This window comes from Eubalaena glacialis, chromosome 14, assembly GCF_028564815.1.
Source record: "Eubalaena glacialis isolate mEubGla1 chromosome 14, mEubGla1.1.hap2.+ XY, whole genome shotgun sequence".
Taxonomy (NCBI): Eukaryota; Metazoa; Chordata; class Mammalia; order Artiodactyla; family Balaenidae; genus Eubalaena; species Eubalaena glacialis.
In genome coordinates, this window is record NC_083729.1 from 20,319,416 (window position 1) to 20,607,773 (window position 288,358).

The following is a 288,358-nucleotide window of genomic DNA, read 5'->3' on the forward strand; positions in this document are numbered from 1 at the left end:
AAAGGTAACACAAGATAAAAAACATAACCTATCCAAACTATTAAATTACTATGACCTCTTTCATGCTACAACAGCAGAGTTGAGTAGCTATGACAGAGAACTCATCATATGGCCTGAAAATCCTAAAATATTTACTTTCTGGCTCTTTAAGAAAAAGACTGCTGGCCCCAGAACTATGTATGTTAAGAGAGTAAAGGAGAAATATATTATATGTCACTGTATCATCTCAAGAGAAGCAGAAAACAACTGATAAAAATCTATACTCATTCATGATTTAAAGAAAATAACAGTAATAACTCTTGGTAAATTAGGACAGAAAAGTAGATCCTTCACCTGATGAAGGGTACAAAACCTACAACAAATATCATTTTAATAGTGAAATATTACATCCATTCCCATTCAAGTCAAAAACAAGACAAGAATGCCTGCTATCCTCCCAACTCTTAAATATAATATCTGAGGTCCTAACCAGTACAGCAGGTCATGAAAAAGAGGTATAAGGATTGCAAAAATAAGAGTCAAAATGGTCTTTCTTTAAAAATAATGCAGTTCCATAGAATGTACACCACGAAGAATGAACCCTAATGTAAACCATAGACTTTGAGTGATTATGATGTGTCAATGTAGGTCCATCAGTTGTAATGGACGTGCCACTCTGGTGTGGGTGTTAATAGTGGGGGAGACCATGCATGTGTCAGGGCAGGGGGGTATATTTGAGATAGCTCTGTTCTTTCCTCTTTAATTTGGCTATGAACTTAAAACTGCTCTAAAAAAATAAAGTCTTTTTAAAAACTGAGGTACATGTAGTTACCTACCTAAGCAGAAGTCTAAACTAACCATTAAGACTAATGAAAGAGTGGAGAAAGATCACTGGATTCAAAACTGACATACTAAAATCAACCCAACACCTAGATGATAGGGCCAAGTCATAAGGCTGGCAAATGGTGATTTCTGCATCCTCAGAAAGTAATTATAACGGAGATTTGGGGTGATGTTGAAATGAGAGTGGGGCTTCCCATAGCAGATACCATTGCCACCAATGCAATTCCTCCTGTGAAGAAATAGAGGAGGCTCAAGAAGCCATACCCACCAAACATCTCCCAGACTGTTCATATCCTTGAGTTTGTTACAGAGAATGGTAATTTATATGAAGTTTGTGTGTCAGTGATAACATTCACTAAGCAGTAAACCCAATTCTTTGCAGAATACCCAATTTCTACTTCAAATACCTACCCCAGTCATGCTCTCTCACATGCCCATGTGAGTGCACCCCAGGTAATTCTTAGTATGAGGAATTATTATTTATTTGGTTTCCATTTTTGTCGGTTTCCCTTTTAAAATGTAAGTGGTATGAGTGAAGTCAGGGACTGTGTTTTGTTCTCCCCTATAACCCTAGTACCTAGAATGGTGCCTGGAATGTAACAGATTCTCAGTAAATGTGTTAAAAATTAAATGAAAAGATGGCCCTTTTGCTGAGTCTGGAAGGGTAGGCAGGAACAACAAGCCAGATGAAGGTGAAGGCAACCCCATAAGCAACAGCACAGGGACATGGAAAACACAATCTATCTTGGGGAAAGCTAGTTCAGAATTGCTGGGAAATGACACACAAGGCATGTGATGGAAACTGGGAACCAAGAAAGAGTCCAGAAGGGCCTCGTCTGGCACGCTGAGGAGCTTGGGCTTTCTCAGGACCGTGATGACGAGCCCTGAAGGGATTTAAGAAGGAAGTAACCTAGAATAAATCTGGGTTCAATCTGGCAGCATCAAAGATCACCGATTTGAGTGTCAAGACTGAAGGAAAGAATCAGAAACCAATTGTTTTAGTTTAGAAAAGTAACAAGGATAAAAATATTAATAATAAACACAGCTAACCACATTAAATACCTACTTTTCTGGGAAAGGAATGTGCTAAGTGCTTTAGTCACATTATCTCATTTAATCTTCATGATAGTTCTATGAAGTAGGTACAATTCCCATTTTATGGATAAAGAAACTGTAGCACAGAGAGAGAAGGTAACTTGCCCAAGGTTATACAGCCAGGAAGTGAGGGAGCCTAGATCCAAACCCAGGCAGTCTGACCGCAGAGCCTGGATTCAACACCATCATGGTATGAGGAACAGACAGATTCAAGACTCACTTTTGAGGGAACACTCAGCTGCACTTTGCCACTTCCTAGGAGGTGAAAGGTGAGGTGGAGAGAAGTGACTCCAAGGTGTCTGGCTTAGGTGACTAGCAGTTAGAGACTCAGAGCTACAAAAGTCCTTAAAGGTCACCCAGACCGACTGCCTAAACAATGCCAAAAATTTCTTTGCCTCCTTTATCAAACAGTTATCTAGGCTATGCCTGACAGGACAACGTAGGTCTGAGTTGAGTCAAACTCTGCCTCCCATTACTAAGACTCTAAAGACTTAAAATAGCTTGATAGTTGGAAGGGTCTTCTGAGACTCGATCTGCTGATTTTCACTCTGTGGTAGGTAGAATTCTAGATTCTGCAACTACCTCAGGGGCCATCTCAAGCCGACTCCTACTTCCCCCGCCTGGCTTCAGCCAAGCAGAACGAATTTTATGACACTCATGTTGAAGGTCCTTGTAAGGAGCACAGTGCTTTTAAAAGGTTTCACAATCATTGGTACAGACTAATAACCTTATTTCCTGGCTAAGGAATTTGAGGTCCACCAAGTGTGAACGCACTGGTCAAGGTCACTTGGTCAAGGTCACACAGACAAGTAATCGCAAAACAAAACAATCCTTCAAATACTGGGAACTGCCCTACTCTTCCTGGCTATCTTTTTCTTTATTTGAGTTTCATATAAGAAACATATAAGAATATAGGAATATATGAGAATAAATAAGAATACATCAATATAAGAATTTTTTAACAGAAGATTTCAAAGGGTATATAGTAAAGTAATATACCAAAGTACACATTCCTGCTTTTACTTTCTCCTACAGCTCTAAGTGTTTCCTAACACTTAGTCCTCACTACCTTAGAATCTTTATCTAGTGTAAGGTAATTTACACAATATAATGTATTAATTATTTATCACCACCTGCAATCTCATGGTAACAATGGAGTTACAGCAAGAAGTCTAAATTGACTGGCATGCCTTAAACTCACAGATATTTTAGGTAACATTTCTGCCTTTTTACTTATGACCTTGAAGAAAGCAATTCAAGTCAATTCAATTAAAATATATGCTCTGGCTTGGTGTCCTCCAACTGCACGATTCTTTAACTCTCATTCTTCCCTTTCTAAAGCTTATAACATAAAACTTCTGATTAATGCTATGACTTGATCAGGGAAAAAAAAAAAAACCATTCCCACACATACAAACAGAATTCCAGAAGCACTCAAGACTCACGCATTTCTATGAACAGCTGCCTCTTCTCTGCCATGGTCTTCCGCTTGTTCCCACTTTCCTCAATCATCCTAGAGACAAAGAAGGATACAATAAACCAATGTGTAATTTGACAATTCCACCAAGTGCTTATCAGTCTGTTGTGAAGAGGTACAGGAAACCAAGCTGTGTATGCACACATTCAAAGGATATCAGTAAAAATAAAGTAGAAGCCCGATACAGAAAAAAACAAACTGTTGTTCCTTTATTTGATAGCTTCTAAAATATTATAAAGTCAATACTTAAATGAGCTCATACACTTGCTTCCTGTGCTGAAAATATGGGGCCATGTCTTATTTCTAACTTTATTTTCTCTGCAGAGTCCTGGATTAGTTGAGACATTTTCCCCATATTCCTACTGCTTTACATAGATAAACATGTTACTAAAGATAATTTAGATAATAATTATAATGAAAGGCTATAATAAAGAATATCAGGATAATTAGCTTATACATAAAAGGTATAAAGAGAATCTTTTATTTTTATATTAAAAAGTATTAAACAAAAAAGGTATTCATCCACAAACTCAAAGAACTCCTAAATGTAAGTTTTTAATCACATGACTTTGGCTATGCCAGTCACTTTGTTTAAGAAAAAACTCTTTCCATGCATTATCTCATTTAATCCTCCCAACAACTCTGGGTGCTGGCATTATTATTATTATCATCCCCATTTTACAGATTAGGAAACAGATGCCTAGAAAAGAACACTAACTTGCTCAAGGACACACAACTCAGAAGCAGTAGAGTAGAATCCCAACCCTTTCATTAAACTTCTTTCATAATTTTTGCCTCTAGATGCATATTTTCAAATCTCTATGCTTAAAAAGCTAGAACACAATAGCCCATTGCATGGACCCTACTGATGCAAAATCTGTGACATCTCAGCCAAACTTCACCTTACTCTATGAAGAAAAAACTATCTAGACAAATAGCATCAGCAAAATATCCCTAAGAAGATTAAACTGCTATAAATCATGGAGTGATTTACATAACATTCTCAAATACGTTAGAATCACGAATTAAATGGTGACTACACAAATTACATATCTATTAAAGCAAAGTGCCTGCTGAAAGTTTAGTTATACATATATCCTAAAGAAAATTTAAAATGTAAATATATTCCTTAACATTCTGCAATTAATATTTTGATCATTAAAACTATCCCTTTCCTAGATCACTGAAATGTTACCAAATAGGCTTCAATGTACATGATGGTTACCTAACCATTTGCCCCCAAGAGGAAACAGTTTTAAACAGAAAGAAAGTAAGCCAAAGAAAAAGCAACCAGAAACAGCAAACATCTAATGAAATCTAGGTCCTAGAGAAAAAAACAAGAGTTGGTACCAGGAGCCTATAATTACAAAGAAACGAAGATATTCAAAAGCCTCCTCCCTGTCCCCAAACTTGGTCTCCCACTGGGTAATACAAATTTTAAATGCTAAACACAGATTAAAACAGAGAATCATAATGTCCTTTATAATATATATCATTTATTATATACTTCTTCTACTTTTGCTATTTCTTTAAATCACTTTTTCTCAAAGTAGAATTATGAATTCCTGGAGACCCCTAAGTTCTTCATTACAGTTTTCTAAACTTTGTCTTTATTTCCAGATAAATCTTGAAAAAAATTAATATAAACATATTTTAGATCAACTGGATGACCACGAAACTACAAGTACTGCCGATGCCACTTCAGAGCCCACATCTGCATGTGTGATTACAGTGGCACTGGGAGCAAGAGAACACGTAAAGCAGGCGTCAGCAAGCTAGAGAAACTATAGTACCTGGACCAGATCTGACCTGCCACCTGTTTTTGCAAATAAAGTTTTACTGGAACACAGCCACACCTATTCATTTATGTATTGTCTAAGGATGCTCTCATGCTACAATGGCAGAGTCGAGTGTTTTCAACAGAGAGCATCTGGCATGCAACGTCTAAAATAATTACCATCTGGTCCTTTAAGTAAAAGCATGCCAACCCAACCTAAAGCAATAGTAATTAATATTGCATTACTACACGTCTGGCTTTCCCATGGTGCCTGATAAGAAATCCTTTATTAGCTACTTTCTCTTCTCTGTCTTACTTCTCCACTCTTCTACCAGTATCTCCTAGGATCTAAAAAAAAATTTGTTTTTTTAATTTGCACTTGAGTCCTTATAGAGCGTTTGCTTCTAGGGTAACCCAAAATAAGACAGATTTGATCCTGTAAAACAGACCTTCAAGATGAATTCTGTAAGTGGATCACTCGCCAACAGATGACAAGGATCCCAGTGCTGGTAGTAAGTAGCTTGGTGAGAACCTCTGGTGTGCTGCTGCATGGATAGTACTAAGACTCATGATGTGGTGGAGCTAGTAAGGGACACAGGTAGAAGAAGATGATTGGCTTATGCAACAGCTTTAACATTTGAGAGAGATAGGAGAACTGGGAATTTTAAAGACAATTAAATGGTTGCGCTTTTGTTAAGTAGGACGGATGCACAGAAGAAAGAAAATGTCAAGGCTTAAATCAGCCAAGTACCAACTCAGAGCATGTTATGAGAGCCAGGGACCTCCATGGCAGCACTTTTTAAGGAGCCCTCAGCTCCCACAACTTGAGAGCAGATTGTGCTAAAAATCAGGCTCAAATTCTGTTTATGAAAGTAGGCAGCTTAACAAAGAAGACTGAATTCATAGTCCAGCCAAGACTCCCCTGAACCCTATAGGCCTGAAGAAGTGGCTCTTGCTACAAGGGCAGTCTCCTCTGCCTAAAGACTACGCAAAGTTCTCATCTGAGATGCATGCCTCAAAAGATGCTGACCCTCCTCAGGATCTGTTCCTACCTCCCTCACTCCTTCTACGCTAATAACTAGGGTCAAGTCTTGCATCATCAGAAAGGGAAGGTACTGTCCCTGCTTTGGATGGAAAAGGGCTGATTCATCAAAACAGCTGCTGGACCTGACGATATGCACTAACAGGAACTGGAAGAACATACCTGGGAATGGACCTTGAGAGTGCTGAACTTGAGCCAAATGTAAAGTAAGACAAAGTTTGTTGACATGGCGGTACTCATCCCATGACCCAGGATTTAATGTTCTGAAAAGGACACCTGGCGCCAGTCCTAATATGCCACTAGACTGGCTCATTTAAGCTGGGCATGCGGGTTTTGGTGGCCTAGAGAAAATGAACTGGAGATGCTGGAACTGCAGAGCAGGTATTAAGGAAACAGTTAATAGGGTGCTCCCCTTCCCCATATCTCCTGGCCTTTACTGAATCCTTCCATACTGACTGACAGCATCTGCATTTTCTGTTTGTTTGTTTAAACAGAGAAACCAGGCTTTCTCTGACCTCTGAAGTCCATTTTGTTCCTTGCATGACAGGCCTGAAATGCTATAAATTTACCACTCCCTAGAAACAGTCTTAACCAATGATTGATTTAGTTGGTATATACTCTACCTACCTTGCCCCCTTAAAGGGTATAAATCTGAGGACATGTTTTACACAGGCTCTTAGAGTTCCCCAGTGGGAATAAGCTTCTGTCACCCACAGTGGTAACTTGCTTGATAACAAAACCTTTATCTGCTAACTTCCCTTCCCTATCTCACCTCCCGGTCCCCTGCTGATATTTGCAGGGATAACCTCCAAAACAAAATACTTGCACGCAAATCCTTGTCTAAGAGTCAGCTTCTGGTAGAACTCAAACTAAAATATTAAGTCTTTTCATTTCAACCAAGCTTATAGTTCAGATTTCATAAAATCCAAATGTATGGAGTACACATAAATTAAGATTACTATAAATGATTTCCCCAGGCCTTAGCATGACTCCATCCCAGTGCTCCATGGATACTAATACCTCCATCTTTGTAATTATGATTTTAACAGTCCACACTCAACAAAGATCTAACCCTACTACCACACCTGATTACATGTCCTTGTCTTCCTGATAATAACTTTAAAGATCAACAGTTACATGAATGTAAACACATCTCTCTTCTTCCTTCCACTTGGACTCCTGGCACTTTGACTTTTCTGAGCCTCATAATCTAGAAGTAACCAACACCTCCTTATCATTCACTTCACATACTAACTCTGATTTCAAATACTGCCATTTCCTTCCTCATAATCACTCTCACATCCACCCTTTTTTCCCATTTCAACTGCCAAAAATCTTTGTCCACATGAATGCACAAATAAAATTCTCTGACACCGTGATCTCAGGACTCTGCAACCCCTTCTTCCTGTGGTTCATCCTGTGAAATCCACTAGATACATTTATTTAAACGTATTTGATCTTCACAGGATCCTAGTCACCCTACTTAGGGGTTTCATTCCACCCAATTAAAAAAAATCAGAACACAAAGTGAAATAAGCCAGACAGAGAAAAGACAAATACTATGTAATCTCACTCATATGTGGAATCTAATAATACCAAAAAAAGTCAAATTCATCGTAGAAGCAGAGTAGATTGGTAGCTGCCAGGGGCTGGGGGTGGGAGAAACGGGAAAATACAAAGCATACAAACTTTCAGTTACAAGATGAATAAATCCTGGGGATCAAATCCACAGCATGGTGACTATAGTTGATAATACTCTACTGTATATTTGAAATTTGCTAAGAGAGTAGATCTTAAACCACCACCACACACAAAAAAGAATGAGCTAATTAACTTAATTGCACTAATCACTGCACAATGTATACATTTATCAAATTATGTTGTACACTTTAAACATATACAATTTTGTTTGTCATTATAGCTCAAAAAAGCTGGGGGAAAACTTTAACAATATATTTGAACACCTTTCCATGTCACTGAATACTCTTCAAAACCACAATTTTGAATGACAGAATGGAATTTTATCACGATCATTCATCCAAGCCTTGACTGTTGACAATTATTTCCAACTATCTACTACTACGAACAATGCAACAATAAACATCTTTAAAGTAAAATTAAAAAAACGAAGAAGAACCAGAGTACAGCTTTAGTCTACAAAATGAAAGAAGACCAGAGTCCTAGCTATGAGAATGTAAGCAAAGTTTCTTCCATCTGAAAGGAGCTGAAACTGTTAGGTTCCTAGAAAAGATTATTTAACGACCTAAGCCCAAGGCCAAACTGAAAAAATGCACGATCCATGAAAGGAAAAATTGATAAGCTGCATCTTATCAAAATTAACTGCTCTGCAAAAGATACTATTAACAGAATGAAAAGACAAGCCCCAGAGTGAAAGAAATATTTTCAAAACACATATCTGATGAAGAACTTGTATTCAAATTATAAAAAGAACTCTTAAAACTCAACAAGAAGAAAACAGCCCAATTTTAAAATGATCAGGGCTTCCCTGGTGGCGCAGTAGTTAAGAATCCGCCTGCAGGGATTCTTATGCAGGGGACACGGGTTCGAGCCCTGGTGTGGGAAGATCCCACATGCCGCGGAGCAACTAAGCCAGTGTGCCACAACTATTGAGACTGTGCTCTAGAGCCCACGAGCCACAACTACTCACCCCGAGTGCCACAACTACTGAAGCCTGCGCACCTAGAGCCCATGCTCCGCAACAAGAGAAGCCACCGCAATGAGAAGCCTGTGCACCTCAATGAAGAGTAGCCCCCGCTAGCCGCAACTAGAGAAAGCCCGTGCACAGCAACGAAGACCCAATGCAGCCAAAAAAAATAATAAAATAAATAAATTTAATGATCAAAAGATCTGAACAGATACCTTACCAAAGAAGTTATAAGGATGGTAAGCATATGAAAAGATGTTCAACTGCATTTGTCATTAGGAAATTACAAAGTAAAACAACGAGATACCACTATACACCTATTAGAACGGCTAAAATCCAAAAAACTGTCAATAGCAAATGATGACAAGAATGTAGAGCAACAGGAACTCTCATCCATTGCTAGTGGGAATGCACAGACAGCCTGGTTGGAAAACGGTTTTGCTGTCTCTTACAAAACTAATCAGAGTCCTACCATACAATTCAGTAATTGCACTAGGTATTTAACCAACTGAGTGGAAAATGTTCACACAAAACTTGCACCCAAATGTTTATACCAGCTTTATTCACAACTGCCAAATACTGAAAGCAACCAAGATGCCCTTCAATAGGTGAATAAACAAACTACTACTTTCATAAATGGAATATTGTTCAGCAATAATAAATAAGCTATCAAGCCATGAAAAAACTGGAAGCTTAAATGCGTAATGCTAAGTGAAAAAAGCCAGTCTGAAAAGGCTACATACTATATGATTCCAATTTTATGACCTTCTAGAAAAAACAAAACAATACAAATGGTAAAATGATCAGTGGTTGCCAGAGATTTGGGAAGAAGGGAAGAGGAATGAATAGGTGATGCATAGGGGAATTTTTAGGGTGGTAAAACTTCCGTATGATACTGTAATGGTGGACACTGACACTACACATTTGTGAAAACCAAAAGAAAATTACAACACAGAGTGAACCTTAATGTATGTAAAAAAAATTTTTTTAATCCTTTAGGAGCTCAGAGAACCCCAGAATGAAATGGAGAATATAACAAAACAATCTAACTGTATTACAAATATATGAAACAACCTCACTGAACAGGGTGGGGGGCAAGTATAGTAACCTAAGTAACTCTGGAAGTGAACAGAGTCTGTTAAAACTAAAGGCAAAATAAAATATATATAAGTACTGTACTCTGGTTTCCCACAGGTTATGGGTTAAGAATTCTAATACTGCTATGCATGTATGCATAACTGAACAATTAAGTAAACAGATGGCAGATGGTGAAGTGTGAGGTTACAGATAAGCAAGGTGAGAAGCTAGAATGATCCAGGTGGTAATGGAATGGATTACAATTGGAGACATCAGTATACATTCATGGTTAACTCAATATAGATATATGGATAGTTACATATAAAAGCATTTGTAGGTATGTGTATATGCATTAGTATACACATATACATGTCCTTGCTCTGTCAACTCAGAGGGCCTAGAAACAAAAGTATCCCAAAGCAATCAGCACATTTAGTGGCCAAATTTTTGTTTATAATACCATTCTTCAATAACAGGAACTAGGGCTCCTCGGAGAAATGCCTGAGGCAAGAAATATACACAATGAGCCTGGAGCATCTTGTAGTATAGAAAGTAAAGAAGTCCTGGGAGGAAAAAAACCATATGATAGGGGTATATCAAAGGGACACAGAAGCTAACTGAAAGAGCTCCCAATGGCCAAAGTTGGAAAAATTTCAGCAACAAAATAACATAGTATTAAATATCCTTAAGTTGATATTGATACAAATGAGAATGAAGAATCGACAAATATCCTGTACAGAAAAATTCCAAATAATTTACATGGAGACTCTGCCCTGAAGAAGGTGGAACATAACTCCTCCCTCCTTAAGTGTGAGCTGCACACAGTGACTTCCTTCCAAAGAGGTGAAGGGGGAGGGGGAAATAACTTGACAGTGGAGAAACCTGATAAACACTACCTCAGCTAGGTGATCAAGTACAACATCAATAGTGATAAATTATGTTGACAGTATGGACTCTTGACACGATATGATGAAAACGGCATTTTACCTCTGTGGTCTTCCTCCCCAAAACCCATAAACCCAGTCTAATCATGAGGAAAACATCAGGCAAATCTCAATTGAGGGAAAATTTACAAAATACCTGACCAATACTCCTCAAAAGTGTCAAGTTTCCTCAAAAACTTGACCAGAAAAAGCCAAGAAACTGACAAACCCAAGAGAAGTCTAAGGAGACGACAACTAAATGTAATGTGGTATCCTAGATGGGATTCTGGAACAGAAAAAGGCCATCAGGTAAACACTAAGGAAATCTGAAAAAGTATGGATTTTAGTTAATAATAATGTATCATCACTGGTTCATTAACTGCAAGAAATGAACCATACTAATGTAAGATGCTAATAACAGCGGGAACAGGGTTTAGGATACATATAGAAACTATTATTGTTCAATTTTTCAGTAAATCTAAAAAAGTAAAGTTTATTTTTTTAAAGACAGTACAATTACATATTTCTTCTCCTTTATTCTCTTAACTGACTTAAAAAACAATTGCTTTTTAATACAATATAGATAAAACAATATCTATAAAATTGTATTGTTGGGCCTGTAACATACAGAATTCCTTAATAAGACATAATCTTAAATGTCTCTGTACCTAACCACAGTGCTTTAAAATAAGCAAAAATTGATAGAACTGAAAGGAGAAAGAGACAAATCCACTTATACTTGGAGACTTCAACACTCTTCTATGATCAATACACGTAGAAAGTCAAAATGAATATGGAAGGACTCAACTTCACCATCAGCCAACTAGATCTAATTGACATTTGTGGAACAACCCACCCAATAATGACAAAATACAAATTCTTTACAAGTGCACATAAAACATGCATCACCAAATTCAGAAAAGCAAATTCCTCTGGAGATGGAAGTAGAATAATGTGACTGCAGAGGAATACCAACTCTATTAGCTATGATTTATTTATTAGGCTGGGTTCTGGGTACACTGTATTATTCTTTATGCTTTATATGCCCTATTTCATAATAAAATTTTAAGTCATTAGAGTATATTCTCTGGTAAACCTTTCCTTTAGTGGTCTGGAAGGTTAAAGAGGCAGGTCTCCATACATTTTATTATTAAAATTGACTACACCAAAAACCATAACCTCTGAACTTTTATCCAAATATACAGAAACACTCACAAACTCCATAATTTGGTATAATATTTATTATTTCAAAGCCTCAGCAACGTCTTCTACGAGTATCCCAACAGTACTTGCTAACAAAGGATGGATTTTTAGTTTGTCACCAAACTAAAATTGTTATTTTTGTCTATGCATTATTTCATATACAGGAAGAAGAAAAGTTTATGGCTTTTTGTCTTTTACTCCTGAAGTAAGAAATCTCCAAAGAAACTTCCAAAAATATATCATTAAGTTAATAAAATTTTAAGACATTAATCAGGGACCTCTCTGGTAGTCCAGTGGTAAAGAATCAGCCTTCCAATGCAGGGGGCGTGGGTTTGATCCCTGGTCGGGGAACTAAGATCCCACATGCCGTGAGGAAACTAAGCCCGCGCGCCTCAACTAGAGCCCAAGTGCCGCAAACTACAGAGCCCACACGCTCTGGAGCCCGCGTGCCACAACTAGAGAGAAACCCTTGAGCCACAACTAGAGAGAAATCCTCACGCCACAACGAAGAGCCTGCATGCCGCAACCAAGACCCGACGCAGGCAAAAAAAAAAAAAAAAAGATATTAATTAGCACACAACTATAATCATCACTGAAAAAAGCTCAGTAAGTTTGTCTTCATATTCGGAATGCTTCGTTTTAAAATATCTCAACTGACCATATTAGCCTCATACTATCATTAAGCAAATACCTTAAGGCACAATATACTCAATGGTATATATAAACCCATACATCAAATAGTATTTTTAACAATGTTAAGGGTTTTTTTGTTTTTTTTTTTAGTGATTCCTTTTCAATCTGCTTAGACCATTATTGTTTTGTACTTTGCATTTGACTGAAAACAAGCTCATAACATAAATAGAAGTACCAGCTCCGCTTGTTTCCTGCTGTTCATGTGTCCTTGCATTAGCACTTCAGTCTTCAGTTGAATCTGAAACTTCAATCCGCAGATTCTTTGCAGGAATCTTTTTAAGCCCTTTGTCTATTCATTCATCAAGGTTCATTTCATGCAAATCAGATAATATAATCTGAAAGACCCCTAAACCAGGTAGAGGTTAACTGTAATATGTCCAAATAGAATGTAAGCAAACAGATAAGGAGGCTCACACTGTCGGCCCCTCCAGGTTGTGGTGTGCCCATGATCCTCCCTTCAGGTTACCTCACTTTCCGTACCTGATATATAGCATCAGACATACAGACGGAGTAAAGTGTCAAACTATGATTTAAATATTAGTAAAGTTAATTGCCCATTTTTTTGCTTGTTATACCCTGCCTAGAAGATCATTTTGCACGCCTCCCACTGTGGAAACCATTACTCTTAAAAAAAACTAGAATGAAAAGATGAGACTGTGCTAGGCTTGAGGAGCAAATAAGGAATGTGAATGGCAGAATCAGATGAGGAAATTTAGAGCCTAAGTGGTTAGTTAACTTGGCCTAACATTCCAAAGCTAGTAATTCGTGGAGTAGGCAACCAATCTGACAATAAAGCCTATTTTCTTTCCACTGTGCCACATCACCCCCTCCAGGGCAAACACGACAACTCCAGGACTGAGGAAAGAATACAGGTCCCCAAGCCCTGGTGCTGCGCAGACCTTAGGTCACAGTTAAACAGGGTCAGGAGGCTAGTGCAACAAAACGTCTGGACCCTCATTAGCCCTGTCAGGGAAGCAATGTGTTCCTGAGCTAGACTAAGTCTGCAGGCAGAAGTTAAGTAAATCCCACAGTAAAGACTAAAGGAAAGAAAGCAGGCTCTAGAAATGTTTCCAGAAAGTCTCTATACTACACCTAAGTGTTAAGTATCCCTCACTTCCCTTGAATCTTTTTGTTAATGTCTTAACTTCCAGCTCTCAGCTACTTCAAAGCATCTAGGTATCAAAACTCCTTGGGTAAGTTCATTTTCTCCCAGCAAAACTCCTGTCAGTTTTTCTCTGGATGCTCCTTAAATTAAGAAGTCAGAGATCACTGTGCTTGTCACTAACAAGTTCTTAACTGGAACTAATCAAACTTCCCTATAAGAGAACTAACTTCCTTGCTTATTTCAGGAAAATTCTCAACTATCCTTCCCCTAATACTTCTTTTCTTTTCTCTTCTCTTTCAGATTAAAAAAAAAAAAAAGCCAGGGAAAGTAAACGTTGGTAAAGCCCTAGACATTGGGTTTTTTGGTTTGTTTGTTTGATTTTACATATCTGAAAAAGTTCTCTAGGTTCCAATAAAAAATATTCAGTGACTGCACTCCATTACTACACAGAGCTCTGAATAGCAAATATAACCTCCCAGGGCTGTGGTAACTGGTGTTTTTGATTTTTTGGCCACGACTGGCAGCTTGCGGGATCTTAGTTCCCCAACCAGGGATCAAACCCAGGCCCCCTGCAGTGGAAGCACATAGTCCTAACCAGGAATCCCCTGTGGTAACTGTTAAATAAATTATGTAAAGCATTTAGCACAATGCCTGGCACAAAATAAGAGCCTAATAAATGTTAGCTGTTATTATTATTATTATTATTATTAATGTTATTATGTAACTACCCTCTTGAATGATGGATGCCTAGACTAGAATTCTATTGGCAAGACTCTTTTTTCTTAATTTACAGTTTTTCTGATTTAAGAGTATAAAAATACAGAGCTGGAAGAAGAGAAAATACTTTTTTATCAATCATTTACAACATTTTAAATCTGGAATAGAGGGACTTCCCTGGTGGTGCAGTGGTTAAGAATCTGCCTGCCGGGACTCCCCTGGTGGCACAGTGGTTAAGAATCCGCCTGCCAATGCAGGGGACACGGGTTCGATCCTGGTCTGGGAAGATCCCACATGTGGCGGAGCAACTAAGCCCGTGCACCACAACTACTGAAGCCCGCGTGCCTAGAGCCCGCGCTCCGCAACAAGAGAAGCCACCGCAGTGAGAAGCCCGTGCACCGCAACTAAGAGCAGCCCCCACTCACCGCAACTAGAGAAAGGCCCGCACCTAGAGAAAGCCCGCACACAGCAACGAAGACCCAACGCAGCCATAAATAAATAAATAAATAAATAAATAAATAAAAAGAGTAAGAAGAACAAAAGAGTAATATTTAAAGAAAAAAAAAAAAAGAATCTGCCTGCCAATGCAGGGGACACGGGTTTGAGCCCTGGTCCGGGAGGATCTCACATGCCGCGGAGCAACTAAGCCCGTGCGCCACAACTGCTGAGCCTGCGCTCTAGAGCCCGTGAGCCACAAATACTGAGACCGTGTGCCACAACTACTGAAGCCCACGCGTCTAGAGCCCGTGCTCCGCAACAAGAGAAGCCACCGCAATGAGAAGCCCGCACACCGCAACGAAGAGTAGCCCCCGCTCGCCGCAACTAGAGAAAGCCCGCGCGCAGCAACAAAGACCCAACGCAGCCAAAAAAAAAAAAAAAAATCTGGAATAGAGAAAGGGTTTTAACAAAATTGAAAGGCGGTAAAAGAGCTAGAAATGCAGTGTGCCCAAGGAATCAGAAAACAGATATAAGAAAATTGGGGAGAGGGAGTTCCCTGGTGGTCTAGTGGTTAGGACTCAGCACTTTCACTGCCATGGCCCGGGTTCAATCGCTGATCAGGGAACTGAGATCCTGCAAGTCACATGCCGCAGCCAAAAGAAAAAAGAAAGGAAGGAAGGAAGGAAGGAAGGGAGGAAGAAAACTGGGGGAAAGTAAGGCACAAAAAGGAGAAACAGACACCTCTAGTCTGCTAAAGACAAACCTCATAGTTTTTCCTAAAACCTGCCATGGGCTGCTTAGTTCATAAAGAGGAAATTTTAGTTCTAAGCAAAGATACTAAACTACTTACCTAATAGGCAAATATTAAAACCATATGAACTGGGCTTCCCTGGTGGCTCAGTGGTTAAGAATCCGCCTGCCAATGCAGGGGACATGGGTTCGAACCCTGGTCCAGGAAGATCCCACATGCTGCAGAGCAACTAAGCCCATGCGCCACAACTACTGAGCCTGCGCTCTAGAGCCCGTGAGCCACAACTGCTGAAGCCCATGTGTCACAACTACTGAAGCACACGCACCTAGAGCCCATGCTCCGCAACAAGAGAAGCCACCGCAATGAGAAGCCCGCGCACGTCGACGAAGAGTAGCCGCCACTCGCCACAACTAGAGAAAGCCCGTGCGCAGCAACGAAGACCCAACGCAGCCAAAAATAATTAATAAATAAAATAAATAAATTTATAAAAACATGAACAATAAAGAAAAGGGTACATTCTTGAAATGACACAAAGCTTTAGTTTTCATAGTCATATTTCAGGAAAAAAGTATCCTTGTTAGTTATTTCTATAGTTATAGTTAAAAAAAACCCTGAAGTGTTTTTTTAAAAGATACATAAGAATTACTTTTTCAAATGACTTTGGAATTAGTGAAAAAAATAAGACCAATTAAATGTATTCCAACCTAAATCAAATTACTTGTATTTCTTTTTGAGCACATATGCAGCACGCAGCCTTCATACCAAAATCCTGGATGTTAACCAAATTTCATTTCTAAGTTCTCATATCTTTAATTTCAGTTAACATGTTGGTAGTAATGATTAATTATGAGCTACAAAAACCACAGGCAAAGCAATGGAGAATCAGAATGTAAGGGCTTAGAAATACCCAGGTCTCAGGCTTCCCTGGTGGCGCAGTGGTTGAGAATCTGCCTGCTAATGCAGGGGACACAGGTTTGAGCCCTGGTCTGGGAAGATCCCACATGCCGCGGAGCAACTAGGCCCGTGAGCCACAACTACTGAGCCTGCGCGTCTGGAGCCTGTGCTCCGCAACAAGAGAGGCCACGATAGTGAGAGGCCCGCGCACCGCGATGAAGAGTGGCCCCCGCTTGCCGCAACTAGAAGGCCCTCGCACAGAGGCGAAGACTCAACACAGCCAAAAATAAATTAACTAATTAATTAAAAAAAAAAAAAAGAAATACCCAGGTCTCATATTTTGCACAACCAAATAAATAAAATGTCTAGTCTCAGGCTATAGTTGTACTTCACAATAAAGGCATGGAAATAGAAACCCAGAACCCCTAACTCCTGGTCCATTATACCACCTTTCTATATGTGAAGACACTAGGATAATTTTTCTGCCTGTGGTCTGCAGGTAAGATTTCATAAACAATAAATTAAAACCACAAATCCAAAACTTAAGTGCACCAAAAGATCCTATTTTTTTTTTTGAGTTTTAAAAGAGAAGCCACAAACTGGAAGAAGAACTTTGAAGCCATCTATGTGAAATATTAGCGTCCAAAATGTATTTTAAAATTATAAATCAATCTGAAAAAGACAACACAACAGAACAGGTAAATGATGAAAACCAGCAAATCACAGAAGAGGAAAACTTAAGAGCCAATAAAAACATGGAGCAATGTTCAAACTCATTAGTAATCAGAAAAACATGTAAGATTAATATAAAAATAAGATTGCACGGTACATCCAGCAGATTTGCAAAAATTATAAAGCCTAAAACACCAAGGGTTGACAAGGCAGGGAAGGAACAGAAGCCACACATCGCTGGTGTGAATGTTAATTGGAAAACTACTTCAGAGTGGAATTTAGCAATACACACGGAAGTTGAAGATGTGCATGGCACACATACCAATAGTTTACTCCTAGTACACACTCTAAAAGACATGCATGTGTAGACAAAGAGACGTGACAAGAATACTCATAGCAGCATTATTTGTAGTAACAAAAAAAATCAGAACACACTAATTGTCAACTCACAGGAAAACATAAAAGTAAACTGGGATATAGCCCAATAACAGAATCCTATTCAGTCAAGAAAATAAATGCACTAGAGCTACATATATCCATATGGATGAGTCTCACAATACTGAGAGAAAAAAAAATAAAGTTATAAAAAGATATAATTAATACTGCTAATATAAAGGGTTTTTTTAATGCAAAACAATAACATACATTTTAGGGCTACTTACATATGTAATAAAAGTATGAAAATATGTACAAGAATGAAAAGCATCAAATGGAGAATAATGGTTCCCTCAGAAGGGGAGGAGAATACAACTGGGAAGGAGTAGGGGTTCAACTTTAAAAGGAGCCTAGTGTCTTAAGTTAAGTGGTGTGTACACAGGTATTCACAATTTTTATTCTCTATACCTTTTTGAGGGCCAATATTTCACAATATTTAAAAAGTTAAAGGAAAATAAACTCAAGGTCCAAGCAACATAGTTTACTCCGGAGCCCACATGCTTAACCATGACACTATTTATTCTATTTTTGTTTGTGCACTTAAAAAAGGTTTAGTCATTTTAAGAAACTGCTCAAGAACATGTAAAACGTCACACCGGTAAAAAGCAATGAAGTACCTGACTAAAGGAAAATTTTCACGCAAATCATATTGGAGACACAAAGTGGTCATATCACCACGCTCAGGAATCATGTGGGTAAGCCAAAAAAACAAAACCCAAGTTGAACTTGGAACATAAAAGTCTTGTTTAGAGAGAGCATGTAGAAAGAATATGGGCTTTGAAGTCGGACCTCGTTCAAATATCACTCCTGTCACTGATTAGCTGTGTGGCCCTAAACAAGTTTTAACTTCTCCGAGCTCAATTTCCTCACCCAAACACTGGAGATACCATACCTAGTTTCCACAGTGGTAAAGATTACAGTGTAGCCATTATCTATGAAAATCTCTTGAATACAGTAGCCTCACACTAAATAACAGTTGTTATTACTTGCAGAAGAAAGTCTCTCTCTGGCAAGAGGAGACAGAGCAAGCAGAGATAAAAATTAAAAGGAGGGAGTAAAGAGTCTAGAAAAAGAAGCCAGGAAGAAGCTTGAATGGTTAGGGACTGAAAAAGTCCTTATAGAGTTCCTAAAGTTACTCCCCCACAAAAAAATTTTTTTTTACTGTACACTATTTGATTATAGTGAGGCTTAATTACAGGAATATTTGGTCCAAACCTGATTATTGCTAAAATGCCGTAATATATAGCATATATATATATAATATTATATAGCTTATACATAATATTGTTAATATACAAAAATTCAAGATCAAAATGTGTTTTCTTTAAAAGTTCATTTTTTGGTTGTTAAAAATGTATTAACAAGTAAATCAAATACAATATATCTGTTTCTCTCAGTTATCTACAACTCAGAAAGGTCTGTCCTACTCTTAACATATTAAAGAGAAATCAATGATAATTTCAACAAATGCCAAAAAGCAATAAAATTCAACACCCAGTAAAAATATAAACCAAGAATAGAAGGAAACTTCCTTAAATTGACAAAAGACACCTACCAGAAACCTTTAGTAAATATCATATCTAACAGTGAAACACTGGAAGCATTCCCATTCAGGAAAAAGACTAAAATGCCCATTATCATCACTGCTATTCAACTTTTGCACTGGAGGGTCTAGGCATTGCAATAACACAGAAGACAAGATAAGTGGTATCAAGTTTAGAAAGAAGCCTGGTCACTTAAGTCTTCTAGTCAAAGCAGCCCAGTAAGTAAACACTTCGATGCATCCCCTCTGCTCCAAATACACAGTAATAGATATTTTTAAATATATTTTTTAAGTTACTAAAAAGGCTCAAAAACAAGACAACCCTCCACTTGGATCAGAAACAGAACAGATACACAAAACTGTGAGCAGGACTGAAGCTACAGGCTTGCTGGACTCTGAGTCGAGAAGCAGGTGTATACTTCCTTCAGGGCAACAGTGACACAGAGTGAAGGAGGTGGAGAAACAGGAGACATCTGAGCCAGATTCACTGCTTAAAGCCAAGGATGAGGCTAGAGCTGAAAGGAAGTGAAAAAGTACCGCTGTCAGTCTCTGCCTAGAACTATGGCTTATGTGGTGTTCTGGGCTCTGAAAAGTGAGAAGATAAAAACATAGCCTCATGACCAGGAAATGAACCAAGACATTCACACACTCTCTGAGTGGATCTAAAATAGCCCCAATTACCTCAAAGAGCAGGACCCTGACCATTATCATATCTGATTTCTTGACTAGAGTCCAGTCAATCAGTGGAAGCACCTGAAACATCACCACACAGAGAAGGGTGAGCACAGAAATAAGAGAAACAAAAGCAAAAGTACTCACCCTCAAATAAGTCTGTAAATCAAAACTTCAAAACATATAAAGAAGTATAATGCTAAGAAAGACAGCCAACAAAAGCAAATTAGAATATAACTTCATACCAGATGCAGTTTAATTTTACAGAACAGCCTGACAAAGATTTATTTTTTAAGTACATTTAGGGTGCTAGGATATATAATTTTAAAATTATTGGGAATGCAAAACTGGACAGGCAGTTTCTTACAAAGCTAAAGATACCCTTATCATACGATCCAGCAATCATGCTCCTAGGTATTTACCCAAGAAAGCTGAAAACATATGTCCACACAAAAACCTGCACATGAATATTTATAGAAGCTTACTCATAACTGCCAAAAACTAGAAGTAACCAAGATGTCCTTCAATAGATGAATGGATAAACAAACTGTGGTACTTTCATACGATGAAATATTATTCAGCAATAAAAAGAAATGAGCTATCAAGCTAAGAAAAGACACAGAGAAAACGTAAAGGCATAATGCTAAGTGAAAGAGACCAGTCTGAAAGCCTAGAATACCGCATGATCCAAACCATATGACATTCTGGAAAAGGCAAAACTACAGACACAAGGCTTCCCTGGTGGCGCGGTGGTTAAGAACCCGCCTGCCAATGCAGGGGACACGGGTTTGAGCCCTAGTCCGGGAAGATCCCACATGCCGCGGAGCAACTAAGCCCATGCGCCACAACTACTGAGCCTGCGCTCTAGAGCCCGCGAGCCACAACTACTGAGCCCAGGTGCCACAACTACTGAAGCCCACACGCCTAGAGCCCGTGCTCCGCAACGAGAGAAGCCACCGCAATGAGAAGCCCACGCACCGCAACGAAGTATAGCCCCCGCTCACTGCAACTAGAGAAAAGCCCGCGCGCAGCAACAAAGGCCCAACGCAGCCAAAAATAAAATAAATAAATTTATTTTAAAAAGCCAAAAACTATAGACACAGTAAAATGATCAGTTGTTATCAGGAGCTCAGCAGGAGGGGGGGGAATGAATGGGTGGAATACAGGGGATTTTAGGGCAATGAAATTATTCTGTATGATACTGCAACGACGCTACATGAAATGTCATGTGATAACATTTTGCATTTGTCAAAACCCATAGAACTGTACAACACAAAGAGCGGAAGCCTAACATTAAACCATGAACTTAATACTAATGTATCAATATATATTCATCAGTTGTAACAAATGTACCACACTAATGCGAGATGTTAATAATGGGAAAGTGCCCCTGAAGAAGAGGGGGTTTATAGGGACTCTCTGTACTATCCACCCATTTTGGTCATATTCAGTTATGCACATAATTTTTTTAATATCATGGACAGTTCCACTTCTGGGTATATACACAAAAGAATTGAAAGCAGGGACTTGAACAGATATTTGCACACCCATGTTCATAGCAGCATTATTCACAATAGCCAAAAGACAGAAGCAACCCAAGTGTCCATTGATGGATGAATGAATAAGCAAACATAATGTATGCATACAACAGAATAGTATTCAGCATTAAAAAATAAGGAAATTCTGGGAATTCCCTGGAGGTCCAGTGGTTAGGACTTGGTGTTTTCACTGCCGAGGGCCTGGGTTCAATCCCTAGTCAGGGAACTAAGATTCCACAAGCCTCGAGGAGGGGTCAAAAAAAAAAAAAAGGAAATCCTGACACATGTTACAATATAGATGAACTCTGAAGACATTATGCTAAATGAAATAAGCCAGACACAAAAGGACAAATACTGTATGATTCCACTTATAGGAGGTGCCAAGAGTAGTCAACTTCACAGAGACAGAAAGCAGAATGGTGGTTGCCAGGGGCTGGAGGGAGAAAAGAATGGGGAATCAGTGTTTAATGGACACAGAGTTTCAGTTGAGAAAGATAAAAATGTTCTGGAAATGGACAGTGATGTTTATACAACAATGTAAATGTACTTAATGCCACAGAACTGTACAATTAAAAATGGTTAAAATAGTAAATTTTATGCTGTGTATATTTTACCACAATAAAAAAAAATGAGGAAAAGTGCTGAAAAACTGGTTTTCCAAATTGAAAAATATGTATATCACTTCATTACACCATATAGAAATTCCACACAGAAAGCAAAACTTCTTTTTTAATTTTAGAATACAGATATATAGAATTCATACCCTGGGGTAGAGAAAATTTACTTAAACCAGACACAGAAACAAATTTTGTTAATTTAGTGTAAAATTTTCCATAAATATAACATTAAAATGTGAAACTTGTATACAACTAAAGACATTGTTAACAAAAGGAAAAGGCAAGCCTCAGACTGGCAGCATGCTTTGGCAACACATAAATCCAGCAATGAATTAGTATCCAAAGTAACCTAACTGTCCCACAGTTAGTGAAGGATACATAAACAGTGATTTAAGTCTACAACTGAACACTATTCAGCTTTTAAAAATAAATGAACCAGATCCACAAGTGGCAACATGGTTAAACCTCCATCAATTAATTTAAAGCATGCACCCCTTTGACCCAGCAATTCTACTTTTCATTCACTGCGGCAATGGTGAAATGGCAAACAGCTTTAATGGCCATTAATGAGGAGAGGATTAATAAACTACAGTACAATATATACTATATATGGCATTGCGTAGTAGTCAAGAAGAACCAGGTAGATCTTTATGTTCCATCATGCAAAGATCTCAGACATTCTGTTAGGAAAAAGTTGCAGACCAATGTCTACAGTATCATGTCATTAATGTGGGCATGGGAGGAAACCCTACTTTTTCCTGTATTATCTATATATAGATGAAAATGCATAGAGAAAGGTCTGGAAGGATCACAACAAACTGCTAACTGCCGTTTCGGTGGAGAAGGGAGTGGGTCAAGGGGCCTTGTATTCTGTCTGTACTGTTTGAGCATTTAATAAGAGAGTGTACATTCATGAGCCATTTGCAGAGCTGCAGTACACAGCCCCAGACTGCACAATGCAACTCCAGGAGCTGCCATTCACAGGCACTCCGATGTGAATGGCATCCCCTAAAATTGGGCAGTATACTTCCTGCACTAGATGCCACAGCCCTGACACTTGTATAACTAGAAATAAATAAAATGAGAGGTGATGAGAGTATTTACTGCAAACCAGCATGAGGGAGTTTCTACGGTGATGTAAATTTCTATATCTTGATTGGGATAGTGGTTACAAAGTACAGACAGTCCCCAACTTACAATGGTTTGACTTTAGATGGTGCGAAAGCAATACACATTCAGTAGAAACTGTACTTCAAATCTGAATTTTGATCCTTTCCCTGGCTAGCAATATGCAGTATGATACTCTCCCGTGATGCTGGGCAGCGGCAATGAGTCACAGCTCCTGGTCAGCCACAGGGTAAACAACTGAGATACTTACAACCATTCTGTTTTTCACTTTCAGTACAGTATTCAATAAATTACATGAGACATGCAACACTTTATTATAAAATAGGCATTGTGTTAGATGGTTTTGCCCAACTGTAGGCTAACGTAAGTGTTCTGAGCATGTTTAAGGTAGGCTAGCCTAAGCTATGATGTTCGGTACATTGGGTGTATTAAATGCATTTTCAACTTACCATACTTTCAACTTACAGTGGGTTTATCAGACATAACCCCACTAGACCAGCTCTGCACAGGACATCTGTGCAGACATCAGTAAAGTTGATTTCGAAATAAATGTAAATTAAATATATAAGTAAATAAAATACAATATCACTGAGAAAACCTAGAACAAGGCATCCAAAATTACAGGACCTAGGCACCCCAAAATAAGAACTAGTAGACACCTGCTGGTTGCACTCTTAAGTACACAGTCATAAAACTAAAGAGAAATTAACTTAGTTCTTCAAGGCTTACTACACAATGCCAAATTTGAATTAATATTTTATTTTTATACAAGGAAACGTAGGTCCTGAGAGATTTATACTAAAGACATAAAACAAGTGGTAACTTGGCATTCTACTGGTTTTAAATCTGATTTCCTAACTAAGTAGAAATTTTGTCTCTCACACATAGTGGACACTCAAAAGCCTTGCCAACGCTACCTTGACTACACAACCCCCTTCAAAAGTAATTCCATTTATGTACGATAAAAATTCTCACAGAACTCATAAAAGGTCAAGTTTTAATTTGGCAGACAAAGTAACCCAACAGGCACTGCAACCCAGGCAACCTGAACAGCAGCCTGGAGCTCGAGAGTCCAGAAATCCAACCAAGGCAGAAAAAAGGCAGAATCCCAGCCCTTACAGAAGAGCAGAGATACATCCTCTTATGACAGATCTAAGATCCAAGAACCAAGATAAAAATGAAAAAATGTTCTCTAGACAAAAGTACTCTCCTTCCTCAAGTGATAGAAAAGGGCCAGAACGGGATGATTTGAAGCAATGGCCCAAGGAGTAAGCTCCTGGCAGCCAACATGCAATAAAGATGTGAAAGTGGCAGCATGACCACAAGATATGACAACTCCATCACCTTAGCCATCACTTTAAATGCCCAGACCTAAGAACCTGGGTTACTTCACACGGCAAAAAAAAAAAAAAAAAAAGAGAACCTGAGGAACAAGGGAAGTCCATTCAGCCATGCCTAACACCAGATTAATCAATAGTGCTCTGTGTAAAATAGAGCAAAACCTTGCTTGGTTCATTCATTCAGGCAATACGTAGGTATTTAGTGCCTGCTGTGGGTCAGGCACTGTTCTTGTCCCTGAGGATTTAGCAGTTAATAGTCATGGAGCTTCATTCTACTTGGAAAGAAAGGTAACTTTTCTCTTTCCAATTTCCGTTTCCCTTCTCTCTCTTTAAATGTTATGCAGAAGTTCCTTCAAAACTCTCCCAAGTACCTCCCACAAGCTCCTTTGACCCTCCTGCTTTAATCCTCAAAGCAAGCAATTTTATGGCTCCAATTTCCCAATACTGGGGAAAAGAGACCTAAAGTGAATGAAACAAAATTCAGTGTTGCTTTGTACTTCATACGCATACCTTTACAACCAAATTGCCAGCACTTAAATAGCAAATGATGGTTGTGTTTTACACAATTTTGTGGCCCCAGTGCTGACCACGGTTCTCTACCCAAGGTACCTAACCAATAAACGTTTGCTGAGACTGCTGGAAGGTCTCCCTAATCCCAAGGCCTGGCACAGGAATTTAACAGCAAGCATTCGTTAGCTGCATCCTTCCTCCTCTCAGGACACTTTCCTTTAACGGGTGACCTCGGTGCACAGGTTCACTGATAGGCGCCTCGGGAAACAGTGTTTTGAGGTGATGTGAAATAAATTCCCTTCCCTCTGCCAGGGCCTGCCTGCCTCACCTGCCCTCTGCCAGGACCTGCCTCCTTCGCCCCCTTAAACACCTAAGGCAGAGCCTCCTCCCTGCGAGTCGGGCACGGGCAGCATCAGCCCTGCGCCCGCACCCCGGCTCCGCGCCCTGCGGCCACAGCGCGCTCGGGACCCCGGAGCCCCCTCCGCGGCCCGGGGCTCAGAGCCCGGCGGCGGCGGCCCGGAGCTCCGCTCCATCCCCCGCGCTCGCCCCTCCAGGTCCGGGCGCGCGGCGCCGTCTCCCCTCACAGCGCGCGCTGGGCAGCGGCCCCGGCTCCCCGCGCGCCGTCTCCGCCGCTCCCGGCCCTGCACCCCCGCAGGCTCCCGAGGTGAGGGCGCTGCGCGGGCTCCTTCCCGCTTCTCGCGGGCGCGAGGCTCTGGCACCGCGCTCCTCTCCCGCAGCCTGCCGCGGCCGCCACAAACCCCCGCCGTACTCACTTCCCGGCCGGAGCTGGGGGCGTCGAAAAGGTCTCCGGCGGCCGCAGCCTCCTCCGCCTCCTCCGGCCCGGCCTCCGAGGCTGAGGCGGTGGCAGCACCCGCTCAGGCCCCGGAGCCGCCCCCGCAGCGAACGTTCTCAGGCACCCGGCTCGCGCCGCTTCCCCGCCCGGCACGCGCAGCGAGCCCGCCCCCGGTGCGAGGGCGCGAGGGCGCGAGGGCGCAGGGCGGGGGCCGGGCACGCGCCGCCTGCGCGAGCGCGCGGCTGGGGGCGGGGCTTCCGCCGCGCCGAGGAGGGGGCGGGCCAGCGGGCCGAGTTCCCCTCGAGTCCCGCCCCCTGCGGCCGGGTTCCGGGCGGACGAAGTAAACTTGCCCCCTGCGGGCTTTTCCCGTGAGCCAGCTGCGGGCGGCGGAGGTGCGTTCCAACTCCACAGGTATGCGCCCCGCCGGCTGGATGCTCGGCCCGACGTGACTACAAGGTAAAGAATGCAAAGAACCACCCCCATGAATCATTCATCCGCACCTCGAGCACGGGACCCTGCCTTGAGTGATTTTTCCGTATTAATTCAGCTCAGCAACCGTTAACTGAGCACCGACTCCGTGCCTAGCGCTGTAGCACTGCACCAGGTGCTGTGTGGGTACACCGTCAAGGTCCCTGGTCTCCAGGAGCGCGTAACTTAGTGGAAAACCGGCCGTGTAAACAAGCAGGTCTGGTGATCCGTGCAAAGCCAAGCCACGGTGAGATGCTGTGGGAGGGCAGAGGAGGAAGAGATTACTTCCGCTTGGACGATGCAGAGGGATTCCTGGAAGAGGTGGCGTTTGTGTTCAGCCTGCAAGGAAGAAAAAGAGAGAAATCCTAGGAGAAAAAAAGGGAGGGCATCAAAAACTAGGTAAACAGCTTGGGCAAAGGAACAGAGAGTGACCAAGGTTTACCATCTCAGCATCAGCTTTTTTGTTTTAATATCCGTTTTGATAGAATCCTTTCCAAACTATGTGAAACAGGAGATGATGCCAAATGAGGAACAGCAAAGCTTTTTTTTAACGGCTCAAAGGATCATTTTCTCAACTTTATTTAAGGCTCAAGACAGCAGTGTCCTTTAAGGACTTTTGGTATGTTAGTGAAGGATGTAAATCCCTAAGCTAAGAGAGCCCAGGCCCCTGTGCTTTGAGTCTGGTTTTTCACTGCTTTTTGGCACCTTATGGTAAGGCAGATCGTACCACCTTCTGCTGCTGTCTGTCTGCCTGCCTGTCTTTAGGACATCCTCTTCCTCCCCCTCTTATCTTCCTATTTTTAAACCCCTGTGGTGAAGGAAATGCTGGTAACCAACTTTGTTAAGTGAGAGTAAACAGATTACTCCAAAAAAACTGGCATCACCTATCACTCATGAATTTTGTGACTATTTTGCATGCTTAGAAGACTTTTTCACTTGTATGCAGGGTCTTAACTATGTTTTGAATATGTTAAGATACTCAGAATACAGGTAAAAGACACGTTGTTTATTCATTTACTACTCATTGAACACCAACTTTGAGGGAGGCATTGAAAGGGTAGAACACTGATCCTGTCCTTTGGAGAAAAGAGGTGTAAATGATGTAAAACAATATGTAAATATGGTTTGTTCTGTTTGCTCTACTGACTGAAACCAAAGTAATTTCAATATGTGGACTAGCCATTCTGGGAATTAACCACTTTAAATATATTCATGTTAGCATCTCTCCATCTCGGTTCTGGTTTTCATCACCTCACACATCCTCAGAAAACTTCTTTCAAACATACTGCAGTCATCACTCTCACTCCCAAAATTACCGACTTCTTTTACCTACTTGTCCTTTTCCTTCACCATCTATTCATGTGCAAGCTTTTCCTGTCCTAAAGAAAAAGGAGGAAATCTCTGTCATTATAGATCATGCTCCAGTTACTATTCCCTCCCTGTCTTTTAAGACAAAAGTCTTAAAAGTAGTTTACACTCATCTCTGCCAACTCAACCCCCTCTCACTCCCCGACCCATAGCTGTGTAGCTTCTGTCCCCACCACATCGCTGCACTGCTCTCAGTCAGTAAGCGCTGGCTTCATCCTAAATGCCCCAGGCCATTTTTGAGTCCTCTACTACTAGAGCTCTTGGTGGCATTTGACGACACAGAGCTCTCCACTCTTTTGACACCCCCTTGGCCTTCACAATGGGACATCTCCTAACCCCTCTGACCACTCCTCCGTCTACAAGCTTCTGTTCTCAGCTTTCATCGCACCCCGTACATTCTCCCTGAGCCACTGCATCCGCCCTGTCTTCATCTGCCACGTATATCGGCAACTCCCAAGTGCATTATCTAGCTCAGACCACTCATCTGAGTTCCATGTACACACAAGCCTACTAGACTTCTCCACCTGGATGTCCTAGAGACCCCTCAAGCTCTACTTGTCTAAAACTGTTGGACACTTGGTTGCCCAGGACCTGGGAGTCATCCTTCATTCTTTACCCACGCCCACCCCCGCCACACCCAACAATCCCATTGATTCTCCTCAAACATAAATCTACACTCTGTCCCTCTTAGCTCCTCTTACCTAGGCTAATGCAATACCCTTTTATCTTGTCTCCCTCCTGCAGTCTTGTTCCTTCTGATCCATATTCCATACCGCATGTCAGAATTGCTTTTTTTAAATTTGCCACTTGTGGTATCACTGCTGGCACACAAGACCTTCCATCTCTCTAGCCCTTGTCCACTCCATCTCTTGTCTCTTCCTACACATCCCCCATCCAAACTCCTGAAATGTTCCTACTTTCCCTTGCCTCCATACCTTTGTGCTTGTTTCTCTCCCTCTCTTTGGAATGTCATTTGAATACAAGCAAAGAAGGTCCAACATATATGTAGCCAAAGTTCCACATATGATGAAACTATAATCTAAGAAACTTTCTGGAAATAAGAAAATATAAACCTACAAAATGAAAGGACTCACATGTACTTGGGGAAATGACCACAGAATGATCAAATTTGAGAGCTAGCCTCTTAAAACTATTAGACAGGGACTTCCCTGGCAGTCCAGTGGTTAAGACTCCGTGCTTCCAATGCAGGGGGCACAGGTTCAATCCCTGGTCAGGGAACTAAGATCCCACATGCCATGTGGTACAGCCAAAATTTTTTAAAATAAAAAATAAAATAAAAACTATTAGACAAAAAATAACAATGATAATCTTCAAGGCCTCCATATAAAAAGTTCAAATTATTTAAAGATGTAAGAAAATTAGGCTGCAGTACATTAAAGATGACTGTATATTCCGTATCACTTCTTTTGATCCAGGTTGGCCTAAGCAAATTGCTTGACCAATAGAATATGTGATGTTATGAGACTTCCAGGCCTAGGTCATAAGAAGTCTTGAAGAGTCCACCTGGGTCTTTGGGAACACTTGCCCTTGAAGCCCCGAGCCACTATGTAAAATATCTAACTCCCTGTGGAGAGGTTCTGAGACTACATGGAGAGGGAGAGGGGTCTACCTGATCCTAGCTGATATGAGAGAAGTCATCATGAATTCTGTATCAGTCCAGCCATCAGCTGAATACCACTGAGTGGTTCCAGTTGAAGCCACGTAGAACAGAAGAATCACCCAGCCAAATCCTACCCGAATTTCTGACCCCAAATGTTGTGAAATTATTATCAAAATGGTTCTTTCTTTATGCCGTTCCTTTTAGGGTAGTTTGTTATGGAGTCTGGTAACCAAAATATTTGGCATCAGACTTCTTAAGAGCAAAGCAAGCCTATAGTGATGCAGCATTTTCAGCATTTTCTAAAAACTCAAGGAAAGAAAATACATGCTAAGGATTTTATATCCATCCATCCATGCTGTTTTTCAAGCATCAAAGGCTATAGGAAAAAAAAAAAAAAAAACTTTTTAAAATGCAAGAACTCAGTACTGTGCACGTTAAGCCCCTCCTAAGTAGCTACTAGAGCAGGTGTCAGCAAATCTTTTTCTAAAGCCCCAGATAGTAAATATTTTGAGTTTGCAGGCTTATTCAACCCTGCCATTGTAGCACCAAAGCAGCCATAAATAACATGCAAATAAGTGATTTAAGAAAATAATATATCGATACAATGACCAAGTGGGGGTTTTATATTAATTTGCTAGAATTACCATAACAAAGTACCGCAGACTGACCTAAAGAACAGAAACCTATTCCCTCAGAGTTCTGGAGGGTAGAAGTCCAAGATCAAGGTGTCAGCAGGGTTGATTTCTTCTGAGGCCTCTCTTCTTGGCTTGTAGATGGCCATCTTCTCCCTGTTTCCTCACATGGTTTTCCCTCTGTACTGTGACTGTCTGTATCCTAATCTCCTCTTCTTATAAGGACACCAGTCATATTAGAGTAGGGCCCACCCTAATGACCTCATTTTAACTTAATTATCTTTCTAAAAACTTTATCTCCAAATATAGTCACATTCTGCAGTACTGCTTAGGACTTCAACAACCTAAATGTAAAAACTAAAATGACAAAACGCTTAGAAGAAAACATAAATGTAAATCTTCATTACCTTGAGTTTGGCAAACCCTTCTTAGATACAATACCACAAGCACAAATGACAAAAGGTAAAAAAATTGGATTTTTCTCAAAATTAAAAACTTTTGTGTGTCAAAGGACACCATAAAAAAGTGCAAAGACAGCCTACAGAATGGGATTAAATATTTCTAAATAATATATATGATAAGGAACTTATAACCAGAATATATAAACAGTATAACAATCATAAAACAAATAACCCAGCTGAAAATCGGGGAAAGGATTTGAGCAGACATTTCTTCAAAGAAAATATATAAATGGTGAAGAAGCACTTGTAAACATGTGCAACATGATTAGCTATTAGTGGAATGTAAATCAAAGACACAATGAGGGACTTCCCTGGTGGCAGAGTGGTTAAGAATCCGCCTGCCGGGCTTCCCTGGTGGTGCAGTGGTTAAGAATCCGCCTGCCAATGCAGGGGACACGGGTTCGAGCCCTGGTCCGGGAAGATCCCACATGCCGCAGAGCAACGAAGCCCACGCGCCACAACTACCGAGCCTGCGCTCTAGAGCCTGCGAGCCACAACTACTGAGCCCGCGTGCCGCAACTACTGAAGCCTGTGCGCCTAGAACCCGTGCTCCGCAACAAGAGAAGCCACCGCAATAAGCCCACGCACTGCAACGAAGAGTAGCCCCCGCTCGCCTCAACGCGCAGCAACGAAGACCCAACGCAGCCATAAATAAATAAATAAATAAATAAATATTTTTAAAAAATAGATAAGCAACAAAGCAGATCTATTAAAAAAAAAGAAAAAGAAAAAAAGACACAATGAGATACTACTTCACCTCCACTAAGATGGCTATAATCAAATAACAAGTTTTGGTGAGGATGTGGAGAAACTGGAACCTTGATGCACTGCTGGTAGGAATGTTAACGGTGCACATGCCCTGGAAAACAGCTTGGCATTTCCTCAAAATGTTAAACATAAAGTTATCATATGACCCAGCACTTCTACTTCTAGGTATATACCCAAGAGACTTGGATATATATGCCCATACAAAAACCTATACACACACGTACATCGGGTCTTACTCCTCCTAACAGCCAAAAAGCAAAAGCAACCCCCAAGTCCATCGACTGATATATGGATGAACAAAATATGGTAAATCCATTCATACAGTGACATATTATTCAGCAAAAAAAAAGAATGGAGTACGTGCTATAACATGGATGAACCTTGAAAACATTATGCCCAGTGAAAGAAGCCAGTCACAGAAGACCACATATTACATGATTCTATATATGTGAAATGTCCAGAATAGGCAAGACCATAGAGACAGACAGTAGATTAGTGGTTGCCAGTGGCTGGAGGGGTTGAGGGATTGGGAAAGGACTGATACTGTGTATAGGGTTACTTTTTTTTTTTAAGTGTATTGATTGATTGATTGTGGCCGCGATGCACGGCATGTGGTTCCCTGACCAGGGATCGAACCTGCATCCCCTGCATTGGAAGCACGGAGTCTTAACCACTGGATTGCCAAGGCAGTCCCTGGGGTGACTTTCTGAAGTGATGAAAATGTTCTAAAGTTGATTGGGGTGACAGTTACACAACTCCGTGAATATACTAAAACCCACTGAACTGTACACTTTAAATAGATGGATTGAAAGTTAATTCTGTCTCAATAAATCTGGTTCTTTGAAAAAAGAGAGCTATAAAAGAATCTTGAAAGACACAAAAGTATACTTGAACAAGACATCCCTTGGTTTTGGTTAAAATATCTCGACATAGTCAAGATGACAGTTTCCCTTATGTTAACTTATAAATTTAATATGCTCCTGCAAAAAATATAAACAAGTTTTTATGTAGCTAGACAAATTGATACCAGAGTTCATATGGAAAGCTAACACTCAAGAATAGCTAGTAAAACACTGAAAATGAAGAGTTATGAGAGGTGACTAGTCCCAGCAAATACTAAAACATACTGCAGAGTGAAAACAGTGTGGTTCTGACACATGACAAGGCGGACCGAATGAAAGGTACAGAAATCAACTACATATAAAAATCCAGTATATGATAAGCGGTCAAATGGCTGCGGCAAAGAAGGACTTTCTAAAAAATGGTGTTGGGGCAACTGGACAGACCTACACAGCCTCACTCTGCTGGTGAGGTTACAGGGAGACAAATATTACTAGAGGGAAGGAAAAATAGTACAACCCCTATCAAGAGGTATTGGGCAATATCTACTGAAACATTTGTACATTTACCTTTCAACCTAGCATTCCCACTTCTAGGAATTTACTCTAAAGATGATATCTCCAAAAATAATAGGTACCCTTATATATGTAAGCTTCTTCATTGTACCATTAATTGTATTTGCAGAATATTGGAAACTACCTAAATGCCCAAACACAGAAGACTGGTCGAGTAAACTATGACACTTACACACAATCAACTGGAAAGCAATAAAGGATATCTTTATGAACTGATATGAAGTAATTGCCAGGGTAAATCATTAAGTTATAAAAGCAAAGTACAAAAGCAAATGTAGTGTATGTTACCTTTTGTGTAATAAAGACAAGAAATAAAATGTAATGGATTTGCTTATTTTAGTAAAAACAATCACAAGAACAATAAACCAGAAAACAGTGATATTGCTTGCCTGAAGGAACTGGGTGAGAGAAGAGGGTGGAAAGAATAGGGGAGGGAGGAACAATTCTGAGTATATCTTTTTGCATAGTTTTGGCATTTGGAAGCATGCTAATGTTACATACATTCAAATAATAAAATTAAATCGACAAGCATAGGGAGGGACTTACCTGGCGGTCCAGTGGTTAAGACTCCGTGCTTCCAATGCAAGGGGCATGGGTTCCATCCCTGATTAGGGACCTAAGATCCCACATACTGTGCAGCAGCACAGGGAAAAATTAAAATCTGTAACTAAATGCAAATAGAAACAAATGAACCCAATTGTATGTCAAGTGGATGACATACCACAAAAGAAGTGGGAGAAAGAAGTAAACCAAAGAATTTCAAACATAGTACTTAGATATAACTTTAGTCTAATGCAAACAATAAACTGGGGAAAAAAGAATCAATACCAGGAAAAGAAAAACACACAAGGGACAGTAAATATATTTTAATATCAATTACTAATATTAATGATTAATAATGTTGATATTAATTGATAATGATTATCTTTATTGCTAATATTTACAAGTTAAATTAGCAAAATATTTGAAATTTAATATCCAGTGTTAAAGACTTTTTTGAAGAAATGTAAATTATACAACCTTTCTGGAAGGTGATTTGGAAATACATATCAAAATCTTTTAAAATATTGACATCCTTTGACCCAGAAATCCAAATTCTTGCAACTTATTTTATGAAAACATTCAGTGATGTGTAATTACATTTATGCATTAGGATATCTTACAAGAGTTAATTCTAAAAACAAAAATTGGGGGAAAAAAAGATACAGGGCTTTGATTAATTAAATTATGAGATGTCCATGAGAAAGAAGATGCCACAGCCATTAAAATCACAGTGTAAAAGAATGTTTCATGTCTTGGAAAAGTGTAAAATAGTATGTGTAGTATGATTCCAATTTTGCTTAAAAATATGTGTGAGAGACAAACAACCCAGTAGAAAAAAGGACAAAAGTATAAGCAGACATTTTACAGAAAAGCAAACACATATGGCAAGTTAACATATGAAAAGATCTTCAATTTCATTAGTATTCAGGAAAATGCAAATTAATACTCAATGTTATACACCTACAAGAAAGACAAAAGTTTTAATGTCTGACAATTTCAAATGTCGGTCAGGAGGTTGATCAGTTGGGAACTCTTATGCACCAGTGCTGGGAATGTAAATTGGTGTAACCATTTTGGCAAAGCCCTATAAAGGTGAAATTTTGCATACTTTATATCAAACAATTTCACCCCAAAGGCACTCTCAACATGTGCATCAAAAGACATGTACAAGCACTGCTTATAATGGCAAAGTACTAATAACAAACCAAATGTCCAGTAAGAGAAGAATGACTGAATCGTGTATATCTTCACAATGGAAATAGTAAACAGTGCAAATGAAAGAACTATACATAAATAACATGGTAAAGTGAACCAATGTATTTTTTGAGTGAAAAAAAGCAAGAGACATATTATAATATGATACCATTTTTTAACAGAACATTGGAAATCAACTATACTTCAATAACATAGATTTTTTAAAAATATGATACCATTTTTATAAATCTTAAAATCAAGTAAGGCCAAACAATTTGTAAAATTACTTTTATAAAGCAAGGGAATAATAAACCCAAACTTTGAGAAAATAGTTATCCTGGGGGAGGAAATGGTAGGCTGAGAGAGCACTTAGGTAATTGACATTATTGCCAATTATTTGTGATTTTTTTTTCTTGGTTTGTGTGTGTGTGTATAATGTTACATATATTTTTGCGTGTCTCAAATACCGTATTTTAAAAAGATAAAGGGAAAGAGTTTGTGTCTCTGTGTGTGTTGTACTCCCTGAATAAAAGAATGGAAGACTATAAACCAAAATATTAGCAGAGATGATCTCTGGGTGGTAGGATTAGGAGTGATTTTCATTTTCTTTGTTTATATTTTCAAAATGTCTTAAATGAATGTGTACTTTTTTGGAAACAGGAAAAAATATTTTTAAAAATCAATGCTAGAATCTGTCCCATTTTCATTCTGTAGTCTGAATATCCAAGTCTTAATTTCCATGATGATAAATGATTCGGGGAAGAGGCACACAGTGGAATCTCCAAGGTCATTTGTAACACCAAGTTTAGCCAGGTAGTGAGCTGACAGTTGCAGGAATAAATCTGCAGAAGGATGTACAGAACTGTGTAGGAGGGCGACACCTGCCAGCTGAGTGTCAGTGTAGGCAACAGGAAGGTAATATCAATTCAAACAAAATAATTTCATGAACCTGAAACCATTCCTTGACGTCATGAGTTTACTGTCTTGCCCCCATCCCCCACCAAAACCCCCAATATTATGCAGATAAGAATACTAGAAACTGGGGATATATGTATACGTATAGCTGATTCACTTTGTGATACAGAAGAAACTAACACACCATTGTAAAGCAATTATACTCCAATAAAGATGTTAAAAAAAGAAAAGAATACTAGAAACAAAATATCACAATCCCATCCTTATGTCAAATTACAGTAAATTGACACCATAATGTGTGTCATTCTGTTCTGGCACTTACAGATTACATAACAGGACTGGAAAGGGTCCAGTAGAGAGTAATTAAAATGACAAGCTGAAAGCGTGTCCTTTACATAATGGCAAGCAAAAACCAAACTCTGGCCTTCAGAGGAAGATAAGAGTTTAGGGCTTCCCTGGTGGCACAGTGGTTAAGAATCCGCCTGCCAATGCAGGGGACACGGGTTCGATCTCTGGTCCAGGAAGATCCCACATGCCGCGGAGCAACTAAGCCCGTGTGCCACAATGCAGGCTCTAGAGCCCGCAAGCCACAACTACTGAGCCCGTGTGTCACAACTACTGAAGCCCGTGCACCTAGAGCCCGTGCTCCACAACAAGAGCAAGCCACTGCAATGAGAAGCCTGCGCACCACAACGAAGTGTAGCCCCTGCTTTCCACAACTTGAGAAAACCCGCGTGCAGCAACAAAGACCCAACACAGCCAAAAATAAATAAATAAAATAAATTAATTAATTTTTTTTAAAAAAGAGTTTAGACGTGATATGCCTAAGGTGTGCATAGCTGGAATACATATGCAGTCACCAAATCTTAGAATACCAGCAGTAAAGGGTAGCTGGTAGTGACTGAAAGAGGCAGATTTGAAAGAAATACATAGGAACTGCTATTTTGCACGGTGAGTAGCAATGAAGAAATCCTTTCCCCCAGAGGCTGAATCACTGGTTCTCAGTCTTGTCCACCGTGGTATGAAGGTGACAAAGAAGACAAATTGGGAGGCTCTGGTTGGGGATGGGATGACCAGGAGGAGAGGCAGTGCTGGAACAGGGCTGTCCATACTCTCCATAGTATCCTGGGGATTCTGAGAATCTGTGACAAATTGCATGGAAAACCTTTATGAAGGAAACTTTCTAAGATTTACATCATGGATGCAGTACCGTTTTTCAACAAAACTGTCCTTCTGGGTCATGATGAAGCTTGCACGGGACTGGATAGTCCACTGTGGTATTTTCTGTGCGCTTATGATCACAGGCCTCATCCATTCTGCCATATTGTGGAAGCTCAGGAGGCCAGAGGCTAAATGACACCCCCCAAAAGATCCTCAAGATTTACCCCAAGAAGGCAACCCAGAGGACACAGTATCCAAAATCTCCTAGGTTTTGCTAGTTCACCAAAGGCTAATTATTTATGTGGTGTTTTCAGATACCCCAAAGATCAACAAATTCTGAGTTGACTAAACTTTCTAAATTGGCTCAAGTTTAGTCATTTCAGCTGTTCTCAATCTGGCTACATCCCAATCACCTGGTATGCTTTTGAGACAATACCTACATCTGGGACCCACCCTAGGTGAACTGAATTTTTTTAAAGTGTCCCCAAGTGATATAACAAGTAGCCAAAGTGGAGAACAACTGAGCTTCTCTACATGTTCAAGTTAATTATTTGAGAGGTTCTGGCTGCAGGAAGAGTGCAAAGGGCATTGGCCAACAAGCCAGGGTGGAAGAGAAAAGGCGATTCTGCCAGCTCGCTTGTGCCCTCACGTGCTCGAATACTGTCCAAGCTCTTGCTGCATGGGTGATGGGGTTGGGGGAGGCTGAGCTGCTTTATGTTCCAGAATGTTGCCAGACAGCCTCAGACATTGGAAATACAAGTTTCTCGGGTCCCTGCATTCATGTGAAGAAGGAAAGAGAAGAGAGCTATGTGTTCCCCTTTCTCTTCTAGGCCCCAATTCTGTGCCCTCCCTAGAACCGGAGAGAAGGATGTGGGAACAGGAAGCTGCTTTCTTGTCACTAATGCTGAGCTGTTCCATCTCCTTGTGCTTCTCAACATTTACTAATGTCCTTGTCCCAGGGTTAACTCTTCTGCTCGGTTACATTCCTCATCTCAGCATTTCAGAGCTCACGAGCAGCCCAGTGCCTTTTCTTGTTCCATATAACAAATTCTTTTAGGGCCTAGATCACCACTGTTAGGGCTTCTCAGGCCTACTCAGGGGCCTCTGTAGCTTCATTTCATGTCATATTAAATAAAGGTGCTTCCAGTTCATAGCAGCACTATTCACAATAGCCAAGACATGGAAGCAACCTAAATGTCCATTGACAGATGAATGGATAAAGAAGATGTGATACATATATACAATGGAATACTACTCAGCCATGAAAAAGAATGAAATAATGCCATTTGCAGCCACATGGATGCAACTAGAGATTATCATACCAAGTGAAGTAAGTCAGACAGAGAAAGACAAATACCATATGATACCACTTATATGTGGAATCTTAAAAAAAGTGATACCAATAAACTTATTTACAAAACAGAAATAGACCCCAGACATAGAAAACAAACTTGTGGTTACCAAAGGGGAAGAGGGGAGAGATAAATTGGAATTTGGGAAGAACGGATACACACTACTATATGTAAGACGGATAAAAAAGAAAAACGCAAAGACCTACTGTATAGTGCAGGGAATTATATTCAATATCTTGTAATAACCTATAGCGGAAAAGAATCTGAAAAAGAATATATATATGTGTGTGTGTGTATACATATATATATATCTGTGTGTGTATATATATATATATATACACACGCATAAAATATCTAAAACACTGTAAATCAACTATACTTCAATTTTTTTAAAAAAAAGGTGCTTCCAATATAGGTTAGAACCACTGTGTGCCAAGAAAATTCCTCTTTTTCCTCACGTTGACATGTTTCTATCTTTTGCAAAAATGCAGGAGCAGTGAGCCCAAATTGCAAACAGGAAAAATGTCACCCAGTTGGAACTGGAGGGGCCACCGCAGCTTTAGCAAACCATGCGGAACACGGGGTAACCCAATGGCCCTCTCCCGGCTGGCAGCTTCCCACCACTGCTACGCTGAGCCCGGGGCTCCCCCTGGGGGCAGCCACCTCACCTTCTCTGTTCCTCCCTTATATTGGCAGCACCAGCTCTTCAACTGCTTCCAATGCAAAACCACTTCACTGTCGGGTGAGGAAATCTCCAGAAACAAACCTCATCCACAGAAGCAATCTCAGGTACCCAGATGACCTACTGGGTACAGCTGGATTTGATTTGCTGAGGCTTTTAAAGGCACATCTATCACCTCACTTATTCCCCAACCTTTTTTGTTTCCTACTCCCACGGTCTGCTTACTCTCTTCCACACCTCAAATGCTAATGTCCTACCTCACTCATTTGGCTTCATACCTTCACCATCTCCATCAATATCTGTCCACACCCAGTTTCAAGATCCAACTCAAGCTTCACCTTCTCTGAGAAGACTGCTTCCTTCGAGTTACCCTCACTCTATTCTGGTTGCTTCTATGTTGTATCCCCTTCACATTCAGGCCCTGTTGTAGTTTGGGTTGCTTCCTATGGGGCCCATTCTGTTCCCTCAACTAGATTTCAAGTTCCTCAAACCCAGTGCTCATGGTCAGAACACAGGATAATTAATTTAAGAGGCCTCAGGTTTGGGTTGGATCTCAGAGGGTCTGCACCTGGCTGGGGTGCAGGTATTGCATGTGATTGTGACAGAAAAGACTTTTCCAAATGGAGACTAACATGGATTAAAGCACACTCCCCCCAGTCAGCATCCTTTCATGACTTTACAGAAAACTGGAAAAGTCACAGATGTGAGGGGATTCAGAACCTGTGCAGTTCTTTGGGTACTTGGTAAGAATCATCAAGGAGGGAGCTCTTGCCAACCCTACAAACTATAGTGCCCTGGGTTGTGTCTGGGACTCTTCCCTAGCAGCTAGTATTGAATAAACACCTACTGCACTAGGCCAGGAAATGGAAGGTGGGATAGAAAACAGACCGGGCAATTTCTGCTTAAAGAAGCTTACAGATGGCAAGTGAATTATACAGAACTGACTGTTTTCAAGAGAGACTACGTTAAGGGCATTTTGATAAAGGTTTGAAGTGCTGAAGGAGCCCAAAGAAGACTCATTCAGTCTAGAGGCATGGTTTGGTAGGCTGTAAGGGATGGTCCCCACCGTATGGTAGACTGTAATGGTGACAGTCCCTAAAGAGTCATGCCCCACGAAACTCGTGTTCTTCCCTCCCACGTTGACTCTAACTTGGCCATGTGACTTGCACTGGCCAATGGGACAGTGGCATAGACGACACAAGCAAAGGCTTGATAATACTTGCACCTCAGGGCTGTTCTCTTGGAACACTGCCCTGCAACACCATATAAAGAAGCAAATCTAGCCTAAAGGAGGATGAGAGGCCATGTGGAGGAAAACCAAGGCACCCTAGCCATTGATCGGCACCTACTGCCAGGCACGTGAGTGAGGCCAACTTGGACACTCCAGTCCAGTTGACTTTATAGTTTAAGTGCAGCCACATGAGTGGGCCCTGGTGACCCCAGCAGAGGAGCCTCTCAGCTGAGCTGCAGAACTGAGAGAAATAATAAATTAATATTGTTTTGAGACTCAAAGATTTGGGATGATTTGTTATGCAGGAAAGATAGTATACAGAAAATGGAAGGAGGTGGTACTGTAACAAAAATACAAAACATGTAGCATTGTCTTTGGACGGCGTGGCAAATGGAGGCTGGCAGGGTGGCAAGGAGGCTGTTAGTGCAGGAGGCTTCGGGGGAAACCCTACTGGAGGCTGGAAAGATAGCCACCTGGGTCCTATGGCTGTGAAACGATTATAGTAATGAAATCAGTCCTGCGCAACTTTCACCCGCGGTAACTTGAAAGGTAGAAAACATACCTAATGAACTTGCGAATCTGGCTCAGGAAATTTCCAGGTAGAATGTTAAAGGTGTAAATTGTCTTTTTTAGCAGCTTTAACCATAAGATAAGTGAAGGAGGAACTGTTTAGTTTGTAGCAGAATTTAGAAGAAACACGGAAAGGCGAGGATGTGCTGGGTTCCAAAACTAAATGTTTCATATTTCCAGTCTCTTTACCCCACAAAAGAGTCTCAGGGTGAGACATGGTTTCAGGGTAAAGATAAATTACGTTTGAGGCCGTGACTCTTTCTTAAGACCTGAGAAAAATTTAAGGTGGTGTCTAGTAGACCCTCTCACTTAGAAAAAGGGGCTTTTTAAGAATCTCAAGGTCACTGCCACACACAGCTCTCCAAGACACTGCCCAAAGCGGAGGGAAGACCACCTCTAAAACAATTGTGGGAATGGCTTTTGTCTAATCAAGTAGACTATTTTCTGATACCTAAAAAGCTGACAAAGTTTTAAGGAAGTTGCAGGACAGAGAGTTCAGAATGAAAAAAGCCTTGGGTTCCAAACTTTCTGAAGGGCAGAAAGCAGGTTGAGAAAGCTCCGCAGCCACGAAGAGGCCAGTTCTCACCATCACAGAAATGTGTCTCAGAAGGTGGAGCCAAAAGCCCAGAGAGCAAAGCTAAGAGCCAAAGAGAACAGTCAGTTGAGGAATCACTGCCATTGAGGTAATAGGACCCTAAGGCAGGAGCATCCCTTACCTCCAAAGCAGAGGGTCATGCACCCTGCTCCCCGTGGAACTGCAGAATCACTCTGGATCTCCCAGTCCTCCCCTTGTTGGATGTGAGTGTTTACTGAGGTTGTCCTGGCCCTGTCTCACCATCATGTGAGACATTGGGTATACAGAGAGGAGGGGATGGTTTATTTTTTCATTTCACCAGTCCTTGGATCAAGAGGAGCCATCTGAGGAACCCCACCTGAGGAGCCTCCTGCGTACCTGGACCGGATTCAGATCACGTGACCCTACACTTCGGGCCCGGGGTCATGATGAATGAGACTCCAGAGCCCTGGGAGGGATGAGGGTATTTTGCATGTGGGAGGGATGTGACCCATTTGTGACAGAGGGAGAACTGTAGTAGGTTGTTAGAGTAATGAGCCAGTGCGTCACGCCACCCCTTACACATATCAAGTGCGTCTCCCTCTCCCAGGGACTCTGAGCTTGGCCTTGTGATTTGCTTTGGCCAATGGAACAATGGCACACAGGACACAACTAGAGGCTGGAGAAGCGCTTGCACACTGGAACATTGCCGTCAAGGAAACTGGTCCAGCCCACTGGAGGAGGAGAGGCACGTGAAGGAGAACCAAGGTGCCCAGATGGTAGCCACCAGCTGCTGGATGTCTTGGCCCATCAGGCCTGCATATCCCCACACTGAGTGAAGGTTTTCAGGCCAAATCAGCAGAGGAACCACTCAGCCAGGCCACAGAATCATAGGGAAATTATAAGTCATTGTGAAAGTAAAAAGTTTCGGGATGGTTTTGTTAGGCAGCAATAGATAACTGATACACAGGAAGATGAAAAAGCCTTCTAGGAGGAGCTGGTATTGAAGGTCAGAGAGGATAAGCACATAGAGAGCCAGGGCAAGGTTCTTCCCGGCACTGCAAGAGAAGGTAGGAGAGTCAGCAAAGGCATGGAGGGAGGGCGAGGGTCAGGGCATCACAGGCTGCTTCACGCTTAATATGCCACAGTCTGCACGAACTACTCCAAGAGGGGTAAAGGGGCCCCTTTTTTAGAAAACAGCACCTTTAAGTGTTTCATTACTCAGCAGAGGTCTTGGCTTAGCCGTGGGCACTTAAAGGTCCAGAGCTTTCCCACCCCTACTGCCCAAAGACATGCCGTGGGAGAGACTGTCAGGATGGTGGTGGCCAGAGGACAAACACACGCTGTCACTTCTCAGCCACTCATTAACAGGAAATAAACAAACACCCAAACTGCACCATCTGGGTTGGGTAGAAAGTGCAGCGGACTCGAGGTCTCCAGATTCAGGTTTACTACATGCAATGTGCTACTGTTTTCAAACTATGCAACCATGAACACCGCACATAATGTTTCTCTGGGTCTCATGTCTTCCTCTGTAAAAGGAGCAGATGTCCTCCAACTCTGAAAGTGTAAGGTTCTAGGATGAGATTTCAATTTATAAATAAATATGTAAGTGCCTCCCACATAATAAGCAGTCAAGCCTGTGTTGATCTGAGTGGGCATTAGCAATCAAATGGGCCACGGTAACACTGAAATACTGTTATCTATAAATCGCTGCAACCCTTTTGGAAAGCAATATGCGAGTAAGAGTCAAGAGTCATAAAAATGTTTATCTTTTGACTTTGTAATCCCATTCTTAGGTATTCATCCTGTGGAAATAACTAAACATAAGATAAAACCTGTATGTATCACCTCAAATGTAAAAAAAAATCAGAAATAACCTAAATGTCTAGTAAAGAGGATAGACAAATTATTGCCTGGGCAATATTGTGGAGCCATTACAAGAATTATTAGAAAAGCTATAGAATCATAGGAAAGTGTTTATGATTTCATAATTAGTAAAAAAGGCTATATATATATATATATACACATATAATATTACTACATGTAAAAATAGGCTCTGCATATGGACAAGGCTGGAAGGAACATGCAAACACAAAAATAGCTGTATGAAGGAGCTGAGATGATGGAGCTTTTTCTTCTCTCTTACAAGTTAGCCTTGTAATAAGCTTTCAACCCCATTATCTCCCTCTACTCTTCACTCTCATTCCTGAAGGAGGCACAACAGGAAAGCCCACCACACTTGGCCTGGGGGGGGGGGCACCCGGAGCCCTCCAAGCCTGACATGGGCATGAACATCTCCTGGCAGTGTCCAGCAAACCCACCAGGGACCCAGGGCTGACCAGGAGTTCCTAAACTAGGAGAGGGTAATTTAGGCTGCCTATAACTCCACCAAAGACGGTGACTCAGGAAGAGAATGCCAAGGTAATTCTGAGAAACCCTGACGTAACCCGCCTTTTGCCCAAGATGGTTCTGGCAGGAGACCGAAAAACAGGGAATGTGCATTGCCTGTGACCTCGCCAAGGTGTTTTTGTTGCTGGAAACCAGAGAGAGGTACTGAGAGAAGACACATCACCTCATCCCCCCCATCCAAAGTTAAGGGCATCTTCTCCATTCAAATCAAGCAGCATTTTTGAGCATCTACTTTAGAGAAGACACTGAAGAGGATACAAAGATGACTAAGACAAGGCTGTCGCTGCAAAGAGCTTGCATCCCAGCGTGGGAGCAGGAGGAAGAGAGAGACAGAAGGGGTTGTGCTCTAAGGCAGAACATTTAAAAGTCAGGAAACCAGTGCTACCAAAGTCAGGAAGAGGAAGAGATCATGTCCAGCTGGAAGGATCACTTGTGCTGGGACTTGAAGGGTGGGTTTTGTCAGAGATGATGACTTGAGAAGGCGTTTCAGGCCGAGAAGACAGTGGAAGCCAAAAGGCAAAGATGGGGGAGCCCTGGGGCACTTGGGTAGCAGTGAGGAGTCCAGGTAAGCTGCACCGAGGACACACAGCGGGGACAGTAAGAGATCTGGTAGGAAGGGAGATCGGAGCCCGGAGGGGCTGCACCTTAAATGGTCTCCCTGGCTGTGCTTTAGGATAATGCATGGTGACAGGAGCGTGGAGACAGAATCGGCGTCGGGAAGGCAGGAAGCAAGCAGCCTGGCTGGGGTTTCAGCGGCTCAACAGAAAGGAAAGGACAGGGGTGAGGGACCCTGCAGGGACAGGGCTGATGGAACTTGGTGACTGACTTGGGTGGGAGGAAGGAGTCGTGGGTAACTACAGGGCTTAAAGCCTGGGAGACAGACTACTTGATGATGCTGACCACGGGAACAGGAAACCAGGAGGAATGGGCTGGAGCAGGGAAGGAAAGCGAAGGATCTAGCCTGGGATAGGGTGAGGTAAATGCAAGTGGCCGTGTCCAATACGCAGGTGGATGTTAGGGGTGAGCTTGATAGAGCAGTCAGGGTTAGATTTGAGAGCCATCCATGGAAAAGGCTGCAGCTGGAGAGGCAGAAGTGTCTGGGAAGAGGCCTTGCAGCAGAAACTTAGAGAACAATGTGTAGGCGTCAGAGGAGAAGAAGCAAACAACAGAGAAACTGGATGACCAGAGGGAACAGAGGAGACACGTGGTCCTCAGGGCTTGGACGACAAGTGTTGACTGTGATGGTGCAGGGCTTAAGGCAGGTGGGGTGGGGGGATGGGATCTCGAAGTGAGAATTTAGGGCGGAGCGGAAGCCAGATTATAAGGAGCAGAGAGCACAGTCACAGGGTGGGGACAGACTCTGATAACTTTTTCATTAAGTTTGGTGGTAGGGAGATGAGAGTTGGATGGCAACCCCAATGGTTAGCAGGGTCAAGGGAAAATGTGTTTTAGGGTGTTCACCACTGAGTATGTTTGTAGGTGAGAAGACAGTGGATAAAAGGAGAACTGAGCATCAATGCCCGGGAGAGGAGGGCACGGGAGCACTGCTGAAGTCAGCTCCATCGCAAGAGATCGCACTTGGTCCTCCAAGGCAATGCTGTTCAAAACTTTTTTTTCTTAACAGAAACTTTCCTTCAGGCAAACTTTATTCAGATCCTGAAATATAAAGTCATTGATGTTGGGTCACAGTAGGGAATGGAGAGGGTCAAGAGAAGGCGCTCATTGCCCTGGGGCATTAGCTCCAAACAAAACAAAAAGGGTGGGTGGAGACCAGATGGAGAAGAACAGAATAAGTTAGTAAGGAGAAAGGGAGATGTTTTGCTGTGAGCATGATGGGGATGGTGAAAGTGGTGAGCTTAAAGAAAGCAGAAAGAATTTGGAAGAGTCACAGTGAAAAATGAGCTACTCATTGCATTTGATCTGGGAAACATGGGATTTCCAAGCAGTACAGAAGTCCCTGTTGAGTTGGAGAGCATGAATCAGAAGTGCAGCCAGCTGGCACTCAGCTTTTCCCTGGCAAGGTTGGCAGCCTCACACAGAAGCAGCATATGACGGTGATTATCCAGGCTGGGGGCTGACACCAGTCTGATGGAAGGGTGGGACGGGAGGGGCTCTCAGGAGCTTTCAGGGATGTGCTCGAGAGAGGCAGCCTTTTCTGGGGTCTCCTATTTGCCAAGCCAGACAACAGGACTTTTTCTTGTGTCCATGGATGTTTTCCCTTGGCTGTTATCAGTGGGAGACAAGGCTACTTTAAAGGATAGGACACAAACTTTGAACTGAGATTTTCAGTGAGATATTATTTTAATTTTTTAAAAATCATAATAAACTGAACTTAACATAAAATTTACCATTTAAGCCATTTTTAAGTGTATAGTTATATGGTGTTAGGTACATTCACTTTGTTGTGCAACCATCACCACTGTCCATCTCTGAAACTTTTCTATCATCCCCAACTGAAACTCTGTCCCCATTAAATACTAATGCTCCATTTCTCCCTCCCTCCAGCCCCAATAACCACTGTACTACTTTCTGTCTCCACGAATTTGACTACTCTAGGTATCTCAGATAAGTGAAACCATACAATATTTGTCCATTTGTGTCTGGCTTATTTCACTTAGCATGATGTCCTCAAGATTCATCCATTCTATAGCACGTGTCAGGATTTCCTTCCTCTTTAAGCTGAATGATATTCCATTGAATGTATACACATTTTTTTATCCCTTCATCAGTGAATGGACACTTGCATTGTTTCCACGTTTTGACTATTGTGAATAATGCTGCTATAAATATTGGTGTACAAATATCTGCTCAGTTCCTGTTTGCAATGCTTTTGGGTATATACCACCAAGTGGAGTTGTTCATAATATGTTTTAAAAATGATATACATAACTGAATAAAAATAGATCAATGCAGGACTTCCCTGGCAGTCCAGAGGTTAAGACTCCACTCTCCCAATGCAGGGGACGTGGGTTCAGTCCCTGGTCGGGGAACTAAGATCCCACAGCCAAAAAATTTTAAAAATAATAATAATGAAATACATAATTCTCAAAAAAAAATAGATCAATGCAACTTTGACCAAAATGGGTGGTGCCAGACCTGTGAGAGCGTGGGACAAGGAGACCTGGGCACCAATGCCCCTGCCTGGGCAGGGCTGATGGCATGGCAGCCACTCATACCCGTTTCTGGAGCCCTAGGCTGGGATGTCAGGTCAGCCTAAAAGGATTCAAGAACAGTTGGCTATTTTACTTTTGGGGAAAAAAGGAACCATGCCAAGCTTCCAAAGCACCGTTCCTGGTAAGCAAATGCACACAAACAGCTGTGGTTTGGGCACAGCTGATAAGAGCAGAGCTGGTTATTGGTTTTTTTAAAAAAAAAAAAAAAAAAGCCAAATTTTAGTGAGGCACCCTAGACTTTCCTTTCTGGCACTATTTGTATGTCAAAGCACAGACTTTGGTGTCAAGACAGCCTTCTATTCAAATCTGTGCTCTGTTAGCTCCGTTGGGCAGGTCATATTACCTCCCTGATTCTCAGTTTTCTCATCTATGTATTGCGTAGCTAAAAGGATTAATGAGACGTGTATGTGTAAGTGCTTCACACGGAATCTAGCGCACAGCAGCCCATCAGTAAATACCGGTTTCCTTCTTTTCCCTTCTCAGTGGCTTCTTTCACTGGCCCCCCACCCTCTTTTGAACTTGGGGAGCCTAGAACCCCTCTGCTCTCTGGCACCTTCCCAGGTAGTTTTAAGCAGCCCAGAAAAAGAGAAAGACAGAAACACCGCACCTTTGCCTCCTAGTGGTGAAACAAGCCCATTGCATGGGCAAACAATAAACTACACTTTCAAACTTTATTCGTTTATGAATCAGAGGTCGGGTCTCATTTATAAACACGTACCTGAGTCATCAGCAATATATCCCTGTAACTAGAGTTTACTGCTTACTATTCATGGCTAAATACTATCTAGCAGAATAATTAGAAGGCATCGTTAAATACATCACATTCATTTGGTCTGCAGACTGACGAGAACACTAACTCTGTATATTTCGTCTCATGTTCATCTGCTTATAAATGTTAAAGAGCTGATGACCGAGGAGAGCAAGAGGCCCCTGGGTAGTGCAGTGTGGACTTCTTTTTTTTTTTTGGCTGTGTTGGGTCTTCGTTGCTGCGCGCGGGCTTTCTCTAGTTGTGGCGAGCAGGGGCTACTCTTCGTTGCGGTGCGTGGGCTTCTCATTGCGGTGGCTTCTCTTTTTGCCGAGCTCGGGCTCTATGCGCACAGGCCTCAGTAGTTGCAGCACGCGGGCTCAGTAGTTGTGGCACAGGGGCTTAGTTGCTCCGCGGCATGTGGGATCTTCTCAGACCAGGGAATTGACCTCGTGTCCCCTGCATTGGCAGGCGGGTTCTTAACCACTGCGCTACCAGGGAAGTCCCCCAGTGTGGACTTCTTAAGCCCAGAGATATCATAACATCCTAGTCAGGAGCACAGACAAGGGCACTGTGGAGACCTGGAAAAGTGTAACTTTGGAGGTGATCCATGAAGGATTCGATTGACTGAGAGTGGGATGCCCATGCTGTCTCTCAGAAAGGCTGAAAAAATGGGAGCTGGAAGTAGACTCAGCTGCTGCCCCACGCAGCATTCAGAACAGCTCCTGGCACGTCTGTTCTGAGTTCTGACTGGAGAGCAGTTCCTTCAGAGGCAGGATGGGCCTGGCCGAGAGGAAGTGAGACCCAGAGATCAGACATGCTTGGGGGCTGGTGTTGAGGTGGCACGTGGAGTGGACCCAGCAGCAGGAGAGAGGAGAAGGCCCCTACAGTATCCGGTGTGTGTGCTGGGGAGGGGAGGGAATTGGAAGCGAGGAGAGATTGCAGATTGGTGGGTGTCACTTCGAGTAGTCAGCTGGTGAGTTTGCAGACAGCCCAGCAGTATAACCGTGGTTGCAATGCAGAGGTCGTGACCCATATTCCAGCAGGCAGTGTCGTGGAGTCTGTGAGCCAGTCATTGGGCCCAGCCAGGATTGGGGAGGGGCAGAGGAGCCAAGCAGAGCCCCATCTCCTGAGAATGAGGCAGAGGACACTGGTGGGACCCAGCTATAGCATCAGGAGTAGGTTCCAGGCGGAAAACAGTCTTGACTACAAGTCCTGAGCTATGTCCTAGGGCAGGGTGTCTCATATCCTGTTGACCATGGTATCAGGATTATTGGCGGACCCGTCAGAAATGCTGGTTCCTAGGCCCCGCCGCAGACCTACCATTCTGGGGGTGGGCACTAAGAATCTATACTTCCAGCGCTCCTCCTCAAGGTGATTCTTATCACACTGAAGTTTGAGAATCACAGACCTAAGGCTAATTAACTCTCCCTTGACCAGCAGAATGAGGCCAGGTGCTTGGGCAGGACCAAGCAGCTGTAACTATGAAATAAGCCTGTACACTACCCACTTCACAACCCATTTCACAACCCCCAAGCAGAAATGCCAGTGGCAGCCACACTCGTCCTGGGGCCAAATAAAAGTTTTACCGCATGGTGACCAGTAGGCTCTGGCTTTTAGACTCCAGGGCACCATTTGATTGATCCAGTACTAAAGATGAGACATGTCTCAACATGTTTTTCTTTCCATTTTTTTTTTTTAAAAGGATGAAACATGAGTCGATATACACAGAACCAGGGTTAGTCTCTGATAAAATAGGTGAGTGGTTTGTTTTGGGCATTGTGTTAGAAGCCCATCCCCAAGATGCCTGTTGCCCTCACATGACGTGAACACCAGAACCCCTCTCTGTGGCACCCCTCACTACCCCCCTGTGGAGTTCTGCATTCTCTGGCATCTTCTTCAACTAACTTCTGCAAAAATCTAAAAATGCAACAAGTAAGGAAGCGTTATGTCATCTGTGATACACATCAACTCAATGAATTAGGTAGTCATTAAAATTATTATTATAAAGATTTTGTAGAAATTTAGGGAAATATTTATTAAATGTTATTAAGTAATTGTATGATTAAGTGTAGAAAATATCTACATCGTTATAGCTAAAAATATGAAAAACAAAACAATATGCAAAAAATAAAACTTGTGAGAGTTATGACAATCTGTTAGCAGTGCAGGAATAGAGACGCAGACATAGAGAACGGACGTGTGGACACATAAGGGTGGGAAGGGGGGGTGGGATGAACTGGGAGATTGGGATTGACATATATACACTACCATGTGTAAAACAGATAGCCAGTGGGAACCTGCTGTATAGTGCAGGGAGCTCAGCTCGGTGCTCTGTGGTGACCTAGATGGGTGGGATGGGGGGCGGGGAGGGAGGTCCAAGAGGGAGGGGGTATATGTATACATATAGCTGATTCACTTAGCAGAAACTAATGCAACATTGTAAAGCAACTATACCCCAATAAAATAAAATAAAACTTTAAAAAAATGTGCTATAGTGTAACAGTTAATTAAAAGCTAACTTTCTGCTGTTCCTTTTCTTCTCTGAATTACAAGATGATAAACCGTACTCAGGACTGAAACCTACAATAAGAGAACTGTATATAACTGCTGAGTATTCACTAACCTTGAAAGGTCAAAAATATCCCCAGTGAAGTCCACAAGAGATGGGCTGGCTGGCAGCACTGAGCCCAGCCTGTTCTCAGCAACCAGAGCCTGCGCTGCCTGTTCAAGGAGCTTGTCAATGGCCTGATGCAGGTGCAAGTGAAGATGAGCAGCCCCTAAGCAGCTGCTTAAGCAGCAGGCTGGGAGATGCGCTACTGACAGCATGAGAGGGACGATGTCTGGGCTAAGTGGTGTGAAGAGCTCAAACTCTGACCTTTTAATTGGACAACTTCTGTTTGAGCTAGATTGGGAGTTGATTCGCGCCTCATCCTGAGCTGTGCTCCAGAGCAGCAGATTTCAGCCTCTGCCTGTATGTGGACATAGGGAGAAGTAAGCTTGAAAGTGCCAACTTCCTTTCACAGCCTCTGAGGTGAGGGGAGCCTTGATAATAGCCTATAAATACCACAGGATGGAAATGCCAGCAGCTGGCCACTCCAGGGTGCAACTGCATAAACAAGGGGTGTTTATGCAAAGAAACGCAGTCAGAGAAATATCAGCCTGAATGTCAAGTTTTCCTACAGTGAACTCAGCAAGACAGCAAAACCATCTTCCCCCTGGGGAAAGAGGGCAGTAGGAGGAAACGCCAGCTCCTGAGGCATAAGGAGAGATTTGGAGGCCTTTGTTGGAGAGAGGAAGCCAACGCCTGTGGGTATGCAGGGCAATGCTTGTGAACCGGAAGAGTGTTAGTACCACTGTGATGCTGGGCGTTGCGGGGAAGAGAGCTGGGAGAAGGTGATGAGAATTATCTTTTTCAGAGGGAAACAATAGGAGGTTCAGTCTCATTGCGATGCTTCCCTTTTCTGCCTTTGGCTCTTCTGATCGCTAGGACTCCTAAGGCTATAAATGCTCTATCATTGAGTTAATCCCACTCATGGGTCTTAAACAATGGTTCTGTAAAATGGAGATGATTAAAGAAAAAGTTGCTGGCTTGCAGATAAAACTTGAAACAGTGATCACTGAAATGAAAAATGAAAATTTCACATATAGTCTTACAATTGTGAGGTCTACTGAGGCTCCTCTTCTCAAGCACAGCAACTGCAATTTGAGAATCTGACGAGAGGTATGCAGTGGGATGGAGTTTTGGCCCCATTAGCACTATTGTAAGCCGTAACCTAGGCATGAACAGCTAAAAGAAAAAAGAGGAATTTAATACACAATGTCTTCATACACTCTATAAACACTATAGCTCTTAATTCATGGCTACTAGTTGATTATTCAGTTAATTACCCTCACTCTTTAAAGGTGAGAAACACATTTTATACATTTTTATCTTCAAAATTTTAGTTACCTACACAATAAATTCAAGTCAAGCCTCAACATACAATAATTTGTAAAGAAAACTTAGCACAACATACCAAAATTTATGGGATGCAGCTAGTGCAGTGCTACCTGGGGAGGTCAAGCCCCACCATTAGGCAAGAAACTGAAAGAAAAGACATCCAGATTGGAAAGGAAGAAATAAAGAAAATTTAAGTTTTAATTAATATTCTAAATATAAGTGTTATGGGTTGAATTGTGTCCCCCAAAAAAGATATGCTGACATCCTAACCCCATGACCTAAGAATGCAACCTTATTTGGAAATAGGGTCGGTGTAGATGTGATTAGCTAGAATGAGGCCATACTGGCGTAGGATGGGTCCTTAATCCAATACGGCTATGTCCCTAGAAGAAGAGAAATCAGAAACACACAGGGAGAGGGCCATGTGACAGCAGAGATTGAGACTGGAGTGATGCAGCCGTGAGCCAAGTATTGCTGGTGACACCAGAAGCTCGAGAGAGACATGGAATAGATTCTCCCCTAGAGCCTTGGGAGAGCATTGCCCTGCCATCACCTTGATTTCAGACTTCTAGGCTCCAGAACCATGAGAGAATAAATTTCTGTTGTTTTAAGCCACCCAGTTTGTGGTCATTTGTTCCAGTAGCCCTAGGAAACCAATACAATAAGCAAACAGCAGAAAGACACCCAAGTTGCCTCTCGCTGCTTGGTCATGAGCAGACCTCTGCTCCTTTGCATACGGCCAAGGCCCGTGGGCCCCGGGGCCACCCACGCTGAGCAGATCAGAAAAGTAATTGGACTCTTTTACTGACTCTCTGACCTCCCACATTGTGACAGAGTCTGCCCCCCATTTCTTCCTCAACAAACTGAGCGTCAGTACTGCTCAGGGGTCTACCTGACAGAGGAGATAACCTTATCCCCAGCTCAGGGGTAATCCTGATTAGTCTCAGATGGTGCGGTGATCCCATTCCTCTTGCCAATGACTGGTTTAGGGACGGGCAAGTGAGGGGAGCCCTGCTGGAGAGCTTCTGCGAATGGTTTTCTCACCTTTAATGAGCTGTCCTCTTCTTCCACTGCACATAGTTATAACTCACCATGAAGTTGGGACGATAGCAGACTTCCCATGATCAGGAGGGAGGCCAAGGTCAAAGCTGAAATGCTGAGGATGGCCAAGTGTACAAATAGGAAGGTCACTTCGGTGAGAGGTGAGAGATTGCAGGTGAGAGATGATAGTGTCTTGGCCAGGGTGGTGATTGGAGGTGGGGAGAAGTTGCTAGATTCTGTGTATATTTTGAAGATAGTGCCCAGAGGATTTAGAGGCTGGATGTGGAGTGTGAGAGAAAAAGAGGAGTCGAGGAAAACTCAAAGGTTTTTAACTTGAGCACCTGAGAGGACGGTGCTGCCGTTCGCTGAGATGGGAGGAGCAGCTTTCACGGGGAGCAGGAGGTCAGCTTCAGAGGTTGAGTTTGAGATGCCACGTCCGTGTGGAGTTGTTGAATAGGCAGTGAGACATGTGTGGAGTACAGGAGAGAGGTCCAGGCTGGCGGTATGAATGTAAGCTGCCAGCATACAGATAGGATTAAAGACATGTGACTGAAATCACGAACAGAGCCAGAAAAGAGAAGAGGCCCGAGGACGGAGCCAGAGGCAGCACACAGACTAGGAAAGAGCTGCCGTGTGGATAAAATGAGAAACAACCCTTGACACAAATACATAAGAAAAAGCACAAATATATAAGGTCAATAATAGTAATAGCTTACTATATGCCAGGCTCTGTGCTGTGGTCTGCATATATATTATGTAATTTAATCTTCATCAAACCACATTAGCAATTTAAAAATACCAGCGAAACGATTCCAAGGCATCATTACGCAAACCAAAATAAATAAAAATGAAACTGTTTAGGTGGGGCTGTGGGAAAACTGATGTCCTGAAATGTGGCCAGTGGCACTTTAGCAGGAGAGGATCTGGAAGCAGTGTAACAGGAGCTCTAAAGTCATTCCACCTTTTGACCTTATTTAAGAAGGAAAAAGTAACTCTTACATACGTTCCTTGTAGGTCTATCTATAAGCGTAAAAATCTGGAAATGATGCAAGTCATTGCGAAACAGGCTACGAGACATTAACATGAAGGAATGGCCATTGACCCATTAAAAATGACAAGTATGTGGACTCTGTTGATACAGGTAATGTGATTTGTCTTGGTTAGGATTGCTTCCTTTGGAGGAGAGAATTCCAGACAATTCGTTTAAATGAAGGACAATTTATTTTGAGAATACAGAGGTATCTCAGGGCTCCCGAGAGCAACAAAATAGATGCAGCTCTCTCAAAGGACTGGGACCTGGACCTGGAAAGTCATCAGGGGCAAGACAAGGCACCTGAAAGGTGACACCAATTCCCTCCTTCACCAAACTCAGCCAGGCTCCTCTGAGCCCTTTCCCAAGGGGCCTCAAGCTTGGTCTGTAAGGACTTGAACAAACACTAACATCGTATCTAACAGCTCAAGGTCACATCCTTAGGGTGACCCTAGGCCCCACTAGAAGTGCCTGCCTGAGAAAACTCCAGGTTGCCAAAGGAATTTACAGCTTGTTCCAGCAATACCTGAAGTTAGAGCCCCTTCTCCCAGTCTCTGTGGGAAGGAGGGAGGCTCACTTTGATAAGTCAGTGTTTAACTTTGTTAGTTTTTAAAAAAAATAATTTATTAATTTATTTATTTTTGGCTGTGTTGGGTCTTCGTTGCTGCGCGCGGGCTTTCTCTAGTTGCGGTGAGTGGGGGCAACTCTTCGTTGCAGTGCGTGGGCTTCTCATTGCAGTGGCTTCTCTTGCTGCGGAACAGGGGCTCTAGGCATGCGGGCTTCAGTAGTTGTGACACGTGGGCTCAGTAGTTGTGGTGCACGGACTTAGTTGCTTCGCGGCACGTGGGATCTTCCCAGACCAGGGCTCAAACCCGTGTCCCCTGCATTGGCAAGCGGATTCTTAACCACTGCAACACCAGGGAAGTCCCTAACTTTGTTAGTATTTAACTTTGGTAAGTTTTCTGACAAAAGCCAGAAAAGCTTAAATGATACATACAAGATAGGCATTTATCAAATTCCCTTTTTTTCTGTAAAAATTTTTGTACTCACAATTTATAAAATACATTTCTGAACAGTTATATAGTGGTTTCTACATACGTGTGGAGGCAGAAATATTCAACTATCATTGGGTTGTATATTAATAGGGAATAAGACTTAAAAGGTGGATTTAGAATAGAAGAATTTAAACAAGGCTGGGTGGTCACTAATTTGAGGCCAGTAATTCTATATTTACAAGGAAATTGTCCCTCATCATGAATTGCCTATTTCTGGTTTCCACACGTGACTCCCACCCACACTCTTTCGCCATGAAGCTTAGTGTTATTTTGTTAGTGGAGCCACATGAGGGGCACAGCCACCTGTAACGTAAAGGAGAGGGCTGCGTGAGGCAGACTGCATTTTCATCACTTTTCTCCTCTGCCTGGAACATGTATTCCTTCTTCTCGTTGAAATTCCTGTGCATCCTTCAAAGCCCCTGATCAGATGATATTTCCTGTATGGAGCCACCTCTGATCCGCTAGTCAGAATTAATCCATGCCCTGTGTTGCTATGGCATATTCAATCCTTCTATTATGGAATTTTATATGTTGCTTTGTAATTAATGGTGTGCACATTTGTCTTTTCTCAAGATCAGGGAATGTGCTTAATTATCTTTGGCTCTCTGGTGTCAGTACAGTGCTTGGCACATTGTAGGTGCTCAGTAAATGCTTGCTGACTGGTTGAATCCCCTGTGTATTCATTCACTCATTTATCCTTTACAGAGCCCTTAATTGGCTGCTAGGGAATAGACATCAGGACTAGTTCAGGTAATTCCAGACCAGTTCTAGCCTGTCCAGGTCGATGCAGCACCTCTCAACTGGGAGTAGGGAGAGGCAAAGAGGGGAGAATTTAAAACAAGGCAGGAGGCAGAGGATATAAGGTTAGCAGCTGGGGAAAAAGGAGATCAGATTCCCACTCTTACATGACCTTCCTTCTCTAGACAACCGTGTCTTTCTGGCTTCCCAAATAGAGGGCTGCTCTGCAATCAGATAGAAGAGATGGAAATGGAATGAGAAGGATTCATACATTTTTCCACTGGGGGGGTGGTCTAGGTGAAAACACATATTTATTGGTTTCCTATCGCTACTGAAAAAAATCACCAAAACTCGATGGCTTAAAATAACACAAAATGATTCTTTTACAGTCCTAGAAGTCAGATGTCCAAAATGAGTTTTACAGGGTTAAAGATCAAGGCTTGCAGGGCTATTTCCTTCTGGAGGCTCTAGGAGAGAATTCATTGCCTTTCCGGTTTCTAAAGGGTATCCTCATTCCTTGGCAGGGGGCCCCACCACACACAGCATTTTTTCCCCTCTGCTTCCATCATCCCATTGCCTTCAACCTACTTCAATCCCGTTTCCCGCTTATAAGAACTTTTGTGATTACATTGGGCCTATCCGGATAAGCCAAGATCATTTCCCCAGCTCAAAATCCTTAACTTAATCATACCAGCAAAGTCCCTTTTCCCTTTTGTCATATACGGCAACATTCACAGGTTCCAAGGATTAGGATGTGGACATCTCAGGGGGACCATTATTCAGCCTATTACAACATGCTTAATGTGAACATCTTCACCATAACAAAAAAGCCCCCTTATCCAAAAGGCTCTTACCTGGGATTTCTAGCCTCTTTAATAACTGCAGCAAATCAATGACACAACTGACTCATTGATCTTTTGTATAATTTAACATTGCTGGGACTTTAACATTGCTGGGGAAAAAGTGATAAGGCCAAAAACCAGCCCATTGAAAACATAATAGCTTAAGAGATAAGAGCCACTGCAAAAAAGATACTTGCACTTAGGGTTCACAGTCTATCAAGGACCCAGAGGAATAGAAAGAGTATCATTTATAATGAGCTTCACAATACTATATAGAACAATAAGTGTAATAATTTGGGAAATTGTAAAGCATTGTGTTAATTTCAGGGATATGATTATCCCTATGTGGAATTAGTGTATTTGTTTACGTGTATGTTTCTTTCCCACTGTACTCCCCCATCGGAATGTCAGTGCCAGAAGAGCAAAAACCTCGTGTCTTATGTCCCTAGGGTCTTGAATTAACCTTAGAACATAGCAAATATCAGTAAGTATCTGAATACATTTTAAAAAATATATGCTACTAAATTTCCACTCCTTAAGAAATAAATGAGGGGACTTCCCTGGTGGCGCAGTGGTTAAGAATCCATCTGCCAATGCAGGGGACACAGGTTCGATCCCTGGTCCGGGAAGATCCCACATGCCGCAGAGCAACTAAGCCCGTGCGCCACAACTACTGAGCCTGCGCTCTAGAGCTCATGAGCCACAAATACTGAGCCCACACGCCGCAATTACTGAGCCCACACGCCGCATCTACTGAAGCCCAAATGCTCTAGAGCCCGTGCTCCGCAACAAGAGAAGCCACTGCAATGAGAAGCCCGCGCACCGCAACGAAGAGTAGCCCCCGCTCGCCACAACTAGAGAAAGCCTGCGTGCAGCAACGAAGACCCAACACAGCCAAAAATCATAAACAAAAATAAATGTATAAAAAAAAGAAAAAGAATGAGAGAGTTCTAAAAAATAAAAAAGAATATGTGTAAGGAACACTAGCTCACTCCTGTGTCCAGCCAGCTTTCTTCCCCACAAATATTTGTATATGCATGTAATTTAACATGCACGCTCCCCAACACCATGTCTTCCCCCAGGGGTGGGGGGGCGTGTCTTGATAAGTTGCCAAGACCCCTGGCTTATCGGATACCAGGCATCCTGCTCAGACCTCTTTAAAAGGCAGTGATCCACTAAGTGTTCCCATCTACCACGGGAGTGATGAGCAAGCAGCTGATCTCGGTTCTGCCTCACCTTGTACAGTTCCACAATAGACACTGCATTTTTTTGCCTCTGCATGTTCTTACCAGGCCAGTCCAGTCCTGCCTGCTCTTCATCCTGGGATGCCTGCTGCACTCCAGCTTGGCATAGCTTTGAGGTTGTTGGCTCCAAACCAGGTCCTGTTCATCTGCCCCTCCCAAGCCCACACAATAGAGAATTTGATCCCCCCAACACAAACCATTCAGGGAATTATAACACGTGGAATGCAAGAATGGCCATCACCAGCTCCGCTCTGGAAGAGTATATGTGGAAAGAGTATGGAGTCTGCCCAGCCTTGCATGGCTCAAATCTTGGGTTACCACATAGTAGCTGTGTTTTTGAACAAGACATGCAATCTTGTAAAGCCTCAGTTTCCTCGTTTGTACCATGGAGATGATACAGTAAAACCTCACTCCACCATAAGGTGATGGGTGGGCAAAAGAAGACAGTCTTATAAAATGCAAGGGCCTGTTTTGAGAAGTTAATGAAATGACTTGGATTTGGGTTCTGGCTATGTGAACCAAATCCTTTCCAGTCTCAGCTGTGGTTTGGTGCCCCCTGTGCATTGTTTACTCTGGTTTAAATATTGATGGGGACAAGCATGGGTCCTGTGACTGGCTAAAGTTCCCAGGACAGCAGCAATAATTCCAGGAATCTCCTAGTTCTCTGGCACCCATTGTGTCTTTTGGATCCAGGGAAATTTGGCTGGAAGAATACTGAGGACACAGGGACTCACTCTCTGCCTCCCCACCTCCCCAGAGAAGGCCCTCCCTAAAGTAGGAACTTTAGCTCATCCCATGTGAGAACAGAGGCTGGGAGAAGGGCAGGAGTTGGGAGTCAACAATTATGTGATATCTGGATTTGCTTTATTGAAGAGTTTTACTTTTAATGCCTATTCCATTAGTGTTGTTGTGAGGATTAGGGTTGATATAGGAACATGTTTTGGTGCTTGGCATGTAGTATTTGCTTATTAAATGGTGCATTCCACAAATGTTTATTAAGCACCTATTATGTCCTGGCCACTATACTGGGTCCTAGGACTACGGCAGTAAATAAGATACATGTTGTTCCTGCCCTCGTGAAGCTTATAGTTTAGCAGAAATAACAGCTTAGAGCAACTTGGAAGCTATGAAGTTTAAGCTATCATCATATTTTTTTTTCTAAACAATCATCTTTCCCTAAACATTTTAAAACACTTGAGATCTTCTTTGTATATTTTGGAACAGAATACTCCTTTCTCTTCTCTAAAGAAGTGATTCTCAACCAGGGTCGATTTTGCTGCCCAGGAGACATTCGGCAATGTCTGGAGACATTTTTTGTTGTCGCAGCTGGGGGGCGGGGAGAGGTGTGCTACTCTCGTGGGTGGAGGCTAAGGACACTCCTAAACATCCTACAGTCACGGGACAGCCCCCAACACAGTCTCACCTGGCCCCAGATTTCAGAATGCCAAGACTCAGAAACCATGGTCTAGAGGGGACCTGCTTGGTCCACAATCTGTTATTTTTGGCTACGAAGGGAGAGAAACGCATCACCCTTACAAGTCTTAGAAAAACTGTCCCTTCTGTTCTGTGCCCTATGCCACTTGCCCGTGTCAGAGCAGGGAAAGGGGAGGAGGCTCTTCCAACTTTTCCATCCAGAAGCACGTTCCTGTCAGGGGCAGAGAGAATTGAGCTGGGAGTCTGTTTCAGAGTATCCAGCACTATACCTGCATTTGGTGAGCTTATATCTGACCGATTCTCTTACAGAAGTAAGTTTTCAAATGAAAAGCTCCTGGAAAAGACCTTGTCTTTAAAACCCTACCAAGATATGCAAATAAGCCACATTATCTCAAGGCCACTGAACCCAAGTTTTCAGTTCATTTGGTTTTCTTTATTTTAAAAGTGTTTTAAAAGCTTGTCTGGGCATAATTAATCCAATTTGGTCTTTAGGGTGGTCCAGGCTTCCAGAGTGACTGGTTTTTTGATCTGATGTTTCTCTCACATATGTTCAGCAATAAAATTTTGGACAAAGCAGAGGATGAGGAAGAGTGAGGCAAAATAAAATGAAGCCAGAAGGAGATGGAGGGAGTGAGGGAGGGAGGGAGGGAGGGAGGGAGGGAGGGAGGGAGGAGAACCAAAGGAGTGGGGGTGGGGTGCGGGACAGGGGAGGGGAGGAGTACAAGCACAGAAGGAATGGAAAGGGCTAGTCTTAAATTTCCAGGCTTCAAGAGCCCTGGTTCCCCAACTCTGTTTACTTCTTTGCCTTCTATACTGCTTTCCAGAAGCACTGCGTTGGATTCTAGCCTACTTCTCTCTCCTCCAGCTTCTGGGTAGAGGCGGGAGCTCCTGTCTCACAGCTGGGTTCTGAAGCAGAATCCTGTGGTGAAGCAGTATAACCCTCTGAAGAGAAGCTAGAATGTGTTTGTGAAATTCAAGACTATTTTTTCATGCTCATTCACCTTATCAGAGTAGATTGTCAGTAAATGCATACTGTTGTTGTTGATGATGAAGTTTGAACATCCACTAGTCAGTACCAGCCACAGGCTGGATGTATGACTCATGTCCCCACTCAGATGGGTTGGATGATGATTCAAACTGTGACGTAAACCCTTTGAACTCTGTATTTCACGTCCCATTGGCTGAATGAGCTACACGCCTTTTCTTAGAAATGAAATTTGAGTTTAAAATGTGCAAACATCTGATCTGAAATGTGCAAAACATTTTTTTTCCAGGGCAGTGTTTTACTTGGAACTTGTTTCAGATGTTAGATGTGCTGGTCCAGATTCTCGGATGTAACAGTTTGTTTGAGCCCACCCGCAGATGTTATGCCTCTATCATAAAGTCATCCACAACAGAAAGTAACTTAACCAGAATCATTTGTAGTACTGGTGGTGAACAGAATTTTGTGTTCTATTAAGCATCATTCTTCATTTAAAAAATTTTGTCACTGGCTGATGCCATGTGTTCTATAGCACTTCCCTAATATAAATAAGACTTTAATAAAAGCTACACTGAGGGCTTCCCTGGTGGCGCAGTGGTTGAGAATCTGCCTGCCAATGCAGGCGACACGAGTTCGAGCCCTGGTCTGGGAAGATCCCACGTGCCGCGGGGCAACTGGGCCCGTGAGCCACAACTACTGAGCCTGCGCGTCTGGAGCCTGTGCTCCGCAACAGATAGGCTGCAACAGTGAGAGGCCCGTGCACCGCGATGAAGAGTGGCCCCCGCTTGCCGCAACTAGAGAAAGCCCTCGCACAGAAACGAAGACCCAACACAGCCAAAAATAATAAATAAATTAAAAAAAAAAAAAAAGCTACACTGAGACAATATTTCATTGCTTAGACTTGCCCCTATTGGCCTTCAATAATGAAACTCTTCTTGACCCCAAACCTTAATGATGTAAGCACATATCTTGACCAAAGTACCTTCCTTCTCTTGAATTTCTCTAACTTTGGTTTTCAGTTCAACTCTTAGGGACTCAGTGAGAGTATCTTCTGGCTTCCTTATGGCATGATATTTAATAAACTCCCCACATGCCTTGCACACAGCATGTAAGTGTTGGTTAGATGGAGGAACAAGGCGAGCTTTGCAAAATGGGTGTCAGTGGAGCACGCAGCTGACGTCAGGCTGCACGGTTCACCGAGGGCCTCTCCTTGCTCTTTGTCCCTCATCCGGGCATTTCCAGGACTGAGGGCGCTCTCGCCAGGCCAGCCTGCTTCCGGGTCTCAATAGAGCCATTGTGCCGGAGACTGAAGCAGTCTCGTCATCGCCATGGTCTCCCTCGGGGCAATCTGACAATCCTCAGTCAGCTCACACGTCTGCTCCTCCAGGCCCGAGGTCAGGCCTTTTACATGGAAGCCCCAGCTGGTGAGAGGAACGGGAACAATGAGTCCTGAAAATTCTTCACTCTTTGTTCTTCTGATGGGTGACAAGATAATTAGTCCAAATGAGATGCAGCCTCTCCAGGCTGTATTTAGCCGAATTGCAGAGCTTTCTTTCCCCTGGAGGAGCCTGGGACTCCTCCCTAGGAGATGGCAGTACCAGAAGGGGAACAGAATCAAGCAGGCTGGCCACAGCCATGGCAGGGGATGCTCCCCCCGTCACAGAAGCGGGATGGCGGTGCAGCTGGCGTCCAGGATTCAGGAAACCGGGGTTCCCTGCCCAACTCTGCCACGCAGACTCTATGACTGAGGACCTTTATCCCCTCTGGCCCTCAGATTTTTGTATGTTAAATAAACATGATAATCTCTTCCTCACAGGAGCATGATGAAGATGAAATGGGATACATTTTTTTAAGCACTTTATGAATTGTAGATGTGTGATACGGATGGAGGTATTGCCATGAATAATAGAAGCGCCCAGTTGTCCCCCTTTACAGGGGACCAGAGCCCACTTAACTTTGACATGTGAGGTTCTGTCATACTTATGAAGTACGTTCGCCATCATCTTCTCTCCTGTCCTTCTCTCTGGGACCACTCTTTCCCAATCCTCAAGCACGTGGTTAATGCTCAATAGATATTTGATTGCAAATATTACTATTTGCGATAAAATATTAAAATAGAGAAAAATTGATTCAGTAAACAGAAAAGTTGCACTATGTATCTAATTGTCTAAAATACATATTTGCAAATAAATTGAGGCGAGGTGATGTTTAAAAGAGCATTTTTAAAATTCCCAACAAGTACACTTAAAAGAGTATGTGGGCTTCCCTGGTGGCGCAGTGGTTGAGAATCTGCCTGCTAATGCGGGGGACACGGGTTCGAGCCCTGGTCTGGGAGGATCCCACGTGTCGCCGAGCAACCGGGCCCGTGAGCCACAACTACTGAGCCTGCGCGTCTGGAGCCTGTGCTCCGCAACAGGAGAGGCCGCGATAGTGAGAGGCCCGCGCACCGCGATGAAGAGTGGCCCCGGCTTGCCACAACTAGGGAAAGCCCTCGCACAGAAACGAAGACCCAACGCAGCCAAAAATAAATAATAATAAAATAAATTAATTTTAAAAAAACTATAAAAAATAAAGAGTATGTAACATTGATATGCCTTTATCCCTTCAGCTTTTTAAATTTAATAATTTTAATATAATTTGAAATTATTTAACTCTTCCCTCTTACTGATAAGACTTTTTTTTTTTTAAAGATTTTTAGAAATTTCATGTAATGTCTGAAACATTTATATTAACATATTTCCATACAAATAACCCAATGAAAGTTTAGTATTAGTTGTTTTGTTTGTTTGTTTTTTTATACTGCAGGTTCTTATTAGTCATCAATTTTATACACATCAGTGTACACATGTCAATCCCAATCGCCCAATTCAGCACACCACCATCCCCACCCCACCGCAGTTTTCCCCCCTTGGTGTCCACATGTCCGTTCTCTACATCTGTGTCTCAACTTCTGCCCTGCAAACCGGCTCATCTGTACCATTTTTCTAGGTTCCACATACATGCGTTAATATACGATATTTGTTTTTCTCTTTCTGACTTACTTCACTCTGTATGACAGTCTCTAGATCCATCCACGTCTCAACAAATGACTCAATTTCGTTCCTTTTTATGGCTGAGTAATATTCCATTGTATATATGTACCACATCTTCTTTATCCATTCATCTGTTGATGGGCATTTAGGTTGCTTCCATGACCTGGCTATTGTAAATAGTGCTGCAATGAACATTCGGGTGCAAGTGTCTTTTTGAATTACGGTTTTCTCTGGGTATATGCCCAGTAGTGGGATTGCTGGGTCATATGGTAATTCTATTTTTAGTTTTTTAAGGAACCTCCATATTGTTCTCCATAGTGGCTGTATCAATTTACATTCCCACCAACAGTGCAAGAGGGTTCCCTTTTCTCCACACCCTCTCCAGCATTTGTTGTTTGTAGATTTTCTGGTGATGCCCATTCTAACTGGTGTGAGGTGATACCTCATTGTAGTTTTGATTTGCATTTCTCTAATAATTAGTGATGTTGCGCAGCTTTTCATGTGCTTCGTGGCCGTCTGTATGTCTTCTTTGGAGAAATGTCTATTTAGGTCTTCTGCCCATTTTTGGATTGGGTTGTTTGTTTCTTTAATATTGAGCTGCATGAGCTGTTTATATATTTTGGAGATTAATCCTTTGTCCATTGATTCGTTTGCAAATATTTTCTCCCATTCTGAGGGTTGTCTTTTCGTCTTGTTTATGGTTTCCTTTGCTGTGCAAAAGCTTTGAAGTTTCATTAGGTCCCATTTGTTTATTTTTGTTTTTATTTCCATTACTCTAGGAGGAGGTGGATCAAAAACATTGATATGCCTTTATTTATCCCTTCAGCTTTTTAAATTTAATAATTTTAATATAATTTGAAATTATTTAACTCTTCCCTCTTACTGATAAGACTTTTAAAAAACCTTCCTTCCCCTTTCTTGTTTTGTTTTATTTCTCCATCTCTCAAATGTAAAAGAAAATTTTAAATTGCAAATGAAGAATTCTATTTAATTCAACTTAGATTTACTGAACACCTACTATGCAGAACTGAAAAAGAAGATTGAGATCTATAATTGTTTTTTTTCCTCCAGTTCACCCCTGTCATAAAATTCCAGTTACAACATACACATGGATAGACTTCCATTCAATACCCTGTATCTCGGTGTTTTGAAGTTTTTCTTCAATCTAATTAATACATGCAATCCATAGTTATTGGATAATAATGTACTGTCCCTTCTCAGTAACTCATCGTATACCCTCCCCCCATCCCTGGCACCTTTCAGTCAAACAATGAGATTGAAGCTTATTGCCCTAGGAAAGAGAAGCATGGACACTGGCTAAAACAAAGAAGTTATAGCTCAGCTTTGTGCTTCAAACTAGACTTTTTTTAAAGTTCATTACATCAAATTAAAAAGCTTCTGCACAGCAAAGGAAATCATCAACAAAATGAAAAGGCAACCTACTGAATAGTTGAAAATATTTGTAAATCATATATCTGATAAGGGGTTAATATCTAAAATATATAAAGAATTCATACAACTCAATAGCAAAAAAACAAACAACCTTATTAAAAACTGGGCAGAAGATCTGAATAGATATTTTTCCAAAGAAGACATACAGATGGCCAACAGGTACATGAAAAGATGCTCAGCATCACTAATCATCAGGGAAATGCAAGGCAAAACCACAATGAGATATCACTTCACACCTGTTAGAATGGCTATTATTAAAAACAATAAATAACAAGTGTTGGTGAGGAATGCACTGTTGGTGGGAATGTAAACTCGTGCAGCCACTATGGAAAACGGTATGGAGGTTCCTCAAAAATTTTAAAATAGAACTACCATGTGATCCAGCAATGCCAATTCTTGATATTTATCCAAAGAAAACAAAAACACTAACTTGAACATATGCACCCCCAAGTTCATTGCAGCAGTATTTACAATAGCAAAGATATGGAAGCAACCTAATTGTCCATTAATGCATGAGTGGATAAAGAAATTTTATAAAAGACATGGAGGAAATTTAAATGCATGTTACTGAAAGAAGGCAATCTGAAAAGGCTACATACGCTATGATTCCAACTACACAACATCCTGGAAAAGGCAAAACGATGGAGACAATAAAGAAGATCAGTGTTTGCCAGGGGTTGGGGGGAGGGGGGGAGGAAGGGATAGGTAGAGTACAGAGGATTTTTAGGGCAGTGAAACCACTTTGTACCACACTATAATGGTGGATACATGTCACTATACATTTGTCAAAACTCATAGAAGGTACAACACTAATGTAAACTACGGACATTGGGTGATAATGATGTTTCAACTGATTTTAATAAATATACCACTCTGGTGTGGGATGTTGGTAGTTGGTGGGTAGGGAGGTTGCGGGTATACGTTAACTCTCTGTACTTTCCCTTCAGTTTTGCTGTAACCCTAAAACTCTTCTAAAAAAAGTTTATTAAAAAAATATATGGGGGCTTCCCTGGTGGCGCAGGGGTTGAGAATCTGCCTGCTAATGCAGGGACACGGGTTCGAGCCCTGGTCTGGGAGGATCCCACATGCCGCAGAGCAACTGGGCCCGTGAGCCACAACTGCTGAGCCTGCGCGTCTGGAGCCTGTGCTCTGCAAAAAGAGAGGCCTGCGCACCGCGATGAAGAGTGGCCCCCACTTGCCACAACTAGAGAAAGCCCTCACACAGAAACGAAGACCCAACACAGCCAAAAATAAATAAATTAATTAAAAATAAAATAAAATAAAATAACAAATGTTCAAGTACAATTGGTGTCTTAAAAAAAAAATATATATATATATATATGAATCAATAACTGAAAGAATTGCAAGGAGAAAGAGAGAAATCTACCACTGTAGTTGAAAATTTCAATATTCCTCTCTCAATAATTGATAGAGCAAGTAGATAGAAAAATCAGTAAAAATATGGACTTTTTCAACCAAATTGACTTAATTGAAATTTATGGTACACTACCCCAATGGCAGCAGAATACACATTTTTCTTTTCAAAAACACACAGAATGTTATGAGCCATAAAACAAGTCTTAATAGATTTAGAAGGATTCAAGTCACACAAAGTATGTTCTCTGACTACAATGGAATTAAAATAGAAATCTATAAGAGGTTGATATCTGAAAAGTCTTCAAATATCTTGAAACTAGATAACACACCTCTAAATTACACATTGGTCAAAGAAGAAATCAAAATCAAAATTAGAAAGTATTTTGAACTGCAGAGAAATAAAACAACAACATATAATTGTTGGAATGCTACTAAAGCAGTACTTGGGAAACTTATAGTACTAAACACATTGTAAAAAAAGAAAATTCTTGAATTAATGACATCAGCTTCCATATTAAGACATTAGACAAAAAAGAACAAATTAAGCCTAAAATAAGCAGAAGAGTGGAAATCAATGAAAAAGAAAACAGAGAACCAATAGAGAAAATCAATGAATCCAAAGCTGGTTGAATTTTCTGATGTCAATCAATGTAATTCATCATATTAACAAACTGAAAAAGAAAACCCATATCAAATCAATAAACGAAGAAAAGGCATTTGACAAAATCCAACATCCATTCCTGATTTAAAAAAAAAACAACAACAAAAAATCCCCAACTCTTGGCAGGTAATAAAAGGGAACATCCTTAGCCTGATGAAGGGCATCTAGGAAAAACCTTTAGCTAACATCATACTTAATATGAAATACTAAATGCTTTCTCTGTAAGAGAAGGAAAAAGGATTTCCACTCTCACCATTTCTATTCTACATTGTACTACAGGTTCTAGCCAGTGAGGTCAGGTAAGAAAAAGAAAGGTTATCCGGAATAAAACTTTTTGTCTTTGGAGATAACAGTCATCTATAATCTGATGGAATGTACAAAGAAGTTAATAAGTGATAATAAAACTAATAAGTGAGTTTAGCAAGGTAGAATACAAAATCAGCATAAAAATATAAATTGAATGTTTTCCATCAATTATCATTTCATCATATCTACCAACTGATGCTCAAAAATTGTGTTGAATTTTTAAATTGAAAAAATTTTTAATTGCCACTTACAATATCATTAAAATTTTTTTAATGTAGGGTTAAATCTGACAAAAGATACAAAAGACTTATTTACTGAAACCTATAAGACATTGCTGAGAGAAACTAAAGAACATATAAATAAATGGAATAATGGGTTGATGGTGAAATACTGTTAAGATCTCAATTCTCTCTAAATTGATGTATATCATAAACACAATCCTAATCAAAATGCTGTTTGTATAGAAACTGACATCCGATTCTATAATTCATATGGAAATCAAAGGACTAAATAAAATAATTGGAAAAACGGGCAAAAGAGTTGAACTGACGCTTCATGAAAAAAGGTATATGGATGACAAATAAGCACATAAAAAGATGTTCCACAACATTAGTCATTAGGAAGATAACACTACACACTTATTAAAATGGCTAAAATTTAAAACACTGACCCAAATGTTGACGAGGATATGGAGAAACTAGATCTCTCATACCATTGGTGGGGATTTAAAATAGTACTACAATCACTTCGGAAAATATTAATAGTTTTGCAGCTTCTTAAAAAGCTAAACATAACACCTACCATATCGTCCTGCCGTTCCACTCCTAGGTATTTGCCCAAGAGAAATGAAAGCATATATCCATACCAAGAGTTGTACATAAATGTTCATAGTGGCTATATTTGTAATAGCCAAACACTAGAAACAACTCAGATGTCCACTGACAGGTAAATGGATAAACAAACTGTAGTGCATCCACACAATAGAATACTACTCAGCAATAAACAGAAATGAACTACTCATACAGGTGACAACACAGATGAATGTCAAAATAACTGTACTGAGTGAAAAAGAAGCCAAGCAGTAAAAAATAAATACTGTGAATTCCCTGGCGGGCCAGTGGTTAGGACTCCGCACTCTTACTGCCAAGGGCCTGGGTTCAATCCCTGGTCGGGGAACTAAGATCCCACAAGCCACGCAGTGCAGCCAAAAAACAAAAACAAAACAAACAAACAAAAACATACTGTATGATTCCATTTGTATAAAATTCTTGAAAATGCAAACTAATTTGTAGTGACTGAAAGATCAGTGGTTGCCTGGGGATGGTGTCAGCAGGGCTGGAGGGACTACAAAGCAGCACAGGGAAATTGTAGAGGTGACAACTGTGTTCATAATCTTGATTGTGGTGGTAAAATATGTCAAAACTTATCACACTGTATGCTTTAAATATGTACTGTTTGTTATATATCAGTCATACTTTAATAGAACTGCTAAAAAATTTAAACAGTAGGAGAACTAGGGAAAAAAAAGCAGGGGTTAAATTTTTTACAAACAATGTATTGTTAAAAGGCTTCTTAAGCACATCATGAAAACAAAAGTCTTTAAGGAAAATGATCAATTTAATTACAGAAAAGTTAATGTTTCTGTATGGCAAAACAGACTATAAACAAGAATGGGGGACATGAAACTAGGAAAAATATGTGCAACAAACATTGCAAAAATTAATATCCTTATTATATGAAGAACACTTACTGAGGAAAATATGGAACATTCTAAGCTACAAGGATATATTGTACAGCACAGGGAACATAGCCAATATTTTATAACTTTAAATGGAGTATAATCTATAAACATTTTGAATTAATATGTTGTTCACCTGAAACTAATATATGGTGAATCAACTATATCTCAATTAAAGAAATTTTTTTAATGGAACACTCTAATAGGAAACTTGACGGACGTCCTGTTGAGACAATTCACAAAGAAACAGAAGTAGCTTACATACAGAGGTATTTGACTTCACTAAAAAATTTTAAAGCGCACATTTAAAAAATGAAGTAGCTTTTTGCCTCTCAGATCAACAAAAGATGTCCACTACAAGAATTCTACTCCTCACTAGCGTTGCTTAATATGTCAGAGGAGGATGGTTAATAGTTTTGCTTATTTTTAAAAGTGCTTGCTTCTTGTTGTCATCAATTCCTGGTAACCTTCAGCACTGATGATACATTTTGGGTTCCTGGCTGTACTAGTTGTACTAAGTCTGGGTTCCTGGTTGTACTTGGTTCTATTCTCAGCTGTAACTTCTTAGGTCCAAGGACACTTTCCTGAGTCATTGCACAGGGTGGTCTCCAAGAGCTTTGCTTCCTTCAAAGATGCATGGCTTCTTCTAAGGTCATCACTAGTTTCTCTAGTGCTACAGGGTCTTTTTTAACTCCATTGGTGGAACTTACCCTCTTTATTTCCTTAAAACCTTTTTAAAATAAACATTCTTGGGACTTCCCTGGTGGTGCAGTGGTTAAGAACCCGCCTGCCAATGCAGGGGACACGGGTTCGAGCCCTGATCTGGGAAGATCCCACACGCTGCAGAGCAACTAAGTCCATGCGCCACAACTACTGAGCCTGTGCTCTAGAGCCCACGAACCACAACCATTGAGCCCGCGTGCTGCAACTACTGAGCCTGTGCACCTAGAGCCTGTGCTCCACAACAAGAGAAGACACCGCAATGAGAAGCCCATGCACCGCAACAAAGAGTAGCCCCCGCTCCCTGCAACTAGAGAAAGCCCGCGCGCAGCAACGAAGACCCATCACAGCCAAAAATCATAAATAAAATAAATTTATAAAACAAAAAACATTCTCATGTTGTTCAGAAAATGTGTCACAAGTTTTATTTCTCTATCCACTTTTGAGTTTCCTTTTGCTTTTGTTTTCTATTGTGGTAAAATACACATTAAAAGTTACCGTTTTAACCATTTTTAAGTGTACAGTTGGCATTAAGTACATTCACATTGTTATGCAACCATCACTACCATCCATCTCCAGAACTTTAAACACTAACTCCCCATCCTCCTCTACCTTTATTCCCTGGCAACCACCATTCTACTTTCTGTCTCTAGGAATTTGACTATTCTAGGTACCTCATATAACTGGAATCATACAGTATTTGTCCTTTTATGTCTGGCTTATTTCACTGAGCATAATGTCAAGGTTCATCCATGTTGTATTATGTGTCAGGATTTCGTTCCTTTTTAAGGTTGAATAATATCCTCATATGTATATACCACATTATTTATCCATTCATGTTGTTTCCCCTTTTAGCTATTGCGAATAATGTTGCTATGAACATTGGTGTACAAATATCTGTTCCTGCTTTCATTCCTTTTGGGTGTATATCCAGAAATTGCTGGATCATAAGGTACTTCCATTTAATTGTTTTGAGAAGCAAACTGTTTTCCACAGTGGTTGCACCTATTTACATTTCCACCAGCAATGCACAAGCATTCAATTTTTCTACATCCTTGCTGACATTGTTTTACTTTTTGACGATCAATATAGCTATCCTAATGTGTGTGAAGTTGTATCTCATTGTGGCTTTGATTTGCATTTCCTTAGTGATTAGTGATGTTGAGCATCTTTTTGTGTGCTTATTGGCCACCTGTATGTATCTTTTGGAGATTTATCCAAGTCCTTTACTGAAGTCCTTTATTCAAGTACTTTTTAAATTGGTTTTTGGGTTGTAGGAATTTCTTATATATTATGAATACTGATTTTTTAAATTAAATATATGAAATATTTGCAAATACTGATATTTTCTCCCATTCTGTGGGTTGCCTTTTCACTGTTGATAATGGCCTTTGATGCACAGGTTTTTAATTTTTAATGAAATCCAATTTATCTTTTCTTTTGTTGCCTGTGCTTTTGGCGTCATATCCAAGAAATTGTTGTCAAATCCAATTATGAAGATTTCCCTGTTTTCTTTTAAGAGCTTTAGCTCTTAGGTCTTTGATCCATTTGAGTTAGTTTTTATATATGGTGTAGAGGAAGGGTCCAATTTTATTCTCTTGCATGTGGATATCAGATTTTCCCATCATTTACTGAAAAGACTGCCCTTTCCTCATTGACTTCTCTTGGCACCATTGTCAAAAATCATTTGACCACATATTTGAGGGTTCATTTCTGGGCTTTCCATTCTATTCCATTTACCTCTATGTCTGTCTTTATGCCATTACCACACTGTTTTGATTACTGTAGCTTTGTAGTATAGGTGTCCTTTTAATTTTGGAAATACATTCCTTCTTTATGGCTCATGTTGAGTTCTTTAACTCTCTTTGCATGTTGCCTGAAGAGACTGGCATTCTCTGTAGTACCCAAATTTAGCCAGGACCCGGGGACAACTGTGCAATCAGGAACAGGGGAAGGGGAAACAAGCAGGTAAGTCATTCAATATGGTGTCTGGTTTCTTTGGAAAAGAAAAGGCACAGTCACTGGAGTAAAACTGTATGCCTTTATTACACATAAAATGAGTCGTTAAAATACAGTTTGTCCATGTGCAGAAACATTATTATACATTCAATTCTGAAGGTAGTTTTATACGACCAATAAAAGGAACAGTCTAAAAGTGGGAAGAATGAAGACAAGAGTGAGAAGGAGCTAAAAGGCAGAGCTTTATCTGTCAAAGTGCTAAGGCCTACGTGCACAAAGATTTTAAAGTAAGACCAACATAAGGTCATTTCTCCCATTCTGATTTCTCTTAAGGTATGATGCAATGAGTCACAGAATTAAGACGGGTTTAAAAAAAATTGGTCATAGCACTTACGGCTAAGAGAAAGGTTTTTAATTTCTAGAGTTTCACTTATCATGTACTCTAGATCTTTCATGGGTTCTAGAAATTTCGTGAAGTCTCTAATAACAAACTTGCTCTTCAATCAGTAGTTTATTATCAGAGAACAAATTGTCAGGTCCTTCCCAGCCCAGAATCTGTCTCCTTATGCAACAAGCAGGTGACCAAATTTGAGACTCTGGAAGAGTTTCTTAATTTAAAGCTTGTTCAAAGTGATTACATATAGGTTCAGCTGGGGTCACTTCAAACTGCTATGTCTGAAAACCTAAAATGAAAACAACTGCTGACTTGGGGTCCAAGTCCAACTCCAGCATTCCCAAGCTCTAGGTATCTGAAAACATTAGACACTGGTGTTTTGAAAAGAACTGACCCAAGAAATGTAAAATTTTATGTACCACACTTTCCGTAGGAAGGACATAGACTGTGTGTAAAATAATAGTTATCTTCAGACATTTTGACGTTAAATGCATTGCTTTCTTATTGGGCTAATCTGAATTTTAAATATTAAGTACTTAAAAAGAGGATCCATGATTAAAGTTAATAAAGTGCTGACTCAAGTTGGTTTAATATAGTATTTATGAGCCAATGTCTATGTCACTTAGACACAGGTGCACACTCCTAAATCCTGAGCAGTGGCAAAAGCTGTCACTAGATAGACAATATAGTTCAACAGAAAACTATTACTTAGCCCACAAAATGCCTCAAATCAAATTCCATGTTCCACTCACGGCAATTCATTACATTATGGGAACCCAAAACTTTAAAAAAAATATTCGGTAAAAGGATAAGAATAATTCCAAGTTTACTTAAATCTATCTTAAATCCAGTCTTGGGTTTACCTTTCTTCTCTCCTAGGCACTCGATAGGTTTTGCAGTCAAGATGAAAGGCAGGATTTTAAAAATTCCCTTTAGTTTCTTTTGAGCTTGAAGAACCAGGAAAGTTGAGTTTGCAGTTATTCTTCAGGACAACCCACTATCTAGTCACAGCCCATCTCCACAGCTGATCATCTCTCTCTTCCAGGTTTAGTCTGTCCTTTTTGTTATAAGGAAATCTTTGTAGGGATTCCCTTTTTAGGTTAAGACTGAAAGATACACAGAGGTATAGAGATTCCTTAGTTTATACAGGCCCTATGAAAGAAACCCAATCTTCTGTTTAATGTCACTAAGTATAAGGAAAATACAGGATATCTGCCCTCCTAGTTCCTGGACAGAGTTGAGACTGTATTACATGGTTACACCTCATAGCTTTTTGACTAAAAGGTGAACATGGATATTTTGGAATACAGAATTCAAGTTGCAAATCCAGTAACCCAGGTAAGGAAAGTTCAATAAGAAGCACTGACAAAATATATTCATTTATCCTTTTAAAACCTTTCTACCAGAAAGTCTTAAAGAATTAGGATTTAGGCCACTTTATAAGGGGTAGTGTCTGGCTGAAGCCTCTTTTAATTCAAGTTCTGTGACTTAGAAGTAGAAAGGAAAAAAAAAAAAAAAGTCAATTCTACAATATTAGAATAAAAAGAACAGTAATTTTATCCATTATGGAGGGAAAAAGGGGATGAAATATCTCTAACAATTTTAAATGAATACGCTTCCTTCTCACCAGTCTATAAGATGAAAATCAAGGTTATGTTTTTTTATTCCCTTTAGCTTATTTTGGGTTTGACAGGAAAGCTGCATTATTTACCAAATTGTTATTTGAAAGGGTTAGCTGAACTTAAGATGAAGCATCTTTACTGACATACTGAACAGTATTCATTGAATGGGATTGCTTTCGGCCTGATTTTCTCAATTTAGGTATTACCAAGAGATTCCTTGAAATTCTGATTAATCTCTAGATCTTCCAGTGACAGTTGTCAAAAAAAGGTAAATTTTATCAACCTGGCTCCTCAATTCCACACTGTAATTTCATGTAGGGGCAATGCCTTTCTTTTCTTTCTTCATGTTTTGCCAAGTGCCTCAAATGCTTCTATTTCATAGTTCATTTACTCTTAAACTTCCAACACATCTTGGGAAATAACGTAGCATGTATTACTCCTTGAGCTGTGAACTAGACATGTGCTGTATGGTTACTACTTTTAGGAAGACCTTTTACAACTTACATGACTGCTTTTCTTTACCTTTGCTTAACCAGAACCTTAGCACAGTGCTTAGCACATAGATGTTCAAAAGGTATCTGAATTAGTGAATAACATGATTTATGTACAAGAACTAGAAACATGCGAAATTTGATTTGTGAAGACCACTCTTGGTCAACTAGTGTTAAAAGCAATGAACACAGGTTTCTAAGACTCTGTGATGTAAATAAAGGAAAGCTGGGGATCCAAGTTGAAGCTGTGTCATGATGTACTGCTCTTTCTCGATTAACTGCAGTCCAACTATAACTTAGGGTCCTATGTCATTACCTGACTATGAATTTTACTTCCTATGAGGTAGGAATAAATAACAGTAAGTACATATTAGAAATTGGGGGGGGGGATGGTCTTTGTAAACAGTCATTATGAACTGGTTCACACACATTTAAATATTTCACCTTCATTCGTATCTACCATATATGGGAATTACGAGGATGCAGACGTTCCCTGAGACTTAAAATTTTTCCTTTAGAAATAGTGTATTTTCAGCAAAGATTTAGCGCTGTTCTCTTAGACGTCTAAACTATTTTCAATGTTTTGGGCAGCCCTATGTTTGAATTTTCAATTTTTGAAAAATAATAAGGCCGTCTTTTAAAAAACATTCTTGGGACTTCCCTGGTGGTGCCGTGGTTAGGACTCTGTGCTCCCAATGCAGGGGGCACGGGTTCTATTCCTGGATGGGGAACTAAGATCCTGCATGTCACAGAGCGTGGCCTTACGGGGTGGGGGTGGGGGAAGCATTCTTCTTAAGTATCCTTACTAATTTCCAAAAATTGCTGTTTTTATCAGTTAAAATAACCACAACTGAGCAATTATGGGGAGAACTAGTGAACTACAATTAAAAGTGTTTCATGGGTCATTAAGATATTCTTCAAACTCTGACCTTATTTCCTTTCAGGTCACCAGTAAAGCTATATATTATTCATTTTTAAAGAACAGACTATACGCCTTTATTCCCAAAGACTATCTAGGTATCCTTTTGCTTCCTCAATCATATCCTAAAACTAAGTATTTACAATCACAAAATGACTTCTCTTGGACAGCAGGACTCGATTATCTCTAGGTATGGTTAACCTCTCCTAATGTTTGGCTCAGTCCTCATTTCCATAAACACCCTTCCTGACATCAGGGAGATCAACATTCAAGTTCTCTTAGCCCTTCTATCTCCAGATCAATTGGGAAGGACATAAAACTGGCTACAAAACTCACTTCTCAAAGAAGGGAAACAGAAAAAAAATTTTCTATTGTCTTCACGATATTATTTATTCACATAAACCCCACAGCCTGGAAGGTGGTGGAAGTGAATGTTTGCTAATCAATTATTAACCACTGTGGAGAAAGGAAAACCTATTCCCGCCCCCACCACCCCGAGATATTTTCTTGCCATTCTTTGTCTTAGAAGCAAACAATGGGCACATTAAAAAACAATGCACTGTGTTTTGTTTTTACTTTCCCAGTAACATTAGGTGGTTAGGAGAGAGAACAGTTCAAGGGTGAAAGCACAGAGACAGACATATTAGGAGAATTTAATATTTTTACTAGAGTTCTGAAAGAAATACGCTACCCTGATTTATCACCAAATTCCTCATTTTACTATCTTCTATGCAATCTGTTGGTAATCTTCCAATAGTAGTATAAGGCAACAACTGAGGGCCCTTACCCACACCACTTTCACATGTATGTCAGACCTCAAGATGCACCGAAAACTCCAAGGTTTTTATTTCCACTTTAATTATCTTTTACTTAATAATAAAATGAAAAATAAGAATATATGAATACATACAATCTATATACATATATTTATTGCAAATACTTAAAATTCTTATGTAAAATGATTTTTCTATATTTGTGAAAAAATATGACTTTTTAAATGGTGTTGACACCAACTTCTCTGTACATACCCTCAATTCCAATGTTAACAATTCCTTTAAAAAGGCAAAAGACACAAAAGTTTAGCATTTACCAAACCAGTCTGTACAAACCTTTTAGCCAGAAGGAAAAAAAAATAGCTCGTGGTAAATAAGTCAATTTTCTATTAAAATAAAAAATAAACTCCAAAACTCTTCCCCTTATTGCATTTTTTTGGAAATAATCTGAGTGTCTTTAGAGTAACTTCCTTTGAAATAATTTGTGCCTTAACAGTGAGGCCCTACATTAAACATACCTTATATGAGAAATTCAAAGTCTCCCACTGTCACTTTTTACATAGATATTAAAATATATATTACTTAAAATATATTACTGGAAAGCTATTTTTAAAATTGATCTTTAATAGTTGTATCAAATGTAAAGCATTAAAAAAAATAAGTAACCAAGAATCTATGAAGGTCTTACTTCCAACTTTAGGAACTGTTTTACCTATTGTTCTCTTTCAATAGGTTATGTAGGTATTGAAACACGGTAGGAAAGATCCCTGCCTATCATGTTTCTCGGAGTCTCTTTGGACTATTCTATAAATTGAGCTGCAAACTACCCTTGGTCAAGTTTTTTTACTTAGCACATTGTTGTAATGCAACGGGGAGACTTTTCTCTCCTTGCTGTGAAATCTCTAGGTCACAGAGAAAACAACCCTGGTACTGCTTACTGACAATGAGCTCTAGAAACAAATAGTGATGTAATGACCAGAGAAGACCCCCTCATTATAACAAATAATTTCACCCAAGAGTTCTTTAAGGACTCTTAGGTGAAGAAAGGCAATAAGAGCAATTAGGATGGTAAACGGTCCAATTATTAATGTACGAATTTATGCCTTCACCTGGAAGGCAATGACATCTTCCTTTGGCTATTTATTTAAATCTGTGCTAACTCCTAAAATATCTATCTACACTGTGTGCCTTCCCAGCCCATATAAGTATGCTTCCCCTGCCCCAAGAAAAATTTCCCATCTGCCAGACCTTATTCTTAAAGATGTTACATGGGGTACCACAGACAGCTTCAGTATCTTCAACACAGGCGTTACGCAGGGCAAACAACTCCAGGTTATCCTGGCTTTATTTTCTGTTTAATAGCATGGAGAATTTTAATAAAAATCCTTTAAAATTTAGGGAGTCTTCTCTACTAGACAACTTAGAACATTCGCAAGTAAGACTGAGATGATATATTGTTAATGCCACCTCCCCAAGGTGACCTGAAGTGGAAGGTTATCTGAAGGCTTGAGAAGCATACCCTGGAGGCATAAGCATCAGGCATAATGCCTGACTAGTCACTGGAAATAGTGCAACTTAATACCATAAAAATAAGCTTAGCACTTATTAGAAACATTTCAGACTGAATTGAAAGGTAAAGTAACTGAAAACCTAAGATAAAAACTGCTTTAAAGGTACTGGAATACCATATTCTAATAATTTAAAGGTTTTCTTGTTCCTACTGCTTCATTTTCAAAAGGGCCAGATTGTAATTTTTCTTTTCTTTTCAGCTCAGTCAGCACATAAGATGAATGACCTTCTATGTGAAACCGTTTTGAAACCAACTGATAGATTGCATTCAATTTTCTACCAATCTAAGAGAATCTAACTATTCTCTCATTCAGTCAAGAGTGAGGCAGTGTACCTAGTTGACGATTTATTGAATATTTTATTAGCTGGGTATTATTTGTAAAGAGAATCTGGTGAATAGTAATGCTTAGGACCTATCTGCAAGAGCCTGGGTCAAGATGAATAGGCACGATATGGTTTGCTCTCTAAATGGACTTGAAAATCCCTGATGCCTTTCCTCCCTTCCTGGTTAGTCTGTCCATCCTCAGATTAAGAGAACCATGGAGGAGAGACTTTCTATGATAGGAAAGGTGTGAAGAAGAAAAATCATTTTGAAAATCCAAATTGGTTAACTCGTGCTCACCGTGGGGTCGGTTCTGAAACAGTCAACCACTTCCGGCAGGCAGACCACCCCTCAGTCCTGCCACTCAAGTGGGGAGTGAGGAAGCTGGGAATGGAGAGTTTTAACTAGCAATAGGTCTTTTTAACACCCCCTGGGATTACCCAGGGCACTGAAAGTTTGGGAACAGAACCATGGTTTCTGACTCCTACTGGTTATTGGTTGGAGAACTTGCTCCTTATCCCTGGATCCTTACAGATTTCTTACCTCTTAGCTATGTGTGTGCTGGAAGAAAAAGGGAAGTTAGAAGGACATCAAATTATCTTGGCTGAAACTAGAACACAGATATTAATCCTATATTTGCTTTGGGTCACAAAAAACTCAGAAACAAAAAATAAAAAATAGAAGTAAATAGTTTCTTATGGGGTTTGAAAGTATTAAAAGAGTGTATGTATAATGCAGGAGGTGAGGTAGGGAGGGGTGGGTAGCAGAATGGGTGCAAAGCTAAGATTACTACTGCCTACTTGCCCCTAATCTGGAATGTGACTTAGTTAATGAGTTTAAACTGTTCTGCATTTTGTATATATCACATCCTGAATATTAAGTACAACTATGACTGTACTAGGTTGCACTAATGTCCTTTACATACATGAAATTAGGAGATTTGAAATCAATATGCAAATGATGCACACTGACAATCCCCAACTTTTTAATACCGAATTCTGGTAAACTGTAGATTTATTTTAATGTTCTTTAACCATGACCTAAATGTATGTACTCAAAAATTCTTTAGTCACTAGAGACAGGATTCAACAAAAAGGAAACAAAAAAGAACAAACAATGAAAATTTGCAGCTGATTTCTTTTCCTTTCTAGATGTTCCCTAAGTCATTCACTAAAGCCCCTTTACATTAGAATTTTCTAGTGCGTAGAGATCAGTAGTCCAAGAAAGGGGACATGTTTTCTAAAACAGGAAAAGTGTCTGACTTTTACTGTGTGTGTGTGCACGCACACGTGTATGTTCAGAGTAATATATAAGATTACTCCCATATTCCTCAGATGCCCGGGAGGTCAAAACAGGTTTAACAGAATGGGCAAATGTGGTATTAATGAGTTTTTCTACCTGTAGCAACAGCTGACTGTAGAACATTAGGTAACAGGTTGGGAGAGAAGAGGATGAGAGGGGCTACTTTGTTTCTAGTGTTAAAATTGTTTTCCAAAGTTCTTTATGGTCAGTTCAACAGTTTCTGCACCTTTACTCTGCTTACCCAACAAAACACATAGTTCAAATCGCCCTATCACTAACACTTTTCTGTTAATTTTATGCTAGTATTTCAAACTTGTTTGTAAGCTCCCACGAATGACTAAATCCTCGGAGATTACTGCTGGAATTACTGCCCTGCACAGGTGATGGTAACCCAAGGGGCCCAGCGAGGCAAACTTTTCATGGACCACGCTCGCTGCTTCAGGGCAAGGGGGTGGGATTAGGGAAAAGCAGGGATCCACAAACTGCAAGCAGAGTGCCTGGCAATAGTACTGGTTTATGGAAGCCAAGAACCAAGTCAGAATTTTCAGAGTCTGAAGTACTGCCTGTGAAATTAATACCTTATCACCAAAAATTTGAACTTGAGAAGGTTCCATCTAAGGTAAAGGGACGGTGTAAACCCTGAATCCACTCCTGCGAAGGCTGAATAACCTATGTAAAGCCTGCAGTCAGACAGTCAGACATAATCAACATGAATGGTCATTTCTTCAGACCATTCCCTCACTCCTTTCTTTTCCTAGCCTCTTAAAGGGCAGAAGGGAAATCGCTTCCTTTCACCATGCATGGCATTAAACTTTTCAAAGTCACATGAAATGGAACATCAATCTGAAGTCAAAGTAATATATTACCTCAACACCTGGAAAAATGTTAAAACAAGATGTGACATATTTACATGATTTTGTAAGTGCAAACTTGTCACAAATTCACAAAGTCTTGCTTGACTTGGACTTACTATACAAGGTGCTTTTCCTCTAAAATGTAAGATCTGTACTCTGTATTCCTGATTAAGTAACACTTGTCTCTTAAGACAACTGACACCTAGTTTATTTCTGTGATTCCAAAAGAAGTCAAAAACCACATCTGTCAACCCTTCCCCCTTCCTGCCTCCTTTACAGTGTGTTCTCCTTCTAGTCTCATTACCGAACGACAAGGCAGGAGACACACAGTTTGGAGGGGCCAATGCAATCATCGTGGCAGAAGGCTCCACACCCCTTGCACATGATCATGGCTTTCAATCGGCAGTAACATTTCGAAGGTGTGTCCTCTATGCTGTTCTCTTCAGGAAAGGCCTGAACAGGAATGGTCTGGCCGTGGTTGCTGGGATTCATAGCTTGGCTAGCAGGGATGGTCGTGACAGTCACTGAGAAGGACATGACATCGCCGACATTGCTAGATACCTGGCTACAGTCAGGCATCCCCGCTACAGCAGCGCTATGGTCCATGTCCGATGAGGTGGAGACGTTGATCATGCCTCTGTAGCTTGGCCCAATCTGTGTGGGGCCTCCATACAGCTTTGGGGTTTGCAGTGGTGGAAGGAGTAGAGACTGATGGGTAGGACTGTCTGCAGGTAGAGGAAGAGCAGTAGAATTGAAAAGCTCGGGGCTGCTCCGCACGGTCTTACCTCTCACTGCGTGAGCCATCTGCTTCTGTGCTGCCTGAATAAAATCTCTGGCTAGGGTCTTCTCATCAAACGTTTGGCTTCTAGTGAACAGGTAATTTTCCTTGCTTAAAGTGGTTTGCTCAGGCACTGGTGTCTCTGCCTTCACATTCTTTTTAGCTGAACAGTCACTGGTGGATAGGGTTTCTCTACTGTGGGGTCCTGAACTTGCTTCACACTTGCCAGAACTCTGGGAAGCCTGCGGCTCCTCCTTCACCATGACAGATTCTTGCTCATCACCAGTACTTTCCTCATCAGTATCATCTTCTTTACCGCTGCTACTATCTCCTGCAGCATTTTTACAATCTGTATATCCCATTTTCAAGGCCTCAGTGGGGCTACTTAGACAAAATCGGTCTTCGGGGTTTACAGAATGGGTCCTCCTAAGGCTCTCTGAACCCCGGCCATAGGTGGAAATGTTAAGTAAGTAGTGACCTGCCATTGCAGGCTTGGATGTCCTTCTGCCAGCAAAACCCAGCATAAACCTCTGGCTTGTGGAGATGTCCTCTAACTGGAAACCTGAGTGAGTGAAGTTGAACTGGGAGGGCTGCACAAACGAGAGAACATTCTGCCTCCGAACCCTTTGGATGAGTGTCTGAAGAATCTGATCTTGGGTTGCTTTACTTAGTCCTTCTTGGTATTGGTGTGTGTCAATGCTAGCGTCCCTTAGATCCTTACCTGAAAAGAGCTGAAGGGGTCTTGGAACCTGGGGGAGCTGCTTACTTTGCAAACTTTTACCCAGTTGCTGTGTAGCTGGATGGGACTGTCTCTCATTAACTTCCTCTCTGGTACTATTTTCTGTTACGCTGGTACCTGCGAGTGCTCCTATCATCATCCCCTTTTCCTCTTTTGTAGTTAGTGGAACAGTTTTCATTTCAACTTTGGTGAGAGGTTTAGGCAGAATTTGCTCCAGGGGAACATCTTTGCCTTGCAGCAGCTGAGTTACCAAAGGATTATTAGCAGGGATGTTAGAGCTTGGCCTCGAAATGGGTCCATTCATACTTGAAGAAGCTCCCAGGGTCTTAAGGCTAGAAGCTGCTGGCAAAGTGCTCGAGGATGGAGCTGATCCAGTAGGTGCTATGGTTACAACGACCTGGGGTACAGGAAGCTTCTCTAAAGAGGCTGTTGTTAATAAAGATGTTAACGGGGAGGGAGTCATATCCACTGAAGCACTAGCACTTATCTCTGCCGAGGCTGGAGGGTTTGGTGTGTTCTTACTAGAACCTGCTTTGGGCTCAACTGTGCCATTGACTGCAAAATGAACAGGTGAGGCACCTGCGATTAGAGCAGGATCTGCTGGAGTAGGAGGTGCTTTCTCCTGCCTACCATTGCTGGGCCCCTGTGGGTGGCTAAGAGAGGCCACCGTGGCTGCCGCCCTGGTGGGATTCAGTTTTTCATTACTTACTTTCCCTAAAGCTGGTGGGGGTGTGTTAGCGTGGGCTGGTGACGGGACACTTGAGCACGCTCCACTGATGGCAGACGGTGGAGGCACTGAGGAGGTTTGCTGTAGTTGTGCTCCAGAGACACTGTGAGACTGTGCCTGGCCTGGGGTCTTGGTCTCAGATTGGGGCTGAGTCTCTGGACCACAGGGTAAAAGCTCTCTCGTACCTCCCCTGCTTCCAGTTCCTGCCAGTTCCAGTGTGGGGCCCTTTCCAGTTTCACTGACTCTGTTTGAGTCTGGACTCCCTCCTCTAGCAGTTCTCCTTTCAGCCCCCTCTCCTGGACCTTGTCCACCCCCTGGGCCAGGTCCTGGAATGGTCCCTCCAACTGAGGCGGCTGCAGCAGCTGCGGCTGCAGCAGCAGCTGCTGCCCTCTGTGCTTTGACCAGCTGGGCTTTTGCTTTGATGTCTGCGAGAGTTCTGGCTCCTGTTCTGTTAGGACTAGTGATGGAGATTGGAAAACGAGCCCTGGGAGAGACCTGCGATGTAGGAAACGGCATGGGGGAGATTCTGGAGACCGGGATCTGAAAGAATTAGGGGGGAAAAAAACAACAGAGCTTAGTTTTCATTTATAAGAGCAATCAAACTTCATTAACACAAATTCTGAGTAGGGTGAACCCTATGACAAGGACGGGAAGCCTGTGACTAAGAGACCAAACCATGGGGACAGCCACACAGGTTTGTCTCCAGGGTCCTTTCACCTCCTCTACTGGTGCCAAGGACTCCCCTCCCTCGACATCCACTCCCACCCCAAAGCCTCAAACCTCTTCTTACAACACAGCTCTCTCTTAATGTCACTACTACTCATAACAGCTGATCATTTAAGATAGAGACCTTTCTATGGTATCTACATTTTAAAATGTGTGTAAAAGCGAGAAGACAGAAACAGAAGAAATAAAGAAGTAGCACATCATTACTGTCTTTTACTTCTTGGCTTTACTACTGAGGTCCAAAGGAAAATTCTTGTTCTCCTCTCTTTTACACACGCACACTTGCACAGCTAAGCATATAGGCTGAATTATCTCAAATTACAGAGGCTTCTAGACTGCACTGGAAGGAAGACAGTGTGTGATCCACTCTGCCCACCCACATGACGGGGCAGGTATATAATGTCTGTAATGTTAACCAAAGTCATTCTCAACCCCTGCTGGCATTATACTTATTTGTGGAGCTTTTAAAAAATATACATCCTCTCAGTCCTGTCCCTAAAATTACAAATTAGAACTCCTAGAGAAAAAATGCATTTCTAAAAAGCTTCTTACGAGATTCTGATGCATCATTAGGTTTGAAACCACTGATTTTCATATCATAAAATATTATACCTGAAAGGAATCTGACTCCTGTTCAAAACAATACTTTGAAAGCTACTGGAATTAATTAGAATGAACCAGTATCTGGGCCTTTCTAAGAGTTGGCAGAATTTAAAAGAGCAAAAAACTGTTACAGATGTTCTAGGACATGTAATTAAAAACATATTAAGCTGCTGAGCTCTAAGAAAATGCATGTCATCTTTCTGGAACTCCTTAAATTGAGACTAATAAAGTCACTAAAGATTTTTCATTATCTGCAATACCCATTTCTAAAAAGGTCAGCAGTCCTGAAGAATTCTCTGTCATTCAGAAGTTAGACCTGTAGGATTCTGTAACACCTGTCACAAAGCCCACATATTTCTCATCATGAGATATACTCAATCTCTCTCTTAAAGCTGAAATCTGCTTTACATCCAACTGCACACAGTATTTTAGAAGCTGCCCAGAGTAAGAAAGAAGCAACTGTTGCCCCTTGGTAATACCATCTAGAAGAGACAACTAATAGGGGGAAAAACAGATAAAACTAGAAAATTAAAAACAAGAAAGTAAAAAGCACAGTTGTGTAGGGGAATCATATATATGGAACAAGCAACCTTACATTAGAATAATCTTGAGAATAACAACATATCCAGCACAATAAAGGATACCTATCATAATGACTGGATATCATTAATAACATGTTGATTAAATAAGGACAATCCTTAAGAGTGGTTAAAATAAAAAGTTTTAATGCTTAAAAATGATAATTTTCAGTTATTTATGTAACTAGTCCTATTACCTGTTTATGTAGAATAAATGAGATGTTATACTTTTTTTTTAAGTACAAAAACCACACAAGCTTTCTAGGCACTGATAACAATCCAACAATTTAACTTATTGAGAAGCCCTACCCTGGTATAGCAAAGGAATTAGATTCTTTCTATTATGATTGTATACTGAATGGAAAATACATAATGTCTGTTTGAGTTGTCCATCTCTCTATATACATATATGTACACATTTTATATTGTAGATATGCATATATAAAATAGATATATGTGCATATATAATTTTATACACATATACATATATAACATTTGTAATAAAATTCAAATTTTGTTTTTCTATTTAAGTTTTGTTTAAAAGATTTTGTTCTGTTATAAATTACAGTAAGCTTTGTCTAAGAAAATGGGATTTGAGATAGGGTCTAAGGTAAGAGAGTTACTAAAGCAACTTCTGGTGGAAAGTTTTTGGGGAAATGAGGAAGGAGAAGTAAAAGAAAGGAAAAAAGTTAAATAACATTAACTTGGTCACAATGGATTTAAGTTTTCAGTGTAGAGTCTCTTTGGATTAGCAGAAAGATGGGGAAATAGAAATGATGGTTCTTACCCAGTGTCATTTATATAAAGTAAAACCTAGACTATAACTCAGCTCTCAGGTTTAGAGATAAGTTCTAATTGACGTGCATTAAAGAAAGGTTTCTCATATTTTTATAAGAAGAAGAATACAAGTCATTATCATAAAACTCAGACTCTCTAGCAAAGCATGACAGTGTATGCTAATGGTAGAAAAATATCAAAAAAAAAAAAGGAAAAGAAAAAAGGAGATTCCTAAGTGCTGAAATCACAAATCTTAAAATTAAAAACTAATGAAGAACATCATACTATTATGATGCAAAATGAGAGCGATAAGTCTCACAGTGCATGAAACAGGTCAAGTACTAGTAACTGAGTGTTTCCAAGGGATATTTCCAGGTAGGACTTTGGTTAGTCTAAGTTGAATAAAAAAGGGAAAAAAGTATTTCTATTTGGCTTATTTTTTTTTACTTATATTCTAATGTGAATGAATACTACCCAGTGCCTGGGTTCATAGTAGACACAATAGTGTTAATAAATACTATTAATAAAATGTATTAAATCAATAAATACTATTAATAAAATGAAGAATGAACTGCAAACTGATATTAGGCACAAGCCCAAGTACACACTAAGGTAGTGACACTGCTACAGAAATTTAAAAGATCTGATATGCAGCAATATAAGGCTAAAACACAAGTTAATCACATATCCTAAGCAGTAAAGCTTAGCAAGGCTATTCCATCTTACTAAGGTCCCTCAAGTGACCAGCGGTGACTCATGGCAGCCACACACATTTCCTTTAAAAGGCTGGAACTAAAAGGTAGTTCCAGACTCTCAGAACATCAAATCAGCTATGGCAGCAATAACTGACACATTATTGACTGGGAATTTTTGTAGAAACTAATGCCTGTGGCTGTAATACATCTCCAGTCAATAAAGTGTTACATATCATGGCTCTTGATACAAAGATGTGATCTCTTAATCACATCAATGACCTCCTCCTGTTTATTATTTTACTTATTATTTTGTCACATGAGACAAAATACTTTCCATAACTGTCTTAAAATACAAGAGTAGCCAGCAGGGGTGTGGGTGGAGGTGGACTGCATTAGATATTCAGATATCTGAATAAGTATTCAAACCCCAATAAAGATCTGTGAGGACGCAGTTCTTTTATTTATGATTTTTTTTTTATTGGAATATAATCGCTTTACAATGTTGTCTTAGTTTCTGCTGTAGAACAAAGTGAACCAGCTATATGTATACATATAAGGATGCAGTTCTAAATGCCTGTTTCTTAATAATTTTACTCGTATATGACCACAGTTACATGCATATCAAATATATACAACTGCTTCTGCATTAAGAAATACCACAAATATTTGAAACTTAGTAGGTACAACCAAAAACTTAGTGTTCAGACCATCTTTCTTTTTCAATTCTTCCCGCTCTCTTACCTTGAGAGGTGGTACTTTCCGCACCTGGAACCTGTCCCCTCTACTGAGAAAGGGCTGTGGGGAGACTTGAAATGGCTGCTGGTGCTGGCGATTCTCAGTGACACGTGGTCTTTTCTCCCAGCTTGTAGGGGCCTCTTCTTGGGTGACAGAAGATTTCCTCTTGAGGCTTTCTGGGCTGTGATCAGCCAGAGTTGATGGAGGCTCTTTCATAGTGGTCTCCTGTAGACCTGCTTCTACTATGGGCTTCACTACTGTTGTTTCTACCCCAGGGCTCTTGGGTTTGCTCAGGGATGTAACTAAAGCTTCTTGGCTTTCATTTTTGTTATAATTTGAAGTTGTAGTGAGATGATTCTCTTTCTCAGACTCCTGTTCAGCAGAGGCAACTGGCTTTTGCTCCAAGAGAGCCTCATCCTTTGGGCACTTGATGGGAGGAACGCTGCTAAGCTCATTTGTATTGGTAGCTGAGGAAAGTAGGGGCTCTGGGGATTTGGAGTTCGGCTGCATCTTATCTTGGCTTTCATGCTCTTCTTTTCTGACTGCTGATGGCAGTTGCAGTACTTCTTCTTTAGACACTAACTGGGGAATTACTGGGACTATACTGACAGGAGAGGCCTCTGAAGGAAGCATGGATTTTGGTTGCTCAGCTGGGGTTTTCTTTACTTTGGGATCGTTGGGTGAAGCTGTCAATTTCTTTGAATCTTCAAGGCTCAGGCCAGAACTAAAAGGTGGAAGAAAGAAATACTGTAGTTGAGAAATGGCCTATGTTATTGAATATATTATGAGATAATGGTATATGGCAATGTCTAGAAGAACCTGTGACACTTAGTAGGTAATTTTCATGTATTATCTTCACTATTATTAATATTAGTGAAGGGTCTGCAGCCAGAGTGCCTGGATTCAAATCCTGGCTCTGATACCTACTATCCATGTAATAAGTAAGTGACTAGCCTTCTGTATCTCAGTTTCTTTAATTGTACATTGTGTTGCTATTATGAGTAACTAAATTAATGCATGTAAAGTACTTAGAATAGCACCTAGCACATAATAAAAGCTCAATATAATGTTAATTATTATTATTACTTCTGCTTACAAAGGGGCTACATTGCCTAGAGGCATGGATCACAGACTACCCACAGAGAAGTTAAAGAAGACAAAGACCCATGTACTCTGGGACTGTGGGTTTGGACTGTGATCAGCTCTGCTCTGCAGCACCTGCAGAAAGGCTGGCCCAAGAAATCTCAGGGACCCCGAGGAGACAGCAGGAGAGCTGGCTGCCAATATTCGCTAGAGGTTGAAAACGAGAACTCTGAGTTTCTGGAAAGTCTGTTTAAATTTCACTTGGTATAGCTCTAAAATTCTGAGATCAAGTGCCTCTGAGCTATCCTGGGAGTGAAGAACAAGTGAGACTTCCACAGTGTGGCCTGGCTAAGAGCTAGGCTACCCTGTAGGGGTCACTAGAGACTCCTCTTACAACAAGCAAAAACAAGATAGCCCTCTTTGGTGACTTCAATAATCAGTACTGCACCCCTGAGATGGAATGGCTAAGGACAAATCTGGACAGTAATCAAATATAGTCCTTCCAAAAAGCTGGCAAAAAAGTAATAGCTAAAAACAGAAAGACCCAAGAATGGCTGTAATGCTCCATCTTATAAGGAGGGAATGAACAATATTTAACTGCTACCTATAATAATGGTCTAAATGTATTCACCCTCGTTTCTGTAGAAAAGCTCAAAGCTCACACCAAGAAGGTAGAAATATTGGTGTACAGCGCTCTTCATCTCATTAAGAATCACTTCTGAAATGACCATGAAGGGGATCAAGGAACACTACATGGAGATAAGGAAAAGAGCCATTCGTTCTCAAGCTATGATTATGGAATATCCTTAAAGGCTGCCATCAGGTAGGAAGGGAGACTAATAGACAATTAAAACTCCGGTGTTCAATTCTATTTCAAACAATACAGCTCCACTGTCATCTATTTAAGTGTCCCCATTAAGATTTTTTTTTTTTTGGCTGCACTGCATGGCTTGTGGGACCTTAGCTCCCTAACCAGGGATTGAACCTGGGCCACAGCAGTGAAAGCGCCGAGTCCTAACCACTAGAACACCGGGGAAATCCCCCCATTAAGATTTTGTTAGGAAAAAAACGGACTCAGACTATAGCCCCTTGAGAAAAGGGTCTGTATCTTGATTCAGCTATGAATATCTTCCAGTGCCTTCTACAGAAGAAAGGCTGTTTAATTACACGTTGAATACAATGGTCCATATTACAGGATTCCTTAGTGATTCTGGATAAGTTATCCTATTGTGGGATAACTGACTACAATAAAAAAATGTATAGAACTTCAGTATTCTTATATATTATAAAGTTACTGGAAGAAAAACCAATCTATTCAAAGTAAGGACTCTAATTCAAGATAATAAAATTTTTTTTTTTTTTTTTTTTAAAGAAACCACACCATCTACAATGGTAATGTGTTAAGAGTCAAGGATTGGGACTTCCCTGGTGGTCCAGTGGTAAAGAATCTGCCTTACAATGGAGGGGACGCGGGTTTGATCCCTGGTCAGGGAACTAAGATTCCACATGCTGTGGGGCAACTAAGCCCATGCGCCGTAACTAATGAGCTTGAGTGCCTCAACGAGAGAGTCCACGTGCTCTGGAGCCCATGCGCCCTCGAGCCCGTGCGCCACAACTAGAGAGAGAAAAACCCGTACGCCACAACTAGAGAGAAGCCCGCGTGCCACAAGGAAGAGCCTGCGCGCCACAAGGAAGAGCCTGCACACCACAACAAAGAACCCACGCACCACAACTAAGACCCGACACGGCCAAATAAAAAAAAAAAAAAAGAGTCAAGGATTATGAGTAATCCAATTCTGTGTACCTAAGATTCGTAAGAAAAAAAAATTTTTCTTGGTAAAAAAGAACTAGTGAAAAAAAATGAAGGAAATTGCAGACTAGATTTTCTGGAAAGGTAATAAGATGAAGCACCACATGACGTATGTATAGGAATTAACACTGGTTTACAGAACCTGTCTTGATATTTACCTCTGACCATAGTAGCTTTCAAAGAATTGTTCTTTCCAAGGCTCTACTTTTTTCTCCTTCTCAATCTCTTGTCGAATTCTCACCTGCATCTCAGGTGTAAACTCACCTGTATGTACCAAGGGGGAAAAAAAAGATATTCAATAGAAATATGCTATTTGCTACTTTCAACTGTTTGTAAATCATGACAGACTCATGCAGGAGTCAGAATACTATCACATGAAAGTAACAGAAATGCCCCCAAATTCCTCACTGTAAGGGGAACTACCTAGGAGCCGTCAGGTGAAATAAAAACCCTTGCACGCCACTCCATGTAGTTGCCAGTGCGCAGCTGAAGTTAACTGGCCACTTCTCTGGGCCTTTCTTGTAGCAACCCTCACCTCTGCTTCAAATATCATAGTCCCTCTAGATTTCTTACAAACCTTGGGTCTGTCATTTCTCTTCCACTGGAAAAATAGTCATCTGGTCATAGGCTTTCAGTAAATAATGCCACTGGACACTTTATTATTAAAAAGTTCTGTTTCTCCAAGGCAACCTGTGCTTTAGGTCTTTTAGCTCTAACTGCATATGAACAGTTATGGCCCTGCTTAAAGCCATTTGAGGTTCCAGTAAAAAGGTAGGGAGTAGGAATTCCCTGATGGCCCAGTGGTTAGGACTTTGTGCTTTCACTGCCGAGGGCCCGGGTTCAATCCCTGGTCGGTGAACTAAGATCCCACAAGCCGCACGGTGTGGCCAAAAAAAAAAAAAAAAGTAGGGAGTTATTTTGGAGTTGTCAGTTTTCTAATTGTTCCAGAAACTGTACAAGTCTAGTGCCCTAGCAACAAGACACTCAATATGCCAAAGACCCAGCTGCTCTGAATATGCCATTTATTTTCGAAACTACCAACCACACCTCAATTCTTCCTACTCCATCAGTAGAGAACAATGAATGTGCTTGGTAGGCCATCTTCAAACCTGTGACTCAGATAGGCTGTTTTTTTATTCTCTAATACCCAGGACATTAGAGAATAAGAAGTGGAAATGGTAGATTTGAAGTTTAAGACCTCCTGAGGGTAAGAAGAGGGAAAGGAAAAGTGTTAGAGGATAGTGGATATCACAGTCATAGGCATATGAGTGGGAGAAGAGGGATCTGGCTGTCAGAATCCAACCCAGAACTTCTGAATTTCTGCTCTTTGGTTGTGTCTACTGTGCTTGATAGAATGAGGAATAAATAGTACTGAATTCTGTTCACATGTATACAGTGTTCAAAGTTTTTGCTGCTCATGAAATATGATCGCATGACTATAGGTATAGCAGTGACCGCTCATATGCAAAAAAAAGTAACATAATAATCAAGGTATCACTGTTGATAATATCTACTTTTAAAAGTTGGGGAGTAGGGAACATAAATCCAAATTATTCTTAAAGAAAGTACTGGTAACAGGTATGTTTTAAAGTGCTCATGTGATTTTGACTCTTTCAGAAAAAGGGGGTCTCTGCTCAAGGAAATCTTCAAGAAAGAGAAAGGCTGAAAGTAATCAGTAAGAGATCCCTTCTACACAGAATTTGCCCTAAAAAGAAAAACAGGAAGGGAAAAGTCAACAACTACAGTGAAAAGTACAGATATTAAAAAAAGTACAGATATTAAAAAAACCCACTGAAGCGCAGGCAAAACAAAATCATTGTTTTTGGGGCCCGGATGTCTGTATTTTAAAAAAATACCACAAGTGATTATAATGAGCAGTCAGGGTTAAGAACTGCTAATAGTGACCGATACTACACGCTATGCAGACGCAGTCAATCAATCACTTTTTTATGCTTTATAATATACCCTCTGTAAATCTGTTAGATCAGAATTAGAAACATGGCAAAGCAGTAACCACAGTTAGCAATTCTTGATCATAACCTGTATTTATTAAAATGCTCTGGCTGCTACTGAACTGTACACTGCAAACGGGTGAATTTTACAGTATGTGAAACATTTCTCAAAGCAGTTTTTTAAAAAGTTCTTAGTTTTTTAGATTCTTTTTACTATTAGTTTCATTGAGATTGGGCAGCAAGAAAGAAGTTATCTCACTGCTTACCAAACCATGATTCATAGCACCATAAAATAACTCTAATTCTATATTCTGCTTATTAAAATTCCAATTCCTAGGCATTAAGCTAGAATTAATGAAACAGAATCTTTAGGAATAGGGCCTAAAAGTCTACATTTTTTTTAGTTTACCAGGTGACTTTAAACCCTTAAAGAAACATGCTGCTGAACTCCTTCGGGAGCCAAACCTGGTTAGATGCTCTAAATAAAAGTCTAGCAATGTGTTTCACATAGAATAGCTGGTTCTACCCTATGAAATGTTCTATCCTTTGCCTTCCAAAACTGGGCAAATACCCACTGAGGCTCAGAGGTGCAAATATGCCCTCCAAGTGCATACACATCCTAGGAGACACATAAAGTTGAACACTTACCTTCTGAAAGTCTTTCCTTCCAGCCTTGGGCTGCTGAAGTGAAGAACTCATTATTAAGGGCTGAGCCATTTAACTTCATCAGACCATCTGGACCAACCTGGGTCAAAGAATAAGCCACAGAAAGCTTAGAAAGAAAGCCAGTTGTGTCATGTGGAATTTGACGTTCCTGTCCTTTTAGAAAAGAATGTGTGTAAGTTAAATTTTACAGAAACATGACTGTATCATACCATGCTGCTTATTATGGACACTTCTATTTTATAATGTAATATTATTTTTTTTCTAAAAACCTTCTTTCCTGTTTACCTCTCCTCCCTTCTTCCTCTCCTTTCAATTCCATTCTGCATTGGTTAATTATACTCAAAGAATCATCTGCAAACACATATATAAGAGGTACTTTTCTCACATAATACAAGTGGAAGTCTCTCCAAGTCAACTGGCATAGTTTTAGCTCCTTTATAATAGCTGCAGATTGTTTCACTGTATGAATGTCCCTCAATACATTTACTAATTTCCTGATCATAAACATATATTTTGTTTCCAGTGCTTTCCCATCATCAACAAAGCTGCAATAAGCATTCCAGTAAAGATGAATATACTAGTGCTTTTTTCTATGCGATAGGTTCTGAAAGCAAAGAAATATTTGTGTGTGTGTGTGTGTGTGTGTGTGTGTGTGTGTGTGTAATTAAGAGACAGTTAGATTATTTTCCAGAAAGGCTAATAAAATAATTCACATTTCTACTAGAAATATACGAGCATACTCCTTATCTTGTGAACAAGAGATATTAACATGCTATTTAATTTTTGCCTATTAATGAGTTTGAAATGATTAGAATTTCCTTCATCCTGACTACCAGAGTTTTGTGTATCTTTCTGCATGTTTATTGAATATTTAGATTTGCCATCTAGTGAAATGCCAATTCCTATTATTTGCTCATTACTCTATGAGGATGTTTATTTTTAACTATCTTGTGAGACTCCTTTGCATGTTATACATAGTAAAACTGCCACATACTTTAAAGATATTTCCTCCAATCTATCTGTTCACTGACTTGATTTGTGATGTTTTGCCAAAAGGTTTTAAGATTCTTCTCTGCATTAGAGATTTTATTTATTAACTGTCATTCTGCCCAAAGTTAATATCTAGATTTCTACCAGAATCTCTATGCAGATTTTTCATTAATAAAATGATCTTAAAATTCACATGGAAAAAAAAATTAATATGAAAAACTGAGAGGGGGGAATTGCCTTACCATTTATTAAGCATACCACACAAAGCCACTGCAATCAAAACAATTATTACTAGCATTAGAGTTAACAAAGAAATGAGTGAAAGAGGAGAGAGTGCCTATAAATATAAAATGCCTGTAAATGAATAGAATATATAACAAAGATGGTATTTCAAACTGAGAGAAAAAGATGGTCATTAAATATGTACTGCTGCAACAATTGGCCATCTAGTTGGTAGAAAATACGCTGAGCCACAATTTCAGAACAATATAAAAAATATTCTGGATGGATTAAAAGACTATATTTAAGTTTAAAGTCATAACTTTTTGAAGAAAATTTAGGTAACTATTTGGACATCCTAGGGATTAAGGAACTCAACTCACTTTATTTTCTAAATCTATCTGGGCCAATATTATCTTCCCCTGGCCCTAGAGCAGAAATTGGGAAACTTTTCCTGTTAAGAGATAGACTACGAATAGGCCATATACCCTCTGTTGCAACAACTCAACTCTTGACACTGTGGCAGAAAGTAGCTATAGATAATATGCAGAAACTAATGGGAGTGGCTGAATGCCAATAAAACTTTCTTTACAAAAGCAGGCAGTGGGCTGAAATTGGCCTGTGGGCTACAGTTTGCTGGCTGCTGATTTGTACTCTATAGATTTGGCAGAGGAGTAACAGGCTTCCCTATGAGGACAGGTCATCCAACATCTCCTTGAATATTCCAGTGCTGTGCAAGTTTCTCCAAAACAAGTCAATCCATTCTACAATTTAACAGCTCCAACTGTTTAAAAAAATGTTATTTTAACCCCAAATTTGCTTCCTGGAGAAACGAAGAAGTTTACCTCTTCCATAGATTGGTCTTCAAATATATCTGAAGAGAGATGTTTTAATCCATGCCCCTCCCTTGTTCCTTTCTCTGGTCTAAATAATGTTTTTCGACTGTTCATTGTTGAGTACTCCATACACTAAAAGATGGTTTCCAATGTTTCATGCTAGTAATAACCAGAATTTTTGATAAACTCCAAATTTCATCTGACAATGAAGCAGAATTTCATTAATAAATTCACTAATAAACTCCATACTCCATATTCTCAGATTACTATGTCCTCCCACCACAGTAACTGAAAAAGACAGGCAAGTAGTCTCCTATTAAAATTACCCCACAGGAATGGGAAGTTGGGTAAGTTTTAAGGTCCCTTTTAATTCCGAAATTACATGTGGCAATTCTCCTTCTAAGACAGGATAAGGGCCATTAGTCAAAAGACAGTTCTGGGGCTTCCCTGGTGGCGCAGTGGTTAAGAATCCGCCTGCCAGCGCAGGGGACATGGGTTCGAGCCCTGGTCCGGGAAGATCCCACGTGCCGCGGAGCAACTAAGCCCGTGCGCCACAACTACTGAGCCTGCGCTCTAAAGCCCACGAGCCACAACTATTGAGCCCGCGTGCCGCAACTACTGAAGCCCACGCGCCTAGAGCCTGTGCTCCGCAACAAGAGAAGCCACTGCAATGAGAAGCCCGCGCACTGCAACGAAGAGTAGCCCCCGCTCACCGCAACTAGAGAAAGCCCGTGCGCAGCAACGAAGACCCAACACAGCCCAAGAAAAAAAAAAAAGACAGTTCTGAGGAACCCACACTACAATTCTATAGATATATCCTCTGTTAGGTCTTGTGTTATTAGTCCCAACCTAAAATTTGAGTCTTTAAAAAAGATGAGAGCAATCCCTAGCAAGAAGAGAAGCTCTCTAAAAACTCTGCCAAAACTTCAGTCTCCTAACTTGTTCTAATCAAGAACTGGGCATCCCCAAAGCTATAATTTCTCCAAGGAGTGTTAAGGTGGGGAGAGCAGCAGCTGGGAAGGATCAGTTTTACTTCTTTGTCCCTACTGCTGGTAGTATACCTGACTTATCTGAACTCCCCAGAAATGGAATCTGACCTTTCACAGGTGCTGATTCATAGCAATATGAAATTGATATCAATATAGTCTAGTAGAAAAATGATTTTCAGAATGAGAAAGATTTAGTTTTGACTTTTCTATAAACTAGGGAATATATCTAGCTTTCTTACTGTAAACCAGGGAAAACAACTCTCTGTCATCATGTTTTTATAATAATTAGAAAAAAGTGGAGTGCCTAACAGATTACTTAGAACATAGTTAGGTACTTCGAAATAATCATTAATTAAAAAAAAAAAATCTCAGAATTGAACAAACCTCACAAAATCATAATGATCCTTTTGCAGAGGAGGAAACAGAAGATCAAAAGGGGGAGTGACTTGCTAGTCACTCCTTCCTTGATGAAAGCCTAAGTCTTAGACTTTTGCCTTATTCCTGACCAACCTAAATCTCTCTGGTCCCTGCCTAGACTCTTCCAAACCTTTGGCATTTCTTCTGGGTACTGTTTTGTTTTTTTAAGGAGTATAACTTATATTGGATTTCAAAACTTATTACTGAAGCAATACATGTTTGTTTTAGAAAAATTTAACAAAAGAAGGAAAAATAATTAACATTCTTAATCCCATCAAAAATCCATTAAAAAACCCCAGTGTAATGCCTTAAGACAATTCTTCCTCCTGAACTATATTCTGCGGATGTCTACATCCTAATATGATAGCTAGACAAATTTTATTCCATAATCTTGACATTTCTGATAAGAGGGTTCTTTTCCTTGATGAGCCTTACAGGGCCAACCTATTAAGAAATATTATTTCTTGTTTAATACCTTTGATATCACTTCTTTACAGGTACACACAAAAGCCATTTAAAAAGTCTTAAGGAGTTCTAAAGGTGATGACTGAAGGAAGCCCCAGATGGGTTATAAAACTGCTGATATGCCTGAAAGAACGCACCTGTCGATCCACCTCTGGAAGTAGTAGAAGCAGTCGCTGTTGGCAATCTCCAGGAAGGACTGAAAAGGTGTGTTTGTTGATTAGGGCTCGTAGGTTTGTATTAACCAGAATGGAGTCTGGTGTCTCAACATCAATTTCAGCACATTTAGTCCTCTTCATTTGCCCTATAAAAATATGGAAAAGAATCACTTGGGCCTCCTTCACATTCCTGTTTTTATCTAAACTATACCTTCCTCTGCAGTGCAAAAAAACCACGGTTGTAAGTACTTTAAAATATCACACTGTGAAGAAGGTAACACTTAAGGTTCTCAGAAATAAACAAAGCTAAGTTTTGTTCGTTCATAAAGGATAAAAGAATATGTTATCTTCCCTGCAAAAATGAAATAAAGTCTGTAAAAGTACATCTTTTCCCATACTAAAAATACATTTTATGTTTGAGACTCGATCATTTCTCAAATGGAACTAGGGAAGTTTATAATAAATAACACATACACAGAATGACTAAAAAACGGAAAAATTCAAATACATATATAAATCATACTGAGGCTCTTTTTCCCTTCCTGTGATAATTATTTTCATCAATTTTATTTGCATTAGCTAAAAATGTTATGATTGAATAGCTTAGCAGTCAACAGAAAATCTGTTCACAATAGGAAGGTTTCAGTCTTTCAAAACACTGATGGATTTGAGTACAAAGTTTAAAACTTTTGCACCAAAAAAAAAAAAAGACTAACTTGGAAAAATATTTGCAAGCCATGACAAAAGGTTACTATTCTTTTTTTTTTTTTCCGGCTGCACTACACGGCATGCAGGATCTTAGTTCCCCAACCAGGGATCGAACGCATGCCCCCTGCAAAGGAAGGGCAGAGTCTTAACCACTGGACCGCTAGGAAGTCCCAGAAGGTTACTATTCTTGATATTAAATGTGCATCTATAAATCAACATGAAAAAGATAAATATCACCAAGAGAAAAATGAGCAAAAGGAATTAACATGCAATTCATAGTTGATTAACCATAAACAGCTGCTAAGGTATTAATATTTAAAGAAATGTCAGTTAAACTAATGAACATGTTTTATCTATCAAATGGCAAATATTGCAATATAGTGATGGGACTATTCACGGAAAAAGCAAAAACCACTTTCAAATAATGCTGGTGGGGCTGAAATCAGTATAATCTTATTAGAAGAAAATTTAACAATACACAGCAAAATTTTAAGGTGCATAGGAATCTAGGATCCATAAATTCTACAATTAGGAATACTTGCATAAAGTTACACAATCCTGGATGTGGGTAACCTCTGGCTCCTGGCACAAACAAAAGTCATCTCCCTTCATAGGAAAGGATTCCCCTTAACTTCGGCCCATAGGATTCCTACAAATTAAAATCCAGCACTGCCTAACAAAGATTACCCTGACAAACCAGGAGGTATGCCAGTATGACAGAAAGTAAGCAGTAACCAGAAATAAAAGATTTAGACCTAGAAGTACTGCTATCACTGAAACTGTCACATACATAGAATACAGAATAGCTATGTATAAAATAATTAAAGAAATAAAGAATGTAATTGTAAAGATGAGGCTAAAATAATCAGGAATGAATAAAAAGACTTAGAAAAACTAAATTTTAAAAATTGTTGAAATCAGATACCACGAGTGGATTAAACAGGAGGGAATTATAGCCAAATAATTTATCCAGAATATAGAAAAGACAGATAAGATAAAACATTTTGAGAGCTTTAGCACAAACATGAATGACAGAATGAGAAGGTCTAATATATGTGCTTGATTGGAGACCCAGAAAGAAGAAATTAAGAGAATGGGAAAAGGAAATATTTGAATAATTTGCAGCAGTACATTTACCAGAACTGATGAAAACCACAAACCTAAAGATCTAGAAGCAAAACATATTCAAAGCAGGATGAAAAGAAATCCATGCTTAGTAAAACTGCTCATCAAAGAACAAGAAATAGCTTGAAAGCATCCATAAGGAAGGGAAAGATTTCCTAAAAAGGAACAGAATAACAGCAAGCATCTTAACAATGAAGGAATCTGTAACAAATGGGTTAACTATAAAATGCTGAGAGAAAATAACCATCAATCTGTAATGATATGTATAGTAAACTCTCCTTCAAGAATGAACATAAAACAAAGATATTTATAGAAATAAACAAAAATTGAGGGCATTTTCTACCAAGAGACATGCTCTAAATAAAGTTCTCGAAAACCTGTACTACAGGAAGGAAAATCACTGCAGATGGATGGGCTGGAATACAATGGAGAAAGATAGACATGCTTGCATAAAACAATAGCATTCTAGTGCCTGATCTGTGAGATTAAAAACAAAGAAGCAAAACGTCAGATAATAATATTATTTAAGTCCAAATAGAAAAAGATCAGTGCTAAATTGTTATAAAGTACTTCCATAGTTCTGGAAGAAAATCAAGATGGCCACTTTTTTGCTAAAAGAATAAATCTTAAAAGTTCTCATCACAAGGTAAAAAAAAATGTAACTGCGTGAGGTGATGAATGTTTACTTACAGTGGTAATCATTTCGTACTATATACATATATAAATCATCATGTTGCACACCTAAAACTAATAGAACAGAAATAGAATGTATATGAAACTCAGCAGAGAGAGAAAAAAACTATGAAGGAATTAAAATGGACAACATATAAAAATACTAGCAAACCGAATCCAACAATATACCATGATCATATACCATGATCAAGTGGGATTTATCCCAGGGATGCAAGGATTCTTCGATACATGCAAATCAATCAATGTGATACACCACATTAACAAACTAAAGAATAAAAACCATATGATCATCTCAATAGATGCAGAAAATCTTTTGACAAAATTCAACACCCACTTATGATAAAAACTCTCCAGGAAGTGGGCATAGAGGGAACCTACCTCAACATAATAAAGGCCATATATGACAAACCCACAGCTAACATCATTCTCAATTGTGAAAAACTGAATTTCCTCTAAGATCAGGAACAAGATACAGATGTCCACTCTCGCCACTTTTATGCAACATAGTTTTGAAAGTTCTAGCCACGGCAATCAGAGAAGAAAAAGAAATAAAAGGAATCTGTATTGGAAAAGAGGAAGTAAAACTATCACTGTTTGCAGATGACACGATACTATACACAGAAAATCCTAAAGGCTACCAGAAAACTACTGGAGCTCATCAATGAATTTGGTAAAGTTGCAGGATACAAAATTAATACACAGAAATCTCTTGCATTCCTATACACTAACAACAAAAGATCAGAAAGAGAAATTAAGGAAATAATTCCATTTACCATTGCATCAAAAAGAATAAAATACCCAGGAATAAATCTACCTTAGGAGGCAAAAGACCTGTACTCAGAAAACTATAAAATGCTGAGGAAAGAATTCAAAGATGACACAAACAGATGGAGAGATATACCATGTTTCTGGACTAGAAGAATCAATATTGTCAAAATGACTATACTACCCAAAACGAATCTACAGATTCAATGCAATACCTATCAAATTACCCATGGCATTTTTCACAGAATTAGAACAAAAATTTTTACAATTTGTATGGAAACACAAAAGACTCAGAATAGCCAAAGCAATCTTGAGAAAGAAAAATGGAGCTAGAGGAATCAGGCTCCCTGACTTCAGACTATACTACAAAGCTACTGTAATCAAAATTGCATGGTACTGGCACAAAAACAGAAATATAGATTAATGGAACAGGATAGACAGTCCAGAGATAAATCCATGCACCTATGGTCAACTAATCTATGACAAAGGAGGCAAGCATATACAATAAAGAAAAGATAGTCTCAAGGAATTCTCAAGGAATTAATCTCCAAAATATACAAACAGCTCATGCAGCTCTATGTCAAAAAAACAAACAACTCAATCAAAAAATGGGCACAAGATCTAAATAGACAGTTCTCCAAAGAAGACATACAGATGGCCAAAAAACACATGAAAAGATGCTCAACATCACTAATTATCAGAGAAATGCAAATCAAAACTACAATGAGGTATCACCTCACACCAGGCAGAATGGCCATCATCAAAGAGTCTACAAACAACAAATACTGGAGAGGGTGTGGAGAAAACGGAACCCTTCTACACTGTTGGTGGGAATATAAATTGGTACAACTACCATGGAGAACAGTATGGAGGTTCCTTAAAAAACGTAAAAACTACTATATGACCCAGCAATTGCACTCCTGGGCATATATCTGGAAAAAAAATCATAACCCGAAGGGATACATGCCATCTTAATGTTCATTGCAGCACTATCTGCAACAGCCAAGACATGGAAGCAACCTAAATGTCCATCAACAGAGGAATGGATAAAGAAGACGTCGTACATATATACAATGGAATATTACTCAGCCATAAAAAAGAATGAAATAATGCAATTTGCAGCAACATGGATGGACCTAGAGATTATCATACTAAGTGAAGTCAGTCAGAAACACAAAGACAAATATTATATGATATCACTCATATGTGGAATATAATTAAAAAAAAATACAAATGAACTTATTTACAAAACAGAAGCAGACTTATAGATATAGAAAACAAACTTATGGTTACCAAAGGGGAAATGTGGTGGGGAGGGATAAATCAGGAGCTTTGGATGAACACATGCACACTACTATATAAGACAGATAACCAACAAGGACCTACTGTATAGCACTGGGAACTCTACCCAATATTCTGTGATAACCTATATGAGAAAAGAATCTAAAAAAGAATGAATGTATGTATACGTATAACTGAATCACTTTGCTGTATACCTGAAACTAACACAAAGTTGTAAATCAACTATACTCCAATAAAAAAATTTTTTTAAATTAATTATTTATTTTGGCTGCACTGAGCAGCATGTGGGGTCTTAGTCCCCCAACCAGGAATGGAATCTGAGCCCCCTGCAGGGGAAGGGCAGATTCTTAACCACTGGACCGCCAGGGAAATCCCTCCAATAAAAATTAAAAAAAAAAAAAAAAAGTTGAAGCAAGCCAAAAAAAATTTTTTACTCATTAAAAAAAAGGGAAACAAACAAAAAAAAATCAGGACAAAGATCAATAAAAAAATAAGATTGTAGAAACAAGTCCAAATAGATTAACAATCACAATAAATATCAATGGATAAAATTCACCAAAGAAAAAAGATTTACATATTGAATTGAAAATAAAGAAAATTCAGCTAGCTATATGTTGTGTAAAGAGATATACCTAAAGTACAAGGACATAGAAATGAACAAAGTAAAAATGTAACAGGCAAAAACTAACCATAGGAAAACTGGTGCACCTCTAGTAATATCAAACGAAAGACACTTTAAGTAAAACACTTGATCAGTGATTGACAAGGTAAAAAAAAAGGGGGGGGTTCAATCCACCAGGAACATTTTAAACTTGAAAATATCTAATATAAGGTAGCTTCAAAATATGTGAAATGAAAACTGATAGAACAACAGGGAGAACTGAACAAAGCCACCATTAGGATAGGAGATTTCAACACATCTCTCTCAATTATTAATAAATCAAGCCATAGCAAAAGCAGTCCAAAAAACAAGGGGGGAAAAAGGCTGAATTATTTTTCAGATAAACAAGCTTGATCCAATCAACACAGAATTCTGTGTTGAATAACTACACTATACTTATAAAGTTCATTATCAGTATTCCAAAAATGCAGGTCTCTGTAAATTTGAAATATTAGTAGTAATTATAACAACAATGATCAATGACAGCAGCAGTAAACACATGTATATAGGGCTTCCTAAGTGTCAGGCACTATTTTAAACACTGACATGTATTAACTCATTTATTTTTCATACAACCCTATCCGCATGAAAGAAGATGAATTTTCATTTATTTCTTGGCCATTAGGTCAAACTTAAATACACCATGCCTTCTTTTTTTATAGTTAATTTTTCCTAGTTGTGTTATGAAAGTCAGAAACTCTTGGCCCATACTTTCTTAATTTTGTAACTCCACATTTCAACTGCAATTGAATGAAGACACTAAAATTGTGACTTTAACTGAATTTAAGTAGAATATTGGCTCTATAAGGAAGAAACTTTGTTCTGTTTATCACCACATCTCTTGGGCCCTAAACCTGTGCTTGGCATATTAGTATACCTTCTATAAGTATTTGTTGACTAAATGAATATTTTTATTTTTTCAATTTTTGGTCACGCCACACACCATGTGTGATCTTAGTTCCCCGACCAGGGATCGAACCCGTGCCCCCTGCCTTGGAAGCGTGGAGTCTTAACCACTGGAGCACCAGGAAGTCCCAATAAATGAATATTTTTAATCTTTGGCAGTCTGACTGATGCTCAAAGGCCATATTCAGTTTAAGGCAGATACTGTCTCTAAGAAAAATGTACCAATTTACAATCCCACCTAGATTCAAACCAGATTTTTACAAAGAACTTGTCTGAAAATATTAATTCTATTCTCACACTTAATAGTTTGGTAGGGTCTGTTTTATATAAATGAATGTAAAATAACTTTCCTTTAGAATTTTGTTGGCATTGCTGCACTATCGTTTAGCTTCTACGTTGCTGCTGAGATGTCTGCCATCCCAATTCTTGAATCTTTATATGTGAACTACTTTTTTCTCTTTGGAATCTTCTCGTTATCCTAGATGTTTTGAAATTTCAAAAGAATGGTCTTGGAACAGGTTTCTTTATGTTTCTTGACAGGAATCACGTACTTTCAGTCTGGCATCTGTGGCTTTCAATTCTACAGAATTTTCTTGTATTATTTCTCTTATCATTTACCTCCCTTTCAATTTCTGTTCTTCCTTTCTGATACTCCTACTATTTAAGACATTGGACAGCCTAGATTGGTGTTCCTACTTTCTTACCTTCTCTCTCCTTTTGAATCTCTCCTTTGACCTATGTTCTGGGAAATGTCTTCACCTCTAACTTTTAGTATTTCTATTAAAATTTTTAAATTTTTGCTACCATGTTATTTAATATCCTGGTACTCTTTATTTTCTGATTTTTAAAATAGTATTCTGTTCTTTCATGGATGCAGTACCATCTTTTCTTTCTGTGGATATTACAGTTTTTAAAGTTATTTGTTTATTAAGTTTTCTCCTTCCTGAACTGTTTCTTCTGAGTCTGTATTTCAGATTCTCTCATGACGGAGGTTTTCTTCAAAGGTGATCCTTAGCAATCACAAGTAAAAGAGAGGCACTAAAAAGACTGACTGAAAATTTTGGGTGCCTGGGTGCATCTTGTAGACTGGTGAGCTCCACAGAAGTATGATCAAGATGATCTCTTTTAGTTGGGAATCTATAAATTTGCCTGCAGATTTTTTTCTGAGGCTATTCAATTTCTTTAAGTACCAATCCCACAATCTCTTGCTGAAGCATAGGTGGGGAAGAGGAACAAAGTAATGGAAGTAGAAATATGCCTCACTACTAACATTCTGGAAACCAAGCAAGCAGGAGGATCACTATTTAGTATTTGTATTTTACTTGATTTCCCTGAGTCCAGTACATTGCCTCATTATCTGTCCTCAGCTATGTGTGGTGTCTCTGAATTTCAAGTCTATATGGTTTAATTTCACCTCAAAATAAATCTCCTGTCTCCTGCTAGGCTCAGGCATCAAACTTCTTATTAACTTTCAAAGGTTTTTCTTTTCAACCCTATGCTTCATCTTTCTCTACTATGAGAAAGATATCTCAATCCTTGATATGATATCTCCAATTCATAAACCTTTCTGGTGCTCTACAGGCTTAGCTGGCTTGGTTACTACTCGCGTCTGCTCCTCAGCTCTGCGAAAGACTCCATCCAGTTTTTTTATCTTTCAAAATCTGTTGATATTTCCTGTCCATCTGTTGTCTCCTTATTTTCTTCACCCTAATGGGTTTAATCTTTTGTATTTCCATATTCTCATTTTATAGTGGGATTTTAGAGGAAGCAGGAAAAGGGGTTCAGTTTGCCATGTTTAATTATAAGCCCTTCTACCTTTCTGTACACAGAGATAGAAGGTAAATAATGCTGGATAAAGAAACCTCTTGTCAGAAAGAGAAATAAACCACAAATGGCTGATAACAGATCTTATGTTGAAATGAAGTTTGATAGACAGGATAGGAAGAACATGAAAACAGTCAAGAGCTCAAAGGTGAACAGGAAGGAGCAATTAAGCCAAAGAGTTGATGTATTTCAAACACAGAGTTGAAAATTTAAGGTGCAAGAACTGAGGTCTTTGTAGATTAACTTACTTGTGTGAAGCCTGTCAGACCTCTGGAATGACTTCTTTCCCAGGCTTAGCAAAGGATTTTCCACTTTAACTGAAGAAGAAAAGCTAGAGTTTGAGTTCTGAGGGCTGCTTGACTGTCCGTCAGATTGCTTTCCTTCCCATATTGCTAGGGGAAAAAATATATATAAAAGACGGGTGACCCTGAGGGTATAAACAGAAACTAAACAATCAATCACATGAACAATTAAATCATTCAACGCTAACCAAAGGAGTTATGTATGAGGCAATGTGACCCTTCAAATGTGTTCTGAGTCTGAGAATTAGGAGTCAAAAAGTAAAATAAAATCCCTTTCCTCCTCCCAGCACATTATTTGCTTCTGGTGGTAAATTTCCTTCCTAACAAAAATGCAAAGTTCTGCAAGACAGTTTAAATCTGGCCAACTCATATAATCAGCTGGCATCAAACTAAATTGTGTAATAAAATACAAAGCCTGTATCTAGACCAGTTTAAATTCAAAACAAAATAAGCAACAACAAAAAGTCCAAAGGCCTGTGGATATGTCCAATGGAAACCCAAATGTATCACGAATTCTTAGGAAAATCTTTTATTTTTAAAGCAGAGAACCGGTGAAGAGTTCAGTGTGAGCATCTTGGAAACATCAGCTTTATAAGGTTGCTAATTAGAGGCTTCCAAATATTATTAGTTTAGACATATTGGAAGTTAGTCATTGATCTTATTCTAACATGTAAATCCCAATGATGTATTTTTTTTTTCCTTCTGTTTTTTTTTTTAATTTTTATTTATTTATTTATTTATTTATTTATTTATTTATTTATTTATATTTATGGCTGTGTTGGGTCTTCGTTTCTGTGCGAGGGCTTTCTCTAGTTGCGGCAAGCGGGGGCCACTCTTCATCGCGGTGCGCGGGCCTCTCACTATCGCGGCCTCTCTTGTTGCGGAGCACAGGCTCCAGTCGCGCAGGCTCAGTAACTGTGGCTCACGGGCCTAGTTGCTCCGTGGCATGTGGGATCTTCCCAGACCAGGGCTCGAACCCGTGTCCCCTGCATTGGCAGGCAGATTCTCAACCACTGCGCCACCAGGGAAGCCCCCAATGATGTATTTTTTAACAACTGTATGATTACTCTGCATAAATTTCCCCCTTTACCCTAGAAGGATTTATACTGATGATTTGGCAGTAATTTAAATACAGTAATTTAAAAATAAAGGATATAGTATACGAATTTGGTAAACAAAAATACTGGAAAAAGAAACTTTCACTGAAAAGACAGTCTGCCTACCAGGTTTGGCAGCTACAGAGTCACTGGCTGCTTTGACAGTCTTCAGAGAGAGGTGCTGGTTGGAGGAGATGGACATGCTTGGCCTGCATTGCTGCTGCTGCTGTTTCTTCTGCTGTTGCTGTTTTAGAGCCTATAAAGAGAAAACTGACTGTAAGAAACAAAACAAATCAGTTTTTAGTAATAACAAAAAAAAAATGACTTTAAGTGGTAAAGAAGAGTATGCTGATTATCCAATTTCTTTGAAATCCATCAAAGTAAACAAAAATCTAAACTAAACTAATTAAACACAAGGCTTAAATGATCCTTAAGAGTTTGGATATTTTTTTTACCAATGTTCTCCTTTAAATAAATGTGAGAAATTGTCATTAACATTTTTAGAGCTTAAAAATCACCAGTAAGCCATGGACTTCTCATACTTGTAGTAGCAGAGAATCAGATGTTTTCAATCATTCTGAAAACAGAATTCTAAGCCCTAGACCAAGAAGAGTCCTATTTGCATCAACTTTATGTAGAAATGTAAATATTTAGCTTACGTATGTTTCAGAGGTTCTGCATTTGAACAAAAGGTTGTAAATAACTACTTGAATTTGATCTCAGGTAAGAGCAGTAAGATTTGGCCCAATGACCAAATAAATCTCAGCAATTTACAGCAATGCAGTAAACTGAAAGGAAGGAAGACTGGAAAACATGGGTTCTAAGAACAGTATGATTCCTTCTGGTTATTTCAGAATATTTTAATTTCTACGATGTTCTTAGTTTAGAGAATATACTAAACTATTTAGAATGAACAGAAAGACAAATAGCTTCCCAGATTTTAATCATAAAGATATATAAAGGCTATTTTTAAACTCAAGGGTTTAAAAAGAAAAAAAGACAGAAACTAAGAAAGTAAAACTACATTTCAGGAAAAAGTTGAACATCTACGACCTCATTAAAATGCCAGTTTAAGCTTTAACCTTCAAGACCATCATGTAGAAAAGTGTGGAATAACTGCCTACTTGTCTCCCATTCCCTTTTCACAATATGGTTTTCTCCTTTTCACATTCACATATACCTCTGGCTATGCCATGCAAGCACAGTGGCAACACTTGATCTCCTTGATCTAATAAGCTGTCAATGGAGAAAAGAAACTGAGCGAGTCAGGTATCTGGCTTACATTCACCTACAACATTTATAATAGGTGAGGCAGAAGCATAATGTCAGTGTTGTCTGATCACTGATTACAGCTTGTCTCTCATTCTTTGCAATCAGAACAGAAAATGTTTGTAAGCTTCCTGTGTGGCAGCCATTAGTATTCATTCCTTTCTATTCACAGTACCTAGGTCATTCTAAGTTAATGCAAAATTTAATAGAGCCACTTGATTTTATCTATTTCTGCTATGATCACGTAAATTCAGATATATGATGAAAACAAAATAACTTACAGCCTCTCTGTTTCAGAACTGTACTCAGTTTTCCCCTCCCTCAGTAGCTTACAAACCCTGTTCTAATTCTGTTTAAAATTTAAAAAGCAAACAACAAAAAAAACCTTCACTGGGGTAAAGGATAACTTACACTGAAATAAGTTTTCTCACCTAATAATATGAAAAACATATACTGGAGGCAAGGTCTTACTTTACATACCAACAATCTAATTTATATAATTTCTCATACTGGTATTCTTTAAAGAAAATACAGTATTTGACTCCTGAGATTACAGGAGAATAATACAGAGTAGTATATATGTCATGAATAAGCTAACAAGTTTTAATAAAATATTTGCCTTTTCTCTGTGGAAAAGAAGCATCTCATACTTCTTAAACTCTTGCAAAGAATGTGTAAAAATACAAGTGCTGCAGGATACCCAGGCAGATTGTAATTAACCTTATCAAATTTTTGGACATCTTTTAATAAAAGCACTTTTGGTTTAAACACTTTAAGACCTACTTAATTTAAAAAATTTTATCTCATCCATCTATCTATCTATCTATCTATCTATCTATCTATCTATCTATCTTAGGCCGCACTGAGCAGCTTATGGGATCTTAGTTCCCTGACCAGGGATTGAACCTGGGTCCCAGCAGTGAAAGCGCCGAGTCCTAACCACTGGACTGCCAGAGAACTCCCTTAAAATTTTAATTAAACAGTTATGACATGAATACATTTTTACCATTTAATTCAAACATAAAGCTAAACTCTCTTTTGCCCACCACTCAGTCTTGTTCCCCAATCCTCAGAGATAACCACAGTCATCAATTTATTTTCCCTTATTGAGCTTTTTTTACACTTACATTATATGTGTGTGTTTGTGTGTATATACAGATTCATATTTCCATTAAGAATATACTATTGTTCTGGGTATGTATGTGGCTATGTGTATGTTTTTAATGAATGTTGTAACACAACTTGATTTTAATGATTAAACATTATAGTGTGGTGATGTTTCCATGTCTATGCATACAGAAAAACTTAATTACAAGGTAAACTTTTAATCCTGTATAATTTTCTAGCATATGGATATGCCGCTGTTTATTGAGGAATTCATATATATATATATATATATATCCACTTGCAAGTTTTTGCTATTACAAACTTTAATGCAAACATTTTTCTGTGTGTGTATGTATGTAAGTATGTATGAATACATGCATTTTTCTAAGATAAGTTCCCAAATATTCAACTACTTAGTCATGGGGGATATGCATTTAAAATTTTAATAAACATAAAATTTCTCTCCAAAGTAGCTATAAGAATTTATATTCCACCAGCAAACTACAAGTAGTCATTTTCCCACATACTTGACAGTGCTTGTGCTTGATGTTATAATTAAGCTGTATTATATATACTAATCTGAGGATAAAATTAGTCTGTGTCCTTAATTATTAGTCAAATTTAAATTTACTGATAATTTGCATTTCAAAAAATAGAAAGCAAGTTCTTTGAAAAGCCCAATAAAATAGTTGGCAAGTAACACTGAGAAAAAAGAAGATACATCACCAATGAACAACACTGATGAACAAAAGAGAAACATAAAAAAAAATACTATGTACAACTTTATACCAATATTTGAAAAAAAATTAAGTGAAATGGAGCATTTTCTAAGAAAAGTAAATTTCCAAAATTGGCTCAAAAATCTGAAAATCAAGAGACCAGTAGTAGTAGATGAAATTGAAATGCTAGGAAAAGACCTGTAAAAGTGAGATTTGCAGAACTTTCAGGGAAAAAAATACTTTCTATGATTTTTTCCAAAAATCAGAAAAATAATAGAGGGCTATACAACTTATTTTAGATGCTAAGAACAATCCTGATTCCAAAACTGTATAAGAATAGTACAAGAAAATAACAAAATCGAAGCTAAAATCTTAAAAAAGAAAATTCCATTAACATATTAAAAATTATATAACAAACATATAGGGTTTATTCCAGAGAGCTAACAATACATTAACATTAGAAAGTCTAGCCCTGGAATTCCGTATATTGGTTGACTTAAAGAGAAAGGCTACCTGATCATCTTCATAAATGCTGAAGAAACTCAACCTGAAAAATTCAATACCTACTCTTAATTAAACACACACACACATACACACACCCCTCACGACAAATTGGAAACTAATGAGGAACTTTTAAAATGTGATAAAAAGAGTATCTACCACAAACCTATAACACAGAGGTGCATAAATTATTAAATACAAAGTGGGAAACCGCACAAAATTTCTCCCTAATGTCCTTTCAAGAAATTTTCACTGACTGCCAGAATCATGCATTTTTAATGTAGGAGATTATAATTCTGATAAACAGAATAGCATGATTACCTGCTTTAGTGCCTTCTTGCTGTGCTTCTGTGACGGAGAAATGACTTTACCTGCTGGAATGGTGGGTGATGGGCAGCCTGACTGAGGAGAGGAAGGTTGTGACAGTCTAGACGATACTAGGGGGGAAAATGACAATGAAAAGTTTTGTTATCAGAGTTGATATCAAGCACCATTCCTTCCCCAATCATATGCTGCTACCTGTATTAAGAACTGTGACCAAACACTTTTGGGAAGGATCTTCTTTTTGGAGTTCTACTGCAAACAGCCTCCCTTTTCAGTTTATTTCCTCAGAAAGCTCTAGTGAAGGATGATAGGATGGGGAAGGGATGGATGTTAGTATTCATTACTTTTCATTCTTTAATTTTTCAATAGAATTGACTGAAGAAGCAGGAAGTAGAATATAAACCATGAGTCATCAACTGAGATAAAACTTAGAAAAGATGCTAGAGCCCGTTGAACAGTATCTATGTTCTTAAGGTAAATCTAATAACAACATGATATTGTGGAAGAGCCCTGGGTTGATAGAATGGGTTCCAGTTTTCCTTATCTTTAAAATGGAAGGCAATAAGGCCATTCCACCTCAAACACTACCATAGCTTTAATTTTTATATTCCTTCAACTCTTACATCAATAGTGTTAGGTCTACCCATGTGAAAAGGTACTTTAGGATTTCTCTGATGGAATCAGTGTAGGTTTGCACAGGATGTAACCACTCTCTGCTTCACCACCAGCTGTTTTATACCTCATCAGAGCTTAGCCAAACCTTAGTATTATGTGAATAAGGGTTTTCCCTTCAAGGGCCTATACCTCTTATAATAAATAGCAATTAGATCTTTATGTTCTATAAAGTTCAACAGTGTATTATTTATGATACGAGATAACAAAGAAATTGCTGATTCAGACCCCTTAATAATAAAAATAATAATCATTACTGCTAGTGATGACTCTGAAAGAATCCATGTTTACTAATGCCTTCTTTCAAAGTAGCTGGACTGAAAGGGCCTGGATAGCAAAATGGCATCTCATGGTATGGCTAACGAGTCTTAAGATACCATATAAAGTATGCTGGCAGGTAGCTACCTGACATAAGAATGTAGAAGCATGGTTCACTGGAATACATAAGTTTTGGAATATGGCATTTCAATGGACTCTTAGATGTCCTAAGAAAGGAATGCACAGTAGACAACATTTAAAGAGGACAACAGTAGACAATGTTAAGAAGAAGACCTATCATAGTTAGCTTTAGCTTTGTATCCCAACCCTTATAATAAGGTTATATATGGGAAAGAACTGACATACAGTAAGTGTGGCGTTAAAAAAAAAAATTCACCGTAATATACAATACAAAAAATGGAGTTGGATAATTCTTGAGATGGTTAAGCAACAAAAAGAAACCATATCCTTAGTGCACTTAGATGTTGACCAATTTTTTAAAATAACAGTTTCACTGAGATATAACTTATATGCCATACAATTCACCTAAAGTGCACAATTCAATGGCTTTTAATATATTTGCAAAGTTGTGTAACCATCATCACTATCAATTTTCATCACCCACTAAAAAAACCCTGTACTGGTTAGCTGTCACTCCTCTTTCCCCTAACCCACTCCCCTAGTCCAAGGTAATCACCAATCTATTTTTTGTCCCTATGCACTTGCCTATTCTGGACATTTCATATAAATGGTATCATACAATATGTGCTGTTTTGTGAATGGCTTTTTTAACTTAGCATGTTTTAAAGATTCACCTCTGTTAGAGCATGTATCAATACTTTATTCCTTTTTATCATCAAATAATATTCTATTGTATGCATACGCCACATTTTGTTATTCATTAGCTGATTTGACATTTGAGTTGCTCAAAAGGATATTTGAGTTGCTTCCACTTTTTGCCATTACGAACACTCGTTAGCAGAATTTTGTGTTGGACATATGTTTTCAATTCTCCTGGGTTCATACCTAAAAGTGAAATTGCTGGTTTTTTCAGTAACTCTATGTTTAAACTCTTTGAGGAAGTGCTAAACTGATTTCCAAGATGGGTGAACCATTTTTTACAATTCCACCAGAAATGTATGAGGGTTCTAATTTCTCCACATCCTTGTCAACATTTGATATTGTCTGTCTTTTTGATTTGACCAATGTTTTTAAAGGGACATTATGAAAATAAAGCTAAAAACTATTAATATTTAACTACATTTATTTTCTTTTTAATGGTGTGCAGAAATCTGAGATTATTCATGTCCTCACCTGTCCCAATAACTGTCTGAAAATAAACAGAAAACAAACGACCAAGCCAAAATGACCCCATTAAAGAACATAAGAATTCTACTTTGTAGCCTGGAAAAGAGACAATAAAGCTATCTGTAATTACCAGGGCAAACTGTTTGGAATGTTTCCCTTTAAGGCAAAAGCCCTTTCTAACAAATGAATCCATAAACATATCTCAAAGCAAACTGAAATAAATCAAGAAAATTCCAGGACCCACCAATGAGGAACACCTCCCAGTACTTAATGCCAAGTACTGGTCTCATAACTTTAATGAAACAAACTTTACTCTAACTTTTAAATATTAAGGGTTCAGAACTACGAACAGCAAATAAGATTTAAACACATGTTGAGAAACTCATCTCTTTTAATTTCTTTTAGTGTCTACAAGACACATAACTTTATTAGAGCAACCATGAATTAAACATCGTCTACGTGCCTAATGCTGCACTAGGTTCATTTGAACAGAATTTCATTGAACTCTTGTAACTACCCTCTATGATGGGTACAACTTCTCTTTTTACCCCCACCCAATCTCCTCCAATTCTACCCTCTGAGATAACTAAATAATATAGTTGGGATGGCATCCTTGCTGACATTTTTTTATGCAAAGAAAAAAAATATTTCAAGGATATACATTTATAAATAAATAAATATACACATCTGCATATTGTGATGGTATTATCTAAATTTTCCCTATCTGGAAATTTAATTAGCCTGACAAAGGACACAGCTAGTAAGAAGCACAACCAAGATTTGGACTCTGTATAGTTTCAGAATGAGTGAGTACTTGTAGTGAGCTAAGTGGTGGCCACCAAAAGTCATGTCCATGTCCCAACCCCCAGAATGTGGAAATGTTACATTATTTGGAAAAGGAGTCTTGGCAGATTTAATTAAGGATTTTGAGATAAGGAGATCATCCTGGATTATTCCAGTGGGCCTTAAATCAGATGACAAGTGACCTTAGACACAAGACAGGCACAGAGGAGAAGGCCATGTGGACAGAGGCAGAGACTGGAGGATATGGCCATAGGGAAAGTATGTCAGCAACCACCAGAAGCTAGAAAATACACAGAACAGACTTCTCCCTTAGAGTCTCTGCAGGGAGTACAGCCCTGCTGACACCCTGACTTCCGACTTCTGGCCTCTAGAACTGTGAGAAAATAAATAAATTTCTGTTGTTTTAAGGCTCCTGGTTTGTGGTAATCTGTTACAGCAGCCTTAGAAAAGTAATACAGCACTTAAAACTGATTTTATTTTTTTAAGTATCAACTCACAGATGTTTACATATTTGAAATGTTTACATCATTAGCAATTATTAAAAATTTGGCACTCAAACTGTGCACTTTTGGGGTAGCGGGAGTTCCTTCAAGTTGTAAACCATCTTTGGGACATGGCCCCAGCAGTATCCAACCACTTCCTTGCTATCTGGCACAGAAAGAGTCCTAGGCAAATATTGCATAATTTTTTTGCCCATACTTGGAGCACCCCCTTCTCCAAGGAGACCTGATACCTTTTTATTGAAAATGGTATTAAAACACTGCACTTGATGCTACTCAGTTACCACTGGTTCTAGAACTTTTCAGTGACTGGAACAAAAAAAAAAAAAAAAAAATTTTTTTCAAAAGAAAAAAATTTTTAAATTCATGCAAAAGACAACAAATCGGAATTTATGATTACTGCATTGTCACTTAACTTTTCTGATTTTATATTTCTATCACTTTTCTTCCCAGATAATCCTGGTTTCTAATAACATTACTGTAACTATTAACTTGTTTTCTATTATAGATTTAATTTCAAAGAAATCATATCAATATAATTACTGAAAAGAAGACTACTGAAGGCAGTTTAAGATTTCTCTGAGTCTGGTCTCCCACACCTAAGACATATCCTACAGTAACTTACCTATGTCATTATGTTCAAATTTGACATATACTTGAGTTTGCTTTAAGTTGTTTGATATTTCTAGAAAGTGCATTTTAAATTTTTAATTGGTTTAATTATGTAAAGCTATAAAACAAGTTACTTTCATATAAGTCTAGCTCCCTCTCCTGTCTACACCACTTTATTACCTCCTTTCCCTTAAAGGAAATAATTTATATTAGTTTTTATCCTTCCATTGTTTTTTATTTGCATTTTTGTTTTGGTGAAAACACAGAATGCGTGTGTGTGTGTGTGTGTGTGTATTTTAATATGTTAACTCACTTCTTTAAGCAAAAAAAAAACATGTACTAGAAATTGTCCATACCCTTGATTTTTAAAATGTAATCAATATAATATATCCTGGGGAAGAGAACAGACAGAACATAAGAGATCTTCCTTTTAACACCTGCATAAGATTCCACTGGCAGATGTACCATAATTTCTTCAGCTGGACTCTTATGAGTATTTTGGTAATTTCTAGTCTTTTGCTCTTATTACTACAATGTCTTAACCAGCGGTTTCTAAGGTGTTGTACCAAGAACAAAACCATCACTATCTAAAAATCTGTTAGAATGCAAATTACTAGATCCCAGCCCAGATCTACTGAACCAGAAACTCTGAAGGTGGGGCCCAGGAATCTGCATCATAATAAGCTCTCCAGGTGATTCTGATGCATGTTCAACTATAGTATATACTGAGAAACAGTTTTCCAAAGTGGTTGTACCGATTTATATTCCTACCAGCAATATATGAGAGTTCCAACATAATTTACCACATTAACAGAATAAAGGAAAAAAATATATCTACTGAAATAGTAGATGAAGGAAAAGCAACTGATAAAATTCAACATCTGTTCATTATAAAATCTCTTAGACTACAAATAGAAAGGAACTAACTTCATCTAATAAAGAGTGTCTACAATAACCTATTATAGTCAACATCATTCTTAAAATGGCATAATATTCAAAACTTTATGTTATAAATATAGAGAATGAAAAGGATGATTGATGTTACCACTCCTATGTCACTCTTTAGTGGAAGCCCTAGCCAGTATAACATGGCAAAAAAATAAAACTGCCACTACTCATAAATCACACGTTTGTATATGTGGACAATCCTAAGAATAAACCTATATATAAACCATTAGATTAGAAAATAATTTAGAAATGTTGCTGGATACAATATCAATGTTGGGAGAGGCAATCCACCATGGGCCCTCAGTGTTGCTACAAGTACTTGCTGGGTATGCCAAGAATGCAAGTCCCTGAATGCTGTATTTACAGTCAGCAACTCTGAGAGAAGGCAGTTAACTCTTCCCAAAGTAGGCTTGCTTCCACTTACTATTTAAAAGCTCTGAAAGGAGACACAGAGTTGGCCAACAGGCACATGGAAAGATGCTCAACATGACTAATCATCAGAGATATGCAAATCAAAACCATAATGAGATATCACCTCTCACTTGTCAGAACAGCTATCATCAAAAAGACAACAAATAACAAGTGCTGGCGAGGATGTGGAGAAAAGGGAACCCTCACATACTGTTGGTGGGAATGTAAATTGGTGCAGCCACTATGGAAAAACAGAACAAAGATTCCTCAAAAAATTAAAAATAGAACTACCACATGATCCAGCAGTTCCACTCCTGGGTATTTATCCAAACAAAACAAAAATATAATCAGGAAAGATATATGCACCCCTATGTTCACTGCAGCATTATTTATAACAGCCAAGATATGGAAGCAATCTAAGTGCCCACCAACAGATGAATGGATAAAGAAGATGTGCTATGTATGTATGCATGTACGTACAAACACACAGCACATGCACACACACACACACACAACGTGGCACATTACTCAGCAATAAGAAAGAATGGAATCTTGTCACCATGTGTGGCAACAATGATGGATCCAGAGGGCATATTATACTAAATGAAGCCAGAAGAACAAAGACAAATACTGTATGATTTCACTTATATGTGGAACCTAAAAAACAAAACAAATGAACAAGCAAAACTAAACAGAAACAGAATGGGAACTCTTTGGCAGTCCAATGGCTAGGACTTGGCACTTTCACTGCCATGGCCTGAGTTCAATCCCTGGTCAGGGAACTAAGATCCTGTAAGCTGTGCATTGTGGCCAAAAAAAAACCCAAACAAACCCAGAAACAGACCCATAGATATGGAGAACAAACAGGTGGTTGCCAGAGGGGAGAATGGTGGTGAGGGGAACAAAGAAACAGGTGAGGCAGATTAAGAGGTACAAACTTTGTTACCAAATAAATGAGCCACAGGCATGTAATGTATCCTACCCTATGGGGAATATAGTCAATAATGGTGTAATATCTTTGTGTGGTGACAGAGGACCACTCGACTTATCATGGTTATCATTCTGAAATATAGAAATATGGAATCACTATGTTTTGTACCAGGAACTGACACAGTGTTGTAGGTCAACTATACTTCAAAAACAAACTCATAGAAAAAATGATCAGATTTGTGATTACCAGAGGTGGGGAGGTTGCGGGGACTGATGAAGGTACAAACTTCCAGTTAGAAGACAAATAAGTACTAGGGATGTAATGTACAACATGATAAATACAATTAATACCACTGTATGTTATATATGAAAGTTAAGAAAGTACACCCTAAAAGTTCCCATCACAAGGAAAAAAATTTTTTTTAATTTCTTTAATTTTGTATCTATTTCAATATATGAGATGATGGATGTTTACTAAACTTACTGTGGTCATCATTTCATGACATATGTGAGTCAAATCATTATGCTGTACACCTTAAACTTATACAATGTTGTATGTCAATTGTATCTCAATAAAAATGGAGGGGAGGAAGGGAGGGAGAGAGGGAGGGAGGGAAGGAGGAATTGAACTCCTCAACCTCAGTGTTCCTTGGCTAAGATACAAACCAACAGCATGAGTAGCATGCACCTGGGCCCATTATCTCATCAACCATGGAAGACTTGGAGATAAAGAGGAACCAACACAACAAATATGCCATGTTCATACTGCTTGCTATGCTGTAATAAAGTCCTTTTTCTCTGGCCCAGGAGTCTTGCATCTTCTGTCAACATGCATGAACCAATACAAAGCTAACTTGTTAGCTTACAAAAAGGACAGAATCCTAGACCCTTCACAGACATTGACAATCAATTTATAAAAATTAACTATATGTATTTTTTTTTTTCCCCCCACATCACACAGCTTGTGGGATCTTAGTTCCCCGACCAGAAACTGAACCCATGCCCTCTGCAGTGGAAGTGTGGAGTCCTAATCACTGGACCGCCAGGGAAGTCCTTGCATGTATTTTTATATATTAGCAATAAGCAATCATGAAATGAAAAAATTTTAAATCCATTTATAATAGAATAAAAAATGTCAAAGAATAAATCTAATAAAAGATGTACAAGACCTCTACAAAGAAAATTATATATTAATGAAAGAAAACTGCAGAAAATACAGTAATATCATTTTCATAGATTGAAAGGCTTAATGTAAACATGCAACAGAGCCCAGACTGACATACAGTTTTAATGCAATCCCGATCAAAATCCTAGCAGGTTAATGGGAGCGGGGGCATGTGAAAACTGACTAGCTGATTCTAAAATTTACATGGAAATGAGATGAGCCAAAAGAACCAAAAAATCTTGAAAACAAAGAGTTTAAAACTCTTGGGTTCTGCAAATAAACTAACTGCTTAAACAACACTTCTCAAGATTATATCCTGAACTACTAGTCCTCCAATGTGGATGGCGCAACAGAGTCAAAAGCACTCATTTAAGAACTTATTTAGTATCTGATTAGAAACAAAAATGCTTGCTTTCATATAAACATATAGACATAACAAAAGGTTAACAAGTTCTGATCAAAAGCACTCATTATTTGATTTAAAAAACCAAAAATGTCACACACAAAAACCAAACAGCAACCTAGTAGAGAGATCTTTTTAAACTCAAATTTAAGTGTTTTCAGAAAAATATTTGAAACAAATTTTAGAACTGAGGCTTACTAAAGCCAGTTTTACACAGTTTACTGGAAGTAGTTTCAGGCTGTTGGATACATATGTACCATCCCCTGAGTATAAGATCAGAAGGTACCATTTTTCAGATATATTATAGCATTGGGAATTTTCCATTTCAACAAATGATTATCATATTGAACAAGGTCAAAAGGGTAATGGACTATTCATATTAGATGCATTTGAATTAAAAGCTTTAGTAAATAATCTCTGACTTAGCATTTTAGTTTCTCCTGAAGACATTCAATGGGCCCCTCTGAAGTATCAGAGAAACTAACAGAAATAATGGAGCAGTAATATCAAAATTGAAATTGAGCTTTATATAGTTGAAGGATTAATAGTTGAAAGAGTGCATGGTCAGAAACAGCAATCCTTCTCTTAAGGGAGAGTTTTATTTTCACAGTAGTCTTTCTTTAGAGGAATTTCATTTCCAGAAGTAACAGACTGTTTTAGTTCTAAATCCCTTCTCCTCACACCAAGTACAGTCTACTCCAAACTGAGCAGGCTGTGGCTCCTGATTATATTCAAACAGTCCCCTAACCAAAGATGAAGAGGCCATACCTGAACACCTTCCCTTGCTTCTGGGTACCCTAACTATCCAAGTCCTAGTAGTGTAACTGTCTTTAATACATGACAAAGCTAAAACCTCCAACTCAGACACAAATCACCCCAGGAGAGAAGAGAGCCATCTCTCCCAAAGGTCTTTCACCATGTAAGTTATTAACTTTGCCCAAAGGAGTTTTTCTCTCCAGTATACTTTTTAAAGGTGACATTTCTATATATATATAATCATCACTATTCAGTAACTTAACACATACATAAATGCTGTTAGAGGGCAGACAGGTCTACGGTATTTTAAGTAACTCCAAACACACTATGTATCAAATTCCTGAAGCAGTAAAATTAAAATGAGCTCATGTTCCTGGAAAGAATTAGTAACACCTTATAAGTGAAAAAGCATATTTCACTTAATTTTTTTCTTGACATTTTGAAAGCAGACCAAAATTTAACAAAACTTTTTTCATAAGATAAAAATAATGCTTTTGTAGTTGCTCCATGCTGCAGTATTTATATTTTAGGGAAACGGCAGAGACTTCACTTAGCTACAGTCCTACAAAAAAGCAACAGAAAAGTTGATTTTAATCATTTTTCTGGCGTTATTCCATCTTACCTTGGATTGGAATTCCAAAAAGCTCGTCTCTGAACAATGTTTCCTGTCTGAAAATTAGGAACCAGAACTACAAACTTCTAAGTTCTTCCACCTTACACAGAAATCAATAAACTAGTGTTAACATTGGACTGAATTTCAAAGTTCTATTCTCTGCTCCTATCTGGCTGAAAGGTATACCTATATCAGGAGAGTTTCTATCGATTTCCAACTAGAAGTATCAGTTTTGCTGTCAGAGCTCTTTATTTTTGTACATAAAAAGGAAGTGGGTTTTGATACTATCTCAGTGTTCTTCCTGTCTTACAATGCATTTGAAATAAAGTGATGTCAGATTGAGAGTAAAAGCCCTAAATAAGAAAAAGGAATAGGCACATTTAGTTTGTTTTACCTTTATTAATAACTGCAACTGACTTAGAACTGTTGTGCAGCATGCTGCTACTATCACTGCTAACTACAAGTTTTCCACTTTAACTTGCACTGGACTACAAAAACATTCATAAATATATAATATAAACCTAAAATTTTACATTTCTATGCCTATGTCATACGCATGACCCATGAATGAGAGAAGCACATTCTATGAGAGACCATATCATTCTTCATTATTGCTCGCTCAGCATTTATCCATTTCTGAAGACTATCAGAGCTGCTAGAGTAGTTAGCATGTCCATATGCCATCATGTGCACCTCTCATCTCCACCTTCCAAACACCACATAAAGGCCATTCTATACTCAGTTTAATAGGTTACAATCAGAAAAGATCTTTACTGAACACCTCATCTTACGTAAACTGAGGCTAAGTAATATTGTGACAATTTCTAGAAGAAGAATGAATCAGAGGCAGCTCAAAAATAATTTATGTGGACCACAATTTTGAATTTGCTATTACCTTGCTGTTAATATCTTCTATTATTATGCCGAGTGTGGGGCAAGGTTATGTTATTTTTTTTTGTAATTATTAGCACCTTTTTAATTATTATTTATTTATTTATTTTTATTTATTTATTTGGCTGTGTTGGGTCTTCGTTTCTGTGCGAGGGCTTCCTCTAGTTGTGGCAAGCGGGGGCCACTCTTCATTGCGGTGCGCGGGCCTCTCACTATTGTGGCCTCTCTTGTTGCGGAGCACAGGCTCCAGACGTGCAGGCTCAGTAGTTGTGGCTCACGGGCCTAGTTGCTCCGCGGCATGTGGGATCTTCCCAGACCAGGGCTCAAACCTGTGTCCCCTGCATTAGCAGGCAGATTCTCAACCACTGCGCCACCAGGGAAGCCCAGGTTATGCTATTTTAATCTACCCATTAAGCTACGGACAACGGGGTTCTATTGTTATTTTAAATCCTCCTGTATTACAATACATTTACCTTAGAGAGAGCCTTTCACAACCACGAAACAACCACTACTTCAAACAGCCACTGCAGTTATAAAGCAGAAACTGACACACCATTGTAAAGCAATTATACTCCAATAAAGATGTTAAAAAAACAAAAAACAAAAACAAACAGCCACTGCAGCATACGAGCTACTGAAAAGCAAAGACCTCCACAACCAAGATTTTGTTCCCAGTTTACTAGTCTGACCTCCTTTAGTATTGATTTCCCTGTTTCCAGCCACATCCAGAAATTATGAATCTAGCTGTCTCTCTTGCCTGATGACTTGGCTTGGTTCCTAATCCTAGATCAACAATTCCCAAACTTAAAAAGAAAAATTTAAACAGGGGAGAAGCAGAGGAGAGACAGAGCCCTTAATGCTTTTGGCTCTATCCTTCCAAAAAAAAAAAGGTCTTTAGTAGACTCTGAGAAACGTAAAGTCCTGGACACATCTCCTTTCACTACTGACAGGGATTACTTTAAAAAACACATATCAAGAATATTGGTCACAGGTCCCAACCTTGCCTTGCCTTTATTCCATTTGTTCCTAACACATGATGTCTGAGCTGCTCTCTAAGTGGTTGTGATCTTAAAGCTAGGATCCTCTGGTTTCAAAATTTGCCCAACTTGCAAGTGTAGTAGCTGCATGAGAGAGCACAGATAATGCCACCAATTATCTGAATTTTCTCCAGGAGTAGCACACACATTAACACAGAAATGATAATAAAGCAGATGATTTTTCTGTTATAGTTCAAAATCAATAGTTCTAGAGGCACTTAAAATTAATGAGTCAAGTATTCCAACAAGCATCACTCTAACTTCTAGATCCAAAGGCAACTCACCTATGACTCAAACGTAAGAGGTCATCCAAGCTAGGGAAACTCTTGGATGTCTATATTGCTCTGGAATATCACTATATCAGTCCTTATAAAGGAACCAGCATGAGCTGGCTTAAAATCTGTCCCACCATGTATGGCTAAATTTATCAATATTGGGGTAAAAACGATTTGCCCTCTTCAAAAAGACTCTTGACAAGAAGCTACAAATAATTAGAAGAAGAGGTAATAAAATGTATCCTTAACTGGAAAATTCATCCCAGGGAAGCTGTAGCAACAAAGATATTATTCCCTAAAGAAAGTTTTTGGGTAAGCTATGAAGCAGAAACCAAGCAGGAGATGAGAGCAAAGACCAGCAGACTAAATTTAGTCTTCGCTAGTAGAAATGAAAAGCATTATTTTCCTAGTAAGGAGAGAGTTCTTAGAGCAATTAAGTCCTCAAATTTTAAAAGAGAGCATTAGAGAGGTAAATAAAATAAGAGCATCCTAAAAAAGGCTACGGGCAGCCAAGAGCTAAAAATAAACCCAGGTAAAACCCAGAGCCATGTTATCCAATGTGATGGCCACTAGCCACATGTAGCTATTTAAATTTTAGTGAAAATAAAATTACAAATTCAGTTCCTCTGTCACACTAGCTATATTTCAAGTGCTCAAAAGACACATGTAGCTAGTGGCTACTTTGTTGAGTTGGACAGCATAGATGCAGAACACTTCCATCACTGCAGGAAATTCCACGGGACAGTACTGATCTAACTGGTAAGGGAAAGAGACCAACTGATGTGGGGTCTGGAAAAAGAGGAACTATTAACAAGGGCATTTGTCCTACAGCATTCAGTACTGTATCGAGGGATCAGGTGGATTTACCTTTCCTTTTCCACCTGCTCTTTTTTCCCTCCTTGTTGCTGCCACCATCACTGCTGCTGCTGCTGTTCTCAGAACTCTGGGAATCTGACTGACCATCACTGCTTTCTTCTGAACCTTCTGATAGCTCTTTCACCCCATCCGGCACGTCTTTCTGAAAATGTAGGCATCCAATTAGGATTAATCATTACCATTTCAGCAAATAGGAATTAAATTTCTGATATGCATTGTTGTGACTTTTAATTATGCTGATTAATTTTTAGTATTATAAGATTCAGTAGCAGAACCAGCAATAATTTCTGAATTCCTGTCATCTCTCTTCTTTGGGTCAAATTAGTTAATGCTTCCATCCATACTCAAAGATAAAATTATACATGACAATCTTATGCAGGCACAACACAGAGGCTTATATTAGACAAAAAACTTGGTATATATAAATCCAGGTAAATGATGAAATGTTCAGGATAAAATCTATATAATAACAATTTTTTTTTTTTTTTAATTTTAGGGAAGGCTCTTTTATTTATTTATTTATTTTTATATTTATTTGTGGCGTGTTGGGTCTTCGTTTCTGTGCGAGGGCTTCCTCTAGTTGCGGCAAGTGGGGGCCACTCTTCATCGCGGTGCGCGGGCCTCTTCACTATCGCGGCCTCTCTTGTTGCGGAGCACAGGCTCCAGACGCGCAGGCTCAGTAGTTGTGGCTCACGGGCCTAGTTGCTCTGCGGCATGTGGGATCTTCCCAGACCAGGGCTCGAACCCGTGTCCCCTGCATTAGCAGGCAGACTCTCAACCACTGCGCCACCAGGGAAGCCCCAATAACAATTTTTTAAAATGTATGTATACCCATCATCCATGTAATACATATATATATTTGTGTGTATGTAAGTACCACTATGTACTGTAAATTCAGTTAAGAGTCTGGATAGCAAGTGATAGTGCATTATTTGAATCTAACTGGTTCCAAAAATTGGTTAGTAAGTAGCAAGAGTCAAACACAAAAGGAATGGTTTAAAAAAAAACAAACAAACAAAAAGAAAAAACAACAACACATGAATCTTTGGTTTCTGCACTGGATAGTGAGAATGCTAATCAGAAAGGACACCTGTGTCAGCCACAGTATGTGAGAGATATAACACGGTAGTTGTAAGATCAAGAACTAGGAAATTAAGACTTTGGGGGTTTGAATTCTGGCTTTATCTTCTCTTAATTATGCAGCCTTGGTCAAAGTCTTGAACTCTCATGCCTCAGTTTCCCTGTCTATAAGATGGGGTGACAGTACCTACCTTAAAAGATCATTCTGAAATTAAATGAGTTAATAAATATAAAATGCTTAGAACAAGGCCTGGCATATGATAAGAGCTCAATAAATATTAGCTACTATGTATTTATGTAGTATGTAAAATATATACATATAAATAAACACATTAGTGAATGTTATTTCTGAGTTATAAAACTACGGATGATTCTTTTTTCTTCTCAATATATTTTTTGTTTTCCCACATAATTTGTTTTTATAATCAGATAAAAAGTAATTCTGACACATGACCCTCCTACCTATAACTAGTACTCACAACATTATAGTCAAGATAGTAACCTCTGATCTAATAAGGAACTGTTTTTTTCTACTTATGTTTATACTCCAGTGCCATTTCACACTTTCTTAAAATACATATCCTTTATTTTTCTATCCTTTCCTTCAAAATACAGGAAACTTTTATAGAGTTAGTTGCAAACAAGACCTCTTGATCTGTAAGTTCAACAAGTACTTTAAATACAAATATAACTGTCTTCTTAAACTTGTGATCCCTCCAGGATCAACTCATGCCCCAAATCTTAGAATCACTGCACCCCTTCTTTTACCCACTCCAAATAGTTTACGTTTTATTTCTCTAATGTTCCTTGCCTCCATCTCTTTCGCCACTCTCACAGTTTAGGCCAATTATCTCTTCCAAACAATCATAACCATCCTTTTGACAAATTTTCTTGCTTTACTCTTAAGTGTATCCTACATGAATTATCTTCCTAAACATGATTTGATCACGCTATTCTCCAAAAAAACCTCTGCCGTTTCCTCAACACATACCTACCCTCCCTCCTCCTCTCTCTTAACCGCTCAGTCAGGTTTTCAAAAGCCTCCAAAGTTTGTTCTTCACCTAACATTTACCCCATCCTGACTCCTTACCACACTAGCCCACACACAGATTATGGTCTAACCACTCCAATTTACTTTCAAATCCATTCTGAATCCTTTTATCTGTGCCTTTGCTTAAGCTATTCCCTTGTCCTGGAAGGCCCTTCCTTCCATTATTTATCTGCCAAAGTTCAACTCAAATTTTATAACTTTAAAACAACAGAAAAACAAACTAAAACTTCCAGATCCCTTTATTCAAGGTTAATCTTTATTTCTCTATGCTCTCACAGTACTTTACAGCACAGTATGTTTTGTGAGCATGCAATTATTTCAGTAACTATGTGAGCTTCAAGAGATCAGGGACCACAGTTTATCCTTCTTTATAGCCTCTACAGTGTCAGGTATAGAATAGGCATTTAATAAGTGTTATTAACAATATAGAAGGTCTAGAACAACTAAAACCTAAAAGAAACACAGAAAGCTCTATGTGGGACTAGATCCCTGCAACCCTGTGATGTTCAACAAGGTGTTTTAAAAGGAGGTATTATAGGTAAGTTAGATCTTTTTAATGTTAGTGGGCTACACACAACCAGTGAGCATAGTGATGACTACAGCCAAAACTAAAAAGGTAAGAGGGGACAGAGTCCCACATACACATGGACATAGTCATTGCATGCCAAGCATTAACTCTCCTTCTGCTGATAAATTTCCTTTGGGAAACAACCCTTGCCTCAATTCATCTGGCTTGAGAGGGCTTAACCACACTTTCACATCAAGGGTGATCATGAACTTAAGAGTGGCCAATCAGAAGACTCCATATGTTTGGCAATGGCGATCATTCTGGTATAGGCACATGGGCCAAGCCAAACCAATTAAGCCACATCAGAACTAACTAAAGGGCTCCTGCTTCAGTTCCTGAGACTCCTTCTCTCCAGACTTACAGCTTGCAGAATGGGGGTTGGGAGTGAAGTCATGTACAATGAGGAGAAGGCCTGCCTGAGAATGAAGCCAAAAGAAAGCGGAGAGACCCATCCCTGATGACAATCGTTTGAGATCCTGAATTCAGGATGAGTTTCCCTAGAATTTTCAGTTATGTGAACTAATAAATTCTCTGTTTCACTCAAGCTCATTTGAGTTGGTTTTTCTGTTTGTAACTGAAAGGACACTGATAAGTCAAGGTCCCTTTTTAGTGCAGAAATTAGAACTTAGCAAGCCTGTTATGGTAAAAGAACATGGGAATTCAGTCAGATATGGATTCATATTCTGGTTCTGATACTATCTGGCCAACACTGAGCAAGAAAATCCAATCTTCTGAACTTCGGCTTTCTCTATCATAATAAAGGAATTATAACCACAACTCTGAATTGTAATGGAGAATTAAATCAGAAAGTAATATAAAGCATCAAGGCTGTATGCTCCACAGTAATACTCATTATTATTTAAATATGTGACGCCCTTTAAAAGTCACTGGAAGTCATTTTCATTTCATCCTTTCAAAATAATACTATGGCAAAGAATGAAAAATGAAGTTACTTCTCCAATCTACCTACAGATGGTTACAGATTAATTTAAAAAAAAAAAAAAAGTATTGGATACGGGATTGAAAATTTTACCTCTTCCTGAAAGTAAGCTCTTCAAGAACAGAATTCTGTCTCTATGATGCAAGTATTATTTACTACATGTAGTTACTTCCTGTTTTCACTTTTAAAATGACTCCCTAACAAAAATATTTACCTTCAAAGTATACACTCCCATTCTACCTGGAACCTTATAGAAGATGCCCTCTTCACCTCGGGAGTTTGTGTGCAGCATTGCATTCAGGCATGCAAGAGGGGAAGTTCCACTGCCAAAAAAAAAAAAAAAAAAAAGAGAGAGAGAGAGAGAACACAATGATTAGTTTCTGTCTCTGAATATCCTATGTAACACTGAATTAAGATAAAATTAACAAATCAACACTCATTTGACATAAACACATTTTATAAACTATAAAAAGTCTATAAATCTAGAAAGGCTGCCATGGAGAAAATGGACGTAAAACTCCTTCCCAGATATCTAAAGAAAAAATAATTCTATAATTTTCTTAATCCCAATTCAGCATCTAACATTTCAGTCAAGACAAATTTCTCTCACAGAAGTATCACAAATATATTCTCTAAAGATTCTATTTCACTTACAATTTTATTTGTTAATACACCTCAATAAAGCTGAAAAAAAATTTTTTTAATCTGTTTCATTTAGCACAAGCCTTAAATGTCCAGAAGTAAAACAGGGAAGAAAAAGAAAACACACACAGAAATAAACAATATTAATCTCCCTGCATACTGCTGCACCAGACTGAATCTGAGTTATGGAACGAACACATTTCCATGCTCTCTTTTTTTAAATTGAGATATAATTGACATATAACATTGTATTAGTGTCAGGTGCAAAATATAATGATTCCATAGTTATCTATATTACGATAGTCTCTTGCATTTAGACCTATCATGAGATCACTTAAAAAGACACAAAGCAGGCTTTGGAATATTCATCTTCTATGTAGAAACCTGGTTAAAAGTTTACTAATTCTAATATACATTTATCATATTTTCTAGAGTTTTAGGTATATAATAAATTATCTGTAGAAAATACACATATATCATTTTCCTTTCTAATTGTAATCAATTTCATTTTCCTATAGTAATATAAATGGAGATATGTGGCATCCTTAAATTTCAAAAAAAAAAAAAACAACTCACAATATCTGAGGGATAAGGCAACTTATTTGCACATTTCCATATCTCCCTTCTCAGTTCTCTGCTGGTACTACTCAATAACCCAAAGAAGCGTACTGAAGAGGCTGCTAGATATCTTGGGTATCTAAAGATAAGAGTTCTCTGTGGGAGAGAGCAGGACCACTGTCTTTTGGTATTGTGAAGGTGCTGAGGGTCAAAAACTGAAAAGATGGGGACTTCCCTGGTGGCGCAGTGGTTAAGAATCCGCCTGCCACTGCAGGGGACACTGGTTCAAGCCCTGGTCCGGGAAGATCCCACATGCCGCGAAGCAACTAAGCCCATGCACCACAACTACTGAGCCTGCACTCTAGAGCCCGCGAGCCACAACTACTGAGCCTGCGTGCCACAACTACTGAAGCCCACGCACCTAGAGCCTGTGCTCCACACTCGCCGCAGGTAGAAAAAGCCTGCTAATAGCAACGAAGACCCAACGCAGCCATAAATAAATAAATAAGTAAATAAATAGATAAATAAAATAAAATAAAATAAACTGAAAAGATGGAGGACAACAAAGAAAATAAAGGAAAACCTTTTGTTAAAGAAAATGATGAGGAGATGATGAAGAGACTTCCCTGGTGGCACAGTGGTTAAGACTCCACGCTCCCAATGCAGGGGGCCTGGGTTCGATCCCTGGTCAGGGAACTAGATCCCACATGCATGCCGTAACTAAGAGTTTGCATGCCACAACTAAGGAGCCTGTGAGCTGCAACTAAGGAGCTTGCCTGATGCAACTAAGACCCGGGCCAATCAAATAAGTAAATAAATAAAATATGTTTTTTTTAAAAAAAAGAGGGACTTCCCTGGTGGTGCAGTGGTTAAGAATCTGCCTGCCAATGCAGGGGACACGGGTTTGAGCCTTGGTCTGGGAAGATCCCACATGCCATGGAGCAACTAAGCCCGTGTGCCACAACTACTGAGCCTGCACTCGAGAGCCCGCAAGCCACAACTACCGAAGCCTGCTCGCCTAGAGCCCGTGCTCTGCAACAACAAAAGCCACCGCAATGAGAAGCCTGCGCCCCACAACGAAGAGTACGCCCCTCTCACCACAACTAGAGAGAGCCCATGCACAGCAACGAAGACCCAACGCAGGCAAAAATTAAAATTAATTAATTAATTAATTAAAAAGAAAAAGAAAAACATTGAGCATCTCCAGGCTGATTTTCAGTTATGTTTATCTAATTTAGATATTTCCATGTTAAAAATACACATAATGGGGGCTTCCCTGGTGGCACAGTGGTTGAGAATGTGCCTGCTAATGCAGGGGACATGGGTTCGAGCCCTGGTCTGGGAAGATCCCACATGCCGCGGAGCAACTAGGCCCGTGAGCCACAACTACTGAGCCTGCGCGTCTGGAGCCTATGCTCCGCAACAAGAGAGGCCACGATAGTGAGAGGCCCGTGCACCGCGATGAAGAGTGGCCCCCGCTTGCCGCAACTAGAGAAAGCCCTCGCACAGAAACGAAGACCCAACACAGCCAAAAATAATTAATTAATTAATTAATTATTTTAAAAAACCAAAAACAAAGAAAAAGATATCTTAAAAAAAAAAAATACACATAATGCAATTCTAGTCAAAACCCCCAAGTTTGTATCAAATAAACATATAAAAATTGCCAAGAAATTTCTGGGAAATAAATGATGAGAGACTTGCTTAAAAAGATATTAAAATGTACTCTAAGAAGATTAGAATATTAGTGAATAATGAATTACTGAATTGAATAATAATAATTGAATTAGAGTTTTATTGAAGCAATGTGTTCCTGGGGCAGGATAAATAGGCAAATGTTCACTCTTACAGACTGCTGGTGGAACAAAATAGAAAATATAGAAACAGATCACAATAAATGTAAAAGGTACTATTTCTGTGTAGCAGGAAGAAGACTGAGTTATGACATGGTCACCTGTGGTGAGACTCTTTCTCTTCCCCTGAGCAGTATGAGAAAATAATACCTAAGACTTTCAGTCATATGACCATGAGGGAAGTATCTGGAATTTGGGTGGAACAACACAAAGGACAGAGAAAGGAAGGGCTAGGTAAGGATTATAGAGGAAAATTCAACACCCAAAAAGGCAGAGCTGAGAAAAGAGGAAAACAGCAACATTTTTTTTAGCAATATTAGTTATGCCACTGTATCCAGCCTTGCCTTAAGCCAGTCCCACCTTTGGAATTTTGTTGAGGTTTTAAGTCACAAGCAACCGAGAGAGTCCTAAATAAAATAGTTTATTTAATAATTAAATAATTATTTAATTCTCACAGCTGATAATAAAAACATATTCCAAATGGATTAAAGGCCAAAATATAAAAAGTAGAAGGAAAACAGTATAACCTACAGGATAGAGCAACCTTTCTACATAAGAGAGAAAAACCCTCAAACCACAAAAGAAAACCTTAATAACTAAATAAAAATAAAAATTTCTGTACAGGAAAAAAAATCATCAACAAAACTATACCAAGCATACCTAAAAGAGCTTTCTAGGAAAATACAAACAACCAATTAGAAAAAATGGATAAAGGATATGAAAATGCAATATAAATGGCCAACAGAATACATGAAAAGCTGCCCAAACTTTACAGTGGTTAAAGGAAAACAAATGAAACCAAGACACCATTGGTCAGACTCGGAAAAATCAAATATATTCAGGTCTTTGTTAGCAGTACTGTACTAAGGTCAGTTTCCTGGTTTTGATATTGTACTGTAGTTATATAAGACATTACCACTGGAGGAAGCGGGGTGAGGTATCCATGGGACTATTTTTATAATTTCCCGTGAGTATATAATTACTTTTTTAAAATGAATTGATAAAATCCATTGCTGGTAAGGTTATGGGAAAATGAGCACTCTTATATAGACTGTTGGTGGGACTGAAAACTGCTACCCTACCCCCCCATTTCTCAATTCTGCCTTAAGAAAGTAACATGCAAATATCCACTAAAATTAAAAATATTAGGGGCCACTGATGCAACAATCGCACTTCAATCTATCCTACAAAAATAAGGCCACAAAGACTTATGGACATCTATGCAAGGATTAACTCCAGCATTGTTAAAAGCATCAAAACACTAAAAATGACCTCGAAGTCAATAAGAGGATGGTTCACCATATGTTAGTAAGGTAACCAACAGGATATGAATCAATAACAGCAACATTAACAGCAAAAGGAGTGCTAAATTCCAGGAAGCATTCTGGTTAGCCCTCACAACAATCCTTTGAGGTAAGCAAAATTATGACACCATTTTTACAAATGAACAAACGAATGTATTGAGGTGTTAAGTAAGCTGTTCAAGATCACACAGTGATTAGTCAGTGGTGAAGCCAAGATTCCAGTAAGAAGAAAGAAAAGAGAAGCAGAACAGGAAAGAGACTGTTTAAAAAGAACATACAATCAAGTGAAAAGAAAACATGCTATAATCTGTAGTTCAATAACCTATCTGGGTAAAGCTTTGCCCCAATTTTTGGTATTCAATTTCAATATTAAGTACCAACTTTGTTTAGTACTGTTTACTAAGTACACAATAAACTAGGGTCTGTGGGGCCAAGGAGGAAAGCTTTCTTAGTTCAAAGTCTAATGGGAAAGACAGACAAGGGAATAAACTGCCACAAGCACCTGTAACCAGTGCTACCAATACAGACATAAGTCCACAATCCCTGACCCCAAACACTTAAGGCCAAATGTTTCAGACATAAAAATCTGTTTGGATTTTAGAAAGGCAACATGATATGCCATATACTATGTAATATCACCAGAGAGATTAGGGGCAGCAATCCCATAACCAAACACAGTGAAACACATGAATATTCACACTAAGTGGGAAAAACAAAGACTACATATAGTTTCATGTCAGTTTCAAGAGAAGGTGTTGTTGACAAATGAGGTTTGGTACCAAAAGACTAAAAAACTTTTTCAAGCATTTTGGATTTTGGAATTATAGAATCGAGAACACAGGCTTGTATATATAAAGTACTTTAGGTCAGAGAGAAAGAAACAATCTCTTCTAGGGCTTAGTACCTAGAACCAAAAACAAAACCAAACAAACAAAAAGCCAAAAAAACAAACAAGAAAATCCCAACTCAACCAAACCAAAACAAAAAAAAACTCCTTACAGTAAAACCCATAAAAATGAAAGCAAATGGCACACATGTACACCTGGTGAAAAGATGTGGTAACAGAGATACAGACACCATCATATTTTCCTTGCAAATCCGGTGTAATTTTCCTTTGAAGGAAATAAAGTTTCGAAAAACCCACAAGATACACAGAACACTATACTGTTTAAAACAATAATATAGATTTGATTTCAAGAAAACATAAAAAACCAGAGAATCCTTGCAGAGTTTATTTTTATGAATAATGAAGCAATGGCAGAGAAGTAAAATAGGCTACACTGCCCATGATGGCAGGAATATACTTTCAAGAAGTAACTCCAGAATGATATAATTAAATAAAAATAACTGAATAACTTGAAGGAACAGGCATCACCTTCATAAGTGATAAAACACTGGTACTAAGGAGATCATACTGACGTAAAGTCAAGTAAATATAATATGGGGTTAAGTCCTGACACCTGAAGCAGCTGAAGCAAGAACACCTCAAAATATTACATAACTATCATGAGATAATTTAGCTTTTAATTTTTTTGTCCATGCTCAGGAGACTGGCGTTGGAGCAGGGGTTGGGGGCGGCTCTCAAGGAAAGGAACAAGTGCAGTGCTGTAATTTTATGCTGATCTACCCCACGAAGGAAACATACACAAGGCCCAAGAACAAAAGTAACTTCAGTCATGCTGTCAACAGCCTTATTTAATTCTCTCTGCAGTAAAAGTGGTTCCTTAGCAGTAGCCAGCAGGGCTGAAAGACCTGAGGCCTATAATCACACTGCTCAGAGGAAACAAACATAGCAACTCATGAAAAGAGACATCACTGTGTGGCCAAAAGAGCCAGATTTATGTATTCATACCAATGTGAATTCATATCTGAGTGTGGCCATGGGCAAGTCGCTGTAAACACCCTTAATTTTCTCATCTGTGAAACTGAGGAAATACCATCTAATCTGTAATTTGTGCAGAATCTCAATTCATATATAAAGTGTATGTCACAGAGAAGTGATTCAGTAACTGTGGTAGTTACCTTAACAACTTGCTCCCCCATTCCAGTTTCATAATGTTCCAGTGTTCCCTACCTATCTCAAGTGACAGTAACTTCACTCACCCCCATCAATTCTCCACTCTGAAGCCAGAGTGACCTTTTAAAAACAAGTATGGGACACTTCCCTGGTGGCGCAGTGGTTAAGAATCTGCCTGCCAATGCAGGGGACACAGGTTCGATCCCAGGTCTGGTAAGATCCCACATGCCGCGGAGCAATTAAGCCCGTGAGCCACAACTACTGAGCCCATGTGCCGCAACTACTGAGGCCTGTGCACTCTAGGGCCCACGTGCCACAACTACTGAAGCCCACGCGCCCTAGAGCCCACGTGCCACAACTACTGAGCCCATGCACCTAGAGCCCATGCTCCACAACAAGAGAAGCCACTGCAATGAGAAGTCCACGCACGGCAACAAAGAGTAGCCCCCGCTTGCCGCAGCTAGAGAAAGCCCGCGCACAGCAACCAACCCAGCCAAAAGAAAAAAAAAATAACAAGTAAATAAAAACAAGTATGATCGTGCCACCTCTGCCCAGCTTAAAATTCATCCATGATATCACAATGTTCTTAGAATAAAGTCCAGAATTATCAAAGTGACCTGACCCCCCCCACCCTCTCCGATCTGGCCTACTCTAGCCTTCTTTCCATTTTGTAACTTACAATTCTCCTGACTTCTTGGCCTTTGTACTAATTAATGCTTCTGCTTGTAATGATAACCCTCACCTTTTCTCTTAGCAAGCTCCAATTAATTCACTCTTCAGAGTTCAGCCTTAATGTACCCTGTTTAAGGAAGCCATGCCAATGTTGTATAGAACCCAATACTTTTCCTAAATACATATCATTTATAACTACATATATTGTAATGAAAAAGTTTTAATTTAACATGTGACTCCATTGTGGGCCAGCCAGATTCAACAGCATGTGATTTCGCTGAAGCTCTGGGAAGCAGATTCTCTCTTCTCTTCTATATTCAAACCCGAAAGCATATAGGCTCCAGGACCTACAAACAATAATTCTGCAACTATGATGGATGAGCCTGATGAAAATGGAACAAAAATGAAGGAAGCAGAGCTGAGATACTGATCAAACTGCCAGAGCACCTGGATCAAGTTTTGCCAGGTTTTTTTCACTTACATCACACAATTAATTTCCTTTGTTGTTTAAGCCAGTTTACATCGCATTTCCTGTTATTTACAACTGAAAATACCTTAACTGACAAAGCATCTAGGTCAAAAGCATTCATATTGACAGAGGTATGAAAAGGATGCAGAAGAAAAGTGTAGGATATTCAAAGGTGACAACTCTCTCCTACCAGTGAGAAAATATTACGTTTATGAATCCACAGTGTATACTGAATGATGTAAGAAGAGGCAAAGTGCTACTAAACCTGTACAGACGAACTCAAGTACCCAAGATACTCAGAAATATTTATCTTAACTTTTTTCTAAATCTTAAACTTCAAGGACTAAGAAAGAATCAAGCTGAGATCTAGGCATGAAAAGAAAAGTGGCAGAATGAATTACTGTTTTTAATTCATCACTCACTCCATCATGCCACCTTACAGTAAAGAAAATATATTTATTTCCCTGTCCCACTGATGTTGGGCTTGGCCATAAGACTTGATCAGTGAAATGATAACAGAAATGACAGAAACAGCGGCTAACATGTGCTTGCATAGTCTGACTTACTCCTGACTGCCACAAGAGCAGGCCACTGATTCCAGGAGAACAGAGAACCCACAGCCTAGAGCCAAGCCAAGGCAACAATAACTGAGCCCCAGCTCCTCTAAAGACATGAAGAAGAAAAGGAACTATTCGTTGTTATAAACCACTGAAATTAAGACTGTTATGCAGCAAAAACTGACTAATAAGCCCTGTATAATGCAAGGAACATCCGCTTTCTTAGCAATACTCAATACCGGACAGTAAAAAATTTATATCCAGCCAAGATGTCATTCAAACAAAGAAGCAACAGAAAGATATCAAGCCCATGAGAACTCAGGGAAAAGACCACCCATAAACTTAAATCTAGCCAACAAAGAAATAAAAAAATTCAGGAATGGAGACATGTTTAGAGAAAAAAAAGTAAACAGCTGCAATTATAGTGATATAAGAGAAATGCAAATGCTTTCTATTTTTTTCAACTTTCATTTTAAAAATGACAACACACCTTCAGAATTTTTCTATTTTCTTTTCCCTCAACTTCAGAGATTATTTAGGAATTAATATCCTAAATGAAGTATATTTATAATCTTCAGTGAAAAAATTAGCAATTTTCTTAGTTTCTTCAATTAAATGCAATAAACAATGGTTATTCCTGGCTAGTGAATTTCAGGATATTTTTCTAGTGTACATTTTTTTCATTACTGATTGACCTTTTTTTGGTCATCAGGAATCATTTTTACAAAAATATTAAACAGTCCAAAATACATGAATAAATTATTAAAACAATATAACTTCTGAAACAGAGTAAGGCTCTTTTTCAAAATCACTTCCTTTTCACAGGGCATGCTATTTAAAACAAAACAAAAACTAGAACAGCAGGTAAGGGGGCAGGGAGACTATATACAGACTGAAGTGCAAGACTTCCAAAGAGAAAAGACACAATGAATAGCAAGGTATTTGTTGACCAAGTATTGTACAAGAAGAGACACACTCAAAAAGAGAGTCAGTCACAGATGCCCACAAATGCAAAGAATAGGGATACCTATATGTAACATTTAAAGATCAAGAGACAAGCCAAAGATGAAGGAGCTGGGAGGATTCAGTGGTTTTAGAATGAGTATGTTTAGATCGCATCACCAAAACTTTTAATCATTTCAATTATAGGGTAATGATCTTTAGGGGGAAAATCAGCTATTCCCTTGAAGAATATCAATATAAAAGCAATCATGACATTTTGATAATAACGTAAAAAGTTTGTTACATCAAAGTATATTTTCAAATAGAATTACAAAGGCTTTGCAAACCTATTACAGAATAGCTTACATGTGAAAATTTACCTTTAATCTAAAGTATGTTTGATAAATGATTCATTATACTACAAATCTGTTTAGGCACCCATGCTAAAGACTTCTTTGTGTAGGGATTAAACTGTTACTTTCTACTTAAGCAATAAAATAAATGAATATAGAAAATCATAACCCACAGAATAAGAGAAGAATCTATGAGTTCATACTAATATAAATAAATGAACAAATCAATGAATGGGGGAGAATTCTTTGCAGTGTAATTCCAACTAACAAAGAAGAAATGATGGAATTAGAAAATCACCATATGTGACCACCACACTGCAGGCAAGTATTATCAGTGGAAGTTGTGGTGGACATACTCTAAAATGACCCCCAATTATCATCACTTCCTGGTATATCCTGTGTAATCCCCTCCCCTTGATGTAGGTGAAACCTGTGACTTGCTTCTAACCAATACAGAATACAGCAGAGCGGGCAGAACAGTGACTACATTACGAGAAAGACTGCAGTATCCTTGCAAAGTGACTCTGACTCTCCCTTGCTGGCTTTAAGGAAGCATACAGGTTGGGGAGGCCCAAGTGGCAAAGAACCCATGGTAGCCTCTTAGCCAACAGCCAGCTAGGAACTGAATCACCTCATTTTGATAAACCCCAAGGATCTGAATCCTGCCAACAACCACCTAGCTTAGAAGTGGTTCCTTCTCCAATTAAGCCTTCAGATAAGAACCAACACCTTGGTTGCAGCCTTGCAGAGAACCCAGTAAAGCCATGCGCCCAGACTGCTGACACACAGAAACTGAGATAATAAATGTGTGTTGTTTTAAGCTCCTAAATCTATGATAATGTTGTTAAGCAGCAACAGATAACTAACAATGAGATGCTAAAACCAGTGGGCAAAGATACAATGAGAAACAAGATATTTACACAGTCTCAAAGTATCTCCCTCCACACACAAGATGTTAATTACAAACGGGGAAATATTGTATCTTTATAGTGGAGAACCTTGGCAAACATCACATAAAATAAGGGATCGGAGTAATCAACACCAATAATGGGATAAACTGAAATCACACACTTTTTGATATGATGTAGTGAAAATGACATATCATTTCTGTGACATTCCTGCCAAAAATGTACAACCTGAATCTAATCATGAGTAAACACCAGATATATCCAAACTGAAGGACAGTCTACAAAATAGCTGGTCTGAACTCTTCAAAAATGTCAAGCTCATGAAAGACAAAGACTAAAAGAATGTTCCCACATTAAAGGAGACTGTAAAGATACATGAAAACTAAATGTAAATGCAATGTGTGATCCTGGATTGGGACATCAGTGGAAGAATTATCAAATTTAAATAAAGCCTGTTGATTAGAAAGTAATATTATATTAATATCCTGATTTTGATAGTTACACTGTGGTTATGTCAAAGAATATACTTGCCTTTAGAAAGTATACTCAAGTGTTTAAATGTGAATGGGGCAGCATGTCTACAATTCTCAGACATTTCAGAAACACAAACTAGATAGATAGATAAAGTATATAAAATGTTAACATTTGTGGAATCTAGTTAAAGTTATATAAAAATTCTTTGTACTGCTTTTGCAACTTTTAAGTCTAAAATTAATAACCCAAATAAATAAATAAAAAGCTAAAAATATGCAATATATACAAGAAGTCTATAAAAACAATATGGACCAATGAAAAAGTATGAAGTGCTAGTAAGTGCTACAACATGGATTAACCTCAAAAGACCACATATTATATGATTCCATTTGTATGAGATGTCCAGAAATGGGAAATCTACAGAGACAGAAAGTAGCTTAGAGGCTGGCAGTGGGAACTAGTATTAACTGTACACACGTATGAAAAATCTTACTGGGGATTACAGTGATAGTTGCACAACTCAGTAAATTTGCTAAAAATCACTGAACTGTACAGTTAAGACAGGTGAACTTTATGGTATGTACGCTACACCTCAATAAAGTTTTTAAAAAAAGATGATGTGGAAAAGAAGCGAACTTGGTTTCTCATTCATTGAACATTTACAGAATAGCTACTGTGTAACTGCACGGGGGTAAGTGCTGGTGATATAAAAAAAAAAAAGTGGAAGTTTCCGTAAGTACACATTCTTACATTTTAATGTAAAAATAAATGAACTGGGACTGAGTGCAGCCAAATGATATGACTCTTTATTTCCTAGTGTGTGCGTGCGTGCATGTGCACACACACACTATATTATCATTTACGATTAATTAACATTTCCCTCCCACCAGAAAGATGAGGCAAGTTGGTACAGATTTTAAATGTTCAGTAATGTAAAAATTTAAGCCACAATTGCAAATTTGCTATCAATTCAGGAACTGAACAAAATCAGAAACTTAAGGTTTAGAACTTACTAAAGATCTCTTCTAAAAATTAACTGATAACCTTTCCCATAACTAATCACGCCAATTTCTCCACTGAAACAAAGTCTGGACATTTTCACTATTGTTTTCTTTCATTTTTAGTTTCTTTCTGGAGCTTGAGGATACAAATAAAACTGTAAGTGAAGTCTGCAAAAGGGTTCATAAACATACAAGGCCCATCAACTCTCAGTAAAAATCTTTACCTTTCTTTATCTTGTCTATAGCTCTCCTAATTCTAAAGGTCCTTCTGGCACTCTTAAAGAATTTACTCACTTGTTACACCAATTCTGTATCATCACATTGTAGGCAGAAATTTAAAAAAATTCACACTCACATTCTTCTACAATCTTCCATCACTGCTTAGATTTTAAATTTAACAGGGCAAGATAAACATTTACTACCTTCTACAAAAATTTTAAAGAAGTACCTCTGCTCATCCCCTCTACCTTAGGCAAATGTCTTATTATTTCCTACTAATAAAATACAGTGGTTGTTTCTCCCACATTAGATAAAAATGTACCCTACTCAAATTACAACAAAATCCTACAACTTTATTTTGGGAAAATATAGATAACATAAAATTTACCATCTCAACCACTTCTAAGTGTACAGTTCACTTCCACTTAAGTACATTCATACTGTTACACAACCAAGCACCAGAACTCTTCTCACCTTGCAAAACTGAAACTCTACACCCACTAAACAACTCCCCATTTCCCCCCTACACCAGCCCCTGGCAACCACCCTCTACTTTCTGTCTCTATAAATATGACTTATACTTGAGGTCTCTCATATAAGTGAAATCATACAATATTTGTCCTCTTGTGTCTGGTTTATTTCACTTAGTATAATGTCCTGAAGTTCATGCATGTTGTAGAATATGTTAGAATTTCCTTCTTTTTTAAGGCTGAAAAATATTCCATTGAATGTATATGCCACACTTTGTTTATCCATTCATCTGTCAATAAACATTTGGGTTGCTTCCATCTTTTGCCTACTGTGAATAATGCTGCTATGAACACCGGTGTAAAATTATCTATTCAAGTCCTTGCTTTTTATTCTTTTGTGTATATACCCAGAAGTGGAATTACTGGGTCCAATAAAATCCTACAACTTTTGATCATTCTTTATCTTACTCTCACTTTACATAACCATCTCTCAGGTGCAAATACCTACAGACAAGAATCAGATAAAATCCACAGGTTGACAAGGAGCTTCATAGGTCATCTAGTCCATTTACCTACAGATGCTTATATATCCCCTCCTAAAACATCATAAACAGGTTAATCATCTAGTCTTTTGCACAAGCATATAATGTGGTGGAGAATCACTATGTCCTCAAGCATTTCCAAATATTCATAAATTCTTCCTTAAGTTAAGCCAAATACATCTTCCTCTAACTCCATTTTTTAGCCCTGATTTTATGATGTAAGTCAGTGGTTATCATGGTGGAAAAATTTAGGAGGATCTTTTCTTTCCTCTCTGTGATTTTCTCTACTGTCTGAATTTGCTAAAATGACCTTGTAATAAACTATCTTTGTAAGTGGGGGAAACAAATTTAACATTATTTCTTCACTAATCCATATGACAGCCCTTCAAGTACTTTAAGACTCTTCATGAAACCCTGAAGTCTTTTTCAGATTTTTGGTCTCTCTTCTCCTCATTGGCATCTCCCCCCCTGCAACCAAGCTAAAGAAATTTAATATAAAAAACTTTTACAATCCATCCTCAAAATTCACCAATGTCTTCCAACATTTATTATCCCCAGTTCAAGCTTTGATAAAGAGCTTTAAGGGACATCGTCAGTCTAATTTATTTAATCCTAGACATACAACACTTTGCAATAGATAACCCTGCCTTATCTTGACTTTAATCCCAATCTCTTGTTCATTTTTCTGTACTCCTTCCTACAGAATAGCCTTGTCAAAACTAAGACATAATCGGCTTCCCTATCCCTGACTCAACTATTATACACTCTGTCCCCTGAATTTCAGTAGGATTAAATAATGGACTCAGACTTTCAAGGTTAAAAGAAATGCAGAATTATCTAGTTCCCCAAACAGATGCTTGACTAAACCCTATTTCAGGTCAATATTAAATGTAAAAAGACAATAAACTTATAAGAATCTTTCACTCATGTGATATACGTGTATCTACACACACACACAGTAATCATTATCCACATACTAGCTAAAACAAATCAGCACCACATAACTTTAAAATCAACAGCTGATTTGTGGCATGCTTACCTGACAGAGTACACAAAACAAAACTGAACTCAACAGCACCCTTATGATGGAAAATAGTGAGTTTAGAAATCATTAAATTATTAGTCTTGGTAGGCTTTAAATTCACTGAAAATTTTTGTATTCTTACAAATGCTTTCATTAAAACCTTTTGCTTGCCTTCCCTTGGTCATACTACCTGCATTCTTCCAAAGAGAAGTTCATTTGGGTTAACAACTAACCTACTTTTTAAAAAGAAATAACATAAATGTAGTTTTTAAATTTAAAAAGTAGCATCCGACTTATCTATCCTTTAGTGAATTAGTTTCTTCAAACTATTTTCCTCCCCAAACATGCCATGAAACAAATAGAAATAAACCCACTGGAGAAAGGGTAAAAGGGTATGCAGGAAAACTTTCAAACAGGCATTCTGGGAGAAGGAGGCCCAGTTGGGACCACAAAATGAGAAGTTTGGATTAACAGAGTAGTGAAAGGGCACAAAACAAGTAAGAGTAATCTAGGAACAGCATGGAGAGGGAGGTCATAGAAACAAAAAAAGATTCTTCAGAAACTGTGCTTATATACTCTCTCTATCCTTTTAATACTTCACTATAAATCTTCATTCTCTTCACCTTCCTATTATTGTCTTTTTTTCCCACTACTGTTTTTTAAAAAGCATGGCTTGTCCACTACCAGTAAGAAATGAGCAAAACCGCTTCAAAAGGGGAGGAAAAAAAAAAAAAAAAAAGAGTCCAGTGTTTCTATGACTTATTTTAAAGTAAATATATGGAACATAAAGTACTTGACTCCTATCTTATTTAGTCCACGGCCATTTCCACTATTCGTTCACTACAGCATGTTGCTTTTCAGTCTGATGAGAAAGAGGTAAGAAAAAGTAGACTTTAAGACAAACATAGTGCTTGTCACTCTAACTACTGCATATAAAGAAATATCAATTGCCTTTATTTCAGCTGATCAGGATGCTAACATTTCTTAACTGGTTGAGGCAAGTTCCTAAACAGCCATATAGCTCTGAACTAAAGAGATACAGAGGGTTACATGTGAGGACATATTCTTTGAGGTAAAAGAAGAATTAGTGAGGAAAACAGGAACTGAAAATAAAATACTTGTCAATATAAGTTATAGAAATAGTCCTGAAAGAAATGAGCTAGGGAAAGAATAAAATTTAACAAATTTGATTAGGTACATCAAAAAATAAGAATTTGTTTAATTTTCTATCTCTGTTCTATTTGGTATTCTTGTTCATTTAGCAATGTAGTTTATACACCTAAATAGCCAAAGCTATTGATTACAATTATTTTCTGCTTTTGAACAAGAGCTGTCGGTCTTGACATAGCCATTTATGTCGAGATTCAGAGTTTTGAAGTAGTCAATTGATCCATGAATTTTACCAATTCTTGGCATTTTCCAACTCACAGAAGTAACTTAGAGTTACAGTAAAGCTCATATAATTAAATGGCTTTGACTGCGAGTATCTTCCCTCAAGCCTCAAAAATAAAGACTAAAATAGGAAGCGCAAGGTGGCACCAGTGAGTGGGATCAAACCACAAGAAGCAGCCCAGCCCAGGAAGCCTCTCTGTCCTCCTGGGCCTGGTACTACTAGTTCCCTCCCCTGAGATGTTGAGCAACCCAGTGGTGGTGGTGGGGGGAGTCCCCCATCACAAGCATATGGCCCAGGAGGCCTCTCTGTCCCTACAAGCTGGAGACTCCCTTTTCCCTACATCTAGAGCCATCAGGCAGCCTGTTCTGTGGAAACTCCTCCCACTCCTTCAGAAAGATGCAGCAGAGATCACTAAGAGACTCTGTGTCACCAAATAAAACAAGAAGACCAAAATAGCACAGCAAAGGCTTTGAAAATTAAATTGTTATTAAACTTCTAGATTGGCTCAATAGTGGAATGGAGATGACAGAGGACAGAGTCAATGACCTTAATGACAGATCAATAAAATTTACCTGATGTGAACAACAGAGAGAAAAATAAAACTGAAAAAAATTTAACAGAACCTCAGGGAGTTGATAATAACAAAACATTCAAAGTTTACATCATCAGAGTCTCAGAAGGAAAGGAGAAAGAGTATTCAAAGAACTATGGGCTGAAAAACTCTTATTTGGTGAAAAATAAACCTACATACGTGGGAAGCTCAGGGAATCTAAATAAGATAAACTCAAAATAGTCCAACACCAAGATATATCGTAATCAGGGACATCCCTGATGGGCCAGTGGTTAAGAATTTGCCTGCCAATGCAGGGGACACAGGTTTCAGCCCTGGTCCAGAAGGATCCCACATGCCGCAGAGCAACTAAGCCCGTGCCCCACAACTACTGAGCCTGTGCACTAGAGCCCGTGAGCCACAACTACTGAGCCCACGTGCTGCAACTACTGAAGCCTGCGTGCTTAGAGCCCATGCTCCGCAAAAAGAAAAGCCAACGCAACGAGAAGCCCGCGCACCACAACGAAGAGTAGCCCCTGCTCACGGCAACTAGAGAAAGCCTGTGCACAGCAACGAAGACTCAACACAGACAAAAATAAAAATAAAATAAATAAATAAATTTATTTTTTTTAAAAAATGAGTTCTTACAATTTCTTGTGGCTTAAGTTTTTCTGTTGTACTCTTATCTTCTACAGTAAGCAACATAGTGGACATCTGTTGTTTCTGCCTGGTCAATATATATTCTCTCTTCCTCTGGAAAGAATGTGCAATCTTGCTTTGGGGGAACTATGCCTTACCCCACTGGAAATAGTCTTTGTAGGACTGACTGTCCATCAAGATGCCTCACCATCCCTGGACATTAGGCCAGCCAGGTTCACTCTTCTTTGAATTTTTAACCTTGAGCAGAGTAGACATAGACTAATTCATCCCCGCTGGAGTGCCTTGATGAGCCCATCCATTAGTTTGAGCTACCTGATCTCTGCAGCTACCTTAGTTCTCTTTATTTCAGAGCTTGTTTCTTTCCTTTGAGCCTGTGAGCTACCCCACATTCTTCAAATAACTTCCATTTTGCTTAAGTTATTCACATTTGGTTCCTATTATTCATACCTAAAGAACCTAATCAAGAATAAGCCCCCTCAAAAAACAAAAACAAAAAATTTTTTCTTACCTACTTTAAAATTTTTTAAATTGTAATTTTAACTGTTTGTATGACCTGAATTAAGGTTTCCTCCATAAACTAATACTCAAAAATGAACAGGTTCTTGTAAACAAACTTAATGGAATACAAATTTAACTGGAGTTAAAAAGATTTATTAAGCTCTAACTAAAAGCCAAGCATGTCATGTCCAAGTGAAATGAAAACACATGGATATGGTTTCTACTGTCTAGTGTCACAGGCAAGTGAGATAATTAGAAGAAGTAACTATAATATAACATGGGAACTGCTATAACAGAGGTGTACCTAAAATGTTACAGAAACACAGACAAAAAACCAATTCAGTAAAGATCCAGACTATGAATTTTAACCTGTTCTGGGCCTTGTTTTAAGTACGTGTCAATCCCGTAAAGGATTTACCAATATTCTCTCTAAATCAGTAAGAGCATAAACATACATTTTCAATCTTATAGCCACACAGCAAGTGTTAGCTCACACATTTCCAATCTCTGAAATATTTTCATTTATTAATCTGTATAATATTAGGTATCCTAATGCTAGAAAGTCAAATAATGATTTTAATAAAACTAAATGTAGATTGGGTTTCTAAAAATATGACCAAACAATGATTATTATAAATTGCGAGAACAAAAAAAAAAGCACATACAACCAATATTTACATAGTAATATCACTCTTATTTATAATAGTTTCTAGACTAATTATTTAGTTTTATAAAGTAAAAATCATGCAACCAAGGGTAAAGTTCAATTAAACTTGTAAAAGAGTGCTTTATAACTCTATAATACTTCTTTAGAATAAAGTAATTCTTACCTTCTGGAGTTGGAATGCACCCCAAGAAAATGAAAGAAGGAAAAAAAAAAGAGCTTTTAATTTTTCTTTACAAAGCAACAATGAAGCCAAAAAATAAACTTTCCCATCCCCTCCCAGAATATACAATTCTTCAAATTAGTACCCTCCCCAACACTTTGCTACATAAAACATTAATTTCTTCTTTAGAATTTACAAGTTAGTCCCAAATATCAGTGTCTAAAATACATCAACTAAATAGTCTAAACCATTTCAGATAACAATTGCAGTACCTCAATTACGTGGCAGAGTAAAACTATTACAGCAGCTTAAAGTTAATGTGGATACAGTGAATATTCCCCATTCTTTAATATCCTTCCCATGCATTTCAAATTTCAAGGAGCCATCATAAAGCCATCAGCTATAGACCCTAAGGTTTATTAGCTTCCCTTTGTTCCATAATGGAACTCATTATGAAGCTAAATAACAATAGATAAGAATACTCTTTTCTGTTAATATCCAAGCATTTTGTGTTTGTTTTTTCATAATTAATCCTTTTGACATCCCTACAAGGTTTGCAGGCTTGAAAGCAGACTGTAACTAGCAGGTAAAGAAAATGCAGGCCGAACTCAAAGGTATCAGCCAACCTTAGATAAATATGGTAACAATTTAATTAATAATGTTCTTTATTCTTAAACTGAGCTCTTTCTAGTGAAATCACCTCAAGGCAATTCAGTTTTGCAGTCAAATGATCTGCTCTGTGGCGAAGATTTCTGCTGAAAAGTAGTAGAGAATGTTGACTTTATTTCCTTTGCTATATACTTTTATATAAGAAGAGGTGAGGAGAAAAATTAGGTAATTGGATTAGTTTTGGGTGGGAGCTAAAACATACTTAAATACCATGTGAGGGAGATTTTGTTCCTAAGTAAATGCATTTAATACTAATCAGAAGCAGCTGGGACTCCTCCAAAGAGGTAAAATTTTAATCTGGCAAACGTTTATTGAGCATGATTTTAGCTAGATGGTTCCCAGAGATCTTTACAATTCCAACTCTAAAGGAGTTTGCTTGGGATACAAGACTGAGACATAAGAAAAACTCCTTGCTAGAGAACGATTTTGAGCTCTGTACGACAACAATATAAAGATCTACTTAAATGTTCCAATAAGATAAGTTCTTTAAAAATGTACTGGCCCTTTCAGAAGCCAAGTTACTATAATGGCTGGGGTTTTTATTTCAAATTCTTCCAGAAAGCAATTTACAGTTAGACAGCAACTAACCTAATGTTCTATGTTAGCACATGGTATAAGTTTTATTTGAAAAACAATAGAGCAAATATACTAGTCAGAAGGAAAGGGAGAACTATAGATGTAGAGGCAGTATATACTGAAGAAAAGAACAAAAGTAAGTAGTTAAGCCTGAGTTTTAGTTTCACTAAGCTAGTTGTCCTACCCTGGCCGAGTCTCAATCTCCATGGGCCTTAATTCTTCAGTAATAAAATGGTATATGACTATAATTCCTAATTATCTTTTCCAGCTGTATCATTCTGTGACTAAAATAACGTGACTGGTTTGGAAAAGAGGTTGAGGAGGGAGAAGAAGATGAGGAATGCAAAAGAGATTACCCATTTGGGGGTATAATTAATCAGGGGCATAATGTAATAGAACTAGGTAGGCTTCATTTGTAAGGAATGCACATCCAAGTCACGTGCCTGTCCCCAAATCTGCCAATACTACTATAAAACTAGCACTTAGTCTTCCTTTCCAGGTCTTTTTCCATAAAGAACCAATGCTTTTAAATACTTCCTGACTTGTTTCAGAGGTGACAAATAAGTAATGCTCAACCCTATTTAAAAGCTAGGCAGTTGGCTATACTCATTTATTAGCTGCACAACTTACTCACCCACACGAATTTTATGGTGTAAAGGATTCAAATTCATATGGGCCTCACCAAAATTACTAATTATTATGCATCATGAACCCTTGGGACCACTCATAAATGGTCTAATTCAGAATATACTCAATCTGTGGATAATAAATTCATGAACACCCAGAATCTTTTTTCTTTCTCTTCCTCTTCTACTCATGAATGGCAAGACCAAAAAAAACAAAAACAAAAAACAGTAAAAGAATAGGGTCTCAGGAAATGAATACCATTTTCTTCTTTCCTAAAAACTCTTTCTCTATTAGCTGATATAAAAAGAGTCAAGATAATACAGCCAACAGAATGAGCAAAGCAGGTAAAAGAACTCTGGGGGGGCGGGGGGCGCGGTGGTAGTTATTAAAAGCAATGGTTACTTCAGAAGGAAGGCTTGAAGTCCTAAACTTAACGCTGTAAAAGCACATTTGTAAACAATAATGGCAGCCACAGCTGACTGGCAGGAAAAACTTGTTGTACAACAGACTAAGGATAGAAGTAGTAACAAGTGATAACATTTTAAGGATTAGCAGGAATGGTCTCAAAGTGTACATAAGCACTTGATTTATGTACTACGTACTATTCTGTGTATGTTTTATCAATAGTATGTATGCTTAACGTGTATGTTTAGTTGCTCTGTTTTTAAAAATAAACCAGAATATCCAACTGTACATAAATAGTCTCTCTAGTTCTTATCTGTTAAATACATACTGGAATGCTGAAGTAATAAAGTACCTGAAATTCACCCCAAAACAGTCTGAGGTGAGAGGACTATTTATAATTTATGCTGGAGGATACATACTTTTGTTTTAGTTTGGAATTTTCCAAAAGTAAAAATTTACATTAAAAAAACTGTCTTCAGTACCTAACTTACAAACCTAGACTTATAACATAAGTTAAAGTTTATTACCACAGAAGGAAAAGAATATATTTTTAGATTCTATAACATACCTGGAACTATTTATTCATCAATATCCGAAACAGGTATTAGATATTAATCTCTGAAAACAGATACCTACTCTACAGCTCCAGATCATTACTACCTTTTAACTGCTGTCCTGACATGTATAACAACACCAGTCCCCACACTTGAATACGTCCCCTCACCCCTTATGAGGTTCAAACCTTTTTTTCTGAATCCACAAAATATACTCAACGAATTCTTTACTAATCAACCCTCTTCACTTTCCCAGCTTATTCCTCTGTTCTTCCTCTCTATGGTAAATGGCAGCTGTACAATCAGGAAGCCTAGAAATAATGTTTTATTTCCTCCTTCCTTACACCTCCCATATCCAATCCATCAGCAAGTCCTGAAACATGATCTCAAATCTGTCTATTCTCTTCATCCTAATCCAAACCACCACATCTTGCATAATCTAGTAAAACATCCTCTTTATTCGTCTCCTTAATCCCTTCAACTCCTAAATGCTGCAGTGCATTCTTCATCTATATATACATATACATATATATATATATATATATAAAATATATATGTCAGACTACATATCATCTTGTAATTATCAGATGTAAAGTAATTATCAGATGTAAATATTTGAGGTAGGTTTATTTCCATTTGAGGACTGACTACACATTTGGACAGAGCAATGCTTAAACATTTAACCATGCCAATGGATTCATACTGGTTTATTGTGTACTATTCACATCCACTTACTTATTTGGTAGAAAAAACAGGCTCCAATTATGCAACTAGTCAACACTGAGGTTCCAAACACCTAGTCATAAAACACCTGTGTTAAATGGCCTACACCAGACTGTTTGTGATACCCTCCTCCCTCTTATTGCAATTTAAAAATGACTGGAAAACAAAGGCTACACCAAAATCCAGAATTCTATTCTAAGCCAAAGAAAAATACCATGATTCTGACTTGAAATTTGTGGTTAATCATGGAAGATTCCATGAATTTAAAGCTCAGTCCAATTTCATGATTTAAAATTGACCGGAATTTCTGGTGCTGGTGAAGACAAAGCAGGCCCACAATAGCCAGCCAGCCTTCCTGCCTGCCCATGTCTGTCTGCCTGTCTGCCTGTATCTGTCTCTCTCTCTCTCTCTCTCTGGCTAGTTACAACAAAAGACTGTGGACAAAAATATAAAAAGCAACTGCTCACACACAAACTTGTACATGAATGTTCACAGTAACATAATTCATCATAGCCAAGAAGTGAAAACAACCAAATGTCCATCAATGGATGAATGGGTAAACAAAATGTGGCATATGTATACAATGGAATATTATTCCGCAATGAAGGAATGAAGTACTGATAAATGCTACCACATGAATGATCCTTCAAATCATTATAACATACGAAAGAAACCAGTCACAGAAGACCACATAGTGTATGATTTCATAACACGAAATATCCAAAATTGGCAAATCCATGGAGACAGAAAGTACGTTAGTGATTGCCTATGGCTGAGGCATGGGGAGAGTTGCAGAGGACAAAGAAGGGGAGTGGCTAATCAGTACAGGGTTTCTTTTCAGGGTGATGAAAATGTTTTGGGTGAATATACTTAAAAGACAAACAAACAAACAAAAAACCCACTGAGCTGTAAGCTTTAAAATGGTGACTTCTACGGTATGTGACTTATACGTCAATTTTTAAAAAGCAACTACTTAAAACACTGAAAATTAAGAAAGCCGGCACATTGGGAAGTCAAAACCTAACTCATATGAGAGTATATAGGATAGAATTTACCCATACCCATAGAGAAGGCTGGCCTTGCCCTTGGCTTCTAAGAGATAACTGCTAGGCCCTATGAGGGCCTTGGGCCAGCCAGATAGTAACACTCTAATTTGGAGTGGGGGCTTTGAGACATACCAATAATGTGACTTAGGGTGGGGGCTTGGGTCACATGGTATCGGTTGACCACTAGAGGGGCTAGACACTGAAAACTGAATAATGCGATGGCCCTCCAATAAAAACTCTAGACATCAAGGCTCAAGTAAGCTTCCTTAGTGGCAATACTCTGTGCTTATTGTCACACACTGATGTTGACAATTAACACTGTCCTAAGTCACGGGGAGAGGATGACTGGAAGCTCTGTGTTGGGTACTAGACTTTGACTCTACCTTATGTGTCTCTTCCCTTGACGAATCTTAATCTGTATCCTTCCCAAAACCAAGTGTTTGTATTCAGTGAGTTATACAAGTTCCTCTAGCAAATTATCAAGCCTTGAGAGTAGTCTTAGAAACCTGTGAACTATGCAGTTGGTATAATAAGTGAGGGCAGTCATGTGGACTATACCCTCTAACTTCAGTTGGCTAAACTCTCACAGAGTGAATTTTCTGGGGTTTATTTCTCACCACTTTGACTAAAAAGCAGGTCCTAGTTGAGGAGAGGTACTAATGTAGGGGACAGATAAAATTCTAAGAATTGGGGGGTGGGGGGAGGCGTGGAATTCCTGAGAGAAAAAGAACAGGACAAGGGAATCCCCTAATTTCCACATGAGGCCTGGGCTCACCCCTGAGCTGTGTATAGTTAGGACATTCCCAATTAACACAGTAAAGCCTTTAAGAACTGAACCACTACTCACATCTCAGACTCACCCTGAGTGGCACATGCATGGAACAGATGCAGAACAGCAGAGCAAAGGCTTTGAAAACTGAACTGATTATCAAACTAAAACTTACAGAAGGTAAGAGAATAGTCTGAGAATAGCTGGGCTACCTACTTTAAAAAAACAAAGAAATCACCATTCTCCAGAAGTTTTTAACAGAAAAACAGAACATAAAACAACATAATATTCAAAATGTCCAGAATACTACCTTAAATTTCCCAATAAGCAAAGATCCAGGAAAATGTGACAAATTCTCAAGGGAAAAGACAATCAACAGTTGCCAATCCTGAGATTACCCAGATGTTGGACTTATCAGACAAAAACTTTAAAGCATTCATTATTACTATATCCATGAGGTTAGGATAAATGAACTTGAAATTAATGGGAAGACAGAGGTTTTCAGCAGAGAAACAGAAACTATTAAAAAAAAAAACCCCAGAAATTTTGGAATTAAAAGACATAACATCAGAAATTTGAAAAAATCTCACTGGATGGGCTCAATAGCTGAATGCAGAAGACAGAGAAAAGTGTCAGGGGATGTGACAAGAGAGCAACAGAAATGATCCAATCTGAAATACAGACAAAAAAGGTTGGGAAAAAATGAGCAGAGGCTCAGGGAACTGTGGTAAAATACCCAGAGGTAATCCCAACACTGGAAGAAGAGAAAGAATGTGGTGAAGAAAAAATATCTGGAGAATGGCTGAAAACTTGCCAAATTTGGCAAAAGACATAAAGCTACAGATTCAAGAAGCTCAGTGAATGCTAAACAGATTTAAACACAAAGAAACCCACACCTAGACACATTAAAAATCAAACTGCTGAAAGCTAAGCGTAAAGAAATTATCTTGAAAGCAACCCGAGAAAACCATGTACTGCTTACAGGAGAGCAATGATTCAAACAGCATGTATTTCTCATCAAAAACCATGGAGGCCAGAAGGCAGTGGAGCAACATTTTTAAAGTACTGAAAGACAAGAACTATCAATAACGAATTCTATATCCAACAAAAAAATTCTTCAAAATGAAGGCCAAAAAAAAAATTAAAAAGACATACTCAGATGAAGGAAAACTAAGAGAATTCATCACCAGCAGACCTGCTCTTAAAGAAATACTAAAAGGAAAGTTCTGCAGGCTGAAGGGAAATGATACTAGAGGGAAATGTGGAACTTAAGGGAAGAAGGAAGAGCAAAAGAAACGGTAAACATCTGGGTAAAAATAGTCTTTCAACTATTTATGGCCTGAAAGCAAAACTAATAATATTGTCTGGTAGGTAATTCCATGTATGAGATGGAATACATATGACAACTATAACATATAGAGGATGGATAAAGGGACCTAAATGGTTGTAAGGCATCTACACTTTATTTAAGATGGTAAAATATCAATCCTAAGAATTCTGTGAAAGGTTGGATATGTATTATAATCTCTAGAACAACCACTTTAAACACACGCACACACAAAGAGAGTGACAGAAAGTCAATAAATAAAATACAGTGCAAAATACTCAGTTCAAAAGAAGGCAGTAGGGCTTCCCTGGTGGTGCACTGGTTAAGAATCTGCCTGCCAATGCAGGGGAACCGGGTTCGAGTCCTGGTCCAGGAAGATCCCACATGCCGCGGAGCAACTAAGCCCGTGCGCCATAACTACTGAGCCTGCTCTCTAGAGCCCGGGAGCCACAACTACTGAAGCCTGCGTGCCTAGAGTCCGTGCTCCACAACAAGAGAAGCCACCGCAATGAGAAGCCCGCGCACCGCAACAAAGAGTAGCCCCTGCTCGCCACAACTAGAGAGAGCCCACGCACAGCAACAATGACCCAATGCAGCCAAAAATAAATAAATAAATTTATTTTAAAAAATAAAATAAAAAAAAAAGACAGATAAATTAAAAGAATGGAAAAAATAAATATCACACAAACACTAATCAAAAGTATTCTATTAGGAAATTCCCTGGTGGCCCAGTGGTTAGGACCCCGTGCTTTCACTGCCAAGGGCCTGGGTTCAATCCCTGGTCGGGGGAACTAAGATCCTTAATCCTGCAAGCCTCGCATCTCACCACCAAAACAAAAAAAAAGGTATTCTATTAGTATCCAAATAAACTTCAAAACAAAGACTATTATCAGGGATAAAGAGGGTAATTACAGAATGAAAACAGGGTCAATTGACTAAGAAAACTTAATGCCCTTAATGCATATGTACCTAACAACAAATATTCAAAATACTTGAAGCAAAAACAGAAATAACAGAAAAGAGAAATAAACAAATGCACAATTATGCTTGGAGACTTCAACACCCTTCTTTCAATTATCAATAAAACAAGTAGACAGAAAATCAGTAAGGATATAGACCATCTGAACAACCCTATTAACCAAAATGACCTTACATTTACAGAACACTCTACCCCAGAAGAAAACATATACACATGCTTTTCAAGCATGTATGAAATATTTAATGCACCTAGACCATAACCTGAGTCATAAAATGATTAAAAAAAAAAGAGAGATAAACAATAGAAAAAAAGCAGTGAAACAAAATTCTGGTCTCTTTTTAAAAAAAAAAAACCAATAAAATTAACAAATCTCTAGCAAGACTGACAAAGATAGGGGAGAAAATAAAAATTACCAATATCAGGAACAAAACAGGGGACTTTGCTGGTGGTTCGATCCCTGGTTGGGAACTAAGATCCCACATGCCATGTGGCACAGCCCCACTCCCCTCCCCCCAAAAAAAACAAAAGAAAGAACAAAACAGAGATGTCACTATATATTCTGCAACCATAAAAAAGACAGTGAGGGAACAGTGCAAACAATTTTACACTCATTAATTTGACAACTTAGAAGAAATGGACAAATTCCTCAGAAACAACAAACTACCAAAACTCAACCAATAAGAAACAAATAATTAGCATAGTCCTATAACCATTAAAGAAATCGAATTTGTTACTTAAAATCTCCAGAAAAAGAAACCTCCAAGTCCAGATGGTTTTCAATTGAGAATTCCACCAAACATTTAAAGAACTAACACTAATTTTATACAATATCTTCCAGAATACAGAAGAGGGAATGCTTTCCCCTTATGAACAAGCAGGCAAAGAAGTGTGTGCTCACCATTCTAACTCAGCATAGTACTGGGAGTTCATAACAGCAAAGTAAGAGAAGCGAATGGGATAGTGCAGAAGCACAGAGGCAACTCCAATGATATTTGGTGATAAGGACATTTCACAAGTGTTTTTATATTATGTTTCATAATTTATGCATTTGTTACATATATTCTAAGTTTAGAATAATACAATTTTAGCTTAACCCAGAACAAAACAATAATAGGAAAGGATTTCAAGAAAAAGCAAATTCTGATTTGGAGACACTGGCTTTTGGGGCCTCATTCTATCCAAAATTATAAGTTGGAATCAGATAATCTCTAAAGTCATCTCAGTTCTTAAGTTTTTTTACTTTCTCCCATGTACAAATTTATCACTCAGTTTTTTAAACCATAAGTATAAAGAACCTGAATTTTCCATTTAAAAGCATAACTATGATATTTCTTGTCTATTTTCTCTGTAATTCTATGAATAAAATAATTAAAATAGTGAAGTCCCATTTGTCTCTGGTATTGAGAGCCTATTCTTCTGATGGAAACTGATCTAAATCTTAATAAAAAATTAATCTAGTAAGAGAAGTGAAGATAATATTAAAATATAAGGTGATAATTCTCCTTTAAAAAAGAAAAATATTGAGAGGGGGAAGATATGTTAAACTGCAGAGGAAAAGGCCATCAGCTTTGTGGAGGTAATAACTGAGTTGATTCTAAAAGACTGTCAAGATTGTTTCATAAAGAGAGGAGGATAAATGCTGGCTTAATGTCCTGAGTAAAGATAGGAAATCTCAGATCCTATACAGGCAACAGCACTGCATCAGTTTAGCTGGGGTGCAGATGGAAAGAAATCAAGTAAACAAAAGTGGTACACGGGACCAGTCAATGACCTCAGCTATTCTATGGAAAAACTACTGAAGCCTTCTGTGCCAGTTACCGATTTATTGACTTTTAGCTCCAAATCCAAACTTCTTTGCCCTTCTCTGTGACAATGGAGTTGGATTCTATAAACATTTCTCTTTTGCCAGCTGGCTCACTGTTAAGTTTTGTCAGTATAGTGCTGGGAGAACACTGCAGAAAGAAAAAAGGGGGCCTTTTCTTTCCAGTTTTAGTGTGCTCTTGCCTGCTTGCTCTCATGGCTTGCAGCACCCAGCAATATGAGGGACACTCAATGGTGCTCACCCTCCAGCAATGTTCAGCAGAATGCCTGTGGGTGCCTTTCCAGAAAATTCTGCCGCTGCCTCAGCTGGCTCCCCAGTTGAGAACCCAGCAGGAGGCTTTCCAGCAAGTTCTTCTACTACCCAGAAGGCAGTTTTCTATGTACCACCCCCGGCTATGGCACCAATGAACTTTGTCATCCACTGGACCAGAGCCCCACCTTCTCCAGGGAGAGCTGAATCACAACCCCTGTGGACATGGAGGGGCCTCCTTGAAAGTTATTCCTTCCTGGGGCACGCTGCCTCAGCCCTACAGGTAGCAGTTGCTTCCCGTATCTGTTATTACTGTATTCTTTTGTGTTATCTTTACCTTTCAATAGTTAATTCTTGGTTACCAGTTAATAACTTCCAGTTAATAAATTAACCAGTTAACTTAATAACTTCCCTGTTCAAACCATGTAGCTTCTGTCTGCTGACTGGACCCTGAGAACTACAGAACTATAGCACAAAGACGCAGAGATCTTTTACAAACTTAATTTTAAAAGATTAAAAAAAGAATGCCCCAAAGTCCAGAAACAGCTCCATGAAGCTGTGTGAGTATATTCGGGAGGCTGGAGTTTGAATTACCTCTGGGGTTTGTATTCATGACCGATGGGATAGTTTGTAATCACAGGAAGAAGTATGGACTCAAATCAGGAGAAAACAGGAATAAAGGGGGGTGCTGAGATAGTTTTCCTGTAAACTGTAAATATCTTAAGACATCATCAGACAAAAAAGAAACATCTTAAGTTTTTGAAAGACTATTTTAAACACTGAGGGCTAATGACAGCCATTTGCTGTACAAGTTACATTGATTCAAGATAAAATAAAACCCTGAATAATTTCCCTTAGAAAGAAACTGAAGTACACAAACTGCATGAAGTGGATACATCTGTCTCTCTGAACCCTTGATTTCACTTGTAGTGTCTTGAGAGGGAAACAAAAATAACTAACTATTCCTTCAATATTTAGATTCACATAAATGTATAGCATGATCTAGACTCAATAACACATCAGCTATAATGTGAATGGGGGTTTTTCAACCAAGTAAACTCGAAAAAAATCTCTATTCAGTCAAAAATATTGACTTTTTAAAAAGGAAACTGTCTAGGTAAAAACAAATGATTAAAAGCTTACAGAATTTTTTCAAAAGGTTCTAACAGTACTTCAAATTTGGAACTAGCAATTCTGTGTCGAAGAGCTCAACGCTAGGGAACTACTGCCAAGTTATCATTACTATGTAAGTTAAGAGAAAGAACAATTAGGCTGTATTTCAGACATGGAAAATTGAACAAGAAAGTGAGATGTCACAACAAATTGTTTAAAAACCATTTTTAATTTTCTGAAATAACTATTTACTGGCAAACAGTACAGAAACTAACTTCTTTTTCTTTAGGAGTGATCAAATACCGTAGTTAGAGCATCTATCTATCTAAATTACCAATAACTGCTACAACCTGCAAGTCCCAAATTCTTCTTTCTTTTAAAATCTTTCTATCTTTTCTTCCTAGGGGCTACTTCAACCCTTTTCACATCTTCTTATCTGTTCTAAACAGAACTAAGCTACTTTTAGAACACTTTAAAATGTTCCTTTCACCTGAAACAACAAAATCCATATCTTCTTTCTTCCCTATGACTCCCATGGGAAACTCTATCTTTAAAAGGAGTTCCTTCAGGTATCCAAAAAAAAAAAGGAATACATGAAGTCATAAGCTATTATGAGGGGGAAAATTCAAGGACCCTTTTTTTTTTCTCCCTGTTTTCTAAAATGCTGATATGCTTTATAGTTATAAAACAGTATTTAATTTAAATGTTATAATATTCTAAGAATACTGTACGTTTCTAATTAATTCATTCAAAATTCCATACTTTGGGTAAATGATTTTCAATCTTATCACCTAACTTCTTAAAGGGACTAGTACCTCAATCTTTCTCAGCCAGGAGCCAATCACTTCATTTTTAATACTTCTTTTTGTTGACTGGTTGTGGCAAAATATACATAATAAAATGGCTAAAATGGTAACTTGTATAAGTGTACGATTTAGTGGCACTAAGTATTTACAATGCTGTGCAACCATTACCACTATCCATTTCTAGAACTTTTTCATCATCCCAGAGAGAAATTCTACCAATTAAACAATAACTCCCTATTCTCCCCTACTCTCAGCCCCTGGTAACCTCTATTCCATTTTCTGTCTCTAGGAGCTTGCCTATTCTAGGTATCTCATGTAAGTGGAGTTGTACAATATTTGTCCTTTTGTGTCTGGCTTATTTCACTCAACATTTTTTTTTTTAATACATACATACATTCTCTTTCATATTTTTAAAAAATTTTTATTGGAGTACAATCGATTTACAATGTTGTGTTACTTTCTACTGTACATCAAAATGAATCAGTTATACATATACTCAGCATGTTTTTAAGGTTCATCTATGTAGCATGTATCAGAATTTCATTCCTTCTTAAGGCTGAATAATATTACATTGACTGTATATCCCACATTTTATTTATCCATTCATCTTCTGATGGACATCTGAGCTGCTTCCATTTTAATACATTTTAGAATAAAACAATATAGTATGGAATAATCAAAATTAAGCGAGATTCTTCAAAATGGGGGAGCAGAGGGAAAACAGCAAAGGGAAAAATAGCTGAAAAGCCTTGTACTGAGGATTAAGGAATGAAAATAAAACTGTAAAAAGGAGGACATCTTACCATCGTCGCTTCTGAGGGCCCCTAGGCCCTTGGCCTGCCTCCCCAAAGGCTCACTAAGCCAGAGGCCAAAGTGCCCCCCTCCTCTTCACCTACCACCCAAGTCCTCATGCCCTCTCAGGGCTGGGGGAGGAGGGGCTAAAGGAAGGCGGGGTTCCATGTACATATTTATCTCCCCTTCCACAGAGCCCCACAGACCTTTTGTACATTTTTACAGGGGTGCCCCTCCCAATAATCCCCCTTCCTGGTTAATTAAATCCCAAGACTGGTTAAAAAAAAGAGCACGTCTTCAATAAGCATAGTTACTTCATTCCATAATGTACCTGAAAACTCTAACGATTTTAAGACTACCATTTAAGACACATCATGCAGCAAGAGGATAAGCCAGAACTACATTTGAATGTCATCTTCCAATCACTGATACTTCATATATTCATTAACAAGTAGGTTTGCAATGCCTGTTACATGCCAAGCCGGGGGCTGGGGGGGGGGAGATAAATGTCACTGCCCTCATGGAGCTACTAGCTTAATGTAAGCTATAGAGAAGCTACATGATTTTTTTGAAAGACCAAAACGATATACAATTTCAAATCTTAAGTGCTATAAAGAAAGAACACAGGAGATTAACCAAGATGGCGGAGTAGAAGGACGTGCTCTCACTCCCTCTTGCGAGAGCACCAGAATCACAACTGGCTGCTGGACAATCATCGACAGGAAGACACTGGACTTCACCAAGGAGGATACCCCACGTCCAAGGACAGAGGAGAAGCCACAGTGAGACGGTAGGAGGGGCGCAATCAGAGTAAAATCAAATCCCATAACTGCTGGGTGGGTGACTCACAGACTGGCGAGCACTTATACCGCAGAAGTCCACCCACTGGAGTGAACGTTCTGAGCCCCACGTCAGGCTTCCCAACCTGGGGGTCCGGCAACGGGAGGAGGAATTCATAGAGAATCAGACTTTGAAGCCTAGTGGGAATTGATTGCAGGACTTCGACAGGACTGGGGGAAACAGAGACCCCACTCTTGGAGGGCGCACACAAAATAGTGTGTGCATCGGGACCCAGGGGAAAGAGCAGTGACCCTGGGGGAGACTGAACCAGACATACCTGCTGGTGTTGGGGGGTCTCCTGCAGAGGCGGGGGCTGGCTCTGTTTCACCGTGGGGACAAGGACACTGGCAGCGGAGGTTCTGGGAAGTACTCCTTGGCGTGAGCCCTCCCAGAGTCTGCCATTAGCCCCACCAAAGAGCCCGGGTAGGCTCCAGTGTTGGGTTGCCTCAGGCAAAACAACCAACAAGGAGGGAACCCAGCCCCACCCATCAACAGTCAAGTGGATTAAAGTTTTACGGAGCTCTGACCGCCACAGCAACAGTCAGCTCTACCCACCTCCAGAGCCTCCCATCAAGCCTCTTAGATAGCCTCAACCACCAGAGGGCAGACAGCAGAAGCAAGAAAAACTACAGTCCTGCAGCCTGTGGAACAGAAACCACATCTACAGAAAGATAGACAAGATGAAAAGGCAGAGGGCTATATACCAGATGAAGGAACAAGAAAAAACCCCAGAAAAACAACTAAATGAAGTGGAGATAGGCAACCTTCCAGAAAAAGAATTCAGAATGATAGTGAAGATGATCCAGGACCTTGGAATAAGAATGGAGGCAAAGATTGAGATGATGCAAGAAATGATTAACAAAGACCTAGAAGAATTAAAGAACAAACAAACAGAGATAAACAATATAATAACTGAAATGAAAACTACACTAGAAGGAATCAATAGCAGAATAAATGAGGCAGAACGGATAAGTGACCTGGAAGACAGAATGGTGGAATTCACTGCTGCGGAACAGACTAAAGAAAAAAGAATGAAAAGAAATGAAGACAGCCTAAGAGACCTCTGGGACAACATTAAACGCAACAACATTCGCAGTATAGGGGTCCCAGAAGGAGAAGAGAGAGAGAAAGGACCAGAGAAAATATTTGAAGAGATTATAGTCGAAAACTTCCCTAACATGGGAAAGGAAATAGCCACCCAAGTCCAGGAAGCGCAGAGAGTCCCATACAGGATAAACCCAAGGAGAAGCACGCCGAGACACATAGTAATCAAAGTGGCAAAAATTAAAGACAAAGAAAAATTATTGAAAGCAGCAAGGGAAAAACGACAAATAACATACAAGGGAACTCCCATAAGGTTAACAGCTGATTTCTCAGCAGAAACTCTACAAGCCAGAAGGGAGTGGCATGATAAAGTGATGAAAGGGAAGAACCTACAACCAAGATTACTCTACCTGGCAAGGATCTCATTTAGATTTGATGGAGAAATCAAAAGCTTTACAGACAAGCAAAAGCTAAGAGAATTCAGCACCACCAAACCAGCTCTACAACAAATGTTAAAGGAACTTCTCTAAGTGGGAAACACAAGAGAAGAAAAGGACCTACAAAAACAAACCCAAAACAATTAACAAAATGGTCATAGGAACATACATATCGATAATTACCTTAAATGTGAATGGATTAAATGCTCCAGCCAAAAGACACAGGCTTGCTGAATGGATACAAAAACAAGACCCATATATATGCTGTCTACAAGAGACCCACTTTAGACCTAGGGACACATACAGACTGAAAGTGAGGGGATGGAAAAAGATATTCCATGCAAATGGAAATCAAAAGAAAGCTGGAGTAGCTATACTCATATCAGATAAAATAGACTTTAAAATAAAGAATGTTACAAGAGACAAGGAAGGACACTACATAATGATCAAGGGATCAATCCAAGAAGAAGATATAACAATTATAAATATATATGCACCCAACATAGGAGCACCTCAATACATAAGGCAACTGCTAACAGCTATAAAAGAGGAAATTGACAGTAACACAATAATAGTGGGGGACTTTAACACCTCACTTACACCAATGGACAGATCATCCAAAATGAAAATAAATAAGGAAACAGAAGCTTTAAATGACACAATAGACCAGATAGATTTAATTGATATTTATAGGACATTCCATCCAAAAACAGCAGATTACACGTTCTTCTCAAGTGCGCACGGAACATTCTCCAGGATAGATCACATCTTGGGTCACAAATCAAGCCTCAGTAAATTTAAGAAAATTGAAATCATATCAAGCATCTTTTCTGACCACAACGCTATGAGATTAGAAATGAATTACAGGGGAAAAAACGTAAAAAACACAAACACATGGAGGCTAAACACAATACGTTACTAAATAACCAAGAGATCACTGAAGACATCAAAGAGGAAATCAAAAAATGCCTAGAGACAAATGACAATGAAAACACGACGACCCAAAACCTATGGGATGCAGCAAAAGCAGTTCTAAGAGGGAAGTTTATAGCTATACAAGCCTACCTAAAGAAACAAGAAAAATCTCAAGTAAACAATCTAACCTTACACCTAAAGAAACTAGAGAAAGAAGAACAAACAAAACCCAAAGTTAGCAGAAGGAAAGAAATCATAAAGATCAGAGGAGAAATAAATGAAATAGAAACAAAGAAAACAATAGCAAAGATCAATAAAACTAAAAGCTGGTTCTTTGAGAAGATAAACAAAATTGATAAGCCATTAGCCAGACTCATCAAGAAAAAGAGGGAGAGGACTCAAATCAATAAAATCAGAAATGAAAAAGGAGAAGTTACAACAGACACCGCAGAAATACAAAGCATCCTAAGAGACTACTACAAGCAACTTTATGCCAATAAAATGGACAACCTGGAAGAAATGGACAAATTCTTAGAAAGGTATAACCTTCCAAGACTGAACCAGGAAGAAGCAGAAAATATGAACAGACCAATCACAAGTAATGAAATTGAAACTGTGATTAAAAATCTTCCAACAAACAAAAGTCCAGGACCAGATGGCTTCACAGGTGAATTCTATCAAACATTTAGAGAAGAGCTAACACCTATCCTTCTCAAACTCTTCCAAAAAATTGCAGAGGAAGGAACACTCCCAAACTCATTCTATGAGGCCACCATCACCCTGATACCAAAACCAGACAAAGACACTACAAAAAAAGAAAATTACAGACCAATATCACTGATGAATATAGATGCAAAAATCCTCAACAAAATACTAGCAAACAGAATCCAACAACACATTAAAAGGATGATACACCACGATCAAGTGGGATTTATCCCAGGGATGCAAGGATTCTTCAATATACGCAAATCAATCAATGTGATACACCATATTAACAAATTGAAGAATAAAAACCATATGATCATCTCAATAGATGCAGAAAAAGCTTTTGACAAAATTCAACACCCATTTATGATAAAAACTCTCCAGAAAGTGGGCATAGAGGGAACCTACCTCAACATAATAAAGGCCATATATGACAAACCCACAGCAAACATCATTCTCAACGGTGAAAACCTGAAAGCATTTCCTCTAAGATCAGGAATGAGACAAGGATGTCCACTGTCACCACTATTATTCAACATAGTTCTGGAAGTCCTAGCCACGGCAATCAGAGAAGAAAAAGAAATAAAAGGAATACAAATTGGAAAAGAAGAAGTAAAACTGTCACTGTTTGCAGATGACATGATACTATACATAGAGAATCCTAAAACTGCCACCAGAAAACTGCTAGAGCTAATTAATGAATGTGGTAAAGTTGCAGGATACAAAATTAATGCACAGAAATCTCTTGCATTCCTATACACTAATGATGAAAAATCTGAAAGAGAAATTATGGAAACACTCCCATTTACCATTGCAACAAAAAGAATAAAATACCTAGGAATAAACCTACCTAGGGAGACAAAAGACCTGTATGCAGAAAACTATAAGACACTGATGAAAGAAATTAAAGATGATACCAACAGATGGAGAGATATACCATGTTCTTGGATTGGAAGAATCAACATTGTGAAAATGACTATACTACACAAAGCAATCTACAGATTCAATGCAATCCCTATCAAATTACCAATGGCATTTTTTACGGAGCTAGAACAAATCATCTTAAAATTTGTATGGAGACACAAAAGACCCCGAATAGCCAAAGCAGTCTTGAGGGAAAAAAACGGAGCTGGAGGAATCAGACTCCCTGACTTCAGACTATACTACAAAGCTACAGTAATCAAGACAATATGGTACTGGCACAAAAACAGAAACATAGATCAATGGAACAAGATAGAAAGCCCAGAGATAAACCCACGCACCTATGGTCAACTAATCTATGACAAAGGAGGCAAAGATATACAATGGAGAAAAGACAGTCTCTTCAATAAGTGGTGCTGGGAAAACTGGACAGCTACATGTAAAAGAATGAAATTAGAATACTCCCTAACACCATACACAAAAATAAACTCAAAATGGATTAGAGACCTAAATGTAAGACTGGACACTATAAAGCTCTTAGAGGAAAACATAGGAAGAACACTCTTTGACATAAATCACAGCAAGATCTTTTTTGATCCACCTCCTAGAGTAATGGAAATAAAAACAAAAATAAACAAATGGGACCTAATGAAACTTCAAAGCTTTTGCACAGCAAAGGAAACCATAAACAAGACGAAAAGACAACCCTCAGAATGGGAGAAAATATTTGCAAACGAATCAACGGACAAAGGATTACTCTCCAAAATATATAAACAGCTCATTCAGCTCAATATTAAAGACACAAACACCCCAATCCAAAAATGGGCAGAAGACCTAAATAGACATTTCTCCAAAGAAGACATACAGACGGCCACGAAGCACATGAAAAGATGCTCAACATCACTAATTATTAGAGAAATGCAAATCAAAACTACAATGAGGTATCACCTCACACCAGTTAGAATGGGCATCATCAGAAAATCTACAAACAACAAATGCTGGAGAGGGTGTGGAGAAAAGGGAACCCTCTTGCACTGTTGGTGGGAATGTAAATTGATACAGCCACTATGGAGAACAATATGGAGGTTCCTTAAAAAACTAAAAATAGAATTACCATATGACCCAGCAATCCCACTACTGGGCATATACCCAGAGAAAACCGTAATTCAAAAAGACACATGCACCCGAATGTTCATTGCAGCACTATTTACAATAGCCAGGTCATGGAAGCAACCTAAATGCCCATCAACAGACGAATGGATAAAGAAGATGTGGTACATATATACAATGGAATATTACTCAGCCATAAAAAGGAACGAAATTGAGTCATTTGTTGAGACGTGGATGGATCTAGAGACTGTCATACAGAGTGAAGTAAGTCAGAAAGAGAAAAACAAATATCGTATATTAACGCATGTATGTGGAACCTAGAAAAATGGTACAGATGAGCCGGTTTGCAGGGCAGAAGTTGAGACACAGATGTAGAGAACAGACATATGGACACCAAGGGGGGAAAACTGCGGTGGGGTGGGGATGGTGGTGTGCTGAATTGGGCGATTGGGATTGACATGTATACACTGATGTGTATAAAATTGATGACTAATAAGAACCTGCAGTATAAACAAACAAACAAAACAACTAATACTAAACTTTCATTGGGTTATTTGTATGGAAATATGTTAATATAAATGTTTCAGACATTACATGAAATTTCTAAAAATCTTATATGTTCTGGTATAATGTTATAAGTCATAATCCTAGTTATTACTTTAAAAGGTATATCTCAGAAATAACTAATTTTCTTGTCAACTGCATTATTATGAACTTTCATCAAATCTTTAACCGTGGTCATTTTTAAGTCTTTTGTCATTTACAGACAGTTCTGGGTGTACTCTGATGCTTTTGTAAATATGTTCCTATAAAAGGGTTTCATCTTCAGGAAATTCATGGAAAAGACTCTGACAAGTACAGGTTTCTGGTACCTGACAGTACTGCTGAACTGAATTAATAAGCATTTTCAGAACTCTAATGAAAAACTGATGCGCTCATAAAAGTGCTAACAAAAGATCAAGATGAAAAAAAAAAAATTAATTACATGGGACTGAGTGAACTGATGAGGATGAGTATAATTTTTGTGACTTCCTGTTTGAATTTAAAAAAAGCAAAAATCCCACAAGGACTCAGAGGCAAAGAATATACAAATCAATTTTCACTGCAAAGTAAAGGAGCTGTTACATTGGAGGATTACTGGACTGAATGTCAATATTATGACATAGTATGAGTGTGTTTCCTGTTTGGTAATTGCAATCATTGTTGCTTTTGTTGTGGTCATCCATGTACAATGCTTGGTGTCAGTCTATTTATCTCTTATAAAAATAAAATACAGTGTGTGTGTGTGTGTGTGTGTGTGTGTGTGTGTGGAAAAAAAAAAAAAATGGGCAGAAGACCTAAGTAGCTATTACTCCAAAGAAGACATACAGATGGCCAAGAGGCACATGAAAAGCTGCTCAACATCACTAATTATTAGAGAAATGCAAATTAAATCTACAATGAGGTATCACCTCACACCAGTTAGAATGGGCATCATCAGAAAATCTACAAACAACAAATGCTGGAGAGGGTGTGGAGAAAAGGGAGCCCTCTTGCACTATTGGTGGGAACGTAAATTGATACAGCCACTATGGAGAACAGTATGGAGGTTCCTTAAGAAACTAAAAATAGAATTACCATATGACCCAGCAATCCCACTACTGGGCATATACCCAGAGAAAACCGTAATTCAAAAAGACACATGCACCCCAATGTTCATTGCAGCACTACTTACAATAGCCAGGTCATGGAAGCAACCTAAATGCTCATCGACAGATGAATGGATAAAGAAAATGAGGTACATATGTACAATGGAATATTACTCAGCCATAAAAAAGGAACAAAATTGGGTCATTTGTAGAGATGTGGATGGACCTAGAGACTGTCATACAGAGTGAAGTAAGTCAGAAAGAGAAAAACAAATATCGTATATTAACGCATATATGTGCACTCTAGAAAAATGGTACAGATGAACCTGTTTGCAAGGCAGAAATAGAGACAAAGATGTAGAGAACAAATGTATGGACACCAAGGGGGGAAAGTGGTTGGGGGGGTGGTGGTGGGATGAATTGGGAGTTTGGGGTTGACATATATACACTAATACGTATAAAATTGATAACTAATAAGAACCTGCTGTATAGAAAAATAAAATTAAAAAAAATAAAGAACAGATTAAAAATAAATAAATAAAAAATAAAAAATAAAAAAAAAAGAAAGAACACACAACACTATACCAAACTAAAAACGGAAAATGTGATCTAGATTGGGAAGTCAGCCAAAGTTCTCTGGAAAATATTCAAGCTGACACCTGAAAAATACAACAGTTAACTAAGTAAAGGGGTCAGCATGTACAAAGGCTGAGGTGGGAATTAGCTTCCCTACACAACTGGGAAGTGACAAAACAAAAGTGACCCCCCAAAAAGCTATGGGAATGTCGATTGCACTTCAGTTAGAGAGAAGATAATAAGCAAAAAAACTGAGAAGGAGCTTGCAGAGCAAGGAAGGAAAGTAGGAATGTTTGGTCACTTCAGGTAATGATACAGAGTTTCAAAAAGGAAGTAGTAGTCATCTGTGTTAAATAATGCTGAGAGGTAACAAGAGAGGCAAAACTAAAAGTCCAGTGGAGGTGACAAAATGGAAGTCACTGGTGACTTTAAAAGTACTGCTTTGTGGTCACATAACTGTATCACCACAATATAGTTTAACCAAGAATAGCTTCTTGTGAGTTGTTACTAAGTGAAACTAGAAGCTATTTTTGATGACTCCACCATCTTGCTACATTTTTCTTTTAAGTTCTTCTGTTTTTCCCCTTCTGTTCTTTATTTATTTAGTATTCTTTCTTATTTACTGTTCTTGCCTACTCTCTAGAAATAATAATGACAAGTTTAAAGTCAGAGCCTTACTGTGTTAGAGATGGATGATTCTGCAATTGTCATTTAGACCTAGGGCACTGATGGAGTCTGACCTCTTTACATCAGGTTTCCTGGTCTATTTCCCCAGTGTGTATTTTTAGGAATAGAAAATTTTATGAAATTTTTATGAATAGTCTAATTTTATGAAAAGAAATGAAATCTCTTGCTCATTCCTGTTCTATAAAACCCAATAGTGTTATAAAAAAATATTAGAATACGTTAGTAGAATTTGTTCCTCAGAGTAATAACCAAATGCCATAGTGCTCCCTCCTCTCTCATCATTGTGACAATCAAAAATAGCCCCCCAAAATCCTAAACACTTTCCCTATGGGTATTACACTATACCAGGGGTCCCCAACCTTTTTGGCACCAGGGACTCGTTTCATGGAAGACAATTTTTCCACGAACTGGGGCAGGGGGTGGGGTGGGTGGGGGATGATTTTGGGATGATTCAAGCACATTACATTTATTGTGCACTTTACTTCCATTATTACATTGTAATATATAATGAAATAATTGTACAACTCACCTTAATGCAGAATCAGTGGGAGCCCTGAGCTTGTTTTCACTTGTCACTCACTGATAGGATTTTGATATGAGTCTGCAAGCAATTGATTTATTACGGTCTCCGTGCAGTCAAACCTCTCTGCTAATGATAATCTGTATTTGCAGCTGCTCCCCAGCACTTGCAACACAGCCTCAGCTCCACCTCAGATCATCAGGCATTAGATTCGCATAAGGAGCACGCAACCTAGATCCCTCGCAACCTAGATCCCTTGCATGAGCAGTTCACAGCAGGGTTCGAGCTCCTATAAGAATCTAATGCTGCAGCTGATCTGACAGGAGGCAGAGCTCAGGCAGTAATGCAAGTGATGGGGAGCGGCTGTAAATACAGATGAAGCTTCACTCGCTCGCCCGCTGCTCACCTACTGCTGTGTGGCCCGGTTCCTAATAGGCCATGGACCACTAGTGGTCTGTGGCCTGCGGGGTTGGGGACCCCTGCACTATACCACCCCCAGGTGAGAACAACTAGTAGCACTGTAACCTTTTTCTCTTAATGAAAATATCTCTAATGTGGACACCCGGATTTCTGCCTTAACATATAAAATATATTGAACATAATTTTAATATTTCTTGATGGCAGAGGGTCTTGACTATGAACAGTGACTATTATGTGCTATAGTAATATAATAAAGCTCTTAGAAATTAAAGTGTGTTTTATCTTTGGTCCTATATTAATTGACCCCAGGCTGTTTTATTTGAACATAGTAAGACTATTACTTGAAACACATACTGCTTTATGTATCTTTTCCATTTAATTCTTTTTGGCCAAGGTTATTTTTTCCTAGACTGTTTACATCTACCATTCTCCCCGAACTAGAGGACTTTTTAATTTGCTAATGACTAAGCTTATTAAATCAAAAGCCTGAACTGATAGATGAAGGCTTGAAGATGGCTCCAGGCCTTCCTTAGAATTAAAGTGCATGGGTGTAGAGATAGTTACCTTCTAAGAATTTTTTTCTAACTTACTTTTGGTTTTGTAACTGTGCTATGACTGAAAACTCCAAAGATCTGAGCTGAATAAATCATAAATTAACAAAGCAGTTATTACTAAATAATCAATCTTCAGGACTAAAGTAGACTGCTATATACTTCCAAATATTCTAATCAAGTATTATAATTATTACTAATAATACTTAAATAACTCACCTGATTTCTTTTAGTCCTTCTCTCTGGATAACTTGAAGAATTTCTTTATGACTCATGGGTGTATTGGGATATTTTTCTAAGACCTGAGAAACAAGTATATAATAGTAAATTATTTCTTATTTTAATTTCTTATTCTTATTATAATTACATATATAAATTATATTTATTATAGCTATATATTAATTTCCTCCAGCATATACAAATCCAGAGACTTTTCATCCCTTAAATTTTTGGATAAGTGGAAAATTAATGAAATGTAAATAGGATATTCTCTCCTTCAGTCACAAACCGTAAGTCAAATCCTGAAGCAGAAATGGATCAAAAAAGATAAGATTAATAATTCAATTATTATTAATGCATAATATGAAATTGTTTACTTTCTGCCTCCACTCCCTCATCACATGACTACCTGTGGACTTACTGGAAGCACCTTAAAGATTATCCATCTTTACATCTCCAAACAAAGTCTAGTACATCTTGGTTGCTCAGTAATTTCTTCACCAAAACAAAAGAACAATACAGTTATAATGAAATTAAAACAGTATCTGTGTTCTGGTTCTGGTAAAGGTGATGTAATAAGCATAAATTATCCTGTCTCTCCCGAATACAACTAAAAACCTGGACAGAATGCATGGAGCAGCTATCTGAGGACTCTGAAAATGGTAGCAGTTGGTTTCAGGGAGAAAACCAAAATTAGAAGTACTACTAACCCAGCAGTGAGTTTCCTGGTTTTGTTTCCCCTAGGATCACTCAGCCTAGACTCAAAGGCAGTCCAAACTCAGAACTGCACAGTAAGTGCAGACAGAAATGGCTCCAAGAGAAGTCTTCTCTTTTTTTGTCTGAAAAGCAGTAAAGGGGGCCCCTAAAAGGGAGGACAATCCTCTGAGGTTTTTTGCCCTTTCTCTCAGACCCTGCCCCCAAGCAATCCAAAGGCAGCAGCTGTGGCAGTGATGATACCAGCAGTGGCTGGACAGGGACCTAAAACTTCAAGAAAGCGGATCCCTTCCAATCCCATGAGTGTGGAGGGAATTCCCATGGTTTATATTCTTTCTCCACCATCCTGTTGCTTGGCATCAAAGGCAGATGCAGTTGTGGAAGTATGCAGCAAAACACCAAAATGAAAACCCTAGTTATCTAGCCATAGGACAAGGAAGAAGGGTCTCTAAGAGCCAGAAAGTGTCAGGGAACTTGCAAAGAGAAAGGAGCTCAAGAAAGTGACACCATGAAGTTCTATAAACACTCCTGGCGTCACCCAAGAACTATGCCTACGTGGATCTGACCCTAAACATACTATCAGGTTCCCAAATTTGCCACTCGGTGGTGTACATGCAGGACAGATGGAAACAAAGGCTTTGAAAATTAGTCACTGGAATTTTAGTGCACAGAAGGGTAGGCAGAAACTTATGACCTGAACCTAACAAGACCAAATGCCTGCTTAAAAAATCCTCCCATCCCTAAAAATAAAGTAATAACAACATTCTCCATAGCATTTAAATGAGACAGAGTATCATAACGTTAACATCAAAATGTCTAATATACGATCCAAAATTACTTGACATATGAAGAACCAGGAAAATCTCAATAACTCACAAGAGAAAAGACAACCTACACACAGCAAACCCAAGATGCTACAGACTCTGGAATTTTCAGACAAAGACTTTAAGGCAGCTACTATAACCATGCTTCAAGAAGCCAGGAAGATGATTCTTGGGGGGAAAAAAACAGTTAAGAGTCTCAGCAGAGAAGTAAGATTCATTACATTATTGTGTGTGTGCCTGTGTGGTGTATAAAGCAAATAAAAATTTAAGACTAAAAAACGCAATATCCAAAGTAAACCCAAAATTCTCTGGAGGGGCTCGACTGCAGAAGGGAGATAACAGAGGAGAGAATCAGTAAACCTGAAGACAGAGCAATAGAAACTATCCAATCTGATGAACAGAGAGAAAAATGATAGAAAAAATAAATGAACAGAGCCAATGGGACAATATCAAAAGGTCTAACATTCATGTCATCAGAGTCCCAAAAGGAGAAGATAAAGAGTAGCACGCAGAAAACATATTTAAAGAAATAGCAGCAGAAAACTTCCCAAATTTGGTGAAAGATATACACTTACAATTTCAGGAGAATCAATGAATCTCAAACAACATAAATTCAAAGAAACCTGTACCCATATATATCATAATCAAATTACTGAAAACTAAAGAAAATTTTAAAATCTTGAAGGCAGCCAAGGAAAAACAACATTCCACTTAGGAGAAAAACAATTCCAGTGACTGTGGGTTTCTCATCAGAAACTATGGAAGGCAGAAGCAGTGAAGAACATTTTTAAGTGCTGAAAGACAAGGACTGTAATTCCAAAATTCCTATCTAGCAAAAATATCTTCCAAGAATGAAGGGGAAATCAAGACATTCTTAGATTAAAGGAAAACGAAGAGTATTTGCCACTAACAGACTTCTATTTTATTTTATTTATTTTTAAATTTATTTATTTATTTATTTATTTTTGGATGCGTTGGGTCTTCGTTGCTGCACGCGGGCTTTCTCTAGTTGCAACGAGCGGTGACTACTCTCCGTTGTGGTGCGAGGGCTTCTCATTGTAGTGGCTTCTCTTGTTGTGGGGCACGGGCTCCAGGCGCGCAGGCTTCAGTAGTTGTGGCTCAGTAGTTGTGGTACACAGGCTTAGTTGCCTACGTGGCATGTGGGCTCTTCCCGGACCAAGGCTCGAACCCGTGTCTCCTGCACTGGCAGGCAGATTCTTAACCACTGCGCCACCAGGGGAGTCCTAACAGGCTTACATTAAATTGGCTTCTTATAAGTCAATTCTGGTTTCTTTCCTTTTTTTTTTTTTTTAAATCCAAATTTTAGACAGAAACTCTCTTATACCTAAACCACTTTCTATTCTTAGAACCCTTGGCAATTAATAAATGCAAGTGAAAGCTAAAATTGAACCAATTCTCAAGAATCTATACTATACTATCAAAAGAATATCAATTGGGCTTCCCTGGTGGCGCAGTGGTTGAGAGTCTGCCTGCCAGTGCAGGGGACACGGGTTCGAGCCCTGGTCTGGGAAGATCCCACATGCCGCGGAGCAACTGGGCCCGTGAGCCACAATTACTGAGCCTGCGCGTCTGGAGGCCGTGCTCCGCAACAGGAGAGGCCGCGACAGTGAAAGGCCTGCGCACCGCGATGAAGAGTGGCCCCCGCTCGCCACAACTGGGGAAAGCCCTCGCACGGAAACGAAGAGCCAACACAGCCAAAAATAAAATAAATAAAAAAAAAAAAAAAAAAAAAGAATATCAATTAGTACAGCAAGTCAAAAACAACAGATACAGGACTTGTGTAATAGAAATCACTTGAAGTCAGATATTCTAGATCAGCCAGTAAGGTATCAAAACGTGATGTCAACAACTACCATTTATAAAGAAGACACAAACAAGTGCTGATCATTCTCTCAGTTAAACGTCTCAGCAACCTTAAAAGACAAGCCTTATTACCCCCATTTAAAAAGTGGGATAACTAATGCTCAATAAGCAAATTTCCAAACGTAATGCAGCAAGACAAGTGGCAGTCGGAATTCAAACTCAGGTCTATCTTGCACCCTACAGCTCACTGTGTCCTGGTCTGCATCTCTTTTTTCATTTGTTTAATCATAAAATCCAACAAATATATTTCTGTTTGTCATCTTCCCTGAGCTCTATGCTACATCAGATAAATGTTATTAACCTTTCCCTCCTTAGACACTGCTCTCTCCAGACTTTTTTTCCAAAATGTTTCTTCTTGGTCTTTTCCTGTGGCCATCCCTTAAATACTTTACAAGCATCATTTTGCAGCTTTTGCTTTTCACTCCAACCCTCCCTGAATAAAATCATCCATTCCCAAGACTTCATCAATCACCGCTATTTTGATAAATGAAAAGAAGCAGCACAGTCCGTTTATAACTGCTTTTAAACATCAACCTCGGATGTTCCATCTCAAACTTAACATGTCCAAAATTTAACTTACTACCTTTATCCAAATTAAGGCCCATACAGAAAACTGGACCTGTATTTACTGTCTATATACTATTATAAAATTGTGTAAAATTACTGAAAATGAAAAAAAATACACCATGGACATGGGCAGATAGCTCATAAAAGAGTTAAAACAACTGGAAAAATGACATATGAAAAAATATTTGCATACTGAAATACCTACAGATGAAATTATATGATGTTGGGGATTTGCTTCAAAATTATACAAGAGGAAATTTAGATAGGAGTTTAAGTATTGCAAGACTGGCTGTAAGTTGATAATTATAGAAGCTACAAGATGGGTACAAAGATATTCATTATATTATTGTTGGCTTTTGTGTACACATTCAATATCCCATAATAAAAATTTATGGGAAAAACGATATTGAATGTCTGACTTCACTAACAATTAAATACAAAAAAATCACTTTTCAATGGTTTTTTCCCCTATTTTGGATAGCAAAAACATGGCAATAGTAAATGAACACCATGAAATGGAAATGTACACACAATCTATTGATAATATAAGAAAATATTCATTATATTACTCAATAAAGAAAAAAGTTTAAAGGCTTATCTAATAATAAGATATTAACAAAACTGGTATACCTACACAATTGAATATTATATAGCTATAAATGAAAAAAGAGACTGTGCAGGGGCTGGGGACAGGGGGTATTCTTTCAGCTTTCCTCAAATCTTGGTGTGGAATGCAGGTTCTGGACAACAGAATGTGAGGGGGAGGGATAACTTCAAAAACCCAGATTTTCAAAAGGCAGGGACACATCCCTCTTTGGCCCCTCCTCCACCCTGTTGTTTTGAAAGTGGAGGAGGTGACAAAGCCATTCTGAACCATACAGATAAGGATGCACCCTAAGAACGGTGGACTAACTACACCTCCAGACTGTTGCATGAAAGAGAAATAAACTTCCAAATCATTTAAGGAACTGTTATAGGCAGCCGAAGTTATGCCTAATATGACTCACCAATCTATTCACATGACACTTAAGTAATCGTCCTAAAGCTTAAATTACATATTCCTCTGATTTTTAAGCTCCCTGTCACTTTTTAAAAAATTAACTAAAATTAAAATAAAATCTGAATTCCCAATACAGTTTAAAAGATTCTACATGAAACTCTACATCTCGCTTTTCTCACATTACCTTCTTGCCCTTTCTCAAACATAACCAATTCATTCCTAATTCAGGGTCTCTGTACCTGCTCCCTCCTCTTGCAATGCTTTTCCCCAGAAATTCATGGACTCTCTCCCTCACTTCACTTCTTCAGAGATATTCCTGACCACTCTAAAATACACTCAGACACTCACAAGCACCACCACCGCTATACACACACACACACACATTTTACTACTTTAGCCAGATTTTTCCCCCAGCTTTACTGACATATAATCGACAAATAACACTATGTAAGTTTAAGGTGTACAACGTGATGATTTGATATACATATATATTGTTAAATGATTACCACATTAAGGTTGATTAACACATTCATTGCCTCACACAGGTACCCTTTTCTGTGTATGTGGTGAGAACATTTCAGACCTACTCTCTAAGCAAATTTCAAGTATATAATGCAGTATTGTTAACTATAGTCATCATGCTGTGCATCAGATCCCCAGAACATATTCATCTTATAACTGCTCATTTGTACCCTTCGACCAACATCTCCCAATTTCTCCTACCACGCAACTCCTGGTAACCATCAATCTACACTCTGTTTCTAAGAGTTTAACTTCTTTGGATTCCATATATAAATGAGATCATGCAGTATTTGTCTCTCTCTGTCTGACTTATTTCACTTAGCAGAACGCCTTCAAGGTTCATCTAAGTTGTCGCATATGGCACATTTTCCTCTTTTTATGGCTGAATAATATTGTTACATATATATATATAAATTTTCTTTATCCAGTCATCTGTTGTTGGACACTTACGTTTTTTCCATGTCTTGGCTACTGTGAAAAATGCTGCAATGAACCAAAGGTGCAGATATCTCTCCAAGACAGTAATTTCATTTCCTTCGGATATATCCCCAGAAGTAGGACTGCTGGATCATATGGTAGTTCTAATTTTAATTTTTTGAGGAACCTACAAACTGTTTTCCATAATGCTGTACCAATTTACGTAACATAAAAAGAGTTCTTACGTAGAGATGTACACATAAAAGATGGCCAAAAAAGAACACAAAAGACTGATATCCCTTTCAAAGAAAAACTCGAGCTCACACCAAACATTAAAGACATATCTTCCTATAGTGCTGCCCAGATAATACATACAAAAATTTTACATCTTTCTCTTAATTCCTACATACAACTGCCTTACAGTTACAAACATCATGTAGCCGTTCTATTTCATATGCCCCTCACAACAATCCAAGAAACAGCAGAGCAGGTTTAGTTATAATTTTACCAGAAAGGAAAGTAAGACTCAAGAGAATAGCAATATGGCTTCCCTGGTGGCGCAGTGGTTAAGAATCTGCCTGCCAATGCAGGGGACACGGGTTCAAGCCCTGGTATGGGAAGATCCCACATGCCGCGAAGCGACTAAGCCCGTGAGCCACAACTACTGAGCCTGCGCGTCTGGAGCCTGTGTTCCGCAACAAGAGAGGCCGCGACGGTGAGAGGCCCGCGCACCGCGATGAAGAGTGGCCCCCGCTCGCCGCAACTGGAGAAAGCCCTCGCACAGAAACGAAGACCCAACACAGCCAAAAATAAATAAATAAATAAATTTTAAAAAAAAAGCCCTTTTTGCAAATCTTGCAACATTATTGATATATTTCATAGCAGCATGATACTCCACTGATTGATATATATACACCCACACACATACATATACACAGTAAATCACTTAATCCATTTCCTACTGTTGCACATTTAGACTGCTTAAAGAGGCACTCTTTCCCGATGGTTACCAACACATGTTTAGAGTGAGACAGATCTTAATTTTATACCTGACTCTAAAATTTAAAGCTCTGTGACCTTAGAAAGTTAATCTCTGGGCCTTAGTTTCATCAGTAAAATCAAAACAAGATAAATATCTATAACTCATGGAGTGGCCATGGGAGACAAACAGAATATTTTATTTTGAGCTGTTTAGCTCAGAATTTGAGGATATATAAAATTCTCAATAAATGTGTGCTATTGTCTCCTTTTTTTTTCTTTAACTGTAACAAATGCCACCAAGTGCTTCTATTTTCAAAGTCTTCTAACAAGTGGAACTGCTGTATAAAGTTATTTTAATATATAATATTGCCAAATTGCTTTCCACCATGTGTACAGGAGTTTCACTACTGTTAACCATTAACCAACATTCATATCACTTTTTAAATCCTTGGTAATTATTTGAAAAAATATATAAAAATTTTTTAATTTTAGCTAGTAATGAGGTTGAACTTGTCCTATGTTTTAGACTTTAATATTTCCTCTTTTTTGAAATAAGCTATCTGATCTAAATAAAAATCAGATTAAAAAATAAAATTATAAAATTTAATAGCTACATCACACACACAAAAAATCAGAGATCTGTTTGAACATCAGAAATACATTCCTTTTATTTCCATTACAGAAAGTAGTATATTCAATGATTTGTCAGATAAAATTACAACTCTACCTAAACAAAATTTATTTCTACCAACAAATTAAAAGAGTGAAAATGCACAACCTATTAGACAAAAGCAAAAAACTGAATCAAAAGCATTGGTGTGGGGACTTCCCTGGTGGCGCAGTGGTTAAGAATTTGCCTGCCATTGCAGGGGACACGGGTTCGAGCCCTGGTCTGGGAAGATCCCACATGCCGCGGAGCAACTAAGCCCGTGCACCACAACTACTGGGCCTGCGAGCCACAACTACTGAAGCCACATGCCACAACTACTGAAGCCCGCACGCCTAGAGCCCGTGATCCGCAACAAGAGAAGCCACCGCGATGAAAGGCCCGCGCACCGCAACGAAGAGTAGCCCCCGCTCACCACAACGAAGAGTAGCCCCCGCTCACCACAACTAGAGAAAGCCCGCGCGCAACGAAGACCCAATGCAGCCAAAAATTAATTAATTAATTAATTTAAAAAAAACTTAAAAAGCATTGGTGTGGGTATAAGTGAGGCTTTATATTTAGTTGCTATTCCAGGCCGATTCACTTCCAACACAGAACTCCCCCTCAAACAGCCCATTTGGTTACTGGAAGAAAACATACTGCTACTTAAGTCTAAGAACTCTGTTGCTACACTTCTGCTTAAGAAAAGTGGGAAGGGGCTTCCCTGGTGGCGCAGTGGTTGAGAATCTGCTTGCCAATGCAGGGCACACGGGTTCGAGCCCTGGTCTGGAAAGATCCCACATGCCGCGGAGCAACTGGGCCCGTGAGCCACAATTACTGAGCCTGCGCGTCTGGAGCCTGTGCTCCGCAACAAGAGAGGCCGCGATAGTGAGAGGCCCGCGCACCGTGATGAAGAGTGGCCCCCGCTTGCCACAACTACAGAAAGCCCTCGCACAGAAACGAAGACCCAACACAGCCATAAATAAAATAAATTTTAAAAAAATTAAAAAAAAAGAAAAGTGGGAAGATATAGAGGTTTTTGTAAACCATACTGAAAAACACTTTGTGCAGTGGGTGTTATGCGTGCCTTAATCAAAAAATAGAAGGGATTTCTAGGGAAACTGATATAATCATCCACCTGGCAATTAAATTTTACTCTGTTACTATCATTAGGAAATCCTGAATACTAAAATGTATGACACAAATTTACATAATACTACAAATGTGGGATTTGCTTTATTTTCTTCCACATATCAAGTTTTTATAACAAATACTCCATACCAGCATACAATGGATTGACTAAGACTCAGTTTTGGTGGTCTCTGTAAAGGATGTTATTAACATAATCAAGGGGTTTCAGTTGGGGGGAAAAAGTTTAATTGATGCAAAATATGAAAGTGCTGCAAAGTGTATAGAGCTCAAATAGCCTGCATCTAATAGCTCTAAGACATAATATTAATGACTAAAAGCTCTCGATCTTAATCCTTCATCTGTATAATGAGGGTAGTAACACCCTCATAGATAGGAACATTAAGTAAAACATTCTGCAGTATTCTTAACTTAGCACAAGTGACATAAATGGTAGCTTTTGTTATTACTAATAAATTATATGACAAAAATCTTTTCCAGTTCACATTTGATATCCTGATCTAAAATTTCACCAGTGTTCTTAAGGGGGATGAAAAATACAAAAGATAGCATGCTTTTCTCCGGCTGCCCCTTTGATTTTTCCACTATTTTTTTCACAAGTAGTTAACAATGCCCTATACTGCCAATAATACTAAACATTAGACAAAAACTAAAATTTACGAAAATATGAAACAGTTTTAAGTTAAATGCCAAGACTTCAGTCCCTATAAAGTCACTTATATGTTCTTTAAATCCTATTTACATTACAGATATCCAAATATAAAGACTAGATATTAAGCTATTCTGCAAGAAAAACAAGCATAAAATATCACAGAATAAGGCACTTACATTCATATGCAAAAATATTTTGATTAATTAATCATAATGAGGCAGAATATCAGAGTTCAAATCCCAACTCTACCAGAAAGTGGTGATGAGCAAACTGGGGAATGTGGCTGCCCTACTGTTCATCTGAACCGGTGGCTTTCTGTCCAAGAAGCTACGAAATGGAAATTAATAAAAATTTCTCTAGCATATCAAATCTTAATTGAAAGGTAACTATTAATCCACTATCAGAATGAACTCTATTTAGAATTTAAAACATTTATATTATCCATGGTAATGGTAATAATAAAAATATTTCCTGATTTATTATCTAGAGCAAGGAAGTACTTTATTTTAATATGGTTGAATTTTACTATTTATATAAAAATATATAAGTATGCTGACATAGGACATTAAGCTATTGGAAATAGAGACCTAAAATTTCTGTGTGCCTTTTTAATGAAAATTAATTTCATTGATTTTCTAGGTATACTGTTTTTTCAAGAAATAAAATAGAAGAAACCAGTTAGTTAAAACAGCTTAAGCGATGTTTACTTTCCTTAAAAAAAAAAAAAAAAGTTTATGACTAGTACCTTTACATACTAGGCATTTGAAATTAATTTTAATTTAGAAAATTATTTATGCTAAATTTTCTCAATATTTAAAACTATAAATCATTTAGTTTGGGAGAGAAAGAGAAATGTTTTTCAATTAAAGACTTAAGTATTCTATTTTTTAACTTTTTAGTATGAACATTTTAAAACATATACAAAAGTAGAGAGGGACTTCCCTGGCGATTCAGTGGTTAAGACTCTGCACTTCCACTGCAGGCAGTGCGGGTTCGATCCCTGGTCGGGGAACTAAGATCCCACAGGCCTTGAGGTGAGGCCAAAAAAATTTTTTTAAAAACTGTTTTGAAAAAAAAAAAATTATTGGGAACACTGCAATCAACAACTGTCGACACATGGCTTACCTTGTTTCATCTATACCTCCAGCCACTCTACCTCTACAAAGTGGATTATCCTGAAGCAAATCTCAAACATTTCATTCATAAATACTTTAGTACAGATCTCTAAAAAAGGATAAGGACTCATTTTTTTAAAAATAAAAATACCATTTTATACCTCAGAATGTTAACTATAGTTCCTTCATTATCAAATTATTTACACAATGTCCTCAACTTTCATGGGGGAAAAAACACTTCTAACAGTTAGTTTGTTCAAATCAGTATCCAAAGAAGACCCATACATACCACATTTGGTTAACACATGTCTTAAAGTCTCTGTTAATCTACAGATTTCTCCATTTTTCTTCCAATTTATTTACTGAAGAAACCAAGAAAACTGTACTATAGTTTCCCACATTCTGTATTTTGCTAATTGTATGGTACTCTGTCCCTCATATTTCCTGAAAATTAGAATTACCTAGAGGGCTGCTCAGATTCAGATTTTATTTTACCAAAAGAACTTCATAGACAGTGATGTTTACGTCCCATCTCCCTCCCCCCACCCCACACACATGAGAACACACAAAATATCTGTGGTCTCTTTTTTGAGATGTCAAGATGAATCAGGCGGACAGATGTCCTCCTGATCCACCCATTACAAAGCCTCCCATCAGCATTCCAACCTAATTGCTTTACTAACCACTGATTAGTAGCCACTATTCAGACTCATTATTTAGGTGTTGAAAAATGGTGATAGCCTATCTTTCCTTCTTCATTTATAAGCTAGAATCCTTCTAAAAATAAATGCTTTCCTCCATCTACTAGTTGGTTATCTGAAGTACATACAACTCATATAGAAAAAAGCAGGATAAGTGCTTGATTCTGTCCTATTTATTAATTATCAGAATAATTAGCTAGTTTTTCTAGTATACTCCAAAGGTGAATGGGGCTTTTTTGTTTATCTGACACACCATTAGGAATATTATGAATACCATTTTATGGAATACCATTATGAATTTTAATATATTTTTGTGTTTTAGTTACTGTATTTCCTCACTTGTAAACTGGTTATTCATAACCACTGTCTGCTTGTATATATACCACTTGTATGAGCTCTAGTTTTCATATTAAATTATTAAATATATTAAAACTTTTACTGTCACATTTACTGCAAATACTTTTTCCCTTTTATTCTTCATCTTTTCATTACTGTTTTTTCCATGGAGGCTTTTATTAATTTCATGTATTATAACTCACTGGTCTTTTCTTTTGATTTCTTTTAGCATGTCTATGTTTAAGTGCAGTTTCTCTACCTTCAATAGCTTAATATTCCTCCATCTTTCCATTTACAATTAACTCTTTTAATTATAAGAAATTGTACATAACAGTGAGAAAAAATGTACAGAGACACACTAGAGAAGCCCAAGAGGGAGAGATGGAGAGGAAAACAAAACGGCCACATATATTTCTGATACTCCATTACCATTACAATACTATTACTGTATAGCTATTACTATTACATTATTTTACCAGGAGTTAATTTAAGTGGAAAGACTATAGTAGTTTCACAAAACATTTAGTTTACTTTAACCACAGGAGGGCAGTGTTTATCAAACAAAAAATCATTCCATTGGAATTGTTCATTAATCTATAAAACAATTTTTAGGAACTATTTTATGACAAACTGAGTAACTGTTTAGAAGAATTAAAATCAACACTACACAGAATTAAAGTATGATAAAATAAATTTGTTTTTTTAAAGTGTACCTAATACATCTATTTCTTTACTTGTAGATTCTTACATCCAGCTAAGAAAAGGATACAAAACTTATACTTTCTGAGTATTCAAGAATAATGTAAACAGCTCCTAAATTTGGGTTCGATTCTCGCCTAAATAACAGCAGTATTTCAATCACTGCTGCACTTACGAGTTCATTACGTTCATATACACAGATATGTAGAAGCTGACTTTTGTGTAGTCTGGAAAATTTTATTTTACATTTAAAATATACATATAAAAACACGGTAATCTTGGGACTTCCCTGGTGGTCCAGTGATAAATAATCCGCCTTACAATGCAGGGGATGCGGGTTCGATCCCTGGTCAGGGAGCTAAGATCCCACATGCCGCGGGGCAACTAAGCCTGCGTGCCACAACTACTGAGCTCTCGCTTCCCAACTAGAGCCCGCGTGTCACAAACTACAGAGCCCACGCGCCCTGGAGCCTGAGTGCCACAACTAGAGAGAGAAAACCCACACTCCACAACTAGAGAGAAGCCCGCGCACCACAACAAAGAGCCAGCGTGCAGCAACCAAGACCCGACGCAGCCAAAAATAAATAAATAAATAATAAATAAATCTTAAAAAATAAACACGGTAATCTTTACAGATTTACATCAGTGTCATATGACTTATTTATTGTCCAAAAGCTTTAATTTAATGTCACAGTAGTGAATGAGGTCCCCCAGGAAACATGCAGAATGAGAAGTGATAAGACTATGCTACGGAACAAATATGTCAATGTTGAAAAGTCAGAGAAGAAAAACTAGCAAACAAACTAAGGAGGAATAAGAAGAAAAAAGGGAATATGGTGCCTCAGAAAAGACGAAAGCATTTTAAAAAGGATAAAGTGGTCAGCAATGTCAAAAACTGCCAGAGGTTGAGATAGCAACTTCAAAGTCTACTGCATTTAGCAACAAGCAGCTCTTAGCTTTACAAGTTCAGATTCCATTTAATCAGGTGGGAAGAAATCGAGCTTATTGGGGGGGGAGGGGGGGTCAGCACTCAATGGGAGATCCAGAGGTGGCAACAAGGAGTTAAAACAACTCTTCCCAGAACAGTGAAGGAAAACATGGAATCAAAGAATAATTGTTTTGTCAAATGGACCTGAACAAGTTTCACTGAACCAGGATAAAAGGAAACAGAGGTATCCCTAGCTATACCGACTCTCCCCATGCCAATACCAGAGCCAAATAGATTCAGAGTTTGACAAATCTCTCTTTATCCAAACTTGTGCTACTTATAATTTGACACTCGGAAACAAATGAATTCAGAGGATGCAGTATCCCTCACCTACCAAACTCACTAAACAAACACTAGGAGTTCAGGAGCTGAACAGATAATAATAAGGAAGCATGGAATTTAGACGTATGGAATACGGATAGAGCCAAATATCTGAAAAGGAAAGAGGGAAAAGGACCTTACCTGGCTGCTGAGCAGTATCTGTTGATCACTAACTACCTCTGTCCTGAGATGCACTCCTCTGGTTCAGCTTCTGTGACACTGAGACTCTCCTTGTTTCCCTCCTACCTCTCCACCAGCAACTCTTCATTCTCCACAATCTCTGAATGTTAATCCTTCTCAAGATTCTCTTCTTGTCTCAATTTCTACTCTCCTTGGGCATTTTCATCCTCCCATGGTTTCCAAAAATAATTATGCTCCTACAGCAGAATTCCATACACCCCAGTAGTGCTTATCACACTGTACTTATTATAATTGCATTTTAAATCATCTGTCTTGCCCACTGGTACATAAGCTGCACGAGGACTGGGACCACCTGTCTTGCTCACGTAGCACCCCTTAGTGCCTCTCATAGGATAGGTCTAAAACATGTGATGGTTGCCTGGTGGAATTAGGAACACAGGGAGCAACACTGGCTTTAGACAAGAGTAAAAATGCCTCTTTCTTTTTTCTTTTTTTTTTTTTTTTAACAAAAAAGAAGGCTGAAAGTTGAGTGCAAAAGCAAATATGTTTGTAGATTCAGGGGCAGAAACTTGAATGTAAGAATGGACTGAGACTATTTAAATACATATCTATACAGAAAGGTAGCTATGGATATCCAGAGATTACAGAGGCTGGCTTTGTAAGCTCAGGGGTATAGCTTTACCTAAAGGTCCGTCATTTCTGAACAGCTCTATCAAGTCATTCTGATCTGCTAGCTTAGATTCTTTTCACCTGATTATCCAACAATGTTATGCACACTCCCTGGTTCAAGCAAAAAAAAATTCTCAGCACCTAATTCTCCCAAAACTCTGAAGAATTAATAATAGTAAAAGTTAATACTAATCTAGCATTTAAATGCCAGGTACTGTTCTAAGTACTTTACATATATTAGCTCATTTAATCTTTACAATAAATCTATGAGGTAGATAACCATTATGGCATTTTCTTCAGATGTGAAGACTGAGGCACAGAGAAAATAAGTAACTTGCCCAAGGTCACATCAGCTAATAAGTGGTGGAAGACAAGCTTCTGTGCTCCTAAGCATTAAGCTATACTGCCTCTCAATCAGTTATACATCCATACTACTCCTAAAATTAACTCTTACTGTAACAAACATTTACTAAGTGCTTCGTAAGTGCCAAAAACTGGAGATACAAAGATGAATAAGAAACAAGCCCTGCAGTTCACAACTAGGGTAGAGAGCAAGTAGGGGAAGGGAAAAATGGACAACTATAATATGAGAGAAGAAATACTGAAAAGATACATAAAGAAACAAAGGTAAAGAAGATTTAACTCTTCCTAATATGCAATATTTCAAATACAGAGGAAACTTACAAAATAATAAAACACTTATGTATCAACTAACAAGCTTTGTCAAACCCACAAACGGAAATGAGTAGAAATGTTCTATACCTTGATTAGGTGGTGGTTACACGGGTGTATACATTTGTCAGAAAGAAGTCAGCTGTATGCTTAAAATGTATGTATTGTATTACATGGAAATTATACCTCAATAAAGCTGGCATATACCTCAATAAGTTGATATTTAAAGAAATTAAAACAAAATGTAGGAATAGTGAAAATTTTACCACACTCCCTGAAATTCAAGAGAAGCACAAATTAAGGGAAAAGAAAATTTGAAAATGGGTTAGGATGGAAATTATGATTTGTATTAAACTCAACTTACTCATATCTGAGAATCAGACTGTTTTAATACCTTAAATGATCAAAACAACAGAGGCAGTGAAGAGAGTTGGGGGCCGGTAGGTAGGGGAAGTGAGGAGAAGAAAGAATATAAGTTCTCTGCTTGCTAAATAAATAAATAAATCCTTAGGGTAAAAAATATTGCATCCATTGTATCCAACAAACAAAAATAAAAATAGGATGCCAAGAAATGGTGGAAAATATACAGCAAGTCCTTGCTTTTAAAGAAGTTAGTATTCTAGTGGTAGAAACAGATGATAAATATGTAAGCAAAAAAATTTTTTTTCTGATAGTGATAAGTACAATAAACAAAATAAAACAGGGTGACAAGTTTGACAGTGAATGTGAAGAGAGCGGGTTCAACTGAGTAGTCAGGCTCAATGACCATGCAACATTTAAGCTGAGAACTGACTGACAAGTTGCCAGGCATGGGAATATTTAATATCTATTTGATTAGTTTAGCTCAAAGAAGTTTTAGTTTATATAGTCACATGGAAAATAAAATTCAAACCTAATAATAAGTATTTCATCAGGGTGGTTTCACTTACAAAACAAATGAACAAAAACCAGGTAACATGTTAAAAAAAAAAAAAGGCATAAAGTAAAATGTTTCATTCCCCTCACCTTCCATCCGTTCCCATTCTCCCCTAGCTCCTCTCCCATGTCCCATCTCCCTCCCATTCTCGCCCATCCCCTCCTCAGACACTTATTAGTTTCCTGTGTATCCTTCCAGCATTAAAGCAATCATAAACAAACACAAATTTTTTTTTCTCACTTTTGCAAACAAAAGGTAGCAAAGCATATACAATATTCAATACATGACCTTTTTCATTTAATACATCTTGGAGGTCCTTATGTTTATATAAAAAGCTTTTTTTTTTTACAGCTGCATAATATTCCATTATATGGAAATACCACAATTTATTCAACCAGTCTTCTAATGATGGACTGGGGGGCTGCTTCCCTTCTTTTGTATAGTATACAGCAGAAACAACTGGTACCCTGTATCACAACTCCTCAGCCCACGGATGAACTCAGCCTCAGTTGCTGTAGGCAATTCCCACTTACACTCACAGTGTCCACCTCATGCTGATAGTAGCCTATCTCAAGGTTCCGTAAGTCTCTCCACTTTCCTGCCTCAGGAACTTCTCCTACACCAAGGGAGCCCAAAAAGCAACAGGGCAGTCCAAAAGAGCAAGGGAGTTAGCAATTTTAAACCAGCTGCTGGGGAGAATGGAGTTGCTATTGAATAAATGTTCCAGATCCTATCTTAAACCACCCCGTACATGTACAATAAGCCCACAAATGAAGAAGTCATGGTGACAAGGATAAAGGCTATGCATGAGCCCATCAGCATAGCCTTCTTCTCTCAAAACTGACACAGCTTAGCTACTGTTGCTGCTGAGTGTCCACAACTTGTCATCAGCAAAGGCAAACTCTGAGCCCCCTATTTGTTACAATCCCTCAAAGAGATGAGCTAAGCATTTGGATGGCAAGTTGACTACACTGGACCTCCTCCACCCTGAAGGGGCAGCAATTTGCCCTTACTGGCACTGACAACCATTCTGATAAGTTTGCCTTCCCTGCCTTCAGTGCCTCAGCCAGCACCACTATCCAAAGGTACCTAGTTTACCAACATGGGGCAAACACTGCCTCAGACCAAGTGACTCTTTTTTTTACAATGAACAAAATTTAACAATGGGCAGTGAGCACTGATCTCACCATATACTATATCACCAAGAAGCAGTAAGCCTGAGAGAACACTGGAATGGCCTCCAAAATACAGTAAATGCATCCTAAAAGTACAGTACAGAGGTGTGAACAGAAATAGGACTGGTTCCTATAACCCTAGTGAGCAAATAAGAGAACTCGTTTCCCATTCCTGCAACTTTAGGCTCTGCTAGAATTAGAGATCTTTATTCCCATGGGGAAACATTTTTAATCAGAGGGCTTTTAATCTGAATCTGAAGTTAACAACTGTTGGTCACTTTGGGCTCCTCATGCTGATGGACCAGGAGGCAAAAAAAAGGAGTTACTATAATGTTGGGATAACTAACCATACTAGTTAGGTGGTTCTCAGTGCTTCCAAGCCTGGTAATAATAGGCAACAGCAGCATAAGGCAAAGGCATGATGAGGGAAAGGCAAACAGGGGCTCAGTCCCTTCAGGAACGATAGTCTGGGTCACCCTACCAGGCAAGCAACCTAGATTAGCTGAAGTCTGGCCAAGGGTGAAGGAAATCTAGAATACATAGAATTGGAGGGAAATGATGAACCTATGGCCTTGGAACCAGGCACTGTAGCAGAGACTATAGCTTATTCCATTAACCGTCCTGTATTAAGTCATTTTTAGAGACTGCTGCCAGCCTCTATCTTGAGAAGTTGGTAACAAGAGTGGGTTTAATATGGAGCGCTAGCTGTGTAAGAAATAAACTATAACAGAGTCTTCCAGTGTCCTGCAACACTCACACTGCCAACGTCCCACCTCTCCACATGCTGCTCTCTGTACCTGACATAACTCTCCGCTCCTTTCTATATCTGAAAGTTTATCTGTCATCTAACAAAACAGAAAAAATTTTCAAAACTGGTGATATTCAATCCTTCGAGGGTTGAGTAAGACAGGTACTTACACACTACACAGCTGGGAAAGTAAACTAACACAACTTTCTGGAAAGCAATTTAGTGAACATATAACTTGAAGGGTCTTTCAAAGAGTGACATCCTCTTACCCAGCAACTTTTCTTCTAGCAATCTACAAAAGCAAAATAACAGAAATACACAAGACAGCTAGGCACAAAGGTGATCACTGTAGTACTATTTCTAACAGTTGTAAAAATAAACAACCTAAATTCCCAATGTTAAGATAATAAAGTAAATCAACTTAACTCCCCTCATAAAGAGATCTTTAGTTCAAGAGCAAAGCAGAAACCACAAGCCTTTTTATCTTTATGGCCCTCCAGTTAGACAATACCTGAAACATAAGAGGAACCCAATAAATTATTTCTAAATTGAAAACAATGACATATTATGTTGTCATTAAAGATATCTGTAAGCAGAGTTTTCAGTGACGAGGGAACGCTTATGATATACAAAAACCACAAGCAAAACTGATTACACAATTAAGATTTCAGTTACGAAAAAAACACAAGGATTAGAAATAAATGTCAAAATGTTGATGGTATTACCTTAGATCAGAGTTATTAACTTACAGTCTAGGCCCATAGGATACACAGCTGGCTTCAGGATTCCATGAACTCCTTTGGAGTTATGTACAGTATTTAGTGTCTGTATCTTTTTCCGGAGAGAAGATTCACAGCTTTCATTAAATTCCAAAAGGGAACTTTGACCCTGAAATGACTAAGAATATGCCTCTATGTGATAGAATTAATTTTAAGATAATTTTTTCCTGTTTCTTTACACTTTTGTTTTTAAACTTTCCACAAGGCACATTACTAGCCAGATAATCAAGGGGAAAGAAAAGGGGAAATTAGTTAAAAGTGTCCATAGTTCACCAAAAAAAACAATTAATCCCTAACAAAAAAATTAAAAGACCTGCATATTGAGACATTTCCTTAAAACATTTCTATCAGCTCAAAACATGTAATTTTCCTTCGCTTATATACATTTCTAATGTGCCCAACTCTTGTCCACATTGGAGGATCAAGATTTCATACAGGGTTCAGCCAACAAAGGAGAAGGAATAGGAGGAGGAAACCAAGGCTGGTAGTACCACTCTATAAATATAATGTGTTACTACTACAAAAGAATTTCAATAGAAGGATTCTATGTCTAAGCTAAAAAGTAGGTTCCAAATTCTAGGGTTATTAGGCCATCCCTGAAAAATTTTTCCAATAAAATGAAGTGGGCTAAACCATTCACTACAAAATGGAATTGGGATAGCAATCATAGATCCTAATTAAAGTTAGGGTGCATCTCTTATCCCAACTTTCTATCTACTACAATTCTCATTTATGATTACAAGACAGAGATAGGAGTATACGAATAATAAAACCAGTAAGGGTGATTTCAAAGATATATCGAACTTTAAACTCTTCAAAAAAGTCCACTTTTTCTCCCAATCACTAATGGAATTGTTAGGAAAATTGCCTATGTAATAGGACACTTCAATAATTACAAAAACCACAAAGTGTTCAAACATGTTCTGATTCTTATGCAATAAAACCATAAATTACAAAAGCTAAAATAAGGGAATTCCCTGGCAGTCCAGCACTTTCACTGCCAGGGCCCAGGTTCAATCCCTGGTGGGAGAACGAAGATCCCACAAGCCTCACGGTGCAGCCCCCAAAACAAAACAAAACAAAAAAAGAACTAAAGTCATTAAAATTGTTTTTAATCCCTATGCCAAAAAAATCTTGGACCAAGAAGGAAAGCACAACTCTAATACCTAGACTAAAGAAGTAAATGAAAGGTAAAATTATGAAAAAGGAAGCAATTTATTATATGTAAATGTATTTCACTTATTCTCTTAAACTACTTGATTTTTTTTTACCATATTTAATTGATTTCAACAAATATCTGAACAAAAAGTCATCTACAACATCCAAATTTATACTCTATTATCCTCAACATACTATCTTCACTGGATTAAGTTTAATCCAATTCCACTGTCTTTCAAAAATGATTCTCATGTACACCTTTGGTAATGTACCTATCCTCAGTTAAAATGCCCTTTTCTCCCCAGACCCATAAAATACTTAACCTTTCTCATGGGCGCAGACCCCTTTGAAAGTCTGATGAGAGCTATGAAGACTCTCCTCAGAAAAAAAAAATATAAATTTTATGGTTAGTTTTTGCGAGTCCACAGACCCCATGAAGACTAAGGTAGATCTGTGTTTTTAGCAACTTACCTACCATTCAACATTCTTCTGGTAAAAGGCCCTGGTTTTCTTTTGGAGATTCACCCCCCTCCTCCATTCTCAATCTGTATGGTGGGAGCCAACACTAACAGTAAAGCGTGAAAGCAACCTCTTGACCACAGTAACAGATTTAGAAATGGGGACAACACTCAAACTAAGGCTAAAGGAGAAGAATAACAGGTAAAAGACATCTTTTTTTTTGCTCCAGCAACTACTGGACTTAAACTTGAAAGGTGTGAGACTGAAGCTAACAGCTTTCTAACACCCCCAAGACAAACAGAGAGAGAGAGAGGGAAAGAGAGAGAGAGAAACAAAATCTTGACAATGTGATTATTTAAAGACTGAATGCAAGCATACCTGAAGCTCTTGCTCCATATTTTTCAGCAATAAACCAATAAATTCCCTTTTCTTCCTTCTACTACTTTGGGATAGGTTTTCTACCACTTTCAAAACAGTCCTGAGACAGAATTCATTCCTAGATCAAGACTAGGAACTCCTGAAGTAAAAGACAAATCTATATTCTGAATCCATACACATGGGTTCATAACAGTAAAGCAAATTATGGTGAACACTGGCAATGATTAGCCTACTACTCACAAAAAGCTTTTAACCATACTGTAGCCAAAAAAAACAACAACAAAATTTCACATGATATTTTTCATTTAAGCTTTGTAAGCTACAGAACTATGTGACAAAATATTCCCAGAAACTAGCCAAAGCATCGCCTTGAAGCTACCAAGACAAGGCAATTGTCTTAGGACTGTAGAGTTTCCCAAATGTCGAACAGAATCTGGACTTCTACATCCTTGCTCAAAAGAACCAAGCTCAGATAAAATCTCTCCTCATCCAGGAAGTCAGCTAGCATTTCAATGACACCCTTCCTTCTCAATTACCTTAGGTACTTAAAAAGGGTAATTTCAGCAATTTATTTTATATACGTATATGTATGTGTGTGTATACATATATAAATCATTCCTAGTTATTTTAGTCTCTTACTCTTGTCTGCACATAGTGAAATGCACTTATTCAGAGACAAAACAGTCAAGGTTTTATTTAAAAGAGAACTAGAGGGCTTCCCTGGTGGCGCAGTGGTTAAGAATCCACCTGCCAATGAAGGGGACATGGGTTCGAGCCCTGGTCCAGAAAGATCCCACATGCCGCAGAGCAACTAAGCCCGTGTGCCACAACTACTGAGCCTGCGCTCTAAAGCCCACGAGCCACAACTACTGAGCCCATGTGCCACAACTACTGAAACCTGCGTGCCTAGAGCCCGTGCTCCGCAACAAGAGAAGCCACCGCAATGAGAAGCCCTCGTGCCACAACGAAGAGTAGTCCCCACTCACCGCACCTAGAGAAAGCCTGCAGGCAGCAACGAAGACCCAACACAGCCAAAAATAAAATAAATAAATAAAAAACACATGCACCCCAATGTTCATAGCAGCACTATTTACAATAGCCAGGACATGGAAGCAACCTAAATGTACATCAACAGAGGAATGGATAAAGAAGATGCGGTACATATATACAATGGACTATTACTCAGCCATAAAAAGGAACGAAATTGGGTCATTTGCAGAGACGTGGATGGACTTAGAGAGTGTCATACAAAGTGAAGTCAGAAAGAGAGAAACAAGTATCGTATAATAACGCATATATGTGGAATCTAGAAAAATGGTATAGATGATCTTATATGCAAAGCAGAAATGGAGACACAGACATAGAGAACAAATGCGTGGTTACCAAGGGGGAAAGGGTGGGAGGAATTGGGAGACTGGGATTGACACACAGACATTATTGATACTATGTATAAAATAGACAACTGATGGGAACATACTGTGTAGCACAGGGAACTCTAACTAATGCACTGTAGTAACCTAAATGGGAGGGAAGTCCAAACGGGAGGGGATATCTGTATGTGTATGGCTGATTCATTCTGCTGTGTAGTGCAGGCTAACACAACATTGTAAAGCAACCATACTCTAATAAAAATTAATAAAAGAAAAAAGAAAAAAAATGGGCAAAGGACTTGAGTAAGACATTTCTCCAAAGAAGATACACTAATGGCCAAGAATCATATAAAAATAATCACTAATCATTAGGGAAATGCAAATCAAAACCACAATAAGATGTCGTCACACCCACTAAGATGGGTGCTATTAAAAAAAAAAAACAAACAAAACAGGAAATAACAACTATTGGCAGGGATGTAGAGAAACTGGAACCCTGTGCATTGCTGATGGGAACGTACAATGGTGCAGCTGCTATGGAAAATAGTTTGGTGGTTCCTCTCAAAAAATTAAAAATAGAATTATTATATGATCTAGCAATATCACTTCTGGTTATATATCTGCAACAATCAAAAGCAGGATCTCAAAGAGATCTGTGTACACTCATGTTCACAGCAGTATTATTAAATAGCCAAAAGGCAGAAACAAACCAACTGTCCATTGACAGATGAATGGATTTTAAAATGTGGTATACACCTATGATTAAATTACTCATCTTAAAATGGAAATTCTGACGCATGCTACAACATGGATGAACCTTGAGGACATTATGCTAAATGAAATAAGTCAGTCATAAAAAGACAAATATTGCATGATTTCACTTATATGAGGTAAGATATTCAAAGAAATTGGAAGTAGAATAGTGGCTGTCAGGAACTGTGGGAAGGGGGGGTTGGGAAGTTGTTTAATGGTAGAGTTTCAGTTTTGCAAGATGAAAAAGTTCTAGAGTTTATGCACAACAATGTGCATATACTTAACACTGTACACTTAAAAATGATCAAAATGGTAAATTTTGTTATGTGTATTATACCACAATTTTTTTTAAAGAGCAATGTGGATAGATAATAAATGTTAGTGGTAGAATCCCCAGGTGGTGGGTATGTGGTGGGTATTCTCTGTAAAATTCATTCAAATTTGTTGTGTGTTTTAATTTTTTCATAATGAAATACTATGAGGAAAAAGAACAATGTAGCACTGTATGTGCAGATATGCAAAGACATTCAGACATTATTAAGTGAAAAAAGCAAGTTGCAGAATTATAGATACCATTTGACTCCTCAATTTGGGGGGGGGAGGTGTTATACATATGTGAAGGAACTTTCTAGCCATTTATCTTAGAAACCATTATCAGTGTTTTCCACTGGAAAGAGAGTTGGAGAGGTAAAAGTATACCCTTAAGTACCGGGGATTTTTGCCACACGCACCCATTACTTGTACACATACACATTTATACAGCCCTATAAATGTCAACCCTTCTGTAATTTGTTTTAGTGTACGGTATGAAGCAGGGATATAAGTTTTTTTCTCAAGATGATTAGATTTCAACACTACCTGTTTACTGAATGCTTAGATATACCTGACTGCCTTGGGGCTTTTACATCTATACTATTCACCAGTCTTTTCTAGTTCCACATCATTGCCATCTTGCTTTAATCACTGTATCTTTGCTATACATGTTAATCTCTAGTAATATAATTTATGCCTCACTACACTTCTTTAAAAAAAAATATTCTAACCCAAATGCACTTTTGATTTGTTTTGTCAGACTGGAATTGCTTTAAATTTATAAATTTACTTGACAAGAACTAAAATCTTTATCATAAAGATTCTTCCAATCCAGGTGCAAACTGGCTCTCTTCAATTTTTCCATCCTTTCCCAGGATTTTTATTTTCTTCACCTAGACCCTGTATATTTCTTATTCAACATATTCCTAAACATATTTTTCATAATATTTTTGTTAATTATTGGTATATAGGAACTCTATTTATATATTTACTTAACAATCACCTTTCTGAACTCTTATGTAAATCTCTAATAGATTTTTCGTTGATTCTTTTGGGATTTCTAAATAAGCAATCATAATATCTGCAAACAGCAATACTTTTTTTCTTCCTTACACCTCATTTATTTTTCATGCCTAACTACACTGGCTACAACTTCTAAAACAATGCTAAATAAAAGTAGTGATAGCAAGTTTTCTTGTCATAGTTCTAATTTTTCCACTGTTTGTCTCTAGTGTTTCACCACCATTATCATGCTGGCTGTTAGGCTAAAACAGTCTTTATGTTATAAAAGCATCTTTCTGCCCAAACTCAAAAAAAAAAAAGTGGTCAGGTAATGGAAGTTTTGTTGTGTCTTATTATTATTTTTTTTTAAAAAAGGGCAATATGCTGAGTTTATTTCCACTATTCCCAAGACTACTGTTTTAGGAGGAAAATAAATTTAAGAGTCAATTATATCTAAGTCACCCATATAGAGAAAGAAATTCTACTTAAGCTTACCTGCCTGGGTATGTATGTGTTTTAACACTTTCTTTTAATTGAAAGGTTTTAAACAGATATTGAATTTAAATAACTGCTTTTTTGACATGTGAGATAATCATATAGCTCATACCTGTTAGGTAACACTAGGTGCTATAACCAAATCCCAAAATTTCATTAGCTTAACACAATACAAGTTATTATTCAGTTATAAACAGTTATTCAGCTGTGAACTAAATTATTAACTGTTCAGTGCAGCTGGTTTCTATTCAGTAGGCACACCCTGCTCTTAAATACCTTGACCCAGAAGTGACACACATTATTTATGCTGACATTTCACTTTAAAAATAGACACTTGGCACCACCTACATACAAGGGAGTCTAGAAAATAAAATCCTTGCCTAGGGAGCTGGGCAAGTACCCATCTTTACATATAGTTTCTCATTTTTGACATCTCTACATATACATATAGTTTTCTCATTTTTGACCTAATAATTTGATGATAATTTCCTAAAAACAAAGGAGCTTTGCGTTCCTGGAATAATTAATTCTCATTAATCATGGTGTGTTGTTTTACTATATTGCTGTATTTACAATTTACATACACAAGTGCTTAGTAAAATTAGCCTGTTTTCCTTTTTTTGTCCTATTTGTTATCATGTTTTGATTTGAGTTAGCTAGCATTACTTCTGCTTATATATGTGGTAGGTGTTCAATACTTTAACAGTAAAACCGCTATCCCGTCAGAAGGGAAGTCAGACACAATTTCAACAATACTTGATCCAACAGACATATAGAGCCTAGTTGCCGTAATACAGACAGAAGTAATTTACTGTAGAAATACAGCATAAAGAACACTGAACAAACCAGGAAGCTAATATATTCTGAATAATGGCTGTGTTAAAACTTAATATAAAAATGTCATAATTTTCTGAAAGCCTCTGAAGGACTTTACAAATTTTTTGGTTGAAACCTTGGCTATTCCCTGCAACAGAGAAGGATGATACCCCATGGAAACTACCTTCCACAGGCCAGTGCCAATCCAGAATCATTCCAGAAGTCCTTGAGTTATCTAGGCAGGACATTCAGTATGAGAGGAGCTGGAAAGTAAATTGGAACAAGAAGATAGGAAAATCTACCAAGAATTCTAGGCAACAGAGTTTAGCCCTAGCAATAAACACGTTGCCTCCCTGATTTCATCGCCTACATCTCTCTTCCTCAATCACTTTACTTCAGCTACGCTGGCCTCCTCACAGTTCCTAGACCAAGACAGGCACACTCCTGCCTCAGTCTTTTCACTGACCGCTCCCTCTGTGTAGAATGCTCTTTCCCTGAGTATCTGCAAAGTTTGCTCCTTCACCTCCTTCAAATGTTTGGTCAAAAGTCAGCTTCTCAGTGAGGCCTTGCCTGAATACCCAATTAAAATTGCAAACTACTCCAAACTCGCCCAGCATTCCCCAGCCATCTTGCTTAATTTTTTTCCCATAGCACTTACCTCTAACAAAACATATAATTTATTTATTTACCATGTTGTCTGTCTTCCACCCCCATCCACAAATTAAGTTCCATACAGACAGGGATTTTTTCTTTTCTCCTGATTTGTTCACTGCTACATCCACATGCCTGGCATACAGTAAGTCCTCAATAAACATTTAACTAAATTAAATGTTCCATATATTGAATCTGCAATGATATGACATTGAGATTTGGTGTTTGCAAATTGATCCTATCCTAAGCCAACCTAAGACACTCACCAAAGAACCACTCCTTCCATTAGCTTACAAAGCTAAGAACCTGATTTTTTTTAAAACTGACAATATTTATAACGATACTATGTCCCTTGGTCTCTATATGGAGAAAAGTCAGAAAAGTCATTTTCAGAAGAAAATGTTATCTCCACCCCACCCCAGAGTACATTAGTTTGGAGCCTTCCTTCACTTTACAGCAGCCATGTCTTCTTCATCTCCATTTTGTCTACCTTTCAAAGGAAATTTTAAAACAAACAAAAAAAACCTCATGTTACAAAGGGAGGCTGGTAAAGGGAGGGTGTGGTGACAAATAAAGTAAACACAGGGAGAAATCCAAATTTTATAGGGAAAACTTCAGACTAATATGTATATGTTTAAGTACTTATATTTTAAACTTTTCTAGCCGTGTAAGGCAATATTATTCTATTACAGATGAACTTCCCAGCTATCTCTCTATAACTTCTACACAAAAAATGTTAGCTTTAAAATGTATCCACTATGGGGCAAAACTAATCTCACGTACTGCTGGTGGCATTATAAATTAGTACAACCCTTAAATAAAGCAGTATACCACATAGCAAATTACAAGTAACTATATTTCTAATCTTTCCACAGGAAATACTCCAAATATAGGATGGGTTCCAATTCCAGGTAAGATGGGGTAAGCATATTCCACCCTATCACTCCCAAAGAATGTAGCTATAAAACCTGAATGGAGCAGCTAAGGATTCTGCAAAGTAAATGGTTTCATCTCAAGATCACTAGAGCATTCACCAAGAAGGAGAACATTCTGGGTCATAAAACACACCTTAATAAATTTAAAAGAATAGAAATCGTGCTATGACTGCTCCCAGGTCACAGTGGAATTAAACTAGAAATCAGTAACAGAAATATACCTGGAAAAATCCCAAACTATATGGACATTAAACAACACACTTCTAAATAACATATGAGTTAAAGAAGAAATCTCAAGAGAAGGTTTAAAATATCATGAACTAAATGAAAATACAACTTACCAAAATTTGTGAGATGCAGGAAAGGCAGGGCAAAGAAAGAGATTTACAGGATTGAATTCATATTAGAAAAGAAAAAGGTCTAAATTCAATAATCTAAGCTTCCATCTTAGGAAACTAGAAAAAGAGGAGCAAATTAAATCCAAAGTAAGCAGAAGAAAGAAATAATAAAAATTAGAGCAGAAACCAGTGAAGCTGAAAACAGGAAACCACAGAGAAAAATCAACAAAACTAAAAGCTGGTTCTCTGAAAAGTTATATATAGTCAGTAAGCCTAAAGCTTTAAAATAAAAAAAAAAAAAAAAGAAAGAAAAATTATCAGTATCAGAAGTGAAAGAGAGGACATCACTACAGACCCCATGTGCAGTAGAAGAATAATAAAGGAATATTATGCCCACAAATTTGACAACCTAGATAAAACGGACCAATTCCCTGAAAGACATAATCTGTCAAAACTTGACAAGAAGAAACAGACAATCTAAAACAATGAATGATTAATTAATAACCTTCCAAAATAGGCTAAGATAGATTCACTGGTGAATTCTACCAAACATTATAAGGCAGAAATTATACCAATTCTCTACAATTTTTTTTCCAAAAGAAAGAACCCGAGGGAATACTTTCTAACTCATTCTGAGGCCAACAATACCCTAATATCAAAACCAGACAAAGACATTATACAACAAGAAAACTGCAGACCAATTATCTCTTGTTAACACTGATGCAAAAATCCTCAACAAAATACATATTAGTAAATAAAATCCAACAAAGTATGTATGTATGTTTTATTCGTTCATTCATTCATTCTTTCATTTATAGCTGCATTGGGTCTCCACTGCTGCATGCGGGCTTTCTCTAGTTGCGGAGAACAGGGGCTACTCTTTGTTGCGGTGCGAGGGCTTCTCATTGTGGTGGCTTCTCTTGTTGTGGAGCATGGGCTCTAGGTGCACAGGCTCTAGGGCTCATGGGCTCAGTAGTCATGGCTCACGGGCTCTAGAGCACAGGCTCAGTAGTTGTGGCTCGCGGGCTTAGTTGCTTCGCAGCATGTGGGATCTTCCTGGCCCAGGGCTCGAACCCGTGTCCCCTGCATTGGCAGGCGGATTCTTAACCACTGGGCCACCATGGAAGTCCCAACAAAGTACTAATAAATAGTAGCAGGCAGATTGAGGAACACCTGAATGCAAAGTACCTCCAAACTGGCAATGATGTTAGCAATTTTTCGCCTCCAGTATCTCAATCCAAACTAACACAGCCCAAAACCTGGAAATGGGCATCAGTGTGGACAGAGAGTGTTCCATCAGGACGGGTGTCTCAAAACGCTCAGAGACAGAACAGAAACTTCCTCATTTTCTTTCTTTCTTCTATTTTTAATTTTCCCTGATCTCTTGTACCTCAAACCCCAAGTAATCCTGTGGCAACAACAGCAATGGAGAAAGCAGGTGCCCAAAACTCTGAAGGAGGGAAATCTTCCCCTCCAATCAAAGGAACTATGCTCTTTTTCCCTCTCACGTCTCCTGCTGCTTGGCCTGACGGAGGCATAGTTGTAGGAAGTACACAGAGGAGTAGAATAAAGGAATCCCCAAATTTCTGGCCAAATAAATGAAAAAGGGGAGCCCCCAGGGAATCTGAAAGTACTGGGAAGATTGCAGACAAAAGAACTCAGGAAAGTGATCCCCTTAAAGTTGCTTATGAACTCCTTGGCTAACACCTGAGCTGTGGATACATGGATTGAACCCTAAAAAGTACATAAAGTCTTTGAGAACTGACTATGGGATAGATGAGGGATCAGCAAACCTTTTCTATAAAGTACCATATAGTAAATTTAAGGTTTTGTGGGCCCAACAGTCTCTGTTGCAACTGCTTAACTATGACTATTACAGTATGAAAGCACCCACAAAAAATACATAAACAAATGGGCATGGCTGCATTCCAGTAAAATTTTATTTTTGAAAACAGGCAGTGGGCTGGATTTAGCCCACAGGCCATGGTTTCACAACCCATGGGCAAGACCACCACCCAAATCCCAGACAGTCCACTGATGGTACACACAGGGACAAATCCAAACATCACTAAAAAGGCTTTGAAAACTTAACTGACATTGAAACAACAACCCACAGAACAGACAACCCACAGGTCAGAACCTGAGGCCTGAACCCAATTCAGTCAACTACTTGCTAAAACAAAACTATTAACATTCTCCACAGAACTTAAACAAGACCCAGAGTGTCAATTATACAATATTCAAAATGGCCGGAATACAAACTAAATTTGGTATACAAGGAAAATCTCAACTTGCTTAGGAAAAGAAAATAAAGACACAAACAAAATAACACTGATATTGGAAATGTTTCACAAAGACTTTAAAGCAGCTATTATATATGACTCAAATGAACTTACTTATAAAACAGACTCACAGACATAGAAAACAAACTTATGGTTACCAAAGGGGAAAGGGGGTGAGGGAGGGATAAATTAGGAGTTTGGGATTAGCAAATACAAACTACTATATATAAAGTAGATAAAAAACAAAGTCTTACTATACAGCACAGAGAACTATATTCAATATCCTGTAATAAACCATAATGGAAAAGAATATGAAAAGGAATATATATAAATATAGGTCTTCCCTGGTGGCGCAGTGGTTAAGAATTCACCTGCCAATGCAGGGGACACGGGTTCGAGCCCTGGTCCAGGAAGATACCATGTACCACTGAGCAACTAAGCCCGTGGACCACAACTACTGAGCCTGTGCTCTAGAGCCCGTGAGCCACAACTACTGAAGCCCGTGCACCTAGAGCCCGTACTCCACAACAAGAGAAGCCACCGCAATGAGAAGCCCATGCACCGCAACAAAGAGTAGCCCGAGGTTGCCGCAACTAGAGAAAGCCTGCACGCAGCAACGAAGACCCAACGCAGCTAAAAATAATAAATAAATAAAATAAATAGGGCTTCCTTGGTGGCGCAGTGGTTGAGAATCTGCCTGCCAATGCAGGGGACACGGGTTCGAGCCCTGGTCTGGGAAGATCCCACATGCTGCGAAGCAACTAAGCCCTTGAGCCACAATTACTGAGCCTGCACGTCTGGAGCCTGTGCTCCGCAACAAGAGAGGCCGCGATAGTGAGAGGCCCGCGCACCGCGATGAAGAGTGGCCCCCGCTTGCCGCAACTAGAGAAAGCCCTCGCACAGAAACGGAGACCCAACACAGCCAAAAATAAATAAATAAATAAATAAAGTAAACAATGCGTTTAAAAAAATAAAATAAAGGTATATAAATATAGATGTGGATAACTGAATCACTTTGCCGTACACCAGAAACTGACACAACATTGTAAATCAACTATACATCAATTTAAAAAAAAAAAGTACAAGCCGCAACAAAGGAGCCTACCTGCTGCAACTAAGACCCGGTGCAACCAAATAAATAAATAAATAAAGCAGCTACTATAAAAATGCTCCAAGGGTTAACACACTTGAAATGAAGGGAAAGATACAAAGTTTCAGCAAAGTAGAAGATATAAAGAAAAACCAAACGGAAATTTTTGAACTGAAAAATAACCAAACCAAACCAAAACGTCACTGGATGAATCAATAAAACAGTGAGTAAACATGAAAATAGAGAAACAAATTATCTAATGATTAAATTAAAAAAATAAACCCTTACTCAAAATTTAAAAATTTGTGTGCCAAAGGACATATCAAGAGAGTGAAAGAACAACCCACAGAATGGAAAAAATATTTGCAAATAATGTGTCTGATAAGGGACTTGTATGCAGTATATAAAGAATTCTTAGAAATCAGCAAAAAGACAAATAATTCAATTTTTAAATGGGCAAAGGATATGAATAGATAGTTCTCAAAAAAAAGATATACAAATGGCCAGTAAGTACATGAAAAGATGCTCAATATCATTATTCATTAGGAAAATACAGTTCGCATCCCCTAGAACGGATATAATTATTTTAGGGGAAAAAAAGGAAAACAACAAGTGTTGGCAAGGAGAAATTAGAACCCTCAAACATTGCTGGTAGTGCTGTAAAACTGTTCAGCTGATATGGTAAACAGTTTGGTAATTCCTCAAAAAGTTAAACATAGAGTTAACATATGGCCTAGCAATGCCACTCCTATATACCAAAAAGAATTAAACATATGTTGACACAAAAAGTTGTACACGAAATGTTCATGGCAGCATTATTCATAATAGCCAAAAAGTATAAACAATCCAGATATCCATCAACTGATGAAGAGAATAAAAGGTGGTATATCCATATGATGGAATATTATTCAGCCATAAAAAGGATACATGCTACAATATGGATGAATTTTGAAAACATTATGCTAAGTGAAAGAAGCCATACACAAAAGGCCACATGCTGTATGATTCCATTTACATGAACTGTCCAGAATAGGCAAACCCACAGACACAGAAAGTAGATTAGTGGTTACCAGAGGCTGGTAGGAGGGGAGAATGAAAAGTGACCACTAATAATAATAAAGATAGTAAATATCAATAAGAGTGAAAATAGAAAAAGAGAGAAAAATTAATGAAACCAAAAGCTGGTTCTTTCAATTGATTTAAAAAAAAACAACTGAAAAATCTCTAGCGGAAAAAAATGGGAAAAGACAAATTACCAGTTATCAAGAATAAAGAGGGGATATATTACTATAGACTCAATGAACGATAGGGGAATACTACAAACTACAGACATAAACTCAACAACTTAAACGAAATGGACCAATTCCTGGAAAACCACAAACTACTCAAACTTACCCAAGAAAACACAGATAACCTGAATAGCTCTATAATTATAAAAGAAATTGAATTCATAGTTAAAAGGCTTCCACAAAAGAAATCTCCAGACCCCAGAATGTTTCACTGGTGAACTCTAACAAACATTTAAAGAAGAAATAACACCAGTTCTACATACAGTCCATTCTCATTATTCACAATAGTTATGTTCTATAAAGTCGCCATGAACACTAAATCAGCAAATACTGAAGCACTGCTCCTAGATGAAATACAGAGTTAGGTTCCTGCAAGTCTCTGGTCATATTTTTGTCAACTGATCAATACATAACCTTGTCTTTATGTGTGTTTCTGTTTAAAGATATTTAATACATATTATTGACTCACTGACTTTGAACTCATGGCCAAAAGCACTGTAACTCATGCTAAACAAAGTTTATCTAACACAGGTATTTTCTCCATAAGGCACATCACAGCTTTCTTGCACTTCAGAATACTAGGCAGCACTTCAGTACTATACTTGGGAGCCATTTTAAATAGTGAGAGCACCAACAAAAAGCACAAAAATGCAAACACCATTGCACTAAATAGACCACAAAAAGGACATATTTTCACTATGAGAGCTGAAATGAAAAGGCAGAAGATCACCTTGTTCGACTTCAGCAGAGACCTACCTCAGTATCAGGTGACAAATGTTTTGCCACTCAGCAAATGTCCATGAATGGACAAAAGAGCAAAAGTGCCGAGTACTGTCTGGGGTTAGGAGTATATTTTCGCAAGCAGGTGAATTCACAAATACACTTGGCCCTCGAACAACACAGGTTTAACTGCACAGGTCCACTTATATGTGGAATTTTTTCAACAGTAAATACTACAGTACTACATGATTCAAGGGGGTTGAACCTGTGGATGAGGAACCATGGATATGGAAGAAACGCTCATATGGAGGGCCGCCTACAAATTACTCAAGCATTTTTGACTGTGCAGAGGGTTGGCGCCCCAACACCCTAGTTGTTCAAGGGTCAACTGTACTGAATCCACGAATAGTGATGATCAACTATAATCTCTTTCAGGAAATAGGATAGGAAGGAAGACTTCCTTTTTTATGAGATCAGCACTATCCTGATACCAAAGCCAGATAGAGACAATAGAAGAAAACTACAAATTAATATCCCTCATGATCATAACCATAAATGTCCTCAACAAATCCAATCTGGCTATGTATAAAAAGTATAATACACCACAACCAAGTGAGGTTTCTTTCCTCAGGAATGCAAGGCCAATTCAAAATTTGAAAATCCATGTAACCCACCATATTAAAAGTCTAAAAAGTAAAGCAAATGATCAAATGATTCAGAAAAAGCATTTGACAAAATTCAACATCCATTCATGACAAAAACTCTCAGCAAACTAGAAATAAAAGGGAACTTTCTCAACCTGGTAATAAGTGTTCACAAAAAATATACAGCTAATAAGAAACATTTTCATTAAACCTTTGTCATTTGCTACCACCTCTTGTCTGCCAGGAAACAGACCTGGGAAATACACGTGAAGCAAATCCAACACTAAATGAAAGATTGGAAAAGATGCCCTTCTTGCCGCCCACCCATCTGTTCTCAAGGTGTGACTTTCCTATCCCAAACTTGTAATAGGTTTTCTCCTGGCAAAACTATTCTTACCTTTTATCAGAAATAAATATATCAATATTTAATAGTGTTGTCACAAATATTTAATGATGTTTTCACAAAAAGCATCATGGAACCCAGAGCCACTGTGGTGCACAACTCCAGGAAGCAATATTCACATAAATACAATATGTAAATATGAATGGTTCCCCCTGGAGCTGTGCAACACAGATTCCTGATTGATTCTACCACCTCAACAAACCTGAAGAACAGCGGCACATAGGATAGTAAAATGGAAAGAACAGTGGTATGAGAATTCAGAGGAAAAAAAAATCAACATGAGCTAGAATAACTGGGGAAAGTTTACTTTCTTTTTTCCTCTCAAGAATCATACAATTCTGTTGTGTTGAAGAGCATTCCAGAACCTCCTGTATTTATGAAAACTTCAGGAGACTGGCAGAACTTAAGTATAGGCTTCTGTTGGAGACCTGTAAGTGGGATAGATGTACAGAGAATAGATATAAAATGAGAAAAAAAAAAAGGTATACCCCCATCCATCCTTCTAATTCAAGAGAGCCTCACTCTAACCCTTATAATCTCGCCATAGCTAGATTCTTCAGCTCTCTACAATACACCCCACAAATGGCCCAAAACACAGATGTTATTGCCTGCATAAAAACTCTCTACAACTCCTAGAATAAAAATATTTGTCCGCCCAATTTGTACAACTCACAACATTTTAGCCCCAGCTTACCTTTTCTGGCCTTTTCTTTTACTACACTTCACAATACTCAAAGGTAAATAGCACGCATAAAACATATGCTGCATTTTTTCAGCCTTTCTTCTGCCTGGAATACCCTTATCCATATTCACCCCTGAATACCCAGGTCAAACCCTCCCTGAGACCAACCTTACCATGTTCCCTCCTCCACCAAATTTCAGTAATACTTTCAGTTTGCTATTATACAGCCTCAACAACACAAATTTATTTTTTGATTATATTTTATTATAAAAGGTGAAAACAATACAAAGTTATCTCACAGTTCTCTACGTCAGGATTCTGGGCATGGGTTAACAGGGTCTTCTGCTTAGGGTCTCACTGAGCTGAAACTGAAGTGACAGCTGGGACTGTGAACTTATCTGAGGCTTGGGCTTGTATTCTTTTCCAAGCTTACCACGAAGCTTACTTGTTGGCAGCTTTTAGTCCCTTTCTGTTTTCTTGCTGACTTTTGGCCAGGAGCCATTCAGCAACCAGAGGCTGCCTGCCATTCCTTGCCACATGCCCTTCTCCACAGCAATTCACAAAGTGTAAGTCAAGAGAGTGAGATTTGGGGCAGAATCTCCTAAAGCATGAGATGGATCTTTCAGTGGGTTCCCAAACTTGTCCATAGCTAGTTTAGGTCTCTGTGTGATTCCACACTGACCTTGGGAAACAAGTGGCAAATGGGGTCCCTGAGGTTAGAAGGCTTTTCATTAGAACGGTTTCAAACCTCTGCACCCATCTGCTAAGAAATAACATCTTCACAATATTTAGATTTCCCATTCAGAAACATAAAATGATCTACATTTACTAATTTTTCAGTAATATTAACAAACAGTGCTTACAACATACTAGGCATTGTACAAAGAACTTTTCACACATTCTAGCCTAATCACCTAACACTCCAAATGGTAAATTCTATTATTATCTCTATTTTACAATTTGGGGAAATTGAGAACGCTTAATGTAAATCCCTACAACTCCAAATGTGGCTCTTAGACCAAACCACCAGCATCACCTATGAACTTGTTACAAATGCAGACTCTCTGGCTACACTGCAGACCTACTGAATAATAATCTACATTATAATAAGCTCCCCAGATGATTCTTTTACACATTAATGTTTGAGCACTGGTTTAAATAACTTGTTCAAGCTGACACAATAAACTCAATAAATTAAAGAGCCAAGATCAGATCCAGATTGTTAAGGTTATTCCCAAGTTGCTATTAAAAATAGTCCTGGGACTTCCCTGGTGGTCCAGTGGTTAAGACTCTGCGCTACCAATGCAGGGGGCACGGGTTCGAACCCTGTCGGGGAACTAAGGTCCCTCAGGCTGCACGGCTCAGCCAAAAAAATAGTCCTATATTCCTCATTATGTCTTTCATAGGTGATTAATGATATACATGAAAAGTATTCTTCTATTATCTTTATCTTGTAATCCATCTCTTTTTGACATCTTCTTTCTCCCTCTCTCCCTCTCCCCCACACACAAACAATGTAAAAGAGAAAACCTTTCCTAAAATATCAACCCATTTCATGGGTACCATCCATTTAAACTTACAAAATTTGTCAGAACCACTCAAATCATATAGGAAACTAATCACTATACATAAATAGCGACACATTTAAATTTTTATGTTACTTTTAAAATAAGTCACTAACACCATTAAGCACTTTATTTGAAACTGAATATGGCTAAACCAGCTACTGAATAATTCAGACATCAGTGGGTTAAAGATTCAAGACGATTTGGGCCATCCCAAGCTGTGAACGCCAATGAAAGTCCATTCTAAATGTAGTATCAACTGCTAAATGTCAGCAGCCAAAGAATTTTCAAATGAAAAGTCTTTGAAAACATAATTTTTCACTAAAAGATAGATCAAATTACTGAGAAGACGCTATAATTAATAAGGTTTACAATGTCCCTTGATGCCCAGGACTAAGTACATCTGTATTTACCATTAACCTATTTTAGTTTTTGTCAAGCAAGGTCAGAAGTAAGAATTATCACAGAAACTTCCCTATGTCCAAATGTAATTCAAAAGGGTCTTGGGAGGCAAATACCTTGGTGTGTCTTGAAATAACTTTCTTTCTTTCTTTTTTTCACAAAAAAGATATTCAACCGGTTTTCCTGGCAAACAATACTTAATATAGTTGACTAATTTTACTCAAACTGTGCTCTCTTGAATGTGAGAACAGTGTCTTCTCTTTTATCTCCAATAAAAAAAGGTGAACAAAGATTTAGCACTCATGTACAAGAAAGCAAGTTAAGCTCTGCAGGTAGAAACACTTAAAAGTCTCTGCCTTCAAGGAGCACAGACTTACTAACATATATAAACTGAATTTCCTCCTACTTGTCCACAATAAAATATGTATTTTATTTGGGGAAAGATATACCTTCACGGCTAACCATTTTCTTTAAAAGCACTCAACTTATAATCTTTGAGAAAGCTTTTCTTAATAGGACTCAAAACCTAGAAAAGCATGAAAGGTAAAGACTAGTAAATTTATTTACATTAACAGAAAAAATGTCAGGCTTCCTTGATGGCGCGGTGGTTAAGAATCCGCCTGCCAATGCAGGGGACACGGGTTCGAGCCCTGGTCCAGGAAGATCCCACATGCCGCAGAGCAACTAAGCCTCTGTGCCACAACTACTGAGCCTGCGCTCTAGAGCTCGCGAGCCACAACTACTGAAGCCCACACACTTAGAGCCCGTGCTCTGCAACAAGAGAAGCCACGACAATGAGAAGCCCGTGCACCGCAACGAAGAGTAGCCCCCGATCGCCGCAACTAGAGAAAGCCCGCGCAGCAACAAAGACCCAACACAGCCATAAATAAATAAATAAATAAATAAATATTTTTAAAAACATAAAAAATGTCTGGCAGAATAAAAAAAAACCTGCATAAATCAAGTCAAAAGCCAAAAATGGGAAACAGATCTGTGACACATATGACAAAGGGCCAGTTTCCTTAACCTACAAAGCACTCTTAGAAATTAGTATAAAAACGACCAGGAAGCAAAAAAAAAAAGTGCAAAAGATCTGAATAGACAAGTTTACTGAAAAATATACAAACAATAAGCGTAGGAAGCTTATTGTTTAGTGGCTATAATAGTAGCCACTAAACAAATGTGGCTATTTAAGCTTAAATGAATTAAAATTAAATAAAATTCAAAATTCAGTTCCTTAGTCAAACTAGCCACATTTCAAGTGCTCAATGGCCACATGTGACTAGTGGCTAGTGGCTAGTGCACTGGACAGCACAGATATAGAACATTTCCATCAAGTTCTACTGAACAAAATAACAAAAGAAATGCTTTGTTAATATATCAAAATGGCAAAGAGTAAAGACTGATAGATTTCTTGGATAACAGAGAAAAGTGGGAAAAAACAAGAACCTTCAAAATTTTGGAGGGGAATATAAACTGCCACTAACTCAAGTTCACAAACTCTTTATCTTAACTATTCCATTCACACAAATGTACATACACATACGCCCAGATATATATACTGAAGTATCTGTTACAAAAGGGGGAAAAAAAACTATAAATGACTATTTTAAATGATGGTACATCTAAAAACAATGGAATATTAAGAAATCATTAAGAAGAATGAAACATACATAAGTAGCGGCATTAAAAGGCATTCTTGACATTCATAAAGAATGCAAATTGAAGAACTGTATATAAAATAGATAGGTATACATGTTTATACATATTTCTACAAACAAGTTTAAAAGTCCAAAAAGCTGTATTCAAACTATCAACTATAACTATAGTTAATTTGTTTGATAACTAAATTATTTTCAATATCTGCGTATGCAGACTTTCACTTAATCCCTATTTTCAGTACAGTGACTCATCCAAGACTAACTCTCTACACACTGCTGTTCTACTTTTTTTAAAATAACGAGCCTATATAACTGTAACAGTAACTCAATTTAAACACTATTGTTTTTAAGTCATATCTAAAGAGTTCTAAAACTAAGTATATTCAATAACCTTTTTAAAAACATGATAAATCAAACTGTACTAAAAATACTAAATTGCACAATACTACAATACTATAAACTATGAGGATGACCTCTATGAGGTATGGAAAGAAACAAAACAGAACTAGAGGGGCATTCAGAGGCTTTTGTAAAAAGGACAAAGATAGCAGGTTTTAACAAACCTTACTGATCAGTTCCCTGTAGTTATATCTTCCACACACAGTGGCCTCCTTCCAGACAGCTTTTGTAGTGAAAATATAATGCCCTTTCACCGACAGCAAAATTGCACAGCCTTTTAAAAGTAGATTTTGTGGATGAGGAAACAGCAAGGACTTCTGCAAATCTGACATCATTTTCTCAGCTCCTGTCATAATTCTAGGAGATGCAGCAGCAGCACCTCTCACAGAAATATGTGTTCAAAAAAGATTTTTTTCCCCTTCCTTTTCCTTAGTTTCTGGGCTTTCAAGACAGGATCATGAGAACAGGACAGAAGGAAAGATGAACCGAAAATAATACAAAATTCAAGAGCAAAACACAGGGGAACTTTACTTCAACATTAAGGTAAGAATGAAAATCGCTCAAGCAAAGAATGTTACATCAAATCACTGAGCACAGACAGACTTGCAGATAGCAATTTCATAAATGTATCTCTTATAAGTTTATGTCAATTATACCTCAATAAAGCTGAAATTAAAAACAATGTAGGGGCTCCCCTGGTGGCGCAGTGGTTAAGAGTCTGCCTGCCAATGCAGGGGACACGGGTTCGATCCCTGGTCCGGGAAGATCCCACATGCTGCTGAGCAACTAAGCCCGTGCGCCACAACTACTGAGCTTGCGCTCTTGAGCCTGCAAGCCACAACTACTGAGCCCACGTGCCACAACTACTGAAGCCCACGCGCCTAGAGCCCATGCTCCACAACAAAAGAAGCCACCCCAATGAGAAGTCCTCACACCACAACGAAGAGTAGCCTCCACTCGCCGCAACTAGAGAAAGTCCGTGGGCAGCAACGAAGACCCAATGCAGCCATAAATAAATAAATAAATAAATAAACAAACAAACAACATTACAAAAGAACAGATTTAATATGTTTTTCCAAGATGCACACTCTCTCCTGGAGATTCTAATACAACTATAAATATAATACAAATACAGACATACAAGGACTCTGGCCTAGTCAATATAGATCCAAGAAGATATTACCAGGCCCGGCCATACTCCTAGCAGAAGAAAATTACTCATGGTAAAGATTAAGAGTACTGAAAATTTCTAAGTTAATACGTCTGTTTTTTCTAAAGTGTATTTTCAGATGTTTTTCTTTCTAATCATCACATATATTTTATCATTTTACTTTTAAGTAATTCTTTTCTGTTTTCAATACTTCCTCCATAAAAGTAATTAGCATATGAGAGTTACTCCTTTAATAGAAACTTTCTATTTTCCAACTTACTCCCTAAAGTTAAATGACTTTAGGTAAATAACATAAATAAAAACCTATGTACTTTCAAAATAGTATTAACCACTAAGTGAAGTCTACATAGAAATACAAACATAAAAACAAACCACTTTTTCTTCAGTCTACAAATCACATGCTAAAGATCTGCTGTGCTCCTGATCTCTAACACCCACACTTCACTTATACTTTGACCACTCCACTCCCCAAAGATACACAAAGGTACCTCTAGTGCAATCTCTAAGGTCTGCCTCTCTGCCCCTTGCATCTGCAATCACAACAAACTTGTCCTAAAAGGACATGTTTCCCTTTTAATGCTGCCCTAGTTGTGGTGGGTGACAAGGGAAAAATCAGAAAGAAAATGGTATCAAGATTATACTATTTTGAAAGCTCTGCTTTGCAAAAACAGCTAAATTCCTCAGGGATGTCACCAAATGTTTACATGACACAATGTTTTGTTTTGTTTTTTTAAAAAGAATGAGCAGAACTTTGAACATAGTTCTAAAGTCAATGTAACGGTTCTCAATACCTCTGGCTTACTACAAATTTTTCCATTTAAATTGCACCAAACACTGTACTACAGATCTCTCATCCAAATCACTTCATCACCACCATCACTGCCACCTTTAAAATTTAAAACATGTAATGGGAGTTCCCTGGTGGCCTAGTGGTTAGGATTCCAGGATTTCACTGCCATGGCCCGGGTTCAGTCCCTGGTTGGGAAACTGAGATCCTGCAAGCCGTGGGGCGCGGCCAAAAATAAAAAAATAATAATAATAAAATGTAAAACATGTAAGACTGTTAATTAAATACTTGAATAATGCTTTTTATAACTAGTGTACTTATATGAGACAAATATAAGATCAGTAGGGACACAATCCAGTGTAGTGAATGTGAATGAGCATTCAAGTTCAGTTGAATCTCAACCCCATTATTTCTCTGTCTGGTGTCCTTAGTTATTGGAACCAGTCTACACTCTACATTTAATCAGCCTTTTGGCATAATTTTATAATTATATAATAATTATGAACCTTATTTTGCTTTTTCAGATTGTTCATAGCAATCTTATATCAATTTGTATAGCTCTCTCACATACACACAACACCCCAAATCACGTATGTACATATACATATATATTACTGAATGAAGAATTTTATTTATCTGTTGCTATATCATTGGTCAGGAATACAACCCCATTTTAATAATGCTCCCTAAAACAGGATAGCTCTACAATGCAGGTACCAAGAACACAATGAAATAAGAAGCAGATACTGCCTATACTCAGTAAATAATTTTAATATATCCTTTCTGAAACTGTTCCTAGAACATCTGACCTTAATGCCTATGAAATAAGTTTAAGACTTACTTCTCCTGGTCCTCTTGATCTTATAAATATAGAGTTTCCTAATTTAGGTCAAAGTTAAACTTTCCATTTGTCAAACCACTAATTTTCTGATCTCATTATTCTGCATCTGAAAATATTAAAAGATTTACTTTTGTCTATTCCTTTCACATTTACTTCTACCTATTCCTCCTACAAACAGAAACCTTTTCAACACTGAGGTTTACTTTAATCCTTCACTTTATAGATGGTAAAACAAACAAAAAAGAGTAGAGTGTTCCAGAATGGCCATCATCAAAAAATCTACAAACGATAAATGCTGGAGAGAGTGTGGAGAAAAGGGAACCCTCTTGCACTGTTGGTGGGAATGTAAATCGATACAGCCACTATGGAGAACAGTCTGGAGGTTCCTTAAAAAACTAAAAATAGAACTACCATATGACCCAGCACCCACTACTGGGCATATACCCTGAGAAAACCATAATTCAAAAAGAGACATGTACCCCAATGTTCATTACAGCACTATTTACAATAGCCAGGACATGGAAGCAACCTAAGTGTCCATCGACAGATGAATGGATAAAGAAGATGCGGCACATATATACAATGGAATATTACTCAGCCATAAAAAGAAACGAAACTGAGTTATTTGTAGTGAGGTGGATGGACCTAGACTCTGTCATACAGAGTAAAGTAAGTCAGAAAGAGAAAAACAAATACTGTATGCTAACACATATATACGGAAACTAAAAAAAAAAAAGTGGTTCTGATGAACCCAGGGGCAGGACAGGAATAAAGACTCAGACATAGAGAATGGACTTGAGGACACGGGGAGGGGGAGGGGGAGGGGGAAGGGTAAGCTGGGATGAAGTGAGAGAGTGGCATGGACATATATACACTACCAAGTGTAAAATAGATAGCTAGTGGGAAGCAGCTGCCTAGCACAGGGAGATCAGCTCGGTGCTTTGTGACCTCTAGAGGGGTGGGATAGAGAGAGTGGGAGGGAGGGGATATGCGGATATATGTATACATATAGCTAATTCACTTTGTTATACAGCAGAAGTTAACGCAACATTGTAAAGCAATTATACTCCAATAAAGATGTTAAAAAAAAAAAAAGAAAGAAAAAAAAGAGTAGAGTGTTTTCTAGATTTTGGCTACTAGAAAAAAGAAAAAAAGTTTTAGTGTCACCATTCTCTTTCTAAAATTCATTTTTATTTAGACTGAAGTCTTATACATTTGCCAGAATCAAATAAAAATACCAAGCCACTAATATACTAATCCCTTCAGAACTCAGAGCTCTATTGAATAAACTAGTCTTTACATCTTTTAAGTACTTTCACATAACTAGTTAAGGCTTGAAATGTTCATTATAAATGAGCAAATATACTAATTTATTATAGGAAAATCTAAACAGTAAATGCAAATTTTTCCTGTCACAATCTCCCAATGATTATTTTATCCAAAGAGATAATTCAAAAAGTACTCATGACATTCTAAAGACTTAAAATTAATTAACATAATTAGAGTTGGGATCTGCTTACCTATAAATAAAATTTACCATCCTTCCTTAAACAAAAGAGGCCCTGAGGTAGTACTAATCAAGTAGAACAAAGTAAAATAGTCTTTTGTGAAGGACCAATTTCCCCACCACCCAAAAAAACTATTTCTAGAGTTTTTTCTTTAGAGGGAAACGACCAGCAGTCACAATTATGAAGATATATTGTTAAGTGAAAACACTCAACAAATAAAATGTGCTTTTATTTATTCACTAACTTTTTTTCACAGTTCCAACTAAAACACATACAAGTTGAAGACTCATCAACCCCCTAACACAAAACATTTACAAAACAAATGCACAAGGTTTACAAAACAAATGTGTAAGACTGAATAAACAATAGGACCCAGATTGCGGGAAATAAATAAAAAAGACTGGACGGTAATATACCAAATGTTAACAGAGCTCTGAGGAGTGAAATACATGATTTATTTCCTTCTTTATACTAAAAATCTATAATTTTCCCACAGTGAACATTTATTACTTTTATATTCAGAAAACTCCCCTTTAAAAAATAAAACACAACACATAATAAAGGTTCATTTAGAAGGGCTCTCCATGTTGTGTAAGTATTACCGACATGATTCACCATTAAAGATAATGCCTCCAGTCCTTCTCACTTCCCAACACTAAAATGCTGTTTTATATCCTATTACTTTTCTGCTGTACCCTCAAAGATGGAATAAACCTTACTTTTCCAAACCTTTCATTTCCACATAGTGGACGCTTTTAACTTTTTCATAAAACATAACTTCTCATTCATCCTCAATATTCTATTTTTTTAAACCTACCTTTAAATTTCGTTATAATAAATTTAGAAGGGGAAAAAAAGATGGTTTTATGCACTAATTACAACTTCGTGAGGCCACCATCACTTTAGCTACGGAAAAGTCAAGGCCGGGTAAACTACAGGTCCCACCATGCATTGCTGCCTTGTTCAGAGTAGGTCTCTACGGAAACAGAAAAAAAAAATTCTACAAGTCCCACCTGTTACTTCGTTTCTAAACACCTCCTGCACTTTCAGCTCCAACAACAAACGCAAAACAAGAGCCTCGTGACCTCCGGCCTGATCCGGGAGCCCAGACAGGCAAGGGGCCCGGGGTCAGGCGGCGTGTCTGCTACAGCGGGTCAATTCTACCCAGCTCCAGCGCTCCCCTCTTCTTTCCGGGGCTGGGTACACGCACAAGCCTTCTCCTATCTGCATCCAATGGGGGCTCTTCAGCCACACAAGGGAGAAGAACCGGTTACTGTGCAAGCCCAAGAGACTTCCCCATGCCGGGGCGGGGGCTACCACAGAGTGGGGGCGAGAACGTCGTGACCCCGAGAGGCAGCTTCAAAACACCAAGAGGACTCGTCGCAGACGCAGGGAGAAGCCACAGCCCCGCGGCGACCCTCTTACGCCGGGCGCCTCCATTCCCACAGGGACCACAAACCCGACACTAACCTCCGCCCTCGCCGCGCGGTTTTGTGCCCCCTCAGCCGGGTCGCAGGGCCACTGACCTCCCTTCCCCTGCAACCGGCGGGCGGCGAGGGAACGAAATCCTCCCGGCCTTCACGTCCGCTCCCTCCTCCTTACCGTCTTGGCGGCCTCCGCCCAGGTCCTGCCCTTCTTCCTACGGCCCTTTTCCCTCATGTCGGGTCTTGAACTGACTGGGAGGCTCCCGTGTCCGGGCTGCGGCCGCCCTCCCTGCTTGCTCTGCCCTGCGCTGTTTTTCCCGCGGTGCCGGGAAAGATGGGAGAAAGGGGAAGTCAGGCCGGAGGAGCACCCAAGCAGAGGAAGCGGCGGGGGTGGTGCGCGGGGGGCGGTCTATGGGGCGGCCGGTCCTCCTGCTGCCGTTACCACTGCTACCGCCGCTGCCATATTGGGTCCTTACTGTACAGGCAGCCGCTACGGTCATGTGACCGCTCCCGCGCGGCCGTCACTACTGTACGCAGCCGGCCGCGCGAACGAGCGCGCGCGCGCCCCCGCCTCCCGCGCGGGGATGCCGGGAGAGCGAGCCGGCCAGCCGCCGCGCCTGGCCACTCCCCCGCCCTCCGCGCTCCGCCTCGCCTAGAGAGCATGCGCATCGGGGAGGTCCGACGCTACGCTGCGTCGGGCGTCTTGCGCTCTTGCCTACACCGAAAACCTGCCTGCGGAAGCGGAACTTGATCCGGCCCGGAAGGTTTATTGAGTGCATTCTGACCGCGTGCGGGGCGCCGCGGGGGCTATCGAGACGGGGAAGACTCGGGCTGTTCCCTCTAGGGGCGACCCTTCCAACTATGACCTTCAACAAGCCTCGAACTTTCATTTTTTATTTGTCCACGTTCATTTTTAGAAAGGTTATCTTTTTGAAGATTTACAACAATTTTCGTCCACTTTTTTTTACCCCATTTGATAGATGAAGCAATTTGAGATTGAGTGACGCCAAACTCACGAGTCTAGAATATGGTGACGCCAAAAATCAAACTACGAGCTCAGAGTCCTTTCCGTCTCTCCAGAATGCCTCTCAGTCTTAGGTGACCTTTATTTTAAGGCCACCAGTAACTACATTCACGCTTTTACATGCGAATGTCTCATCAAGGACACAAATGATGTCTTTTATCTTGGTGAGCTCGCTCCCTGGCACAGTGCCTGTACATATCAGGCGCCCAGTAAATATTTGCTGAATGATTCAGCTGTATCTGTGGTCAGAAACAATTATTTGTAGTGTCCATAACATCCTCCTGAAAGATCCAGAATGTGGCATCTTCCGTCGCATTTCCATGTCTTTATACTTAGCAAAGTACAGAATGTGTAGTAACGCCTGCTAATCTCCCAAATCCACCTGCTTCCGGAAGCTGCTTCCGATCTACTAACTTACTATTTTCTAAAATAGGACAGAGAGTTGAGCTGTTTATTGGGAGAAAAGACAGTTGAGAACAATACTTAACTTGGAGTCCATGGATAGGTTTCAGATGTTTATGGACCCCCTAAAATTATGGGCAATATTTTGTGTGTTGTGCATTTTCTGAGAAGAGGATTCATAACTTTTCCTCAAGTTTTAAAAGGGGTCTGTTACACACACGCACACAAAGTCTTAATAGGGAGTTTGAGAGGCATCTAGATACTTCCTTATTTTTCTCCTTCAGTCATTGATCAGACAGCCCCGTATCAGCAATTCATAATAGATATATTTTCACAAATTCCTTTAGTAACTCATAGCACTATCCATAACATGCAGGGTATGTACCATCTCACTCTAAAGCCTAGGTCAATAGTCAGTTCAAGAAGCACCTCTCCATTCCCAGCTGTTGACTGGGACTTGCCATCTAGCCCTGTTGCCTGGGCACTTTACCTCAGCTTGTTTTCAGACCCTGCTAGGACAGATATTCCCACCGTCCTTACTTTGCTTTTCTGGAGCTCCATTCCCAGATTTTAATTTCAAGGGTAGGAACTGTGGTATTGCAGTTCCTACTTTTTAATCTTCCACAGATCTGAATGGTTATTATTATCATTAGTATTATTATTAAATTATATATATAATTCCCCAGAGAGTATTTTTGTCCCAATGTGTATTGATTCAATTTGTTACGCCTATTTGCATCTATCATATCATTCCCACTCTAGTTCTGGATTTCCCTAAATGTCCTGTCTCTACTCCCACCCTACTCAAACCCACTCTTCATAGGATCCCAGATTGTTCTTCTTAAAACCCAACCCTCCCCCATAACGACACCCTCCATAATTCCTAATAAAGTCAAATTTCTTAGCCCTACTTCTGCTTTTGTCTTTTCATTTGACTAATAATATTGATTCATACATCATATAAAAATTAGTGGCCACCAGTTGCAGTCCCACCCTGTCTCCCTTCAGCCCCTAGATTTACCTATAAATTTGCTAATCCTAACCTCCTTCTCCTTACTATAGGCTAATCCTTCCTTCAGTACACTGCATACCATACTGTATACAGGAGCCCAGACTTCTCACCACCTCTGGAATGTTAGTTCATAAAATATGCCTTTTTAAAAAAATTTTCTAGCTCTGACTCCCCTCCACCATCTTCTACAAACCTACTCAAGATCCTTCCAGATTAAATAAAGAAATCTCTTTACCCTACCACCTTACCCTACCAAATTATTTTTCTTTCTCTTCTTCACCCATAAATATCTTGAAAGCGTGGGCTACACTCACAGTCTCCACCTCCACAGCTTCCACCCACTCTTCTGCCCTTCTAAGTGTAACAATACTCTCCTCTACATTAAAAAATAGAGGTCTGACTCTTGTGTGGTAAAGTGAACGACCTGCTTTTACAAACTTTAGCTTAGGGTACTACAGAAAATGAAGTCAAGAATTTTCAGGCTACAGATATCCAGCCCCATGCCTGTCATGCTCTATCTTGGAATCCACGTGAGACTTTTATTTTCAAAATAAAAATAACTATTTTTCATGTTTACAAAATTTCTCATAAAAAGTCCATAGATATTCATTACATCTGTAGAAGCAGAGACTGAGACTTGACCCGTTGTGCAATTAATTTATTGAAGTGCTCTCAGGAGAAACCTATAAGGATTTGAAGGAAACATGATAGGAAAAGAAGCTAAGGATAAATTGGAAGATTGGGATTGACTTATACACACTGCTATATATAAAATAGATAACTAATAAGGACCTATTGTGTAGCACAGGGAACTCTATTCAGTACTCTGTAATGACCTATATGGAAAAAGAATCTAAAAAAGAGTGGATATATGTATATGTATAACTGACTCACTTTGCAGTACCCCTGAAACTAACGCAACATTGTAAATCAACTATACCCCCCCCCAAAAAAAGAAGCTAAGGGAAGATGTGGTTTCAGCCTGGTACCTCAGCCAAGCATTAACGGCCCCACAGAATTATCCCACCTTGAGATATGAGGTGAGGCTTCTGTATCTGCTCATCAAACACTCTTATACTCAGGCCTTCCCTGGTGAGAAAGCGGGTCAGTTGTAACCTCCCAGGCATTTCCAGGAAAGATAACTCTTGTTGACCAAGGGCAGTTCTCTAGAGAAAAATGCAGTTATGAGTCCTCAGCTGCCAATACTCACAGCAGCTGGAAGATATGTACACTGGAAAGGAGTGTGGGCAATGCAGCAATAGGGTATTTCAAAATAAAAAGAAGAAAATTTAAATTCCACCACAAAGAAATCACCCAGATTATTTTCATATTTTGTTTATGACAAAATAGCACGTATAATGACAATTTTATATTTATTTTAAGCATATACATATATATCTTTTAATGAAAATGGAATTATATTATGTATGCTGTTTAATCATATTTTTAATATTTATTTATTTATTTATTTATTTATTTATGGCTGTGTTGGGTCTTCGTTTCTGTGCGAGGGCTTTCTCTAGTTGTGGTAAGTGGGGGCCACTCTTCATCGCGGTGCGTGGGCCTCTCACTATCGCGGCCTCTCTTGTTGCAGAGCACAGGCTCCAGATGCGCAGGCTCAGCAATTGTGGCTCACGGGCCTAGTCGCTCCGCGGCATGTGTGATCTTCCCAGACCAGGGCTCGAACCTGTGTCCCCTGCATTGGCAGGCAGATTCTCAACCACTGCGCCACCAGGGAAGGCCTAATCATATTTTTATACTTAAAATATATCACAGACTGTATTTCCATTTTAATAAATATGGACCTAGAAGGACCGGAGATACAGTAATACAATACCTGGTATTTCCATGTGGAGGAAATGCCCTAGAGTAACCACCTGGCCTCTTGCTCTATCTCTTTTTTTTTTTTTTTAAGATTTTTTTTTTTTGATGTGGACCATTTTTAAAGTCTTTATTGGATTTGTTACAATATTGGTTCTGCCTTATGCTTCTTGGTTTTTTGGTCCCAAGGCATGTGGGATCCTAGCTCCCCGACCAGGGATTGAACCTGTACCCCCCTGCATTGGAAGGTGAAATCTTAACCACTGGACCACCAGGGAAGTCCCTTGCTCTATCTCTTACTCATTCCCTAGTCTGAAGAGGCCTGAGGTGCCTGTATACTTGGGGAGTGACAGCCATTGATCCACATTTCTTGATTGATGCAGCTAATCTATTGAAAGGCTATAAAGAATTCACCCCCATTGCTTTCCTGCCTGCCCTGGACCATTATGAGGCACTGTATCTGATTAAGTATGTCTTCTCTGCACAGCTAAACTTTCACTAAGATGAGGTATCCTAAGGTCTAGACTTGGGGAAATTGGGGACAGGAAGTGCTAGCAAGCCCATTTGGCCCTCACATCTAAGCTGTTTTATCTACAACAGTTTTATCATTGTGAAGGTGATATTTTTATCTCCATCTTATTACCTCCTCTATGTATCTTTCAATTTTTTGCCAAACTTGGGCAGATTAACAACCTCAAACTCCAACATACAGCATAATTTTAAAGAGCTACATATAATTCCATTGTTTGGATTATGTATAATAATTTTAACCGATCTCCTCCAGTTAACATTTCCTTTAATGAACATTTCAGTGCTATTATAAATAATACTGAGATAAATACCCTTGCTACTTGTTCATGGAAAGAGATCTAAGAAATATTAAAGTGAAAAGGGCAAGGTATAGAATCATATGCATGGTATGGTCCCATTTGATGAAAAAAAGGGAGGGGATAAAATAGATATTATTTTTGGTTACCAAAGGATGACTGCAGACCACCACAAAATCAATCAATTGCTATGTGTGGTGAAGAATTACACACTTTTTGAAAAAAACACTCCTGGCATGACACTGAGCCCCAGTAGAGATAGAGCTCCTGACCATGCAGCCAGAAAACTGTCTACTATGAGCTTGATTCTGTCAGTCACCTTTACCAAATCCTAATGTCAGATGGGTCCAATAGCAACTCACTGTAAGATGGAAGTGTTCCGTCTGGGACTGGGCACAAGCAGGCTGGAGAGCATAAGTAAGCTACACAAATCAGGGGGTCCAGGTCACCGAGTCACACAGTACTGCTGCACTGACACCTCTCCTTCAGCTCACATTGTGGCTGCATGGGAGGTTTCCTTGTGACCAGCTGACAAAGGAGGAGAAAAACCAAGCTCGGTTCATGGATGGGTCAGCTTGGTATGTAGGAGCAAGATGAAAATGGACCTCAGCTGCAGGACAGTCTACTCGACTACTCTTTTTTTTTAATTTACTTATTTATTATATTTTATTTTTGGCTGTGTTGGGTCTTCATTTCTGTGTGAGGGCTTTCTCCAGTTGCGGCGAGCGGGGGCCACGCTTCATCGCGGTGCGCGGGCCTCTCAGTGTCGCGGCCTCTCCCGTTGCGGAGCACAGGCTCCAGACACGCAGGCTCAGTAGTTGTGGCGCACGGGCCTAGTTGCTCCGTGGCATGTGGGATCCTCCCAGACCAGGGCTCGAACCCGTGTCCCCTGCATTGGCAGGCAGATTCTTAACCACTGCGCCACCAGGGAAGCCCCTCAAGTACTCTTGAAAGATAGTAGTGAGGGAAAATCTTCCCAATGGGCAAAGCTTCAGGAAGTGTACTGGGTTATGTACTTTGTGTGGAAAGAGAAAGGACCCAAGGTCAAAATATAAACAGATTCATAGTCAATGGAGAATAGCTTGCCCCATGGGAAGCAATCTAAAATGTATTGAGGGGCTGCCCTGGCGGCGCAGTGGTTAAGAATCCACCTGCCAATGCAGGGGACACAGGTTCTAGCCCTGGTCCGGGAAGATCCCACATGCCACGGAGCAACTAAGCCCCTGCGCCACAACTACTGAGCCTGCGCTCTAGAGCCCACGAGCCACAACTACTGAAGCCCGCGCGCCTAGAGCCCATGCTCCACAAGAGAAGCCACCACAATGAGAAGGCTGCGCACGACAACGAAGAGTAGCCCCCGCTCGCCGCAACTAGAGAAAGCCCGCGCGCAGCAACGAAGACCCAATGCAGCCAAAAATAAAAAAATAAAATAATTTTTTTTAATTATAAAAAAATAAAATGTATTGAATCGAATTGTTTTTATCCCACGGGAGGAAGCACACTATAGTGCCTCTTGTTAAAAAGAACGAATATGAATAGACAATTCACTAAAGAAGAAATTCAATTAGCTAATAAACATATAAAAACAATATCTAGTTCATGAGTATCAGTGAAATCCAAATTAAAACATGATTTTAATTTAAAACTTAAAAGAGTTCATTTAAGAATCCTGATTAAACACACTTGTATAAAAATTAACAAGTGTTACCAGGTGCTGGGAGTAGGGGAGAATGTGGACTTACTGTTTAATGGGTACAGAGTTTCAGTATGGGATGATGAAAAATTTCTGGAGATGGATAGTGGTGATAGTTGCACAACAATATGAATGTACTTAATGCCACTGAATTGTACCCTTAAAAATGACTAAAATGTAGGGAGGGTGGGAGGGAGGGAGATGCAAGAGGGAGGAGATATGGGGACATATGTATATGTATAACTGATTCACTTTGTTATAAAGCAGAAACTAACACACCATTGTAAAGCAATTATACTCCAATAAAGATGTTTTTAAAAAATGACTAAAATGGAAAATTTTGGATCATTTTACTATAATTAAAAACTTATTTTAAAAAATGGAAATTCCTTGGCGGTCCAGTGGTTAGGACTCCATGCTTTCACTGTCGAGGGCCCAGGTTCAATCCCTGATCAGGGAACTAAGATCCCGCAAGCCGCACAGGGTGGCCCCCCCCCAAAAAAATTAACAGGTGTTCTATATACCAGTAATAACTGATAGAAAGTTTGAAAACCTCCATTCCCAATAGCTACAAAAGAGTGTATGTGTATATGCATACAGTTGACCCTTGAACAATGCGGGGGTTAGGGTCACCAACCTCCCCAAGAAGTGCTATCTCTGCCTCAAAAACAAAGGAATGGATAAGTATGACTCACCCAAGGGCAGGAAGCTGAAACAGTTTGGATAGAATCAGGACTCAAACACTAGTTCTTTTGATTCCACTTATTATGATCTCTAATCGAACACAAACTTTTCCCCACACTTAGTTAAAGATCTGTAAAATAAAAATACAGGTATTATATTTATTGGAAAAATATCCACATATAAGTGGACCCACGTGTGTATATTTTATACACTTATACCAAAAATTAGGACTAATGTGAAGAAAAAATGTCTTGACTGTTCATAACCTATATAAAGTAAACAACTCACTTCTGAGAGAACTAAAATAAGACTCTTAGTAAATAAATATATAAACCATGATCTTAGAGAAGAAGACTATTCTAAATGCTCTTTAATTCCAAATAATATCTTAGGGAGATTTATTTGGCTATATTTTGACCAAATAATGTTAAAGTTCATCTCAAACAATAAGCTAAAATTAACCAATACAATTTTTTTAAAAGAAGAGTAATGTGGGAAGATTAGCCTCACAGATTTTAAAACATACTTTTGAGGACTAATAATCTTGTTTAAAACAAAAAGAATAAATAATCAAAACTAGAGAAACCGGTTCCAAAACTGACAGAGATTAGTGAGCAGAATACCATAGATAATTTAGAAACCAGCCTTAGTATAAACAGAACTTAGTATATGATAAAAGTGACATCATCAGTGAGGAAATGATGTTTTATGTGGTAAATGATGTTGGCATAATTTTGTATAACCATTTAGAAAAAAATAGAGCATATTCCTCTTCCATTTTTTTTTTTCAGGGAGGGTAAACCAGAGTCTGGGTGTCTGTGGCCCCTATCTTTGCCTCCTTACATATGTTTAAATATATATTATGAGAAAAAAAAAAAGTAAAAAGGGAGTTCTCTGGTGGCCTAGTGGGTAGGATTCCAGGCTTTCACTGCCATGGCCCAGGTTCAATCCCTGGTCGGGGAACTAAGATCCTGTAAGCCGTGTGGTACCGCCAGAAAAAAAAAGCAAATATATGTTATGTATATATAAATATAAATATATATCCTTGTTGTTGATCAGGCTAGGGTCCAAATGGGCAATATCTTCTGAGAGCACCTTTGCTGGAACGTGGCATCCATCATGATGACCAGGGGCCACATGTCAGGCGCATTAGGGATAGAGATGATATTTTCAACATCTTTTATGAAGCAGGCATTGGCAAAAATGTCCCTAGAACAGTTTTGTAAAGAATCAACTCTTTTTCATGAAGTCCTTATTGGAAATCTTATCATTGTTAAGAAAGATGGCACTAGCTTTATACATCTGTAGGAACTCATCATTGGCCAGGAAATCAGAGCCTTTGACTTTCCACTGCCTGGCAGGATGAAATAAGGGAAAAATCATTCTGGTTTTACCTCCTTGCTCACAGAATGGTCCATTAATGCAAGAAGTCAAGACTGGCAATTCTCAAGTCCAGTTCCTCAGGTTTTCATAGTTCTAGCTGTTGATCCCTGCTATCCTATCCTCTCTATCCACACGACCTGGATTCTTGACTGTCTTCTCAAGGTAGACAATAATGCTATCTATTATACATTGGACAGAATCCTGGACATTGAACCCCCAGTTCGCATAATCTTTAACTACCTCATCAGGGAACATCCCTATTGGAGAGCCAAGTCTGTCTAATGCGAGGCTCACTTTCTATCCAGTTTTCCCAACACCATTTATTTAAGAGACTATCCTTTCCCCAGTGTATATTCTTAGCTCCTTTGTCAGAAATTAATTGACCATATTATGGGCTTATTTCTGGGCTCTGTATTCTGTTCCATTGATCTATGTGTCGGTTATTATGCTGATACCACGCTATTTTGTTTGCTATCTCTTTGAAATCTAGTTTGAAAGTCTTCAGCTTTGTTCTTTTCAAAATTGTGTTGGTCATTCAGGGTCTTTTGTGGTTCCATTCAAATTTTAAGATTGTTTTTTCTATTTCTGTGAAAAATGCCATTGAAATTTTGATAGGGATTGCATAGATTTTGTAGATCCCTTTGGGAAGCATGGACATTTTAACAACATTAATCCTTCCAATCTATAAACACAGAGTATCTTTCCATTTATTTGTGTCTTCTTCAATTTCTTTCATCAATGTCTTATAGTTTTCAGTGTATAGACCTGAAACTACACTACACAACTACACAACTACTGAGCCCGCGTGCCACAACTACTGAAGCCCATGCGCCTAGAGCCTGTGCTCTGCAACAAGAAAAGCCACCGCAATGAGAAGCCTGCTCACTGCAATGAAGAGTAGCCCCCGCTCGCCACAACTAGAGAAAGCCCGCACACAGCAACGAAGACCCAACACAGCCAAAAATAAATAAATAAATAAAATAATTTTTAAAAAAAGAAAAAACATGCTTGCCTTGACTTAGGTCATGACCAGGAGGCAGGTTGTAGGTGGATCCTGTTCAAAGTCCTTGCCTCTGACTCTACATTGGTCAACAGCTGTGGCTGCACACAGAAAGAGGTGCCAGACTCAGACTGACTGGGCTGGAATTCCCTCACCTGACTATCAGAAGTTGGGCAAGCCACTTAAACTTTTTAAGCCTCACTTCTCTCTACTAGGATTATTATGAGGTCTGAATGAGGTAATAGATGTAAAGTGCTTAGAATAGCACCTAGTACATTGTAAGCCATCAATAAATGTTAGTTATTGTATCTTGTATATTATATCTGACCAGAAAAGAGGACAAAAGTAGACTTTCTCAACTCTTCTTCCTTCCTGTAAAACTTTTATGTACCCAGCTGTTTCCATTTCTCTACTATGCAACAAGATTTAGCATACTTGGGTGATTAGGACAGCAAGAGGAAAGGGAAAGAAAGGAATTGACTATTCAGTGTCTGCTGTATACCTGGCAATTTATATGAGGATATGAAGATTAAGGAATGTCTCAAGAAATATTTCTCTTAGGGACAAATACGACCTGGAAATATCAATCCAGTTCACTTAAACAGATTAATTTAGTATCTTTCAACCATGAGCCAAGCACTGAGGACCAGACGTGAGTGCAAGATGGCAAAACAGGGAGGAAAAGGACTGTGTCTATCATGTTCATTATTATATTTTCAGTGTCTAGAATAGCACCTTGTAATAGGAGATGCTCAATATAATTTTATTAAATTAAAAAGCAGATAAATGAATAAATAACAAGACACAGCCCCTACTCCCAAGTAGCTCATATTAAAGTAAAAAAGACCTATAAACAAATTAAATACCATACATTGTCATACATGCAATCATAAACATATATGCAAAACCCTAAAGTGACATAGATGAAGAGGTAATAAACTCTGTGGGGCTTAGGTCTGGGGAGGGTGTCCAGCAAGGACCCAAAGAGGAGCCCTTTAGAATCACAACCTGTGAAGAGAGTGGATGGGGCAGGGAGAGTAAATGAGATTAGAAGCAGGGAAACCAGTTAGGAGGGCTTTGTAACTGGTCTTCCAGGGGACATTATGTCCTCAGGTTCTAGATCAGGTTTCTTAACCTGGGGTCCAAGGGAGGGGTCCATTAGCTTAGACAAAATTACATCTTTATTTTCACTAAATTTAAACTGATTTGTCACCTATGACTTTGTCACGAACAGAAATCGCAGATATTTTCATATTATATTACAGAAATATTTTTATATTTATCATAACTTCACAATTTCAGTATTACTAGACCTGCCACTATATCTTGTTATGTGAGGCATTAACAGTGAAGCACCTATACCACCATATCACACATTCATTTTTCTAATAAGCTGATCACTGTATTTCGATGTAAATTTTTTTTTTTTTTGTAATCGTATGTATTTTATTTACACGTTAAAAGAGATTCTGAGAAGGGGTCCATAGGCTTCAACAAACTGCCAAAGGAATCCACAGTAAACAAACAAGCAAACACAAAAACAGGTGGTGGTTAAGAACCTCTACTCCAGAGTCAGATTAAGTGTATGAAACCCTAATTTCATCACATAAATGTGTGACTTTAGGCAAATTAAAAAAATATATATCTTTCTTGGTCTCAGTTTTCTCATGTGGAAAATGGGTGTAATATTGATAGTATCTGTTTCATAAGTTTGTTGTAAAGATAAAATACATATAAAGAGCTCAGAATAATGCCAGGTATATAAACATTCAATAACTGATAATATAATAACCTGTCTAGATCTCAGTTTCTGAAGAAAATCCAGTGAATAATCCCTTAAATCTAGCATTCCTAGAGACTCTAGCCTATATATGAAGATTTCCCTGAATGGTGATTAAGGCAACAGCCAAAAGAGTCCTCATTTCCTCCTCTTCCCCTTTTGTTTATAAGTCAATTTAAGGACCAATGAAGAGTCAATACAAGGTTTTCATTTCCTGCAAAAAAAAAAAAAAAAAAGGCAACTTCCTGAAAATTAAGACTGATGTATAAACACAGATTTAGTTGATAGACCCCCATGGAAAATATCCTATTCCAGTTTCTCTAAAGCATAAATCTGGATGCTATTGACAGGCATGAAGTAGCTCACTTCGTGGGCATGAAGGGAAAACCAGACCCTGTATTGAACTGCAGGTGGTCAGAGACTCAGAGATGCAGAAAGCAGGAAGGAAGGCGGAGGAATTGGAGGCCAGCCAGGAGCAAGCTGGGAATAGCCAGGCTGTGCTGCTCCTTAGTTACCACGGGCTTTGTCCAGCCAGATGTCCTCAGCATCTCCTTGGTTTTCTGCCTGAGGAATTTGACTATTCATTCTGATGTTGTCTTAAATGCTGTCCACATTCATAAGTACTCCTCAGATGTCAAATACATTTTTTTAAAAAATAAATTTATTTACTTTATTTATTTATTTTTGGCTGCGTTGGGTCTTCGTTGCTGCACGCGGGCTTTCTCTAGTTGTGGCGAGCGGGGTCTACTCTTCGTTGCAGTGCACGGGCTTCTCACTGCAGTGGCTTCTCTTGTTGCGGACTACGGGCTCTAGGCTCGCGGGCTTCAGTAGTTGTGGCACGAGGGCTCAGTAGTTGTGACTCACGGGCTCTAGAACGCAGCCTCGTATTTGTGGCACACGGGCTTAGCTGCTCCGCGGCCTGTGGGATCATCCCGGACCAGGGCTCGAACCAATGTCCCCTGCATTGGCAGGCAGATTCTTAACCACTCCGCCACCAGGGAAGTCCTCAAATACATTTTTAAATGTTCATCCTAGCAAGAGAGACTTTTTATATAGATGGGGATACAGCCTGGACCTAAAAAGATTTAGGTTCAAGTCCCAACTTTGTCATTTACTACCTGAGTGAACTTAAGCAATTTGTTTAGATTGTCTAATCTTCAGTTTCCCCATCTACCAAAAATTGGGATAGTTTACTCAATGAAAATTCATTTTGAGCCTATTATGTGACAGGCTCAGATCTGAATGTTGGGAATACAGAAGTAAACCAGGTAAGTAAGGCCCTACCTGGTAAGGCTATCACGGAGCTTTATTCAAGTGGAGATAGGGGAGAAATAAATAGACAAGACAACATCAGATGTTGATAAATGTCTGGAAGACAATAAAACAAGTTGATGTGCAAGACATTTTTAGATTATAAGGAAAGCCTCTCTGAAAATTTGACATTTGAGCTGAAACAAAAGACAAGAAAGACAAGAAGGAACTAGCCCTGTGAAGATGAGGGTGTGAAGCATTCCAGTGCAAGGGAAGGGGAATTTCAAAGGCCCTAAGGCAGAGGAAAGAGTTTGGTATATCAGTGGAATACAGAGAAGATCTAGAATGGAGTGAGATGGAGAGGAATCTGGGAAGAAGTGGGAGAGGTAGGCAAGACTGAGGAGGCGGAAGAGGATGTGGGAGATTTGAGGAGAGCAGAGAATGTGTGAAATAGTTGTTTTGGAGAATGGGTGAGAGAACATGCTGGGGAAGTGGAGTAGGGTTGCTTGGCAGCATTGAAGACTCCTTTTGGGATGTGTGGTCATGAATTTAAACTAGAACTAACTGGCATAGTGGATGTTTTTCTGAGGATTAGATCAGATGAATGGCAGTTTTGGATACATGGTAGATGCTCAAAAATGTTGACTAGCTGTCATAAGAGGCAGAAAAAAAAAAAGATGAGGAAGATGAAACAAGCTCATTTATTTTTGCAACCATTTGCAATTCATAGGAGCAGTAAATAATACACTGTGTATTCTGATCTTTGGTTTAAGACTAAGGTTTTCTTCTTTTTTAAAATAAATTTATTTATTTTTATTTTTATTTATCTTTGGCTGCGTTGGATCTTTGTTGCTGAGCGCAGGCTTTCTCTAGTTGCAGCGAGCAGGGGCTACTCTTCGCTGTAAGACTAAGGTTTTCTTCTAAAGTGAGTTTTTTTGCATTTGAATATTTTAACCCTGAGTGTTTTTGCATACCTAATACAAAACACTGTAATTTTTGCTCTTGTGGCCTCAGTAAACTGGAAGTAAATCTCTTTGGTCAGTCCCTTGTAGAACCACTTCCTTATACTCCAAATACAGGAACACAGCTTATCTTTTTTTTTTTTTTTTTAAATTTTATTTATTTATTTATTTATTTATTTATTTATGGCTGTGTTGGGTCTTCGTTTCTGTGCGAGGGCTTCCTCTAGTTGTGGCAAGTGGGGGCCACTCTTCATCGCAGTGCGCGGGCCTCTCACTATCGCGGTCTCTCCCGCTGCGGAGCACAGGCTCCAGACGCGCAGGCTCAGTAATTGTGGCTCACGGGCCCAGTTGCTCCGCGGCATGTGGGATCCTCCCAGACCAGGGCTCGAACCCGTGTCCCCTGCATTGGCAGGCAGACTCTCAACCACTGCGCCACCAGGGAAGCCCAACTTATCTTAATATATACACAAACTTTGCTTCCATCTTTTTGGGTGCTCAGACAAAAAAAAAAAAAAGATTTCTTTTGGTAACCTTCCAAAGATGTTTTGAAATGTTAATTCACCCACATTTGGTACCTGGGAACAACTCTGCAGCCTAGGATATCACCTCTATTGCAACTTTGAATATAATCTCCCTTGCAACGCAGAAATGGAGGAAATCACACCTGAAATTTCCTGTAATCTCACCTCACCAATGAGATCCTTTTTGACAATCCTTTTTAAAAACTACTTAAGGTTTAGAAGTTCTAATACAGGAAAAGCACTGATACTGATATGGGATATGGCAGAAATGCCAAATGAACTAGATTTGAACAGGACAGGATCTGGAGTTGGTGGGGACCTCAGAGGCAGCAGCTGGGAGACAGTTAGGTGTTGAGTGGTGAGAATGACAGCTGGGTTGGTAAGAGGCTAGTGAGGAGTCCGGCAAGGGATAATAAGTGAGCTTGCCTACTAGAAGGCAGAGAGCAACAGAGAGGAATTGGAGAGCAAATAAAAGATGGGATTCTAGGCACGCAGTCTGACAGCAGGCTGTGAGAACTCGAGCTCTTAGACAGAGTCAGAGAAGTTGAAAAGAACAAGGTACACCCCCAATCTCAGTCTTTGATAGCCCCAGCCCTACGTTCTGCAAATTCTTCCTCTAGCTGGTGGTGTCTCCCAGAAGCATCATCTACTCCAATGTTCTTGGTTCCTCAAAGAAACCTCTTCCTCTCCACCCCCCACCCCCATTCCACGTAATGTTTACAAGTTGGAGAAAAAGATTCTGAGGTTGTAACAAACGCGGCTGGTCTCCGTCATATCCACCCAACACTCAGTGTTCCTACATTTGCTGACAGTTTCTTCCTGCAAACATCTGGGACTCTGCCTGAGAGCTTTCCCTGATCACTGGAGTATGCTTGACTCAGGAGCAAGGCAGACCAGAAAAGCCAGGGTCTTAATGCCTCAGAGCAACCGCCAAACAATGATTGACCGGAGTTGGTATAGCAATACGTATTTCAGTTACCTATTGCTGTGTAATAAGCCACTCCAAAACCAGTCGTTTAAGACGACAGTGATTTGTTATTTCTCATGATTCTGGGGGTGGGCTGGGTGGTTCCTCTTGTAGTTCTGCCTGGGCTCGAGCGAGCTCATGTAGCTGCATTCAGCTGCAGAGTTAGCTGGGCTGAGAGGTCCAAGCTGGTATCACTCACATGTCTTGCAGTTGGCATTGGCTGTTGGCTTGGGACACTTTGGTATTCCTCCACATGGCTTTTTTTCCTTTCCTGGGCTAGACCACCTTCCTCGTCCAGTGGCGATCTCTGCATATCAAGAGGGCAAAGGCAAAAGTTGCAAGGCGTCTCAAAGCTTAGGCTCTGAAGCTGGCACAATATCACTTTTGCCATTTTTATTGGTCAAAGCAAGTCACAAGATCATCCCAGATTCAAGGGACAATGGCTAATAGACCATGGTATTCCTGGGAATAAGATAGATGGGGAGACAATAAGGATATTGCCTAACTTACATTAAAAAAAAAAAAAGACCAAGATTGAATGTGGTGGACACACAGACACACACTAGGGTGAGCCCCCCCCTCATTAGTCATATCTTGTATAAGCTCCTGTCCTTGAAAACCTATGGCCTGCTTCTAGCCAATAGAGTATGGCAAAGGTAATGGGATTGTCACTTCTTTAATTAGGTTACATTATAAAAGACTTAGCCAACTGGACTGAGAGATCCTCCTGCTGGCCTTGAAGAAGCAAGCTGCTAAAAGGTGAACTGCCTATAAGAGAGAGGGCCTGTGCCAGAAGCAGCCCTCTTTGTCCTACAACTGCAAAGAACTGAGTTCAACCAACAACCATGTCGACTTGGAAGAGTACTCTAAGCTCCAGGAAGGAGCTCCATCCAGAAAAGAGTTCCAGAAAGGAACGTAGCCCATCTGACACCTTGATTACAACCTTGTGAGACCTTGAGTGGAGGATCCAGCTAAGCCATGCCTAGACTTCTGACCCAGGGAAACTCTAAGATAATAGCATGGGGTTTGTTTTAAGCTTCTGAGTTTGTGGTAGTTTGTTAGGCAGGAATATGAAACTAATACAAGTGAGTAGAAACCTGAGGTCAGCCACTATGATGGAAAATCACAATCCCTTACACAGTTTCCAGACCTGAGCCTGTTCTCACACCTAGAGCCCATCAATTGAAGGAGATGCCAAGTCCCCTTGAGGAAGAACCCTAAAATGCTGCAACAATACACTAGTGATTCCCTTAATCTTTCCACAAAAGGACTTATGGTCATTTACTAGAATAACTGAACAATGGGGGAAAGGGAATATCCAGATCTTTCAAAAGCTCTGAGTTCACACTGATACCAGGAGACTCAAAACACCAGCATGGCCCCCTATTTGAGGATCTACTGGATTGGAGCACTTGTTTCTCAGGCAAAGGCTTGGTAACCAAAGACTCAGACTCCTCAAGGATGGACTTCGGTTAGTCCTCAAGGATGGAAGACAAGTAACTGAGACCAGCAAAATGTTGACTGACGATGAGGGGGGATCCAGAATGAGTGGGAGAAGAAGGAGGTGATAAATAAAATAACAGTACAGCCACAGGACAAGTGCAGTATAGGAACTGAGGCTGGTTCTATGAACTAGCCTCAATTTTTTTTTTCATTAAAAATTTTTCTTATTGAGCTATAATTGACATATAACATTGTGTAAGTTTGAGGTGTACAATGTGTTGGTATATTTGTATATTGCACTATGATTACTACAGTAGTGTTGGCTAACACCTTCATCAGGTCACATAATTATCACTTCTTTTTGTATTGAGAACAATTAAGATTTAGTCAGTAATTTTGAAGTTTATAATACAGTATCATTGACTATAATCACTATGTTGTGCATTAAATTTCCAGAACTTATTTATCCACTAGTTGCAATGGCATACCTCTTTTTCCCCCAGTTTTATTGAGATATAACTGACACACAGCACTGCATAAGTTTAAGGTGTACAACATAATGATCTGACCTACATGCATCATGAAACGATTACCACAATAGGTTTAATGAACATCCATCATCTCTGGAATACCTGTTTTTAACAGATATTGCCAGATTTCATTCTGCAAAAAATAAACAGAGTTCTACCGTCAAAGTATGAAAATACTCATTCCACATCCCCAAATCACTCTTTGTGGCTGCCACTTTTTAAAAAATGTTATCACTTTGATAGGTGCCACATATCTGTCAATTAATTTTTTTTCATTTATACTATCCACACTTTGTTTATTTTTTTACATCTTTATTGGATTATAATTGCTTTACAATGTTGTGTTAGTTTCTACTGTACAACAGAGTGAATCAGCTATATGTATACCTATATCCCCTCCTTCTTGAGCCTCCCTCCCACCCTCCCTGTCAATTAATTTTTATTTTAGATATCGCTGCTGGCTACCACTTTAAAGTGTCCATGACAAAATGGACTTAACGTGGGATATGAGTAGGTCAGGGTGGAACGAGGTGTGACGGTTGTGCTGCGCCCATTGCCTTGACGTAGACCTCCCTCACTGTGATGGCTGTTTCCTGCGGCACCTGCAACCCTGTGCCTCTAGGCTTTCTCTGGCCATAGGCGCGTATTTAACCCACACTGGGGGCAGGCTGCAATTGCCAGGCTGTTAATGTACTCAGCTCTCAAGCAATAACTGAAAGGAGTTGGTGTATAAATACCCCAGTTTCTTTGCTTCTCTGGGGGACAGCTCTGTAACAAGTGCTGCACAATCTCCTGGAGGATCCCGTGGAGGATCCCATAGAGGACCCCCAGTGGAGGACCCCTGGAGGAGCCCCCAGGGAGGACCCCGAGGAGAATCCCCCGGGGAGGACCCCCATGGAGGACTCCCGGGGAGGACCCGGTGGAGAACCCTGTGGGGCTGAGCTCGGGTTGCTGGTTAACTCGTCTGCCTGGCTTCCTCTCTTCCGTATTTCCTTCCTCACTCCGTGACCGGCGCTTCCTGAGATCAATTCCTGATAAACTATTTGCATTTACTTTCTGGTTTCAGAGCCTGTTTTTGAGAATCCCAACCTAAGACTGCAATGAAATAAGTCTGGGAAACATGGCCCATTTCAGAATCGTGGGGTGGGGAGGCCTAGAGTTGAAAAATGCCCAGTGAGAATGCCTGCCCCACAACAAAGTGTAACAATATGGGTGAATCTCACAAACATAATGCTGAGTGACAGAAACCAGCCATCACCTGAGTACGTACTGTATAATTCCACCTACATAGAGTGCAACAGCAGACCACGGGATGGATGCCATCAGAAGGCAGAATAAAAAAAAAAAAAAAAAAAAAAAGAAGGCAGAATAGTGTTTACCCTTGGAGGGCTAAGGACTGGCAGGCAGGATGAGGGGGGCTTCTGGACAGCTAGAATCATTGTTCCTTTATCTAGACGATTACATGAGTGTATCTGAAAATTCATCAGGCAAGTATGCTTGAGGTTTGTATAATTTTCTCTCAGTATGTTATATTTTTTTTAAGTTTTTAGAAATCCTTATTCTATTCCTGTAGTGTAGTGACATAGATGATTAAAAATGGCTTTCAGAGGAAAACATTGGAAGAACACTCTTTGACATCAATCACAGCAAGATCTTTTTTGATCCACCTCCTAGAGTAATGGAAATAAAAACAAAAATAAACAAATGGGACCTAATGAAACTTCAAAGCTTTTGCACAGCAAAGGAAACCATAAACAAGACGAAAAGACAACCCTCAGAATGGGAGAAAATATTTGCAAACGTATCAATGGACAAAGGATTAATCTCCAAAATATATAAACAGCTCATGCAGCTCAATATTAAAGAAACAAACAACCCAATCCAAAAATGGGCAGAAGACCTAAATAGACATTTCTCCAAAGAAGACATACAGATGGCCAAGAAGCACATGAAAAGCTGCTCAACATCACTAATTATTAGAGAAATGCAAATCAAAACTACAATGAGATATCACCTCACACCAGTTAGAATGGGCATCATCAGAAAATCTACAAACAACACATGCTGGAGAGGGTGTGGAGAAAAGGCAACACTCTTGCACTGTTGGTGGGAATGTAAATCGATACAGCCACTATGGAGAACAGTATGGAGGTTCCTTAAAAAACTAAAAATAGAATTACCATATGATCCAGCATCCCACTACTGGGCATATACCCAGAGAAAACCATAATTCAAAAAGACACATGCACCCCAATGTTCATTGCAGCATTATTTACAATAGCCAGGTCATGGAAGCAACCTAAATGCCCATCGACAGACGAATGGATAAAGAAGATGTGGTACATATATACAATGGAATATTACTCAGCCATAAAAAGGAACGAAATTGAGTCATTTGTTGAGACGTGGATGGATCTAAAGACTGTCATACAGAGTGAAGTTAAGTAAGTCACAAAGAGAAAAACAAATATCGTATATTAACACATGTATGTGGAACCTAGAAAAATGGTACAGATGAACCAGTTTGCAGGGCAGAAGTTGAGACACAGATGTAGAGAACAAACGTATGGACACCAAGGGGGGAAAACCACGGTGGGGTGGGGATGGTGGTGTGCTGAATTGGGCGATTGGGATTGACATGTGTACACTGATGTGTATAAAATTGATGACTAATAAGAACCTGCAGTATAAAAAAACAAACAAACAAAAAGACAACTAATACTAAACTTTCATTGGGTTATTTGTATGGAAATATGTTAATATAAATGTTTCAGACATTACATGAAATTTCTAAAAATCTTATATGTTCTGGTATAATGTTATAAGTCATAATTCTAGTTATTACTTTAAAATGTATATCTCAGAAATAACTAAATTTCCTTGTCAATTGCATTATTATGAACTTTCATCAAATCTTTAACCGTGGTCATTTTTAAGTCTTTTGTCATTTACAGACAGTTCTGGGTGTACTCTGATGCTTTTGCAAAAATGTTCCTATAAAAGGGTTTCATCTTCAAGGAATTCATGGAAAAGACTCTGACAAATACAGGTTTCTGGTACCTGACTGTACTGCTGAACTGAATGAATAAGCATTTTCAGAACTCTAATGGAAAACTGATGAATTCATATAAGTGCTAACAAAAGATAAAGATGAAAAAAAAAATGAATTACATGGGACTGAGTGAACTGATGAGGATGATTATAATTTTTGTGACTTTCTGTTTGAATGAAAAAAAAAAAAATCCCACAAGGACTCAGAGGCAAAAAATATACAAATCAATTTTCACTGCAAAGTAAAGGAGCTGTTACAGTGGAGGATTACTGGACTGAATGTCAATATTATGACATAGTATGAGTGTGTTTCGTGTTTGGTAATTGCAATCATTGTTGCTTTTGTTGTGGTTATCCATTTACAATGCTTGGTGTCAGTCTATTTATCTCTTGTAAAAATAAAATACAGTGTGTGTGTGTGAAAAAAAAAAACTCATAGGAAAAGAAAAAAAAATGGCTTCCAATAATTTGAACAACAAAAAATCCAAAGTATAAAATAAATTTTGTGAGTCTACACTGACATAAATAAACGATTAAAAAATAAATAAATGGGGGAGAAGAGACAGATTTCCCATGCAGAAGAATTTCAAATAATTTATGTAGATGATACCCTACCCTCAAAGATAGGGAACATAACTCTCCTCCACTTAAATGTGGGATGTACATAGTGACTTCCTTCCGAAGAACACAGTGGAAAGAAGGTAAGAGTAACTTCACAGTGGATAAGCACTACGTCAGCCAGGTTATCAAGGTCAAATCAACAGTGAAAAGTCATGTTAATAGTATGTACCCTTAATATGGTGTGATGACAATGACACTTTGCCTCTGTGGTGTTCTTCCCAAAAACCTATAGCCCCAGCTGTCCCCAAACCCACAATCTAATCACAAGGAAACCATCAAACAAAGCCCAGTAGAGGGACCATTCTACAAAATACCCGACCAGTAATCTTGTCAAGGTCATCAAAAACAAGGAAAGTCTGAGAAACTGTGACAGCCAAAAGGAGTCAAAGGAGACATGTTGACTAAATGTGATGTAATATTCTGGATGGGATCCTGGAACAGAGAACATTAGGCAAAATCTAAGGAAATCTCAATAAAGTATGGACTTTAGCTAATAATAATGTATTGATATTGATTCATAAAGTGTAACAAATGTATCATATTAATGTAAGATGTTAATAGTAGGTATAGAGTATATGGGAACTATCTGAACTATCTTCACAATTATTCTGTAATCTAAAACTCTTCTACGGAATTTCCCGTTGGTCCAGTGTTTAGGACTCGGCGCTTTTCACTGCCCAAGGGCCCTGGTTCGGTCCCTGGTCGGGGAACTAAGATGCCACAAGCTGCGTGGCAGCTTTATTTATTTAGCTGTGTGGCCTAAATAAATAAATAAATAAAACTCTTCTAAAAAATAAGGTTTATTTTTTTAAAGGAAAGAAAGAAAAATGATTCCCAATGAATCATGCCTCCCTGTGTCCATACCCCTTTATAATACTTCTTGCCACACCTCCCATTAAAAGAGAATCTGTTTCCTCTCTCTTTGAATCTGCGTTGACGTTGTATCTTGGTTTGATCAATGGGATGCGGTAAAAGTGGTATTCCAAGTCTCTGAGTCCAGGTCTTAAGAGGCCTTAGAACCTCCACTTTCATTCTTGGAAGCTTGCTGCTAGGTAAGAAGCCCAACTAATCTAACACCACCATGCTGTGAGGAAGCCCAAGCTAGCCATGGGGAGAGGCCAGGGAGAAGCAAGGAATCCCAGCTTGCAGCCGCAGCCCAGCCACCAGTCAGATGCAGTTGTAAGAGTGACTCCAGGCAAAATTAGAACTGCCCAGGCAACCCACAAAAGTTTGAGAATTAATAAAGTTTGGTGGTAGTTTGTTATTCAGCAATAGTTAACTGAAACATTTAGAGAAGAGCTTTATTCTGGAAGTTAAAAAGTTTAATTCAAGCCCCAGTAGCTATAAGATCTGGGAGAAAATGAAAAGAATGCTACCTGCTAATGTAGAGGTCCCCCATGAGAACTGGATGAGATAAGGTAAATAAAAATAAACTTCAAGATACCACATGAATTTAAGACATTATTAGCAGAAAATTATGGATAATAATTGTAACTAATGAGTGCACAATGTATTTTCCCTCCTGTGAATTTTAATACCAAAGATATACTCTCTAATGGTAATATTTCCAGTCTCTGTGGTGTTTAAGGAACTTGTTTTCAGAAAGTCAATTCTGAGGCCCCTCAAATCAGCCAAGAGTGGGTCGGTCATCTATTCTACCTGTAAAGCAGTTCACCCCTGCTTGGGTACTCCAATTTTCCATTGAGACTTCTTTTGGAAAAAAGCAATGGGTATATTCTATCCACCTCCTCCCACGATCATTTTCTTTTTTTTTAGTTTTGCCTAAATGGTATGATGGTGCGTTGTAGTCCCAAGATTCCAGGATAAGGAGCTTCCTCTCCGTCTGTGCTCCACTGAAGTTCCCCAAAGACCCTTTCCTCACTTAGGGCCTGTGTCCTAGCTACGCCCATGTGCAGAAGATTCCCCAGGGATGCTGCTTGCCTGCCTGAGCTCAGTCCTTGTAAAAGAGAAAGGCACACCCTGAGGAGGCTGACCTTTCTGCCCCTTTGTGAGCCCAGGAGCTGGAGCTCCAGCAGAGCTGGAGCCCTAATCAAGCCCTAATTAGCTCCAGCCCTAATCAAGTATGTCTCATCTCTCAGGCTGGCCTTCAACAGGATTCCCTGGAAGTAAACCTGCATTCACTTTGGAGATCTACCACCCCTCCCATGCATAACAGTAAGGAAGGGCAACTCTTGTGGCCATTGCTTCAAACAGTGGGTAACACAGTATCTTTGGGAAGCAGGACTGGGGTTAGGAAAAAGACTAGTTTAGCTTTTTCCTCCAGCTTGTGCCTATAAGCAATAGTACGGTGATCACATCTAATGACACATCAAAGAGAGCAAGAAAAGTAGTAAATATTTGTTGAATGCTTATTACAATGGTAGTTACAGTGCTAGGCAGTCTCTCTCTCCCCGCTCCCCCAACTCTTTGATTATAAAAAATTCCAAATACACAGAAATATGAAAAATAGTTTAATGACCTCCCATTTATCCATCCCCAGTTTCAACAAGCATTTAGGGTCAACCTTTTTTCATCTTTATTCCTACCCTCTCTTGCCCTTTCCCATATTATTTTGAAGCAAATTCCAGATACCATATATCCTTTTATCCAGAAATAATATTTCAATATGTAGCTCCAAAAGATAAGAACTCTTTTACAACATAACCACAAATCATTAACATACCTTTAAAAATTAACAGTAAACTTTAATATCAAATAGGCAGTCAGTATTTAAATTTCTCCAAATATCTATATATATCTTGTAACCAATTCAGTCATTTCTCTTAACCATTTTTGAATCCTTCCCTGCCCTTTTTCATCTCTGTGCTTTCACGTTTGTTGTCTCCTCTGCCTGGATTGCCCTTTCTTGTCTACCCAATGAGACACAGCTTTCCAGATCTGTTCAGATACCACGTCTCCAGGAATTTTTCCCTTGCAAAACTACGCAGTCAGTCATCACCTCAGCACCAACTCTGCTCTATTTGTGTACGTGCCTGTCCCTCCCCCAGATTGCAAGCTCCTTGAAGACATGAACACTACTCTCTTGGTCTTTGTAACTCCAGTACCCAGCATGGTGCCTGGCCCATAATATTTGCTTCAAGCCGGAGTATTATTTCTAAGAAGAGGTTCCCAAGGCCTTTCCATTGTTCTCCTTGTTGATCTAACCTTTTCTAAAGTTCAATGTGCTTTGCAAAGATGGTGTTTTTCCTCCCTGATCTGGGCTGGGGGTTGACCTGGTGTTTCAATCTAAAAGCTTTTAGAAACTGCTGGAGGCAGGATTAATTGGTTTAGAGCTTTTATTTTTTTAATTCCAGGATTGATATAAAGCAGAAAGACTGAGGGAAGACAAAGCCACTTTGTCAATCAGCAGCCTGCTCCGGGATTAATGTGGTAAGAACTGTACAGAATTGGAAAGAAAGGGATATTATCCTTGCCCTCTAACTGGATACAACTTACAAACCATCTGGTTCTCTGAACATGGAACATGCTCCTAGTTTCCAAACTGTAATTAATAACATTTTGAACCATAGTTTTCAAGCATTTCTTTAACCTCAGAACTCCTTGTTCAGGCTTATCTAGCCTGCAAGATCAATGTGTTATACAGATAAAAGCTCTTGCGGAAGATGGTGAGCAGATCCCTGGGGCCTGGTTCCACTGGGCTGTTTGCTAAGTCTGTCCCATGTGGCCCCTGAGACAGAACTCAGGGCACCAGTTCAACCATTCATTCAGTCTGTCACCATTCAACGATTTATTGAGTGTCAGCTATGTGTTTGGTGCTAGTAGCTCTGGGCTGAACAAGACAGATGGATTTCCATTTGGCGGGGGAGTGGGTGGGTGGGGGAATGGGGGTTGCGGCGGGGAACGAGGGAGAGAAACAATAATCATTATAAGCCAGTGGTTCTCAAACTTTAATTTTCATCAGAATCACCTGGAGCGTTTGTAAAAATACAGATCTCTGGTCTCCACCCTCAGAATGTCCAGTTCACTAGGTCTAGAGTAAGGCCTGAGACTATGCACTTCTAATAATTTCCCAGGTGATGCTAAAACTGCTGGTCCTGGGACCACACTGAGAACTATTATCTCAACAGTCAAATAAATAAAATACTTTCAGATAATGGTAAGTGCTATGCTTTTAGCAAATAAATTTAAAAGGGTAATGGCATAGAAAGGGCAGCCAATTTAGACTGGGTGGCCAGGGAAAACCTCACTGAGGTGACATTTGATGTGAGACCTGAATGGTGATAAGGAGCCAGCCATCTACAAGTCTGGGGGAAGGGCATCCCAAGACAAGGACATAGCAAGTGCAAAGGCCCTGAGCAGGGAACAAGCATAGCATATCTGAGGGACAAAATAAAACATTAGAAGTGCTAGTGTAGCTGCAGAGTATTTTGAAGGGGGGAAGAGTGATACAAAATTGTAAAAAAGTATAGACAGGAGTCAGATTGTGTAGGACCTTATAGACGGTTGTGAAAAGCCTAGTTTTTAAAGGGTAACATAAAGCCATTGGAGAGTTTTAAGCAGGGGAGTCGTATGATTTTATTTTACATTTTAAATATAAACTCTTTGCCATGAAATATCTTTTTGGCTGTTGTGTGGAGAATGTACCATGGGGGGCAGGAGGGAAGGTGGAAGCAAAGATAGAAGCTGACAGACCAGTTAGGAGGCTTGCAGCATCCTGAGCAGGATTTGATGGGGGAGGGGAAGCAGCAGTGGAAATGGGGAGAAATGGTAGCTAGGCGGCGGTGAGGAATTATCGATTGGAGTGATGCTTAGCATAACGCCTTTCTCCTTGTAGGTGTTCAGCAAGTAGTCACTGAATGAATGAATGAATGAATGAATGAATCTCCCTTCCTTTCTGAAACGCCATGATTCTAATCCTTCATTTCACTAATGAATTGAAGAATATTGTAAATTATCATTCCTGAACTGGATTCCATTTTCTAGTTGGGAACAGGGGTTTGAAAAAGTGTGTGTGGGTGTGTGTGAGTGCGTATTAGTTTGAGTATTTTTGGATATCATATCCCCCTCCATTCTCTAGCTCTCTTTTAAAATATTTCACTGCTACCCTCCCTCCCCCCACTTTTCAGATGGAATGCAGGCTTTCTACAGCTCCCGAAGAATTATTTTCTCTTTGTAAAGCAAATTGACTGGGGGCGGCCTGGGAGCTCTGCAGTTCCCCTGGGAGCTGTAAGGAGTTGGTCGGGGCTCTGGTTGCTGAGAAGAGGCTGGGAGTGACAAGCGCCTCTTCCCTGCTGAACTGAGGGCAAAAATGACTTTATTCCTTTGGGTCGTTTTCACTGAACTGATTTTTATTATCGTTTCCACTGCATCTCTTGCAACTAGAATGAAATGCAATCAGAATGTGGGTTGAGTTTGACAAGGGGAAAGGGCCACGAGCAACTACTGCGGCACACAACAGCCCTGATCTCTGCAAAAACACAGATGAGTCAAGCAGCTTCTGCAGATCAAAGGGAGCTGTCGTACTGCTCCTCTGACAGCCTTGTTCGGTAGGGAAGAGGAGCTCTGAAACACAAGTCATGCCTTCTAGTGTTAGCAAAACGTTTAGAATTCCCTGGGGAAATAAACCATTTTTCTCAGCATGAAGTTTCAGAAGTTAAATATGTAATAATAAAAGCAGAAAACCTGTTTTTCTTTGCAGAGATGGCATTGAGGTACTTGCAGGAGTCAAAAGGATTCAAAGGTCAGCTTCCACTTGCTTTAGCTCCAAGGATCCTGGAGGGTTGTGTCTGGTGCCTGAGCACAAAGCTCTTTCGGCTGGTTCCTGCTCATCTCCCACCACTTCATCGCTCTTGTTCGTGGTCCTTTCCTGGTACGGTGTTTTCTAGATGATGGCCTTGGATAACTCTCTCACATCTTTCTTTATCTCTTTCCTGCAAACCCATTTCCTCTCTCTCTCTAAGAGTATCTTAACCAGCCAAGTACAAAACCAGCCAAATTGCAGAACTTTTTTATATGTTTGTTATTAGTTTTACATAAAAAACTGTATGTTTCACATGCAAACTTATAAACTATTAGTTCTTCATTCTTCATTAAAAATGTAGACAGGTAAAATATATTATCATTTCTTTCTCAAAAGATAAAAAAATTGTTTTCTTTGTTTTTTTGTTTTTGAGATTTTTTGCTTTTATTTTATTGAAGTATAGTTGGTTTACAATGTTGTGTTAGTTTCAGGTGTACAGCAAAGTGATTCAGTTATACATATAGACAAATCTATTCTTTTTCAGATTCTTTTCCATTATAGGTTATTACCAGATATTGAATATAGTTTCCTGTGCTATACAGTAGGTCCTTGTTGTTTATCTATTTTGTATACAGTAGTGTGTATATGTTAATTCCAAACTCCTAATTTATCCCCCGCCCCACCCTGTTTTCTTTTTAAAGTATTGATTTCCCCCCTGTGGGCCACTGGCTCCAGTGACGGAGAGAGAGAGACAGACAGAGACAGAGAGAACTGTAGAGAGGAAGGAAGGAAGGAAGGCCAGCCCCATGCATTTAAATTCCCTCCTGTGAGAGCAGCCTAACTGTGTCATCAGACTTTATGCCTGTTTTAAATAAAGGTGATTTTTTAATCAGCTATATTCCAGGGTTGGCACTGGCTTGAGAAAGGGAGGTCACACAGGCTTGGCCTCAAAAATGAATGTCTGTGTGAATATGTGGGATCTAGAAACTCTTCATCCTCTTCAGAGAGAGACCAAACACAGGGCTGTGTGAGGAAGCACGTGTTCAAAAAGCATCTTTTTTTTTTTTTTGGTAAGTTTATTTATTTATTTATCTTTGTCTGCGTTGGGTCTTCGTTGCTGCGCACGGGCTTTCTCTAGTTGCGGCGAGCGGGGGCTACTCTTCCTTGCGGTGCGCGGGCTTCTCATTGCAGTGGCTTCTCTTGTTGTGGAGCACAGGCTCTAGGCACACAGGCTTCAGTAGTTGTGGTGCGCGGGCTCAGTAGTTGTGGCTCATGGGCTCTAGAGTGCAGGCTCAGTAGTTGTGGTGCATGGCCTTAGCTGCTCTGCGGTATGTGGGATGTTCAGTAGGTCTAGAGTACTAGGAGGTGGCGGGGAACCTGGTCGGATGAATGTAGTCAAAGGTACAAACTTCCAGTTAGAAGATAACTAAGTACTAGGGATGTAATGTTACAACATGATAAATACAATTAACGCTGCTGTATGTTATATATGAAAGTAGTGAAGAGAGTAAATCTTAAGAATTCTCATCACAAGGAAAAAAATTTTTTTTTCTATTTCTTTAATTTTGTATCTATATAAGAGGATGATGTTCACTAAACTTATTGTGGAAATGATTTCATGATGTTTGTAAGTCAAATCATTATGCTGTACACCTTAAACTTATACAGTGCTGTATGTCAATTATATCTCAATAAAATTGGGGGAGTCCCCCGGTAGTCCAGTGGTTAGGACTCTGAGCTTTCATTGCAGAGGGCGCAGGTTCAATCCCTGGTCAGGGAACTAAGATCCTGCAAGCCCCACAGCCAAAAAATAAATAAATAGATAAAATTGAAAAAAAAATTTCTAAAAGTAAGATATTTTTACTGTAGTCACTTAAAACCACTGTCTCCATTTCTAGTTCCCTTATACCCTCAAGACATGGCTGCATGCATTTTTAGATCTAGCTAAAAGGAAGGAAGTTGAGTTGGGGACATATTTAGTTTGGTTTAGTGGGATATATTTAGGTGGTTCACAGTCTAGATGTATAGATAAATGTATAAATAAATATTGCTAGCTAACCTAGTGTAGGAAGGGCTGCCAGGAATACTCTCATCACTCACTCTGCCAACTCACCCACTATGGTGGCAAAACATGAAGGTTCAGGGCCAGAGACCATAAACTGATAACAAAGAGTCCCCCAGTGCCTGGCACCAGACATTGGTGGGTGGTGAAGGAGAAACAAGGTCTGAAATTTACAAAGCCAAAAGCTGGTCTGTAGAAAATTCTTCCAGTTGTCAGACATGCAAAACAGTATAAGTGGACTGTTTGGTTCTCATCAATCCCTGATCAACATGGAAGGTCCCTCCTGTCAGGAATGTACATGACATAGTGCATATAATCACAAACACACCATTCATTTTTTTCCTCTTTTTGATGGAACTTGTGCAAGAGAGAATTTATAGGAATTCTTGCGTTTACGGGCACAATCTTGTAGCAGTATTAAAAGAGCTAGTACCTCTGTGTGTATGTTGTATGTTTTCTGCATCCCCCCAAATGCTGACTTATGAAGATATAAAAAATTAATAATAAGCCATTACAATTAGGACATTGTCAACAAACTGGTTAATGAGCATTATTATTTCAAACAGTATCTAAGATTAGTTATTGCACACACACACGAATAACTTGAAATGCCCTGAGGTCCTCTGGTGCATATATGAAAGAAATTTGATAGAGGTTTTCCCAAAGTTAATCATAATTCTAAAAATTTATATGACATTACCAATAATGAATTGAAGCAGAAAGAAACTTTCCTAAACTCTCAATAATATAAAAACTTTTAGTCAACCATTTTAAAAGAAAGACTGAATTATGTTTCTGGTTTTTTTGGCTAGAAAATAGCACAAAATTATTGTCGTATTCAGACACATCCAAAAAGTGCACAGTTGGAAAATGCAGGGACAAAGTTTTAGAGAGGTCTGTCAGGTATTTAAATAATAAACATATTATACTATTTTTATGAATTTTGTGATGTTGTGGTATTTGCCAGCTTTTAAATTGTGTAATTTGTGATTTATTTTCTCATTCTACGTATTCACTCCCATACCTAATTTTGTTTCATTATTTTCTTTCTTTTTCTTGGTAAGAGTTCTCCTTCCTCTCTCCAAAATTGTATAAGGTCCAAGTCCTGCAAATCTTGGCTCTGCTGTCTGTGGCAGAGACACATCTGGACTTTGCAGAGGCCATTATATGAGGAGCCCAGAAAATACAGGGATTACCTTGTGACCAGAAACAGGGCCAATTCATACAGCTGTGCCCTAATAAAACCCCTGATTATTAGCCACTCAGAATAAAGACAAAGATTCGACCTTGAAGGTAGGCGTGACAAAGTTCTGGCCGATGGGATTATGCAACTTCCAGGTTCACATTAAGGAGCAGGGCATGCCCTCTACTCCTCCTTTTCTCCCTTCCTGGGTACTTGAGCGAAGATGTAGTGATGAGTATCTTGGCCCTGTGGACAAGGACAGCACTCTAAAGATGCTGGATCAACCAGGTAGAAGGAGTGTAGGTCTCTAATCCCATGGAACAGCCCTATCAGTCAGCAAACCAGCCGTGGTCACTTATAGCCACGTTAGTATACGAGAGAGTAATGAAACTTCTGTTTTGTTTAAGCCCCAGTTATTTGGGATCTCCATTTAGGCAGGTGATCTGATATCCTGATACAACTATAATAATAACCCATTACATTTATGGGGCTCTTTATTCTTTGTAAATTCTGGACTGTCTCTTATCATGAGTAAGTCCTGGTGAGGGGGGTGGGGTGGGGAAAGGTCATCACTTAGATGAACCAGGGAGTTGGATGACTTGCCTAGGGGCACGCGGGAGCCGGGCATGCTACAGCCAATTCACCGGTGAGGACCAGCCCCGGGTGGAAGCCAGATGGGTGCACAGTGAGCCTGGGTGGTGAGCACACTGGGTGTTTCCGCTCTTAGCATTCAGAAAGAATTTCTCCCTGACTATTCAATTTGCAAACCCCTAGAGGAGGGACAGTTCACATCCTTTCTTTTCTCATCATCTTGTCCTTTTCTATATTTGCTGCAGCACACAGAGAGGGATATAAAATAATGGGAGTGTTTTTGCTTCAAATATAATGTCTCCCTCCCCACCCCTCACCTCCCAGTTCCCTCCTTTGCTTCCTCCCTCCTTAGTAATTCCATCATTAGGCATGGCTGCGCAGACCACGGCCTGGCGGAGATGTTGGCACTCATGTGAGGAAGACAACTGAGCAGGGTGGCAGCGCTGTGGGGGTCAAGAAATTGGCCACAAACAAGGGAATTGGGCAAATAAGTAAATATAGTATATTGAGGTTAGTGGGAGCCAGGTTTCTCAACTGTCAGAGAAAAAGAGTTATAAATATGAAAAACAGGAACTCTAGATGTTGGTTGGAATTGGGGGGATCAGTGTGAACTCAGATAGATGCAAACTCAATTCAACTGTCAAGTGTGTGTGTATGTGTAACTTTGTATATACTATATATATATATATATATATATATATATATACATATTTTTTATTTTTTATTTTTTTAATTCAAGCTCTGTCCATTGAGAACTCCTGGGAGTAGAGACTGCCATTAGAAATAAGTGTACCATTCTCCATTAAAAGGAATCAGGACTCTTGTGATAAGTCCGGAACATCTTTCTGTGCCAGAAAGTAAAAATGTATTCAAAAAATAATGGGAACGTTTCAAAAGAACATAGAAGCCAGCTTGAAGGCACTGCCACTGATCAAATCTGGGATAATTTGAGTGTCAAAACAAATCATAGTAATAATGGATTACAACCCACTGAATATAATAAGAATCCATGAGTCCATATTGATATAAATAAACAAACAGATAAGGAGAAGAGAAAGCAGCTTCTAACAAGTTAATGCCAACTAATAAATGTAAGAAAAATAATGGAAGTAAAAAGCCACTGTTTGGCAACCATATAGTAATAATTAATTCAAGGAGGAAATTATCAATGGACATTAAAACCATGGGTGAAATTTAGAGAAGGAGTGGAATATTACATAATTTCACAATATCTCCTCACAAGATGCTTATTAATTACAAATGGATATACAGCAGAAACTAACACAACACTGTAGAGCAATTATACTCCAATAAAGATGTTAAAAAGAAAATTACAAATGGATAAAGAGTGACTACTTTACCATAGAGAAGCCTGGCAGACACCACCTTAATAAACGATCAAACTGGGACTTCCCTGGTGGCGCAGTGGTTAAGAATCTGCCTGCCAATGCAGGGGACACAGGTTCAAGCCCTGGTCAGGGAAGATCCCACATGCTGCGGAGCAACTAAGCCTGAGCACCGCAACTGCTGAGCCTGCGCTCTAGAGCCCGTGAGCCACAACTACTGAGCCCGCGTGCCACAACTACTGAAGCCCACGCGCCTAGAGGCCATGCTCCGTCACAAGAGAAGCCACTGCAACGAGAAGCCCGCGCACCGCAACAAAGAGTAGCCCCGCTCGCCGTAGCTAGAGAAAGCCCACGCGCAGCAACAAAGACCCAACGCAGCCAAAAATAAATAAATAAATGTATTAAAAAAAAAAAAGGCACTTCTAAAAATAAATAAATAAATAAATGATCAAACTTAACATCACTAGTAATAGGACAAAGCCATGTCATCATGTTCCACCTAATGGGATGCAGTAAAAGGACCACAGCATCACTTCTGTGCATCACCTGAATCTAATCATGGGAGACATCAGACAAACCTGAATCGAGGGACAGTCTACAAATTAACTGGCCTGTAATATTAAAGAACGTTAAAGGCGGCATAAAGGTCAAGAATGGACTGAGGAATTCTTCTAGATAGGAGACTAAAGAGACATGATAACTAAATACAACACATGATCCTGGATTGAATCCTTTTGCTATAAAGGTCATTCTAGGGACAGTTGGCAAAACTTAAACGAGGTCTCTCGGCTAAGAGTACATGGTAATTCTTAGTGTGATTCCTGCAACTTTTCTGTGAGTTTTAAATTATTTTTTAAAAACCAAATAAAATAAACACACAACAAAAAACATAACCAGTGTGTCTAGCGAATAAGTCCTTATGCTCTCCAGGCCCAGCTTGCTCACCATTTGTGTGACTTTCTGGAAATCACTATCTTTTTCTGGGTCTGCTTTTCCTTATTGCAAAATGGGAGCTTTGGATGTTAACAAATAATCACTTTGGTTTTCTAGACCAAACAAAGTAGCAGCCTCCCCCGGGCCAGTTGTAAAGAAAGGACATGTGGTTGAACACAGGGGCTCCGAGGTGCACTCCAGTGGCTCTGTGCCCTCTGTCTCTACCACCCTCGAGGGCAGTCCTGGTGTCTACACAGGCAGGTGGCCCCAGTGCCAGTGCCTGAAGGGCAGGCCCAAAGGAGTATGACACAGAATCACAAATGGCTGCAACTAAGATTCTCACACTTGAGTGAGTGTTCATTGGAATCACCTGCAGATTCCTGGCAAATCCCGTTTCACATGCAGATTCCTGGCAAATCCCCCCCTAACACTGACTTAAACCCCTGGGAGTTTGTCTGGCACCATTAGAAGTCTAGAAGTGGACAGACCCAAGCTGATGCAGCCGCACAAACCCTGCCAGGGACTTGGGACTCACGGTGTCTCCACGCCATCAGCCTTTACTTGTTATGCTTGTTGCCTCAGGGTTGCAATATGGCTGCTGCTCTTTGAATAAGCCTGACATACTCTCACCCATGAAGTTTGCATTTGCTTTCCCTCTCCCGGAGTCCACTTCCTTACCTCCTTCAGGACTTTGCTCCAATGTCATCTTCTTAGTAAGTGACTACTAAGGGGGTGACTACAACGCCCCAATCCCTTTCCATCACCACCACCATCAGTACCTAGAACTCCCCGTCTCCCTTCTCTGCTTTATTTTCCTTGGCCATTCACATTGTCATCTGACCCTGCAATAGGTTTTTCTTGTTTAATGTTTTTCTCCCCACCCTAAAATTCAGCACTGTGAAGACAGGGGCTCCTGTCTGTTCTAGTCACTGCTGTATTCCCAGCACTTAGAACAGTACTTGGAATATACGGGTAACAGGTGCTCAATCAATATTTGTTCAATGAAAGAATGTACTTCAGGAGGTGCATTTGAATTCTAGGCAGGAAGAGGATATGGGAAGAGGAGAAATGGGTGATATCTATAATAGGAAAAGCAAAAACATTTCCAGAAATCCCTAGCCAACTTCCACTTGCATCTCCTCAGCCAAAACCATGCCCCATGGCCACCCATTGGTGCAAGGGAGTCTGGGAATATGAATATTTTTAGTTGGGTGCACTGCCCTCCTTGAACAAAATTATTTTGTAAGTAAGGAAGAAGGGAAAAATGGATATTGGAAAGGCAACTTGCAGTGTCCACCTCATGGATCTATCCTGGATCTAATAAATCAGAACCTCTGAGGGTGGTATTTTTGGTGCAGGTGATCTGTTATAAGAAAAATGGCCAGAAAAAAAGGATGAGCCCAGAGCAAATTTTTCTTAAGCCATCCTGGGTGATGAGTACACTGGTTGTGAACATCTGTTTTGTTGACTTCCCAGGGCACACTCCACCCCAACTGCCACCCCCATCAACTTTTTTGAGGAATATCTTTATTTCCACCATCACCACCCCATGTACACATGGGTACTGCAGTAGGATTCTTGGAGGTCTTGTTCATGTTCCCACCCATCTGACCCAAACCACTGAATTGGAATCACATTCCCATGAAGTTGGCACTGGGACTTCTAAGTCTCTCCGAATGACGGAGTCATGTAAACAGAGAGCTGCTGGCAGGCGTATTTTCTAAGTCACAGACTGGAGCAGCTGAGGAAACAGCATGAACCCCACACAGAAAGTACAGTGAGATAGACAGGGTCTTTGTGGGGTCTGAGTCCCTGGTAGTAGGTCGTTCCTGAGAACTGGTTCTTTCCTTGCCCGTGGGGTCCACAGCATGCTTCTGTGTCCTTATTTTGTTCAGGCCAGCTTAAGCGAACCTTTAGTAGTGGCCAAGAGTTCTAACTAACACACACCCAGACCTAGGCATCTGAAAACAGAAAGAAGTGACTCTGGAGGTCAGGTGCCCAGCCTCGGAGGAAGAAGAGAAATATGGCAGTTGCCATATTGACAAGCAAGGGGACCCCAGCCAAGGGTGAGTTCCAGCCCCCTGGCTGGTCCGTGGAACTCTAGAACCGCCTATCTCAGCCACACAAGTGAGCCCACGGCTAACGGGAGGAATGAGTGGTATTAAAATAGGACCTCAAGGTTAAGGGTTTGGAGATTTGGTTTTATTCCCACCACTCTGCCCTTCTGTCCCTGGCTTGCACTACTTGTAGAACATGTAGGGTGCCTATCAGTCCTGAGATGCAGATGCACTAGAGGCACAGAATCAAAAAATACAGGCTTTAGAGTCTGGAAGTCCAGCTTCATCACTAACCCTACGTCTTTAGCCAAGTTAGTTAATTTCCCTAAATTTCATCAGTAAACCAGTGACAATCATTCCCACCTGGGAGGATTAAACGACTATGGGTGTGTAAAGTACCTAACTACACCTGGCAAATCCCTCAAGCAGCAGAGCCCTGGAACCCCTTTGAATCTCAGGGCTGGAGCTGGCACAGAGGCAGGAGGCCCCTCCAGGAAAAGTGTCAGTGCTACAATGGGCACGCGGCCATGCCCCGTGCACCAGGCTAACCTCAGTGCTCTCCCAGGAGGCAGGGCCTCGTGTTTGTTTGTTTGTTTTTGGCCGCAGCACACAGCTTGTGGGATCTTAGTTCCCTGACCAGGGATTGAACCCGGACCCCTGGCAGTGGAAGCGCCGAGTCCTAACAACTGGACTGCCAGGGAATTCCTTGGGCTTCGTGTTTTTTAGCAGCAACTACTTCTCATTTCCTGTAAGACTTCCACGCTACAGGGAGCCGACAACTAGAATCCAGAGGGAGGGAAAGAGGCCCTGGAAAGACAGGATAAGGGGAAGCTAGCCTTGAATTATTTTAATTCAGCACCTACCATGTGCCAGTCATATCGATGTGCTTTACACACATTATTGCCTGTTTTAATCTCTCTTGGCTGATAAACAGAGGAGCAGAAGGGGCAGAGCTGTTAAATGAGATTGACAGCTAATCTGGACAGGCAGTTCTGAAATCTGCTAACAGCTCAGAATTAACTGGGCGGGTACCACTAGGTTAGAATACGATCAGCTGCTGCCATAGCTCGGCACAGACTTCAGACTAGAGCCTGAGCCCTACCCCCTCCGCCTTGATGCTCAGACGGAGCCCCTTTTATTAAGCAGCCAGTTCTTTTCCCAGGTGCTGATCACTGCAGCTGGGCTCCAAATACTCTTGAACCCCTCTTGGAAAAAACAAGGAAGAGAGAGAAGGGAGAACATAAAAAGAGAAGTAGAAGGAAAAAAAATAAATAAATAAGAGAAGTAGAAGGAGTCAGAGGGAAGAGAAGGCAGGCAACCAACTCTGTAACGATACTCATTCCTTTATTATCGACTGCGTTAATTTGAACAGGGCTGGGGCCTGCAGGTTGCTGGCAGCACTGAGCTGCAGGTGCATTTCAGCTCAACAGAGAGATCTCATCCTAAGCCAAGGAGACAGAGGGTAATGTTTTATATATATATTTTTATATTACATATGTCCTGTATTGTCATATGTATAGAGTGACAAGAATGGGCCACAGCATTGTTAACTGTTGTCCTAAATAAAGACCATAGCAACAGACATGGAAATTTGGTCCTAATCAAGGCCCTTACTTTGTCAACCAAGTGTTTGATACATCAAAAGGAAAAGAAGAGAAAGAGAGAGAGACAGCGAGACTGAGATCCAGCCACCCCAGTGGCCCTGTTCCCAGCATATCTTACACTGAGTGTAGAGTATCCCCCGTGGAGGTAAACACACACACAAACACGCGCACACATACACACGTACACAAAACTGCAGGCAGGAGCTCCTCCTCTGACCACACCTTGGGCCCAGCCCTCAGACTGGGGGTGAAGAAGTTGGGTATATTGTGCTATAAGACTGTGAGGGTCAAGTGACCAGACAATGCAGAGTCGATGTGTCCAGGTGATGAACGGGGGTAACACGTGCGGCTTCATCCACAAATGAGAAAGAGGTCAGTGGGAGAGGCTGCTCAGCGCAGGACTGGAGGTCCCTCTGTGCCCAGGCCACCTGGGAAATTTCTACATACTGGTCCTGTCCCAGCCACAGCCGAAGCTCTGATCTGAATCCTGAGTCTCAAATAATCTTCTGGGCTCTGATGAAAAATGTTATTTCCTTGAAGGACAGAAGCAAGTGGCAACTGAGTGGCCCAACCACCTGGTCCCGTAGTTACAGCAGCGATGACAGCATCATTGAATTAAACCAAACCATAGCTCGGTCCTTAGAGCAAACTTGAACTGTGCAAGAAGCGTTCATTTCCTGACGGAAAGAGAAAAACCAGCTAGTCGGCCCCTACCGCCACCTCCCACACCCCCAATTTCAGGCAGACCTGTCAGTTTCGTGCCTTTCCCCCAGTGACAAAACTCCTCATGTTCTAGGAACTGGAGACTCCATTATTAGGTCGTTTTGAAATCCCAAACCACGTGTTTTCATTCATGATTACCTCTTCACCCTTCCACTAAAATATACAATTAAAAGGTAAGTCAATGAAAATTAATCTCTCTTTTTTGGGCAGAAATTTACTCGAGATACCTGGAGACATACTGGGTTGTCACAAAGGAAAGTGAGGAGTACTTCCCTAGGGACCAATTTGCACAATGCTGAAGAAAGGGTCAGTCTTGTCAACAAAACAGTGCCCAACAAACGTGATTCAGAAACAGGGGTAATGGGCAGAGTTGGCAGGTTGCGCCTGGGCCTCCATCTCCTGTGCTCAGTGAGGGGGAAAAGCAACAGATTCTGTGATACCTTTGTTTAGCCAGAGGGAGAAGGATACTGACCCCTTCCACTGTGAACGGGGATCCAGGCAGCTGCAAGGAAAATGATGAAAGCAGGAAGGAGCAGCCTCTCAAAGATGGGGAGTTGGCCTGATGGCTTGTCGGCCAAGGTTAGTTCTCCGAGGGGACAGAAACAAAGGGCCGTCCCTCCATGACTGTCCACATTGTCTCTATTACTGTTCCATTTCCTGAAGGTCCCAAGGAGGCAGCAACTGGTGGGTTCAAAATTCGCGTCCACGGGTTGGGAAGGCGGGCCGGAAGCAGAGTTTGGGAAGCCACGAGTTCTTGCCAAAGCTGAAGAGCATGGGCTGTGTCGCTGAGGTCACTGGAGTCCTTGAAAAGGAGCCCAAGAAACCAGAAGAGGTTGTTTGCGACCCAGAACGTGGAGGGCGGGCTCTCTCCGCCGGAAGCACAGGCTCAACACCATCAGGATGGACATCTCTTGTCCTCGGTGGACACCTAGCATTTTTCTAGTCCCAGAAAGTGCTCAGGAGCTGCTCACCGGCAGTGCAGGAGGAGAAGGGAGATTACGGAGCGCGCTGGGTAGAAAAAGCACTCTCTTCTCAGGCACCGCCGCCCTCCCTTCTGGGGGCAACTGACAGGCAGGAGCATGAGGTCTGATTGGGGCGGGGGGTCTAAAGTCAGAAGAAGAGGAGGCTGTGCGGCGACCATGGCAAGCTCAGGCGAGGGCACCTCTCCCACAAGAACTGAGCTCCATGAATAAATAACATTAATTAAATAAAGGAGGCTAAGAGCCAGCAGAGGCACGGTCTGCCAGATCCTCACCCCGCACACATAGGCACATGCGCACACACACGCACGCACGCACGCACACCGAGCGGCAGGCGAGATGATCCAGGGTTGGCTGCCCCGTCCGGGGGGTCTGGGAGATGGGCAGCCCGACTGAAGGTTGTCACTCATGGTCTAGCGCTGTCGAGGGGAGCAGAGCAGCGGCGGCCAGCGAGCCTTGTGCAGTGGAAGGTGGAGGCCGCTGAGGACTCTGGCACCTGCGGGGGATGGGGATGAGGTGGGCGAGAGGGGAGGGTGGGGAAGTGCAGGAAACAGAAAAGTGAGGACTTTCCTTTCCCTCATACTGTCGCTGTAGGAACTTGGCCCCCACAGCCCCAGTTTTCACTCTCCCTTCATGCCCTTTGGGTACAACCCAAACCCTCCTCAGCCTCAACCAGCCCATGGGGTTTCCATGCCTTCTAAGTCCATTGCCCACTCTGACCGTGATGGTACTGACCAGGATCTGGACTTTCGGACTTTAGATGTGGAAGGTCTTTCCAGAAAGCTGTCCAACCGCATGAGCCTCTCCATGTGTAATGCACGGGGGTCTTGTTCTTGATCATGAGAGAATTCCATCTCAAAGACCGCTGGAGGGGACACATCCAACTCCAGGAACATGATGTTCTCAGCCTGTGGTGGGAATATCAAGCCAGACATGAGCACTGGCCCTGATGCCTGTATCTTCCAGGCACTTGGGAAATAATGGGAGTAGCAAGGGTGATGAGGCAGGTAGAGGAAGCAGAGGTTGTGAGCATCACCTCCCTTGGGCGCTCTCTCCCCTCCCCCCCCTTCTACTTCCCAGCTTCTTACCCTATACCTGGGGTGTGACCCCATTGCCATGGCAACCCGAGCATACTGGCTGATAGGCCTCTTGTAGCCCACTGCAGATGTTGGCCGCTTCTTCATTTGGCTGTTACTGCTGTAGGAAAGAGGCTATATTTAAATCTGTTTCCTCCGAACACAAAGGGAAAATGATATCATGATGGGTTAAGCATCATTCAGTAGACTGACTACCTGCAGACTGCAGGTTCTGGAATTTTCTTCTCTTTGCTCTAATACAACCTGACAACTCGAAATAGTATAACACAAGGAGACACATATGTCTTCACTCTTGTTGCTTCATGCATTGTTGGTGGGAATATAAAATGATGCAGTCACTTTGGAAACAGTTTGGCAGTTTTTCAAAAAGTTAAACATAGAGTTGCCATATGACCTAGTACTTCCACTACTAGATACATATAATCAAGAGAACTGAAATCATACCCACACAAAAACTTGTATATAAACGTTCATAGAAGCATTATTCATAATAGCCAAAAAGTAGAAATAACCCCAATGACCATCGACTTATGAATAAACAAACAAAATGTGGAATATCATAGAATGGAATATTATTTGGCAACAAAAAGGAATGAAGGACTGATGCATGCTACAAGGTGGATGAAACTTGAAAACATTTTGCCAAGTGAAAGAAGGCAGACACAAAAGACCACATGTGATATGATTCCATTTATATCAAGTATCTGGAATAGGCAAGTCCATGGTGACAGAAAGTAGATTGGTGGTTTCCTAGGGATGGGGACACTGGGGAGAATGAGGAGTGACAGCTAATGGGTTTGGGGTTTCTTTCTGGAGTGATGAAAATGTTCTGGAATTAGATAGTGGTAATGTTATACAACTCTGTGAATATACTAAAATCCACTGAATTATACCCTTTAAAATGGTGAATTTTATGATATATGAATTACATCTCAATAAAGGTATCATTTATAAAACATACAAAACAAAACTCAGGCTTGGCTTTTTTTGTTTGTTTTTTTGGCCGTGTATCACAGTCTGCGGGATCTCAGTTCCCCGACCAGGGACTGAGTGCTGAAGGCACCGAACCCTAACCACTAGACCACCAGGGAACTCCCAGGCTTGGCTTTTAAAAAGTGCATATTCTTTGACCCAAATTCCCACTCCTAGGAATTTCCCTAAGGAAATAATCAGAGATAGGGACAATTTATAATCAGAGATAGGGACAATTTATAAGCAGAGATGTTTGCTGCAATATTATTTACAAATGCAAACAATTAGAAACAACCCAAATGTGCACCAATAGGGACCAGTTTATTATTCAGCCAAGTGAAGGAATATTATGTAGTCATTTAAATTGTCTTATGGCTCTATGTAGACATGAAAAGATTTCCACAACATATTAAATAAAAAAGCAAATAAAAAGATGAAGTTTTTTTGTTTTGTTTTTAAAGAAGTGTGTGTACGTGCGTGGATGCTTAGAAAAAAGTCTGGATATTCAACAAAATGTTAACAATGATTGTCTTTGGATGGAGTGATTATGGGTGATTTTTATTATCTTTATGCCTTTCTGCAATATCTAAATTTTTTACAATGTATTGTTAATTTTATATCTAATAAATTATTTCAAATACTCAGAAAAGCATAGAAAATAAGATATATCTGTTCGCTTATCATCCAGCTTTGTCAAATCTTAACATTTTATTATACTTAACACCAAATCTTTAAGAAATAAAATGTAGACACAGTTTTTAAGACTCCATCTCTTTCCTTCTCCAGAATTAATCACTCTCTTGAGTTTTGTGCTTATCAATGTCAGGCATATTTTTATACTTATTTATATATGTGGATATTCATAAACAATATGTATGGTATCTGTATGCCTATTTCTAAATTTTGTACTGTATGGTATACATACTATATTGTTTTGTGTCCAACAAACATGTCTTTTATATTTATCCATGCTGCTCTAGATTAGATGATTAAAGTTTAACTATATTGACTATCTTAAGGTTTCAATATAGCATTTTATATGTTTTATATATATATGTTTTTTATATATTCTCTTGTTGATAGACATCTAGTTCAATTCCTTTTTCTCTCTCCCTTTCTATTTAACACAGTGCTGTTGTGAAGAGTTCTGTATAGGTATCTTGAAGTACATATTCAAGTTTCCCTGGGGTATATACCCAGGAACGGAATGGTTCCGATGTGCATTTTCAGCTTTACCAAATTGCCAAATTGCTTTTCAAAGTGGCTATATACCTACGAGAAAGTTCCCATTGCTCTATATCCTGGCCAACTCATGGTATGTTAAGACTTTTTACTCTCAGTAACTTAATGAGTGTGAGGTATTTTATTATTCAAAACAAACAAAGATAGGAAAGAAAACAAGTTATTTCCACTAAAAAACATAATACAGGGTTTGGAGTGAGGTAGATCTGAGTTTGAATGTTGGCTCTACCCCTTACAACTTTGTTACCTTGGGAAGTGGCTTATTATCTCTGAGCCTCAGATATCTCACCGCTATCCTACAGAATTGCTGAGATTAAACAAGATAAGCACTTAGCACAGTACACCGCAAGGGCTCAACACGTGGCAGCTGTGATGATTATTAATTCTCAATTCCACTTGCTAATTTCAAACAGGGATACAGATGAGCAACGAAAAAAGCCAAAAGGCAGACAGAAGACAGAAGAGAAGAGACAGGCTGAGTAATTCAGAGATAGGACATTCTGTCCTTGAAAAGGAGAACAAGCCATGCAGGCGCCGATGGAACAATGCCCGCCTTCTGCCACAGAGAGTAACGAGAACCACATTCCCAGAGGTTTTTTTACCAAGTGTATATAAAAGAGTGCTGGATCCCACTTAGGGTCCCTGCCGACTCCTCTTCAGAGATGAAAACAAGGAAGATGAGGCTGTAGAAGCCCCAGCTGGTTTTGCTGCTATGGACCCTCTGGAAGGTGGGCGGGCTGTGCATGTGGAGAGTGGCAGCACCGCGGGAGGGGAGTGGGAAAATCAGTAAAATAACAACTTATCATTTATAAGGTGCATCTGTGCATCCCATTTGAACTTTACAACCTCCTGAGGTGCAGACAGGGCAGACAAGGAGACTGAGGCTCAGAAAAGCGAAAGCGCTTTTGTGTCCAAGATCATACAATTAGGAAGAGACTCGGAATTGATTCTTCCCAAATACTCCTTTTAGGATGCCACGCTGTCTTTCAGGAGCGCACACAGAACAGCCTGGGCCTGAGTGTGCCTTGAAGGCTGCAGGCTCTGGGAACAGGACAGGGGGACAGGGCTGGGTGAGCAGAGCAGTGGATCAGTGTGAATTGGCAGCCTGACCCAATAAAGATGCCAGGGCTATTCTGGGTGGCAGGTGGGAAGAAGGGGGTGGGGGAGGGGAGTCTGTAATTGGGACACCAAGCTTCCCATCTACTCTCTCCTCTGCCTCAGGCCTACTTTCCATGATTGATCCCTCTGTAGTAAGCAGGTTGTGGCTGACAGCCCAGAGTGGAGGCCTGGCTCTGCAAGTATCCACCCCTCTTGAAAGAAACCCACAACAGCTATCCTGTGCATCGTAGATCCTCAGAGTTCTCTTACGACCCTCCCTCCACATAGCTTCTATCACGAGATTATATATATTTTCCTCTTAATATTAAAAAGTTCTCTCTCAGTCCCATCTCAGAGGCTGACCCCAATCTCATTACCAGCTCTGTCTGCTCACCACCTTTCTCCCCTCCTGTTCTGAAAACCGGCAGCCAACATCAGGGTGTGTTTTCCTTCTAGGTCCTTTACAAGTACCTGACACAGCAAATCGGACTGTTCTCCATGATTGGATCCCTCCTTCCCTGCAGGTTAATTGTCCACCTTGTAGCATCCCCCTGCATGTCTGAACTCCCACTCCTCTTCTCAGTTCCCCTTCACACGGCACATGGCCTGCCTGGGCAGGCAAAAACTTCTCCCTGTTTCAGATTCTTTTTCAGCTGTCACGGGCCTGTGAATGAATCTAGGGACTCAACTCAGAGCTGAGCATGTTCTGACTGAGGTAAACTTTGCCTCTGAAAGGAAACCAGTTTAACTTTCTATCCTGATTCCATTTAGAGCAAGGAATGCTCTCTCTCTCTATATTTGGAGGCAGCCTGATTTAAAGATCAAAATCTAGAACAAAAGCAACGAACCAAACTGTCCTTCTATGGCACTTGTAAGGCATGACGGCAAACTGGTTTCTCTGGAGTGCCCACAATTATCGTACTGGCTTACTGGTACTACTGCAGCCATTTACGGATCATCTCCTCTGTGCCAGGTACTGGCCTGGCACGCCCTCCACCCCACCTCCAACACGCGCCACACACATTATCTCACTGCAATCTTGATAATCCTGCAGGGATTTTTTTTTTTTTTTTAATTTTATTATCCCGACTTTGCAGGTGACAAAACTTGGGTTCAGAGAGGTTAAAAAAACCTTCTCAAGGCAGAGCAGGGACTAGAATTCAGAACGTTCTAAATCCAAAATCCAGTCTCTTTCTACTGCACCATGATACTTTGAAAAGAATCTAGGATAGCAGGGATTGCAAAAGACAAATGGCTAAAGTTACAAATAGAATTTTGTCAACTGTAAACCATGGGCTACAGACATTGCCAAATATACAATCCTTAGAAGACAGTTTTATATAAACACAATTAAAAATAAGGTCCATGATGAGTAACCAAAAATAAAAGGTCATATTTGTAAAATAGTTATGGTTAGAGCTGGCTGCAGAAATGTGTCTTGCAAAGTAAATTTAACACAAAATTGTTTGTGATTGTGGAAGGGACCTCACCTGAAGTTATTGTGTATCAACTAGCAGTGGCCTAGAGATAGTGGAGGAAAAAGAAAAAGGGATAGACTTCCAAAATAAGTTGATACAGAGTGTGTTTTCAAGAGCTCCCCGACAATAACTCCTTGTTTTAAAGAGAGGCGCGGGGAAGAGTGTGTGGGGTAAATGCTTGCAGCTAGTGGAAGAGGGGAAACGTTTTTCCAACAAAAGCTTTCTAAAGGGACAGTATGACTTTAGGTAATTTCTTTCCAACAATGCTTTTTTCCTCTCCTTTTGAGCAGCCTTCAGTGCTCTAATCCCCAGAACACCACAGGCCAAACTGAAGCAAAATATTCCACGCTTGAATTGAGCAAATGGGACAATGCCTTGATTAGTTAAATATGCTTTGGGAAGAAAGAGGTTTTTCAGCCCTGATTAAGTTATGTTGCAAACAGTGGGACCCAATCCTCCCAGAGAGGCAGACTTGTTCTACAGTCTCAGTCGACAGGGCTCCCCGAAATGCGGGAAGCTGCGTCCAAGGACCTGCCCACCCTCAGCCTTCCGCTGTGAAAGGAGGGGCTTGGGGCAAAAGATCTGAGAGATCCAGGCCAGTGACTCTTACACCGTGATGCTACCCTGGGGCTCTCTGTGCTGAGTCACTATCATACTTGGGAATTCCAATTAGGAGGGAATTGTTTTTACTTTATTTTAACCACCAACTGCTGCTATACAAAAGTAATTTTTAAAAAAATGAATTTATTGAGATTGAATTTATTTAAAAATGAATTTATTGAGCTGTCAGAGCTTGAGGATTTTTGGCTGCACCGTGTGGCGTGTGGGATCTTAGTTCCCACACCAGGGATCAAACCCGTGCCCCCTGCAGTGGAAGCCTGGAGTCTTAACCACTGGACCGCCAGGGAAGTCCCATTAGAAAGTAATTTTAAAAATTTGTTTTGTATAAAAACTTCCTAGATCTATTATTACTTTTCTCTTTTTTTTTGTAATTTATTTATTTATTTATCTATTTTTGGCTGTGTTGGGTCTTCGTTGCTGCGTGTGGGCTTTCTCTAGTTGCGGCGAGTGGGGGCTACTCTTCTTTGTAGTACGTGGGCTTCTCATTGCGGTGGCTCCTCTTGTTGCGGAGCACGGGCTCTAGGCGAGCGGGCTTCAGTAGTTGTGGCACAAGGACTCAGTAGTTGTGGCTCACGGGCTCTAGAGCACAGGCTCAGTAGTTGTGGCGCACGGGCTTAGTTGTTCCGCGGCATGTGGGATCTTCCCAGACCAGGGCTCAAACCCGTGCCCTCTGCATTGGCAGGTGGATTCTTAACCACTGCACCACCAGGGAAGCCCTATTATTACTTTTCTTTTGTATTTTTGTGATTTATTTTTAAGTTCTGAGATAAATATTATTTATTGCAGTTATCAGACAATGGACAAGTGACATTAGAAAAAAGAAAATAATTTGTAGTAGTAATTCAGAATAGCATGTAGTTGACTACCTGGTATTTATTAATGTCTTTTTGAAGTAATTTATTTATTGGAATTTTTCTTAAAGAAATCTATAATACCTGTTTATATCAACCGTATTTAAGTACAGTGGAGAACACTGGGATGTCACAATTGCCTTAATACCTTTTGCCTTTACCCAGATATATTTTGATATTTTCTACACAAAGTATATACTCTCTGTATTCTGAGGAGGTACATATATATTCTGTATAAAACAGCATGTTTAAGTTGTGAATATACTTAACCATAATTTTGAAAAAGCTTGTAAATGTATATCTTTACAATTTTAATATAAAATTTTAAGGGAACACAGTCCATTTGGGATCCAGTTAGAAGCGCTGCTAATAGAAAATGTACAAATGCAGGCTGGGGAGCAACTGTGTGCAGATTTAAGTCAAAGAGGTATGTATGTCGGGACCAGTTCTTCCCGAAGAGTTATGGGAAAGAAAACACTATAGCGTAAGCTAAAGCCCACTGCCTGCTTTGAGCCCGTTTTTTTTTTTTTTTTTTTTTTTCTTGTTTATTTGTTTCTTTGTTGTTTTGGCCTCCTCGTGGCACGTGGGATCTTAATTCCCTGACTAGGAATGAACCCCGTGCTCCCTGCAGTGGAAGTGTGGAGTCCCAACCACTGGACCGCCAGGGAATTCCCCACAAGCAGCTTCTGAGGAAAGAGCCAAACTCTTAGGCTTCGTGATGGCAAAGAAAACACTGACTCTTTCTCTCTTTGCATTACTTTCCGAGAGCAAGAAGGTTGGTGGGGGGAATCAGAAGAGAAAGGAAAGGTGGGAAAAGAACATCACAGGCAACTCCCTCCGCCCAGAAAGGTTCTGGTTCTGAGGCCCAGAAAAGAGCATGTAGGGAGCACAAATTCACCTTTAAAGCAAAAAGAGGGATAAGAGGCTAGGAAAGGCAATAACTCAACAGTGAGCAAAGATACCAATCTATATTTTGGAGGACTTCTTTCTTTTTAAAAGTTGTTACTGGTATCTACTCTAAAAATTATTTAACATGTGCTATTTTAAGATAGCTGTTTTATTTTTAAAAATCTGTGAATGGTTTTTCAGTGTATGCAAGCCATTTTATTTTTGCAAAAAAAAAGAGAAAGAGAAGTTATTTAAAAGTTTTTTTAATTTAAAAGTTATTCGAGTAAAAGGAAGAAAGTAAACTTAAAAAAAAACAGAACAAAGAATGGAAATTCAGGGGGCTTCCCTGGTGGCGCAGTGGTTGAGAATCTGCCTGCCAATGCAGGGGACACAGGTTCGAGCCCTGGTCTGGGAAGATCCCACATGCCGCGGAGCAACTGGGCCCGTGAGCCACAACTACTGAGCCTGCGCGTCTGGAGCTTGTGCTCCGCAACAAGAGAGGCCGCGATAGTGAGAGGCCCGCGCACCGCGATGAAGAGTGGCCCCCACTTGCCGCAACTAGAGAAAGCCCTCGCACAGAAACGAAGACCCAACACAGCCAAAAATAAATTAATTAATTAATAATAAAAATTAAAAAAAAAAAGAATTCCTGATGGTGTGGCATCAGCATCAGCATGAAAATTAAAAAAAAAAAAAAAAAAAGAATGGAAATTCATAAACATTAAGCAGAAAGCTTATCTTAGCTTCAGGCAAAGCACCCATCATGCTTTGAAGTCTGGATTGTGTGCTTAGGTGGTCAAGAAAAAATTGCAGGGACAATGTTTTGAGAAATGAATAAACTCCTCTGAAGCATGAAATTTTCAAAACATTCTCAGTTCCAGATTAAAGGAGATGGAACAGGCATGACAATTAAATGCAATGCACCATCGCAGGTGAGCCAGTGGGGGAATTGCTGTAAAGGACATTATTGAGGTAACAGAATTTCCTGAATTTGATCACTGTACTGTGGTTATGTAAGAGAATGTCCTCACTCTTAGGAAATATGGGTAAAGGGTTGACTGTCTGCAACTTAATCTCAAATGGTTGAGAGGAGGGGATTAATAAAGCAAGATGTGCCAAGATGCTAACAACCAGGGAGTTTGGGTGAAGGGTATACGGGAATTCTTTGTACTATTCTTGCTTTTCAAAATTAAAAATTTTTAAAAAACACACAGCTTCTCTCATCCCATCTCTATCCAATGTAAAGAAATTCCTCCACCTACAAACTTTAAACTCAAGAACTCTGTAAGCACAAAATAACTCTACAAAGCAGAAGCCTCACCAGCATCTTCCTCCAGCAGATGGTGCTGGAGTAGTAGTTTTTGAACCTAGCTTCCTGTAGAATCAGCTGGAAGCCTTGAAAAAAAATTTTTTTAAGTCCTGGGATCCATGCAAGACCCTTTAAATCAGACTCTCTGGAGCCCAGCTCACAGGTGATTCTAGTTGCAGCCAGGGTGGAGAACTTCTGCATTAGATGATGTACTACTGCAGGCCTCCACTTAGATTGGAAAGGTGGATTTAAATCCAAACTGATGCCATTGAAAAGTCCTTTACTCATGAACTTGCCACTTACAAACTTGTGTAGTGTTGCCTTGCGTAGGATCAGCCCTTCAGAAAGCAGACAAATTAAGTAGGCATCTGTTGCTCCAGTGAGAAGCTGTAGACCTCTACAGCTAGCTTCCCACCCCAGCTTTGGGGAGACTCCTGCCCTATCTTGGCATTAATATTCCTAGGATAGATAGAGCAAAGAATCTCTAGGGAAGTGCATTGGTGTCAGGCCTCCTGAGCACCTCTGTACACAGATTTTCTATGAAGGGACAGTGGTCCAGCTGGGTGAGGTAGTCACTCTGCTGGGTTTGAATATCCAGTCTTGTTCTTCATGGCCACCAGCAGAGGGAAATGCACACCCAGAGCTAAATGCGCTTAGCTCTGTTACCTAAGAGCTAGGATGTGGAAACAGGTGGAAATGCTGAATCACCCAGCTGAGTGAGGCTACAAAGACCTCACATCTCTATCATTTCTTGATCTGATTACTTTTCTGTATTCCCCACTGGACTGTGAGCTCTGACTGTGTCTGATTTACCTTCCGTCTGCAGAGTCTCCTACAGTGTCCAACACGTAGTTAGTGCTTGGCAATATTATCTGTTGTTGCTGTTTCTGGCATCTGACAAATGAATACTCACCAGACTGGCCAAATGTTAGCCAGCTAGTATTTTCTGCATCCCAGACCAATGAGACACTGTACTTGACACTCCTTCCTTCATGGAGACCCCAACATTAGGTCCTGGGAAACCCATCCTCCATCTGTATCCTTCCCAGCCCTCCCCAATCCGCTTAAACCTCCGTCTCCCCCGGGCCCCTGGCCACCCCGGGCTGGGGGCGAGCTGGCGAGTCCCCAGGCCCAGACAACGGGTGAAAGACTCACGCTCCACCGGGCATGAGGGGCTGGAACTTCCACTGCTCCTCCTCACAGTCTAGGAAAAGCCGGTTCATGATCTTGTTCTTCTCCTCAGGGGGGATGAAGTTCTCGATGATTAGGTACCTGGGAGCAGGAATGAGGTAGAGAGGGGACCACATGAGACCACACAGTGTCTATGAAGGTCGAAGGATGAGAAGAAAGAAGCAAAGAGGCAGAGGGAACAGAGAAGGTGGAAAAACCAAAAAGTCGGGGGGAGGGAATCCCTAGAGAAATAATAGAGCTTGAAACTCACAGTTTCTAATGTAAAGATTATAGACTCAGGGCCTTAGGAGTTACTCCTGGGCAGCACCCGGCATGCACTTTGCGGGGTTCATCAAATGCAGGCCGAGGAGAGGAAGGAGGAAACAGGAGGTAGAGGAAACTCCAATGGGGCCCTCCCCCATCCCTCAGATACATTCTATTCCTAAGGTGCGTGGACATGGGTGAGGAGACAGTTGGAATGAAGCCTTCAGGAAAGAGAGGAGCCTGTCAGGGAGAGGCCCAGGGCCTGCGGGATGGCTGTGAGAGCCCCAGATGGAAAGAGGAGGGGCCCTACTTGAGCTTGAGCTCCCGGGTCTGCTCATTCTGTGCCTCTTCCAGGTCCTGCCGCACACGGATGTACTCATCGTGCTGGTCCTGGATCTCCGCCTTCACCGCCTGCAGCTTGGCGTAGAGCTGGGTGGGGACAGGTGCAGCTCAGAGGCTGTGCAGTGTGGCAACCAATGGGGCTCTGCTCACCCAGCCTGGGTCCCAACAGCTGCAGGCTCAGGGTCCACCAGCTCAGTCCAGGATGAGCCCAGGGCCCACCTCTGAAGCTCCCTCCTGCCCCACCATCCATCGGAACGGGTTATTCTAAAGACTGCCCTGTCCCTCCCACACTGTGGCCTGTTAACCTGCTCTCTCAGCTGCTGTCCACATCGTGCAATGTGCAAATTTGAAGGGACCCGAGGGACCTTCTGGTCCAACACCCCCTCTTATAGGTGAGGAGACTCAGGCACAGACTTGCTCAAGGTCATACAACGAGGTAACAGAAGAGCCAGAATCAGGACGCGAGTATCAGGACTGCTGTCCAGGGCTCAGGGAAGGAAGGGAGCCTCAGCCAGTTTGGAAGGTGACCCATCCTACTCCTGCCTCTCCAGCGGCTCTCAAAAGTAGGGGTGCAGAGGGCAGCTCCAACCTTCTTGTCCCACTCCTAACCCACTGAAAGGTGTGTCCCCGGAAACTGCCACTGTAGCTGGGCCTCTGCCTGGCCTGCTCTGGGGCAGCCAACTCAGCAGTCTAAGGGCTCTCCAGGTTCTTCGCAGAATCCAGACTGGAATTTGCCGCTTCCTGCCCTAGGCCCTCAGCTCATGCACACGCCTTTCCCTGGCCATGGACTCTGCAGGGTCCTGGCGGCCAATATTCTCATCCCTGGAGAGCCCTGTGTTCCCTCTCTGAGCTCTCCCAGGCTCCAGTCTCCTCAGGTTTCCCCACCACTCCCCTGGCCTGCTCTGTGCCTGCTTATCCAAACTGTGACTCACTGGTGACACCAGAGTAAAGGGGGAAGTTACCCAGGACCACGAGGATGGCAACCCTGGAGAGTGGAAGTAGAAGTGTTCCCAGCCTATCAGGCCCCTCCTGGCCCGGGAGAAAAGGCTCTATTCCACCCCTACCGGACCCCCGCCTCCTCCCGCTCCTCACCCCAGCACCCACGCAATGTAACTCCGGGGGTCGGCAGTTCAAGCAAAGTGGGGAGGGGTCGCTAAATCACACTCCCCTTAGGCAGGTGACGTCTCGGGCAGAGGCTGCCAGGCCCTTACACACCTTGACCCAGTTCTGTGTGGCATCTCACCTTCTTGAGTTTCTTGGTTTTGACCTCCACCTCCTGCTGCAGGGACGTGTAAGTGCCCCGGAGCTCCATGGTCTCCTCGTCTCGGAGCATCATCTCCTGCTGCATTTCCCGTTCGCGGCGTTTCTAGGCCAGGGCAGGGCATGGGACTCAGTGGAGCGGCACGTACTGGGGAAGCCCCAGGGAGCTCTGCCTAGCACGGAACCTGGCTTCGTCATGACCACAGGGGCCAGGAGGGAGCAGGGAGCACCCCATGGCCCACATCCATTGCTCCCACCCCATCCTTAATGGAGCCTCTCTGGACCTTCTTCTTAGCTCATATGGCCATGCTTTTGCCAAGGCACTGCCCCCCGTGGAAGGAGACCTCAGCCCTAACAGCTGGGGCATTGCAGGGGTGTCAACCACGTATACCGATGCCCAGATACTGGCTTTCCAGCTGCCTCAGCCTCTCCCATGTAGTATCACAATTGATTGGTAAGACCAACAAACTGTGGTTCTTGATGATTTAGGACACAGTCCTGCAGTTGGCAAAGGACTCACACCTTTGTGGAAGGCCCAGGAATTAGTACCAGGTGCCTTACGGAGGCTATCATCATGGAGAGCGACCACCTGGGCAGTGGACCCATGGGATGCAGGGCAGCATGCCTTAGGTTCTCAGCACTGTAATTCCAGGGATCCTGAGACCATGATGGCTCACTGCCCTAAGCACCCCAGTGTGACCTCAAGGCCATGTGCCCCCTCCCACCCAACCCAGGGACCTGAAGCCCCCAGCCCTACCTGCTCGGCAATCTCCTGCCTCTTCAGTTCCAGCATCTTCTGCTGTTCATTGGTGTGATCCATGATGTTCCTGCCCCCGATGAGCAGCTTGCTCTCCATGGCCTAGGGACACAGAGGGGTGAAGAGATGGGCTTTGGGGCTTTTCAAAGGGCCACAGCAGCCCCAGCTTGAGAGGTCTGGCTTCTCTGTTTTGTGGTCCTTCCAGGAGGGGACAGAAGATGTGTCCCAGAAGGAGCCTCACGACCCTCACCAAGAATGAAGTTTTCCCCTCCAGCCTCCTGGGCCCCAGCACAAGGCTCCCATTCTCAGCAGGACCATTAGGTGAGACAAAGAGAGGGAATCCCTCAGAGAATACAGGGCACCTGATCTGTTTGCTTTGGATATGGAAGCTTTGCTTTGGATATACGGAAGGCTGGTTCACCATGCTTGGGAAGGGAGTGCGGGCGGCAATCTAATCCTGGCAACAGGACCCAGCTGGTGTTAGGAGGTGGGGAGACACCGGATACAGTCACTGGGCAGCCCGGCCCTTTAGGTAACTGGCTCCTGACTCAGGAGGGGGGTTCTCACACAGGCAGCAGGAAAGGCTCTAATCTTCAGCTGGAAAACAGAAGAAAAGCCAAAGGGAGAAGACTCTGCAGCACTAAGGGGCACATGGGGCCCCAGAAGCAGCATGAGCTTTGGAGATGGCCAGAAAGACTTGGGCTCTACCCACCAATTGCAAGGTCTCGGCCGAGTTATCCGTCACCTCTCACGTCCATAACCCTGGAGCCACCTCTGCTCCGGGAAGGAAAGCCAGCAAACATCTGCTGAGTGCTACCGCTACCTGCCAGGTGTCTCCATCCTCAGCCCCAGAGAGACCCCAGGAAACAAGTAAAGAAACTGAGAGCAACTAGCCTCAGGTCATGCAGCTAGTTAACAAGGGTGAGATCTGAGCTCCACGCCAGTCTCCTCACTGAGCCCCTGCGCTGTGTGCAGCACACCCAGCCCGACCCAGCGCTTGGCACAGACATTCCATAGGTGCTGGTTGAATCTGAAGCTTAAATAATAAAGGACTAGGGGAAACTGTGTAAGTTGTGACTACATTAAAATGCATTTTCAGGGACTTCCCTGATGGCGCAGTGGTTAAGAATCCACCTCCCAACGCAGGGGACACGGGTTTGAGCCCTGGTCCGGGAAGATCCCACATGCTGCGGAGCAACTAAGCCCGTGCACCACAACTACTGAGCCTGCGCTCTAGAGCCCGCGAGACACAACTACTGAGCCCACGTGCTGCAACCACTGAAGCCCAAGTGCCTAGAGCCCGTGCTCTGCAACGAGAGAAGCCACCGCAATGAGAAGGCCCCGCACCGCAACGAAGAGTAGCTCCTGCTCGCCGCAACTAGAGAAAGCCCGCTCGCCGCAACAAAGACCCAAAGCAGCCAAAAGTAAATAAATTAATTAATTTTAAAAAGTGCATTTTCGGGCTTCCCTGGTGGCGCAGTGGTTGAGAGTCTGCCTGCCGATGCAGGGGACACGGGTTCGAGCCCTGGTCCGGGAAGATCCCACATGCCGCGGAGCAACTAAGCCCGTGCGCCACAACTACTGAGCCTGCGCGTCTGGAGTCTGTGCTCCGCAACGAGAGGCCGCGACAGTGAGAGGCCCGTGCACCGCGATGAAGAGTGGCCCCCGCTCGCCACAACCGGAGAAAGCCCTCGCACAGAAATGAAGAACCAACACAGTCAAAAATAAATAAAAAAAAAAAAAAAAAAAAAAAAAGTGCATTTTCATTATTGCTAGTCAGAGGGTGCTGCCCGGGGCACGCCAGCTGTCCTCTGATTTCATCCCAGGCCTCCTGGAAGGTTGAAATCACCTTGAGCCACTGACCTGCCTGAGGGCTCTCCAAGCAGGGAGTGCTGGCAGAATAGGGGAGCAGGGGGTCCCTGTACCATCCGTCACGGAGGACAGAGCAGGACAGGGGTCGAAGGTTGCTTTTGTGGGGTCAGAGGTTGGGCTGTGTGAGGGTGACAGAGGACACTGAGTGAAGCAGGGCCAGTCAGAGCTGCCCCACGCAGCCTCAGAGGAAGCTGTTGCCAAGCAAGGCACCCTCCCCGTGGCAGCGTAGCCAGGGCTGCACTAGTACCTCCCCCAGGCCCTGTTCCTGGCTGACATCTCACCATCCACCCACCTCCATAGCACAGACTCCTTCTCTCTCACGGTCACACTTGTCCACCCTCTGCATGAGTGACTCCTTAAATTGTGTGCCCCAGGCACCTTACCCACCTCACCTGAGTCCCCGCCCTGCAGCTCACTCACCCCCTTCATCTGGCCAGTCATTAAATCCCATCAAGTCTGTCTTCTTGGTACAGCTCACCTCCTTCCCTCCTTTTCATCCTCATCACAATGGCTCACTGCACTGTGGTCCCCGTGACTCACCTGGATCATTGCCAGGATCTCCCCCCACCTCAGTTTCCCCTTCCAGCCCTCTCCACATGACACCCAAGGGGATCCGCCAACCACACAAGTCTGAACGTGCCTCTCCTCTGGTGCAAACTATTGATAGGGCCTCCATTCCTTACAGGATGAACCACAAAGTGTGTAGCAGTTACTGGCCCCGTGGGCTGGTCTCACCTACTCCCCACATGTGCTCTGTGCTCCAGCTTTGCCGAAAGAATCCCAGCCCCCTGAGTGGGCTGTGCCTTTTCACAAGACCAGGCTTCTCTCCCTGCTTCACATCCACCTGGAAAACGGCTACTTCTCCTGCAAGACACAGCTTGAGCATCTTGGGAAGTTTTCTCTGATTCCCTCAACTCTGCACATTTCCTCCCTTGGGCCTCCTCAATAGCTAGGACACTTTCCTACTATTTTCCCATATTGTCCCATCATTTGTTTACATCCTGTCTCCTCTGTGTGCTCCTTCAGGTCAGGAATCATGTCTTACTCGGATCTGAGTCTTGGGACTTAGCACAGTGCCTGGCACACAGTAAATGCTCAATATGTTTGATGAACAGAAAGGACTCCTTGGGGTAGCCTCAGAGGGGGGCTTCCAGGTCCTTTCTCTGGGCTCACTCATCCAGAGCAGAACCGGATCTTCACCTCAGCTTCTCCTTCAATTGGTCAACCCACACGCACTGGCTAAGGGGCAGAGAAGCAGGGTCTGGGCATCTGGGAAGCCTGGCAGGAGGGATGGGCTGGGTGTGAAGAGGGAGGAAGGAGGAAGGCAGCAGCTCTGCTTGTCCACAGAGGAAGCCCCCGACTGCTGCAGGCCCTGTATAATTGATCCCTCTAATTGTAACGGCATTTGGGGGGACCTGGTGTCTGGCCTGGCCCCCCATCCTAGGACACACTTGCCCACTCCAGCCCTGAGTCCTCACGCTTCCCTTGGCATGTTATGTGGCCCTAGTGTTCTTCACTCTTTGCCACCGAATAGAAAGACGCTAGTTCTCAAAATTGGTTGCATATTAGAATAGCCTGGGGAGCTTTTAAAACTCCCAGTGCCAGGCCACATGGCAGGGTTATCTTGGTCCCTTCCCCTCACAACCTGCAGTGAGAACTCCCAAGCCAGATGCTCTAGAGGAGACTCTAGTAAGGAAGACACAGGGCGACAGCTGATGCCCTGCTTTTTCCTACCTGATGTAAAGACTGGGGATGAGGATGGAGAGAGAAGCACAGGGCAAGGCACCAAGAGAAAGAAAACCATTCTTTTCTTTGCACCTGCTATGTGCCAGGTGTCTCACACTTACTTCTGCTAATAACCTTTTAGGCATTGAGTCTCAAACTTTGATGTACATTAGAATCACCTGGGGAGCTTTTAAAAGGCTCAGTGCCCAGGCTACATCCCACTGCCAGTTAAACTGGAAATGGAGGGGGCAGGTGGTGAGGTCCAGGCATCGGTGGTTTTTAAAGGTTCCCAGGGGATTTCAGTGTGCAAATTTGGGAATCACTGCTTTTAGCAGTCCCCAGAATCAGCATTATCTGAGAACTTGTTAGAAATGCAGAATCTCAGGCCCTACGCAGACTTAGTGAATCAGCATCCGAGACCCCCAGGTGACTTGTGCAATATGTTTTAAGTGGCATACTATTAACACCATCATTTTTCTGCTGAAAGCTCAAAGAGGTTAAGTAATCCATCCAAGGTCACATCACAGCTGTTCAATTTAAATGAAGAATCCAGACCCAGGTCTGCCTGGCTCCAAAGCCCATGCTCTTCCTACTGCAGACAATGTGTGGTGTGCTTTAGGAAGCACAAAAGAAAAGCAACATGTTTCCAGCAAGAGGAAATCATGTCTGACTAATCTCCAAGAGTTCCTTCAGGGACAAAATAGATTATTTCAGTCCATGGGGAAGCCAGTGGCCAGAACTTTAGAGGTTAAAATGCTCCTGGCAAGGTCCTACATCAGAGGTTACTCAAAGTTACATGGGGGAGGGGGTGAGGAGACAGAGAAAGGGGAGGGGGATGAGGGAAAGGAAACAGAAATAAACAGGCACCTCTCTAGGTGGAAAAATGTCCAAATGTTAAATGGGGGTACTGATTTCCATCAGAAATCATGCAAGAAAGGGTGCACAGGTGAAATACCAACTTCACGGATGCCCCCAGATTCTTGCAGGTGGTAAAAAGCAGGAGAATTTCTAGGCCGTGTGAGCTGACCGAAAAATGGCAGATGAGCTTCAGTTAGAGTTTTACATTTTGGGAAAAAGTAATCTTCGCTCTACTCATTAAATGATAGCTGTGAGCGATCAGTTATAAACCAAAACAGAGGGAAAAGAGGGGGAGTACTTCTCTATTGTTCCCAGAAGACATTGGCTTAATATGCTGCCACAGCTAAAAAAGCTAATAGCATCTGGCCAGGCACCATCACCAAGGCTTTTTGGAAACAAAACAAAAATCATTCTACCCTAATATAAAACTATGATGCAGCTGAATCTGGAGTACTGTGTGTAGTCCCTTGCTGCATCTCCGGGGACTTGAAGGAGAGAGAAGATCCAGAGAAGGGCGGCTAAAACCATGCAAGGGCTATTATAAGAGACTTTAAAAAAATAGGACTCTTTAGTTGGCAAAGACAAAGAAAGGTTAAGAGGATGGACCTGGAAATTATACCATCAAAACAGGTGTGAAAAGGAAAGCTCCAGGCTTTTCCAATCAATCCCTGGTACAGAGAGTAAGAGCTTGTACCTTGAGTTTTAGAACAAAGAGAAGTTTTGTTTACAGAAGGTAATAAATTTATGGAATGTATTATCTCAGGGGTACTGGATTAAATACCTCACAGTTCATTAAAGGATTCTGGGGACACATTTTTAACCTTTTATTGTCTTTCTCCGCTTTCAGAAAAAAATATTGTACTAACATCAAATAACCACAGAAATAAAACAAAATGGGAAAAAATTCATGTATTCCTCCTCATAGCTAATTAATTAGCTTTTTTCCCCAGATTTTTCCACAGGCACACATCATTTTTTCACATCTATAGACATGGTATAAATATAAGTTTATGTCCTGCTATTTCCATTTCATCAAATATCTCAAGAATTTCCTGTTACTTCCATAAGGTTTATGATTATATGTTTAATGACTGCATAATTTAGAGTGGATGATTTATAATATATTTAATTAACCCCCATTATAAGATATTTTGGTTGTTTGGTAAATGTTTACAATAATCACTCTTGTGCATATAATTTTTTTGGCCGAGCAGCGTGGCTTGTGGGATCTTAGTTCCTCGACCAAGGATTGAACCCAGGCCCTCGGCAGTGAGAGCGCCGAGTCCTAACCACTGGACTGCCAGGGAATTCCCAATTTTTTGCTTTTTTAGATGACTTTCTTAGAAGGAAATTTCAGGAGTGGACAAAGGGTTATAAACATTTCGTATATCTTAGAACATACTGTCAAGTTACCTTTCTAAACCACTGCCAGCAATAAATAATGGAACCATTTTTATTACAATGTCATAGTCATGAAGTATTATCATGATTTTCAATTTTGCTTAATAAGAGATATAAAATTGAGCCTCCCATTTATTTTATATTCTCTATACCTTTGTGGTAGGCTTGCAAAGGTCTGATCTCTCCTTTTACAAAATGCTCCTTTATGCTTTTTTTTTTTGGTCATTTTAAAGTGAGGAGATGGACCTGATTCAAAACAATTCTTTGTTTGTTCGGCCCACACCTTCTCCAGCTGCCCACACCTAGCTCAAGAAACCCATTTGGACATTGTCAGGCAGAATCTGAGCTGCCAATCAGGCCTGGAATCTGATGCATCAGCCAAGACTACCAGGGCCTCCAAGTTCCAAGCCTCCTCCCACTGCCGCCCCCGTGACATGATTCCCAGGGCTGGTTTCTGTGCTGATTCTTGCTCATCAGCCTTCGTGTTAAACCTCCTCCTTGAACCTGGACATCTCGCTTCAGGATGTCTCCTTCTGGCCGGGACCTGGGCTCCATGAAGAGAGTTCCTGGACGATGCCTGACTGCCCGTATCACCCCATTCCATATGTCCACTGCCCCTATGCTTCTCTGCCTAACCCTGCCCCAACACAGATGTGGTTTAAATGACAACCGAATGTGCCTTATCGGTTTCTCGCCAAGTCTTGCCCACCGGCCCAGCCCACACTGTCAGCCAAGCCTGCCTGACAGAACCTGCCTTGTGCTAGAAGACGGGGCTGGTCCTGGCACGAAATCTGGGGGTGGGCCCCAATCCAGGTGCAGGGCCTCAGTGCCCACTTCTCCCCAGTCTCAGTTCATTGCTGCCTGTTTCACCACCCCCCATCTGAAATATGTCATGCAGGGCTGCAGTTCTTTGCTTAGAAACAGCTTTTTTTTTTTTTGCTTTTGCTTTCCCCCATTTCTCGGAGGATACCAGTGGCCGTCTCCTCCTTTTCCTCAGAGATCTCTGTCTTTAACTTTAATCACCCAAGGAGGGCAGGGAGGGACAGGGATGCCTCAAATCCCTGGGCCCACTTCAGGCTGGGAGGGTACTAAGCAGAATATGGGGTTTCTAGTCCCCAGGAAAAGTTCCCTAGAGCTCTTAGCTGCCCCAGTTAATGCTGCCCTTGTGATGTCTCAGGGCAAAAGAGTCCAGGTGGGTGGGGCCTGTGGACAGGACTGGGTTTGGTTCTACTGGTTCTAAATATGTCCATTGTAACTAAAAGGCCAGCAGAGGCTGTGGGGTGGAAAAGACAGGGCTGGGAGCTCCAAGGACACGGTCTGACTCTTGCAAGAGGGAAACGAATCACCAGATAACTAAGGTGACCTCAGGGAATCACCCCAACCCCCTTTGCTTTACAGATGACAAAACTGAGGCCCGGAGATGGAGAATTCTAAGCCTGGAGTCTCATAATTAAGGAATCGGTATGTGTGTCTGCTCCTATATTGACTATGCACTCTCCAAATAATTTCCCAATTCGATTAGGGTCCTTGATTCCAGGTATGAGAGGCAGGTCAGCTGCTGTGACAATTAACAGCCAAGATCACCACAGGGACCATATCAGCTTGCAGATACAGCTTGGGATATTCAGAGGCTCACCTTTTCCCATTCCAGGAGCAATTGAAGTGCAAAATCAGGAGGAGAAAGGAGACCCCAGCACTCATTAAGTGCTGATCTGGAAAGCCAGAATGGAGACAGCCAGGCCCAGACAGCCACCCTTCTGATGAGATATCATCAAGGATGATTTTACAGAGAAGCCAAACAGGCTCTGTGTTGCCACTGCCAGCTAATCTATGACATTCTGCAGGAGACAGGAGTCTCAGATGCAACTTGCCATGTGCCTGTGGCTGGGCTAGGTCCTTTTTGCATTAATCATCCTATTTCATCATCACAAGAACCTTATGAGATAACGAGTATGATCCCCATTTGACATAAAAGGAAACTAAGGCTCAGACAGGTGAAGTGACTTGCTTGAGGTTATGGAGCCAGTAAGTGGCAGAAGTAGTATTTAAACACCAGCCTCCTAATTCCAAGTCCAGTGCCCTTTTTCTTGTTCCACAGCTTCTCCTGGGTTCAGGCAGAAAGGTGCCTTGGAGAAAAGCAACATTTGGTCTTAGCACCCTTGCCAACTCAGGAACCATCAGGAAAGCTCAGGGCACCATTTCTTTCTCTTCCAGATGAAACAGGCAGGGTTCTGCTGAAGATGCTTCTGCCTGTGTGAAGTGTTTATAGGGGCCTCTGACATGAGTGGGATAAAGCTCTTAACTGCGTGTGGGGGGGGAGGTCATCAGTAACACTAGGGTCCCCAGAGAGGTTGAAACCCGAATGCTCACGGGAAGGGCCACCTCACAAGTTCCGTGGTGGAAAGATATAAAGGGCACTGGGCATGTCAGTCAGAGAACTTGAATCCTGGTACACACTCTACCATCCTATTTGCTAAGAAATCTAGGGCATCAACTCCTGGACTTCAGTTTTCTCATCTGTAAAATGGGGCAAATACCCACTAACCTTGCAGGCTTTGGGTAAGAATGGTGAGTTGCATAATAGATGTGGAACTACCTGGTAAATGATAATGTACAATCAAATGTCAGTGGTTACTTGCTGTTTCAGTACCTGATTGACATTTACCCACCACTCATCACAAAGAGCAAAACAAAACAACTACTGCAACAATCCTGGCTCCCACCTCTTTGGAAATACGGCCATGCCTACCATCACAGACCTGTTTCTCCTTTTGTGGCCACTGGTTATAGATCTCAAGGAACCAGCAGTAAGGAAAGAAGAAATGAAAGAGACAATGGTGAGGGGAAGAATAGTGCTATTTTCAGTGGTTCTCTGCCTTGGGGAACATAAATCAGGAAACTGAGTCTGAGTTTCCTGCCTTGCATCTCCTTGGATGGCTCAAAAAACTACATAAATGGTCTTTCAAATGCTAGTAATTCTCTCGTCAAGAAGAAGGAACAATTAGAGATCAGGAAACATACTGGCTGGGGAGTGAGGTAAGCTGAACTCTACTTCCAGCCTTGCACTGGACAGGGTACGGATGCCCAGTAATGCTTCAGTCCACCTTGGAGACAAGCAGGAAGAAGAAAATCAGCCCATCTACTTGAGTAAGAAAACCATGAGCACTTCAGATCTGATCCTTACCTTGTCTTTCTCCCCTACTTCCCTCACTTATTTGTGTTGTGCTAAAGGGTTTCTCTCCAGCACCAGGGATGCACACCCAGCCAGACAACAGAATGCAACAAAGCCAGCAATGGATGAGACCTAAGGGTCCATAAAGTGCAAACTCAGTATTTTACAGATCCTGGGTCATTCAGCCTCCAGCTTCCACGTAGTGCTTGGTCATTCCTCTCCAGCCCTCACTGCCCCTCATCCAGGCTGCTCTCTCACCCTGGGCTCCTGACCCGCTGCTTCCAAGATGAATAGGCAAATGGTGCAGAAAGCAAGGAATCATCTACCGATCATTTCCTACAATCCCTGGGAGGGGAAGTGACTTGTCCAAAGTCACAGGATTACCAATAATTGGGTATCATTAAAAATTATTATCAACTCTGGATTTCCCTCAATTATTCATTTAAGCCAATCTTCTAACCATGTATTAACACATTTCTTTTATATATTTTTCCCCTTTAAAAATTTTAGATATATTTTTGTTTAATTAACAAAGTAATATATGCTTGTTGTAAAAAACCTATAAAGTGAAAAATAAAAGCCCCCTTCCTATTAAAATCCCTAGAGATAACCATTATTAGTGAGTTCTTGTGATTCATTCCAGAAACTTAAACAATTTAAAGACAAAGTTAACCCTATCTACTGATTTGTATTCTTGGTCATAGTGTTAAAAAAGACTTGCTGATTATATGAACGAACGGCTCTAGGCTGAGGTCAGAGGCTGGGGGTTTGCATCATGTGGAAGGACAGAGCTGAGTTAAGCATCTCAGCAGACAAGAGCTCCCACTGGGGCCTATCAGCCAGGGATCTGGCATGAAGCCTTCCTTTCTGAGTTGGTGATACAGTGTGGAGGGGAAGATGGTGGGCTTTGGAGTCAAGCAGACATAGGCTCATATGCTGGTGCTAACACTTCACAGGCATGTGACCTTGGATTGTTCTCTCGTTGTTACTGTGTCTTAGTATCCTCATTTGTCACATGGAGATTAAAACACTACTACTTCATGGTGCTATTGTGAAGACTGAATAAAACAATGCGAGAATACAGCGAGTACTTGGCATTAAACATGCACTAAAGAAATGGTAGCTACCGTTATTATTCCAATTGTTGTTGTTATTATTATTCTGCTGGCTCACTTGAAGAAAGGAGAAAGCCTGGAGGTCCATTACCTACCACCGCAGAAACAGTTCAACCCAGGGCCTGGCACCCCTCAGTTAAGTACATCTGAGAGGAAAAGGAGACAACTAGAAAGTAAGTCTTTAGTCTGACCAGGATTTAATGCCCAGGAATTCCTCGGGGTATTAAAAATTCTAGATATACACCAAAGCACCAGTACAGGTGCCCTATAAGCTCTGAGCACAGGAGTCTGCCTTGTGCAGCTCCCATGTCTGAAGGGCTGGATTGGTGGGAAGCGAGACCATTTTCTTATCTACTCAGGCTACCTGATTCAGCAGCTCTCAGGCCCAGCTGGCCCCAGAAGTGCCCCAGACTGGCCAGGGACCGCAGGCTGGCAGGGCACAGACGGGAGGGGGTACCCTTCTCCCGCTGAATTCCAGGCCCTTCCTCCTAGTCCTCAGAGCACAATGAGAACATTATCACAGCCACTTCATCCAGTCTTGCACTATCCGGGGGCTGGAGATGACTAAGGGCAATATGATAATACACTCCGCCAGCCAACACACAGCAAGAGACACCCAACACTGGACCAAAAGGCCTGCTGAGCCCCAACATAACTTGAATCCCAGAACCTCTGATGCAAATGTATTAGTCTTAAACGCTTCCTGCAGGTCCAATCTTTATGTTACCAAATGCCCCCAGCTCATGGAAATTCTGTTAACTGACCACACGCACCAGGGAGACGAAGGAATGAAAGTTACTGCTCCCAACGGTGCCAAGAGGCCATGGACTCTGACCTAGATACCAGACCCAGCCTGGAGCTCTGGTCACTCGCTACGGTGAGGCTTCTTCTCTTAAGGATCACGGAGGACTCAGCTGGAATGGAGGTGCGGGTGCACACAGTTCCCTGACGACCCGGCCCTGTATGTCTCAGAGTGTCTGGCATGGGGCTGGTGTCCTTGAGGACATGTGGAAGGAACCAGGCCAGTTTTGGGATTGTAGACGCTCCCCAGATTATCGGGGAGTCTCTAGAGACTGGACACAGCCCTATTTGAAGACTAACCTCAAGATCAGGAGAGTGGAACGATACTATTTCACTCTCTCCTCCAGAGCATTTTCTCTCCCAGTTGGGGCTTCTTCTCTCCAGAAACCCTGCTGTCCACCCCTTATGCACTCTCTCTCCTTCTTTCTTCCCGACTCTGTGACTCCATTTCTCTTTCCCCTCTTCACTGTCCCCCTCTACTTCTTTCCTGTCTTTCCTCCCATTTTCTTCTATTTTCTTCTTCTCATTGTCTTTCTCTAATTGGCCATGATAGAGAGCTGGAAATATCTCTATTATTGGTTGAATTCCTACATTAACATTTAAATCCTGTCACCTTAATTTTCAAAAAGATGAACCGAACATTTTATATTTTGCTTTAAAAATACTACTTTTAACAATTAAGGACTTTGAAGAGGAGGGGACTTTAAAGATCACCTAGTTCAATGGCTTTTCTGGTACATGAATCTCTTTAGAGCAACTGTGACATTCAGTTTCTCCTCGGACACTTCCAGGGATTGGAGCCCATTATCTCTAGAAGTAGAACAATTCGAACTATTAAGAAGTTCTTTACATTGAGCTTAACCTGCTCCCATAACTCCCACTCCCTGGTTACCAGGACAATCGAGGCTACAAAAACAGTGCAATCAGCAGAAGGGCAGTGAGGTACATCCTGAGTTCAAAGTATGGGGTAGACGAGTTGGCTGTTAGGTTCTCCTACCTCTTGCTTAGGCAGGCGAGATTGATGACATACATTACAGCCAGACTCTGGTAGGCCTTGAATGCCAGACTAAAATGTGATGTGTTTAACATATCAGGAAGGTAGTCAAGTGAAAACATCCATTAAGCAGTCGAAGATAACAGTAATAAAGTTATTATTTACAAACACTTACATGCCAGGAACTGTGCAAAGTGCTTTAATGTCGATTATCATCCTCTCAATAGAACTATGACATAGGTACTGTTACTATCCCATTTTATAGATGAGGAAACTGAGGTCTCAGAACTAGTAAATCACTAAACCCAGGCCTGCCTGACTCTGATATCCATGCTCTGAAAACAGCACTCTACAAAAAAAGGTCAGCAAAGACCTGGACAGGAGACCTTGATTTGGGAGTCACTTACATAAAGGGAGAGAGGGTCCAGAACAGAGGGCCAGGGGTCTCATTTGAGCCCTCTTCTACAGATGAGCCCCCAAACTCCACTTCCAGTCCTGTGCTTGCTTCTAAACTCCCCTGTTCCACCTCCTGCTGCCTACGGGACTCTTGTCACCTTAAATTCAACATGTTTACACCAGCTCCTGTCATTTTTTACCACCTCCCCAGCAACCAGTTCCCAGCCCAATATTCCTGATTCTTTAAGCATAAAAGAGGATCCAAGTTTGTGTCAAACCAACCTGGGCTCAACAAGATTTGCCATATACAAACCATAAGGCCTTGGGCAAGTCATAAAACCTCAGTTTTCTCATGTATAAAATGGGAACAGTAATAACACCTTTCATGGAAGGTGCTTGTAGGGATTACATGAGATAATCTGTATACAATATACGGTATAGGGCTTGGCTTGTGGCAAGTGTTAAGTAAATGGCATTATTCTTGCTATTATTGTTGTTTCTCGGGCTTGAAACTCCTCTTGCATAACTATTTATGGTTAATGCCAATGCTGAGAAATGGGAGGAAGAAGAGGGACCCACAAATAGACAGTAAAAATTCAATGCGGTCTGTACTCTCTGTAGTGACCTCATCCCTCTGGCTTTGGGGGCAGCTTCTGCAGGGTCTCTTTCCCATACCCACCACAGAGAGAGTTGGGCTCTAGCCAAGCAGCACCCCGCCCCCTCCCTCCAGACCTACTTATTTGTGGATCAACAAGCAGTGCTGTTGTTTCTACCTCTTCCTGTCAGTTCCAGCCTGCATATTGTCTCATCTGCAGCCCTTGCCTCCCCTACATACTCTTCTTTCCCTCTAAAGATCTAGAATCAAAGCTTTAGAAATCATCTAGCCCGAGCCCTCAAAAAATTAAGTTCAAAGTTAAAACAGTCATTAAAAATGTTCCTTGCACAATTAAAGTGGGCCTTCTCCCGATCAAGCTACAGGCATCCCAGTCTTCACTGCAATACGTGCATTGGGCACAAACACTGGAGTTGCCATTGTGCAGAGGCAAAACCTCAGCTGTGGGTCTGCCTGTGACTTTACCAACTCTCCCTACCTCTCAGGTCTAGTATGCTATCAAGCCCCCCCTCCCGGAGACACGAGGTAAGTATGGATGGCTAATGACTACTGATAAACAGGGCACTGATGACAATCACAAACCCTCAGACATTTGCACACCCTCCCATCCCCTGAGGCCCGAGGTAAATATGAAAGGAGACTCCAAGGAGACAGGCATGGTGTTTGTACACAGTGAGGGGAGAACAAAGGGAACGGGGAGCCTAGAGGTGGTGGGCAGGGAAAACAGGCGAGACAGACTGTAAGATGAGTCAGAGAGAGTGAATGAGGGCACTGGGTCGCATCAGCTACCGCTCAGCTGCCCCCAGGGGTGGTGCGAACTGGAAGAAGGGAACGAGGGAGGCGACAAGGGGAGTTGTCGAAACTCAGAAAGTGGGAGCCGGAGTGTGTTGCAGATGGGGAGCAGAAGCTCAGCTAATTTCCAGGAGGGACCGGAGCTCCCGCCTTCGGAGGGCTCCCGGATCTTTCTCGCCTGGCTGTTCCCAGGGCTGCAGGGTTATGGCAAGGCAGCCAGGATGGCAGGGGAAGGAAAGCGTTAAGCCAACGACAAAGATGTCAGTCCTAGAGATCACCGGACCCCTGCCTGGCGGACAGAAGCCACCCAGTGGCTGCTAACGCCCTGCACTGATGTAGTGCTTTCAACATATTTCAAATGCCCTCACACTAATGATCTCATTTGATCTTCAGCACAACCCTGTGAAATGGGCAGGCCTGGGATTATCTCTCACATGCTCCTCCCCTCATTACCCAGTGGATCCCTCAAGAGCCCTCACATTGTTTCCTCTATCCTAGAAACATCCGACACTGAACCACCAGTGCCTTAAGGACTATAGGGAGGTCGGGGTCCTCTATCTAGGCTCCTTTCAGGGCTTGCTGGCTGCTGTTTGTCCAGGGCTGGGTGTGACAAGAAGTCACAGGATGTGGAATCATTCCCCTCCTGGAATTTCCCAGGCACCCCTCCCCCTTCACTTATATCTGAAAGCCTGGCACATAATGACCATTTCACCCAGTCCCCAGGGAGCTGTGTCAGACTTCCCCTCATCAGGCCAATGGAAACCTGAGGCCTAGAGGGGCAAAGGCCTCTGCCCCGAGTCACACAGAGAGCAAATGTGGAGGAATCCATGAAGACCTGGAAAGAGCACAGGTCTGGGGCCATCAGAAGACCTGGGTTCCAGTCGTGGCTCCGCCTGCCTATTAGCCCAGGTCATGGAGACAGTCGCCAGCCTTGGTTTGCATCACTGTCAAATGGAGATAGTAATACTCATCTCTTGAGGTTGCTGGGAGGATTCCGTGAGATTAAAACATAAAAGAGTTACATAAAAATGAATTACTCTGATTATCAAGTAGCACAGGTAACAACATCAGGACTCTGGTGTCATGGGAAGAAGCCGGACCGAGTATAAAGAGTCTGGCTCTCCTTAACTCACCTGTGTGGCCCTGGGCAAGTCTGGGCCTCAGTTTTCCAAGACCCCTGGCAGCTGTAAGATGGGGGATTCTGTGGGCTATGCCTCTGGTACAAGAATTCTGGCGCTGGCCGCCCTGATCTCTTGACAGCCCCATTATCCGTGCCCCACATTGCCTTAGATCCAAGAACCTTACTGAGGGAGCCAGGGAGTGGCCAACAATGGGAGATCCCATTGGATCCTTCGCTTCATCCCTTCTACCCATTTCCTCAGGGCTGAAGTGCACTCTCTTAGCCTCCGTTGCCCCCCAGTTTTAAGGGTGGGTGGGGAAAGGGAGTAAGGGGTAGTGGTGGGGCTCTTGATAATGAAACTGATGACAGATTGCCCATGTAAGATTTCCTGGTGGGAAGCACTAGACTGCCTGGATTTCCTTCCTCCTGGGAGAGCTGAGTCTAACTGTCCTGCCTTTAACATCCTGCTTCTCCCAGGAGGACCCCAAATGTACCAATCCCTTTGAGGAAGCGGCTCAGCATAACCCTTGCTGAGCTCCTGGAGGTGAATTAAATATTAAATAAGCAAGGCCAGAGCCCCTGGTGTAGCAGCACATTGCCATAACACAGACAACGGCCTGTAGCTCATCTGTCCCTCTTCCAGCCGTTGCCACTCTCCCTCCCAGGCAGGGCTTCCCTGCACCCCAGCCCACACTCCTGAGAAGGACTAAGAACTGGTAATGTTTTGCTCTCCCCAGCAAGTCATCAGCTCACAGTTCCTTGCGTTCTTCCTCCAACCCTCAGTGTTAAGGACTCCAGTGACCTGGAAATGCCTAGAACATTGAGTCATGGCATCTGCAGCATTGAAACTTAACAGGTCTGTGGTTGGCCAGGCAGGGGGCCTCTGCAGCTTAGTTCCAACGGGGCCTGGAGGCTTCCCCAGGGAAGGGAGCAGCTCAGGAAGGACGCCGAGGCCCTGATATCTCTCAGGGCAATGGGGAATTGGATCTTACTAGGATGAGGCCTGGGTGTGGGGGCCAGTTGGTTTGTTTCTCAGATCAGAAGAACCTCAGAGATCACCCAGGCCAACCCTTTATTTTACGAAAAGGGAAACTGAGGCTTGAGGAAGGGAAGAAGCAACGTACACAAGGTCACTCAATGAGCTGTAGCAGAGCTAGGCCAAGACGCCAGGTCTCCAGCGTAGAACCCGGTGCTCTTTCCAACCTTCTGCGTGATCTCCTTCCTAAGATTCTACGCAATGGGCCCAGGGGACCACCGGACCACTTTCACAGGGAGCAGGACCCATGGATAATCCTGCCTCGCCATCCAAGAACTGAAAGCGCCCAAGAGCCACTGGTTCCAGCTCAGCTCTGCCACTTTGTAGGATGGAACCTCAGTCATGTCACTTTTCTGAGCCTTGGTCCCTCACCTGTAAAACGGGGGTTTAAGAACCAGGACCCCGGATAGCTACCGTAAGAATCAAATGAGATCATGTATGTGGGGCATTTTGTTAACTGTGAAGTGTCCAAACGTCAGATATTAAAATGGTGTGAGGTTTGATGGTGCTGCAAAGGGAGGACGTCCCAAGAGAGGCAGCCAGGCAAGAGCGAGAACCCACACCCAAACGAGGCTGAGTGTCTGCCTGGCTGTCCCTGGACCTGACCGTACTGGGGGCCACCGGCAGAGACGGACAGGCAGCAGGTCAGACCAGCCCAAGCTCACTGGCTTGAGGGACTGCCTGCTGCTTTGCTCTGTGTGTGTGTGTGTGTGTGTGTGTGTGTGTGTGTGTGTCCTCCTAGGTGCTCCAGGGAGGCTCTGCCTGGCAGTCCAGAGTCGCAGAAATCTGCCTGCCTTCTCCAGGGGAGCTCTTGGCAGGAGGGCAGGACGCTTTGCTTCCAGCCAGGTCACAGACCCTCAAAGAAAAGTCTGCCAGCCCAGATCCCTCCGGGGACCTCTGGAGAGCCCCTGCTCCCTCGGGGGCTCTTACCTTGTACTTGGCTGCGAGCAGCTCTGTGGCCTGCTGCTCCCGCCGCAGGTCTTCCAGCATCTTCTCCTTCTCCTCCAGCAGCTTCCGCTTCTCCTCGCTCACCAGGCTGCGGTCATCCTGGATGGCCGCCTTCTCCTCCTCCAGCTGCTCCTGCTGCTGCAGGTAATTCTCCATGTTCTTGTCCAAGGCTGACTCCAGGGTGGGCTGGGGCGGGCGGTAGTTGTTGTTGTCATCCTCCTCTTCGGCCACCCAGGCCTCCATCACCGGCCCCTCAGGGTACCCAGCCGGGGCTGACACGGCCTTCTTCCTGCGGCTGCTCTTCCTCCGGAGCCGCTTTCCCAGCATCCCCTTCTTCTCCAGCTGGGCCTTCAGGCGGGCGATCTCCTCCTGGAATTCCCGCAGCAGCGTGTCCTTGGGGTCCTCGTTCACCCGGGGCTTGTTCTTGATGTTCTTGGCCCGGTTGGCAAAGCGCAGGGTGGAGAGGCTCTCATCGTAGCTGTGAGAGGCTGGCCCCAGGGTGGCCACCATGATGGTCTTGGCATTCCCCCCCAGAGAGTCCTGGAGCAGCCGGGTCAGCTTGGAGTCCCGGTAGGGGATATGGGTGCTCCTGTTGCCCGCCAGAGCAGCGATCACGTTGCCCAGGGCTGACAGCGAGAGGTTGATCTTGGAGGCTTCCTTAGGCCTCTCTCCACTACCACCACCACCTCCACCACCGCCACCACCCGTGGGCTGCGTGGCCGTCCCTCCAGCTGCGTTGGGGCCTGCCTTGTTCTGCCTCTCACTTCCAGCCAGGTCCACGAGGTTGAGCTTGCCCACACGGATGTGGTCCTGGCCATCCAAGCCACGCTCACTGCACTCCACGGTGATGACAAAGATGGCATGGGAGCGGGAGCTGACCTCATTCATGTGTGTACTACCCACCGCCCGGGTCTGGTTCCCCAGGTTCATCACGTGCTCGATCTCCTTGACATTCTTGGTGACGAAGGAGGACAGGTCCTTGATGTAGACGCCTGTCTCAGGGTTCTCCTTCAGCTCTAGCCTCTTGCCAGGCTCCTTGGAGAGCAGGTCCCGAATCTCCTCCTGGTAGATCTCCAGGTAGGAGGCCCGGACCAAGTACTGCTGGTTCTGGGAGCGCGAGATGTGGGTGAAGATATGCTCAAAGGCATTGGGGATGACCCCGCGCTGCTCGGGCTCCACCCAGGTCCCCTGCATGGTGTAGGTCTTGCCCGTGCCGGTCTGTCCATAGGCAAACACGGTGCCATTGAAACCTTGAAGCACCGAGTCTATCAGGGGCCTCACGGTTTCATCATACAAGTCTGCCTGCTTGGAGCTGGCATCATACACGGCATCAAAGGTGAAGGTCTTGGGCAGTTCCCCCAGGGCAGCGCGGGGGTTCCGCAGTGTCACCTGGCCCAGTTTCACGTCCATGGTCAGGATCTGCTCGTGACCAGAAGCCTCCTCCTTCCGGCTGAGGGGGCGGCACCGGGCCACCACCTTCAGGGCCTCACTGGCCTTGGTTTTACTGGCCATCTTGCTGCTCTGTCCTTCCTGACCCCCGCACCCCTCTCCGCAGCCTAGGCGGTCCTGCTGTCCTCCCTAGGTCCGGATCGGCGGGGCCGGCCCAGCCCCCAGGCACCGTTCTTCAATCCGCCTGTAGCCTCCTAGGGTGGTGATGCTGGGAGGTGGCCCCGTCGCTGCTGCAGTCCGGGCCTCCACCGCTCTCCGGTCCTCGCTGCACCGGCTGCGGAGGGAGAATTAGGCAGAATCGCCGGGCAGCCGCGGGAGCAGCGCCCACCGAATGGCAGTACCCGGAGCCCACCCCATGCTGGGGCAGCGGGAGCGCTGCCGTAAACAGCTACGGCAACAATGAGATAAAGGAAGAGGAAAATGGGATGGGGGTGGGCGGCAGAGCTGTCTTCTCCTTGTCCTCCTCCTCCTCTAGGCATCCATGGCGGGGGGCTGCAGGTCCTGGGCGACCGGGGGTCCCGGCCCTCCCGAGGGCAGAGGCTCACCTGGAGTCCTCTCCCCCAGCTGGGGGATCATTCATTGCAGCCAGCGCGGCTGCTGCTGCCTCTGCCTCCTCCTTCCCCGCCGTCGCCACCGGAGAATGAGAGAGAAAAACAGAAGGCGATGGGGCGGAGCAGCGGCAGCGAGAGTGATGTTGCCGCCGCGCTGCGGCCCCAGCTAAGCCGCCCGGCTGGGGTGGGGCAAGGGGCGGGGCCGTGGGGCGGGAATCGCGAGCCCTGCGCCGCCAGTGCGCTGGGGGCCCGGGTGCATGCCCGCTCGCACCCCCACAGACCCCTCCGGAATGACAGGCTCCGGTGCAGACCCAGGTCCTGTGCGCACCAGACGGGTGCAGCGCAGCCACCGCCCGCCGTCACCCCACTGGGCCGGAGCATGCTGGGAGTCGTAGTCCTGCCTTTGTTAACCCGGTTCTGGCAGGTTGCTAATGACTTCTCCAGGCCGGAAGGCCCCTCCCTCTCTGGCGTTCTGCCCCCGGAGTGACTGTTGAGGTTGCAGCCTAGCTGGGGGTGAGGGGGGGGGGGGTGGGGGAGTGGGATGCGGGGTATCCGCTACCCACACCTGTTTCCTTCACAACCAGCATCCTCTGTCTCTCTTCTGCTCCTGCCTTTCTGCCGGCAAACTCGTACATGTCACCCCTCCCCTTAAGGGTGTTGCCAGGCATTCTAACTCCTAAATGTTTCTTGACTCTGTCCTTTCCTCTCCCTACCCTGGTTTACTTCTGGCCTTCCTTTTCTCTCTCCTGGAACCAGCTTCCAGCTGATTCTCTCCTCACATCCTCTCCGCACATGTACCCTCGTCCCCTCCCCTCCTCCAACACCAGCCTTCCATATTGTATAACAGCCTCTCCGTCTTCTGACTCCTGCCACTTCCCAGCCTCACTTCCAGCTACTCTCCTAGAGAGACTCTGTGTTCCACACATTCATTGCTTCAAACAGTCACCCAGCGCCTGCTAAACCTCAGGCCTCATTCTAGGAGCTGGACCTTCCTGTCCTCAAGGAGCTCACAATTCTAGGAACCATTTTTCGTTTCCTTCTGGCTGTGCTGTGTTGCATCTTTGTGCCTTTGCCAGGAGGACCCTGTTACTCTTCTGTACTTGGTGCCCTGCTGCGTGGGCAGCTCAAGCCCCTCCTCCTCTGTGAAGCCTTCCCTGACCAATCTCTTTTCCTTAACAGGGAGAGACACAGACTTTGCATAAAACAAAACTTGGACTCAAGTTGCAGTTCTAATCTCCATCCAACTGTGTGACTTTGGGCAGTCACTTACCTTGCCCAAGCCTTAGTTTCCTCATCTATTTAAAACAATTAGTTTTAAAGTGGTTTTGAGGCTCAAACGAAACCATTGATCCTTCTGAAGTTCTGTACCAATGAGAAGACTCATTTTTAAGCAAGCCTTTAATACATGCATGTGTCCTGGCTTGGCTTGCCTGACAGCTCCTGCTTCCTTGAGAATCCTTGACAGACCAGGCCTGTGTTTGGTGTTCCACTTTGGGGTCTTCATATTTTTTCCTCTAGGATACAAATCAAGTATGATTCCTCAAGCCCAGGGACAAAGCCAGTGTCCTACCGATGTTCCACTCTGCAGAGGGGAGTTGAACCTATGCATTGCATCCGAGTTGTCCATATTCTCCCACCTTGAGGCCCTTCTTTACAGAGGCACCAGAAGAATCTTTCCACAAAACATTTCCAGTCATGTTATTCTCTCGAGGGCCTATCTGTTTAGTTCTTCAACTCTACAAAACCTGTCTCCTCACCTCTTCCCCATCTTCGAATACCCAGGACCCAAATGCCAGCTCAACTGGAAGCTTGAGGCTTAGCTGGTGGCTTCCCCAGTTCTGAAGTTTCCTGGCCTTCCTTAGCCTTCTCTTTGATCAAGCTCTACTGCTTGTGATTAACTTGATTTTTGGACCAATTACTGGGTGAGGTTTTGGCTCTGTAGACTAACCTCTCGGCTCTGGCAACCTGACTTCTGAATGGACCATTTGGCTCTTGAACTGTTTTCCTGTTGCACTTGGCTTTGCTTTTTGGACTACCCTTTCTCTGCTTTGGCTTACCTGCTTGGCACTATAGCGCTGGGTAAAAGGGATTCTGGCCCTGTTCTCCCCACCCAATGTCACTACCTGGCAAGGCACTTGCCCAGATCCTCCAGCACGGGAGGGAATCCCATTGGAATCCCATTGCTTACAAGATGTGTGACAGTAAGTAAATTATTCAACTTCTCTGACCAGCTATTTCCTCAGTGGAAAAAGTGAGGATAGGAATGCTTACCTGGCTCACAGCGTTTACATGAGGATTAAATAAGATAATGAATGTGAAAATTCCCAGAACATAAAAGACATTCAAGAAATAGTAGTTTTCCTTCCTTTTGTCCTTTGCATTTAAGGTTGTTCACATCCTGTGTCTCCCTTTTCAGCAATCCTTAACCAACTGATCTCTTTCAACTCTAACCATTGAATGGTCCTAAGTCTTCTTTTTCTTCCAATGCCACCCTCTAGTGATCACTATAGCTTATGGCTTCACTAAGTGTCTAAATGATTCCTAAATTTGTGTTTCCAGTCCAGACTTCTCTGTGCTCCAGTTCTATATATTCAATTCTCTAATTGATACAGCCACTTGGATAGCTCCCAAGTACCTGAAATTCTACTTGTTAACACCAAACTCATCGTCCTCCCCTCCAAACTTGCTGCTCCAAGAATGGTCCCTAGCTCTGTAAACAGCTCTTCCCCCACCCTCAACATATCTATTCAAATGCCAAATCCTATCAATTCAACTTCGCAAATATTTCTCAGATCTATCAACTTCTCCATTTCCACAGCCAATATCATAATCCAAGCCATCATCTTCTCTAGCCTGGCCTCCCACTATAGCCTCCAATCTGGTCTCCCTAGGTCTACTCTTACCTCCACCCATCCATTCTCTACAAAGTATTCTTTTAAAAACACATGTCTGATCATGTCACCCTTTGCTTTAAAACTTTCAGTGTTTCTTGTTGGTCTTAAAGTCCAAATCATTAATGCAGCCCCCAGGGCCCTACATGACCTGGTACCTACCCAATATCTCCTGTCTCATCTCAGGCCACTTTCCTCCTTGCTCCCTGTATTCTAGTTCCAATGGCCTTCTTCACCTCCTTTCCAGCTCCTACCACAGGGCCTTTACACATTCTGTTTCTGCTACATAGAACATTTATCCTCACCATCTTTGCCTAGATACCTGATCTTCATCCTTCAGCTCTCAGCTTGAATGTCACTTCCTTAGGGTACCTTTCTTGACTTCCCCACCTAGGTTATGTCCCTTTGTATTACATAACAGCTGTTTACAGAGCTGTTATGTCCCTTTGAGAACAATGTTCTCATTGTTCCCTGTATTTCTTTTATAGAACTTAGCATAATTGTAATTAAATAATTATCATCTACCTCCTCTGTTGTTCTGTGATGACAATACATGTCTGTTTCATTCATTTTTGTATCCACAATTACTACAGATCTTCCTTGACTTATGATGGGGTTACATCCCGATAAACCCACCGTAAATTGAAAATATCTTAAGTCAAAAATGCAGTTAATACACCTAACCTACCGGACACCATGGCTTAGCCTACCTTAAACATGCTCGGCACACTTACATTAGCCTACAGTTGGGCAAAATCATCTAACACAAAGACTATTTTATAATAAGGTGTTGCATATCTCATGGAATTAATTGAATACTGTACTGAAAGTGCAAAACAGAAAGGTTGTGTGGGTACACAATGGTCGTAAGTGTATCAGTTGTTTACCACCATGATCGCGTGGCTGACTGAGAACTGTGGCTCACTGCCACTGCCACTGCCCAGCCAGGAGAGAATATCATACTGCATGTCATTAGCCCAAAAGATCAAACTTCAAAATTTGAAGCATTGTTTCTATTGAATACGTATCGCTTTCTCCCCATTGTAAAGTCAAAAAGTCATTATTTGAGCCATCATAAGTTGGGGACCATCTGTAGTCTAATTCCTGGCACATAGATATGCTCAATAAATATTTTTATAAATAAACAAAATAAATATGAATGAATGAATGAATGAATATGAATTTGTGCTTCATATGAATATCACCTCTTCTGGGAAACCTTCTTTGACTCCCCTGATTCTACTTTCTAATTAATCTTTCCTTTCCTCATGATTCTATAGCTCGTTGTTTAGTCTTATAGTACTCATAGTCTGACTAGTAATGTGGTTAACTGAATCTGTCTCCCTCACCATATGTGTGCCCCCCTGAAGACAGGAGCTGTGATTTTTGTCTTTGTGTCTTTCCCCATACCTAGCACAGAACTCTGTATACTTTAGGTAATCAATATCAGTTGCTAAGCAAATGAATGAATGCTCCACGACCTTCAGGGCAAGAAAATGGAGAGGCAAGACAAAGAAGTGACAGTAATAAACTCTTATATTTGTAGAGTGATTTACAGTTAATAGAGTATGATCATCTATATTACTTTATCCTCACATCAACCCCAGGAAAGGGGAAAATATTAATATCCCCATATTGTGAGGACTCTAAGCTTTAGGCTAATTAAGTGACTAAGGAAGGAAACCCAGTCACAAAGTGGCACAGTCAGTCTTCAGACTCCAAAATTGAAACCCTGGGGGTCTTTCCCCTATGCCATGGGGACAGCTTACTGTGAAGATGGCAGAACAGTTGCTGCTCAGTCCCGGTTTGAATGACAGTTTCCTAAGAGTCCAGACCCATCGTTGGCTTGGTAGGAGGAAGAAGCTCCCTTTGCTTCATTTCCTATGACAATGAAAGTTCTTTTTTCCCGGGGGTTCCCATACCAGCATCTTCTTCCAGTATGGTCTCAGTAACAGTCTGGGTGAGACCACACCAAGAACGCAGAGGTAGCGCTTCAATATTCCCAGGGGCCTGCAAATTTCCAGATGCAAGTAATTCAAGATTTGGGTTTACCTTGCAACACCAAATTCTACCAGCAGAGGGAGACATGACTATGTGACACCATCCCTAGATGGAAAGGAAGTTTCTGGGCTCTCAATCAGTGTGAGATTATCTCACTCAAGGGTTCCCAGCTATGTCCAAGTCTAGATTACTAATAGCTCCTCTTTTCCCAGTAGCTTATTTTCTCCTGTCTCTGCTGTAATTTCTGGTGAATGGGGAGTTAACTCCCCACTCCCAACCCCCAAAATAAAAAATAGAAAAATCTGAAAAATTTTAAAATCTGAATATTAAAAAAGAGCTTTCCTTAGAAGCTACCCTGTATTGAGCACCTAATAGGTGAGTTACAGTTGTTTTATCTAACCTTCACTCTAACCCAAGTGGTAAGTGGCAATACTTGAACTTGAGCCTAATTTCTCTAACTCCAAAACTCCTGCCCTTTCTACCACCCTGTACTGAGCCCCCAGGCTCAGCTCTCAATCTGCTCCTCACCTGGACTAACTCCACCTTCTTCTTTCAACACCCATTTCAACTCCAGCCTCCTCAGTAAAGACTTTCCTGCCTCGTCCAGGCCTCTGAGGTCTCTTCCTTTCCTTACCTCCTGTGGCAATTAGCTTCTGCTTTTTTTATGGTGTTATCCATCCATCTATGAAAATATCCCATCTCCCCAACTGCATTTCTTAGGCTCTGCTGTATTTAAGTTTCTCATCACAGAAGTAATTTAAGAACACGTTTTGAAGAGTTTTGATCAAATATAGAATTGCACATCCTATTTTTAAGAAAAATATTATACTTATTGTTGACTCCTCTTCCTCTTCCCCTATATGCCATCCATCAAAAAAATCCTATCTGGGTTCTATCTGCAAAATCTATTGATTCTGTCTCCAAAATGGCTATTCTAGTCCATGCCACCTTCATCTCTTGCCTGGACACTGTGGTAGCATTTTAACAGGAATCTGTGCTTCCACCCCGCCTCGACTCCCTCCTCCACAGAACAGCCAGAGTCTTCCTTCTAAGCTATAAATCAAATCCTACCACTTCCTGCTCTCAACCTTCCAATGGCCTCTCATCACTCTCAGAGTAAAATCTGAAGTCCCTTACAAAGCTGCATTGGCCTTCTGTGATGGGTCCCTCGTTACTTCTCCTGTTTCGTGTCTTCATCTTCTCCCCTCCCTCACTCTGAACTAGTAACACTGGTCTGTTCCTTAATCCTGCCGTGCACATTCCAGTCGTAGGGCCTGTGCACTTGCTCTTTCCTCTGCCACAGGCTTTTTCTCCCATGGCTACACATGGTTTCTCCCTCTCACTTCATTCAGCTGTGTTTTCAAATGTCATCTCCTCAGAGAAGCCTTTCTAACCATGCTTCCTAAAATCTCTCTTCATCCCTCTCTATATCCTTATTCTGCTTTGTTTTTCTTCATAGCATTTATCACAATATGACGTTCCAGATGTTTCAGTATCTGTTTATACATTATCTTCCCATTAGAATGTGAGCACCAGGACCAAATTTTATTCTGTATCCCGGTGCCTAGAAATATGCCTGGTTCACAACAAGCCCCCAGGAAATATTTGTTTGATGGGTAAATGAGTGAATGAAGTTATTAATAGCCTTCATGACCATCATTTTGAATGGCTGCTTAACTTAAGTTATTTTTAATTATGAAATATTAGGTTGAACCATATGAAATTACCAGTAGGTTTAACTATTAAGTTAAAAAGGGTTGAATATTGTCAATTTCACATAGTTCAGTTGAATAAACCACACACTCAGAAAGTTGCATTACATAAATATACCACTTAAAGAATTGTCATAAAATAGCCGGGTACCCACCACCCAGGCCAAAACCAGAACATTGACAACATCCCAGGAATCCCCTGCAGGACCCTCTGTGGTCACAATTCCCTCCTTCCTCTCTAAGGTAACCTCTCTCCTGACTTCCATGGTAATCATTTGCTTGCTTCTTTTTTTTTTCTTTTACCATCTAAAGATTGTGGTTTTGTTTTGTCCTTTTTTGAGCTTTACCTAAGTGTATTCTTTCGTGTCTGGCTTTTTTCCGGTTTCTTTTATTTGAGAGATTCATCCACGTTGCTGTGTCTGGCTGTTGTTCATCCATTACTACTGTATAATATTTTGTTGTGTGAATATACAACCTATCATTGTCTCTTGATGGATACTTCGGTTGTTTCCAGTTTGGGGTTGTTACAAGGTGTGCAGCTATGAGCATTCTTGTTCATGTCTCCTACGCACACTGGACACATTTCTGTTGCACATACACCCAGGGGTGTGATTGCTGGGTCACAGGGAATGCATATCTTCAACTTCAGTTGATAACGTCAAACTGTTTTCCAAAGTGGGAATAACAATATGCACTGCCAGCAGGGTATGAGGGTTCCAGTGGCTTCACATCAGAACCAACCCTTAATATCGGCATTCTTAGTTTTAGATATTTGGTATCTCAACGTGGTTTTAATTTGGACTTCCTGACAACAAATAAAGTTGAACACCTTTTCACATGCTTATGACATGGCACTTCTGTGTCTTATTTTATGAATTGCCCCTTCAAGTCTCTTGGTCATTTTTCTACTGGGTCACTTTTTTCTTACTGCTTTATAAGAGTTCTTTTATATTTTGGCTTTGAGCCTTTTATTGCTTTTGCAGGCATTTTCTCTGTGGCTTGCCATTTCATTCTTTTTTTTTAAAATTTATTTTTGGCTGTGTTGGGTCTTTGTTGCTGCAAGTGGGGGGGCTACTCTTCGTTGTGGCGCGTGGGCTTCTCATTGCGGTGGCTTCTCTTGTTGCAGAGCACCGGCTCTAGGCTCGTGGGCTTCGGTAATTGCAGCACACGGGCTCAGTAGTTGTGGCACATGGGCTCTAGGGTGCGCAGGCTTCAGTAGTTGTGAATCGCAGGCTTAGTTGTTCCGCGGCATGTGGGATCTTCCCAGACCAGGGATCAAACCCGTGTCCCCTGCACAGCGGGCGGATTCTTAACCACTGCAGCACCAGGGAAGTCCCCATTTCATTCTTTTGGTGGTACCTTTTATAACCAGGATTCCTTAATTTTCACATAGACACATTTATCAAATATTTTCCTTTGACTAGCACTTTATGCATTTTACTTAAAAACTCTTCCTCTACCCCAAGATCACAAAGACATTCTATATTATTTTCTAAAAGCTTTATTGTTTTGAATGGCTACTTAAGTTTCTGATTTATTTCAGGTCACTCTCCGTATTGAACAGTTAGGATGTGTCTAATTTTTTTTTTTTTAACTATTATAAATGTCGTGGGAACAACTCCCATCACTCTTCTCCGTCTCATTCAGCCCCTCGGGGACTCAGGGAAAGGAAGTGGAGGTTGTGGTGGGGTGGGAGGTATTGCCCACCTGGTGGGCTATCGTTCTAGCTTTGCTCTCCTTGAATTTCAGATCGCATCTCCCACTGCCTGCCGCCTTCCCTCTGGAATGCTCGCCATCATCACCGACTTGAGGGGAGGCTCCTACAACAGAAACTCGGGACACCTGAGTTGAGGCCAAACTGGGGCCACCCGGGCATTTGACCTTGACAGGAAAAACACCCGAATCTCTTCGCCTCCTGCGGCTCTGATGTAGATCAAGGCGCAGAGTCCCGCATCTCGAGACTG

At 40.3% G+C, this 288,358-nt stretch overlaps 3 protein-coding genes across 21 annotated transcripts in view; all 3 read right to left on the reverse strand.

Moving 5' to 3' along the window:
• The window catches only part of DTNB (dystrobrevin beta), a 249,854-nt gene extending 223,719 nt beyond the window's left edge, over positions 1-26,135 (reverse strand). For all 15 annotated transcript variants that reach the window (XM_061211411.1, XM_061211410.1, XM_061211409.1 and 12 more), the window contains exons 1-2: positions 25,908-26,135; positions 3,363-3,430 (exon numbers count right to left, since the gene is read on the reverse strand). In XM_061211411.1, the coding sequence (XP_061067394.1) occupies positions 3,363-3,429 (67 nt within the window). In that variant the 5' untranslated portion in view covers position 3,430; positions 25,908-26,135. The remainder of the gene's footprint in view (positions 1-3,362; positions 3,431-25,907) is intronic.
• Positions 26,136-77,894: 51,759 nt separating this feature from the next.
• Positions 77,895-209,930, reverse strand: ASXL2 (ASXL transcriptional regulator 2). Of its 3 annotated transcripts, none has more exons than XM_061211262.1 (12): positions 209,625-209,930; positions 165,296-165,378; positions 124,547-124,655; positions 120,685-120,835; positions 108,232-108,347; positions 104,441-104,570; positions 103,164-103,232; positions 94,914-95,077; positions 90,843-90,939; positions 88,401-88,506; positions 85,356-86,073; positions 77,895-81,775 (listed from the first exon to the last, which is right to left on the reverse strand). In XM_061211262.1, the coding sequence occupies exons 1-12, from the start codon at positions 209,679-209,681 to the stop codon at positions 79,292-79,294; spliced, it is 4,284 nt and encodes a 1,427-aa protein (XP_061067245.1). In that variant the 5' UTR covers positions 209,682-209,930; the 3' UTR covers positions 77,895-79,291. The 3 variants fall into 3 exon arrangements, with proteins under 3 accessions (XP_061067245.1, XP_061067244.1, XP_061067246.1); XM_061211261.1 differs by having other exon boundaries at positions 103,164-103,307; XM_061211263.1 differs by lacking the exon at positions 165,296-165,378 and having other exon boundaries at positions 103,164-103,307; positions 209,625-209,668.
• A 36,895-nt stretch (positions 209,931-246,825) lies between these two features.
• Positions 246,826-279,902, reverse strand: KIF3C (kinesin family member 3C). Of its 3 annotated transcripts, XM_061168790.1 has the most exons (9): positions 279,785-279,902; positions 277,773-279,513; positions 260,948-261,049; positions 260,174-260,296; positions 258,899-259,017; positions 258,310-258,426; positions 248,687-248,795; positions 248,334-248,506; positions 246,826-248,094 (listed from the first exon to the last, which is right to left on the reverse strand). In XM_061168790.1, exons 2-9 carry the CDS (start codon positions 279,300-279,302, stop codon positions 248,001-248,003), a joined length of 2,367 nt encoding a protein of 788 aa, XP_061024773.1. In that variant the 5' UTR covers positions 279,303-279,513; positions 279,785-279,902; the 3' UTR covers positions 246,826-248,000. The 3 variants fall into 3 exon arrangements, with proteins under 3 accessions (XP_061024773.1, XP_061024774.1, XP_061024772.1); XM_061168791.1 differs by having other exon boundaries at positions 248,687-248,792; positions 277,773-279,902; XM_061168789.1 differs by having other exon boundaries at positions 277,773-279,902.
• Positions 279,903-288,358: the final 8,456 nt, after the last annotated feature.

Excerpts from the sequence above, each read along its gene's own strand:
- ASXL2 (XM_061211261.1), bottom strand. The coding sequence starts at position 209,681 with ATGAGGGAAAAGGGCCGTAGGAAGAAGGGCAGGACCTGGGCGGAGGCC. Across the intron at positions 88,507-90,842 it reads GAAGGAAAGACTTTCAGAAG|GTGAGTTTACACCTGAGATG; the intron begins GTAAGTGTTCAA and ends TGGTACATACAG. Across the intron at positions 86,074-88,400 it reads GAAAGCTACTATGGTCAGAG|TTCTGGCCTGAGCCTTGAAG; the intron begins GTAAATATCAAG and ends TCCACCTTTTAG.
- KIF3C (XM_061168790.1), bottom strand. The coding sequence starts at position 279,302 with ATGGCCAGTAAAACCAAGGCCAGTGAGGCCCTGAAGGTGGTGGCCCGG. Across the intron at positions 258,427-258,898 it reads ACCCGGGAGCTCAAGCTCAA|GTACCTAATCATCGAGAACT; the intron begins GTAGGGCCCCTC and ends TCCTGCTCCCAG. Across the intron at positions 248,507-248,686 it reads GGTCACACCCCAGGTATAGG|GCTGAGAACATCATGTTCCT; the intron begins GTAAGAAGCTGG and ends TTCCCACCACAG.